General features: G+C 39.8%; 4 protein-coding genes across 13 annotated transcripts; 3 read left to right on the plus strand and 1 right to left on the minus strand.

Annotated features, from left to right (window-relative positions):
* The first annotated feature begins 622 nt into the window (after window positions 1-622).
* Window positions 623-136,783, plus strand: PHACTR2 (phosphatase and actin regulator 2). Its single transcript, XM_022558253.3, has 12 exons — window positions 623-860; window positions 36,535-36,702; window positions 77,093-77,173; window positions 81,927-82,085; window positions 92,126-92,660; window positions 98,316-98,515; window positions 100,081-100,237; window positions 103,917-103,972; window positions 109,590-109,651; window positions 112,326-112,463; window positions 120,204-120,280; window positions 128,235-136,783. Exons 1-12 carry the CDS (start codon window positions 815-817, stop codon window positions 128,248-128,250), a joined length of 1,695 nt encoding a protein of 564 aa, XP_022413961.2. The 5' UTR covers window positions 623-814; the 3' UTR covers window positions 128,251-136,783.
* A 2,424-nt stretch (window positions 136,784-139,207) lies between these two features.
* On the plus strand, window positions 139,208-152,786 carry LTV1 (LTV1 ribosome biogenesis factor). 3 transcript variants are annotated; one of them, XM_089922074.1, is made up of 11 exons: window positions 139,208-139,545; window positions 140,547-140,678; window positions 141,844-142,017; window positions 145,897-145,984; window positions 147,495-147,636; window positions 148,002-148,257; window positions 150,335-150,462; window positions 151,376-151,515; window positions 151,806-151,858; window positions 152,055-152,255; window positions 152,380-152,786. In XM_089922074.1, the coding sequence occupies exons 1-11, from the start codon at window positions 139,543-139,545 to the stop codon at window positions 152,488-152,490; spliced, it is 1,428 nt and encodes a 475-aa protein (XP_089778200.1). In that variant the 5' UTR covers window positions 139,208-139,542; the 3' UTR covers window positions 152,491-152,786. The 3 variants fall into 3 exon arrangements, with proteins under 3 accessions (XP_089778200.1, XP_089778201.1, XP_089778199.1); XM_089922073.1 differs by lacking the exon at window positions 139,208-139,545 and adding an exon at window positions 139,565-140,339; XM_089922075.1 differs by lacking the exons at window positions 139,208-139,545; window positions 151,806-151,858; window positions 152,380-152,786 and adding an exon at window positions 139,563-140,339 and having other exon boundaries at window positions 152,055-152,204.
* Window positions 152,787-162,190: 9,404 nt separating this feature from the next.
* ZC2HC1B (zinc finger C2HC-type containing 1B) lies at window positions 162,191-190,732 on the plus strand. The gene is made up of 8 exons (XM_089921678.1): window positions 162,191-162,194; window positions 162,353-162,414; window positions 164,718-164,837; window positions 165,366-165,501; window positions 175,504-175,646; window positions 179,068-179,173; window positions 186,399-186,481; window positions 187,848-190,732. Exons 1-8 carry the CDS (start codon window positions 162,191-162,193, stop codon window positions 187,887-187,889), a joined length of 696 nt encoding a protein of 231 aa, XP_089777804.1. The 3' UTR covers window positions 187,890-190,732.
* On the minus strand, window positions 188,804-219,388 carry PLAGL1 (PLAG1 like zinc finger 1). 8 transcript variants are annotated; one of them, XM_089922083.1, is made up of 3 exons: window positions 219,352-219,388; window positions 215,238-215,269; window positions 188,804-191,161 (listed from the first exon to the last, which is right to left on the minus strand). In XM_089922083.1, the coding sequence occupies exon 3, from the start codon at window positions 191,155-191,157 to the stop codon at window positions 189,922-189,924; it is 1,236 nt and encodes a 411-aa protein (XP_089778209.1). In that variant the 5' UTR covers window positions 191,158-191,161; window positions 215,238-215,269; window positions 219,352-219,388; the 3' UTR covers window positions 188,804-189,921. The 8 variants fall into 8 exon arrangements, with proteins under 8 accessions (XP_089778209.1, XP_089778205.1, XP_089778208.1 ...); XM_089922079.1 differs by lacking the exon at window positions 219,352-219,388 and adding an exon at window positions 210,776-210,845 and having other exon boundaries at window positions 215,238-215,264; XM_089922082.1 differs by lacking the exons at window positions 215,238-215,269; window positions 219,352-219,388 and adding an exon at window positions 210,776-210,864.
* Between the last annotated feature and the right edge of the window lie 39,457 nt (window positions 219,389-258,845).

A 258,845-nucleotide genomic window follows, 5' to 3' on the forward strand; every position in this document is an offset into this window, starting at 1 on the left:
TGGAATGTTAGCTTCTAAAATAAATTACTGTTGTTTTCACCTTTTGTATATTTTAAACACCTTATCACGCAGTTTGATAGTCTCACAGTGATTCTTCTGAATATAGGAGAGGTGAATTTCCCAGAGTCTAGGTGGTAGAGAGCAAGGTATATACTTTGTTGATCTCACACATAGATCCATCATTCAGATTTATTGTTCAAGCTGATTGAGGCCACTAATACTGCTTTTTAAAATTCCACTTGTTAAAAGGAAGATAATTTTTAAAAGGAAAAAAAAATGCACACATCAGCAAACAATGTGAGGAAGGAACTAGCTTTAACGAAACAAATTTTCTTAAATTAAGTACCGTGACTAAGTACTTTAATTCCTTTTCTTCCAGCCTTAAAGGATCATTTGACAGGGAACCTTTTAAGTTAAACGGGAGTCACCCGTACTCTCTGCTACCCTGGGGGGGTCGCGGGTCTCACAGCCCCCGCAGGCGCGGCTGGACCAGCCCGGGCCTCTCCCCTCCTCACTTCCTCGCCCCCCTCATTCTGCCTCCCCTGTCGCCCACTCCCCCTCTCTCCTCCCCCGTGACCCTTGACCCCAGCTAATCTGCATAGAGGAATGACAGGCATCCGCTGGGCAGGATCCGCCGTGCCGGCTGCGGCCGGCCGGGCTGGGAGACCCGCGAAGGGGAGAAGGTGAGGGGACCCGGCGGGCAGCTATGCACGGACCGGGAAATGAACGCTTGGGAATCTGTCTGCGAGCGGACCCATGATCCAAGGACCAAAAGAGCCGCGTGATCACCCGACCTGGCCCTGCGACCCGAGACATGGGCCAGACCTCGGTCTCCACGCTGTCCCCGCAGCCCAGCAGCGGTGAGTCCGGGGCGCACGCGATGCGCTCCCGCCCCGCGGGTGCTGGGCTGGCTCGGGGCAGCCTGGGCGGTCGAGGGCTCCTCGGCGAGCCGGGCTCTGCCCGAACCCGCCAAGTACCTCCGAGAAACCCGAGAGGTAGCGCTCCCCCAAACTCTTTGTCGTGGAAAAGTGGAATGCCTTTTGGGATCCAGCCGATTTTACCTTAAAGGCACAGGCTCCATTTTCTCTCCGAGATGCCTCGCTTTCGTGTTTCTTTGAATCTCTTCTGAGCCTGAAATTTACGAGAAACGCCATTGGCGTATTGCTTTGTTTTAAAAACGCGAAACTTAAAGAGCAAGATAAACTCGCCAACAGGTTTTTCTGTATTTACACTTGGCTTCCGAACAGACTAGAACTGAATTCTTTCAAGCTTGTCAACTGATTTATGGTTTGTGTTTCGGAGTAGAAGTGCTGTTTGCCTTCTTTTATCCTGGCAGAACGCTGAATACTTAATAACCAAGAGAAAAAAGCTTAATTGTTTCAAATGATACTTGTTTATTAGACACAAGCTATAAAATTTGGGGAAACGTTTCATGAACCCGGTTATTCAGGGCTAAAGATCATTTGATGGAAACGCGTGTAATGTTTCTGAGCTGTACTGTCCTGTTTTAAGTCTCTTTTTAACATTTTCTTTAAAAAAAAAAAAAAAAGGAAGGAAGGTACATCTGGCGTTTCTCCAGTAGTGTAGGGATAAACAACTTTTTGGTGGCGATACTTGTGATTGGATAATGAAACATACTTAAAAGATACTATTTTGATATGTTTTTCCATCAAGAATTGAAAAACAAAACCTCAAAGGGGGCATTTACGTTATTCCTTGAGATATTTGATACACTTTTCAAATTGTGTAAACATCAACAGGATCTTGCTGAAAGGAAATGACAGGGCAGAGATGAAGGGTTCTTTTTTTTGTTGTTGTTGTTTTAATCAGCTCCAGGATGTCTCTAACTAGATAGCATTCTACCATTCCAGCCTCCCCCAGCATGGGTTTGTTTATATTGCAGAGCTTCACTCCCTGAAATATCATAAGCTTTGCTCCGGCTTATGTTAATGCCTCAGGAGAACCAGCCGTCTGCAAAGGAGAGGAATCAGAATCCAAAAAAGATCACACCTTCCCTTACTGTCATTGACAAGGTTGTACAGCGCTGCTGCCGAACAGAAGAGACTTAATGTTGATAGCTTTTTGGGAATTTGAGGGGGAGTGTTGATTAGGATCTTAATTTTAGTAAACTGTTTTGTGCAATTAAGGCTTACTTTCCTTTGTCTTACTGTAAAGCAGCGTGACTTCTTTCATTTCAAGGAAGAGTTAGATTTTTACATTTCAGCGCTGGCAAAGCATAGAGTTAGATCAATACTCCAGTACAACAGGTACAAAGTACTGCCCTGAATTTAGTTCTTTAGCCATAAAGTATTGTTAGGGTTAATATTAGGAAAGTGAATTTTGCATTTATAAAAATCAAAGAATGTTACATAAATGATGCCTAAGAAGCAAAGTAGAATCCTAAAATGTGACCTTCCTTCCTAACCCAGTACAGCAAAAAATACCCAGATTGCTGTAATTCCTAATATGTAATTCCTAATACAATGACTAATCATGTCAAGAGATTGGGCAGTTTATTTATAAGTAATTTAAACAAAAAGTTATGCTTGACCATGAAAGATATTTCAGAGAAATCTCTCATGGAATGGTGTTATACTTAAATTACAGGTCCTCCGTTTAGTTGATTAAAAGTTTGTGTATCTTGGAGTGACCAATTCAGACATCATGAGTAGAGGGTTTTTTTGGTTTTGTTTTGTTGGTTAAGGGATGATAGTTGCTATGACTGAAGTTTTTTAATGTTAAGAGCGGAGCAGTTTTCTCATGATATCCATTTATATCCTCTAAGTGTATTACTATCACTCCATTTCCCTGAAGTTTTGCCTTTTGATTCCAAATGAAAATGAAAAAACAACAAAAACAGAACATTTGGTTGCCATATCTTAAGTTTTATGTTCATGTTGGTGTTCTTCTCTGAGTCTGAGAATGTCAAACCCTCTACCCTTCCAAGTATTTTGTTCACTCCTCGTTAGCTGTTTGCCACAGGCTTCACAAGTGGTGTGAAGATCTTTGTTCTGTGTGATCTCAGGCATCTATAGTTGTTTTAAGTCTAGAGTGGCTGCTAGGGATTACAGTGGCGAAGAGGATTCCCGTCGTAACTGCTTAACAGGGGGAAAATCTGTTTGAGTCTAAGGAGTCAATGGCACAGAGTCTGATAGTTTATACTTGTTACTCAGTTTGGGCTTTTGTAAAAATCAGCACTGTAGGCCACAAGTTAGCTTGCTTTTCTTTCTTGATTTCAGGCTCTTTTGAGCCTTTCAGCTTAGGGCTGCATCTAGGCTCTAAGAAGACCAAGTAATAATGATTTCTGAAAACGTGCAGTTAGAGTCATTATTTCTTTTTTTTTTTTTGCGGTACGCGGGCCTCTCACTGTTGTGGCCTCTCCCGTTGCGGAGCACAGGCTCCGGACACGCAGGCTCAGCGGCCATGGCTCACGGGCCCAGCCGCTCCGCGGCATGTGGGATCTTCCTGGACCGGGGCACGAACCCATGTCCCCTGCATCGGCAGGCAGACTCTCAACCACTGCGCCACCAGGGAAGCCCATTATTTCTATTTTTTAAAACAGCTTCATTGACATATAATTAACATACCATAAAATTCACCCATCGAAAGTGTACAATTCGTTGTTTTTCAGTATATTCATTGTGTTCTGCAGCCATCGATCCCTGTTCCCATCCTTCTCAACCCCCGACTCCTAGCCCTAATTAACCACTAATCCACTTTCTGCTTCTGTAGGTTTGCTTATTCTGAAGAATTTGTATAAGTGGGATCATACAACACAACACGCCTTTTGTGACTGGCTTCTTTCACCTAGCATAATGTTTTCAAGGGTCATCCATGTTGTAGCATGTATCAGTACTTCATTTCTTATTATTGCCAAATAATATCCCACTGTATTAATATACCACATTTTATTTATCCATCCATCAGTTGATGGACATTTGGGTTATTTTTACCTCTTGACTCTCTGAACGGTGCTGCCATGAACTTCAGGTAAAAGTTTTTGTGAACATATGTTTTTATTTCTCTTGGGTATATATCTAGGAGTGGAATTGCTGGGTCATATGGTAACTCTATCTTTGTTATGTTATATTTTAAGGAACTGCCAGTTTTCCAAAGCGGCTGTACCATTTTACATTGCCTCCAGCAGTATATGAAGGTTCCAATTTCTCCACAGCCTCTTCAACACTTGTTACTCTCTTTTGATTATGGCTAATCTAGTAAGTGTGAAGTTGTATTTCATTGTGGTTTTGATTTGCATTTCCCTGATCACTTATGACATTGAGCATCTTTTCGTGTGCTTATTGGCCATTTGTATATCTTCTTTGGAGAAATGTCTATTCAGATCCTTTGCTTAATTTTAATTGGGTGATTTGACTTGCTATTATTGAGTTATAAGAGTTCTTTGTATACTGGATACAAGTCCCTTATCAGATATATGATTTGCAAATACTTTCTCCCATTTTCAGAGTTGTGTTTTCACTTTCTTGATACTATGATTTGCAACTGAAATTTTTTATTGTGTTCAGTTTATCTATTTTGTTGTTGTTGTTTGCACTTTTGGTCTCCTATCTAGGAAACCATAAACTAACTACTGTCAAGATTTACACGTATGTTTCCTTCTAAGAGTTTTATAATTTTAGCTCTTACATTTAGGTCTGTGATACATTTTTTAATATTTATGTGTAGTGTGGTGTAGGGTTCCAGTTTCATTCTTTTGCATGTGGATATCCAATTGTCCAGGACCATTTTTCGAAAAGGTGATTCTTTCCCTGTTGAATTGTCTCGGTACCCTTGTCAAAAATCAGATGACCATATATGTCAAATTTATTCCTGAACTCTCAATTCTATCCCATTGATGTATATGCCTACTAATATGCTACACTGTCAAGATTACTGTAGCTTTGTACTAAATTTTGAAATAGAAAAGTGTGAGTCTTCTCACTTTGTTCTTTTCCAAGATTCTTTTGGCTATTCTGGTCCCCTTGCATTTTCGAATGAATTTTATAATCAGCTTGTCTATGTCTGCAAAAAATCCAGCTGAGACGTTGATAGGGATTGTGTTGAACTTGTAGATCAATTTGAATAATATTGCTCTCTTAACAATATGAAGTGTTTCAACCCATAAAGACAAGAAATGGAAATGTACAATGTCTTTCCATTTATTTAGATCTTCTTTGATTTTTTTTCACAATGTTTTTTAGTTTTTAGTGTATGTCTTGTTAAATTTATCAGTATTTTTATCATTTTTATGCTATTTTAAATGAAATTGCACTCATTTCATTTTCAGAATGTGGCTTGCTAGTGTATAGAATATAGAAAATTGATTTTTATATATTGATCTTGTACCCTGTAAATTTGGTGAATTCATTTTTTTAGTCCTAATAATTTTTCAGTGGATTCCTTCATATTTCTGTATACAAGATCACATTATGTACAAGATTTATATACAAGGTCATGTGCAAACAGAGATACTTTTACTTCATCTTTTCCATCTGAATGTCTTTTATTTCTTTTCCCTGTCTAGTTGCCCTCACTTATTATGCAGTATAATGTTAAAGAGAAGAGGCAAGAGTGAATATTCTTGTCTTGTTCCTGATCTAAGGAGGAAAGCAATCAGTCTTTCAGAATTAAATGTCATGTTAGCTGTGACTTTTTTCATAGATGCCCTTTATCAAAAAGTTCTCTTCTATTCTTAGTTTGTGAGCATCTTTATCATGCAACTGTTAGATTTTGTCCAAGACTTTTTCTTTTTGCCCCTATTGAGATGATCATATGGTTTTTGTCCTTCATTGTATTAATTATGGCATATTACATTAATTTAAGATGTTAAACCAACCTTGCATTCCTGCGACAAAGATTACTTGGATATGATATACAATCTTTTTTATATGTTGCTGGTTTTGATTTCCTCGTATTTTATTGAGGATTAGATTTATTATTTCTAAGCACAGGCTAAACAGGTATGTCCCCAAAAAGGGGGGTTTCAGTACCCTCTGACCTCATTCCTTAGAAGGGTTGAGACTTCTAGCGTTCTCATTGCCAAGTACTGGGCAAGACAGATTGGGTACAAAAAGTTTGTTGAGTATATGAATGAGTCAACAAATATTCTCAATGCAGTCTGACTACTTTAAGCTAATGATTATATGAATGTGAATTTTGTATTATTTTCATTCTTTTTAACTTCAAGAATTGCATGCTACGCTGGCTCTGTTGTCTGTTGGGTGGTATTTGAATCTAGTGACTATTTTTTTCAGTCTTCAGCCCCACCCCATGTTCACTGTGCCACAGAGCAGCTCTTGGCTGTTTTGCATGAGCCCTTGAGTTGAAAGGGCAGACAAAGCCACTCTTCTCATTTTTAGAAGACAAGGGAACAAGTGAATAAAGTATGCAGGATCACACCTAGGCCATGATAGAACCTATATATATCTGTGTTTCTGGGTTTCCATATTTTGGTCAGTGCCTTATTTCTGCCCTGCCTAGGATATTTATCCATTTCCTTGTAAAGCCAGTATTAAAAGAAATCGTAAAACAAAAATGGATAGTTCATTTTTCTTAATGAAAATAACATGCATATGATCAAAAGTCGAACTTTACAAGACAGTTCAGGATAAAAGTGAATTTTATTCCCTCCCAGACCCCTAGTCCCTCCCTTTTAAATTATAACCCAGCATGAACAACTTTTTTTCATTACAGACAGTCTTCATTCATGTATGTATCTTTATCAAAATACAAGCAAGATGTAATATGCTTGCTGCTCCCGAGTTTGAGTTTTTCATATAATGTAAACTTGAAAATATTTCATATTGATGTTTTTAATCTAGAAACAATATTATAATATGTGGATATCTCATAATTTCCTTTAAAAGAACTCTATTGTGTTTTTATATTTTGTTTGTATTTTTATATTGTTTCTGGGTTCTTTTGTGTGTGTGCTATTATGAACAAAGCTGAAATGAACATCCTTATCTAAACATCTCACACTACCTGTACCAGTAAAATCCTAGCAATGGAATTGCTGGGTCAAAAGATTTGTTTGTTTTATTTTGATAGACTTTGCCGAATTATCTCTAAGGACTGTATCAGTATATCTGCTCACTAGATGAAATTTCCTTTTTCTGCACTCTCTCACCACCACTGCATACTCTCTTAAAGCATATGGCCCTTTGTGAGAAATAGAAAGCACTCTCTCTGGGTGAGGCAGCCCTGCAGGCATATGGTTTAACAGGCAGTAGAGTAGCAGGAATTCTGTCCCAACTCACTCCTGTCATCCAGTTGTCCTTGTGCAGTGAACACTCTGCAAAACTGTATAGGACCACAGTGTTGGGCATAATTAATTTTTAAAAATCCTTGTAAATCTATATGTAAAAAGTGATATCTCATTTTGATTATAAGTGAAATCGGGCATTTGTATTTCTTTTTCTCTGAATTGCCTATTTATAGCTTTTCCTTATTTTATGTTTTCTTTTTTCAAAGATTTGTATGTTAAGGAGATTAGCCTTATGTCTGTAATATACTGTGAATATTTTTCTGTGTTTTTCTTACCTCTTCTGTTTGTTTGATTTTTTTTAATATAAAAACTTTAAACTTTTATGGAGTCAAATCTATCCACTTCATTCTTACAAACTAGAATTATTAAAAATGTGTTTTCCTTTGCTGTTTTTCTCATATTTGACTATTTAATCTCTAATTTTTTCTGATTTAAAGTGAATGATTTAATGATATTAAATCCTTAAACTTCTGCATGGCAGAAAAATCAGCAGCATATTGAAAAAGGAAATCATAAAGTTGACAAAATATTTGCATTGCATATAGAAAACAATGATTAAATATCTCAATGTAGTAAGACCTTAAAAATCAGTGAGAAAAAGAAATCAATGAGAAATGGTAAAACTCAAATAGAAAAATGAGTCAAGAACATGAACAGGAATTTTTCAAAATATCTAATGGCCATAATGGTGAACTCGCTATGGGTCAGGAATTATTCTAAGTGCTTTACTTGAATTGACTTTTTAATCCTCACAACATCCGTATAGGGCAACTACCATTAATACCCACATTCTGCCGATGAGGAAACTGAAGCACAAGAGTTAACTTGCCCACATTGCTTAACCGAAGAAGAAATGCAAGTGACCATTTGGTGTAATGAATAAAATTTAAGCAATTCAGTGAAAAAAAATGGATGCCATTAATCACCTATGAATTTAGTAAAGATTAAAAGGAATGATTTCCAGGAGATGACTGTCTTGTGGTAGTTTAAATTGGTACAACCTATCAGGAGAGCAGTTTGGTAATATATATTAAAAATCTTAAAATGTGCATATACTCAGACCCGGCATTTCCACTTCTAGAAGTATATTGTTAAGATAGTAATTATTTGCTCACCAGAGCAATGTTCATCAGAGCCAAAGTATTGGAAATAACCTAATAGTCAAACAACAAGAGAATTAATTGGGATATAGTCATGTAAGGATATAGTCATGTAATAAAACAGGCCATTTAAAAATGATATAGGGGCTTCCCTGGTGGTGCAGTGGCTGAGAGTCCGCCTGCCGATGCAGGGGATGCGGGTTCGTGCCTCCGTCCGGGAAGATCCCACATGCCGCGGAGCGGCTGGGCCCGTGAGCCATGGCCGCTGAGCCTGCGCGTCCGGAGCCTGTGCTCCGCAACGGGAGAGGCCACAACAGTGAGAGGCCCGCGTACTGCAAAAAAAAAAAAAAGATATAAAAATATTTTTGAAAAGCGATTTTCATAATAAACAGCATAAAAATATGAAATGGCAGTTTTCTGAAGTTATATGATTCTATTTTTTAAATATGTGCATAAAGAAAAATCTACATGAGCAGAGAAAGAGAGAGGAAATTCATTTCTGAAAAGATAGTGTGACAGTCATGGCTTTCCTCTGCTTTGGGCATGATCAAGGCCAGAGCTTCCCCCTGCAGCATCCACCTGGCCCTCCACTGGAATTAAAGCCATGAGCTGACCTGCAACCATATCAGGTTTTCTCTGGCTGTCATGGACTCTGACTCCGCTTTAAGTTCAATTGCCGTTTTTCAACCAGTCCTATTCTTTTTCTTTGTGAATTCAATGGTGAAAGCAAAAATATAGCCCCTAAGATAGCTTTTTAGGTTTATTTTTTTTTCTTAGTCTGTTTGATCATAATGCAAATGTCAGTCACTTAGAGAGAAAGAAAAGGAGCAAAAATTTGAACCTCAACTACTTCTCTTTGGTCCATTGGTCATCAGTCTGGCCAGTGAGTAATATCCCAAATGTTTTTAGCTTAAATTTATTTTATCTTCAGCCATTTGAAAAAATAACAACCAATGGGCGAGTCAGACTTCATCCTTTGCTTACTTAATGCAGGAGGGAAGGAGATAAGAAACCTGGATTGTTGATCCTCTAATTAAGCCTCTTTAATTTGAATAGAGGAAAGGTTCCAACATGTTTTCCTGTTCTGGGGACTTTAGTGTGAGTCTCTATGCTTGGGAATAAAGATTCATATTTGGTGAAGACTCAACTTATGTAAAAGTGATATGGAGATAGAAATAGTCTTAGGAAAATAAACACTTCCTGGTTGCTCCACCCCCATCCCCATCTGAAGCAGGGGAACCCAAACCAAAAACAACAGTTTTTGTTTCCCAGAAGGGAATGGGCAGATAACATTACTTTAAAAAGTTGGGTCTAACCATTATCATTTATATTTGTAAACTACTCCTGTATTTTCATTTCAAGGGACTGGATGTGTTCATTCATGTAAACCTTCTGTCAAATATAACATTGCAACCCTTAACACTAGGAAAATTTTGGTGTATTCCTGTAAATCTGCTCATTTTGTGAGGGGATAGTAAGGAGAACGAGTGGCACCTTCATCTAACAAACAGTTCCTGAACTGAAGTAATTAAGTGTCAGGTACCTGGGCTAAGCTTTGGGGAAGTTTCAAAGATAAATCACGCACCGGCCTTGCCCACAAAGGTCTGAGCCCAGGATACACTTAGTGAAGATGTGTGGAAATGGGGCTGGAAGAGAAGGGACCCCAGAGAACCCTGGGGACAAATCAGGGAGGCCGAACAGTACAGAAGGGGAACAAGAATTCAGGCCCTGAGATGGAGAGGGTTGGAAGGCAAGAGTACAAGACACAGGGGGTGAGAACCACAGAAGGCTTTTTATCAAGTGAGAGATGATTAGAGCTTTGCTTTAAAGGGGTGAATCTGCCTGCTGCTTGCAGGACTGATTTTGTGGGGGAGACTGAGGGGGGAGCAAGAGGTAAGCTGCGGTAATCCAACAAGGTGAAAGAACACCTGACCTGGGGGTGCCTGGAGAACTGCGAGTAGGGTGATGCCCAAGTTTGTATCTGCAACTCTGCTCTTTCCTTGTGCTCCAGGCTCAAATAGGCAACTGCCTATTTCACAGATCTGCTTGACTCCTTAATGGGCATCCCACAGGTCGCAGGTCTAAACGGAAGGCTTGATTTTGCCCTCCAAACCGGCTCTTCCCTTGACTTTGTGCATTTCACCAGATGATACCTCTAACCACTCACTCATTCTAGCCAGAAATCTAGGATTCACCCTTGGGTTTTTCCCTTTCCTGTTCACATTGATCCATCAGTATGTCCTGCCCATTTTTCTTCCAAAATAAATCTGAAATCCATTCACTTTCTCTCTCTCTCTCTCTCTTTTTCTCTCTCTCTCCCTCTCTCTTTCCCTCTCTCTCTCCCTCTCTCTCTCCCCTGCTGCCATACACACCCTGGCTATCTATGCATGGACCACTGCAGTAGGTTCAAGCTGGTGTCCTGCTTCTGTTCTCAGCCTTCTGTAATCCATTTTCCACACAACAGCTAAAGTAATTTTTTAAAAACATAAATCATGTCACTTCCTTACACAAAACCTTCCCATGACTTTCCATTGCATTTAGAATGAAATCCAGACTTCACCTTGCTGTCCTCAAGGCCATACATGATTCTGTGTGACCCCTGGTTTCCTCCCATCTCTCTGACTTCACCTCCACCACTTTGCCCCTCACCGTCACCCCCGACAGCTTCAATCACATTTCCAGTCATCACACAAGCCTGGCTCACTCTTACCCGTGACCTTGGCAGTTGCTGCTCCCTGTAATTCTAGGAAATCTGGGACACGCTCCTTCTGGCTCTTTCCAAAGCTGGTTCCTTGTGAAATGGAGCAGGACCCTGTGGTCTATGCCCACCATGTCCTCAGCTTGCCTTTTGTCTGTGGAAAAACTTTAGCCAAAGAGTCAGTTTCATCAGAGAAGTGAGAAAATGCAGAAGCAAAGGAAAACAGTCAAAGGAGACCAAATAATAATAGTTTAGTCATTAAGCATAGTCAAGGACCTTTAGCTCCTTCTCAAGGGCTATAGATAATATTCTGAGCCGTATCCTGTGAGCTGTGTTATAGATACTGAAACCCCCTCCAGGTGGAAGAAGTTAACTATGTGATGACCGGACTGTAGCCATGACATAAGCTGCCACAATTCTGAGAACTGGCCTCAAAGAAATGGAAACAAACCGACCCTGGAACTGAAGATTAGCTGTACCTAAAACAATCAGGATGACACTGATCAGACCACTGCACGACCAATGTCAAGATGACGGTCAGAGCTGACTGTGCAGGTTCTGCATGGAGCCCCCTCCCTCCGTCTATAAAAGCTCTTGCCCCCTGGTTGTCAGAGGTGGGGACTCGGCCTTTGGACAGGCGTCCGCCCTCCCCCCGCACACAGTTGCCGGCATCCAAAATGAAGCAAACTTTCCTTTCCACCAACCTGGCCTCTTCACTGGCTGTTGAGTGGCGAGCAGCTGGACCCCACTTTCGGTTACACTTGCTTCAGCTCCCACATCATCCTCTTCACAGGGACCTCTCCTACCCACCCCTCAGTCACAGTCCTCTGCTCTGTCATTGCACTTATCCCTCAGATTATCTTGTTTGTTTGTTTGTTCCTTGTCCCCCTTTGCTAGGACCTGAGCTCCAAGAGCAAGGAACTTATCTGCCTTGTTCCCCAATGTGTCTTCTTATTCCTAGATGTATGCCTGACACAAAAACTGCTGAATAAATGAATAGCTGTGTTTGGCCAGGTTGTATATTAGCAGAGTGATAGGCACCCATCAGAAAGTTAAGGAGCATCCCAGAAATGTAGAGCCTTTTAAACTGATTCTTTAGTATTTACCTCCAGTCTCTAAACAGCGTGCTTACATTGCTAATTATTGGTTATTCAGCTTGACACATTATTACTGACCTCACAGTATGGAAATTGAAGATACAGCTTCTTCTTTCACACCCCTTCTCACCCCTGCCCCCAGCGAAGTCACGCATTTCCCATCCTCCGATGTTCTCATCTTCCCAACATTTTTCTATTGTGCCTTAGATTAGATCAGTATTCCTTATAACTACGTAAAAGCTGATGACAGCTAAGCCGTGAGGTAAACCGTACTTCCTTTTTCCTTCCTGCATAGCTTTTGCTTTCCCTATTCGTGTTTTGGCTTGCTGAGGTTCCTATATACTCATCCCCAAACCTTTCCCCAGTTACATAGATCTCTTCTCAAATATGTCCAGACAGTTTTGTTATTCTTTCAAGTTCTTCTTTGAGAAATTTACCTGAGGTCTTTGCTCTATTCCAGTTTGGATGGCATTTCCTGTAAGCCTGCTGCCCAGCTGTTGCCCTGGGATCTCTCTTCACATCATCCCAGGAATTCCTTCCACTTCTCTCTTATGTTGAATCTTAGATAGCTGGATCCATGTCTGATTTTTTTCTGCATCTATTTCCTTATTTTGGCAGAGCACACAGATAGCTTCTTGAGAAAAGCTCATGGGACATTTTTTTTTTTTTGAGGCCTTGTATAAATACCTTTTTTTCTGGCTTCCTACTTGGTTGATGGCTTGGTTGGGTCATAAGGTAGCAAAGCAAACTTGCTGTATATGCACAAACACGTACCGTCACTTATAATTCATCACAATTAACATTTTCCCTTTATGTAGAAGACTAGTTTTTTTAGAAGTTTAGCAAATAGCTTTTAATTAATTTCAGAACACTTTCTTGGTTGATTGTCCCACAAGAACTCAACTTTGACCTGCTTTTGTTATGGTCTAAAAACATTTTATGAAAGTTTTAAAGTTTGGGGGAATTCCCTGGTGGCCCAGTGGTTAGGACTCTGCGCTTCCACTGCAGGGGGCACGGGTTCTATCCCTGGTCTGGGAACTAAGATCCCGCATGCCGTGCGGCATGGCCAAAAAAACAAAACAAAACAAAAACCAGTTTTATAGCTGAACAGACTAATTAAAATATGTTTACTATGATAATAATCGGCTACCATTTTTTAAAAGATTCATGTTTAAGGTCTGTATAGAATAACTGTATTTTTCCTGTATTTTGTGCATCTTACTGGTATTTTAAGGGTGTGTCATCCTTGTGGGATACTGGTCTGGATGGAAATCTGGGGTGTTACAAGTGAAGGTTAGTATTCCACGGACTTGCCCAGTTGTGAGAATTACCTAGTGTGCTTGCTAAAAACACTCATTTCAGGGCTCCATATTCTAGACCAGAAAAATCAAAATCTTTTGGAGAATGTTCTCAGAATCTGGGTTTTTAACAAGTGTTACAGAAGATTCTTGAGGTGAGAAACCTCCTCTAGAGATTAGCAGTATTTAAAAGGTGGCTTCAGATGAAAATTTCTCTTCCCCAACAATGTGTGTCTTCTCTCTCTTTTTGTTTTTTGGGGTTATCCCCAGCTGTGTATCTTCTCTTGAAAAGAGGTAGAAATTACAGAATGTCCAGTTCAAAACACTAATGTTCTGTACCCAGCGCCTTGATGGATTTGGTCATTAATATGTCCTGTTCATGAGCAAATATTCCCATTGCCAAGTACAATTTTGGCAAAATCTCATTGCCAGAAAATATTTTGCCCTTACGTACATTTTATTAATATTATAAGCTGCAGAATAATTCATTTCCCACAGTAGTCAGATTTGAGCTAAATGTAGTTAACATTAGAAGGGGAAGAGGTTTCAGCAGGGCAATTACCCTTTAAAGCACAGAATTTCAACTCTGTTGCCTTTTCGGGAAGACCCCTGTGAACTTCATCAAAGGTAGCCGCGTGCTAATTACTTAAAGAGGAACCAAAGTCAAAGAACAGGGTGTTGGATGAAAACAGGTATTTAATAATGAGTGTGAGGACCTGTAAGAAAGATTTGAGTAAAACATATTTCTAAAAAGGAGGCCGAGCCCTTTTCTGGTTCAGAAGTGTGGGCAGCAAATCCTGAGAACTCCAAAAGCAAGCAATCATTTACCTAAAAATTCTTTTCATATGTTCCTTTTTGGAAACGTGTGGCTTTTTATTTTTGCCTCTGTACTTCAGGGGTCTTTCCTTTCAGTGGTGGGCCCATTTGCAGTACCTTGCCCACTGTGAAGTATATTCCAGTAAGTTTTAATTGGGATCTCTTAAAAGCTTTTCCTAAAGAGTCTCTTAGCCTCTCCAAGGAAGGCCACCATTGTTTGCCTCAGGTGTTCTGAGGAAGGCCTGCTGAGCTGGCCTTGGACCTTCCTTTTGTTTTCTTTTTTTTTTTTTTTTTTTTTTTTTTTTTTTTTTTTGCGGTACGCGGACCTCTCACTGCTGTGGCCTCTCCCGCTGTGGAGCGCAGGCTCAGCGGCCATGGCTCATGGGCCTAGCCGCTCCGCGGCATGTGGGACCCTCCCAGACCGGGGCACGAACCCGTGTCCCCTGCATCGGCAGGCGGACTGTCAACCACTGCGCCACCAGGGAAGTCCTGGACCTTCCTTCTAGAATAAAAATGTTTCTGACAACAGCTGGGTAGCCTCATAGGACTGAGAGGGGCAACCTGACGGACAATTCAGGATTGCTGTTGCCAATTCCATCTATTTAAAGAGATTTTTGTGTTTTTCAAATTTTCCTCTACATCTGTAAAGTTAACTTGTGCTGGCCTGCCAGGCTGTCTGCGGAGGAGCCGGCTGAGGATGGAAACTTGGAATAAGGCAGAACAAGTTAACGGAGCTCATGTCGAATGTCACTGCGGGCCCAACTGAGCTGAGCTTCATTTTCCTAACGTCTTCTAAAATGGAATTGTATACATATGTGTGCGACTGGTATTCTGTCTCTTGGAAAGTACTCGGCTGCCAGTTTTTTGAAAGAAAACATGAAAAGGATAAAATCAATCTTGAGATTTTAAAAAGAATCTAGAACTGTGCACTTTTAGAAAACTGACCCCCCTGAATCATCTAACCACAGAATGTCAGAACACGTTATAGCTCATTCTTCAAATGGTGATGTTTTAATTTACGAAGCCATCGTAAAGTCAGCAGAGCAGAAACCTTTAGAGACGCTTTCTTTTCCCCTCTTTGCGGTGGAGAGAGGTAGAGGTGAGGTTGAAAGCCGTGTGACATTTTCACTGCCTTCAATGTATGAATACATAGCTTTACAGACAATAATAAATGTCTCTATTAGTTTGCTAGGGCTACTGTAACAAATTATCACAGACTGAGTGGCTTAAGCAACCGAAATTTATTTTCTCACAGTTTCAGAGTCCAAGAACTTAGGACTTAGATGTCCAAAGGACTTCCCTGGTGGTCCACTGGTAGAGAATCCATCTTCCAATGCAGGGGACTCAGGTTCGATCCCTGGTTGGGGAACTAAGATCCCACATGCCCCGGGCAACTAAGTCCGCGTGCTGCAACTACTGAGCTCGTGCACCTCAATGAGAGAGCCTGCGTGCTGCAAACTACACAGCCCACATGCACTGGAGCCCGCGTGCCACAATTAGAAAATAGAAAACCCGCATGCCACAGCTAGAGAGAAGCCTGCGCACCTCAATGAAAGGTCCCGTGTGCCGCAAGTGAGACCCGACACAGCCAAAAAAAAAAAAAGGAACTTAGAAGTCCAAGATCAAGGTTTGTTTTCTTCTGAGGCCTCTGGGGCTTGTAGATGCCACCTTCTTCCTTCTTCCTGTGTCCTCATACAGTCTTTCCTCTGTGAACTCACATGTCTATGTCCAAAATTATTTTCTTATAAAGACACCAGTCATATTGGATGAGGGCCCACCTGTAGGACCTCATTTTACCTTAATTACCTCGTTAAGGGCCATATCCAATACAGTCATATTCTGAGATTCTTGGAATTGGCTTCAACATGTGAATTTGGGGAGACACAATTCAGGCTGTAACACTGTCCTTAAAACAAGTTTACAAGCTGGGATCCATTCACAATGGCCCATAAGCACATCAGATCCATTGTTCTTTTCTCTGGGTTCTTCAGTTCCACTCCTTAACAGAGTACAGCCTCTTCTCTGCTCACTCCAACAATGCCACTTATTCAGTAGATACGACTTGAGTAAGAGGATGCACTGAAGGTGATTTTCAGCAATGGCATTCAACCCGTGTCACTAGGCAGTGCCACTCAAGAAGTGAAGCATAGAATGTAAAGCGTATATAGGGTGAAATTGGTAAATAGTCTATGGGAACATTATATTTCCACCATAATTGTGTAAGAAATAATTACCAGTATCTTGTGATAAGAACACCAACTTGATTTGAGTCATGCTGACAGAAAAAAAAAGAGCTTATCAAGATTCTGATTCCAGTGTGGTCAGCAACTATATATGCGCTGCCTGACTGGTTTTATAATCTTCTTTGAGGTCCCCGGATGGGAGGCAGTCTATTTTGAGAAGTGTTTTGTTGTCACTCCATATATACTTTTTTTTTTCTCGATTTGATTTTTCTTACTCTGTATGCTATCATTGTATTAGATGTGTTTGATATCCAGCAGAGTGACATGTCTCCTCACAAAGAGCTGCTAAAATAAGAAGGAAAATGGATAGGGATGCTAAAGAAAGGTAGTGTTTAAACACCTGTCAAAGTAAAACCAGAACAAGAATGTTCTCACCAGAAAATGTAGCAGCCCCATTGAGTCAGGTTGGTAATCCAAAGATGACTCGTGTGTGACTAAACACATTTGTATTATATCCCATCACGTTGCAAAACACCCAGAAGGCTTTCGTTGATACCTTCCTATCTCTTATTAAATTTCACAGGACACTCTTCGCTGGGATGGACAGTTGGAGTGGACTGGCTCATTTTGTCACAAGTCATGAAGACAGTTCTTCAAAAGCACACTCACCTCCTTGAGGTTCAAAATTCCTTAATTTAAATGGAATAGGTCCCTCAAGACATTTAGGCACACAAGTAAGATTTGGGTGCATCTGAATCTAGCAATCCTAGATCCTCTCTGAAAAGGATTTAAAATTCTCTAGTAACCTCAGAAATTATTTCATTTTTTAAAGGCATCTTCTGGACCAGGAGTTTCCTAGAAGTAAGTTAGACCTTGAGATGTCTGAGATAGAAAACATTGCCAGAAAAAGCTGCACATAGGACCCAGTTCTTTCGGCCCTTGATCTGGATCCAAATAGTGATGGGGTGGCAGTGGGGGCACGCAGGAACCCTTAGCCAAGCCTCCACACCCCTTAGTTGTGACTGTCACTTTCGTCTTTTAAGGCATTTTGCAGATTAGAATCTGAACACTCAAGCTAAGGAAGGTTAAAAGTCACAGAACATTGGTGCCCTTCCAGGTGAGAACACTTCACTTACCAAGACCCTGATATTTCAGATGCAAAATTCAATATCCTAAGGCTTAGAAAATGAAGTCTTTATTATAAAGTGGAAATAACGGGTCAGGTTTTAATTAATAGTTGCTTGTGGTCTTGCAATGCCAGTCCAACCTTATTTTTATTCCTGGAGACCTAATCCTTCGGGCGAAGAGAAAGGGCACGAGGTTCTGGTTAGATCTCAAAAAGGGAAGGGTGTAGAATAAACAGAGGCCTCCTTTGCAATGATTTCTTCTCCAGTTCAGTGGCTAATGAGTCCCAGTAAACAGGAGTCCTTCAGGACTTAGCTATCTGTGTTGAACTTAAAGATGGCCTTAACTGCAAAGGATCTGAGGTTAAGAGTCACAAAACGGAACTGTTTTTCCTCTCTAGATTTTGACATTAGGCATATTTGGAAACAGGAGTAAAATGTAGTTTCCTATGCTTGGCAACTATAGCAAAAAGAAAAAAAACCCCAAAAACAAAACTAAACTAAAAGGAACAAAAACTTGTAGCTCAACTAGATGTAGACAGTTCCATAACTGGATTTTCAACATGAATCACTGAGTATTTTATTAACCAAGTAAGCAAGCAGTCTTTTGAATAAAATAGGTTTTTGTTAAAGTAATTTTTTATTTTTTGCAGGTTTAAGTGTAAAAACAAATTGTACAACTTCCCAGCGGGTGGGAAATAGAGCTGGGTCTGGTTCTAGCTACTCCCTCCCATTCTTGTAGGTGATGTTGACCTTCTTGCTTTGTGCCTTTCCTTAGTCCAGGGCATTTCTGCTAGAGAATAACGGGGCTGTCCCTTGAGCGCTCGTCGGTCTCAGCAGCTCCCAGCGATTGTCTTGAGAACAGTGGAGAACGAGGGCAGGTCTATGTAGGAGTCTGTTTGCGGGGGGTGGGGGGGTGTTTTGTTTTCCTGGAGCCCTCTGGAAGACCAGGAAAATAGCTTTCAAAGAAATTTCATTGCCCCCATTGCTACATATCAGAAATAATCCAATTCTATCATTTATTCGCCTCCAAACCTTTTAAGAGCCCCTTTTCCACTTGCTCCACTTGCTTGAGTGGGAACTAGGAGAAGTGGGAGGCATTGACCTTTCTTGAATATTGATGAGGCAGGATGACCCTTCACATATATTATCTCTGTTACCCGGGCAACAACCCGAATGGTAATTGTGTTATCCCATTCTACGGATGAGGCAGAGACTCTGAAAGTTTCAAGGACTTGCCCAAGGTTACCAGCTAGGATGTGGAGGAAGAGCTTATTCAAGTCTTTCTGGCCCCAAAGCCCATGTTTTTCCTCTACAGTACTCACAGGTTTGCATTTATACTTAAATGACTAATTATTTCTTTTTTTAAAAAAATTATTTTATTTTATTTTTGGCTGTGTTGGGTCTTCGTTGCTGTGCGCGGGCTTTCTCTAGTTGCGGCGAGCAGGGGCTACTCTTCGTTGTGGTGCGCGGGCTTCTCATTGCAGTGGCTTCTCTTGTTGCGGAGCATGGGCTCTAGGCACGCGGGCTTCAGTAGTTGTGGCTCGTGGGCTCTAGAGCGCAGGCTCAGTAGTTGTGGCGCACGGGCTTAGGTGCTCCACAGCATGTGGGATCTTCCCGGGCCAGGGCTCTAACCCATGTCCCCTGAACTGGCAGGCGGATTCTTTACCACTGCGTCACCAGGGAAGCCCCTAATTATTTCTTTTTTAAAAAGCGTGTACAGAGTGTTACCAGGGTGCCAAATAAACTAAAGAATTTAACAAAACAAAACATTTTCTTCTTTGGAAGTTTTCGTATAGAGCAACATAAGTGTCAATCATTTCTCCATTTGTATTTTCCCCCTTAAGATACTGGTATAACAGGAGATAATTTGATTCTCAATTGAAAGTAGAGATAGGAGAGGTGATGTTTTCTGTTTGGATTGGAACAAAAACTTGCTGGTTGCCAGTCTTCGAGAATGATTCCCGGTAACCGGGCATGTTACATTATGTAGTCCGATATTTGCCATCACGACCCTGGGCTGCTATGCAAAGGGCCTTGTAATTCTCCCAGTTTCTGATGTAGTTAGTGAATCAGAAGTCTGAAGTAGCAACACAGAGCTCAGTATCCCTAATATTGTTATGAAAGAATTTGGTTTCAGATTAAAAATATGGTTTTCTAGATGGTTTCCTAGTTTTCTGAGAGATTCAAATTCTCATGTGCAAGGCCTGAAAAGAATGGAAAAAAGAAAAACAATTGGGATTTAGTTCCAGTTTAGTTAGATAGCTTACCTTTCCTAGTTTCTTTACCATGAAAGTGAGTTGCCTCTCTGACTTCCCCTATTAGGACTGAAGACAAATCTGACATGCCTGATGTGCTCAGTGTTCAGAGAAGGGGCGATGTCAGCGTGGTGTGTGTGGATAGGTAGCTTCTTTAAAAAAAAATAATAATAATTTCACCACTGTGTGAAAAGAGAAAGTTCCTGAAAGATAATTTCACATTGGAATGATTCCAGCTGTTCTTTTCAGTGATTTGTCTTTGATGGTTGTCTTTTAAAATGAGTTAAAATTACATAGTAAGCAGCAGTTGTTTGTTCACCTGAAAAGTTTGTCAACAATGTGTGTACCATTCTTCTGACGGTTAATCTTCCTTCCTGCTGGCTTTGATGTTTTCTCAATTTCAAACTTTAGTGTCTGTTATATTATCTTGCAAAATATTTGGAATTCTACAGGAAGGCACTGTTGGAAACAGTTTCCTCTGTGTGAAAAATCTAAAGACCTGCTAAAATAAATCATGGCCTAGATAGGCCAGGCCTTGTAAATTATTGCCAAACACTTGTCCGTGACTTAGTTATTCATTCTGTAAATATTTATTAAGTACCTTCTGTGGCTTATGCACAGGGTGGGGGGCACCACCAGTAATAAAGCCCCTTTGGTCCCTATCCTCATGGGACTGCTGACATAGCAGGGAGGACTATCCCCTTTTCTTCATACACTTACTCCTTGAAGAGGCAAGTTTTTTCCCCCTACTCACTTAATGAGAATCACAATTAAAAATAATTTTATGGCTTCTGGAAAAGTTGGTGAGTTGCAACTAGCTACTTCTGAATCTCAGCTATGGGCTTTTTTTCATCATTCTAGTACACATTCAACATTCCTTCAGGCCAGTATTGAAAATCTTAATAAACATTATATCAGAAAAGAACTTTGGAATCAGCTGGTTGGCTTGATGGTGCCCTAATTGGATTCAGAGGCGTTCCGTGTGGTGTTATACCCAAGTCTTGCTGGTACAACTCGTTCTCTGGAACGCTTGCTTGACACACATGTCATTTTCAAGAAAGAAACCAAAATAGAACATTTTGTTAAGTGGGACATGTTTAGTGACTATATTGGAGGGAAAAAAATTAAAGTTAATCCTAAAGGCATCATTACTGTAAAATTATTTTTTAAAAAAACCACTAATAGAATTCTGCCTCTCTCTCTCTCTCTCTCTCATCTCCATCTCTAGAGAATTAGGTATACAAACTAAGGAATGTTCATCCTTTGCTTTTCAGTGACTTTTAAATGGTTTCCAGCTTAATTGAGACCGGGTGTTTCTACCTTTTAAGCAATGTTATGAAACTGGACTAAAACTCTGTAACGCACAAACAGTTTTATCCTGAATTTTAACTCAGAACTTGGAGACCATTTCATGCTATGCCTGTAGGTACCGCATCGCCTGTGCGCTCGGTACCTGCCATTTTTCTACATTGGAATGGATGGTCGCCAGGATAATGTCAGCCCCCATCATAGACCATAAGTCTCCTTAAGGGCAGAGATCCATTGCATTTTTGCTCACTGTCATAGCGCCAGTGCATTACCTTGTCTATAATAGTTACTCAAGAAATTAATTATGGATGGATGACTCCATTCCACAGGAAGCAGAGTTTCCCACATCCTCATCTTTCGGTGGACTTCTCCTTCCTCCTCTTTCTCATTGTGTCTGAAACCTGCCTCTCCTTGGCAACTCTCCCCTGTTGGAAGAGGCTCAGTTTTCCTTCACCCCTTGCTGTTGACCTTCGATCCACTCCCGATCACCATTCCTGCCTGTTTTGCTTCCAGTATTGTATGGATTCTTATTTGAAATACGTGCCACCCTGCTGAGTTTCTCTTACCATCTCTTTGCCGCTGTCGTTTCCTGATTTCCTAGTCACTTCCTCATATGCACCACATTAGGTTCAGGCTCTGCTGCTCCACCCAAGCCTGCGGTTATCCTGAGGGCATTCAGGTCCCACAGGCTAGTCCCTTCTCTCTTGGATCTTCACTTTCTTCCTCCCTCCAGGCTCTTTCATCTCAGCCCATAAACGTGCTTGAGCATCTCCCCACACCTCGTGAACGTAAAACAAATCAACTAAACTTCTCCCTTTACCTGCTGATTCCTAGTACGAAAGAAGTCCCAGGTTCTTGGAATTTAACAGAACATTTTCTTACTGCTCTGGAAGTTTTCTTACAGAGCAACATAAATGTCAAGCATTTCTCCATGTGTGTTTTCCCCCCTTAGGATACCGGTATAACAGGAGATATTTGATTCTCAGTTGAAAGTAGAGATAGGAGAGGTGATGCTCTCTGTTTGGATTGGAACAAAAACTTGCTGGTTGCCAGTCTTCGAGAATGATTCCTGGTAACTGGGCATGTTACATTATGTAGTCAGATATTTGCCGTCACGACCCTGGGCTGCTATGCAAAGGGCCTTGTAATTCTCCTAGTTTCTGATTTAGTGAATCAGAAGTCTAAAGTAGCAACACAGAGCTCAGTATCCCTAATATTGTTATGAAAGAATTTGGTTTCAGGTTAAAAATATGGTTTCATGGTTTTCTAGATGGTTTCCTAGTATTCTGAGAGATTCAAATTCTCATGTGTAATGCTTGAAAAGAATGGATAAAACAAAAACAATTGGGATTTAGTTCCAATTTACTTAGATGATTTACCTTTCCGAGTAAAGGCTACTACCTCAATGTAATCAACCTCTAAGAGGTAAACTTAACTGCGCTTTGGTTTGAAAGACCACCCCAAATAACTTCTTTAACTTCAACTCTGATTTCTTGCTAATGTGCCAGTACTGTATTTCTGATCGTCTGCTGACATCTTCCCCTGAATGTTCATAGCGCCTGAGCTCAAGCCATAGATCTTGTCTCCAAGTCTCCATCTCCTCTTTATATCCCACCACGTCCTCGGAGAGGTTCTGGCCATGAGTCGCCTGTGCCTTCTCCAGGCAGCTTCTCAGCCTCCTTACTTCCTCCTCAGTATCTCTTGGAGCCATTCATCATTTCCGGTCCATTTTCTCTCTTCCTGTCCAAGTTCAGATGCCTGGGTTGTTACAGTCACCTCTTAACTGAATGACAGGGATATAAACCTGAGTGCCTTGGGGACTCTGTATGACTAATTGACATAAATTCTACCAGCTTTCTGCCTTCCATTGTATGAGCCTATGGCTTGTATCTCCTAGTGTCCTGAGTTCCATTGTATAAGGTTTCATTTCTGCCTTGGGGGGATAGTCCAGAGTTTTACGTGTGGCCCCCAGGCTCTTCACAGAACTCGGTGTGACTGCCAGGGGACTGCAAAGAGAGTTAGTCATGTTATATGTAGACTCTCATGGATCTTTTGACCCAAAGATATTGGTCCAGATTTAATGTGTTATTTTAATAATACTTCTGTTACATTCATCCTCTATGGGAAATTTTTCGTAATTTTGTTGGGGGCAGAATGTAACCATTCACTTCAAAATCATGAAATTTCATTAGATTTAAAAAAAAATTTTTACTGACTTTAGCGTATATTTTACTTATTTATTTTTATTTTTTGGCCGTACCATGCAGCATGTGAGATCTTAGTACCCGGACCAGGGATCGAACCCGCTCCCCCTGCAGTGGAAGCGCCGAGCCTTAACCACTGGACCACCAGGGAAGTCCCGAATTTCATTATATTTTATTTTACAATTTATATCTAAGGTCTGCCAGCTTCTCTCCTAAAGTTTCATCCCCATGTACACGCTCAGCATGAACTGAGTGGTCACCATCTTCACATAGAGGTGCCATTTCTCTCTCACTTGGTAATCTGTCCACTGGAGACGTGTCAACTTTTTCTTCCTTTCCACAAGCACAGCACACCCTCCATATACCATGACCTGCTCCCCACCCCAGACTCTGAGGGTTGTTGGCTCAGGAAGGGAAGGAAGGTAGGAAATTGGTTTGTTCCTTTCTTGTGTCTCTGTAGCACACTTCTTGCTATTCCTAAACACAGCCATCATATCTCTTCCTAGAACACTTTGCTTATAGCAATAACAGTGATATATGAAACTTAAAATGCTTTTGTTTATATTAAAATTGATTTTCCATTTGCAAAGTGACCCTTTTCCTATTCAATCAGAGTTTCTTCAAACCCTAAATACAAGTGACATTATTTAATCTGTTAAATATCCTGTAGCAAGTCTAGGGGATATTGTTCATGGCAGTGCACCAGGATGTCATACAGCTGCACAAACATGCTCCTTCTGCAGGTCTATCGTCCACAAGTTTAAACTCTGAAATTCTCTGTCAGTGTTTGCAAGACAGATGGAAGTCTTTAGTAGCTTTTCCCTTTGGGGGTTTAAAAATAATGGCTGCCTCTGTTAGAAAAACAAGTCAAAAAACTGATGGTATCAAATTTCTAAAATTAATACTATGTGAAATAAGGATTCTGTGCAATCAAATGACTGTAGTTAATATAAGCGAAGAGGATACACTGCCTGCAACCAGCATGAAGTTAACTGTGGTGACAGTGGGCATTGTTTTGGAGAGTAAAACAGTATTTGCCCTATCTCGTTGGGTTAGTCCAAAGAAGCAGTTGGGCATAGAATTGAATTATTATTCATTAGGCTTTATGTCTCGCCTTCTCTTAAAATATAGCCCAATTCCCACCCACAGTCTCCTGACCCATCTTGTGCAAGGGATACTCAGGAGGCAAGCTACCTGAGTTTAAATCCCTCTGACCAGCTGTGTGACCTTGGGTAAGTTGCTTGGTCTCTCTGGACTTCAACTTCCTCACTTATAAAATGGAAATCCTAATAGCACCTGTTTTATAGGGTTGTGGTGACAACAAGGCAATGGTCATGAAGCACTTAGAACAGGTCCTAATGTGATGTAGAACTATACCAATCGTATTGAGCCTAGTGATCATTTAACTTAGTCTTATAATTTCCGCAGTGAAATATTGGGGTCCTTGCTCAAGGTCACAGGGCCAGTTAAGTAGCAGAGTTGGGTCTGTGACTCTGTTCTCTTCGTGGCTTTACAGTTAACCATCCCAGCTGGATGGTCAAAACCCAGAACATTTACTGAGATTTATTGCCTGTCCTAATTGTGTGACATCTTCTTTGCTTTTTGCTCTGCAGAGTCTTACTGCTCTTTTAGAGGTACTAGGAGGCGCCGCTGGTTCACCATGAGTTTAACTATCATATTCCAATGAGGATAGCCTGAGAGAATGGGGAAAAAAACCCTGATCAGGAGTCAGATGACCTAGACGATGTGTCTGCCACTAGTTAATTATTCGGAAAGCCACACAGCCTTCTTGGGTCTCAGTGTCCTCATATATAGGGCTTTAATATAGAGAGAGTAATGTAGAACTCCTGTGATAAACAGAGTTGTTCCTGTAATGGATAATGTTATACTCAGTGTTTCTCTGAACCGCATTGCTCAGACTGCTGCCTGCTCTAATGTACAGAATAAGACTAAACATAAAGCTGTCATTATTTACAGAAAATAAACTGCTTCATCATCATTAAGCTTGCTGAGGTGAGCTTCTAATTTAGCATGGCTTCAGGGCAACCTCAAAAAATGGTGGAAAGGTAGATGAGCTTTCTCAGAAATCTAGTAAGGGGAAGGAGATATTATTTACGTGTTCCAGGTAAAGAAAATGGAAGTGATATCCTTTGTGAAAGCAAGAGCTGTGAAAAAGCTCATCATGTTCAAGTACTCTCCCATCTGAGGTCTTGCTGAGATAGATGGCATATTTTTCATTTTGTTCCTAGGTAGCTTTGCTTTGAAATGCTCGTGTATTTAGACGAGTCTCAGACACAATGTTCGGTGAAGGAAGACAGACACAAAAGAGTATGTTGCATAATTGCACTAAGTTGAAGTTCAAGAACAGGTAAAACAAATGAGTGGCGACGGAAGTCAAAACAGTGGTTATTTGTGGGCATGGATGGAGAGGATGGTATTGACTGGGAAGGAGCACAAGCAGGTTTTCTTGGAAATGACCTAGACCTTGATCTGGATGGTGGTTGCATGTACAAAATCATTTGCTTGCTGTATGCATGTTATACCTCAAACATAATTTTGAAAAATCTTCATAGTATTAATCTCAGTGACAGTGGGAAATACTGATTTCATCCCAAGTCCCTTTAGCTAACTTTATCATTTCTTTCAAGTGATTTCATTTCATTCCACTTTCAAGTGACAGTGGAATGGAAATAGGCAACTTAATGGCAAATTATAGTCTAGTATATAATTAATTAACTAGTGAACAAATATTAGTCTTCCTCCAGAGAAACTAAAATTCCTTCATTTTACTCTATTGCGGCAACGTTTTTCACATTCTATTCTTTTTTTTCTAATAAAAAATTGTTTTTTGAGGTCTAGTTTCAATCGATTAAAGTAAGGTCAGGTGCAGAAGGGAGCCACCTAGTCAATTACAATCCAGTTTCACATGAGCCTCTTGACCTCTGCTCTTCTCACATACCTGGAAACGCTTGTGAAATTAACAACAACAACAAAAGTCAAAAATATCTACAGATTTACTGCTGGTGACAAGTATGATGTGACCAAGAAAGTCTGTAAGTGATGCATGTGGAAGGGCAATTGGAGATATTTTTCTTTGAATTTAATTTCTTGTTTACATTCTGTTCTTTTTACTCTTGCTGCATTTCAAAAGATGGTGGCTAAACAATTTAAAATATATTTTTAGCCATGATTATTACCTTAATGCTGATTATTTTTAAAAGGAACTATCAGCAGGTGAAAAGCAGTTTTCTTCTGTGTCATCTAAGATCTAACTCTAAAATTGTATTTTTCTCAGATTTTTTTTTTTTTTTTTTTTTTTTTTTGCGGTATGCGGGCCTCTCACTGTTGTGGCCTCTCCCGTAGCGGAGCACAGGCTCCGGACACGCAGGCTCAGCGGCCATGGCTCACGGGCCCAGCCGCTCCGCGGCATGTGGGATCTTCCCGGACCGGGGCATGAACCCGTGTCCCCTGCATCGGCAGGCGGACCCTCAACCACTGTGCCACCAGGGAAGCCCTTTCTCAGATTTTTATCTAGTGTTATATACATTGATGTATAGAAAGTTCAAAAATTCTCTAGATCCTTTTTAAAATTTTCACATTTAACTATTTCACACGTTCAAAGATAGGACTTTATAAATTTGTTTATATTTTTTTCTATAAATATGTCTCATGTGTCTCTTATGAGCACAGCACTGAGATAATGAGAACATTTTTATTGGCATTACTTTAAAAGGTCAGCCATCCTTAATTTGTTCACTTTTGAGGCATTCCCTCCTTGATTTCCACCGGAAAGGCTACTCATCTTGGCCGTCCCAGTTCAGGTCTCCCCATTCCCTGTGAAATAGTCCCAAGCCACACCAGCCAGAGTTCACTGTTCTCTCTGCTTTTGCCTTTATTCCAGCACCTCCCCAGTTGGCTGGCATCATTGACCACTGATCATGTCTGCTTCCCCCACCTTACCGCGAACTCTGTAAGAGGAGGAATCCTGTCTTACAGTTTGCTGACTTAAAGCAGCCCTTGCGCTATGGTGGTTAAGAGGGCCAGCTCAGGAGGCAGACAGACCTGACTTCTGATCCAAGCTCTCTGCCACCTGCTCGGTGTGTCACTTGAGGAAGATACCTATTTATTCATTATCTAGTCATATATTTAGTTGATAAATATTTATTTAACTTTCTCTATTATGTATATAAACACACACACACACACACACACACACACACACACACACACACACACACACACGATGTCCCAGATACTGATTAGTCTCTGTGTATCTGAGTTTCCTCATCTCAAAAATGGGACCAATAATGGTACTTATCTCAGAGCTATTGTAAGAATTAGCATGAGCTAATGCAGGTAAATTCCTTAACACAGTGCCTGGCACACAGTAAATAATAAATAATAGTGATTATTAATTCTGCTCTTAATAAAGTGCTTGTGAATTTCCACTTTCAGGAAAGAATGAAACCCAGGATGGGTCAGTGACTAGTCCTTGGTTGGGTCTGCTCATCAAACCTCTCACACCAGTGTGAGCAGTGGGATTTCTGTTCTGGAATTATACCACTCTTCTCCCATGCCCATGAGTTCAGGGAAAAAAATGGATAAGCTAGAAAAGCTATCCTCCATTGTCATGAAATAAATTTCAGTCTTTTAAATTTACTTTTGGTTCCCAAATAGAAGTTTATTGTTGAAAATAATTGAGCTTCAGTGATTTAAAAATAAAGTACAAGTAACTTAAAACATTTTTATTCCCAGATTTGTTGTTCTATGTTAGCAGTGCATGCTACTAGTACTGCACACACGCATGCGTTGGGGATTGCCTCTGTCTTTGTGGTTCCACAGTAACTGTGATCAGTAGTAACTGGGCCCATTGTCTACTCTTTTGCAAGATATTAGATACCACTTACCTTATTGGGATCCATCCATCATGTAATACAAAGTGTTGAAACAGCAATTTGATGACCTGTAAATATTCTCTTAGTGATAAAATACTGGGAGTTGAAAGTATTAATAAAGGGAGATTTTGGAGAGAAAAATAGGCAATTCTAAAACATATTACTTTCTAAAACTTAGAGTAGAAATCTTTACTGTTGATAAATGACACCACCATCGAGGTCTCTCTACAACTGATATCCTGTCCCCTAGGAATCTCCAAAGTCCTCATCCTCTCCTTGCTAGTTAATCCACATTTTAAAAAATGAACCCCTTATTTTAGAATAGTTCTAGATGTGCAGAAGAATTGCAAAGAAAGTACAGAGAGTTCTCATATACCTCCAGCTTAGTGTCTCCTGCTGTTCATCTCTTAAATGAGTAGAATACATTTGTTACAACCAAGGAAGGAGTTTTGGTGCATTATTATTGACTAAACCCCACAGTTTGTTAGGATTTCACTAGTTTTTCCCTAAGATCCTTTTTGTTGTTGTTATTCCAGGCTTCCATCCAGGATACCGCTTTACATTTGTTCAGAATGTCTCCTTAGCCTCCTCTGGTCTGGGACAATTTCTCAGACTTCCCTTGTTTTAATGACCTTGAGGTGTATTTATTGGTCAGGTATTTTCTAAATGTCCCTCAGTTTGGTTTGTCTAATGCTTTTCTTATGGTTACAATGGGGTTATAGGTTTCAACATCTGATTCTCATCCATCATATCAAAGGTTCATGCTCTCAACATGACTTATCACTGATCAAGTTAACATCCATCATTTGGTTGAGTTAGTGTTTATCAGGTTTCTCCACTGTGAAGTCCCTCTTTTTCCCTACCTTTCCATCCCGAAGTCTTTTTTTTTTTTAATTATATATATTTATTTTTGGCCGCACTGCGCGGCCTGTGGGATTTTAGTTCCCTGACCAGGGATCGAACCCAGGCCCTTGGCAGTGAAAGCATGGAGTCCCAACCACTGGACCTCGAGGGAATTCCCTATACCGAAGTCTTTCGAAGGAAGTCACCATGTATAGCCCACATTTCAGGGGTGGGGAGTTGAGATCCACCTTCTTGAGAGTGGAGTATTTATATAAATTAATGGCGATTCTTCTGTACAGACTTTTCTGTTGTCCCACATTTATTTATTTATTCAGTATGGACTCACAGATATACTTTGAATTATTATCTAATACTGCAGTGTTTATTTTATTGCTCAAGTTGTTCCATCTTTGGCCTGTGGGGCTCTCTTATTGGCTCCTGTGTGACTTTGACATTCTTTCATCAGAATGTTTTTTGAGTGCTTGTTTACTTTCTGGCACTATAAGATGCTCCAAGCTCATCTAGTATTTTCCTTGCTCCAACCCTAGAAGCAGCCATTTCTGGAAAAAGGTCTGATTCCTTTTACTGGAGACTGCTATTAGAAACCAAGACCTGAGTGCTCCCTGGGGTGTCATTGCTTCTAGCCCCTCAGAATGAATAGGAAATACATGTGTATACTGAGCCACGTATATACACATACCTATTACCTATCTGTCATCTATCTCCTTCTTTCTCTCTCTCTTGCCAAAACAGGAGTTCATACTGATGCCTCCAACTGTAATTCAGTGCCACATGGATCACTCTAGCTTCCGCCTTGCTTATCTGTAACCTTCATTTCCAAGACTGACAAATCTGGCTCCTAACATCCACCATCTGTTTGTTCCATCCAGTTTACAAGTATACCAGTTTCAGAATTAACTCCTAACGCCATGTAATGCCACACATTTTTATTCTTCTGCCCCTTTTCACTTCCCTTCCACTGGTCATTCATCCTACTCCCAAAAGGAAGAGATTTGATCCAACCCAGTGTTAATGCTGATTAGCAAGAGAGGAAGGATCTCCTTTAGACAACTCAAGACAAGGATAGCCACTTGGCTTCCCTAATCCAATCTCGTCTGTGACGGCTCATAGCATCCATTCCCTCTGACCTTGTTGTCTACTTGGTTCTGTGCCCAGAACTGGATGTATGCCCCTGTCTGACGGCATGTTTTCTAAGTCACTGTTTTGTGAGAGAGAGGCCTCATGTAGGGGTAGGAAATAAAGTTAAATCTTCCCTAAGTGCAGCCCTAATGTTTCTTTGCCATGTGTTCTGTGGCCTTTAAAGAGGAAGGTGACAGAATTATAGTGGAAACATAAAAACTGTAATAGAAATAAAATATATATAGTGATATTATTACATAAGCATAATAACTTACAAAGGCACAAAGAAAATAGCCTAGAAGCCATATATTAAGGAAGTAAACTTTGGTTTGCTTGTTTTCTTACTTCTTTCAGTACTTGATTTCTTAAAAAATAAATTTATTTATTTTTGGCTACGTTGGGTCTTCATTGCTGCACATGGGCTTTCTCTAGTTGCAGCAAGCGGGGGCTACTCTTCGTTGCGGTGTGCAGGCTTCTCATTGTGGCTTTTCTTGTTGCAAAGCATGGGCTCTAGGCGCATGGGCTTCAGTAGGTGTGGCATGCAGGCCCAGTAGTTGTGGCTCGCGGCCTGTAGAGTGCAGGCTTCGCTTTGTTTTTGTTAATACTGGGCTTCAAAAATGTATTCTCATTAACCTTCAGATATGTAAGGATAGGGAATTCCCTTGTGGCACAGTGGTTAAGACTCCACCTGCCAATGCAGGGAACTCGGGTTCGAGCCCTGGTCCGGGAAGATCCCACATGCCGCGGAGCAGCTAAGCCCGTGCGCCACAACTACTGAGCCTGCGTTCTAGAGCCCGCGAGCCACAACTAGTGAAGCCCGCGTACGTAGAGCCCGTGCTTTGTAACAAGAGAAGTCACTGCCACGAGAAGCCCGTGCACCGCAACAAAGAGTAGCCCCCTCTCGCCGCAACTAGAGAATGCCCGCATGCAGCAACGAAGACCCAACGCAGCCAAAAAAATTTAAAAATTAAAAAAAAAAAAGATATGTAAGGATATTTAGAGGACAGTTGAGGCCATCTTTGCCACCGTTTTTTCTCAGAGTGGCTATCACTTTCTTTAGAATGAGTACTGGGAATTCTTTTATTGAGGTTCTTTTCTAAATGATCTTTCACCTACGAAATTTGTGAGGTGGAATGCTCTGCCACATTTGTCTCACTTTCTCAGTGACTGAAATAATTGTGTGGAGAAAAACCAAAAATGAATATCTAGACTATTAGAGAACTATTGAACATTATAAAAATACTACAAACTTTTATTAAATAGGATTACTTTTTCTAAGAATCCTTGTCATTCAGTTCTCAGATCTCAAAGAAAAGACTCTCCAAGTCTATAATTTAATTTATATGATAATTATCTAGCTTCATTTATTTTTGCCTTCTGTGGTCACAGTAGCACTGGGATTGTCTAATTGATAAATTTCCGTTTAAATGAAAAGTAAAATCTTCATGTATTTTCTGGATCTTACTGGTTGCTGGTGCAGGGAAATCCTGTTAGGAATGAGCTTACTTTGGTGGGAAGATAGACTGAGCTGTGTCATTTAAAATGTCTACATTTGAACAGCTAATGACTGTTTTTAAAAATATTTAAATAATATTTACTTGGCTCAATATTCTGTGATAACCTAAGTGGGAAAAGAATTTGAAAAAGAATGGATACTTGTATGGGTATAACTGAATCACCTTGCTGTACACCTGTAACTAACACATCATTGTTAATCAAGTATACTCCAATATAAAATTAAAAGTAAAGGAACTTATTTACAAAAACAGAAGTAGAGTCACAGATGTAGAAAACAAACTTATGGTTACCAGGAGATAAGGATAGGGGGATAAACTGGGAGATTTGGATTGACATATACACACTATATAAAACAGATAACTAATAAGGCCCTACTGTATATAGCACAGGGAACTCTACTCAATACTCTGTAATGGCCTATATGGGAAAAGAATCTAAAAAAGAGTGGATATATGTGTATGTATAACTGCTTCACTTTGCTGTACCGCAGAAACTAATACAATACTGTATATCAACTATACTCAAATAAAAATTTTTAAAAAATAATTAAAAGTAGGGGCTTCCCTGGTGGCACAGTGGTTAGGAATCTGCCTGCCAATACAGGGGACACGGGTTAGAGTCCTGGTCCGGGAAGATCCCACATGCTGCAGAGCAACTAGGCCCGTGTGCCACAACTGCTGAGCCTGCACTCTAGAGCCCACAAGCCACCACTGCTGAGGCCCATGTGCCTAGAGCCCATGCTCTGCAACAAGAGGAGCCACAGCAATGAGAAGCTCACGCACCACAACGAAGAGTAGACCCCACTCACCACAACTAGAGAAAGCCCGCACTCAGCAACGAAGCCCCAATGCAGCCAAAAATAAATGAATAAAATAATTTTAAAAAAATAATTAAAAGTAAATAAATTTTATTAATCTCCTCCTCAAGGAGATTTTAAATTAATTAATTAATTAAATATTTTTAAATGTTGATTTCCAGTGTGAAAAAGAAAGTCCTGCTGAATGACAGGTCACTCTTCATAACATGTAAGTGGATCAAAGTAAACATGTAAAACAGGAAAATCAGGGATTTCCCTTGTGGTCCAGTGGTTAAGACTCCGCGCTTCCACTTCAGGGAGCACAGGTTTGATCCTGGGTTGGGGAACTAAGATCCTGCAGGCCGAGTGGCGTGGCCAAAAAATAATAATAATAAATAAATAAAAAGATGGATGTTAAAAAAAATAAAAATAAAACAGGGAAATCAGACTTTCACCTGGGCGTTACCTGGCAATTCTTATCTGTGTGTAAATGCCAAATTCACTAGATTTGTTGTGAAAAACTGTTTCAAAAATTTCAAAGTGACTTTAATGGTAAATTGGTCCAAAAGAAAAATAAAAGAATTATCAATGGTCCTGGCAGTGTCCTAGGTGTTTGGAGGAAAGAAGGGAGTAAATATTCTGTTTATACTACTCCAAATCAGGTGGCAGTCCCCTTCATGTTCATGATTTACAAGAAGTACAATGGCCCTGTGGCCAACGGTGCCGACGTATGGTTCCTAATTGCAAGTGTGGTTTACTGTAATAGCCCAATAATTACAAAATTATAGGTGGATTCATTCAATCAGGAAAAAGGTATGTGTGTGCGTGTTCTGCTGTGGTCATTGGCACTGGCCCAGGCCCCTTCTGGAGGAGAGATAAAGACTAAAACTGTAAATGCCAAATAAAGAAAGGTATGACAGTTAATGTCTTATGTAGCTATGAATTTAACATGAAGGCTTTCATTTTGCAACTACCTCATTCAGTCTCCCCATCTGTCACCTAAGGAATATTTAATTTTTGTTTTCGTTTGTTTTTGTCTTCAGGAGAAAAAATAGACTATTCCTTAGTGGTTCAGATCAAAAGCAGAATTTTGATGGAGTGTCAGGGAACCGGATATGTGGGTTGAGAGAAAATGAGAACTAAATGTGTGTCTGTAGCCATGGAGGTGAATTTGAGATGGTAACTTTAGTTCCCATGTTTGTAATAGTCAGTCCTTCTATATTTCACAGCATTTAAATTGTTCAAAATTGAACCTTCAGCGTAAAGTCTCAGTGGAGAAGAAATACCATATGGTCAGTTTCTCCCTGGGTTTGCCCCTAGTTTAAGGAAGGCAGTTGGACAGGAGTGGAAGTAAAGTAAATAAGGATTTTACTTTTTAACTCTGGCTTAGCTTCCAAATTAGTCCTTCCCATATCTCTGCCTGCTGCACCGTGGCCAACGTGGCTGGGGTAAAGTAGGGTTAGGAACCATTTACAGAAGAATCAGTCACTGCCGAACTTGCATTTCTGCCTGAAATTAGAGTTGACTTTATGAGTGGGAAGAACAGGATTTATCTCCTTGTTTGGAAGGAGAACTTATAAGGATTAAGGTATTGGCATTGTATTGACTGTCCTTTTTCATTCAATTTAAGATTATCCTGGTTCTTGATATGTCAAGTGATTTTTGATTGAAACTTAAAACATTTTTGTATTATATTATGAGACTGTAAATGTTGTGGAAACCTTTTGTTTTAACGGGCTTTAACACCTCTCCAGCAAGGGAAGCGAGGGGTGCCACCTCATTACTGCCAGGTGGAGGTGAACACCCAGGTTCTCCCTTCATCCTCTGTTGATATCTGGCGGCAGATATGGGGGGAAGGGTCTTCATTACTCTTGGACACGGTTCAATTTCCAGATCCCCACGTGGTCTCTGCTGACACCATAGTGGGTGGGGGTGGTCTTGTTCCCACTGAGCAGTGGTTTGGTGTGACCCCAATACTGGCGGGGAAGGAGAATAAGAGATACCTCATTACTGGGTATGGGTGGAAGACCAGGTTCCCACATGGTCTCCACTGACAATGTAGAGGATGCTTCATTAACAGCTGGTGCACAGGAAGGTCCTGGCTCCCTACTTGGTCCTCTCTGACACCACTCTGATAGGGGTTTTGGGGCTCCTCATTAGAGGGTAGAAGTCTACTCTACCCACTCAGCCTTTCTTGGCTTGGATGGTCATAGTTTCTTCTGTGGTGTTTGGCTGGAGTGGAGCAGTTATTGTCTAAAAGTTTTCTGTCTTGCTAGGCTGTCCCTTTCCTGCTCCTTTGGCTAGATAGAGCAGGCTTTTGTGAGTTTTTTTTGGTCTGTGCCCATTGTTTTCAGGTTCAGCTGCCAGTCTGGAATACATGAGACTAAAGGAAAACCCAGGGATCTTACCTCCATGTTGTTTCTTAGGTCCTGAGGTCCCAAGCTGGCCTATTTTCTTTTCACCTTATATAGTCTTTTCATGTTTCTTTTATATATAGCATTCAGGGTTTTTTTTAGTTGTATGTAGCAGGAGAAGTAGGAAAAAGTAAGTTTACTCCATTTTCCTAGAAGCAGAGGTTCTTGCCATTCAATTTTTGTTTTATTTTTCCCAATATTTTATTGTGAAAGTTTTGGAGATGGAAGAATTATGCAACTAATGACCACACACCCACCACCTAGATTCAACACTTAACATTTTGCTATATTTTACTATATTGTGAATTTATCCATCTCCATTCCATCTATCCATCAATTTATTATTTTGGATGGACATCAGTACACTTCATCCCTAAACACATCAGCATGCATGCCATTAATTGGACTTCACTACTTATTTATGGTTTTTTTAATGGTAGATTTTACAAAAAGAAAAATGCACAATATCATAAATACCATTTGATGCATTTTGTATAATCCATCCTTTATTGAGATAATTTCCATCACCCCAGGAAAATCCCTCAAGCCTCTTCTCAATTAATTCCCACATCCATTTCACTCCAAGAAGCAACTACTGTTCTGGTTTTCTTTCTTTCTTCTTTTTTCTGTTTTCCCATAAATTCATTTTGCCTTTTTTAGAACTTCATATACATAGAACCACACAGTATGTACTCTTTTGTGTGTTGCTGTTTTTTGCCAGTACAATGTTTTTGAGATACATTCACATTGTTTGTAGGTATCAATGGCTCCTTTTCTTTAAATTGCTGAGTGCTACTTCATTGCATGAAAAATACCATAGTTATCCATTCTTTAGTTGCCTCCCGTTTTTTGCCATTGAAATTTAATCTTTGGGGTAATATAAGTTATCAGCATCTTCTTTCTGTTATGAACATAGTGTAAGGCAACTTAAGGTTTGGGGCCTTTCTTCTGATTGATGAAATGATGTGAGGCACATAAAGATATGTTCTATTACCTACGACATCCATATTTTCCATGTATTTTTTGTCATTCGTGATAGTTATCAGTTTATTTGAAGCTAGAAACTTTTTTGTAACAAGCAAAAGATAGTTTTAGTATAGTAAAATTTAGAATTTAGCTTCTTGGCACTAAATTTTATTTTGTGAAGGAAAAAAACCTGGTTTTAACTACACCATAACTGTCATTTTCATTACTGAGAATGCCAAACTAGTCTCTGGAGGAACATCCTGTTTCACTTAGAATACTCTATTTCTGCACAGAATATTGATGTAGTTGTTGCAGATGGATTCAGCTGTTTCGCAGACCCTTATTTATCTGGCCTTACCTTTTATGTAGGTCTCTTATTTCTTTTCTGTTTCCTCAAAATGATTATCTAAGGGGACTGTAATTTCTGAATGATTGATTTATTGATTGATATTAGAGGAGTTCTACTGGCAGGGAAATGGGGCAAAATAAGCTTTATGTGAGATTCCAATTAAAGCGGGCATGTTTACTTTGAACAGTGCAAGAAAACATAGATGATGTTGTTTCAAACTTTTATTACAGCTTTTCTCTGACTTGACTTTCTTTATACAGTTGACGGACTGGACAAAGCTTCTATAGCAAACTCAGATGGCCCAACAGCAGGCTCCCAAACACCTCCCTTCAAGAGAAAGGGGAAACTCTCCACCATTGGTAAAATCTTTAAGCCTTGGAAATGGAGGAAAAAGAAGACCAGTGACAAATTTAGAGAGACATCAGCAGGTAGGAACATCATAATTTTGTTAGAAGATAAATTGTTAAATTTTCCAAAAGGTAAAAAATTATATCTTGCAGCGTTTTTTTTTTTCAGGGAAAAAAATTAATCTATATTTGAAATGAAATTATTTCATTTAAGGGTGAAACAACTTAGGGTTCTGATCTGCCGCCTTTTTCTACTCACTTTAGCTTTCTAACGTCGTCTTGTTTTTAAATATGTACTTGTAAATTCATATAAAAAATTAATGTGTAAGGAGAGGGAGGTGAAATGGAAAATTAGAAGTGGAAATGTTATTTGTCATTATTGTAGCTGGAAGTATCCATTTATACACACACATACGAACACTATTATCTATCTGTCTACTTAGTTCCAGTAACACGATCCTATTTGTCAATGAAGAATTTTTAAAATGTCTTTTAAATGTATTTGTTCTGTGGGCAAAATTTAAATGGCTGTATGAAGGAAAGGTGCTGCTATATTTATTAATTTTAAATTTCCATCATGTCCTTAGGACAAATAAATGGTCTGTGTCCTAGAGGAGTCATAACCCTAATGGTGTGAAAACTTTTTATTGTTATTTTGTGGATTTGTTAAACCTTAAGAATTACATTATTTAGTACCTTTCATATGGACTTATGGAGGAAGTTGGCCTTAAATCTCAGGCCAGAATTAAGCCTGATTTAAACAAATGTCCAGTATCAGGGTATTGTTTAAGGTGGAAATGAGTTTATACCTTGGTGTAAGTGTAGCTTTCTCCACGTTTGTTGTCTAAAATAATCCCTTCATCAAAATTCCTCACTGCACCAGAAACTAAGATTGTCCGTGTATGTACAGGATCACAGAGCATATCTTACTGGTCTGTGCTAAGGGTTGGCCTTTAGTTCTAGCGCTGTGACATAAAAAGGAAAACACCATCAATAGCACAAGGGTGTAGGATAGAGACACCAGGGCTTCCTAAAGAAAATTGTCTCTGCTGCTTTTGCAGCTGTATCATTTCTTTGAGCATTTGATATTTAAAAAGAACAATGATACTATTTCTGGGATTTGTTTCAAAATGATCCTGGAGGAGAGGGGAGTATAGATGAAAGAAGATCGGTCACAAGTTGGTAATATATGGGGTTCATTATTCTAATATCTCTACTTGTAGGTACTGGAAAGTTTTTGCAATAAAAAGATAGGCAAAGACAAAAGACTTGGCTTAGGAGCAAATAACGATGGTTTGCTTTTTGAATCCTCTTTAGTTCCTAACTGGCTTCTTGGGTTAGGAGCAGTGGGAAGGGATGAACAGAGTGCTGTGCTGAGGGAGGACACCTGGGTTCTAGTTGTGTCCTTGCCACCAAGGTACCGTGTGACCTTGAGCAAGTCAGATCAGAATTGAATGAATTGAATTCTAATGTGCTTTCAGTTCCAGATTCTGTTGTGGATCCTTGAGTCCTTCCAACCCCTGACTGGGCATCTTGTTCTTCCTTGTTCTGCAGTTGTAGATGGAAATACACTCGTCTTCTTAAGTACTTCCCGCTCAGGTTTCTCTAAGCATTGGGGGAGTCTAGCTCTTCGAGTTACCATGGATAACCAAGATGGGAATAGGGCTCTGGACAGTAGCATTAAGAAGACATTGAAAAGAGATGATGAAAGTCTCTTCATTTGTCTCTCTTGCCCTTTTCCTGGGTCTGGGCTGCTACCGTCTCTCTCCCTAAAGTAGGAACAATTACAAAGAACTTCCCTTCATCTTTTCTTGTCACTCTTTTTAATTATTTTAATAGTAGGGAGGCTGTAACATTTCTACCAACCCAGAATATTTAAGAAAAGTCATTTTAGACAGCATTAAGTGTTATTTTATATTATCCCATATTTATTGAGGATAACCTAGCAGTCTTTGTATTCTGTTTCCTTTTCAAATTCACACAAGATTTTATATAAGTTGAGCTCCAAGAAGTTATTTATGGGTACTATATTTCTAGCTCCTAAAGACTACCGAACCACCTTAAAAACCTGAGAAAGTTATTAGATGTCTCATTAGATTGTTTTTTGTCTTTGCATCAAAATTGTGACATAACAGAATAAAGACAAGCCAAGTGGATGTGTTAACAATTCATTGTGAATTTTTCTGCTACATTTACTTGCATCATTTCTTTTAAAATATATTTATTTATTTATTTATTTTTGGTTGTGTTGGGTCTTCGGACGTTGTTCATCGTGGTGCGCAGGCTCCTCATTGTGGTGGCTTCTCTTGTTGCAGAGCACAGGCTCTAGGCACACGGGCTTCAGTATTTGCAGCACGCAGGCTCAGTAGTTGTGTCTCATGGGCTCTAGAGTGCAGGCTCCGTAGTTGTGGCACGCAGGCTTAGTTGCTCCACGGCATGTGGGATCTTCCTGGACCAGGGCTCGAACACATGTCCCCTGCACTGGCAGGCGGATTCTTAACCACTGCACCACCAGGGAAGTCCACATCATTTCTTTTTAAACCCATGTTATTACTAATGTTTTATTTGAATTTCGTAAGATGTTATCAAGTGTCTCAAGTACTTTACTGTCACTATATGTATATATATATATTTTAAATTCAATTTCTGCTGAGTTTTATGGAATGTATTAGTAAAGCTTAAAATAAACGGAGGAACAAAGCGGTGTAACATGTTTTTTTTTCACATTGAGGAAAGATGTCACATCTAGAGGAAAACTGATGCATTTGGAAATAACCAAGAGTAGGGTGTTTTCTTCTCTAATACATTGTCTCAAACAGTGAAATCTAGGGGTTTGGGTATGACCAAGGCCAGCTCCATCAAAGAACACCTTAGGCAAGATCCATAATATTTTAGGATATGAAAGAATATGAATTTCTTCCAAGAAGAGTAACTCTTCTTTGTCCTTCTCCTAAGCTCTTGGCTTTACAGTCATATGGACATGAATCTTACTGTGTTCTATTACACAGCGATTAATACCACTTTTCCTGGTGTCGGGGTCTGTGGTAGGAATTTTTAATTGATGGTAGATAGGAGGCAGCACTGATTTATTAACGCCACTGTAATAAATGTCATTGTTCTCACATGTTCATGGTGGTGGAAGTTAAGAAAGGTCCTGTGTTCTGTCTGCTTGGTGGTCCTTGAGGCAACTAGACTTTGAAAGGCTGTCTTGTCCTATGAGGCTGGCTGGGCTTATGCCCCGACTTCAAGTTCTCTGGCCTTGTTTTAAAGCAGAAAGTTACCTGTATCTTCAGCTCTGTTTAGAATGGTCCATAGGCCGCTGGGATCTAGGGCAGAGTATTCTTTGCTATTTACTTGCCCTTGGTGATTCTTTTCTTCGGTTTTCATCTCCTGAGTGAAAGGGTCCTTCTTTGGTTCCACCTAAGCTCCATCCCTTCCCTAACTTTAGAACTCAAAATCTCATTTATGCTTTTTTTCCTACATAATCATTTCTTCCCTTTTTTTGAGGGCGGGGGTGGTGGTGGTAGGTAGGTAGTGGTGGCTGAGGTGCCTCCCTTTGGGTCTTTACGTATGCTTTCATCTCCCCAAAGCTGACAAATACAAACAAACAGGCTGTTCCTCTAACTTCTACATGGGCGGTTACAACTAAGACCAAAGGTCTTCAAAATCTACCCTGTGTCTGCTGCTTCCACTTCCCTCCTGCACTCTCATGTCTTTCCTTCTGCAGTCTGCCCCTGCATCCAGCACTCCATTGAGGGGACTCCAAGCCTCCCAATCCTGACATTTAGTGTTATTCTCTCATTTTCATCCATCTCAGTCTCTACAAGATGTGCCATTGCTGTTGTGTCCTTCCTTGTTTTACAAAATAGCTCTTACTTGATTTACACAAGGTGTCATCATCTTGGTTGTCTTTGACTTTTCCTTCTCTTTTGTCCCCTCTCTTCCCCTTCCCATTTCCCCTAAACCTGTGCAAGAGAGGTTCGCTACCTGTCTCAGCCCTTCTCCTTTTGTGAACATGCCCTTCCTCACCTTCTTGCTTCTCAGTGCCCACATCTCTCGAACCCAGGCACATCACCCCGAGCACCTCATGGGCAGTAGTGCCTGAGGACTGTGTGTTAACTCAAAACCCATTCTTATGGTCTACCTAGATCTACATTGAAAACGTGGTACATGCCAGGCACTGATTAATTTACTTCTGGGTGTCAATTTTTTAATTAAAAAATCAGAATTTTATAGTGAGAATAAGAAACTTGCATCAGATTTTGCTCTCACACAGTGAGGGGAGGCATTCAGTTAAGTTGGACTGTAAGACTGCAGAGTTAGACCGAGAAATTTTCACAATGAGAGGTTACAGTGTCTACAAGCAGAAGAATTGCTGTGAATACGTGCTGTGTGTCCCCCGGTTTAGAAGAGAGGGTCTGTAACCTATGACCACACTCAGTTCTTCCTCAAACCACTGAGTGACTCGGCAGGTGACTGGAGTAGCAACCATCTTAATTCCACCCCTCCCTAAAGGTATCACAGGCTTTAGACAGGATATGAGATACCAACATTGATCTTTTACAAGAATGACTCTTTGACATTGTTTAAGGCAATGGCACCAAACAGAGGTCTTACAACTTGATTCTTTATTCTCTTCAACACATATCCACTGTTAACACTTAACATTGGCTTAACATCTAAAATGTCTTCAGCTTAATATCTTTACTTTTTTCATAACTTCTACTTTCACAAATACTTCTGTGTTTGGGGATAGTATTAAAATGTAATTTCAGGAATAGAAACATTATTTTTGGTGAAGCAAGATAGAAAATTTAAAGTTCACTTGGCAGCAGTAGCAGTCACTGGAAGGTTTCATTATGCTCACCCTACTTGTCTTCCGTGCATTAACTTAAACTTTCGTTTTAGAGAGGGAAGGTACTGACACCTGCTCTGAATGAGCACAGAGAGGGAGCAGAGAGGGAGTGGGAAAGTCCTATGTACAAATACTTTCCAAACCAAAGTAGATCCCCTGCCATCCCCAGCTACCCCTGCTATTGCAGACGTGGCTTTCTTTGGCATCCAGGCTTTGACCACGGAGTTCTTTGATCCGTCCTTGCCTTTTACCATCTTCTACATTCTATTAGTTCCTAAACCTTTGATTTATTTCTTCTAGTGCAGGCCTCTACCATCAGCCTTTCCTCTCGGTCCCCATTGTTTGGTCCTTATCACTCTATGTCTCAATTATTGCAGGTGGCCTCTTTGCTCTACTTAGGTATTAGCTGTCTGAGCTCTAGAAAGCTATGGAATGCTAGAGGAGGCAGGGAGAGACTGGGTTCTGGCATTAAGCCTGCCTAGGAAGGGAACGTGACCCAGCTAATGAGGCTGACAGAGAAGATTCAGGGTGGCACAGCCTGTCAGGAACACTAGAGTAACCAAGATAACATCCAGATCTCAGGCCAGCAAATAGAGCAGTGGGTCCTTCACAACAAAATGGCATGTGTTCCACCAGGTAGGGTAGCATAACGGAGCACCCGGGTGAGTGAGACTGGGAAATCCAAGCAAGCCTTGGGAGCCAGCATGTTCTTTACTTAGGTGGCAGTATCCACAGCAGATGGTGCTGGAACCAAAAAGACTCAAACTGGGTCCCTATCTTTTTTTTTTTTTTAAGGAACCAGGGAATAGAGCTGGTAACTAGGACAGGGAGTTACCAAAGGATTCAGGACAGAAACTCACTGCTTGAAGTGGGCCACAGGGGATAGGTCTGTGGGAGTGGTGTCCTGAGTCCCCAGACCTCAGGTGCTGGAGCTCCTGTTGCAACAGGGGCACAGCCCAAGAGCTGGGTGGTTGGAGAGAGCAGGGATTCTTGTGGTTTTGGGAAAATAGGTGGGGAAATCTCTCCCCTCCCTCCTCTATCTAGATCATCCTGGATACCACTACAGGAAGTCTTCCTCAGGTGGAACTTTGGTCCTTTGCTTCTTGCCCAAAAAGTGACTGACTCCATGTTGTTTCCTAAATGAATTCCAGACTCCTCAGCTCTCTGCAGTGTAACCCAAACTGACCTTTCGTGTTTTATCTTTTTTTTTTTTTTTTTTTGCGATACGCGGGCCTCTCACTCTTGCAGCCTCTCCCGTTGCGGAGGACAGGCTCCGGACGCGCAGACTCAGCGGCCATGGCTCACGGGCCCAGCCGCTCCGCGGCATGTGGGATCCTCCCCGACTGAGGCACAAACCCGTGTCCCCTGCATTGGCAGGCGGACCCCCAACCACTGCGCCACCAGGGAAGCCCTTATACAGTAATTTTTATGCTCAAAGGACAAGGGGAAACGTTGTAGATGTCTGGGTATTTACACTATTCTGCTTCTTTTTTTTTTAACTTGTGGGTCAAGCATCATGCTGGATATATATTCATTTATTCTTAAATCAATCCTGGAAAGCCATATAGTCCCATCACAGGTTTAGATGAGGTAATATATGCAAAATGATTAATGTGGTTTTGGGGATACAGTAAGTACTCAAAACTATCAGCTACACCATTCTGCTTTTGAGGTAACTAAAAAACCCCCTGAGTAAATTAAAAAGTGCTTATAATGGCTATATTTATTTTAAAATTTAAGTATTAGTTATTTTATAGGTCAATTCTGAATGGTGTACACATTCATAGCAAGGGTTCAATATGTTTGTTGGGTATGATTTAGTATAGATTATAAACTCTAGGCTATTGAGGGACTTTTTTTTTTTTTTTTTTTTTTTGCGGTACGTGGACCTCTTACCTCTGTGGCCTCTCCCGCTGTGGAGCACAGGCTCCGGATGTGCAGGCCCAGCAGCCATGGCTCACGGGCCCAGCCGCTCCGCGGCATGTGGGATCCTCCCGGACCGGGGCACGAACCCGTGTCCCCTGCATCAGCAGGCGGACTCTCAACCACTGGGCCACCAGGGAAGCCCTGTTGGAAGATTTTTAATTACAGTTTCAATTTCATTACTTGTGATAGGTCTGTTTATATTTTCTAATTCTTCCTGGTTCAGTCTTGGAAAATTGTACCTTTCCAAGAATTTGTCCATTTCTTTGTGGTTGTCCATTTTATTGGCATGTAGTTGTTTGTAGTAGTCTCTTAAAATCCTGTGTATTTCTGTGGTGTCAGTTGTGATTTCTCCTTTTTCATTTCTAATTTTATTGATTTGCCTCCTCTCCCTTTTTTTCTTGGTGAGTCTGACCAAGGGTTTATCAATTTTGTTTATCTTCTCAAAGAACCAGCTTTTAGTTTTATTGATCTTTGCTATTGTTTTCTTTGTTTCTATTTCATTTGTTTCTGCTCTGATATTTATGATATCTTTCCTTCTACTGACTTTGGGTTTTCTTTGTTCTTCTTTTTCTAGTTGTTTTAAGTGTTGGGTTAGATTGTTTATTTGAGATTTTTCTTGTTTCTTGAGGTGAGATTGAATTGCTATATACTTCCCTCTTTGAACTGCTTTTCCTGCGTCCCATAGGTTTTGGGTCATCGTCTTTTCGTTGTCATTTATTTTCTATGTAGTTTTTAATTTCTTGTTTGATTTCTTCAGTGATCTCTTGGTTATTTGGTTGCACACTGTTTAGCCTGCATGTTTTTGTGGGGGTTTTTTTGTTGTTGTTGTTGTTGTTTTTGCGGTACGCGGGCCTCTCACTGTTGTGGCCTCTCCCGTTGCGGAGCACAGGCTCCGGACCCGCAGGCTCAGCGGCCATGGCTTACGGGCCCAGCCACTCCGTGGCATGTGGGATCTTCCCAGACCAGGGCATGAGTCTGTGTCTCCTGCATCAGCAGGCAGACTCTCAACCACTGTGCCACCAGGGAAGCCCTGTTTTTGTGTTTTTTACAGTGTTTTTCCTGTAATTGATCTTCAATCTCATAGCGTTGTGGTCAGAAAAGATACTTGGTACAATTTCAATTTTCTTAAGTTTTCTGAGGCTTGATTTGTGACCCAAAATGTGATCTATCCTGGAGAATGTTCTGTGTGCCCTTGAGAAGAAAGTGTATTCTACCACTTTCAGGTGGAATGTTCTATAAGTATAAATCTGTTGTGTCATTTAAAGCTTGTGTTTCTTTATTTATTTTCTGTTTGGATGATCTGTCCACTGGTGTAAATGGCGTGTTAAAGTCCCCTACTATTATTGTGTTACTGTCGATTTCTCCTTTCATGGTTGTTAGCATTTGCCTATGTATTGAGGTGCTCCTGTTTGGGTGCATAAACATTTATGATTGTTATATCTTCTTGGATTGATCCCTTGATCATTATGTAGTGCCCTTCCTTATCTCTCATAACAGTCTTTATTTTAAAGTCTATTTTATCTGATGCGAGTATTGCTACTCCAGCTTTCTTTTGATTTCCATTTACATGGAATATCTTTTTCCATCCCTTCACTTTCAGTCTGTATGTGTCCCTAGGTCTGAAGTGGGTCTCTTATAGACAGCATATATATGGGTCTTGTTTTTGTATCCATTCAGTCAGTCTGTGTCTTTTGGTTGGGGCATTTAATCCATTTACATTCAAGGTTATTATCTACATATATGTTCCTATTACCGTTTTCTTAATTGTTTTGGGTTTGTTTTTGTGGATCTTTTTCTTCTCTTGTGTTTCCCACCTAGAGAAGTTTCTTTAGCACTTGTTGTAAAGCTGGTTTGGTGGTGCTGAATTCTCTTAGCTTTTGATTGTCTGAAAAGCTTTTGATTTCTCCATCAAATCTGAATGAGATCCTTGCTGGGTAGAGTAATCTTGGTTGTAGGTTTTTCTCTTTCATCACTTTAAGTATATCCTGCCACTTCCTTCTGGCCTGCAGGGTTTCTGCTGAAAAATCAGCTGATAACCTTATGGGGATTCCTTTGTATGTTATATTTTGTTTTTCCTTGCTGCTTTAATATTTTTCTTTGAATTTAATTTTTGTTAGTTTGATTAATATGTGTCGTGGTGTGTTTTTCCTGGGATTTATCCTGTATTGGACTCTCTGTGCTTCCTGGACTTGGGTGACTATCTTGTTTCCCATGTTAGGGAAGTTTTTGACTATAATCTCTTCAAATATTTTCCCAGACCCTTTCGTTTTCTCTTCTTCTTCTGGGACCCCTATAATTCCTATGTTGGTGAGTTTAGTGTTGCCCCAGAGGTCTCTGAGATTGTCTTGAATTCTTTTCATTCTTTTTTCTTTATTCTGCTCCTCGGCAGTTATTTCCACCATTTTGTCTTCCAGCTCACTTATTCGTTCTTCTGCCTCAGTTATTCTGTTAATGATTCCTTCTAGTGTATTTTTCATTTCAGTTATTGTATTGTTCATCTCTGTTTGTTCTTTAGTTCTTCTGGATCTTTGTTAAACATTTCTTGTATTTTCTCAATCCATGCCTCCATTCTATTTCCAAGATTCTGGATCATCTTTACTATCATCCCTCTGAATTCTTTTTCACGTAGATTGCCTATTTCCTCTTCATTTATTTGGTCTTGTAGGTTTTTACCTTGCTCCTTCATCTGTGACATATTTTTTTGCCATCGGATTTTGTTTGTTTGTTTTTTATGAGTGTGATTGCCTTCCTGTCTTACTGGTTGTTTGTCCTGAGGCTTCCAACACTGGAGTTTGTAGGCTGTTGGGTAGAGCTGGGTCTTGGTGCTGAGATGAGGACCTCCATGAGACCTCACTCCGATGAATATTCCCTGGGGTCTGAGGTTCTCTGTTAGTCCAGTGGTTCGGACTCAGAGATCCCACCGCAGGAGCTTTGGTGTGACCCCTGGCTCATAAACCAAGATTCCGCAAGCCATGTGGGGTGGCAAAAAAAAAAAAAAAAAAAAAAAATTTCTTGTTTCTTGAGGTAGGATTGTATTGCTATAAACTTCCCTCTTAGAAATGCTTTTGCTGCATCCCACAGGTTTTGGATCGTCATGTTTCGTTGTCATTTGTGTCTAGGTATATTTTGATTTCCTCTTTGATTTCTTCAGTGATCTCTTGGTTCTTTAGTAACTTATTGTTTAGCCTCCATGGGGAGCACAGAGTCTTAACCACTGGACCACTGGGGAAGTCCTGGTTGCTAATCTTGATATCTGTTGTTGTCACCATGGCTCTGAAAAAAATCGTAATTTTACTCTACAATTCTACTAAAAGTGGAGCAGCAATCCAGGAAAGGGATTTAACTCTGTAATACAAATATTTCATTATGGCTTCCTTTCTTAAATTCAAATCTAAGAGCCAGACTCTTCTTTTTTTTTTTTTTTTTTTAAACATCTTTATTGGGGTATAATTGCTTTACAATGGTGTGTTAGTTTCTGCTTTATAACAAAGTGAATCAGTTATACATATACATATGTTCCCATATGTCTACCCTCTTGCGTCTCCCTCCCTCCCACTCTCCCTATCCCACCCCTCCAGGCTGTCACAAAGCACCGAGCTAATATCCCTGTGCCTTGCGGCTGCTTCCCCCAGCTATCTACCTTACTACGTTTGTTAGTGTGTATATGTCCATGACTCTCTCTCGCCCTGTCAAAGCTCACCCCTCCCCCTCCCCATATCCTCAAGTCCGTTCTCCAGTAGGTCTGCGTCTTTATTCCTGTCTTACCCCTAGGTTCTTCATGACATTTTTTTTCCCCTTAAATTCCATATATATGTGTTAGCATACGGTATTTGTCTTTTTCTTTCTGACTTACTTCACTCTGTATGACAGACTCTAGGTCTATCCATCTCATTACAAATAGCTCAATTTCATTTCTTTTTAAGGCTGAGTAATATTCCATTGTATATATGTGCCACATTTTCTTTATCCATTCATCCGATGATGGGCGCTTAGGTTGTTTCCATCTCCGGGCTATTGTAAATAGAGCTGCAATGAACATTTTGGTACATGACTCTTTTTGAATTTTGGTTTTCTCAGGGTATATGCCCAGTAGTGGGATTGCTGGGTCATATGGTAATTCTATTTGTAGTTTTTTAAGGAACCTCCATACTGTTCTCCATAGTGGCTGAACCAATTCACATTCCCACCATCAGTGCAAGAGTGTTCCCTTTTCTCCACACCCTCTCCAGCATTTATTGTTTCTAGATTTTTTGATGATGGCCATTCTGACTGGTGTGAGATGATATCTCATTGTAGTTTTGATTTGCATTTCTCTAATGATTAATGATGTTGAGCATTCTTTCATGTGTTTGTTGGCAGTATGTATATCTTCTTTGGAGAAATGTCTATTTAGGTCTTCTGCCCATTTTTGGATTGGGTTGTTTGTTTTTTTGTTATTGAGCTGCATGAGCTGCTTGTAAATTTTGGAGATTAATCCTTTGTCATTTGCTTCATTTGCAAATATTTTCTCCCATTCTGAGGGTTGTCTTTTGGTCTTGATTATGGTTTCCTTTGCTGTGCAAAAGCTTTGAAGTTTCATTAGGTCCCATTTGTTCATTTTTGTTTTTATTTCCATTACTCTAGGAGGTGGGTCAGAAAGGATCTTGCTGTGATTTATGTCATAGAGTGTTCTGCCTATGTTTTCCTCTAAGAGTTTGATAGTTTCTGGCCTTACATTTAGGTCTTTAATCCATTTTGAGCTTATTTTTGTGTATGGTGTTAGGGAGTGATCTAATCTCATACTTTTACATGTACCTGTCCAGTTTTCCCAGCACCATTTATTGAAGAGGCTGTCCTTTCTCCACTGTACATTCCTGCCACCTTTATCAAAGATAAGGTGTCCATATGTGCGTGGGTTTATCTCTGGGCTTTCTATCCTGTTCCATTGATCTATCTTTCTGTTTTTGTGCCAGTACCATACTGTCTTGATTACTGTAGCTTTGTAGTATAGTCTGAAGTCAGGGAGCCTGATTCCTCCAGCTCCTTTTCTTGTTCTCAAGATGGCTTTGGCTATTCGGGGTCTTTTGTGTTTCCATACAAATTGCGAAATTTTTTGTTCTAGTTCTGTGAAAAATGCCAGTGGTAGTTTGATAGGGATTGCATTGAATCTGTAGATTGCTTTGGGTAGTAGAGTCATTTTCACAATGTTGATTCTTCCCATCCAAGAACATGGTATATCTCTCCATCTATTTGTATCATCTTTAATTTCTTTCATCAGTGTCTTATAATTTTCTGCATACAGGTCTTTCGTCTCCTTAGGTAGGTTTATTCCTAGATATTTTATTCTTTTTGTTGCAATGGTAAATGGGAGTGTTTTCTTGATTTCACTTTCAGATTTTTCATCATTAGTATATAGGAATGCCAGAGATTTCTGTGCATTAACTTTGTATCCTGCTACTTTACCAAATTCATTGATTAGCTCTAGTAGTTTTCTGGTAGTATCTTTAGGATTCTCTATGTATAGTATCATGTCATCTGCAAACAGTGACAGCTTTACTTCTTCTTTTCCGATTTGGATTCCTTTTATTTCCTTTTCTTCTCTGATTGCTGTGGCTAAAACTTCCAAAACTATGTTGAATAAGAGTGGTGAGAGTGGGCAACCTTGTCTTGTTCCTGATCTTAGTGGAAATGCTTTCAGTTTTTCACCATTGAGGATGATGTTTGCTGTTGGCTTGTCATATATGGCCTTTATTATGTTGAGGAAAGTTCCCTCTATGCCTACTTTCTGCAGGGTTTTTATCATAAATGGGTGTTGAATTTTGTCGAAAGCTTTCTCTGCATCTATTGAGATGATCATATGGTTTTTCTCCTTCAATTTGTTAATATGGTTTATCACATTGATAGATTTGCGTATATTGAAGAATCCTTGCATTCCTGGAATAAACCCCACTTGATCATGGTGTATGATCCTTTTAATGTACTGTTGGATTCTGTTTGCTAGTATTTTGTTGAGGATTTTTGCATCTATGTTCATCAGTGATATTGGCCTGTAGTTTTCTTTCTTTGTGACATCCTTGTCTGGTTTTGGTATCAAGGTGATGGTGGCCTCGTAGAAGTAATTTGGGAGTGTTCCTCCCTCTGCTATATTTTGGAAGAGTTTGAGAAGGATAGGTGTTAGCTCTTCTCTAAACGTTTGATAGAATTCACCTGTGAAGCCATCTGGTCCTGGGCTTTTGTTTGTTGGAAGATTTTTAATCACAGTTTCAATTTCAGTGCTTGTGATTGGTCTGTTCATATTTTCTATTTCTTCCTGATTCAGTCTTGGCAGTTTGTGCATTTCTAAGAATTTGTCCATTTCTTCCAGATTGTCCATTTTATTGGCATAGAGTTGCTTGTAGTAATCTCTCATGATTTTTTTTATTTCTGCAGTGTCAGTTGTTACTTCTCCTTTTTCATTTCTAATTCTATTGATTTGAGTCTTCTCCCTTTTTTTCTTGATGAGTCTGGCTAGTGGTTTATCTATTTTGTTTATCTTCTCAAAGAACCAGCTTTTAGTTTTATTGATCTTTGCTATCGTTTCCTTCATTTCTTTTTCATTTATTTCTGATCTGATTTTTATGATTTCTTTCCTTCTGCTAGCTTTGGGGTTTTTTTGTTCTTCTTTCTCTAATTGCTTGAGGTGCAAGGTTAGGTTGTTTATTCGAGATGTTTCCTGCTTCTTAAGGTGGGCTTGTATTGCTATAAACTTCCCCCTTAGAACTGCTTTTGCTGCATCCCATAGGTTTTGGGTCGTCGTGTCTCCATTGTCATTTGTTTCTAGGTATTTTTTTATTTCCTCTTTGATTTCTTCAGTGATCACTTCATTATTAAGTAGTGTATTGTTTAGCCTCCATGTGTTTGTATTTTTTACAGATCTTTTCCTGTAATTGATATCTAGTCTCATGGCGTTGTGGTCAGAAAAGATACTTGATACAATTTCAATTTTCTTAAATTTACCAAGGCTTGATTTGTGACCCAAGATATGATCTATCCTGGAGAATGTTCCATGAGCACTTGAGAAAAATGTGTATTCTGTTGTTTTTGGATGGAGTGTCCTATAAATATCAATTAAGTCCATCTTGTTTAATGTATCATTTAAATCTTGTGTTTCCTTATTTATTTTCATTTTGGATGATCTGTCCATGGGTGAAAGTGGGGTGTTAAAGTCCCCTACTATGAATGTGTTACTGTCGATTTCCCCTTTTATGGCTGTTAGTATTTGCCTTATGTATTGAGGTGCTCCTATGTTGGGTGCATAAATATTTACAATTGTTATATCTTCTTCTTGGATCGATCCCTTGATCATTATGTAGTGTCCTTCTTTGTCTCTTGTAATAGTCCTTATTTTAAAGTCTATTTTGTCTGATATGAGAATTGCTACTCCAGCTTTCTTTTGGTTTCCATTTGCATGGAATATCTTTTTCCATCCCTTTATTTTCAGTCTGTATGTGTCTCTAGGTCTGAAGTGGGTCTCTTGTAGACAGCATATATAAGGGTCTTGTTTTTGTATCCATTCAGCCAATCTGTGTCTTTTGGTGGGAGCATTTAGTCCATTTACATTTAAGGTAATTATCGATATGTATGTTCCTATTCCCATTTTCTATATTGTTTTGGGTTCGTTATTATAGGTCTTTTCCTTCTCTTGTGTTCCTTGTCTAGAGAAATTCCTTTAGCATTTGTTGTAAAGCTGGTTTGGTGGTGCTGAACTCTCTCAGCTTTTGCTTGTCTGTAAAGGTTTTAATTTCTCCATCAAATCTGAATGAGATCCTTGCTGGGTAGAGTAGTCTTGGTTGCAGGTTTTTCTCCTTCATCACTTTCAGTATGTCCTGCCACTCCCTTCTGGCTTGTAGGGTTTCTGCTGAGAGATCAGCTGTTAACCTTATGGGGATTCCCTTGTGTGTTATTTGTTGTTTTTCCCTTGCTGCTTTTAATATGCTTTCTTTGTATTTAATTTTTGACAGTTTGATTAAAATGTGTCTTGGCGTATTTCTCCTTGTATTTATCCTGTATGGAACTCTCTGTGCTTCCTGGACTTGATTAACTATTTCCTTTCCCATATTAGGGAAGTTTTCAACTATAATCTCTTCAAATATTTTCTCAGTCCCTTTCTTTTTCTCTTCTTCTTCTGGAACCCCTATAATTCGAATGTTGGTGCGTTTAATGTTGTCCCAGAGGTCTCTGAGACTGTCCTCAGTTCTTTTCATTCTTTTTTCTTTATTCTGCTCTGCAGTAGTTATTTCCACTATTTTATCTTCCAGGTCACTTATCCGTTCTTCTGCCTCAGTTATTCTGTTATTGATCCCATCTAGAGTACTTTTAATTTCATTTATTGCGTTGTTCATCGTTGCTTGTTTCATCTTTATTTCTTCTAGGTCCTTGTTAACTGTTTCTTGCATTTTGTCCATTCTACTTCCAAGATTTCGGATCATCCTTACTATCATTATTCTGAATTCTTTTTCAGGTAGACTGCCTATTTCCTCTTCATTTGTTAGGTCTGGTGAATTTTTATCTTGCTCCTTCATCTGCTGTGTGTTTTTCCGTCTTCTCATTTTGCTTATCTTACTGTGTTTGGGGTCTCCTTTTTGCAGGCTGCACGTTCGTAGTTCCCGTTGTTTTTGATGTCTGTCTCCAGTGGCTAAGGTTGTTTCAGTGGGTTGTGTAGGCTTCCTGGTGGAGGGGACTAGTGCCTGTGTTCTGGTGGATGAGGCTGGATCTTGTCTCTTTAGTGGGCAGGTTCACGTCTGGTGGTGTGTTTTGGGGTGTCTGTGGCCTTATTATGATTTTAGGCAGCCTCTCTGCTAATGGGTGGGGTTGTGTTCCTGTTTTGCTAGTTGTTTGGCATAGGTTGTCTAGCACTGTGGATTGCTGGTCGTTGAGTGAAGCTGGGTGCTGGTGTTAAGATGGAGGTCACTGGGAGATTTCCGCCGTTTAATATTATGTGGAGCTGGGAGGTCTCTTGTTGACCAGTGTCCTGAAGTTGGCTCTCCTACCTCAGAGGCAGAGCCCTGACTCCTGGCTGGAGCACCAAGAGCCTTTCATCCACACGGCTCAGAATAAAAGGGAGAAAAAGTAGAGAGAATTAGTAGAAGTATGAGGAAAGAAAGAAGGAAAGGAGGAAAGGAAGGGAGGAAGAAAGAAGCAAAGAAGGAAAGACAGGAGGGAGGGAGGGAGGGAGGAAGGAAGGAAGGAAGGAGGGAAAGAAGGAAAAAAGACAGAAAGAAAGAAGATACAGTAAAAATAAAATAAAGTATAATATAGCTATTGAATTAAAAAATATTTAGGAAAAAAAAAAGGGACGGATAGAACCTTAGGACAAATGTTGGAAGCAAAGCTATACAGAGAAAATCTTACACAGAAGCATACACATACACCTTCACAAAAAGAGGTAAAGGGGGAAAAATCATAAATCTTGCTCTCAGAGACCACCTCCTCAATTTGGGGTGATTCGTTGTCTAAAGGAGGGAAGGAAGGAAAGAAAGAAAGAAAGAACGAAGGTAAAGTATAATAAAGTTATTACAAATAAAATTAATTATTGAGAAAAAAAAATTTTTTTTAAAAACCATGGAAGGATAGAGCCCTAGGACAAATGGTGGAAGCAAGAGTATACAGACAAGATCTCACACAGAAGCATACACGTACACATTCACAAAAAGAGGAAAAGGGAAAAAAATCATAGATCTCGCTCCTAAATTCCACCTCTTCAATTTGGGATCATTCCCTGTCTATTCAGGTATTCCATAGATGCAGGGTATATGAAGTTGATTCTGGAGCTTTAATCCGCTGCTTCTGAGGCTGCTGGGAGAGATTTCCCTTTCTCTTCTTTGTTCTCACAGCTCACAGGAGCTCAGCTTTGGATTTGGCCCTGCCTCTGCGTGTAGGTCGCTGGAGGGCGTCTGTTTTTTGCTCAGACAGGACAAGGTTAAAGGAGCCACTGATGCGGGGGCTCTGGCTCACTCAGGCCGGGGGTGGGGGGGGGGAAGGAGGGGCACTGCATGCGGGGCGGGCCTGCGGCGTCAGAGGCGGCGTGACGTTGCGGCAGAGGCCGGCGTGACGTTGCACCAGCCTGAGGTCCGCCGTGCGTTCTCCCGGGGAAGTTGTCCCTGGTTCCCGGGAACCTGGCAGTGGCGGGCTGCACAGGCTCCGCGGAAGAGGGGTGTGGAGAGTGACCTGTGCTCGCACACAGGCCCCTTGGTGGCGGCAGCAGCAGCCCCAGCGTCTCCCGCCCGTCTCTGGGTCCGCGCTTTCAGCCGCGGCTCGCGCCCGTCTCTGGGTCCGCGCTTTCAGCCGCGGCTCGCGCCCGTCTCTGGGGTTCGCGCTTTTAGCCGCGGCTCGCGCCCGTCTCTGGAGTTCCTTTAAGCAGCGCTCTTAAACCCCTCTCCTCGCGCACCAGGAAACAAAGAGGGAAGAAAAAGTCTCTTGCCTCTTCGGCAGGTGCAGGCATTTCCCCGAACTCCCTCCCGGCTAGTCGTGGTGCACTAACCCCTTCAGGCTATGTTCAAGCCGCCAACCCCAGTCCTCTCCCTGCGCTCAGTCCAAAACCGAAACCCGAGCCCCAGCTCGCAGCCCCGCCCGCCCCGGCGGGTGAGCAGACAAGCCTCTCGGGCTGGTGAGTGCCGGTCGGCACCGATCCTCTGTGCGGCAATCTCCCCGCCTTGCCCTCCGCACCCTGTTGCTGTGCTCTCCTCCGCGGTACTGAAGCTCCCCCCTCCGCCTCCCGCAGTCTCCGCCCGCGTAGGGGCTTCCTAGTGTGTGGAAACTTTTCCTCCTTCACAGCTCCCTCCCACTGGTGCAGGTTACGTCCTTATTCTTTTGTCTCTGTTTTTTCTTTTTTTCTTTTGCCCTACCCAGGTACGTGGGGAGTTTCTTGCCTTTTGGGAGGTCTGAGGTCTTCTGCCAGCCTTCAGTAGGTGTTCTGTAGGAGTTGTTCCACGTGTAGATGTATTTCTGGTGTATCCGTGGGGAGGAAGGCGATCTCCGCGTCTTACTCTTCCGCCATCTTCCCAACTCCCCAAGAGCCAGATTCTGACAGGTGATCAGAAAGCTAGCTCCATGGAGTCCAAGTTTAGAATACCTCATATGTTGATGTTTTTTGGTGGATCCAAGTTTCAGGTTCTACAAAGAACACCTTTATAAGTTGAAACAATGCGTTATTGCCTCAGTGTTCAGACAGTCCTTAACTTACATGTTAATGGTGTCCCCATACTGCTTGGTTAGATTACAAGCAATGACGAGTAAATTCCCATGTTAATTTACAAAATTCAGTTTAATCCATGATACACCTGAAGCCTGGTACTGTTAAGACTCATTCCTCCAAATACAGCCAAACACTGTTTATTGTTACTGTGGCAAAACACCTTCTGAGTTTTCAGTTGAAATTGAGAATTTCAGGGTTGCAAAGGACCTAACCAATCATCTAGGTCTGTCTCTAGGGCAGGAATACCTTTTGTCTCCAGCAAGCCTGATAAGATATAGTCATTCAGCTTTTTCCTGAGCTCCTAATTCCTAGCTCTCATTATTGAGGAAGTTTTCTTTTATATTGACCTGAAACAAATTCTCTCCAGGTTTTCTAACTATCCCCTGGTACTAATCTATCTACCTGTCTGTCTATCTATCTATCTACCTATCTATCTATCTCCTAATCACATTGGTACATGATGGTCCTCCCATCTTGTTTTAAAGTTCTTTCATCCCCTTGATCTATTTTCAGTTTAGAGTTTCTCACCATACTAAATTGTCTAGATTATTCAGTTAGTTTTTATTGAGTACGAGACCTAATGTAGCAGGTGCTGGGGTCACAGTGAGGAACAAGCCTAACACGGTAGGTGCCTGCCTTTCATAGAGCCCACAAGGTAGCTTGTGAGTCTGGCCATACTCCTCAGTCTTGGCTATTTTCATGCCAAGATAACATAGTGACTTTCCCCCAAATTCTTATTATTGCACTTTACCAATCACATTTTTAATATTTAGAATCAATGTCCAGAATAAGAATTCATCTTGTTATTAAAATGGTAAGAATTTTTCAGTAGGAATTAAGTGTCTTATAAATGTCTAGGGAATTGAAATTCCCCCATTAATAGTCCATATTACATTTCTGCTCATTTAATGTTCTGTATATAGAAAAACATCACCCAGATCCTGGGTGATCTGTTTCACCCCCGTATAACAATAGGATAGTGTCTGGCGAGGTATGCTCCCTCCTGATGTTAGACCTCCGTTTTGTATCCGATCTGTCTCCTTTGAGTCATCCAGAATCCTGTCCCACCATGTCTCAAAAGTTACTTTCTTGTGCTGACACCTCACGTGCCTTTTTCTATTACTCCTCTTCTGTTTCTGCACCCTTTCATATTGTGCCCACACTTCTTGGATTCTATTTGCTCTGAAAGCACTGGAATTCTTCACTGCTGTTTTTTTCTGTCTTCTCTGCTATCCTCCATGATACCTGATTTTATGCTATTATCTGGGTTTCTTCCTTCCTCCCTCATTCAACTTCAGTAGGCCAATTCAGTCAGTCTTCGCCCAGCATATCACTTCCATAGTCCTACCAGGCCTGGCATTATTGTATGGATGTTATGGTCCAGAAAAATCAGCCTTTGTCTCTAACACCATCAATTCAAATGGCTGTTCGCAGTCTTTGTCCAGTCTTTGCATATCATGATCTTCAGCCAGAAGAGAAGAAAAACACACGCAGCCTTCCACACCTTCCTGTTTCTTCCTCAGAACTTCTGACTGGATGGGGCTTCTGATTGCTTCTAGGGAAGACAATTATTCCTGTTTTTAAAAAATCAATAGAGGAGGGTTTGTGACATCTTGGCATGCCCTTCTTCATGTCCTAAAAAACACATTTTTTTAAAGCAATTCTTTTTTTAAAAAAAATTTCTTTATTTATTTGGCTGCATCTGGTCTTAGTTGCGGCAGGCGGGATCTTCGTTGCTGTGTGTGGGATCTTTAGTTGCGGCGTGTGAACTCTTAGTTGCAGCATGTGGGATCTTGTTCCCTGACCAGGGATCAAACCGGGGGCCCCTGCATTGGGAGTGCGGAATCTTAGCCACTGGTACTCCAGGGAAGTCCCTAAAAAACATTACAAAAAGCCAGCCTTCCTTCTGGTGGGCCAGGTGGGCCATGCGTATCAGTGCGAGCGCCTCAGTGATTACCGTTGGACTCTTCCTGCCAGCTCTCATCAGTCTCCCTTCTCGTTCATTTGTACAGCAAATAGTCACTGATCTCCTACTGTGAGCCCAGATCTGTTCTATGCACTGGGAGTCCAAGAGCTGACAAAAAGGGAAAATTCCCAGGCTCATGAACTTTGTCCTTGGCTCTTTGCTTTGGTGTGTCTGGTCCCACTCTTCTCCTCTGTCTCTCTGACCTGCTGCCCAGCTCCAGATCCACACAGCTCATCAGCTTTTCCCCTCTCCTTTGTGTTAACGTTTTCTTCCTCTCAACCTCTCAACTGCTGTTTTGATTCCTGTTTTCTTCCTCAAAACATTTCTCTTTGTATCTTCCTTAACTGTATTATTTTTCCTTTCCTTCTAGATGGTGTTCACCTTTTTCCAAAGCAAAGGGAGATGTTCCCCAAGTCCTTTACTTTCCCTTATGTGAAAATTGCTTGTATTTATAGCTCACCCATTGATGGCTCCTCTCCAAGGAAGAAAAGCAAAGGTCACAGCCAAGAGATCACTGGAATGGTTTCTGCAGTCCAGACCCCTGGGTCTTGAGGTTACCTGTAGTCAGTTTTTTGGCAGCTCCTCTTGGAAACATTTCCTGTAAACTTTCCCCAGCAAACCGGGCCCCTAGGAATGAAGCTTTTCACTGAGCAGTGGTCTGGGCTTGTGATGTTAAACCATAGCCCTTTCAGAAAACACAAATAGGATTTTGATTTTTCCAAAACTTCTCCCTGTCTTGCCTCTCTTTTGGACTGTGGTCTTGGGTCAATAAGCCTATAGTCGGCAGGAAGATATTCTTATTCTTCCTGACGACTCTGCTGGTGGACTCCCAAGATTTTCTTAGAAGTGGCTGTGGTTGGCTTATGTGAGAGGCAGACATACAAAGGAACCACCAGCTAGTTCATACTCTGTCACTGCATTTGTGATCAGGACTTTATCAAAAGAGGTCATTTTCATGGTCATTCACCACTCTTGTGTTTTTTCTGTTTGTTTATTGTATGTGCGTGTGTGTATATGTATGTATGTGTGTACAGTTCTATGAATTTTAATACATGTATAGTTTTGAGTAACTGCCACCATAATCAGCATATATCACAGTTCCATCACTCCCAAAATCTCGCTTGGGCTGTCCTTTTATGGTCCTGCCCTACCTCCTCTCCACCCACCCCCTGAACTCCTAACCTCTGGCAGCACCTGCTCTGTTTTTCTTCACCATCATTTTGTTGTTTCAAGTATGTCATTAAACTTGCAATCATTCGGCATGAAATCTTTTGAGACTGGCTTCTTTCACTTAGCTTAGCACCTCTGAGGTTCATCCAGGTTGTTGCATATATCAGTTATTCCTTGTGATTGTTAGGTAGTATTCTTTGGTATGACTGTACCATAGTTTATTTGTCCACGTGTTGAAGGACATCTGGATTTTTTCCAGTTTGAGGTAATTATGAGTAGAGCTGCTGTTGACATTCATGTAAAGGTTTTCGTGTGAACAAAAGTTTTCATTTCTCTAGGGAAAATATGTAGGAGTAGATTTTTGGGTCATATGTTAAATGCATTTTTAACTTTGTAAGCAATTACCAAACTATTTTCCAGAGTTGTGCATTCCTACCAGTAGTGTCAGAAAGTTCCAGTTGTTCCACATCCTTGTCAGTACTTAGTATTATCATTATCAATTTTTTATTGTGATGAAAACATTTCATAAATTTTACAATCTTAACCATTATTTATTTATTTATTTATTTTGCGGTACGCGGGCCTCTCACTGTTGTGACCTCTCCCATTGCAGAGCACAGGCTCAGCGGCCATGGCTCACGGGCCCAGCTGCTCTGCGGCATGTGGGATCTTCCCGGACCGGGGCACGAACCCGTGTCCCCTGCATCGGCAGGTGGACTCTCAACCACTGCGCCACCAGGGAAGCCCAATCTTAACCATTCTTTAGAATGTGTATCGTTCAGTAGTAAAATATATTTACATTGTTATAAAACAAATCTCCAGAACTTTTTCATTTTATAGAACTGTAATTCTATACCTATTAAACAATTCCCCTTTACCCCCTCTCCCCAGTGCCTGGTGATCACCATTCTACTTTCTGTATCTATGAATTTGACTACATTAGATACTTCATATAAGTGGAACCATACGGAAGTTGTCTTTTTATGACTTTTATTTCATTTAGTATAATATCCTCAAAGTTTATTCATGCTAAAGCATGTGACAGCATTTCCCTCTTTTTTAAGACTGCAACGTATTTCATTGCATACATACCACATTTTGTTTATCCATTCATCAGTCAGTGGACACTTGGGTTGCTTCCACCTCTTGGCTCTCGTGAGTGGTGCTACTGTGAACATGGATGTGCTGTCATTATTTTTTATTTTAGCCATTCTAGAAGATATGTAGTAGAATTTTGTCATGGTTTTAATTTGTATTTCCCTAATGGCTAATTATGATCAATTTCTTTTCATGTGCTTATCTGCTGTCCATATATCCTCTTTGGTAAAGTTTCTGTTTAAGTATTTTGCCTGTTTTGTAATTGGGTTGTTTGTTTTCTTATTGTTGCATTTTGAGGGTTCTTTATATATTCTGGATACAAGTTCTTTGTCAGATATGTGATTTGAAATATTTTCTCCCCGTCTGTAGGTGGTGTCTTTGCCTAACCCCAGGCCTCAAAAATTTTCTCCTATAAGTTCTTCTAAAAGTTTTGTAGTTTAGTGTGTTACATTTAGATCTATGATTAGTTTTCTGGGGGTTTTTTTGGCCCTGCCATGTGGCTTGTGGGATCTTAGTTCCCCCACCAGAGATTGAACCCAGGTCCTCAGCCGTGAAAGCAGAGAGTCCTACCCACTGGACAGCTAGGGAATTCCCCTGATCAGTTTTATGTTATTTTTTGTGTAAGGTATTAGGTTTAGGTCGAAGTTAATTTCTTGCATATAAGTATCCAGTTTTTTCAGTACCATTTTTTGAAAAGACCATCCTTTCTCCATTAAATTGCCTTTTCTTCATTAAAAAACCAATAATCATATTTTCTTCCCTATACTCTTCTTTGGTAAGGGTGTGTTCAAGTCTTCTGGACAATTTTTATTGAGTTGTTTCCTTAATGTTGAGTTTTGAGAGTACTTTATATGGTCCAGATATGTATGATGCCTCTGTTAGATATGTTATTAAAGATATTTTCTGCCAGACTGTAGCTTGCCTTTCCATTCCGTAACAGTGTCATTTATAGAGCAAAAGTCATCCTGTTGATGAGGTACAGTTTATCACTTCTTTCTTTTAGGATCGTGCTTTTGGTATCATGTATAAGAACTTTTATTACAAATAAAGCTGCTATGAACATTCATGTGCAGGAAAAAACAAAAACTTTCAAGAGCATTTGTTGAAAAAGCTATTCTTTCTCCATTGAACTGCCTTTACAGCTTTGTCAAAAATTAATTGGCCACATAGTCTTTGTCAAAAATTAAGACCTACATTTGTGTGGGTCTATTTCTGGACTACTTGTGCTCTTAATCTATGTATCTATTCCTTCACCAATATCATGCTGTCTTGATTACTGTAGCTTTATAGGCCTGAAAATTAGGTACTGTGATTTCTCCAACTTTATTCTTCATTTTCAAAATTGTTTTAACTAATCTAGTTTCTTTGCTTTTTCAGATAAATTTCACAATCAGCTTGTTTATATTCTCAAAATTTCCTAGTGAAATTTTTATTGGAATTACATTAAATCTATATTGCAGTTTAGGTAGAACTGATATCTTTACTATGTTGAATCTTCTAATCTATGAACTGATATATCTCTCCATTTAGTTAGCTCATCTGTTTCTTTCAGTTGTGCTTAGAAGTTTTTAGAAAACAGTATTAGGTTTATTCCTAAGTATTTCTTTCCTGTTCTTTCTTTTTTTAAAAAACTACTGTAAGTGACATATATTAAAAAAAATTTTTCCAATTGTTCATTGCTAGTTTATAGAAATACAGTTGTATCATGCTACCTTGTTAAACTTACTTATTGATTCTAGTAAAATTCCTTATGATTTTTTAATGTAGATAATTATATCATCTGTAAATAGGGATGGTTTCATTTTTCCTTTCCAATATCTCTGCCTTTCATTTCATTTCTCGCCCTTTTGCACTAGCTAAGGCTTCCAGTATGATAGTAAATAGGAGTGGTGAACGGGGAGATCCTTGCCTTGTTCCCATTCTTACAGGGAAGCATTCATTAAGTATGATGTTAGCTGAAGGTTTTTTGTAGATGTACTTTATCAGGATGAAGTTCCCTTTAATGCTTGATTTTCTAAGATATTATGATATTATGAAAAGATGTTGAGGGACTTCCCTGGTGGTCCAGTGGTAAAGAATCCGCCTTCCAATGCAGGGGACGCAGGTTCGATCCCTGGTTGGGGAACTAAGATCCTACATGGCGCGGGGCAACTTGGCCCACGTGCAATAACTATTGAGCTCGTGCTCCTCAACCAGAGAGCCCGCAAGCCGCAAACTACAGAGCCCACGCACCACATCTAGAGAGAGAAAACTCGCATGCTACAACTAGAGAGAAGCCTGCGTGCCGCAACTAGAGAGAAACCCAAGCAGACCGCTCGCCTTATCGAAAAGATCCCGCATGCCTCAACAAAGATCCTGTGGGCTGTCAACTAAGACCCGACCCAGGCAAAAATAAATAAATAGGGGAAAAGATGTTGAATTTCTCAGATTTTTGTTCTATATCGATTCATATGATAATGTAATTTTTCTTCTTTAGACTATTATTATGCTTGATTACATTGATAGATTTTTTAAATATTAAACTAATTATGCATTCCTGGGATAAACTCCCCTGACTTGTGGTATATTATTCTTCTTATATGTTGCTGGATTTTATTTAATAATATTTTGTTAAAGATTCATGATATTGGTCTGTCGGTTTCTTTTCTTGTACTGTCTTTGCCTTGCTTTGGTATCGGGGTGATGCTGACCCTGTAGAATGAGCTGGGAACTCTCTCCTCCCCTTCTATTCCTGGAAAAGATTATGCAGGATTGGTGTTATTTCTTCCTTAAATATTTGATAGAATTCACCACTGAAGCGATCTGGGCTTGAAGATTTCTTTTTAAAAAAGATTTTAGGGCTTCCCTGGTGGCGCAGTGGTTGAGAGTCCGCTTGCCGATGCAGGGGACACGGGTTCGTGCCCTGGTCTGGGAAGATCCCACATGCCGCGGAGCGGCTAGGCCTGTGAGCCATGGCCACTGAGCCTGCGCATCCGGAGCCTGTGCTCGGTAACGGGAGAGGCCACAACAGTGAGAGGCCCGCGTACCGAAAAAAAAAAAAAAGATTTTAAACTGCAAATTTATTTCTTTAACAGCTATAGGACTATTCAGGTTACCTGTTTTATCTTGGGTGAGTTTTGATAGGACCTCTGGTGCTTTGAAATGGAAAACAAAGTGAGAGGCTCTTCCTCCAAATTTCTTTATGGTTAACCAACTACCTCATCTCCTTTATTGAAATCCATGTTCACGTTCTAACTTCTCAATGAGATCCACCTTGATCTTCCTATATTGAATCTTTCTATCCCCCAGCACTCTTTTTTTAACAGCTTTGTTAAGATACAACTCATATACCATGCAATTCACCCATTTAACGCAGTGGTTTTAAGTAATAAAGGTTATCCCTTAAGTAATAGTCACAGCTATGCAACCATCACCACAATCAACTTTAAACACTGTCATCATCCTAAAAAGAAACCCCACTGCATTAGGAGCCACTCCGCATTTTCCTCCCAAACCCCCAGCTCTATTTTCTGGCTCTGTAGGTTTGCCTATTCCTGATGTTCATGAACATGGAATCATGTAATAAATACGTGGTCTTTGTGACTGGCTCCTTTCACTTAGCATAATGTTTTCAAGGCTCGTCCATGTTGTGACATGTATCAAGACTTAATTTCTTTTTATTATCAAATAGTATTCCATTGTATGAATAAACCACACTTTAGCTGTCCACCAGTTGATGAACATTTGAGTTGTTTCTATTATTGGCTCTTATGAATAACGCTGCTGTGAACGTTTGTGTATAAGTTTTTAAGTGGTTGCATGTTTGCACTTCTCTTGGTTACATAACTAGACATGGAATTGCTGAGTCGTATGATAATTCAATGTTTAACATTTTGAGGAACTGCCAAGACTGTTTTCCCAAGCAACTGCATCATTTTACATTCCCACCAGCAGTGTATGAGGGTTCCAATTTCTCCATACTCTGGGCAGTATTTGCTATTATCTATCTGTCTTATTGCCATCCTGGTGGGTGTAAAATAGGTCCCCTGGCACTCTTGGCACTCTTCTGCCGTACTCTTTTTGTTTTCCATAGCACATTTTATCTTCTAACATTTATTATTTCTATTGTTTATTATCTGGCCCCACTTTCCACTAGATTATAAATTCCATGAAGATAGGGATTTTAGTTTTCTTTGCTGGTAAAATCCCAAGCAACTAGAATAGTGTCTGGCTTATGCTAAGCATTCAGTAAGTGTTTGTTGAATGAATTAATTAATGAAAAGCTCTTTCATTAATTAATAAGATGGACCTTATCCTATCCCAGTATGGGACATTGGGAAGTAGATGTTTGTGATTTGGAAAATGCTAGAATTTTGGAGGGAAAAGGCTATAGCTGTTTTCAGTTCTGACTTCATGTTCATATCATTGAGAACTATTTAAGAGCCTTACGGAGTCTTGAAAAGCCAAAACAGACAAAATAAATATTTCACGAAATTTAATGGACACGTTGAGGGTCCATTCACTTACGTAACTGTAACTGTGTGCTTTTAAAGGTCAATGTGCGGGCATCACGGACACAAAATGGAGGTGGGGCAGGTGTTGTGTTTTAGTTCAACCACTTATGTACTTATGTATTTTATAACTGAAGCTAATCAGACCAAATGAGTGTTAGAAATTCTGTGAATAAGAGATAATATATAGTAATCTTACCATAATACTTTCTTGAAATCCTTTTATTCTGTTTTCCTAAAGATATATGATGGTATTAAAACAAATTTCCTCTATGCATTAAATGTGAAGGAGACTAAGTGTTCCTCTTCATTTTTTTTCTCCCAGTAGAATGGATCTTTTCTTAGTTCAGTCTTTTTACTCATAGGTGGATTGGAAGAATCATTACGGCCCTACCTTTTAACTTATGGAGCATTTATTATTCATTATAGGTCTGTTTTAGAGGTAAAACCCATTTATGGGAAAGAGTAATATGCTATGAGTGCTAACTTTTTGTATGTTTGTCGTAATTAAAATTAGTGGTTTCATAAATATGAAAACCTTCCATGATGGGTTTAAAATAGCCAGCTGCACAATGAATGACCAAACCATCTTGACCCACCTTCTATAGGTAAATGCAAACCATAAAATCTTACTTCTAAATGGAGTTGAGGAGACTCCCTTGTTTCCTGTACATTCTAGAAAATGTGATAGTGTTTGCTGAATCCAAGCTGAGCTCTAGGTTTAAATTTGCTGAGCCACAGAGCTGACTAGGATCTGAGGCCTCTAGCCTTTCCCAGGGGGAATTTAGGTTTTTATAGGACAAGTGAGCTCAGATAAGCAAGGCATTTTCACTGAGCATTCTATGAAAACATTCTCAAACGTGTCATGGATGCCATCCATGATACCTAATAATCAGATTTTGCTGATTTCTGATTATAAATGACATTTTAAAAAGAATCAAACCCACTAGAATGAAATGTAGAATTGTTAACTTATGTTTCTTTTTTTCTTTGCCACATTTACTTCCTAAGGGAAATGTGGAGGAAAGGAGCAATGATTCCATCGATTTTTTAATAAAAAAGGCTTCCATTGGGATGAGACATAGTAACTTTGTATTGTTTTAAAAGAGGATCTGATTGTTTATATGCCTTACTTGGGTGGATAAGTTCCTAATTTCATTTTCCTTGGGAGTGGTGCCACTTTTAAACACTTTTAAATGTACCACAGAACTCCTTCTCGCCTGGGTCAGAGAACTCATGTCAGGAAAGTCCATCATTTTATTTCCTTTTCATATTATTTCCCTTTGTGGTTTTGTTTTGTTTTTTTTCATCTTGTGATATGAATCTGGTCTTTATCACTAAGGGCTAAGTCCTGGAAAATGACTGTTTTTTGGCATATATATTTTCCTGATTCGTTTCCCACTTGGAATATAATTTATAGGTTAATTCGTATTTCTTTTGTTAAGTGAAAGGAGTTAGCTCATCTAGGTTTATAACATTTTTTTGTCCTGAGTTTTCTTCAGCTGCTTTCCCAAATCTAGACTCTTTTGGTTTTGAAACAGATACTCTTAAATTTTTCTTTATTTGAAAGTATAAGTGTTTACTTAGTACCTATTATAAGATACGGCATGAGAGACTATGTGAGAAATACAAGAGAATAGAAAGCATGGGTGGAGAGAAGATTGGATACTGGAAAGCAGTTAGTGAACACATAATACATCAATGTAGTTAAAATTCTTTGAAAATTCCTTCTGATCTGTTCTTCATCTTAGACATATGGCTGTCAGCCTTAATGTAGTCCAAAAGTATCTTACAATTTAATTTATTTTTAAAATTGTAGTAGAAAACACATAACATAAAATTTACCACCTTAACCATTTTTAAGTGTACAGTTCAGTAGCGTCAAGTATATTTACATTGTTGTGCAACAGATCTCCAGAACTTTTCATCTTGCAAAAATTAAACTCTACCCATTAAACAATAATTCCCCATTTCCTCTCCTCCTCAACCCCTATAATTTGTCTTTTAAAAACACCTTAAGTGAATCATGTTCATGTTTAGCGACATGAACTAAAAATCTTCTATTTAAATCTGATGTTAACATGTTGCTGGCATTATGTAGTCCTTGCTTGTTGTTTCTCAGTTCAGTGCTAAAGAGTTAAATTTAGTTACTACCCCATGAGGTATGAAAAATGTTCCCTTAGGAAATTCCCTGGCGGTCAAGTGGTTAGGTCTGCGCTTTCATTGCTGAGGACACGGGTTCAGTCCCTGGTCAGGCAACTAAGATCCCTCAAGCTGCATAGCGTGGCAAAAAACAACAAAAAAAAGTTCCCTTTGAATAATTTGTATAATTTGCTACATGTGCAGCATATGAAAAGCATTTTTTAAACAAAAGTAAATTAATTTTTATTTCTGTTTCTCACTTGAAGTTTTTTTTTGTGATTAAACTTAAAATAGGAGCAAGATATATAGATATTAATAATAATGATAACTAACTCTTGTTGAGTTTTTACTGTGTGCCAGATGCTATATTAAATGTTTGAAGTCTTCCCAGTTACTCTATGGGTAGGTTGCTATTATAATCCCCGTTTCACTAATGGATAAATTAAGGCACAGAAAAGTTATAAAACTTGCCCTAGGCTCCAGGGCTTGTGAGTAGCATAGCCTGTATTTGAACCTCAGAAGCCTGGCTTGAGTCTTCATCCTTAACCCCTGTGCTGCCTTCTAGATCAATAAGCATATCAGGTAAAAATCTCAGTAGAGTATTGTCAAAGGGATGTAGATATGTATAAGGAGAAATGGAAAGTAGGGGAGAAGAATACCGAATATTGATGGGGCGCCTACTTTGTGTCGAACACTTTACAAGACGTTTTAATCGTTCTAATGTCCATCCAGGTCATGTTTTGCTACCTCTGTTTTCATATGCAGAAACTAAGGCATGAAGTTGAGGAGCTTGCCTGTGATCACCTGCAAGTTGCAAGCTCTGGATTTGAACTCAAGATGTGTTTTTTAAAGGGCTAGAATATATACTTCTATTTTCTAGCTTTTTCCGTCTTTAAGAAGAATTGAAATCACCTGATATCACCTTCATAATCAGAAATTTAGAAACAGAATGGAAAGGGAAAGTACTGAAGGGAAGCGTTATATCAAAGTGTAAAGTTAGCACTGCTATCAAACTTTGAACCTTATAGTTCCAGTTACAATGAAAAGGAACTGCTTCCCAAACACCAAACATTTTTTGGTATTTTGCCTTGGAAAATAAAAGTTTTAGTGAAGTTACTCTTGGTCCTCTCACTGCAGGCTCAGGCAGGAAGCTAGGTTTAGTCTAGGCATGGACAAGTGTTGCCGGAGAAATACTGTTCTTTATAAATACTGTACATTCTGTTGTGTAGGCAAGATGGTAGGTAGAAGAGGGGAACGTTTAAAATGCTCGAGAGCACAAACTATTTAATCATCTGGAGAAACCTGGTCTGATTAGATACGTATATGAAAGTAGTGAACATGGACTTGGGGGGATGCCTACTGGGTCTTCTTACTTAGACTGGTGACTCACACCTATCAGTTTGAGTTGGTAATATTTTAATACGTATTGTTCATAGGCTAACGAAATAAAATAGGTGCTAAACACCTGAAATTAATATAATGTTGTACATCAATTACACTTTAATTTAAAAAGAAAGCAGGCTGTTAAAGATTATAGTAACCCCCTTTTAAAAATTGACCTAAATTTCACATGCCTGTAATCCTGGACAATAGAATTTAATATTTAAATGAAGGGGAATATCTTAATTTCAGATAGTTTAGTATTACTAAGGTCTCTTTCATATCCACTCTTGGCTTGTCAGTTGGCTGCCTGATGAGTGTTAAGACGAGATATTATCCCATTTCAATCAACATGGCAGAGTCCCTGAAATGGGTAAGATTGTCCTAGAGTAGATGGGGAAGGGTATCAAAGAAGTTCAGGCTCTCTAGAAGCCTCTTCTCTAATGGGTATTGTTTATGATCTTCTAGCTTAAAAAAAAAACCTCTTTACCATTCAGAGCTGAGATTCACTTCTCTTGCCTATCAGTGGGAAGTTAGAAGCTAATTTCTCGAAGGATGATTATCACTGTCTTTATTTCAAACATCTGTGCCTTTTGTGGTCTTCACCCTGTTTTGGGTTTACTGTCTTTGAATGTGAAGAGACAAGCAATGGAAGCACACAGACTTTCCATCAAACAGGATGAACCCCCAGGGCACCTGTCTAGTGCCTTTGTGCCTCTCATGAGCTTAGGAGAGTCAGCCTGGAAGGAGGAAGGACAAGCGGTGTTTCACGTAGCTCACAATTCCTGGCCTCTAATTACTCTCCTGAGATCACTTGTACTTCCTGGCCCATCTGGGATCGGGGACTTCATTGTTCTAATCCTGAACCTTTATCCCTTGGCAATTAAACCCACGAGTCCCTTTGGATGGATTTGCCATGGCTGTTCCCAGCTTGTCCTCTCTGGGAACAGAAGTGACTTCAGCTGCTGCTCTGCTGTTTGCACAAGGCAAAGGCGATCACCTCTTCTCTCCTCCCATCTCAACTTTTTCTGTCACCTGAAATTTTAGAAGTATTACATACACTGTTCAATGAAAAAGTATGATGCTGAACAGTTTTTTTAATCGATTTCTTTCTTTTTTTTTTTTTTTTGCGGTACGCGGGCCTCTCACTGTTGTGGCCTCTCCCGTTGCGGAGCACAGGCTCCGGGCACGCAGGCTCAGCGGCCATGGCTCACGGGCCCAGCCGCTCCGCGGCATGTGGGATCTTCCCGGACCGGGGCACGAACCCGTGTCCCCTGCATCGGCAGGCGTACTCGCAACCACTGTGCCACCAGGGAAGCCCCTGAACAGTTTTAAAACATCCTACCTTTTATGTAAAAAAGGGAAAAATTAAAATGAGCATTTGAATATGCCTAAGGAAGTCTGGGAGGATACACAAGACACTAATAAAAATGGTTATTTGCTTGTGGAGTAAGGGTGAGTTTCAATTTGAATAGGTGGGGTACAGGGTAAGAGCCAGTGGGGGACAGAGAGAAAGTGAGATTTTCTACTGTATTCTTTTATAATTTGAACTATGAGAATGTACTACCATCTAAAAATTGCCCAACAAAAATTAACTTTAAAAAGGTTTTCTGGGCTTCCCTGGTGGCGCAGTGGTTGAGAGTCCGCCCGCCGATGCAGGGGACACGGGTTCGTGCCCCAGTCCGGGAAGATCCCACATGCCGCAGAGCGGAGCGGCTGGGCCCGTGAGCCATGGTCGCTGAGCCTGCGCGTCCGGAGACTGTGCTTCGCAACGGGAGAGGCCCGCGTACCGCAAAAAAAAAAAAAAAAAAAAAAAAAAGCTATCTAAGCACCAGATAAACAGATGAGTACTGTCAGGTTTTTGGAGGAAGTTGTGTCACTGATTTCCCAAGAGGAGGAAGGGATTGTAGACATCTTCCTCTTTTGTAAGGCTATGACGGGTAAAAAGAGGGTCTGTGTAGTTCTTCTTTCATATTTCTGCCTTGAAAACCTAGAGACTCTTTGGGCTCTGCTGGAAGAAAATTTAGTGTTAAAAAGCATCTACTTAACACCTTTTTTGATGCGTCAGAGCTTTTCACTGCTGATGCAACAGGGAATTTATTGGTTCACATAACTGAGAAGCCCAGGGGCAGACAACCTTCAGGCATGGTTTGATCCAGGTCCTTAGAAGCTAAGATTAGAAATCTGCCTCCTTTTTGAGTCTGTATTCCTCTGTACTGGCTTTTTTTTTTTTTTTTTTAATTTAGGCTCTCCTTTTATGGAGGCAAAGTGACTGATTACTAGCAGCCCTAGGCTCCTCTTCAGCTAGTTTTACAGATCCAGAAGAAAGAAAACGCCTTCTTTTCCTGCTGTTACCAAAATTCTTGGGCCGGGGTCTCATTGGTACAACTCAGACACAGCCCCTCTCCGATCCAGTCACCAACGCCAGGAAGGTACTGGGCTTTGACTGGATAAGCCTGGGAGCCCTGGAGCCCAGGGTTGGGGTTAGCCTCACACAGGTAACATGGACTCAGAGAGGCGGAAGATGGTTCCTCAAAGGCTAAATATCATGAGGGCTGTTTCTAAGATAAATAGAAAAGGTAGAAAAGGGTACTAGACATGCCTCCCCTACCTCCCTGCAAAAACGAAACAAAACTGAAGTGCACAGTATCTACTCTGCGATGTATCATTTCTAGCATCATGGAGACGAAATGATACACAAGACATACCTCATAGAGCTTAGACTAGAGTCATGTGAACGTGCAACTATGTACACATGTAGCAATAAAAAAATAGTAAGTGCTATAACAGCAATAATAGTAATAGCTAACATTTATTCAGTGCTTTCTAGATTCTAGGCTAGTCTAACATTTATTTGTTTTAACTCATTTAATCTCCAGAAGAACCAGAAAGTAGCAGCTGTTATTTCATTTTGTAAATGAGAAAGTAGAGGCACAGAGAGGTTATTTAAAAGTGCTCTAGGGACTTCCCTGGTGGCGCGGTGGTTAGGAATGTGCCTGCCAATGCAGGGGACACGGGTTCAAGCCCTGGTCCAGGAAGATCCCACATGGTGTGGAGCAACTAAGCCCGTGCGCCACAACTACTGAGCCTGTGCTCTAGAGCCTGTGAGCCACAACTACTGAACCTGCGTGCCACAACTACTGAAGCCCATGCACCTAGAGCCCGTGCTTTGCAACAAGAGAAACCACCACAATGAGAAGACTGTGCACCGCAACAGAGAGTAGCCCCTGCTCGCCGCAACCAGAGAAAGCCCGCGCATAGCAGTGAAAACCCAATGCAGCCAAAAATAAATAAATAAATAAATAATTTTCAAAAAAGTGCTCTAGGGACTTCCCTGGTGGTCCAGTGGCTAAGACTCTGCACTCCCAATGCAGGGGGCCCAGGTTCAATCCCTGATCAGGGAGCTAGATCCCACTTGCCGCAACTAAGAGTTCACGTGCTGCAACTGAATGATCCCACATGCTGCAACTAAAGATCCCACACACCACAGTGAAGATCCTGTGTGCCACAACAAACATTTGGCGCAGCCAAATAAACAAACAAATAAAATTTAAAAATAAAAGTGCTCTAGTTAGAAAATAAACATGGTTACCGTAGGGGAAGGGGGGGAGACAAATTAGGGGATTAACAGATGTACACTACTATATATAAAATAGATAAACAACAAGACTTACTGTATAGCACAGGGAACAGTATTCAATATTTTGTAATAACCTATAATGGAAAAGAATCTGGAAAAGAATATATATGTCTGAATCACTTTGCTGTATACCCAAAACTAACACAACATTGTAAATCAACTATACTTCAGTTAAAAAAAAAAAAAAGAAAAAGTGCTTTAGGAGCATAGAGAGTTATTATGGATTCTACCAGCCTGAATAGTGAGATCGCCATGCAGGGGGCGCTGTTTGAAGAGGACTTAAAATTCTAGCAGGATTTCACTGTAGAGGGAGAGGGAAACAGCTTGATTCTAGCAGCAAGAAACAAAGGAATGTAGCAGAGGAAGTGCAGGAAGTGTTTAGGAAATGGCAAGAAGTAAAGGTTGACTTTAACATTGGGCTTTTGCAAAAGTGAGGTGAAAAAAGAAGTGAGGGGAAGAATGGTCCTTTGGGACCAGTTGTAAAGGTTGGCTGCTGCTGTGAGGAGTTGGACTTGTTCAGGAGTCTGTAGGATTTGTGAGTAGGGGGAGTGGCGTGGATAAACAAGAAAAGGGCCAGACCCCTGAGTGTTTTGAGATGGAGACTTTGGCTTTATTTCTCTGCCTTACATTCTTGAGATGTTTTGGAAGGTTTTTGCAAATGTCCTGTTGGGTGGCATTTTGGTGATTGTAGTTCTTTAAATGATTTAGGTAAGCCCTAGTGAAGGGTCTTTTAAAAAGGAGACCATTTCTTGACATTCTGTTTTCTGTAATGACTACTGAGGGAGAGGTAAAGCAAAGCCAGGCTCTTATAGAACACTTTCCACGCAAGACAAGCAGGTCTCTGTTTCTGTCTCTGTTTCACAGTAAGGCCATTCAGGACTCAGAACCAAGAAGATAACATGGTCCGCTTATTTAATGGTCTCCTGTTTGCTCTTCTATTTTGTTCCGACATTAAACGGTGTTAGAATTGAGAATTAGGACTCTCTTTCCCTGCCAAAAGAAAACACAAGTGGCTTGTGGACTGCAAGATTTACTCTCACAGATACTTCCAGAGTAATATAAAATCTTGGCCATGCATCCACAGAAAGGAGCTGGCGGCATATGCCCCAGCCTCCTCTCCTGAATGCAGGCTCCATGCCCAGAAGGACATCATAAATCACTTATAATTTACGATGAGTCCAATCGTGTGCTACACCCTGCTAGTTGGCTGGTGTCTGTCCTCTACACACTGTGACCTCCCTTCTTCAGAGCATACAGAGACTTTTTCAGATGAGCCATAGGACAGAGAGCTGCGGATTTTCCCTTGGGCTGGTCCAGCCAAGCAGTCAAGGGGGAAGAAGACTGAAGACTCTTGTTCTTACAGTTTTGCCACGGGTCTTGCTTGCTCTCTCCTACCCTGGAGGTGGGGAAGGGGCAGAAAATAAGACCATTGTTAGCCTATTTTCTTTTGTTTAGCCTATTTCTTTTAATCCATTGTTTTCAACAAATACACTTTTTTTTTTTTTTCTGAGTGCCAACAACCTGCAAAGAAAGCACTGTTGGGGATACAGCAGTCAATGAAACAGAGTTTTGGTTCTCATGGAGACTACACTTACACAAAGTTAGTAGGTCCCATGTCGGAGGTCAGGACACAGTTTGCAGGTTAAGAAGAAGGATAAAGATCGGAAAAGGAGCAAGCTATTCTCCATCAGGTATACAGGGAAGGGACTTCTAATAAGGTGACCTTTGAGCAAAGACTTGAAGGAAGTGAGGGGGTGAGCAGGAAGTGATGGAATGAGCCATGTGGGGGTCTGAAAAATCGCATCCCAGTAAGGCCAGAGGCCACCAGGCAGGAGTTTGCCTCAGGTGAGAAGCAGCAGGGGCTGGAGGGGCTGGAGCAGAGAGAGCCAGGAGGGAGTGGTTAGGAGCGGATCAGGTTGGGGGAGGGCCATCCTGGAGTAGGGGGTGGGGCATCTTAGGGACCATGCCAAGGAGTTGAGATGTTATTCAGTGTGAGATGGACAGCCATTGGAAGTTTTGGAAGAGTGGTCCTTTTCAAATACTTGAAAAACCAGAGTATAGGTATGAAGTCGGGAAAATGGGACACAGTGCTTCCTTCACTTGGAGAGAACATGAACTGTTGTAATCAGGATTGAACTGTCAGAACTTTAATTCACCCAAAGTGGGGAGTAAAACAGAAATCATGGTTCTGCACAAAGAAATACTGGCAAGGGTGTAGAGAAAAGGGAACCCTCTTCCACTCTTGGTGGGAATGTAAATTGGTGCAGCCACTGTGAAAAAGAGTAGGGAGATTCCTCAAAAAACTAAAAATAGAACTACCGTATAATCAGCAATTCCACTCCTGGGAATATATCCAAAGAAAACGAAAACACTAATTAGAAAAGATACATGCACCCCAATGTTCATAGTAGCATTACTTACAATAGCTAAGATATGGAAGCAACCTAAGTGTCCATCAGCAGATGAATGGATAAAGAAGATGTGGTACATATTTACAACGGAATATTACTCAGCCATAAAAAGAATGAAACACTGCCATTTGCAGGAATGTCGATGGACCTAGAGGTTATTATACTTAGTGAAATAAGTCAGACAGAGAAAGACAAGTACTGTATGTTATCACTTATATGTGGAATCTAAAAAATAAAACGAATGAATACAACAACACAGAAACAGATCACAGAAACAGAGAACAAACTAGTGGTTACCAGTGGGGAGAGGGAAGGGAGGAGGGGCAAGATAGGAGTAGAGGATTGAGATAGAAACTACTACACATAAAAGAAATAAGCAATAAGAATATATTGTACAGCACAGGGAAATATAGCCGATTTTGTAATAGCTTTAAATGGAGTATAATCCATAAAAATATTGAATCACTATGTTGTACACTTGAAACTAATACAATAATGTAAATCAACTATATAAAAAAAAAAGAAATGGTTTTGCTTGGCCTTGCGGTAAAAATCACACATGCTTTTTCAATTAGGATAAAACTGAGTAACCATGAGGCATTTACTCAACTGGCAACAATACTTTTCATGGAGAAGCCCAACTATTACATTCAGTGATCTGTGTCCTGCTAAGTCTCTTCCCCGGCAGGATTCTGGGTATGCTACAGCTGTGAGTGAGGCCCACCCCGCCACCCACCCCAGCATTACTGCTGTTGTTGAGCAGCCGTGCCCCCCCCCAGCATTACTGCTGTTGTTGAGCAGCCGCGCCACCCCCCCCCAGCATTACTGCTGTTGTTGAGTAGATGAGTGTGAGCTTCAGAGTCCAAGAGCAGCTGGTGGATACTTGGGATCAGATTCTAGGAGGTTTCCATGACCCACTTTGCTCTCAGTGGACCCAGAGTCACTCTTGCTGTTTTCCACTCACAGACGACTGGCTCAAGTCTAGAGCTGTGGGGAGCGTGGGCTTGACTAATGGGCCGAAGTTACAGGGAGGGAGTGTGATTTTGGCTCCTGGTGAGGTATTCCTTCCTAAAAGTGAGGGCAATGGAGAACTGGAGGGGGCTCTGCCACAAAGGGACCCTCCTGCCTCCGAATGTCTTCAGGCAGGTGAGCACATCTTAGGAATGTTCCTGAAAGGACTCCTGCTTTGTGTGGTATGTTGGACTAGAATGACCTCGCGGATTCATTCCAATGCAAGACACTTCTGAGCCCATGAAAAAGTGTCCAGTGAATGTGTTCTGCAAACACACAGACACTCTGTAAACATGAGGCACATATTTTAAAAGATGAAGAGTGAGATACTTGTTCTGGGAGTACGGTGGTTGGAACTTGGTGCCTTGACAAAATACCTTCCGTGCTTAGTTGCCTGTAGTTTGTTCTCCTTGGCCCAGGACACAGATATCTGCATTATGTGTTAAAAATGCCCTCAGCCAAAGACCAAACAAATAGCCAAAGGCATTTTCCTATCAGGGCCCCTTTATAGGAGGTAGAGCAAAAGAACAAAGCAGTGGAGTTTGATTCGAGGTCTAGCTCCAGTATTTACATGGAAGAAAGAGGAGGGATTTTTAGCTGAGATTAAGTTAGAATTAAAGCAACAGAAAACTTAACACTAAACTAAAGCATCCTCTGGGATCCATAACGGAAAGGCAGAAACAAGGGGATATTTTCGGGCTCTCTGATGATTTTTTTTTTTTTTAAGTTCAAATATGAAACCTTTTAAAAGGTGCCCAAAGCAGAGATAACAGAATGGCCTTGATTAGTGATCCAGGATCACCCACTATTTGAGCTGGACCACCTGTCCTTTAGCGGCCATTGAATCTCATCCCTCGATTTACAGATAATGGGTCAGGGGCCTTGGAACTTGAAGACTTCCCAACATCACACAACTGGCCGTGGAAGTTCTGGAGCTAGCATCCAAGACTTCTGACAACTCTTTTGTGTTTTGGGCCACTTTACCAGAGGAGCAAACAATTAGAAGCTCTGTTTCCTAAGAGCCAGGGGCAGATGGCCACAATGACTGTGTTCTGAATAGGCAGTGCCTTCAGTTTCCCAGGATGTGGGCTCGTCCTGTGCCCAGTGGTGCCTGCAACCTCAAGCTTAGTGCAGCACAGCTGGGGGTCTCTGGGCCCACCCCCAGGAGTAGGGGCTGAGATCCCGCTGTGAGAGGTCTCAGAGGCCTGCTCCCGCTGGAGGCCCAGTCAGGTGTGAATGGGTCCTACAATCTCGTGAGACTGCAGTGGTCAGTGTCCTACTGAACCCCTCACACAATCTCCGCAGTGCCCCAGTGGCATTGTGGGTGCTCTTGTTTGGCTTCCTGTGCTGACCGGGGTTCTCTCCTCTTTGACAAAACCTGAACACGTTGGAGCTGCCTTTAAGCATCGGTACTCTTTTTACATAAAAGAGCTCCCATAAAAGAACAGCTCCTTCTGGCCCCCCATACCCAGGTAACTTTGTCTGTTGAAATCGCCAGCATTTCAGTGAGCTGTTGTCACTTGCTTCTGCAAGGGGTGGTGGAGAGTGGGGCTGGGTGAGTGACCTAAAGGGGCGTGGGGTTTCTGTGTGTGTCTCCAAGTGAACCAATGAGATGTTCAGTATCATTCTTTTGACCTTTCATTCACTTACTCACTCATTTATTCATTTTCTTGTTTGTTTACATTCTGAGTCTGACCAAAAAAAAAAGTTGGACAAAACTTAGAACAAAAAGTACACATATGCTATATATAAAATATAAATGAAGTCAGGTCACTTGCTTAGAAGGAGGAAGCAGATTTCATCCATGAATTATATGAAATCTATGGTAAATATCAAGCTTTTCTCTGACTTTTCTGGCAACCAAGACACATAATTCCTAGTTATCAGAAAGGGGGAAAAAATCCAATTTCTTTAAGAGACTAAGTGTTGCTATTCTGGGGCTCATGTCATCACTTAATACAAAGCTGCTGGTCCAAGGCACGTCCCTCCCTCCCCCACCCAGTGTCCTAGCATCAGTCCACCTGGAGCACCCCCCAAAAAACACGTTCTCAGTATGTGTGAGGGTGTGGCTTGGGGCAATGGGGTTTCATTTAGGTCTTGAAATTATGTTGTCCGGGGTGACTTTAGGATTTGCAAATTATGAAGCCAGGGGTAGGAATTTTAGGGGGGGTCAGAATCTAGTCCCACTGTGCATACCCACTCTCCAGCAACGTACCTTTCCTTTGCCCCAAAGAGCCCTAGGTAGATCCCTTCTGTGGCCCTGTTTTAGGTGTTTTAGGTGTCAAGGTGCTTTCTTGAACAGGACATCCAGAGGGAATAGAGTTTGGCAGAACGCACTTTGAGGAATGTTGGCTCAAAGGATTAGAAGATGGTATGACGAAAGGGGCGAATGGAACTAGTGGTCATATAGACATGTAGGGTTTAGGAACTAATATTATAGGCATATAAGGTGAATACTACTGAAGTCCCACCCTGAGCTCCTAAACTCCTAAACTCTGAAGTTGTACCAGGAATTTAATTTCTTCCAGAAGAAGAAAGAGCCAGTGTTGAGATTCCCATTCCTTTACATACTATGAAAACATGAATTAACTCCATCCTCCCAAGACTTGGGATTTGTCAGGGGATACACCAGAACACTCTAGAACTTGTGAGTATGGCAGGGAAAAGAATTACAGAAATGTTGGACTTTTGTAATAGATGATGTGAGAAAGAAAACACTAGAAAAGTAGTCCCTTCTGTCTGGGGTTCAGATGAGTTACCTGAGTGTCTACTGAAAGTTTATTTTCCATGTAAGCGCATTCATACATTGCACATTCATCATTCATAGATGCCTGTGTTTTAGAATGCATCATTACTAAAGAAAGGAGTATTTCCAAGTGAGAAGTAGCCTTGGTGCTCCATAGTTGATACAGGATAATGTGTCTGGATTCTTGGCCACATTCCGTTATTTGGAAGACGAGGCTCAGTGGCTGAGCTTCAGGTCTTGGGCTAGGGTTATTTGCCCTGTCCTAATTATGTTGATTCCAATCACGTGGTTTGCTAGGCAACCAGAAAAACTGGGGTTTGAGCCTCAAGTCAACAGAATGAATATGCTCAATTCTACTTGAAATGTTTTTCATAATTATTTTAAGCAATGACTTGATTCTTACTTGTGCTTATTTTTTTAAAAGTATTAGAAAGGAAGATTTCTACAAGACAAAGTAGAGAGGAGCTGATAAGAAGGGGAGTTCTTAAGGAATTGCCTGATCAAGGTGAGGAAATTAATCATACATTTAAAATAATTTGATCCTTCCTTCTTTGGTCTTTCTTTCATTTTCTTTTGAAATTTAAGATGATCATGGTCTTTGGGAAATAAAGTACCACACTCTGAGAATCTTGCTTTAATTCAGAATGCCTTTGTGGGCTGCAGAGAATCTAAGGTTTTCTAGAGAAAGAATTCAATGACCTTTTTGGTGAGTCCTTCATCATATGTCACCCTAAACCTAAAGCTTTACAAAGCTACTCTGTGGCAGGAGATACAGATAAGATACAAATGCTTACATGATTCATTCTCTATTCTTGAGCTTCAATCTGTCTATACAAGTAAACTCAATTGTTTAAGTAAATGCAAAGTTTTAGCTTGGCTCATGCCTTTTGGTTTCTTAAGTCTACCAGTAAAAGAGAAGAGTGAGAAAAGAGATGGTAAACAGACCTCTCGTCCTTTATACTCTGTAATACACTCAAATGTACGGTCAATAAGGATTAATGGGCAAATTAAATTAATCTGCTTTATGTGTTCTCTCAAGTAATTTTCCCAGCATTGTTCTCTTTTCATTTCTTTGGATCTAGCTCTGTCTCACCATATCACTAACAATTATTATTTCCAAGTGTTTTTCCCCCAACCTCTAATCTTCTTCCCTTTTTTCCTCTATCCTCCCAGGGGGGAATCTTTCTCAAAAAGACAAGGATTAGATAGAAACTGAGATAGACCCTCAAAAGAAATACCAAGATGGTTATTTCTCCAAATAAATAGTACTGAATGATTTTCATTGCTCCCACTACTATAAAACTAAAGGAAATTTTTGTTGCAACATTGCTGACTTACCTCATGCCTTTCCTCACCCCACCCCTCTAAACATTTACGGGGGTAAAATATTATTATTGTGCTTTTATAGGCACAAATAAAATGCTGTTGATTTGGAATTGAAATAATAGTTCTTCTCATTTCCTGATATATATTCCTTGCTAAGAGCTTAACCTCTTTAGGCATTCACTATTTGTAAGTCCAAATGCCACGCTTTTCCCAGCATCTGAATATTCTAGAAGGAGCTAGGAGATGCTTTACTATTGTACTCCTGCAGAGAAAGTAGGGACGTCTGGAGTGAATACTGACATTTTTCTTGAGCCCTCAAAATTTTAGGTATTTTATTTATTGTACTTTTCTCACTCCATTTTATGAAGGAACTTAAAGTAGTCCCTAGTTTTCTATTACCTTGAAGCTAGTCATTTCCTTCCTGGGACTTTTAGAAATAAAAAATGTACATCCTTAACATTTTTTGTACTTGAAGGTGGGCTTGCTACTGGTATCAAAGTTTGCTTCCTCCCTAATCTCCCTGGAGACGGCAGAGAAATTACATGTCCACTGAAAGCTCAATGCTGGGCCATCACCTTTATAGCGTGGGCCAGTGCACTGTTTTGGTGTCCTTTATTTGGAAACCTTTTCAAAGAAAGGAAACATTTCTGATCGAAACTGTTAATGAGTATTAAAGTTAGAGACTAAAGGCCTCTTTTTTTACCCAATTAAAAATTATAGCTAGAAAAGTGTTTACTTTTTCTAAAGACAAGTGGCAGTGGTCAGCTGAAAGAAATGCTTAATATTGCTTGGTTTTATTTTGCCTAATCTGTTAAACTATTTGCAAGATGGATTACAATTTCATATACTTACTTTCCAGAAATCTGACTCTATTGGATTTTTTTATTTAATGTTTGCAGACCGAACGTGAAAAGTTTTAAAACATAAAATAACAAAACAGTCTTTAACATAAACATAGTGTAGTAGGTTTAATGTTTGGGAAGTCATCAATTACTGAATCTTACTTTCTACTTTTTGCATGGTCCCTATATAGAACTACAGAAATTACCAAATACTTAGAAGTTCCCAGTGAGGCTTATTGTAAATAGAGCCCTTCCCCACTTTCAGCCAAGGGCTGGGGAAAATAGTTTTCTGTCATTTTTCCAAAAACAATTATCTTGAGAATTTCGGTCTGTTTTCAGCTCTAGCCAGAGACTGGAAGCTGCTGTGCTTGGTGAAAACCTCGTCTCTTCTGCCAGTGAAGGTTCATTCTTTGCCTTCATGTTCTTGACCTCGTCGTAGCTCTTGACAGTGCTTGTCAATCATGCCCTTTATTCAGTGAGCCAAATAGACTTTTAAAATCCTGCCAGCTACCCTGGATTTGACCTCATCCCATTCCACCCCATACCTTCACTCCCAGCTATTATTATTCCTTTTAGATGACCTTTTTTATGCCAAGATCTAGCTTCAATCTAAAAATTCAGTGATTGGCCTTCTCTCCTGAGAAGTCCATGGTCTGCTCCAGGTTTAGTCACATCTTCTGGTTCTTACCTTCCATCTTTTCCCTAGCTTTAACATGAAGGCATGTAGATGCTTTTGCCTGCATAACAGCCTCCTTTCTTTTTCTCCCATGGTGTCCTCTTTAACCTTCTAATGAGTCACTCAACTTCTGTTCTTACATGATTTTCTTCTTGTCTCTGTTCCTCTGTTAACTGTATCCCCAATGTACCAGTTTACCAGAAAGAGGGAAATCCCTCAAATACTCTCATGCTTCTTATTTAACCACTTATTTCTGTGTGTTTTATCTCTTGGTTTACTTTAAGCTTACGACTCTTGTCTGAGTTTTCTCCTTCCTTTGCATACAAATGCTCCTGTAAGACTTGGAGTGGGCACATCTTACTGTAACCTGCAGCCTGGCTCAGCATCTTGTCTTGCCTTCCTTTGCTGAGCTTGTATTTTACTTACATACATAAACTATATCAAGGACTTGACTTATTTTAATTCTATTGATAAAATAATACACAAAACTAGAAAACCTTTTCAATACACACACCAATTAATTAATAATAACTTCAGTTCTCCTCTGTTTTATTCTTGAATTCCATATTTATTACAAACATGACTCCTTTTTCTATTATTTCCTATACTTTGGCTTTATATCTCAGAGTAAGTGTCTTTCTACATTGTTGATTATTTCTTTCTATCTTGTGATAATCCAATTTCTTCTTGTGCCCACAATTATTTAATTTTCTCTCTAGGTTTTTCTGTTCTGAATTTTAAAAATTAGTTATTTAGTCTACTAAAGAATTTTTAATGTAATAATGGTTAAAACAATTAAATTGTCATTAACATGATTTCAACATGTTTTCATTACCAACTAAAATCATAGAAAACAAAGGTAAATTTATATTTGGGTTACCTAAAAATTGAGGATTTTTATATAAAGAAGTGGTTTTCTATTTTGTCTGGAATTTTCTGTTCTTATATTATTTTTTGTTTTTCTTAATCCAGTACCTGGATATTATATTGTGTCTCCCCTCCCTCTTTTTTTTACTAGCAAATTTCTTGGAATCCAGTAATAAGAACTAAGAATCTTTTGTTTTCTTGTTGGTTTGTTGTATAGTCTTTTAAAAATCATTATCTTAATTTTATTGAAATAGTTGAGATCTACTTGCAATGGCATTGCCTTCAATTGTTGTCTATTTTAGTTTTATACAGGAATCGGGTTATAGGTACTTGGAAGTTACGTGAATAAGGAACAGTTGTTCATTTTAAGTATGACATAATTCTGTGACATGTATTTTACTTATTAAAATGCCATGCTTGTTTTTGTCAATAAGGCCAATGGATTTTATTGTTAAGCCAAAGCAATTCAATCATATTTAATGAAAACTTGGGAGATGGTCTCTGTTTTAGAATGACTGCCAAAATAAGATTAATCAAAAATTGCATAAAATCAGCTCTAATCATGCATTTCTTCAAGTTTGCTAAGTAAAAACTTCCAATCATTAATTTCACTTTTACAGTGGTAGCACAGCTTGTTAAAATTTTCCTGATATGAACTACGGTTAAATTTTCAAGCATCACTGAATTAAGAGTTTCGGCAAAATCTCTCTCACTTTAGAAACTCTTAGGAATTTATAAACATTCAGGGGTGTTAAAATTACTTATTTGTGATTTAGATAACATAAATTTTAATTTCAGTTGTGATTTTTTTAAATTCCCCTGTAATTGCTTTATTTACATTTTTTTCCTAATGTTTTCAAATTATTATTAGCCCAACTTAAAGACTTACTGGTCAGCTATATATGACAATTCCCTGAGTACATTTTAATATTTCCATAAATAGGAAAATGAAAATACAGTTAGCCTTACTGCCATCTTTCCCTGAATAGAGTAGCAGTTATATTACTGTGTAAAGTTAACATGTCATGGATGTAATATTCTGGAGACAGTGGTGCTTGGAAATGTTCATATTCTCCCACTAATCGTTTGTATGTGTAGTTGCATTTCATGTTATTTGTGTATTTGCATTCACCTTGTGTTTTTGGTGCTTGTTAAAAATGTTTATTCCATTTTTCAGATTCCTTTTTTCACAGGTCAGTTTCTGAATGACAAAGAGACTCCTAAGTATTGACTTCAACCAAAACTAAGCCCAAGAAGAGAGGGACTCTCCTGCCTAGGGATATTTTATAATTAGGTTAATCGTTCCTAACTGTCTTGAGATGGCTCCTGGATACTCCCTCCATAGCTTCTTTCCTCCAAGACTAAGAATTTTCTAGCTCTTTCATTTGAATGAATTATTCAGTAAAACATGGTGAAAATAGTCCAGGATGTATTTGGTTCCCAGGTCTGAAACATAAACCTGAACCCTACAGTCCTAGTAACTGGAAATTTTGGTTTTAAGAAAGCCATCAAGTTAGACATCGAGGTGTTTCTCTCCCCATTTTTAGATGGAGATGTAACAGTTAACTTTGAAAATTCAAACGGGCACATGATACCCATCGGAGAGGAATCTACCCGAGAGGAAAATGTAGTAAAATCTGAAGAAGGTAATGGCTCTGTAGCTGAAAAAGCACCACCTCTGGAGGAAAAGGCAGAAGATAAGAAAGGTAAAATCAAGAGAAACCCCATATTCTTTTACAGCTCAAAGTTGAGAAGCAGGTCTTAGGCTTCAAATAGTGACCCTAAGACCAGTAGAGAGGAGTTCTGCAAATACAAAGAGGAGAGAAACGATAACTAGCAAAGAGAAATTGGATGGTTTCCTCAGGTAGCTACATCCATTTTATAAGCACATCATTTAATGTTTTATTAAAGGGGGCTAATTAATAGTAAGAATCGGAAGGGGTGGCCTCTTCTATCATTGGAGATGTCTGGGAATGTTATCCTTTCCTCAGGAGCTTTTTCTCAGTATCTTTTTTTTTTAAATTTATTTATTTAATTTATTTATTTTTGGCTGCATTGGGTCTTTGTTGCTGCACGCGGGCTTTCTCTAGTTGCAGCGAGCAGGGGCTACTCTTGGTTGTGGCGCGTGGACTTCTCACTGCAGTGGCTTCTCTTGTTGCGGAGCTTGGGCTCTAGGCGTGCGGGCTTCAGTAGTTATGGCACACAGGCTCAGTAGTTGTGGCTCGCGGGCTCTAGAGCGCAGGCTCAGTAGTTGTGGCACACGGGCTTAGTTGCTCTGTGGCATGTGGGATCTTCCTGGACCAGGGCTCGAACCCGTGTCCCCTGCATTGGCAGGTGGATTCTTAACCACTGCGCCACCAGGGAAGCCCCTCAGTATCTTTTAAAAAAAAAAAAAAAAAAAAAGCCAGGAGTCTGAACATCTTTCTCTGCTGGTTACTTTCAAATTATAGCAGCTCAGCTTGGAGGAATAGCATAACAAGATGGCTCGCTTAGCCCAGCATTATCTCTTTAGAAGTGGGAGCTTGGCTGGTGGCATCCGCACACCCAACATTGTAAGTTCTGGTCCAGGTTCAGGCATTTCTGGGAGACCCAGGAATAGTTCCCAGTAATGCCGGGGATTCTGGTTGCTGGAATGGCCATAACCTCTGCTCCATGATTTGTCTGTGCAATTGGAAATTTCAAAATATGCCAGAGGCAATTATGCCGTTCCCTGAAGGCTTCTTTAGAGACTTTGGTTTCCAAAGTGAAATACTATGGTAGATTGCAGAACTGCAAAATACTTGTCTATCAAGGACCCCCAGAACATTCACAAGTTCCTGGTCACTGATTGACTACATCTCCGTACCATTCCTATCACGGTTGCAGGAACCCCCAAGCCTCTTACTTATGCAAACCTGAACTGAAACCCCCATAAGGTAATGCTTTGTTGGGAGATTCTAGATGATTTCTTGCTGCATAGAAATGAATCCTCAGAAAACATGCTATTTTTCCATAATGCCTGCCTCTGAGCTGGATGGCATAAATTTGTCAAACCTAGTTTGGGCTCTCTAGGCATTTTGAGAACTCTTAGAAACTGCTGGAAGGAAACTTCTCTTCTCTGTTCTTGACCCAAATCCTCCAAAGGCAAAGGGAACAGAAGAACATTTGACAGACACAACTTAAAATCATCTTCTCAGGAAGTCCATAACCTCTTATTATTTGAATATAAATTAGCCTTTAAAAATTTTAGAAGCCTCTATTAATAATCTGTTGGAAATTTTTTATTTTGCTTTATTCCATATTAAGTATGGTACTCATGGGGCTTTACTTAGTGTTTCCATTGAAGGGCTCTGGTTATGCTTAAGATCATATGTTAGTTGATTTCTCATAACTGATTATGAGAAATTAACTAAAATTTTTAATGATAATATTCCTGGAACATAAGAGAAAACAGACCTGAGTAGAGTTTAAGAGGTTTCAGTTGAAATGCAGTGATTTCTCTTTTTACTTTTTTATTTTTTAGTCCAACTGTCCTGTCTCACCACATTGTTAAATTTCAAATCCATCTGTGCTCTGTCCCTGCTACAGCCTTTTCACATTCAAAATCACATCCTTCATTATGTAACAGTGCCATCTCTAGTGCTTGCCTGGTCCGTGTGGAATGTCAGTCAGTGGACTGGACGGACTTCAAAGGCCGTATTTCCCTTATCAGCCTAATAAAAAGTTGCTGACAGTTTTATGTTAATTAAACCAGCAGGCCTGATGTTCCAAAAAGATGGCAGGCTTCATAGGTTCATGGATATTTGAGAGATGTTTTTGTTTTCTTATTTTTTTACTTTGGATTAGTACATTCAGTTCTTTTTGGTCAAATAAGGTCCAAGATAACATCTTGCTTGGCTGGTCTGTGCATAAGGAGATGGAAAGGGTGGACATGGTGCCCCAGCACCAGTAAGACAGAGGAGCCTCCCTCTCGCTGTGTAGACAGTGGCCCTGCTGGAGCCACACTGAGTGAGGGGAAGCATTTGGTATGGAAACCACTTCCTGACAGTAAAAAGAATGTCACTCCTGACCAACATCATGGAGTATCATGTTAAATAGAAAATATCTTATAAACAAACCATTCATTGCTCTGGAAAGACAGCATTTAATACTGAAAAAACAGCTTAAGGGTTACTCTTACCTCTGCTCCTCTTCTGATCTCACTTCTTATTTGAACTTACTACCGTGCAAATCTGCTCTCCCATGTTCTCAGTTTACCCTTTATTTTGGGGTGCAGTGTGCTCCTTCCTTTTGCATTAAGTCAACTTACCCAAGAACTTCTTTTCATATATTAACTGGTTATATTTGCAAAGCCAAATCACATACCATCCTAGATGCTTGTATCTCTTTTTGAGACAGCACGTCAGTACTTTAATATTTGAAACATCAGCGTCAAAGAAAACAAAACAAATGTCAAGTGGCCTCCCACTACTCTGGGGCAGGTTCTACCTAGGACACGTGGTGTTCTTGGGGCTCCTGAGGGCACCTGATTCTGAGTTAGGGCGGTGGTCTTGGGCCTCTTCTGCCTAACACTGGAAACATTTTCCTGAAGGCCTTCGGGCCTCTTAGTCTCCCATTATTCCTTATCAATAAATCTATATATAAGCAGAAAAACTGATCTGCAATCTGTTAAATATAGCTTGGTATTAAATATGAGAAATCTGCAAAGTATCTGATATTATTTCTGTTGAGTCACTGTAGAGGGCTTTCCATGAAGTAACAAGTATCTTACCTGCATTTGTTCCCCACGTGAGCATGAAGGGCAGCCATGGGGGCCAGGGGAAGAGCACACTGTGCATAAGAAACGGCCTTTGCCTTCAAGCAGATCGTGACCTATGTGGAGACCAGCACATACACAGGCAATTGTAATACAAGATGCAAAGTGCTCTGGGAGGCCCGAGGACAGCAAACCAGGGAGCTTGCAAGTGGGACCAAAATTGGGTCTTAAGAGGAAGATACTTCTAAACTGAGACCTGGAGGAGATAAGAAGGATGCAGTCAGACAAAGGAGAGGAATGGGGGCAAGTGCATTCTAGGCAAAGTGAAGGCCGCCTGCAGTTCTCAGATTTGCCCTAAGTGTTGTTGGACTCGACTCTCCCTGTGGTGGAAGGAGGCAAATGTGGAAGTGTAGTCACTAGCTCACCTCCAGACCATTGTTAAGAGATGTAGTATCCTCACCAAGCCAGAGTGCATAGGCAGCCCTTTCTTAACCTCCTCTTGAAAAAGTAATACTCCTCTACACCATCAGTTTATGTCTTTTCTTCAGATCATATGCTAATAGTAAAAAATACCTCTTGACGTTATTCATTATCTCCCAGATACAAGAGTTCACTTCCCACGGATGTGTGTGTGTGTGTGTGTGTGTGTGTGTGTTAGTAACTGTCAGCTGATCAGTCACATTCACTGAATAGACATAATGTTTAGAGCATCTTGCTTGATGGAATATAAAATTTCAGACAAAAGCAGTTTATAATTTAGTCAGAAAAGTATACTGTTTGCGTGCGTGTGCTCACGCGCACATACGCACGCACATATACCCGTTAGGAATCACTGCAGAGTAAACATAAACATTGGCCATATGGCAAACACACACAGATAATTTGATAGAATTTACAGAGGAGGGAGGAGTGGACCACGCTTCTCCAGGAGTAGCCAGAAGTTTGCGTGTAGTATGTACATTCTCAACCCAGTAGGAATTGAAATTTCCAGCTGTCATAGAGTGAACCATCTCCCTCCCAAACTCAGAAGCTGGATTCTTTGGGATATAACTTTAGAATTTAAAAACCTTAGGCAGACAGAAAAAAGATCCCTCAGTAATATGCCATGAAGGCAGAGGATAAGAGATGTGAGGCTTTGTAGCAGGAGAGAGAATTAGGATACCAAGTGGTGCAGATCACTGTGACGGGCTTTCACCATGGATGGTATTATTGGTGGATCTCCATTATGCCAGGGGCTAAAGGTACAAAGATGGACTTAAAGTACAGGCCTCTAACCTAAGTCAAAAGACTAGCAAATCAATGTACATTTGTATGTTTTACATTAAAATAAAACGTTTTCAGTGACTGTCAACTTGTACTGTTCTCAACTCTGACTCTTGCAATACAGTGGCCTTGTGGTCCAGACCTGGTGGGTTAGGAGCGCCACTCCTGTATTATGGATGCTAAGCAGCTTAGTTGAAGAGACAAGATATATAAACAGAAAGGCAGACATACAAAGTAGCCTCTGAGAAATGTTGACTAAGTAGCTCAGATAACGAGTACAATTAAGTGCAGGAGTCCGCCTGGGCTGCAGTGACGGGTGGGTTGCATGACTGAGGGAAGGTAAAAGAAAAGTTTTATTCATTACATACTGAAATTTCAATCATTTTTATGATAGTTATACATGTAGAATGATGGAGATGTAAACAAAAGGGGAGGAGTCCTCACTTCACACTCACTGGGATGAGAAATGAAACAAAAGAAATAATAAAATGTGATGCATTCCAATATTAAAATCCTTTCTTGTTCATTTGATAATAGAAGAACATATACAGTAAAGGCTCAGTCTTGTCTTAACGCTGTCTTACACTTTTCGTTGTGCTCCATTTTGAAATGCTGCTTAGCTCTTTGGACCCAAAGTGTATTTTTTTTTTTTTTTTGCGGTACGCAGGCCTCTCGCTGTTGTGGCCTCTCCCGTTGCGGAGCACAGGCTCCGGACGTGCAGGCTCAGCAGCCATGGCTCACGGGCCCAGCCGCTCCTCGGCATGTGGGATCTTCCCGGACCGGGGCACGAACCCGCGTCCCCTGCATCGGCAGGCGGACTCTCAACCACTGCGCCACAAGGGTAGCCACCCCAAAGTGTATTTTAATTTTAACTAGTCACAATTAGAAAAGATAAGGATGTGAATATGTGGATGAACGTTCAGCATCCCCACTTTTTAAAATGAGAAACTAATGCTACTCTAGTTATGCAAAATCTTGTGTGAGGTTTCTTTTCTTAGGTATGATTTTTTAAGTGAATTTTAACGTTTATCTTTTTAAACTCATGACTTGTGTTTACACTACAAAACAAATTTTATATTTTTTTTGGTTTCTGCACCCTCCAGTACCTACAGTTGTGACAGGGTTTGAAAAGGTCAGAGGAAGTTATTGTAAAACAGGAAGCTGCCCTAGTGCACTGGGAGAACTTGAGAAAATTTTAATAATAGAAAATAGTTTATTCAGTGCATTGTGCTTCCTGTACCAGATTCTAGAGAGTCTCCCTTAGCTTAGAAAATAATTGATTTTTGACCACAATGAGACAGAGACAGAGCACAGATCCCTTTCAGGTTGATGGGGCTTGAGTTCTCTTGAGAAAGTCCCTCAGTGGAGGGTAACTCTGAGTCCAACCATTGCTGTGCCATCAGCCTCACCCTGTGGCCGTGTGTGTAATGCGCTGATCTGCCACTCTTGGAGTTCTTCGGTTTGGTTAAAAACTTAGCACTCATGCCCACATCATCGTCCAGCAACCACCGATTCGAAGTTGGTGTCAGCCCCTGGTGGTGGACATTTACGCTCACCCTGAACTTAACTTCATCACAGTCACTCGTGCAGTCTTATTTTATCACAGGAGTGATTTTTGGACCTGGAGGGCACACCCTAGTTTGGCTTTTAGCCTTTGATCTTCTTTACCCCAAGCTTCTTCACTCTCTCTGGTGCAGAAGCCCACTGGTTCCCAGGGGCCAAGCAGCTGCATGTTTGTTGCACTATGTCTCTCGCTCCTTCTATTTGCATGGTGTGTATGGTGTGTGTCTGTATCAGTCTGCTTCTGTTCACTTTCTCATTTGTAGAGAACCCTGAAAACCACTCTGAAACACCGGCAGCTCCTGCTCTACCTCTTCCAGCTCTTCCTAAACCTACACCCAAACCTAAGCCCCAAAAAACACCTGTGCCTCCAAAAGGGGCCGCTGCTGGGGCCGGCCCCAAGGGTGACGAAGTACCTCCTATTAAAACAATTACCAAGGCTCCTGGTAAGCAGGCCCCCGTCCCTCCACCCAAGCCAACAAGCCGAAATGCAACCCGAGAGGCTGGTGAGTATGCCCTCTGTGGGGTTGAGTCTAGGGTGCTTGGCGCTGGGGTGGGGCTAATTTCCTCTTCTAGGAATGATGGCCTTTTGGTGTCTGCTCTCTTAGGATGTAACACCAGTGGACTCAGCTTTGACACAGAGAATGCCCAGGAGATTCCTTTGTTGCTGTCTCTACCAAAGAAAAGTCAACCACTTGATCCATTCACCTCATTAGGTTTAGGGTGAATAGACGTCTTTCATCCTGAGTATCTGCACAAAACCCAGTAGAAGGAAACAGGGAGTCGTCTGCCTGATGAATGGCGACGACGTGATCTGACGTTATTCAGACAGCAACTGGCCTGCCTGTTTGAGTTCATGGGTGGCTCTTTGGCTTGGGTTTTCTTTCAAAATATCTTAAGTTTGCACATAAAAACATGACGCTAAAAAAAAAAAACAAAAACCATGACGCTTACCTCTTTGACATATTTGCTGGATCTTAATGTCTTAAATCTTATAGGCATCCCTCTACTGACAAATGACAAAGGGTTCATATCACTCAGTGCTTCATGCCACCACTCTCTACTGGAGTCACAACTGCGCAGCAGAGTTGGAAGTTACGTGCTCAGTGCCCCCTTCCCAACCTCATAGACTTCAGTGTGTTACAAGGGAAAGCATCTAGTGGAGCGATTACAAGCTGTGACTGCAAATCACCGGGGGATGTTTGGGTGATTACATCACTTCATGTCATGTGTGTCCAGCTTTCCTTTCACATCAGATATGCTTAATGCAAAGTGGAGCCCCCATTCTAGTGAAGTGGAATAAAGAAGCCTCTCCTGCCATCCAACCTTTGAAAGGATATATTCCAAATACACATGCTGAGCATCTTTTTCCCATTAACACATGCATAAAAATTCTCCTGTGTTATAGCAAACCTTACTTTCCTTAAAATCAGCAGCAGCTTTCTCAAAACCAGCTACCAGGATCTGCCTTGGTATTAATCTTTCCCCCTTGTAATTTAAACCCATAATGCTCAGATTCAGAGAGTGGCTTAGGTGACAGTATGACAGAACTCAGAATGCAAATAGATGTCTGTGTCCTGGTGTTCCTGTCTACCACCTTTGACCTTGTGTGTCTGGGTCTCATTTTCTAATAAGCTCTAAAATGAAAATCTCAGAATGCTTTGCCAACAGTGCCTACGGGCCATTTTTTCAGGGACCAGCTTCCATCACACATCAGTGTCTGTTCTCGTTGGTGTCTGTGTGTGTTTCCCAGACTTCCTAGCACACCTCAGGAGCAGTGCTTGAAGTGAGGCAGGTGCTGATTTACTTCCTGAAGTAAAGCCCCAAACTCTCACCCTGTCCTTGGGAGTGAGGACCCACTTCCCCACGCCCCACGTGGCAGCAGCTCACGGTTGACTCGGCTTGCCCTCTCTCTTACTTCTCTCGGAAGAAGGCTGGTGATTAACACCAGGGCAGGTGACAGCTTTCATGAGAGATTTGGAGTTATTTCCAGATATTTTACTTGAAGATTTTTTATAGACTTATGATGTTCCTAAGAGGAAAGTACAGTCATGTTATCCATTGTATTAAAAGAGGCCCAACTGGCGCTCAGTGTGAAAAAGGTTGCTGTTCTCAGGTTATCACAGAGAAACAGGAGTTGCCTTGAAGTCTACCAACAAGCCCAGCGTGCAAGGATCTTTTTTTTTTGTCAAATATTGATAATACTCCTTCAGAATCCTACTCACATTCCATTTGTAACCATTTAGAACCTTCTACATGGTAACTTTGTTTTATTTGAATAAAGTTGACCTTCTGGAAAAGATACTTCAAATGTCACTCCTGATTTTCAGTCAGACATTTAATCTCTTAAAAAAATTTATTGGTTCAGATTCTTCCTCTGTTACTAAGTTAGTGTAGACCTCCAGATCACCAGATATCAGGTTGGCACATTTGCTGGTGAAGTAACATCTCATATTTTTTTTCTTTCTCGTTACACCCTGTGTTAACAACACAAGTATTTAACTGAGGAGAGGTGGCATTTCTTTTTTAGTCATGGCTATAATTCAAGGTAACTTAAGCAACATTTCAGCAAAATCCTCATTTTAGACGACACTTAAAAGAGAAATATAGTAACATGGCTTGAATTTGCACTCTAGGCATAAAAAATTATTTCCTTAAGCAAGGCTGAAGTTAACTTTGCTGTTAGAAAAACAAAAAGACTTTTCTACAAGAAAATTATTAGAATTGATGTGTGGAAACGATTCTGTTCAATTTCCCCAAGAAATAACTGAACATGTTTAGACAGCAAGTCCCTAGCATCTTGGTTGTGAAAGGTACATTTGGAATGGACTTAGATTGTAAGAGTATGCTTAATACGTTTGTCCTATACGCAAATGAGGATTGTTTATTTCAAAGAAACATTGACAGGCCCTGATATGGGGGAGGGGAATTCTCATAATTACGGATATCTAAAATAATAAAGCCCCCAAGCCATGGAGACTTGTTTTAAGCCTGCATCTGTGTCACCAAGTGAGACTGCCTTTTTTTCAGTAGATCAGAGCTAGTGAAGTCATACACCTCATTGTCTATTCCTTTATCTGTTCTTCCTCTCCTGACCCTCCCAACTGACTTCGATAAAGTTATAACCAGAGGTAAGTTACAATAAATAACAGCTGTATGCAGTGTGGATTTTGGCTCCACAATACTAACAAGATTTTTCTAGTTCTTCTGTGGAAGATAGTTTGACCCCTCCGGAAAAAGAGGGAATATACAACATTGTAACAGAAAAAGCAATTAGGAGAAATGTATCGATCCTAAAGGTCATAGGAGTTTAAATGTATTTCCTGTGATGATGAAAAGGAGAGTTAACTTTTTTGTTTTGCCATAGCCATGGCCATCCTCTGATGAAGGCCCTCTAGGAGCATAAGCAGTTTTAGAAGCTCTGAAAATGATACTCTTTCCTTTCAGATTATTCAAACACTACCCATTTACACATTTTTTGTAAAAAAAGAAAAAAAGAAAAAAGACATTTTTCTGCCTCTTGATGTTTTGAAGGAGACTTGTCCTTCATATGTGGCCATGGGTTTTCCCTCTGCCCCGTTATCGCTGCAGTTGGGGAGATGGGGCAGGGTGGCAAGCCACTCTACAGCCATTGGGGAGAGCTGGTTTGGAGTTTGCTCTTTTAGCAGTTAAGATGAGTAAATTTGCTTGTGGCCAGACAGGAGCTGGTGGTATATACTCCAGCATCTTCTGAATGTGGGCCACTCCATTCCCAGAAAGGCATCATACAACATGTACAGTTTGTGATGAGAGTAACCTTGTACTATACCCAGACAGCTGCTGGTGTGTGCCCTCTACACGCTATAATGTCCCTTCTTTGGAACATACAGGGACTTTTTCAGGTGACCCATAGGGCAAGGAGGTGAGGATTTCCCTTTGGCTGTCTCAGCTAAAGACTGGAGGAGGGAGTAGACAGAGGACTCTTGACCCTCAGGGTTTGGCCTCAAGCGTCACTTGCTCCTCTGTTGGAGGCAAGGAGGGGGCAGAAAACAAGACCATTATTATCATTAGCCTATTTCCCTTTATGCATTTATTCAGACAGATTTGTAAACTTTAAAGGGAACATGGTCATTGACGATTGCAACTCGGTTAGTTTATTTAAAAAGTGTTCTCTTCTTTGACTCTTAATGCAAAATCTCTCTACTTTAGCTGGTTCCTCTCATTCAAGAAAAACAACTGGCTCCAAAGCAACAGCTTCACCGTCTACTTCCTCCACCTCATCTCGTCCTAAAGCTTCAAAGGAGACAGTTTCTAGCAAAACAGGGATAGTAGGAGTCACAAAGGGCAAGAAAAAAACTGGCAAGCAGCCAATGTCTCAACCGTCCTCAGATGCAACCACTTCTGGCATATCTGACCTTAAAGGAGAGCCTTCGGAGACCAGCGTGGCGAGTCTCAAACCCGAGCAGACTGCCCCTGGCACCGAGGAGCAGACCACAGGCAGACCCAAGTCCGCAGTCCCTCTGCCCGCTGTGGCTCCAGCACCTCTTCCCCCCACCCCTTCTCCCCCTCTGGAGGAGCAGAGCATTGCTGCCTCAGACACTCCTGTCGTCCTGGTTAGCAACGGAGCCGACCTGCCCGTCCCTGCCTTAGACCCAAGTCAGCTTCTCTGGACTGAAGAGGCGACAAACAGCACCACTGTCCACTCAGGCACTGGCTTAAGTGTTAGCAGAGAAAATGCAAAATGGTGAGTCGGCACAAAAACTCCATATTCTATCTGTATTCCTATGAAGCTGGGTACTAAAGGTCACTAAATCACTCTGCTGGCAATGAAGGAGCCTACTTTGGTTTCTTCTATAATGTAATCTAGTTAGGTAAGCACACCTGTTAGGTAATGTTAGGTAAGCACACCTGTAATCCAGCCGTTGATTTGGTTTTTTTAAATTGAAGTATAGTTGATTTCTAATGTTGTGTTAGTTTCAGGTGTACAGTGAAGTGATTCATGTATATGTGTGTGTGTATACATATTCTTTTTCAGATTCATTTCCATTATAAGTTATTACGAGATACTGAATATAGTTCCCTGTGCTATATAGTAGGTCTTTGTTGTTTATTTTATATATGGTAGTGTGTATCTTTTAATCCCAAACTCCTAATTTATTCCTCCCTCCCCCCTCTTTCTCCTTTGGTAACCATAAGTTTGTTTTCTATGTCTGTGAGTCAATTTCTGTTTTGTAAATAAGTTCATTTGTATCATTTTTTAGACTTCACATATAAATGATGTCATATGATATTTGTCTTTCTCTGACTTACTTCATTTAGTATGATAGTCTCTAGATCCATCCATGTTGCTGCAAATAGCATTATTTCATGCTTCTTTATGGCTGAGTAATATTCCGTTGTATGTATGTACCACATCTTCTTTATCCTTTCATCTGTTGATGGACATTTAGGCCGATTCCATGCCTTGGCTATTGTAAATAGTGCTGCAATGAACACTGGGGTGCGTGTGTCTTGATTTTTCATAGCCCTGCCCCAGGAATGCCACGGGCTGCTGGAGACGATTACATTGGCCTTACTGACTGATACACTTCAGATCTGTGCTTTCAAGGACATTTAGAGTCTGCCTCATCACTGCTTAGCAGTCCTTTTTCTTTTTCCTAGACAGTTTCCTCCTCTTCCCTTATAGTGGTTACTTACATCTTTACCACTTACGTCCAGATTGCTCACCCATTCCTGCCCACCTCCATTTCAACAAGTTATTTAGCCTTCTCCGAAAATAAAGAGCATCAGGAAAGAACTCTTTTCCAACTCCTTTTCCTCCAGCCTTAGAGCAGCTACCTTTCTTACTTCCTCAATTCCCTACCCAGCTCAAGTGTTATCTCCTCTGTGAAGCCTTTCAATATTCATCCAGACAGAATTGGTTATTGCATGTACTCTAACAGCACTTTTTTCCTACCTATGGGACAGAACTAACCACCATGTCTTACTTACCTCTGTATCCCCACCAACCAGTACAGAATCTGGTATGCTATAGGCATGCCATCATCCAGTTGCCCAAGCCAGAAACCTGGAATTCACCCTAGGGTCCTCATTCTCCCTTGTCCTCCAGATCTAATCACTCACAAAGTCCTATAAATTTTCTACTTAAAGATAAATAAGACATGTTAGCTCTGCTGTCCCATAGGTGTAAGAAAGAGGACTGTCAGAGTGTAGTAGATGTCACTACCAATTCTGTCTAGGGAAGGCTTGGAGCTCTTAAATCCAGCCTCGTCTGTTTCTAAGAATAAAACCCAAATTCACTCTTTACAATATTTAATTTAATATTTCCTCTTTCAAAAAAATCCTTGTCCTGTTATACTTTAAAAAATTAGTACATTAATTAAATTGATTTGGATCAAGAGACTAAAATATCACTTTTAATTATTCAATTGCTAGTGATATTACTCTCCATTTATTAAATACTTATTTAATGTCAGGAAGTGTCAGTTATTTAATTCACATAAGTCTCCCCTGAAATATCTCTGTTGAATAGATGAGAAAACTGATGCTGAGAGAGATAACATGGTCTGCCCAAGATCACCCAGGTAGTAAGTGGCGGAGTCAGGACGCAAGCCCAGAGCTGCACATCACACTCAGCGCTCTAAGGAATTTCATAAGTTTCCAAAGCACCTGCTTCTACTTCTTTTGCAATTTCTTTTGTGTTTGTTTCTCTCATTTTGAGTACCGTCATTCAAAGGAAAGACAAGGAAAGGTAAATAAATGTTAAAGTACAAATTATTTTATTTGACATTTTAATAAATGATTGGGGAAAAGAAGGTATTGAAATGAATGCTTATGGTGTCCTGAATACTTCCAGCACAGAGCAGGTGTCTTCACTTCATTATGAGTGTTTGCCAGCGTTGGCATCAAGTCCAGCCTTTAGAACTGAAGAGTCACTCAGCATTCCACCATGTATTTTTTGCTTACCTTCTATGTGCCAGGCGGCATACTAAGCACCAAAGATACAAAAGTGGACAAAACATTACAGTTCAGGTTGGTTTTTACCAAAATAATGTCTAACATGCCCAGGAAGTACAAACGCTTAAGATAAAGTCCAAATTTAGGGAAGGAGATCAAGTATATGCATTCACTCTTCAATATACTAAAGAACAAGGTGTAACATATAAAATAATTCCTCAGATAGTCTTAAGCACTGAGAAAGCCCATTTCCACAGGTGACCTGATTCTGTCCAGCCCACTTGGACAACCATTTTACGAAGGGCATTCTCTTGTGCTAAACAACTCCATGCTGCATGCTGGGGGCTTGACATCTGTCTTCAGCCCAAGTACTTGCAGGATTGTCAGAGGAAAGAGGTGAGCATCTGTTCTCCACTTCCACGGGGGCAGTGATCACAGGGAATGAGCTGAGAACATCATTGGACACCGAGGTATTTATAATAGATTTTCCTGTCAGTCAGGGTAACTATAATGCTTTCCTAGAAGAGGGCATAGAGATTTTCTTCTCTGTACATTCTTCAAAATTAAAAATTTAAATTACAGTTCATCTCACAGGGGTGGTTTGTGTTTGCTCTTGAGTTAAGGAGCTTGGAATAAGTAGTCTCTCAAATTTCCTTCCAAATACTTTCTTCCCTTTTTAAGTGGATATGTGAGTTAGAATTTCTGGCTCTTAGTCGCTTGCTTTACTTAGAACTTTCCCTCAGTTATGTTTAGTCAACGAATGTGTGAAAATCCTGTCATTTTATGAAGAGGCTTCTGTTTGGAATACAAATGTGAAAACTTTAAAGAAGACAAGTGGCCATGTGTAAAAATACCTGCTTCTATTCACATAGTGCAGGGTAGTTACTATTTGGTAGATTTCTATTTGTTGGTAGCATCAGTAACATATAATTCTGATATAATTTTAGGCAGAAACTACTAACCCCATCTGGAGCCCATATCCAAATGGGACTTGACTCTTCTAGTTCATTTCCACAAACCTTAATAGAGTTCATTGTATTGTTCTATGTGCCAAGAAACGTAGGGGGAAAATGAGAGCCGAGTCTTGAGTTGGTTGATAAAAATTTGGAGTAAAATATTTAATATTAAGTTAAATATAATCTATAATATCAATATAACATAATATTAAGTATAAAACTAAAATATAACATCACATTTGATAGACTGAGGGTTTTAAGTCTGGGTTGTAGACTGGCCTTGCTACCTCGTTGGGGCAACTCACTCACGGCCTTCTTGGGTTCCATGAACTATAAATTACTTAACAATTAACAATTGTTAAGTTGTAAATATATGCAGAAGTCTTTGAAAACTGCAAAACATTATAAAATGCAAATGATGAGATTAAATTAATAATTGGTATCATGATAAATTAATGAACAGTGATACGAACACATACTAGGACTCAACCCTGAAGTATCTTTGTTCCGCTCTTCAGAATGTGTTATTAATTGGCATATCTTGTAAACGTGCTTCGGTCACCCACAGTGGCCTCCAGTGGCAGTATGCTAGAAATCCAGACTGTGAAAAAAAGAAATCTTATTTAAAATGAGATTTCATACTTTGGAAGCAATATGGTGGTTCCTCAAAAAATTAAACATAAAATTACCGTATGATCCAGCAATTCTACTTCTGTGTATATAGCCAAAAAAAATGAAAGCAGGCACTCAAACAGATATTTTTACACCAGTGTCCGTAGCTGCAATATTCACAACAACCAAAAGGTAGAAACAACCCAAACATCCATGGAATGATGAATTAATAAACAAAATGTGACCTCTACATACAATGGAATACTATTCAGCCTTAAAAAGGAAGGAAATTCTGACACATGCTACAACATGGATGAACCTTGAAGACATCCAAAGTGTAGTAAGTCAGACACAAAAGGACAAATGTAAAATTTCACTTATATGAAGCACATAAAATAGTGAAATTCATAGAGACAGAAGGTAAACTGGTGGTTGCCAGGGGATGAAAGAAGAGGAATGGGGACTTACTGTTTAATGGATACCGAGTTTCAGTTTGGAAAGATGAAAACTTCTGCAGGTGGATGGTGGTGATGGTCACACAACAATGTGAATGTGATTAACGCCACTGAACTGCACACTTCAAAAGTGTCAAAATGGTCAGTTTTAGGCTTTATGTATTTCACACAATTAAGACAGAAATTTCGTATTTCCTTCTTTGAAAACAAGAATGTTTGGCTGTTGGATTTTTCTAATAAGTGAAAAATAGAGAATTTTGAGAACGCTTAGGCTTATCATCCACAAAGTTGAATGTCAGTACCTCCGATTCTGACAAAGTTTACCTGTTTTTATCATTCAGAGAACTGTTTTTTGATTTTTTTCAGTGAGAACAGCAAGCACATGTTTTGCACTGAACGGTCTTTCAGAAGTGTGACGTCCAAATTTGGATTCTTCTATTTATATCAGAAAGCAATGTGGGGAACTTCTGTATCTTAAAATGAAGGTTACATTGTTTTTGATATGATATGTTTTTGATGTAAAGTATTTTTTTAAATTCTGGTCTGTGAAAATTGGCAAGCTTTGTATATTTATAGTAACTTTAAGTCAGAGACTCTTACCAAGCTAAATAATAGAAACTCATTGCATCCTGACATATCACCTTTCTTCTAAAGAGTCCACTTAGCTTTCACATTTTCCATCTCATGTTATTAGTATAATCTTATGACAGGCAGTTTTACAAATGGAGAAGATATATAATTTTTTACTGTTAATACACTGACTATGATGAAAGTAGGATTAATTCATATACCAATTAAAGAAGATAAACTTTTCTGTGTCAGTACCATTCTAGGTACTGGGCTGGGCTACGACATGATATGAGTTCTGCTTGTCAAGGAGCTTTGGCGGGCTGGGGAGGCAGACTGAGATGCAGTGTACTAAGTGCTCCAGTGCGGTGGGCACCGTGGGAGCAGGGAGAGAGGCCAAGGAACTAGTCTGATGGCCAATGAGAGAGTCCTCAGGGAGCTGAGGCTTTAAGCTAGACATGAAAGATAAGTAGGAGTTACAGGTCCAAGAAAAAGCGGAGGCAAAATCAAATATCTAAGAACTGCTAGCCCATTGTTCTTTCCACAGAACCTCCTATTGCTAGGGAAAAATAAATGTTCAAAACATAGTTTTACAATATTCATGTACTAAATATGTCAGTCACCACCTGGTCAATCCTTTTCATTTTACAGATGAAGACTCTAAAGCCTTGGGAATTAAGGAATGCAGTATTGTTGCCCCATTTCAGTGACGTTAGCTGGCTTGTGTCTGCTTTCTCCTTTCACCAGCCTGAAGGATGTTTATGAAACTAGAGTTCTGTCTCATGTGCCGGCATCATCCCCGAGGGTTGCTCTGAGCTTCACACCACCCCCATGTTTCTGTGCCTTTCACAGTTTCACAACCAAAGACGAGCTGGGGAAGGCAGCGCCTCAGCTTCTGACTCCTGGGCTGATGGGAGAATCTTCAGAATCCTTCAGTGCCTCAGAGGACGAAGGCCAAAGGGAATACCAGGCCAATGACTCTGACTCTGATGGGCCTGTCTTGTATACCGATGACGATGAAGAGGATGAAGACGAGGACGGCAGTGGAGAAAGTAAGGCTCTTTTCAGGAGGTAGGGAGGGAAGTCTGTGGTGGGCAGAAGCAGCTGCAGCCTGTAAAGAGCAAAAGCCTCATCAGGAGCCCGACACCTGATGTTTTCTTTCCCCTCATGTGCCTTTCTCAGATTAGAAATGTATATCTTCTGAGGTCTAGCTTTAGATGAGAGTCCTTTCTGGAAGATGATTCCACCGGGCAGGGCGGTGGGGGAGTCAGTCTATGAGGCCAGTATGCATATTTGAATTTGTCCAGAAAGTCAAACAGAGGCCTTTTCTCAGATTGATCAAAGATGGCGCTTCCACACTGGGACCTTTCTTGAATAAAGAGCATCAGTGCGGGATTTGCTGGATTACTCATGGGGGATGTTTGAGAATTTCACGCACTTTTTTTTTTTTTTTTTTTTTTTTGCGGTACGCGGACGTCTCACTGTTGTGGCCTCTCCCGTTGCGGAGCACAGGCTCCGGACGCGCAGGCTCAGCGGCCATGGCTCACGGGCCCAGCCGCTCTGCGGCATGTGGGATCTTCCCGGACCGGGGCACGAACCCGTGTCCCCTGCATCGGCAGGCGGACTCTCAACCACTGTGCCACCAGGGAAGCCCAAGAATTTCACTCACTTTTATACTGTGGTTTAAAAGGAGGAATGAGTCAAGAATGACTAATACCTTTTAAGAATTAAAAACAGTCACTCATCCATGATAAGAAAGGTGGTATGCCTTCTAAGAAGGAATGCTAGTAAAGTGGATAAAGCCAACCATTTATATATAACTTAGGGAACTGGAAAAATGCTATTTTTAAAATAATATTCTGAGAAAGATGACTTGGGAGCGATTCAGTACGGAATTGAATTTACAGATTATGAAAAGTTATTAATATATTCATGATTAAACAGCATTGTCAAATTCCTTCTAGTTTGTACTGAACAATGAAAAAATCATCAAACAACAATCAGATCAAAAATAACAAAAATCATTATCATTCATTGGTATTTACTATCCTCTGTGAGATATCAGGGATTCCTGGGTAATTTAGGATTAAAACATAGGTATCACAGGTAGACTTTTGTCAGTGTGGTTTTCTGAGTGGGGGGAGGAAAAGGGAAGACGAGGATTTACTCTACAGAATAAGCAAAGGGGCTAAGTGTTTAAGACTCGAAAAAGAAAAGGCGTTATGCAATCAGTAGTTTCCGTGGTATGCCGTCTCAGCAGAATAAACTTCAAATGTCACTGTCCAAAAGATGAGGTGATACTTGCTGGTTTTTTCAGGGTTTCCCAACATTTTTCGGAATATTTTAAAAAACAGTTCTTCACACCATTGTAAAGCAATTATACTCCAATAAAGATGTTTAAAAAACCAAACCAAAACAAAAAAACAGTTCTTCAGTTTTTCAAAACGAACTACATCCAACTTGAAACTATTTTTTCTTCAGGTTAATTAAAATTCTATCGTTGCATGTGAATAAAGAATTTGGTCTGGACTCTATTTATAAAGTCCCTGCCCACGTGTAACCTGAGTGCCACTGGCTAAAATCCTTTCTCTGCATTTCTGCCTTTTCTAATCCTCAGGTGCTTTGGCAAGTAAAATACGACGAAGGGATACTCTTGCTATCAAACTTGGCAACAGACCGTCTAAGAAGGAACTAGAGGACAAAAACATCTTGCAGCGTACCTCTGAAGAAGAGAGGCAGGAAATCCGACAGCAAATTGGAACTGAGCTTGTCAGGTAATTGCTGAAATCTGGGGACAGCACTAATTCTTACTTTTCTCCTTCCTACAGTTCCCTCCCTAACTGAGATCACCGTGACTCCCTCATGGAAGGGCACGCCTGGCCTATCTGGTCTTCTAAAGTTGGTCTTGGATGGTGAATCGCTCAAAGAAGCTCCTTTTTGGTCCAGCTAGCCAGTAGCTTTGAGGTCGCCAAAGCCCGATCCAAGTGGGGGCAAACTTTTTCTATAAAGGACCAGTTAGTAAATCTCTTAGGCTTTGTTGGCCAGACAGTCCCTATTGCAGCTACTTGACTGTGCTATTGTAGCATGAAAGCAGCCATAAACAATACATAAACAGATAAGCACGGCTACATTCCAAGAAAACATTCTTCACTAAAACAGGCAGCAGGCCAGAGTTGGCCTGCGGGCCATAGTTTGCCCAACTCCTGGTTTGATTCATGGACTCCCTATAGCATTCCTATGACTGCCATCCGCTTCTGCCCTGGGGGCTGCGAGACTACAGAAATATTAAGTAGCTTCAAGGGCCAGTTCCATCCTAGTCAGGTAGCCATAGCCCCCATATCGAAACTTTCCCCTCTTCACTTCAAATAAATGGTCATCTGACTCCACTTCCTACTTCCGCCATTGTAGGATTTCTACTTTTGCCACTCGTGGCATTGGAAGTCCATGGAACTGGCAGTTTTAACAGAAGCAAGTGCTGAAACTCTCCTTTTTATGATCAGTTTAAGCATATTTAAATATTAGTTGTTTTGCTAACTTCCCTCACTCTGCATAAAAAATAGGTTGCGTAAATTGGGAGAAGGGAACAGCCTGGAACACCAGAACAAGATTTGGAGGTGGGAGAAAAGTCCTCCCCTTGCTTGGAAGTGGAAGATTTCTGTGACTGTGGTGTATCTGCAGGGTAGGCATGTGAGGGGTTCAGAAACCACTGTCTGTTTTGTAGATGGGGCCAAGCCGGGGCTTGTGCAGATTAAATGAGATGGTACACTGAAGGTATGTTAGTGCCTAGATCCTAGCGAGCACTTAAGAACATTAAATATTTTTTATTAAAGTATTACCTCTTAAATTAGCAAAACACTTTTATAAATTAAACCCAATGTCGGCAACTTTATGAGAAAATAGGACACATATACTTCGCCCTTGTTCAATATTTCTGAAGAACAACTTAATAATACAAGAAAAGAATTCTAAAACAGTATTTCTTTACATGGTAATTCCGTTTGGGAGGTTATACAAGAAGGAAATAATCTAAAAGGGAAAAAACCCTGTGTTTTCCAAAGATGTTTATTTGAAGGGTATTTAGAGCAGTGACAAATTAAAGCAAACCCGAAACACTCAAAAACAGGGGACTGATGAAGAACATTGTGAGAAGTTGACACCATGAAATAACTGTAGAGTGGTGGTTTTCTAACTCTGTATTAGGATTTCTTGGAGAGGATACTCAGGCTTCCTGGGGAGAGCTAGGGAAGTGGGTGTGTTTTTGGGCTGAGGCGGGAGAGGACTCCTTCATTGTAGGTCTAAGTAGCCAACCACAGCAGCACTTCTTCTGTTTTTGTAAAATTCCACTCCAACCCCCAAAAGTTTGAGAGCCTCTAGAAACACACATGTAGTCCATATCTATAAAAATCAGATCAGGGTAGGGTTTTTAGTTTTATAAGTATATAAATTTTATAGAATTGTTTTTCTACAAACCCAGCACACCTAGTCCCTGTCATTCAAAGATAAAACACTTACAGTTCCTGCCTTAGAGGACTCCATGTCTAGTGAAAGAGGCAAAATTTATACTGAGTGATGGAGATCATGTAAAAAGCACAAACATCTAGGTCAAGAGAACCACGTAGGAGTCCTGGCTCTGTCGTTCAGTAGTGTTTTCTGGAAGGCAAGGGAACTAATCTCTCGTTTTCTTATCTGTAAAATGGGAACTGGCTGCCACCTTGCTGAATTGTTTCAAGGATTCAAGATAATGTAAGCTAAGCACCCAGCACAGTGACTGGGACTTAAAAGGATGAACTCATGAGAGCTGTGATTATTATCTTTATAATAATAAGTGCTTTAATCTATGTATAATTTATGTAGAACTGCTGTAGAGGGACAAAGAACCAGGAGCCTTTAATAACTTAAAAGATTTCAGGGCTTCCCAGGTGGCGCAGTGGTTGAGAGTCTGTCTGCCTGCCGATGCAGGGGACACGCGTTCGTGCCCCGGTCCGGGAAGATCCCACATGCCGCGGAGCGGCTGGGCCCGTGAGCCATGGCCGCTGAGCCTGCGCATCCGGAGCCTGTGCTCTGCAACGGGAGAGGCCACAACAGTGAGAGGCCCGCGTACTGCAAAAAAAAAAAAAGATTTCAGTAGGTGAAGAAGGAGAGGAGGGCATTCCGGAGAAAGGAAACTCCATAAACAAAAGAAGGATGATGTCTTTGGGGGATGATATCGTACAGATATATAGTATAGGATATATGAATGGCACAAAATCTGGCTGGCATAGATGTTCACTGGCTTTTTTTGTGGGCTCACTTACTAAGTGAATTTCAAGGTAGCGCTGATGAAGATTAAATGTTAAACTTTTTAATGAGCTATTCAAAATATCATTGATTTTAATTCTTCATACCATTTCTGTCACAGCCATAAACATTTAGAATTGATAGTATCTTGCATTAAGATTGCCTTTCATGTATATTAGTTTAATTTGCACAAATTCAGTCTATCAATACATCCAGAGGAAGTTTTTGTCTGTGATTAGCAACAAATTAATAATGTAAACAAGACCAACAACAAAATTATAATGGTTTAATAAGACATTGAGCCCTTGTGTACAAATGATCAGGTACTAATCCCAAATGAGCCTGGCTTTTCTTGAAGGTTGATGGAAACGGCCTGTATACCTCAAGATAACTTTACATACATTGTAAATTTATTTGAGATCCCGAAAGTAATATTTTCCTGAAAGCACTGTGCAGTATAAATTGATCATCTCATGAGTTGGTATGAACCCTTGAGCCTTTTTTTAGATTCTAGTTATCTGTATGTTAATTAGGGTACAGGCTAAGCTGCTCTAACAGAGACCAAAAAGTGCAGTGGTCCAAGCAAGCCACTTCCACATGTTTGCTTCTTTTTCACATCGCAGTGCAGGGGTAGGTGGGCTGTCCAGCATGGGTGGCGAGCACAGCTCCAGGCAGTCAGATAGGCGCCCAGGTTCCTTCCGTCTTGTTGCTCTTCCATCTCCGTGGATATCCTCATCTGCATGATCTGAGCTGGCTCACATGACCATGTTTAAGTTCTAGCCTGTGGAAGAAGGAAAGAGAGAAGGGAACACACACCCAGTCACTTTAAGTGTAAAAAGCAGACATTACAAACACCGCTTCTGCTCACATCCCATTGCAAGAACTCAGTCACACGGCTGCACCTTGCCTGTAGGGAGGCAGAAATCTATAGCTGGGTGTTCAGCTAAAACTCTGGGGGTTCTGTTTCTAAAAGGAAGAAGGGAGTATGGGTGCGGGGGGGTAGTTAGCAGTCTCAGCCACAATCTCTAGTCTCCAAACTGATGGAAAGGAGGCTTAAAAATGGATTTTTGTTTCTCAAAACACAAAAAAATACAGCTTTGCTTGTTGTTTCATTTTGCGTCTCCCATTAAGGCGGCCTTGTTTGTAACCGGCAGCATATCTGTTTTTTCATCACAGGAGACTTAGCCAGAGGCCCACAACTGAAGAATTAGAGCAAAGAAATATCCTGAAGCGTGAGTATCCTGTACTACACAGCGAATTCCTCGTGTAACCATGAACAAGCTCCCTCTAGAGAAAATCCATTTGTCAGCAGGGAACCTTAATATATTTATTCACGAATGACTGAAATGGCCCATTTAGATCACATTTTTATATATTTATTTATATCATTTTAAAAATAATTTCTTGACGTTTGTGTTTCATTTTATGGCTTTAAGCCTGAGATACCCCAGAGCAGTGTTGTGGTTGTGACAGTTGTTTTTAAGAAAGATGAAATTTATTCCATGTATTCTTTCACCCAAATATTAAATAGAAGAAAATGCTCTAGTCTGCTTGCAGCTAAATGTCAAAGAAAAGACCAAAAAATCCACGAGGAAATAAATCAAACATTCCTATATTATTATTAATAATAGTTTGTTGCCAGGTTTAACAAATGACTCCATTTAAAACAGAATTATGGGAAAAGGAATTTTTCAATCCATTTCATTTTCCTTTGTTATGATAACTCTGTTTCCCTCTTGAGTTATTTATAATTTTTCAGCACTTAAGGAGGCCTCCATTCATTTTCCTACTTCACTTTCCCATTCTCTTTCCCCCTCTATTTTCTTGGACTTTACATTTTACTCATTGGTCCGGTCATATTTACGTTATTGGAGTTCATATGTTGAAACTATAAAATGAATAGAAGTGGTTTGTTGTGCTGTAGTGGATCGATGTGGTTACTAACCACAGTGAGTTAAATAATGGATATTTTTAAATTGAGCCTAGCTGTAGTTTTCTATATTATTAACCCAGTCTCAAAAGAGCTTTTTATTGTATGAAATATCAAACAGCAGGGATGGGCAAAACTCCAGAGAGTACTATAATAGTAATGAGCCAGTGGCGTGCGGGAAATCTTTTTCAACCAGGCTTTAAGAGTCAAGTTGGCCTGTCTGGGTGATCCCCATTCTCCAAATGAGTTGTTTTCTTTCCTGAAGGAAAGAAAGATTTTAACAGCATATTTATACTACAGTTGCTATTACTAAGACAACCGGACAGTGAAGACTGAACAGTGGGATGAACTTCCAGTCTATGGGGTTCTTTCCTTGCAAGGTTTTTTTCTGGCCTTTTTTGAGCATAACTGGCATGGAACCCAAAGAAGAAGGACTTAAGTGACCATCAGTGTGTAGAAGAGCCAGTTTGGGGATGGAAAAAGTCATGGCTAGATAAGAAAAAAAAACCAAAACTGTGTTTAGCTTTCTGAGGAAGAATGAAAGCAACATCTCATTTTGACAACAAAACCAAACCAAAAAGGCTCATGGTTTTTAATAATAGGTTCCTGGAAAATATTTATGAGTTAAATTGTAGATAAGCTCAAATGCAGTCCATAAGCTCTGAAAACACAGAGAGTGTATCTTATTGGCTGCCTGATGCAATACCTAGAAAAAAAAGAAAGAGCGAATTCTGGGTAATTCTTTCCTGCTGCTGGGAGACACACAGAGCCAAACCACATTGCTGTTTGGTTATTTGAGGAACTGTTTCATAGATTAGAAATGTATCGCACATTGATCTTAAGTGCTGTGTTGGCTTTATATACTCCATTTTCCTGGAGGTTGGGGAAAGGGTGAAACGCCAAAGTCAACTTCAGATTTGACTCCAGCCTTTTTTTACTTCCTTCTTAGTTTGTCTAAATGTGCTTATGCTGGAAACAAAAGACACGTTTCCAGTCTGGAGAAGCTGATAACTGGCTTATGATCTCCTGACATAATGTATGGCCAAGGGAAGCAGAAAAGAGAACTGGTGGAGGACACCCAAAACATTCTGCTGAGCAGCCCCAGGGAACTGGATGGCCAGAGCTGACAACACTTTATTCAGTTCCTCTTGTTTCTGTGTTCTTCCACATAGATTACTCTCGTTTGTTTTGTCTCCATCTTTTGTTCAAAAGCAATATGATTGTCTATTTGAAGAAAAGTCTGTGTGTGATGTGGTGTGATTTTTAAGGACACTTATTTAACGAGATCATCTTTTCTTGACAGATTAGGAAACTAATTCACAGCATAAAACATTCAGCAGTGCTCAAATCCAAGCCTGTCACTAGTTTAATAAACATGAATCAAATGGCAGTCAACACTGATAGCATTAATTGGAGACCACAGGACAAATTTCATTTCTTAGTATCTTTCCCAGTATCACACCTAATTTGATCTCTTTCCTATTTTAGTGCATCTAGGGTTTTTAAAAAAACATATATATTAAGTTAGATTTTAGAACTAGTTTCTTAATATTGTTAAAATAGAAAGCAAGTTTTGGTGTTTGCAGGATCAACTTTTGCGTATCAGGAAAAGAGATGTTCGTGGAACATCTTCTACAGGGTAGGGATAAAATATTCAGGTCCTCTAATACTGTTTAGCTAGGGCCATAATTCCAGCTAAATCGTCATAGAGAAAACATGTATTAAGCCATTGAGTTCTGCATGTATTTTCCCCCAGTGTTTTGTTATGTAATTTTTAAAGCATACAGAAAAGCTGAAATAATTTTACAGTAATACCCATATATCTACTATCTTTATTCTACCATTAACATCTTACTTTATCACATATCTGTCCATCCATGGAGCCATCTTATTTTTTGGATGTATTTCAAAATAGGTTTATAAATGTATTTTCATTTCTTACCAACACCCATATGGAAACATGTAAAACAGCAAAAGGTGAAACAATCCCACAAAAAAATGTTTGGCTATTTTTAATCCATCTTATCTGAGTTGGCGACTGAAGAATATCTTACTCCAGTTGTTGGTACTTTGGTGCTTTTCTTTCTTCTCCTTTTCGCATCATCCATGAAAGGCTCTGGGCAGCACTTGGCAGGCAGGTTTCTTGTAGCGCCCACTGCTGTTAAACTACGTGTATCGTTTGTATGCTTATGGCAAACGCTTTCCGTGGCTGTTCTGATACCCGCCCCTCTCTGCTCTGATGAGTTACTGAGGGTGAGATTTGTCAGTGAGCCAGTCACTTCCTTCATGAGTATCCCTCCAGTCTGTTTAAAGTGACCAGACGTGCTTTCATCCTACTTTACAATTAGCCCTCTAATAATTTCTTTTTTAAAGTTCCAAAAACTCGGTGAATTTTTGTTTTGTTTTGTTCGTACTGCACGGCTTGTGGGATCTTAGTTCCCCAACCAGGAATCAAACCCAGGCCCTCAGCAGTGAAAGCACGGAGTCCTAACCACTGGACCACCAGGGAATTCCCTTGGTGAATTTTTTAAAACCAAGTTTAAGGTTTAACCTTGACTCTTAGTAGAAGATTTAACAATGACTATTTAGTAAGATTCCTAGGAACGTTGGCCTTCCTCCACCTCTCACCCTCTTCCTCTAACTTCTTTAGAGGCATAATTTCAAATATGGGAAATCTAAGGAAGTCAGTTCCTGATGTTAGAGAAGAATTCCCAATTGGTAAAATCCTGTTTATTTACAGTTGGCCCTTCTTTTTTTAAATATCACTGGCTGACACCTAGATGTGCAGTATGCTTCATAAAGCAAAATTATCTAATATTCTCTTCCAGGAAATTATGTTTTGTGTATTTCTTGAAAATTGGAGCATTTGTTAGCTTTGAGTCATACTAGATATCCAGTATTTTGTCTTTGGAAAGTACCTTTGAAAATGTAGCATGATCATTATATAGAAAGAATAACTGAAATGTTGTAACAATTATATTTTTCTTTTTATTAATATCATCAAAGGCCTGACCCTGTAAAGCCCTAGTTTGAATCACATGAACCACAAGCTCGGTATTTGTCTATTATACATAATTTACAATCCACATGCCTTATCCAACTCATATAAAGTAATTATTTGGGACTTCCCTGGTGGCGCAGTGGTTAAGCATCTGCCTGCCAATGAAGGGGACACGGGTTCAAGCCCTGGTCCGGGAAGATTCCGCATGCCTTGGAGCATCTAAGCCCGTGCACCACAACTACTGAGCCTGAGCTCTAGAGCTCACAAGCCACAACTACTGAGCCTGCGTGCCACAACTACTGAAGCCCACGTGCCTAGAGCCTGTGCTCTGCAACAAGAGAAGCCACCGCAATGAGAAGCCTGCGCACTGCAACCAAGAGTAGCCCCCGCTCACCGCAACTAGAGAAAGCCTGCACACAGCAACGAAGACCCAGTGCAGCCAAATAAATAAAATTAATTAATTAATTAATTTAAAAAAAGAGAGAGCAGCAGATGTCTGCCTGCATTCTGAGTCTCCCCCACTTCCTTTAAAAAATAATAATAGTAAAGTAATTATTTGACCCTAAGGATGTGTTTTAAGGATATATTGCAATATATTTTGTGAAGCAATTAGAAGATCCTACAGTATTTTCATAGGAAGAAATCTGAATTATAATCAGATTTTGTTTGACACTCACAGGCGCTTAATGAAAGCATACTATCTAGTTGTTTCTTGTCTTGCAGGGTAATTTCAGTTTATGTTCATTCTTTGTCTAAATAACCAGACTGATCATCCTCTTTCTTATAAATTAAAATTAGTATTTCAGAAGAATGTCAAGACTTTTCCCTGCCCAGATAAGGAAAATTAAGAGAGAATTTAGCATGTTCAGCTAGCAAATACAGATGTTGCAAATATTGAATACTGATACTGTATTCACAGTAAAAACAATCTTAGTGCTAAGAAGTCTGTTTGAATTTTAAAAGTAAATCTGTCTGTTACAGAGGAGACTTTTCTTTTTCAGCCTTTTGGTTGAGCCTTTATACAGTGTGATTTTCCTTCAGTAGAATTCATAACAGCACTTTCTAAAAGACATTCTTTCGTAAGCATTGGTATCCAAGAATCTATGCTCACTTATCAAAGTATGGGCTACAGGAACCAACAGAGAGAAGTTCATCAAATAGCAACCATTAAAATCCTGAGCAGTGTTTATTTCTTTTAAAATTCTGGACAATTTTTTCTTAATTCCATCTGTTGGACAGCGTTCATTTGAGTTGGCCTTTAAATTGTACTACTTGGTGAAGCACTAGAGAAAGAGAAGACTTTGGAAACTTAGCATCACAAGAAAATAAATCATCTCCATCAACCGTACACCATAACCCCATTCAGAACATTCTGGTTTGAAAGCAAAGTCCAAAGAAATGATTACATTCTGCTTCTATGGAAACCAAAGCAGAAAAGTATTTTGCTTGGATTTGAATGGAAATCAGCATCTCAGACATGCATCAGGTGGTTCTAATTTGGTTTTTTGATGTGATTCAGATTTTCACACAAAGGTCAGATCCAGTAGTAAGTTTTTATCTGAATTCTGATAAATTGTGCTTATAAAAGCCTATGAGATGATCAGCAGTGAGAGGCTTTCACTGGAGTATGGGCATTCTTGTGGTTTTTTCAGAATAGAACAAGCAGTCAGGAAGCAAAAAGTTTTACAATTAGTAAATAAACCAATCCTATAAGGAAAACAATAATATTATCTGTAAATTAATGATTGATCCTTCTGCAGAATCTTTCGATAACTTTTTAAAGATGTTGGTGGAGTGTTTGATCAATATCCATGAAGTCAAATAACTGTGGCCTGAGCTACTTTTCTGATTGTATAATCTTTTATAGTAACTAAGTCTTCATGCCTTTCCTCCCCTTCCCCCCCCAATTAATAAACAGAAAAGAATGAAGAAGAAGAGCAAGAAGCAAAAATGGAACTGAAACGCAGACTCAGCAGAAAGGTGATGAAACTGTGATGGTTAACGAGCGTGTGTATTTTGAGATATACTTCATTTTTAAAATGCAGATCAGTGCTTTACATGTAAATCTGATATTTAGGAATAATTATTCCTATTAGTCTACTGACTAATCACAGACATTAAAATCAATGTAATGTTTGCAATATTAATTATGTTTATATTAATGCATAATATGCTAATTTTGAAAAGTCGACAGTCAAAAGTTTTAAATTACATTTGCCAATTATGAAAATAACTTATAATCTGTGTGAAATTTTTTCAAATGCCAAAAGGAACAAAAAAGACTAGAAAATCATGCAGACGTCTCCCATTCAGAGATAACCATTATTAACATTTCAATGTGTAGTTTGTAAAAATGCTCACTGTTCCCATGCAGTTTGGGAAACACTGAATAAATACTTTGTTATTACTAAAGATTCTGAGCTGGGTGAGTAATTTATTAAGTGAACTTGATCATCCAGCTTGCCTGCTGCAGTGCTACCCAAATTGACAAATGGCTTACCTCCAAAACTCAGACCATTGTTTCTACCCATTTATGAAAATATAAATCTGATACCAGGGCCCTCGCTTTTTTCGGTAAGTGTTAAAATAATAATAATCTTTGGAAAAATTAAGCACTGTCAGAGTTTATATTTCATTATAAACACCTTGCTCAGTAATTCTTCAGATATACCTTTCACAGCTGGATAAGGCAGGATGAGTAAAATATGACATCTGCAGCAAAGAGTGTGACCTGACCCACATTTATTTGGGCTGGCTGGGGAGTTCACAGCCAAAACATTCCAAGGCAGAAAGAAGAAGCACTCCATTCCCATGGAAAAGTTAGAGACTGTATTTTGAGAGGTTTTGGTTTTGATTTTTAGGGAAAAATAGCCTTAATTCATCTCTTTTGTTCCTCAGAGATCCCAAACATCAAACAATAATCAAGTTAAAAAAGACACTATAAACTGAATTTCTTGAGATGGCTCTTCTAGCAATTCAATGGCCATTAAGTTACCAGCTACAGATAAGCGGTAACCCCTCCTCCTTGCTCCAGCTCACCTCTGTCATACATATAGTCTTTTCTTAATCCAGTTGGGTCCTTCTGGGAGACAACAGAGCTGCCCTACCCCCGCTAGCCTGTACCACACAGAGCTCCCTGCCATAGGTGCAAAATATTCCATAGCACTAATAGCTACCCCGTAACTGGCACAGCCCTGAAGGGCAAGACTAGATGGAGAACTTCTGACCTCTGTGGCCATTGGTCACTTGCATTGTGGGAAGTCCCCAGAAGCAAGGGTTTCTCTACCTTCTTAATCCTACCTGCCCTAGAGTGGCAGTAAGAAGCTAGCAGTATAGATAGCACAGTAACTGAGAGGATAACAGAACCACTTAGATTTTTCCTCCCTTTGTCCATCACCTACCAGGGCTTTATGAAGATAGAAGGAGCCGCCGTTGCCTTATCCCAGGTCAAGTAGGCTCAGGGTGTAGACCCAGACCTAAGAATCCTTGAATGCCTTGAGTTTTAGAGCATTGACAGTTCAGCCTCTGGTTTTACTCAAGAGGAAACCAAGGAAAGGGGAGAGTTTTGACCACAAAAAACATCAGTTTTTGTTTGTTTGTTTGTTTTGTAAGAGTGCTTAATTTTTCCAAAAATTGAACCCATGCAAATAAGGAATGCCTCCAAAGAGGACCACTTAAACCATGGATAGTCTGGCTGTATATAGAGTGTATGTATGGAGAGAAAAATACTGAAAATGGACCCGATGGGTAAAACATAGGCCTGGCTCTACGTGTCTGACAATACTGTGACACCTCCCAACTGAGAAAGGCCACAAAAGCATGAAACTTAATAGCGGACAGTAGATGATGCCTGTTCAACCAGGGGCCCAGTTTCTTTAGTCTCTCAGGACGATCTCTGTCTGTTCTTGGGCTTGAGAAAGGACCATGAGAGGAAAACAAATACACACAGGGCAGGGTAGATTAAATATAACCATAAATTTGAATTTGACAAAAACCACAGGGGGACTCCAAGTTATTAGAAGTGTCTTAAGGTTGCAGCTGGGTTTAAGCAGCTGTGGCCTCACTGAAGTGCAGTGTGTCCCCCCTCCTCATTGCTGCATATCGGCTTTTCTGGCCAAGGGTAAATGTCAGATCTGGACCTGTGTCCTTAGACTCTCATGGAAGACCACCATAGGCACACCCTTCACTGGACCATTCCTTTGTTGTAACTTTGTGCATTTCCGAATATGCAGGTTTAATATAGTAGGAACAGAGATTTTTATTCTCATTTCTACAAGTTGTAGGGCTTTTGTCTTGAGAATTCAATCTTCAAACCAGCCATACTATATCTGGATTACTATTGTGTCTGTCCCCCGTGTCAGAGATGACAGGCACCTTTATCACAATGCCAGGCAAGGTGGGGGAAATAGCATAATGCAGATGGTTGCTAAAGACTGTGACCTATCTAACAATGGTGATTTTTATAGTTGCAAAATTAGGGCACACTGCTTTCTAGTTCTCATTAGAAACTCCCAAGATGCTGCTGCCTCTTTTTTTTTTTTTTTTTGATATCTGAAAGTGACCTTATGTAACCATAACTTTGAAGTACTCTGTAGAAAACGTGCCACCATGAGGCTGTAAATGGTTTACTGAACTCATCCCTATCCTCCTGCAGCTCAGCCTGAGACCCACAGTGGCAGAGCTGCAAGCTCGAAGGATCCTGCGGTTTAATGAGTATGTGGAAGTCACCGATTCACCTGACTATGATCGCCGGGCAGACAAGCCCTGGGCCAGGTTAACACCTGCAGACAAGGCAAGACCTCAGTGGCTTGAGCCCTGATTTTATTTATGTATAATTTTATTGTTTTTCTAAAAGCTCCAATACCTACTTACTGCTTACTTAGTCATCTTAGGAGACTAGGTATTACCAAATATCCCAATAATTTTCTGCCTTTGATTATTCAAGACACTTAGGTGATACATTTAATAATATCAACATATTTCTTTCAATTAAGTCTCAGAAAAAACTTGTTCTTTGTTACCATATAACCTGCCTGCATTCAAACCTGGATTGGGGTGGGGCATGTTTCCCATAGCCATGATTTATCCTTACTTGTAGAAAATATAACTTATACAAGTGACTCTTTTAAAGGGATACGTTAACAGTGGAAAAGGTATTGATCTCTAATCAAGGCTGGCACACTTTTTCTATAAATGGCCAGAAAGTAAATATTTTAGGCTTTGTGGGCCGTCCAGTCTTTGTTGCAGTGGCTCAGCTTTGCCTTTGTAGCATGAAAGCAGCCATAGACAGTGTGTAAGTGAATGGATGTATATGTGGTCCAATAAAACTATATTTATAAAAACAGATGGGGGTGGTGGTGGGATGAATTGGGAGATTGGGATTGACAGTATATATACTAATATGTATCAAATAGATAACTAATGAGAACCTGCTGTATAGCACAGGGAACTCTACTTCACAGTAGAAACTAACACAACATTGTAAAACAACTATACCCCAATAAAAATAAATTAATTAATTAAATAAATAAAATAAACCAGATGATGGGCCACATTTGGCCTATGGGTCATGGTTTACCAACACTTAATCTATATCATGGCTCACAGTTCAGGATAACTGAAATATATAGAGGGTTCCATCATGAAGAAAGACTAATTATTTTATGAGTACCATGGTTACATAAAGAATTTTGCCAACCATTTGTTTGTTTCTAAATTCTTCACTTTACAATTTTCCTGATCTCCCAAATAGTGGTTTCTAATTTTTGTCTCTAAGCAAAATTCCATATTGAGTAGTCTCATGCCACACCCAGTCTTAAAGCTAGAACTAGGTATTTAGGTACACTCTGTGCTGATGCCCTCTAATAGGAGATTTCATTCTGTAAAGCACCTACTATGTGTCAAGCTCATATTGGAGATACAGAATCAGTACTAGCTCATAAGAAGAAATGAAAACTAGAAAGGAGTAAGATTACAAAGGAAGAATGCTTAGAATGAAGACAGAAGGGAAGGAGGCTGGGAAAAGAGCCCGAGAAACCCAACACGAAGAGACATTGGAAAAATACTGAAAAGAAATGTCTGTGAGGTGGGGAAAGAGAAGCTGTAGCCCGGCAGCCTAGAAAGGGGAGTGTCAGCTCACAAGTGGTTAGTAACATAGTGAAAGGAGGCATTTTAGCTGACTGACTGTGGTGGGGACCATGAGAATAAAACACAACCTCAAGAGTCTCGCTGTGAAGAAGAGGTATGATAAGGTAGACACCTGAGGGAAAATGATTGTGGAGGCTGAAAGCTTGAGTGAGTAGAATTGGAAAACAGGAATATCAAGGGAGTGATTTTTTAATTTATGGGAAATACCTGAGCCATCTTTTATGCCATGAGGAAGGAGCGAAAAGAAAGGGAAAGTTTGCCTATATAGGAGAAAAAGTCAGTAAGTGCTAGAGTAGGGCATAATCAGTGGTGCAGCAGGTCAAGGATTATGCAGAAAAGGCAAGGAGGAAACCCTTGAGGTTGGAATGGAGAACACAGACTGAGGAATGTGCCCTAAAAAAGGAGGCTTCCCCCAGGCAGGTGAAATCCCTCAGATCGAGGGCAGCCATGAGGGCATGAAGAAGGCTGTGATACTCAGGTCGTGGGGCAAGCTTACCATCAGTCAATACCAGGTTTCCTGTAGGAAATAGCAAGTTTATGTGTTACCAGTAATTGCCTGTTAACTACTTAATGTGATTTCTTGCCCTTAGGCAAGAGTGACTCAGGTCACTCAGTGTTATTCAGCTGACAAATGGGCTGCTCTGGAGGGTCCGAGGTGGCTTGTTTACATATCTGGTGTCTTGGTGAGGATGGCTCAGAGGCTAGGCTTATTAGCAGCTAGGCTCAGCCAGGGCTGTCCACCAAAGCACAGACATATGGCCTCTTCAGCATGGTGGCCTCAGAGTTGTCAGGCTTCTTACATGGCGGCTGGCTTGTCCCAGAGCAAGTGCCCCAAGAGAACCAGGTAAAAGTTGCATGGCCTTATCTGACCCAGCTTTAGAAGGCACCCAGCCTCGCTTCCACCACATTCTGTTAGTTCCCGGCAAGTCATAAGGTCGGCTCAGATTCAAGGGAAGGGGAATTAGCTCTGCCTTTCAGTGGGGGGAGTGGTGGCAAGGTCATATTGCAGAAGAAATGTGAGCTGGAGTTATTATTGCTGCCATCTTTGGAAAATGCAGTCTGCCATATCCACCATTCCCAGTTATCACGTTACTCAAATGTTGAATTTCAGAAAGGCAGGTAGGGCGTGGCCAGGTAAATGATTAAAATCAGAGCAAGTGCAAAGTATACAAGCAGTGAGAGTCTAAATGATTAACCACCCTCATATGGAAACTACATTTTCCATACTCTAGAAATAGTCCTTCCTAACTCTTGTCTGTTGGTGGAAGGTAAAGTTTGTCCACCTCTAGCTATAACAGAGAGGATTTTTCTTTTTAATTTTGTGTTGAAACAAAAATAGATTTTTGTGCTGACTTCTAGGCTGCAGGGGAGATGTACTTGGTCGAGTTTTCTTCTACAGGATTAATGTCTCTTCACGAGTAATTTGAAGGCACATGACTTTTACATCTCCCCTGGAGATGGAACCCTGAGCCCCAGAGCACAGCCAGAGGCCCTCCCTACTCACATCTGAGTCTCATTTTCTCCCTTTGACATTGTCTCTTCCATTAACCCTGAGACCTTTGAAGGTCTAAAGGACTGCATTTTTAGAACCGGATTTGTATTGTAGGTTTTTTCTCCTTGAAGAAAACTAAGAATAATTTCTTTTAGAAAGAAAAAAATGTTGTATACTTTTAAAAGATAGAAAATAGAAAAAAGGCAACAATGTAAAATGCTTTTAATGTATAGTACTTCGTATATACACAAGTGACTTGTGTTTATTGGCAAAAATCAGAATATTCAAAAATACAAGAAGAGGAAATAATAATTACAGTGCACATCAATGCATGGTATTTTTTATTTTTTATTTTTTTGCGGTACGCGGGCCTCTCACTGTTGTGGCCTCTCCCGTTGCGGAGCACAGGGTCCGGACGCGCAGGCTCAGTGGCCATGGCTCACGGGCCCAGCCGCTCCGTGGCATGTGGGATCTTCCCGGACCGGGGCACGAACCCGTGTCCCCTGCATCGGCAGGCGGACTCTCAACCACTGCGCCACCAGGCAAGCCCAATGCGTGGTATTTTTAAGAATTTCTAAAAATACTGTTTTCAACCTAACACTGAAAAAAATAATCTGTTTTCTCTAGATGTTAAAAGATTTGTATAATGTAATGTTATTGCCCAGAGATACTAAAACTATCAATGGTCTTAGTATATATTTTATTTTAGAATGAAAACCCATGCTAATCATTATTATCGTAACAAGCATTTCTGGATTTCTGTTGTTTTTTACTTTAAAATATTCATAATATATGACGATAAGATTTATAATGATATATTTTTTCAATAAATCAATATAAAAGCCTATAATTTACCTTTATATTAAAAAAGAATTTTACTTTTTAACTTTTGAACTATATATCCCATTTAAAGAGAAAAAAAACTATTGAAAGTAAATATTTCTACCTCTGCTCTCAAAATAAACACTGAACTTCCTGCCAGCCTAAAGGAGCCATCCTTCTCTCTCTTTTCTTAGTACTATTTTCTTAGCCCCACTAAGATACCACTTTGCATTTAAAAATTTTTTTGAACTTCAAATGTAAAGAAAAGGGGTCAGTAGCCGATTAGTCAATAACCAATCAATGCCCATTCTATGAAAACACTGTGCTGGGTATTCTGGGGAATCTCATAGACCTGGTAGTCTTGTTAAACTGCCCGAAATGGGAAAGAGAAGTAGTGGGGAAAATGCATTATTAATTGTGAACTTGACTGAGCTTAAATCACCTTTAACATAAAATTTTTAATTTTAGAATATCTGTGCTTGGGTAGAACACTAGAAACAGATACACATATAGTAAGATATCTGTGGCCTCTATAAATATATATGGCCTATATAGATATCTGTGCTGGAGTAGATGAGCCCTAAGGTGACAAGTAGAGCCAGAGAAGGCCATCAACTTGGCTTGAAGACCAAAGCGCCCACAGCAGTTGCCATCTCCCTGGGGTAAACCGTGGAAGCTCCATGTAGAGAGGAGAGGGCAGGCTATGGAGCAGGGCGCTTCTGGGTTTGATTCCTAATTGGCTACTTGGTAGATGTTTGACCTTGACCAAGTCATTTAACTTGGGTTTCCTCACTAGTAAAATAGAGCTAATTATATCTATCCTGAGAATTTAGTAGATTATCTATAGAGTTCCAGCTCATCAATAAATGATAGCTCTTACCAGTATTACTTTCATGGTCAGGCTTGATAATCTAAGCTTTGTTCCCCATTGGTGACATTTTCATTACTCATTGAAGACTCAGCTTACAGTCTAGTCTAAATGTATCCAATGAAAGAGAATCCGGAATTTTTCAGATGATACATGGGTTTGTCCAAGTTACTCAGTAGTCATTTATTAAAACCCTTTTAATATAATATTGTCTTAGATACTGGGGACATAAAGATGAATAGAACGTACCACCCTCCCAGGAATGCACTGTCTAAATAGGTCCTAGGGAAGACTGAGATTTTAATTCCATACAGAGACGTTCTTTGGCTTATTCATGGCTGCCTAGGCAGCAGAAAGTACACTTACCTAACCATGGCGTTGAGCTTGATGAGTAGCCAAGAAATCCCCTCCATGTTAAACGGCAGATTTTTATCAAAGAAATAAGCAAAGACATCGAAACGATGGGAGTTCAAGTTAATCCTCATAGCTCAGGTTATTTGAGAAGGCAGCAAGTCCATATATTCAACAAATCACCTCTTGCTTCTGGCCAGGCTGACCCCTGAGCTGACTGGGAGTGATAAGCAGACCTTCCATCACCAGTCATCACGAGTCAATCTTAAACTTGGTTCCAGTCATTTTTGTTTCCCTTTTCCTTTCTATAATTCTCATGCTATCAAACAACACTACATATTTGGTGCCAGTACTGTCTCTTGTGGACTTGTTTTGTTTCAGTCTCAGAAATACCTAGTCTTGGCCGAATGACTCCCCATTGTTGACCCAACTCAGCACCATTCAGATTTCAATCCCACTACATCAGCCTACCTCTTTCTATCCCATTATCTTTCAAAAAAATATCAGTCCCATTTACACTTATGTGAAGAGTTATTAGACTTAAACTCTGGTCTCGTTTGTATAGAAGAGAGTTTATTGTCCATGTATTTCCCTAACATAAAGGGTATTTAATTACTTTTTTCCTCTCCAAACTCTCTCAGGAAACCTTCTCTTTAAATAGTAAGAAGAGGACTTCCCTGGCGGTCCAGTGGTTAAGACTCCACACTTCCAACTGCAAGGGGACGCAGGTTTGATGCCTGGTCAGGGAACTAAGTTCCCTCATGCTGCACAGTGCGGCCAAATAAATAAATATAAAAATAAATAAATAGTAAGAGGAAATAACTCTTGGAATAAAACTGCGGTCTTCAGTGAATTTTTAAAATGAGTATTGCATTTCTTTAACTGCCTATAGTCACATCTTCCTGATATATATATTCAAACAACCAGCCCCTGTAATTTCACATCACATTCATTGCCTATAACTGACTCATCATTTCTAATTACAAGCTAGCACACACAACATGGAGATCTGAGACAATTATCTGGATGACTTAGGCCCTGAAGCTCATTTTATTGGAAAGAGCTTGGGCCTGGAAGTAAGAAGGCCTATCTAGCACCATACAAAGTCACTATAGTATTACTGACTGTAATTACTATACATTACATTCGTATGACTTATTTATTTTGTAACTAGAAGTTTATACCTCTTAATCTCTCTCACCTATTTTACTCATCCCTCTGCTACACCCCTCCCACCCCGGCGACCACCAGTTTGTTCTCTGTATCTGTAAGTCTGTTTCTGTTTTGTTACGTTTGTTCATTTGTTTTGTTTTTTAGATTCCACATATAAATGAAATCATATGGTATTTGTCTTTCTCTGTCTGACTTAGTTTATTTAACATAATACCCTCTAGGTCCATCCATGTTGTTGCAAATGGCAAGATTTCATTCTTTTTCATGGCTGAGTAATATTCCATTGTATATATGCACCACACCTTCGTTATCCATTCATCTGTCAATGGACACTTGATTAAGGAAGACTTTTTGATAGATATTAATAGATAGATAGATATTAATTGGTGATGAATATAGAGAGTTTTTGCTATTTTAGCTGGGTATCAGCCAGATACTGGTTCTGGGTATCAATTTTTACAGTGAGTGAAACAAAGTATCCTCACTGTTGATCTCACTTGTGAAACAAGATATATAGTGTTATCACAGGGAACTTGTGGGCCCAGAAATATTTCTCTACTTGATTCATCCTATTCCAAAAAACCATTAGCAGGAACCACTGCCACAGTCCCCAGCCTCAGGTTCCTCATAGAAACTACAGGGGCTGAGGAATATATTTGGAGAGACAATCTACGACTATAGGATTTAAACATAACATTGAAAGCAGCATTGGGGAAAAGCTTGTATATTGCAGAGTGATAGCTAGTGATGGGAGAAAGCCAGAGAGAGGCCTCAAGGCTTTCTTCTGTCTTTTCCCTTTTCTAAAATACATCATTTTCCAGCCACAAAGTAGATTTTCTTATCTCTCTGTAAAGCCGTTCTCTGTGGTTTGTAATGTCATTCTGTTTCAGCTGAAGAGTCCATTTCTCAGAGGTTATGGGGATGCTTTTATTAGTATTTTTTCATTTACATGAGGAAAAACTTCTTCCTAGAAAAATTAGGAAATAAAGATAAGCACATAGTTGAAACTGAAAACCATCCATGATCCAGCCAGTATTGTTAATACATAACTAATGTTAACATTTTGATGAGTATCTCAGCTTTTCAACCTGAAAGGACATAGCATCTCTTCCAACCCCATCATGTACATGACATGGATTATGTGTTCAATAAATAGTAATAGTAATAGGATTCTACTTGATATTTTCTTTGAGTGGCTTGAAGTGTTGTGCTGAAATTTTTTATTCTAATTGTCTAAACTTTCAATATAAAAGAATAAATAGCAATTACCTTCTCTGTAGCTCTGTGGTAGCTCGTCAAAGCCATGTTGCTGTGGGTGGTATGACATGCAGAACTTTCATAGGAAAATGATACTGTTTCTCAAAAAATCTCATGACTTGTGCTATCCTTGTGGTCATCGAGGATGGGGCATGTGGGTGACTCATAGATCAGGCCCCAGGGTGAGTTTGGCAAAGGCCTCCTTCATCTCTGCCTTGCCAATGTCACCTGAAGGAAATCTGTCCTGGTTTTTGTTTGGATGTAGTATTGACGTTTCATTTGTCATACCTTTACCTAGTAGAAATTAGAAATGCCTTTCTCCAAGACATTTCATCAAAGAATGTCTGCGTCATTGATGCTATGTATACTGAGGAAATATGTGATCTAAATAACAATTCAGTTTATGTATTTTTCCTATTTAGGCGGCAATAAGGAAAGAACTGAATGAATTTAAAAGTACAGAAATGGAAGTTCATGAAGAGAGTCGACAGTTTACCAGGTAGGTAAACAAAATGCAGTTGAGCAAATTAAAAATGAGTAAGATGGTAAACTTATGTTACATGTATTTCATCACAATTAAAAATTTTTTTAAAATATAGTTTAACACAACACCCACTATCTAGTGAACATTTCTAAAATTAAGTCTTTTTTTTTCTTTCAAAGAAGTCTGAATCATTCCAAAGGGCTATGTTTTCATTTCTTTCTTAGTTTTATTTTCTGGCCCCCAAAACAAGTATCAGCGTCATTTATTCTGCTCTTGAAGAGACTCAGTTGAAGTTTTATACCCAGAACAGATGCTGGTGAGAGCCAGTTTGGGCACATATGTGTCTGCTTTGAACTCACATAACTTAGAGAGGGTAGAAACTCAATTTTTAGAAGACGTAGCTTAGAAAGGAATTCGATGTTTACTGCTGCCACAGAAGATCACTAGACTCCTACCATTTTTCCTCCCAACACACTTCAGTTTCACAAGCTGCTAAAACCAGAAGGGACCCGAATGATCATGTAGTCTGATCCCCCTACTTCACAGGTGTTCTGTTTATTTCTCTCGTGGGTTTACATGCTATGCTACATGTAACAGGTATTATATAAGATTTTTCAAAGAATTTGCATGCGAATCAAATCTTTGAAACTTGAATTGCTAAAAAACATACGAGGATGGATGATTACCTGAAGAATACCATGGTAGGTCTTTCTGGAAAGCAGACACGGATCCCAAGACTAGAAACAGCCTCTGTAGGGCAGCCATACATCATGGAACGACAGCATCTGCAGTGGTTCCTGTTGGTGGCGGTGTTCCCTGCTGGGGAGCGTGTCCCATGATAAAGGCAGCGGTGATGTATCTTCATCATTTAATAGCAAATCCCTTCCCTGAGGCTTATGGGGGCCTGCTTGCTCCATAGCTATTGGTCCTATAATAATGTCTGGCATGTAGAAGAAATTCCCCTTTCTCCTAGGGATAGTTCTTCCTTATTTGTTTTGTTTTCTCCTGTATCATATTTATTTGTAAATGCATGTAGGGCTTTTAGATGTCCTGAATATACAGACTTTTTCTCTATTTGAGTGCTTTATCCTATGATAATCTACTCTTGGACCCATCACCTTCCCATATCAAGCAGACCTATTTGTCCTCTCCTTTTCTCCCTTCCACTTCTGGGGTCAGGAAGAGTTCATGCTAATATCTGACACTGTGGTCACACTTCTCCAGTTAAGTTGATCATCATAAGGCAGCTGGATATTTATGGTGACATTGAGCTGGGTGGGACCTCCAGGAAACTGGGGAGATGCCATGTGTTTGTGTCGTTGAGTCCTCACCCTGAGAGTCCTGAGATGTAGTGACTGCACGCAACCTAGTTTTTGACATTTAGGATAGTTTTACATCTGTATAGTTTTCCTAGGAATTGTAGTAACTGATTAACTCATTTTCATTTGATAGCATTGTATGAAGAATAAATTACAATAGAAATAATCAAATTTTTAAAATGCACTTATACAAAAGTTCTCATTTTATGAAAATTAAACATTTATACTCACATAGGTCCTTCTTCTTCTGTTGTACACTGTGACCAAGTAAAAAAAAGTAGGATGTAGGGAGAAATGAAGTTCATTTCTTTTTTATCTATGTATTCTGATGTACACAAATAATATATTCTAATTAAGCATTCAAACGTCACAAAAATCTATCAAGGAAAAGTGAAAACTTCCTTCACTCCTTCCCCAAATTCGTCCCCATTCTCACAGGAACCACTGGTAAAAGTTTGGTGTAGATCTTTGTAGACAGTTTTCTGTACTTTCACAAACATGTATATATATGTGATATATGTGTACGTACTTATATGCATTTATGTACCCCTCTCAGTTATACACAAAGACAGCATCTAGAAAATCTGTCCATGTTAGCATATATTTCATTCATTTGAATGACTCTATGGTATTTCATAGATAATACAGTATGCTGTAAGTTGTTGAACAATTATTCTATTGATGGATGAAAATTTCAGTTTTCCATTATTTAAACAACGCTACCTTGACTTTCTTTGTAAATACACTCTTTTGCATACGTGCCAATATTTCTGTAGTATACGAGTATTTGCTATATCCACTAAATATATATTTTTTAACATTTTGAGAGATTACTATTCTCTTGTCTTTCCAAAGGGCACAGTTTTCATTGCGACCTCCAGTTTATGAACATGACTGGTCTACTCACCTTCATCAGTATTTTGGGGTGGTGGGGGTTCTAAAGAATGAACAATAATATCCTATTTCATTGATTTCTGTGAGGTTAGGCATTTTTACATATTTTTATTGATTTTTTTCTAATTTGATGTGCTTTGACCAGTTCTCTTTGGCGTTGTTTGTATTTTTCATATGGACTAGTACAACTTCCTTAAATATTGTGGATATCGGCCCTTTGTTACGTGTGTCACAATACTTTCCCCCAATCTGTAGTTAATGTTTTAACTCTTTTTACGGTCTTTTGTTTAAATTTTTGCATATTCAAATTTGTGTATATTGTTATGTTTTAGTTCATTATTTTGTGTCTGATGGAGGATGGCCAAAATTATAAAACTCATCTTTGATTTTTATATGTGCTTTTTTTTAATACTTAAATCTTTCATTCATCGGGCATTTATTTGTATGTATGATTCAAAGGAGTAAACTAACTTTACTGTGTTCTATTTTTGTTGTTGTTGTTGACTTTCTTTGTTCTAAATCAATAATCAATTGTCCCTATGCCATTTGTTTCCCCCTTTATGTGAAATTCTTCTTTATTAAAAGAAGACCATTAAGGATCAATTTCCAGATTCTGTATTGGGTTCTAATGAGCTGTTGTCTGTCCTGGCACTGTGTCACACAGGTTAATTAGAATAGATATGTAGTATATTTTTAAATCTGATGGAGTCTTTTTCACCTTTAAAATTCTATTGGCTATTTTTCTGTATTTATTCATCTATAGAAATTTGGAGTGTTTGTGTGTGCCGTAAAATAGTCAATTGTTATCTTCATTGTTTAAGCAAATATTAATAGATGCAAACAGGGATGACTGCATTTCAAGAGAAAATCATAGGCTTTTTTTTTTTTAACAGCTGATACAAAGGTAAGCTTTAAAAGTTTTCCCAAAAATGTATTGGTTAACACTCTTAAAAATGTCTTTTAAAGACACTGGTGGAGGAAGGGGTGAATTAGGTGAAGGGGATTAAGAGGTACAAACTTCCAGTTATAAAATAAATAAGTCATGAGAGTGTAATATACAGCATGGGGAATATAGTCAATAATATTGTAATAACTTTGTATGGTGACAGATGGTAACAGACTTACCATGGTGATCACTTCATAATGTATAAAAATACTGAATCACTATGTTGTATATCTGAAACAAATACAATATTATAAGTCAATTATAGTTCAATGTTTTAGAAAATTAAATTTCTGGATAAGGAAAAATTAAATATTCATATCACTAAGACAAATATTCTTTGCTTAAGTATTCTTTAAAACTTGGCAGTAAAGCAAATGTCTCCTGTGATTTTTCCATCAATGTATATTACATCATTAGAATTGTATTCCAGTAGAGAAATATTTAGACTCTGAGACATAAAAATAATACTTATGATTTCTTAAGTTGTTTTCAGTATTTCTTTTAAAAGGTGAAAGGTTTGGTAAATACTGCTTAGTCTTATCAAAATAATACAAACATATGATAATGTTTTACATTTAGAAAATTGCTCATGTAGGAGATGGTGGTGCCTTTAGTCTCAGCCACCCTTGGAAGGAATAAACATGCCATGGATCATGACCTGGCCATTTAAATGCAACCCAGATAGAGAGCAGCTCACTTATTAGCCTTTCTCATTAGTGCCAGATGTTATCTCCTTATATCAAGTAAGCCTTCCCTTCAAAATCAAAACCTATTAACTGCCTGTGATTTAGAGTGGTTCATAAAAGGGTTGAGACAGCCCTGCTTCTTCTGCCCAGGCACCTCTTCATCCAGTGATGATCTCCCACACAGTGATGTATCAGTCAACACTGGGAGGATGCATTCCTATACACAGCTTCCTTTGCTTCTGTATCTCTGTAGAGAGTCACAAAAAGCTGGTAACATTGGTTGCCTCTGGGAGGGAAATCAGATGACTGGGGCAGGCATGGTAGGGGAGACTTCACTATTCACCCTTACGAACCTTTTGAATTTTTGAAACATAAGAATTTATTACCTAGTCAAGAAAAAAATATTTAAGAGAAAAAAATGAAGGATCTATTTCCGAAGTCCTCTTTCTGTAAATGAGGAGTCCATCATGGTGGCTTTTCATGAAGAGTGTGCTGGCAGTAATACTGTGGTATTACTGCTGTTCCTGTACCAAGAAGACACCTCTGAAAACTCCATCCTGGAGTACGTTCTCTGCATATTTGACCTGAAGAGGGATTGTAGTGATCCACTCCTTCATCTAATTCCCCCAGTTTCTCCAGATGGCTCTTGGAATTGGAATGCATTCTAGGGTCATGTGAGAAACATGAGGATAAGTGGTCCCCATAAGAATTCATCCTTTGGCCTGCAAGGTACCAGCATTTAACCTCTGTTTTTTAGAACACTTGCTGCCTGTCCAGACACATACTGTTTTTTTCTCCCCCTCAGCAGCTGCCCACCCAGCCTACTGTTCAAAACCCAGAAGACCGTTTGAAGGGCACTGTACTATTAAATGGGGCCATTGCATTCTGGAAACAGATCACCATGGCAAAGAAAACCCACTTCCCTTTCCATAGTAAATGGGATTTCTACAATTTAAAATAATTCTCTAAATTATAAAGACATGTAAATTGTTTGAAAAAAATTTACGTAAAAACTAAACTTTAAAATGGTTACAGCTGAATGGTAGGATCTATGGTTAGTTATAACCTTTGGATATTTTCTGATTTCCAAATTTTTTAAAATGTCAACATGTATCAGATTTATAATCAAGAGAGAATATTGCTTTTAAAAACAAACTTTGAATTTTGTAAATAAGAACATTTTTAGAGTATGCAAAGTAGCATTTTCATATATATCATTTTATTAGCTTTTAAATTGTTTGGTTATTATATTAAGCAAAGGATCATTAAATTGACAACTCTTCGAGTCAGAACGGACCTCGAGAGATTATTGGCATAATGTTAAGTGGAAAAATCCAGATACTGACTAAAGGTGTGTTTGTATGTGTATGTGTGTGTGTGTGTGTGTGTGTGTATGTATATATGTATATGCATATATATGGCAGTGGTTTATTTTAAAATTCAGATGCATAGAAGAAAAATAAGAAACAATGTTAAAACACTCAGCCTTAAAAAATAATGAAATATTGCCACTTGTAGCAACGTGGATGGACCTACAGAATATCATACTAAGCAAAGTAAATCAGAGAAAGACACATATTATACGATATCACTTAGGTATGGAATCTAAAAAATAATACACCTGAATCTATATACAAAACAGAAACAGACTCACAGACATAGGAAATAAACTTATGGTTACCAAAGGGAAAACGGAGGGTGGGAGGGATAAATTAGGAGTATGGGATTAACAGATACAAACTACTATACATAAAATACATAAGCAACAAGGATTTACTGTATAACATACAGAACTATATTCAATATCTTGTAATAACCTATAATGGCAAATAATCTGAAAATATATATATATATAACTGAATCACTTTGCTGTATACCTGAAACTCCAACAATATTATAAATCAACGGTACTTCAATGTAAATAAAGAAATAAATAAATGCAAATAATGCCAAACCTTATAAAAAAAACTCTTAATGATTTGTTATAGAGAGAGCCTATAGGTGTTTTTTTTTCCTTTTCTCTACCTTTCAAATTTCCTAATGTAGCCATGTTGAGGGGGGTGTGTGTGTGTGTGTATTTAAAGAAATTTTCTCATTCTGTGCCACCTTAAGTTATTACTATCCAATGTGGATTTACAGATAAATTAAACCACTCTTTGAGCTTCTAGATAGGTTTATCAAAATGTGACATGGCAGGAACTACACCTGTGACCTCAATAAACATTAATTCAGGGCCCCTCTACAGAGAAATGAGAAGGCTGCTTCTGCATACTCATTTCTCTCTTGGGTGCTCCATTTATTTAATACCTGGACAGAAACTAAAAAGAATTGCAAAATGCTGCTTCGACCACCAGAGTTGCAAGCATGGTTGCCTATTCAGACTAACAAAATCCCATCCAGCATGTCATCTGACTCCTGTTGAACAAGGAACAGTGGTTTAGGAGAGTCTCCTCATTTGTTTAACATAAGTGTATGTGCCATGACCATTAAACTCTTTTAAATAAAGGGGAAATGAATTATTCAGGATTTCTTTATATATCAATTAGGAAATTATAGTAAAGTAATATTTTACACTTTGTGAGTAATTTCATATTTTATATTATCTGAATGAATTTACAGGAAGGTGAGGACATTTTTATATATTAATTTGTAGAGGAACTGTTATGGAAAATAACTATCTTTACCTGAATTCCATGACTTAAAATTAGCTTTTTCCTCCTATTCACTCCCTCTCAACAGTATGAAAATAAGAAAGATTTATTGCAGTTTTAACAAGAAGAAGAAAATATAGATAACTTCAAATTTGAGTTGCAGGAAAGTTCTGAAAAAAGGGTGGACGAAAAGCTTAAGTATCCTGAGAGCACAGTAAACCTATTTATTGCTTCATTAACTTGAAGCCTAAAGCCAAAACTGTCATTCTGTCAGATAGGCAAACTTCCCCCGAGGTAAAGCTGAACTTCATGTACCTTAAAATGAACGCAAACCACTGAGTAGTACCAAACTTAAGAATAATTTGCATTTTTAGGACCTTTAACCATAAAATTTAAGAGTTGATTTTGAAGATAAGATGCCTAATTTAAATAGGATATAAATGTCCTTTTCTGATTGGATAGTGCAAGAAAATATACGGCTTTTTTGACCAGATCTGGGCAGCGCATATGAAGAGAGGTTACATTTATTTATTTATTTATTTATTTATTTATTTTAATTTTGGCTGCGCTGTCTTAGTTGCGGCACACGGGATCTTCACTGCGGCATGTGAGATCATTTAGTTGCAGCGTGCCAACTTCTTAGTTGCAGCATGCGGGCTTCTCAGTTGCAGCAAGCGGGATCTACTTCCCTGACCAGGGATCGAACCTGGGCCTCCTGCATTGGGAGCGCAGAGTCTTACCCACTGGACCAGCAGGGAAGTCCTGAGGTAGCACTTCTGACCCCCTGCAGCTTTGTCAGCATATTATTGCAGTCACAGTATTGGTTAGTCATCTTCTTTTCTTCACCATCGTAGAAGCTGTGCTGATGATGGCCTGACCTTCCAACAAAATCCAGTCTGTGAACTCTTTCTCTAATGGATCCATGGACAAATAGTAGCAAATTGTAGTGTCCTGCTAATTTTTGGAAATTAAAAGCAGGACACTTTCCAGGAAAATGCTTGGCTTTAAAAGGTTCTAAATCTCTCCTGGTCCATTGGCTACTTTGTTGCCCAATCTGATTTTTTTTTTTTTTTTGCGGTAGGCGGGCCTCTCACTGTTGTGGCCTCTCCCGTTGTGGAGCACAGGCTCCGGACGCGCAGGCTCAGCGGCCATGGCTCACGGGCCCAGCCGCTCCACGGCATGTGGGATCTTCCCGGACTGGGGCACGAACCCATGTCCCCTGCGTAGGCAGGCGGACTCTCAACCACCGTGCCACCAGGGAAGCCCAAGCAGCATCTTTTGTAGAGGGGCTGTCTCTGCTTTCCCATGTGACGTTTATAATGGTATTCTGTTCTGACAGTAACTTAGAACAGTAATTCAGTTGGGGATGCTAGAGCTGCCTTTGATCATAAACATTGCTGTAACTTATTCATTTCACTGAATGCAGAGTTGTGTTTCTCTACTGTCTCACAGAGTTTCTGTTTCATATTTCAGGTTTCATCGTCCATAATGAAGTGCGGGACTCTTTGGAAACAGACTGATCATCTTTGGGGGAATCCTCGCTTCCTGAAAACCTGATATTGCACTGGGATTTGAATGTGTGTGTTTCCGTTTAACTTGTGGTGAAGGAAGCGTGTGGAACATGCTCCCCACCTATACAGCCCGGATAGGCCAACAAGCAAAGGGAAGGGTGCAGCGACTCTGCTGTCCAGCATGTGGATTGATGGTAAGGGGATACCATGGTTACACCACTTATTCTTCATCAGGAGTTTTAATCAAAGAAGATGAGCAGAAGACAATCGCTGGTTCCCTGTTGCCAGAAAGCCACATTTAAGAGTGCAAGTTAAAGAAGAATGGGGAATGGAATTTCTGAGCACTGGAGAGGGGTGGGGGGTTGAAAATCAGAAAGCAAGAGAAGTACTTCATTATGTTAATGAAAAGAAGAAATGGAAGCCTAAAGGTATTTTCAAAGTAGGCTTTTGGTAGTTGAGAACTTATTAAGGGGTTTGGGAGTTTAATCACCCAAGGTGGATTTCCTAAAGACCTGACCCTAGAAGAATATTCTTGTTTCATCATTATATTGGTACAGTGTTGTACCATTATTTTTTTGTTGTGCCAGTGAATTCAGTTGCCAGAAATAAGTCTGAGTGTTTTCATGTATCTTTTTCTTAAATGCGAGAGGCTTTTACTGACTCTTAATAAGCATGCTTACCCAAATTTTGTTGCATGCTTTAAGTAGCATAGCTATACATACTTTACATTTTTTTTTAATACTCCTCACCTAATGTACCAACCTTCCACGAGGATTATAGGACTGGGAATAAAGTCAGACGTAATTATTCGACCTTATAAATCTGTAGCAGGCTTTAGAAATAAATCTTTTGGTCTTTCCCTAGCTTGATTATCTCCAATGTTGAAACCATCGTACTTGATCTAAAGAAGATAATATCGACAATCATGGCACCTTTTTAAAAAGTCTGAATCCAAAGTTAAAACTTAAGCAAAATGCAAGTTTTCTGCCAGCAGTTAGCTCTGAATAGGAATGAAAAGAACTACTTATTTTCCATGCTGCATTAAGTTGGATTGCTGCTATTAAAAAAATTAAGCACATGGATTAAAAAAATACTCACCCAAAGACTTAAAAGAACAGAAAATTTCTGCTAAGTTGTAAGTGAGGAGAACCTCATTTGATATTTTAAGAGTCTGCAGATTGCATCCATAAATATAGCATTGACTTTCAGTGCAAAATAATCAGTGAGATTAAAGTTATGGAAGATTTCCCTATGAGCCTACAGTCAATATCGTTTACATTAAGAAGTCCTCTATTGTCATCTTACGGTTTTCCATGGAGTCACAGGCATAGTATGGCTTCTGCTCCCAAGTACATATGACCATATGTAAATACCACCTTGCATTTAATTGTTCTTTCATGATTGTTTTGTGCCCCTTTTATTAAAAACACATGAGATGTATAACAACAAGACAAGACCTAAATAGACTTTATTTTATTCTCAGAGTTTGGACTAGGATTTTCTGAAATGATTCTGGTGCATTATATGGAAAACTCTAATTTTCTATTTCAACCAAAAGGCAAACATTTAATCTGGTGGACAAATTTGGATCCTGCCATTCATTTACATTTTAAAGAACCACTTAAAATTGGATGATTTTGCTTCAAAAATAAAAAAAAATTTAGTCCCACTTAGCCTATTACAAAAAGCCAGGACCATTTTATAACTAAGAAAAGTAGCCAGCGTTGCTGGCACCTCTTGCTGTACTCAGCTATATGCATTAATAAAATAAACCTAGAATTCTACACTATTGTAATTTCCTTGATAGGGTAAGACATATTTTTGTTTTGAAAAACTTTTTCTGCATGCCCAAGTGTCTTTCTCTGGCTGAAGTTTTATCCATTTCATAGTGTTTAAATCCAGCCATAGATATTAACTATGTTCCAGTTTTTTGCTGAAGCCATGTTTTTCCTTATGATATTGTTTTATTGTCATTTTAGTGTCTTGGGAAAAATACCAAGGAATGTAGTGTTATTTTAATTTTCTATACTTATAATCTTAGAACATCATTTTAATTTCTAATCACAAGGCCCCTATAAAAATGGTAAATATAAGACATTTATCACTGTTTTATCACTCAAGATACATATCATAGAGAGTCTCTATTTGGTTGATAAAAGGAACCATTTTTTTCCCACTAGCAGTACATGTGATACAGTTTTTTTATTCCCTACACTGAGATGCACTCGGTACAGAAATGAAACTCTGGTCCCTCAATATATTGTTTTCCTTGTATGATATGTCAGATTTATGAACTACCCATACTTTTTCTTCTAATGATTGACATGTTTAGGGAAAAGTTTAAAAGTCAAAAAAATTAACCAATAATAGTTTAATTTTTAAGAATTGGAACCACAAATTATTTCATTAGAATGATCCTTTAAATAAAAAGCTATGGAAAGAATGGAAGGATTATGAGCTAAGCTATATTTTGCAGAATGAAGCTCTGTTTTAATAGATAATTTTACTTTTTTTTAATGTCTTTCTTGGACTATAATTGCTTTACCATGTTGTGTTAGTTTCTGCTGTATAACAAACAAAATGAATCAGCTATACGTATCCATACATTCCCATATCCCCAGTAGCTAGTTTTAAAAGGCAGAAACACTGCATATCCATCTCAGCAGCCCATCTTGCCTGGCAGCCCTAAAAGGGTACAAAGATGTGGACCACCCTCCATAGAATTATGTATCTGCCTAATGCCAGCATTTCTGCAGTCCAACCGATAAGCTACGGTTCTATAAAAATACATGTTTATGTGAATTGGGTTGTTGTAATACAACACCAGGATTTTTCCTATTTAAAGTGCAACATTAGGCTGACGTAGAAGAAGTGAGTGGTTTTCCTGGGTCCCTAAGATGTGATTAAGGAAGAGAACAAATCCATCTCCAGAAAGGTCACAGGCAGGAAAAAACTAGACAGACTGTAAAAACCAAAGTGACCATTTCCATCTTTTTTAGAATGGAGAAAAAGAACAGTAACAGTAAGGTAGTAAGAAGATGCCATTAGCTTTATCAGCATCTTCATGGTCATTACCAATTAGGCTGACAAAACTAGTTCTCCAGTGATTAGTGTTAATTTTTGGCAGCCCTGCCTGATAATTTCCTATGGTGTGAAATGTCTAGCATTTTCTTTTTGTTCAATATAATTTACCTTTATGATAATTCCTAAAATTATTTAGATGAAATCTATAATATTCAGAGAACTATTTTGGGTATTTGAACAGCTGTTTTAAATGGAGAAAAAAGCACACTCGTCTATCTGATTTACCCAGAAAAACCGACCTTCTGGTTTCATTTTCATATCCTTTATTAGCATAATGATTGTAATCACTTATCTTTCTCTTATGTTAGTAAATATATTGTTTGTAGAAAGTTCTAAAATGTCAGTGAAAATCTTTTTAAGGAAGTAGAGGAATCGAATACACCCTTGAATAATCATCGAATATTGAAAATGAGAGATAAGTCCTTAAAACCCATAACTCAGGTTTTACAACCTGCAGTTAATTCAGTGCTGCATTGGCACTTAAAAAAAATACAGTAACTTACACTTAAAAGAGAGAAAAATCTGCATCAACATTGCATATCCTAATGTGTACCACATTTTAACACAAAAACAGGCATCGTATTTATACTTAATAGAGTCAGACACAACTTTCACAAATTATACTGTATTCACAATAGAAAAAAGCAACCTTGTCTATCACATAGTAGTATCTCCACATTTAAACAGTGAAAGCTCTTCAAAAATGTCATATTATTTCTTTAATTCATCCCAGCAGCACATTTCACACAGAGTGAGAAATCATTCTCAGAATAGGTGAGATGGAATCAAGCTAGTACAAGATACATCAATTTATGTCATTTCATCGGTATGGTAGCTTAAACATTCCTAGATCCAATTATATTATTAAGCCTAATCTTACTAGTGGAAGTATATACTTTGAGACAATAATTAATTTCTTCACATTGTCAGAGAATGTTATGAGCACTAAGGAACCACTAAGATGCAATTTATTTACAAAGTTTTCCCTTGGCCACTTGAACTGGCTGATCTTCCACTATTGGGCATTTGAGTATATGTCACATTGTTTTACTTGCCAAAGCAGAATGAAATTTTGGAGCTGAAATATGTCCTAGACGGGAATGCAACAGCAAAAGTAATCATCAAATTAATAGGACCATCTTTCTGAGAGAAAGCACATCTCCAAATAGTTGACACGCAAGATTCAAAGAGCAGCATGAGGCGTTATTATAATTTGGCAGTGATCAAAGTGTGGTAGGACAAGGGTAGAATACTCCCAACCCATTCTCATTTTCACTTTCCACTTACTTTTTGTAATCATTAAGCTTAAGCTCTTTATGGAAATGCAAACCACCATTAACATTTCTAGAAAACAACTGAAAAAATAGCCCACTTATGCTTTTTCAAAGACAGGTTTATCCCAAATTAAGAAATCCTATTGTACACGCTGTAAGATTTCTGGCAAAAAGAGAGAATCCTATAGCAGCTATTCCCACCAAAAGCCAGCCCTATAGGCAAGGGTCATTTTTAGCTAGGCTAGGATTTACTGCACAGAAAAATGTCATTTAGGTTTTCACATTGCTAGCACAGCTGTGCATATGAGCAAAGCACTCCATCAGTGTTTCTCAGTGGGGTACTGTTGGCATTTGGAGCTGGGCAATTCTTTTTGTACAGAAATGTCCCACACATTGCAAGATGTTTACTCTCCCAGGCCCCTGCTGCCTAAATGCCAGTTGTATGCCCAGCCATTGTAAATACGAAAAGTAAAAAGCGCTCCCCCATGTTCAGATGCCCTCCTGGGAGGGCAGTACCTCCTCCCTTAAATGCCACTGTCTACTGCAATTTGAGGACACAGGAAAAAGTGTCTATCTCAAAACATCATCTTGACTCCCTTGCATTTCTTTGGGCCCTGAGTAGTTTCCTCCCCCATCATCTTTCTAGCCTTTTGTTTCTAGCCTTCTGATGCAGCTTTAGTTTACCAGTTCTTCAGGGAGGAGGTTATTGGGTAGCCTAGGCAGTTCCGACAGGCATAGTCCCTTGATTAGTCCCTGTATGTACTTAAAGGGGAGATTTCACATGAAGTACACTTTTTTTTTTTTTTTTTTGCCTCACAATTTTACCTCAGAACTACACTGTTGGTCATAATCCTTGTCAGTGTCATGAGGATCATTGCATGGCTTAACCACAAACACGACAGCTAACAATCCACATAAACAAAACTCTTGGTCTATGAAAATCACCATTAGATTTCACCTGGTAAGCTGCATCCCATGAGTTCCCAAACAATTGCCTCTTTATCCTATTAAAGAAGCATTTAATCCACATGCACATGCTTGAATTCCCCCCTGCATAAATATAGCCATGCAGTTCAACTTTTCTTAGATTTGTAAATTATGAAGGAAACATGGGTGAGCTGTGGATTGCTTGCATATTGTTCAGACTTCAACGATGATCATACACAAAATGAGTTTTACCTAGGTGAAACATTATACTATACTGACAGTACATAAACATACTTACTCCTTTCGTAACTTTTTATCTCCAAAACTGAATGGTAAATATGTCTCGAAATTATTTGGATGTATTGTGGCTAACAGATCGAATGAAGTTATAGCCACTATAAGTTTTTTCAATACTAAAATTTCTAAATATCTTTTCTGAAGCAGAGTGACTCAGTCAGTAAAGGTGATTATATTGTGAATTTTTAGATGGTGCTTAAGAATTCTTGTGAAATACTTTTTTTTTTTTTTAAAGAATAAATTGAAGGGAGTAAATGAGGCAGAATGCCACTCCACCCTCAGGTCAATTTTGTGGTATGTTAAAATGCCAATGATATTTGTGCCACTTGCCAATTTAGGGGGCTTTTCCCTTACTGGATGTTTTGTTATAGTCTGACTATGTATTACATTGCTTAGAGAACTTCCACAGGAAATCGCCATGACAATGCTAACTCGCATTCGAAAACAACCTGAATGAATCTAGGGTCAAACCACTTTCATCACTAAAAATATAGGCACTAATTTTTATTTTTATTTTTTAAAATATTTCTTCTGTGGCTTAGAAATGTGCCAACGTGTTCAAAACATTCTGCACCAATTTCACCAGATTTAGTACCTACTAAAAACTCAAACTAGTCACCTTTTTTCTGTGTAACAGTGATTTTTATATAGAGAACTATATGCATTATTTCGTTATTTCAAGCTTTGGTGAAAGTGATAAGATTGGTAAGCTGTGATCGTTATCAGACTGAATGATTTCTAATTTCCAGTGAGTGATCTAACCCTACATATTACACAGGTATAGTATCTGTGACTATAAATAACTGGAACTGTGTACTGATTACATGACAGTTTCTCTTTTTTTGTTGTTGTTCTTAAACCTGTACTGTATTATAGTATGTGGGTATAAATATCTACAAGTATACACACATATGTATATGTAATTCCACTATTGTAACCTGAAAGACTATGTATTATCTTTTTTATTCCGTATTGGTGTTTGTGTTATTTAAAAAGCAAAATTATGCTCTATGTAGTTGTATAATATTGTAGGATACTTTGCTGTGCACAATTCCAAGTGCCTTAGAACATTGTTTAGCTTTCTTAAGTATATATAAATGCATATATGTATAAAATTGGGAAAAGTTACCTCAATAAAATCATTGGGAAATTCCCAGCTTCAGTTTGTCCAATTTCTGTTGTATTCAGACAGTGCTCGGTATTTTTAAATTAACAGCTCACAGAGTCCTCACCTGTAAAGCAAGAATAAGACAGCTTTTCTAATTGCCTGTAATTTCAACTCTTCCTGACTTAAAATTTTTTGTATTTAAGTCCTCGTGGTTTGTACTTTTAATTTAAAATATCTGTCTAAAGAATTACTGCTTTAAACAGCGATTTACAGTTTATTTTAAAAACTTCCTGTCTTTTTATATCTGAGGAGATTTGCTATTGCTGTTTTCATTCACATTATAATGTGTGAAAATAAGATAGTCCCTTTAGAGTTTCTAATATAGAAAATAAACAAACTTCCTCATTATGCCTACTATTTAATGTATTACAAACAAGGAGAGAGCTTGGGAACATATTTTGACCAGAAAAGGAATTGCAATATACTTTTCATGTTTTTCAGCAGTGGTTACAAATTGTACATGAGCCTCCCTCAACTCCAGGACAAGGGCAAAAGTATGAGTGGAAAGTTGAAAAGCAATTTTGTGTACCTTTATCCTGGAGGGAAGACCTGTAAGAGAGAAGATTGGGACCAAAAAGTAGAATAGGCTTGAAAATTGGCCCCATGTTTGCCCTTAAAAATCAGCAGTACATCTCCAAGGTAGGTGTAGTAGTTCAACAACTACTTTCCACTTTTTCTCACATTCAACCAGGTTCTACATGGAAACATTACTTTCTAAAACCTAATGGAGGTAAGTAATGGACAATTTTTTCATTTTCTACAGTGCTTTGATAGCATCGGATTTATTAAACTTTATTAAATTTGACAAAACTCTTTGTGGGACCTCAGCTCAGACATGGCGTGGAGTTGCTGCCACCAGCACTGCTGTCCAGACAACCCAAGTCCTTGTTCGGTTTGTAGTTTTGAACTCTGTCCTGTAAAAAGTGGACACTAATAGTAGAACACATAAAGCTCTAGAGAAAGGTTAAGAATGTAACATTTGTGTAAAGGTTTTCTTGCTCTTTTGCTAAAAGTGGTACCATTTCTAGGTACCAAATTACATCATTCCCTCTGGTTGGAGGGAATGATGTAAACAAAGTTGTAATGTTGGAAGAGTATATACTGTATTTGGGGAAAAATTGGTTTCACTCAATTTGAGGAATAAAAGGAAAGTAGGGGCTTCACTGGTGGCGCAGTGGTTGAGAGTCTGCCTGCCAATGCAGGGGACACGGGTTCGTGCCCCGGTCTGAGAAGATCCCACATGCCGCGGAGCGGCTGAGCCCGTGAGCCAGGGCCGCTGAGCCTGCGCGTCCGGAGCCTGTGCTCCACAGCGGGAGAGGCTACAACAGTGAGAGGCCCGTGTACCGCAAAAAAAAAAGGAAAGTAATGTGGAACTGTGGTCTGTGGTGAAACTACAGAAGATATCGAGGGCTATATTAAAGCACCTGGGAGGTATTGAGTAGGCAGTGGGAACTCATTGGAAAATTCTGAATAGGAATAATATGAGAGTTGTCTTTTAGGAAGAATAATGTGGTAGCAAGATCAAGAAAGAGATTAAAATTAAGAAAGGTTGTGGTTAAGGGACTTGTCCCGAGCCTGACAGTCAGAGCAGTGGAAAGGGCCAGGTGATCTCGAACCTACTCCAGGACTGGGGCCCGAGGGTAGTTGACCTGCACCGTTGACTCAGTATAATTCAAGACTCTGCCATCTGCACGGATATTTTTAAAAGAAAAAAAAAGTTGTCTTTTCTCCCTCTAACTGTAATAAATGGTAAAATTCCAAGTCTTTAAAAAAAAAAAAAATTAAGAAAGGTTGGCAAAAACTCAGGAATCAGGGACCGAGCTAAAGAGGTAACAAACTTCAACTGACTGTGGGAAAAGATTTATAGCTTAAATTTGAACTGCTGAGTATAACTGCAAGAACAATTAAGGGCAAATTCTTTCCTATGTTGAGTACTCCCTACTCCAGATTGTCTGACTTGGGCCAGCCAAGGTTAAAAGTTCATCCAGGAACACATCCTTAGGTCAACAAGTACTGAAAATGCCAGGTCTCTCCTCCCTACGGTATTTATCTAATTATGAAAAGTTAGCAACTACAGCTATATGCGGATAGACATACAGTTGGATATATGACCCTGAAAGTCAGGAAAAAGGTCTGGGCTATAGAGAGGAAGTTAAGAATCATCAACACGTATAACAGAATCTGTGGAAAAGGATAAAAATACCCCCATAGACAATGTAAATTAAGACTATGAAGAAATTACTACAATGAAATTTTAATAAACTATTTCATCACCTGACTATCTCCAAGATTGTAAAATCATTTCATTTATACATCATCTGAGTGCTTTGAACACAACCGAAACATACCAAAGAATATTCAAAATTCATTTTATAATTAGAAAGCACAGTAAGGAAAATTAATTGGGATCAATATTTCCAAAGTGTATTCACCAATGAAGTGTATGTACTTGTGACTCTTAAGAACAGGAGTCAGCAGAAAGCCAAGCAATATCAAGAGGATGTGCAGTTAAAAAGAATTTTAAAGAACATAAAATTGCTAGGGACTAGAAGCAAGTAAAAGAGTCTATGTATGTAATATAAGTGACCCAAAAGGTACCAGAAATTAAGGGAAATCAAAAGGATTAGGATTCCAGGAAGCTGACAGGTTGGGTCAAGATGCAAGCTAACAGAGAGCCATGATGTGAACGTGATGTGAGGCCAAAGCACGTGTTTGCTGACAGATCCCAGATGGTGAAGGCCCTAGTTTCAGGAGCTGGCCATTCTAAGGCAACAATGACATTAAGTGAGTAACTACACTAAGCTGGAAAGAGAACGATTGCTCACCTTCATTGAATGCTGATCACAAGCCAGGCACAGGTCCAAGCAATTCACGTGTAGTTTCTCATTTAAACCGACAACAATACTATGAGGTAAATGTTAATAATATTATCATTCCCGTTTTACATTCAGGTCAGAAAACTGAAGCTCACTTGCCCCAGGTTACACAGTAAGTGAAACAAAGGCCAGAAACCAATTTCAGCTAGTATACCTAGCATACTACTGTTATCATTCAATATTGTAGGGGGAAATTTGTGCTTCAATGGAAAATGATGCATTTTTTTAGACAAGCAAACCCATCCAATTCTGACCTTTCTTATGCCTCAGTTTTAGTGTCAGGAAAACCTGAGATAATTCAGGTAAAGTGCCAGAACGTTACTTCATTTAAACAAATATTTATTGAGTATACATGCCAGGCACTATTCTAGGTCCTGAAAACAGTAGTAAATAAAACAGATCAAAACAAAACAAAACCTGCACTCATGAAGCTTAATTATAATGAATGTGTAGCACATAGGAGTGTTACGTATCAATATTATCCCTGTTACAAAGCATTATCCCAACACAAGTTCTGTGGTCCTAAATTGTTTCTATAAGTTTTACTGTAATAAAACTATAAATATTCTATAGATTTTATAGTAATAATAGGTAGGACATAAATACACAATTCAAGATAACTCAGACATTGGAAAGACACCAGAAATTGGGAAGGGGAAATAGAAATTTGAGGAAAGGTCTGCTGATAGAACTTTGAATGCATTACTATCCTCTTTTGCCCAAGAAAAGCCATGAAAGCGCGCCAGCACCTGCCTGAAATCTTAAGCAGGTGTGCTTATAGCTTATTTGTTTAAACTACTTTCAAACGTTTGAGGAATGGCTTGAGAAAGAATAAGCATTAGTTTCCACCTTCCAAGATAAGGTATGCAAACACAAAGAGATTCTGAATATATTTTATTAGTCCAAATTCCTCTACTGTCAACAGAGTCTAGGGGGGTTTTGTTAACTGGATGTTTGAACGCAGTTCGTTAAAAATAAAATAAAGACCTGCTTAAGCCTGGTGCAGCCTAAAATAGCAAGGCCCTAGGATCTTCCGTTGCTAAGGCAACCAGCTCCGCGCCGGCCCAAAGGAGAGGGAACCTGAAACCTCGGTGACCCGGGGGGGGTGCCCACCTTCCTTCTGTGTACACAGTTTATTTGTGTGTTGGTTTTTTTGTTTACGGTTGGGAATAGGCAGGGAATACAACTGTCGATGGGGATGCTAGATTCGTGGCTTCTGTTCTCGGTAGAGGGCGCTATATATAAAAGCAGTTCGCCTACAAACACCAACACCCCGTTTCTCGCCTCGTCGCAGCACAGACGCCCGCAACTCTCTTCCGCAGCTGATTTAATTTTGGCCAGAAAAGCCCCGCCCCCCCGGGGATGAGAACAGCCCCACCTGACAATAGCTTCTCGCGATCCTTGAGACGGCGTGAGCTTTGCGTAACTTCCGGTCGTGACCCTTCAGCCTTTCGGCGATTGGTCCGTTTCCACGGCCTGCTGCGTGACTTCCCGGCCGGTTCCTGGGGCAGCACGTGTGGAGCGGCGTGAAGACGCGGCTACGAGCTGGTCCTCAGTGGCGTTCGGGAGGTACCGTGTCACCTTCCGTCCGACTAGGAGAGAGCCGTCGCCCCTCTTTGGGGTGAGCGACGCGCGGCTACAAGCATGGTGAGCAAGCCTCCCTTTCTCGGGGGTGGGGCGCTTTGGTTTGGCAGAGACCGGGTTCCTCTGGCGCCAGTGGCTACTGCGGCCTGGAACTGGGAGGGCTGGTCCGAAGGTGAAGACAGGCGGCTTGTGGCCCAGTGCCCCGGTTTGGGTTACCCTTACCACCCCGGGCATAGTTTGCAGTTTAGAGTGGGTCTCCCGCGGCCAAGCGTTCCTGGGGAGTAGAGAGAAGAGAATGGCCTACTCTTTACCATCCCGCCGTCCCGAGAGGCCTAAAAACCTGTGACATGGGAAACAGACGCGCCACCCAGTGCTTCATGGGGTCGAGCAGAGAGGGAGTTGCTAGTCTCTCCAGACATTGGAATGGCAGGTGTCTGCCCTATCTGTTTGCTCTGGGGAAAAGGAGGGTCTAAGGTTGGGCCCGAAGCAAGGCGGCTTACTCAACTGGAATGATGCTTTCTCAGTTCAGAAAATTAAGGTTGTGTAGTGAAATAAAAACGCAGAAGGATGATGAGTCTTATTAAACTTAAGCTGTTGTGTCATGGTTTTAATAGTTGGTACAGGAACTGTCTTCCTCAGATTTTCCTGTGGCAGGCTCCTGTCATTCTGGTTCAGACTGTCAGGGATCTTCTCTGAGCACTCATTCTAAAGTAACTCTTGAGTTATTTGCACATCGCTGTGTTTTGTTTTTATTGTCTTTACCTGAAATCATGTTTTTGATGATTTGTTTGCGGAGAACAGGAACTTTGACTTACGTGTTGCTGTATTCCAGTGCCTACAACAAAGTCTGGCACAGGGTAGGTGCCAACAAAAGTTTGTTGAAGGAAGGTAGTATACATTGTATTGAACATAGTTGGTGTTTCTTGCCTTGGAAGTGCAGGTTTTAAAAACCTGTTGATCATAACATAACTTATTGAAGATGCCTATGTGGACTATGATATTATTCACTGTTCCGTTGTTGTTGTTCTGATTTACTTCATTATTCTGATTCTGTTTCTTTGAAGCCTCACAGGAAGAAAAAGCCCTTTATAGAGAAGAAGAAAGCTGTGTCTTTTCACCTGGTCCACCGGAGCCAACGAGATCCTTTAGCAGCAGATGAGACTGCACCCCAGAGGGTTCTGTTGCCTACACAGAAAGTGGGTCCTGTTCTATAGCTAATAAGTTTGTAGGTAGACTGTTGATAGTTTTTAATAAATTATGTGAGCCAACTGCTATTTTCAGATAACTGTGATCTTCTGGAAAACAAAATCTGTGATTTAATTTTCAGTAAATAATATATATATATATATTTTTTGTCTACGTTGGGTCTTCATTGCTGCACGCAGGCTTTCTCTAGTTGCGGCCAGCGGGGGCTACTCCTCGTTGGAGTGCGCGGGCTTCTCATTGTGGTGGCCTCTTTTGTTGCAGAGCACGGGCTCTAGGCACGCGGGCCTCAGTAGTTATGGCGCACAGGCTTAGTTGCTCCACAGCATGTGGGATCTTCCCTGGACCAGGGCTCGAACCCGTGTCCCCTGCGTTGGCAGGTGGATTCCCAACCACCGCGCCACCAGGGAAACCCAATGTGTTCATTTTTACATTGTGCATATTTATTTTGTTGGATAATTTATCTTTATTGGAGGTGTTTAAACGAGCAGTCTTGTAGAGTAGTGGAAAATATTTATTAAACCATCAGCAACAAGGCTGCATGGTGTTATTTAGGGCACAACCGTATGCTTAGTCTCTGCTTTCCATAAGATCTTGGCGTTTTGTAACCACAGACTGCATTTTGCCTCCTGGTCATCTCATGAAATATAAAACTCATGAATTAGCTTTAGAAAATACCAGGGAGCCTTTAAGAGGTTGATTTGGTAATTATCAGTTAGAGTATACTTGTTAAGTGTGGGTAATGTGAAAGGAAGTGTTGGGGAACACTGGCATATGTAGCTTTTTAGTAAAGCCAGTGGGTATTGTGCATTGAGAAGTTTCTTTGCATATAAATACAAGAAATTGTAGTTACCTTTCAGTGCCCCCTAGTCTTCTAATCCTCCACATACATGATAAAACAAAGTGTGTGTGTGTGTGTGTTTCTTGGCTTAAATTGTTGCCCAGAAATGTCTAGTGGAAGGAGGAATTTTTTTATTCCATTTTAATTTTATGTGGCATTTTGTGTTTCCCGAGTTTGTCAAGAATTCTTTGTCTCATTCCTATCAGCCAAAATGTTCATGGGCCATTTGTCCCCTGTTCTGAAAGCTGTGCTTATTGGAACGTTCCTGAGCCTTATCCTTGGAACAGGTACTAATTCCATTTTGTTTATTATGCTAGATAAAAGATGAAGAAAGGCGAGCAGAACAGAGGAAGTATGGAGTGTTCTTTGATGATGATTATGACTACCTGCAGCACCTGAAGGAACCATCTGGGCCCTCAGAGCTCATTCCCACAAATACCTTTGGTGTACCTTACAGGGAAGATGAGAAAGAAGAACCTTTAGCAACTTCAGTAAGACTTTTTAGCAATTCAAATATGAGAGAGAGTGTGTGAGGAGCCATGAGTGAAGAACCACCATTTTTTAAATCAAGATAACTGTTTGGGGCAAGAAACGGTGTCAGTCTGAAGAGCACAAAGATAAGCCATGCCTTCGCTTAAAATTGTATATGTGTATGCACATACATACCATCAGGAGGGAGCAGGTCTCCTGTTCTCGGGTTGTTGAAAGTAATGGTTTTTGACAAGGTTGGAACTTTTGATTAATAATTATGGTCATGCTAGGTAGCACTTTTCAGTAGAAGAAAAGCTGCTGATGTTCTGTATGTTAAGAGCTTAACTGTTTCAGCATCGTAAACTGCTCTAAGATAGACTTAACTTTTGTGGAACTTTTGCAGAATGTTCAGATTTTAACGCTTGTAGAAGCTGCAGGCTAACCGTAAGAGAGAATGGAGGCAATAGATTGTAATGAAGTTTCTGTTGCTTTTCTCAACAAAAATGCAGTCCATTTTAATACTTTATCTTTTAAGTACATATGAGAGCACATGTTTATATGAAATTAGTGCTCCTAATTTAAGTTCTGTTTTCTTCTCCCTGCTTATGTAAAGGATGCCCATGTTGCATGCCTTTGTTATCTCATTTTTAATTTAGTATTAGTATAGAGTAAATTTCCCTGTGAAACTTTTATATCACTTGGCACTTAAAAAAAAGAAGATACTAATGTACTCTGTTTATTGACAAAAAGAAGAGATACAGAGGGCACCAGTTTCCCCTGCTTCTCATTCTCCAGTCCTATCATGGTCTAGACATTCTTTTCCTTGGGGAAGATGTGATCATAACCCCTCCAATCCATACTTGTTGCTTAAGGAGAGTCGGAAGGGTTAGGTTTCAGGGTATCATACCAAAAAAGATAATAACTGCACCTGTTCATTCACTCACTAGGTCATAGCTCTCTTGTGAGGCCTCACACCCCACTGCCACATCTTTAACAGAAGCTACTTCTCTACACCTTCTTCCCCAAGGCTGTTGTATCAGTAATAGGATATATATCTTATTGACTCATTTCCTTCTACCACCAACTGAAGGAGGGGAGGTGGTCCAGTAGTGACTTAACATCTTTATCTTATGTAGTAAGAAAAGTTTTAATAAAGTCCTAACATTCTTCTGGCTGAATTGTGTTGGCCAGTAAAAGATTAGTTTTTAATTCTTAATTCATTTTGGGTAAAAGTAACCACTATCGAATTGGCTTTTCTAACAGAGTAAGACTCTTTCTTTTTCTTTTTGCCATGCCGCGTGCAGCATGGCATATGGGATCTTAGTTCCCCGACCAGGGATCGAACCCATGCCCCCTGCAGTGGAAGTGCAGAGTCCTAACCACTGGATCACCAGGGAATTCCCCAGATAAGACTCTTTACTGGACACTTCAGTGATGTTTATAAGGATGAGTGAATTATGTTTGAAAACAAGTGCCATTGGTTTTCTGTAGCATGATGCAAAAATATGAGTAAGTCCCATGTGTTTCTTCAACTTTAAAGTAATTTGTAACAAACCACCAAAATTGAGTAAACCAGCAATATTGAATATGCCCTAAAAACAAAAGCAGTGCAGAAAGACAGTGGAGAAATTAGTAATGCTTGATTAGCCCCTAATTTTCACTTGAAGGAAAGCAGGTGCTGCCACAGTGGAAAGCAGTTGGGCAAACCTCATGTAGTTCGGAACCACTGCAATCACTAAAAAAAATTACAGTTCCCTTTTTTAAAAAATGTAATCACTATCTACACTTTAATTATGTATATGATTCTTTGACTGTTTTTCATGATTTGAAAAATATTTCCAAAGGTAATTCATTAAGCACAAGCTGATCCTCCCTTTTTTTTTAAACCCCGGTTTCCAAGGATAGTCACAAAGAGCATCTTAAATATATTTTACCACAATTTTTTAAAAATTAATGTAATATGCACCAAAAATCATTAAATTATGCACTTTAAGTGGCTGGATTGTGTAGTATGTGAACTATATCTCAGTAAAGCTTTTTTAAAATAGGATTCTACAGCAGAAAGCCAGATCTTTCTTTGTCCATGTTTATGCCACCGAAAAACTCTGGAAGCCATAACAGCTTACTAGGTACGCACTGATGCTCCTCAGAGGCTTCCATTTCAGCAGGCTCTGTCTGTGAGCCAGTGAGAATGTGTGCCTCTGCTTCCTGCCTGCTGCTAGACTGAGGACGGTATGGTGGGCAGGTCCACAGACAGAGAACACCTGGTGGTGACTCACATTATTAACTAAGTGGTTGTAGGGATGAAACGAAAGCATAAGGACCGGTCAGAAAGTATGTGCCAGCACATGTTGAAGTAGATTGGATGGTTTGCAGCATGAGGGGAGTTCACATGAAGGAAAGTTCCAAAACAGTAATCAAGAAGGGCTTCGTGGTGAAGGAGGGAACTGAGTTGGTCCCTAAAAGGGTGGCTTTGGGAATTCCCTGGCGGTCTAGTGGTTAAGACTAGGGCTTTCACTGCCATGGACCCAAGTTTGATCCCGGGTGGGGGAACTAAGATCCCACAAGCTGTTCGGTGCAGCCAAAAAGAAAAAAGAAAAAAAAATGGGTGGGTTCTATTAAAGAGAGAAGAAGGACCGTTCCAGTCAGAAAGAAGGGACATATTGTGGGTCATCATGTCCAGCACATGTGTGCTCCGTAAGTTACTTTGAATTATTCCATGATGTGAGGAACTGGACTTGATTTACATGGAGGTTGCATTATTGAGTAACAGGATACATAGAGTAGACCTTGAGTTTATAGTGCCTTGAAAATCAGGAGTGAAAAAACCTGTTAAAAGTTCGGGAAGGTCATATTATAACATTTTAAGGAGTCTTAACCTGGCAGTAATATGAAGATTGGACTAGATGTAGACTAGGCAGCAGCTGTGGTCGTCTGTGTCCTGGTTAACCGTGAGTAAGATGGTGCCCAGAGGACAGGTGTGAAGTAACTGTATACAAGAGAGTTCAAAGGGATGGGTGGTTAGAAATGATTTACGACCACCCTAGGATTTAAGCAGCCAATTTGGAGAAAAGCTGTGCCAGTACTAGAGATTAGGACGTTATCTCTGGTTTAAATAGGAAAAGATTAATTTTGTTTTGAAATTTGAGGAGAGTGGAGTTATGAGACCTGGATTTGAATCTCAAAACCCCACTTAACTAGTCTCAGGCAGGCATGCCACTTAACCTTTCTTAGCTTGTGTTTCACTGAAACATGCTGATAATTCACGGGGTTGTAAGGATTAAGTGGGATAAAATACTGGAGAAAGCTTTGTGAAGTATGGCAGGGAGGTTGCTTTTGAGATAATGATGGAATATACATGTTTAAAATATGTAACTGGAGCACAAGTGAGAGACAATGCAGAATGTAGTTGTATTAGTAGGATTGCTGTAACAAATTACCACAAATTACCACTGGGTGGCTTAAAACAACAGAAATTTATTCTGTCACAGTTCTGGAGGCCGGAAGTCTGAAAGTAAGCTTTCAACAGGGTTATTCCTTCTCGGGGCCTCACAGGCAGAATCTGTTCATGCCTGTCTCCTAGCTTCTGGTGGTTACCAGCAGTCCTTAGTTTTCCGTGGCTTGTAGGTGCAGCGCTCTAGTCTGCCTCCATGCGTTCTCCCCGTGTGTCTTGTCTTCACATGGCTTCGTTATGAGGACACACCAGTCAGTGGATTAGGCCCCCCCCATCGCCCAGTGTACCTCATCTTAACTGGTTACATCTGTAAGGAATCTGTTTCCAAATGACGTCATGTTCTGAACTCCTGGGTGGACATGAATTTTGGGGGGGGCATTTCAACTCTTCGTAGTTCAAAAGTATTTCTAAATAAACCTAACCATTGTGTAACTTCCTTTTCAAGACCACTGGAATTAAATTGCCTTCCTCAGTGTTTGCATCAGAGTTTGAAGAAGATGTTGGATTGTTAAATAAAGCAGCTCCTGTTTCAGGTGTGTATAATTTCTTTAACTTTTCAAGTGGATAGAGCTGTGTTTTACAAAAAGAAACGTATAGTAATGATATAGGGTTTTTCTGTCCCTGGTAAAGAGCTTAAAGAATTGAGATGTGTTTGAATTCAAATTAGAGATCAGTAAATTAGGAAGGGATGACTGTGATCTTCGTCCTTTTCTTTTATTGCCATCAAATTCTTAGTCTTTAAAGTTCCTATTTGGAGAGGAAAGTGGGAAAATTATTTTAGGTGATCTAGTAAGGGAATTTTAGCCTAGCCTAACCTCTTACAAAGGAAACAATGATATTCAATAAGCCTTACATTCATATAGTGCAATCTTGAAAATACTTAATCTGTTAGCTTTCAGAGTTTCTCCCAAGTGTGTAGAAGTATTTTATAGAAATCCATTTTACCGTCTGTTCCAGATACACCAAAAATTTTAATGTTTGTTTCTTTGCAGTACCAATACTGTATTTTAGAACAAACACGGAAGTTCACAGAAGTGGTGTTTGATATTTCCTGCTAAATTACCTTAGTTATTGACTAACATTTGCCATGTGGCATTCATTCCTTAATTCATTCTACAGATTTCTGAATTGCCACTATGACCATGTTTGGGTTAAATCAGAATAAAAGCATAATCCCTGACCTCAAGGAATTTACCATCAGTTGGGAAAGATAGACAGTAAATGGGAAATTACGATTATAGTGCAAATGAATAAGTAGTGGTGAGGCACCAAACCCAGCCTGGGGGAGTTGGGCAAGGTGTACTAGAGGACATGAGGCAAGGTTGATTTCTCAGGTAGAACTTAGGCAGGTGAATGAAGGAGAGTGGGGTGGGGAGGAGAGGATATTCCAGACAGAGGAAACTATGTGCAAAAACAAGAGAACACAGATACAGGAACCTGCACACCTTTTAGCATGCCTGGAATGAAGGGTAAAGATTAATATGAAATGAGGCTGTAGAGTCAGACAGTGGCCATTTTGTGAAGGGTGTTGGAAGCCATGTCAGTTTACAGGTTTGAACTTGAAAGTTTTTGTAGGACTCTGTAGTAATTTTAGTAATACATATAGAAGAAAACAGCTGAAGAAACAGGTTGGGATTTTTAAAAATCTCATAGTCTGAAAAGACAAAGTTTCACAGGCTACAAATACTAAATGTATTTCTTCTAACAGGTGAGAGTTACTTCTAACAGGTGAATTTAAAGCCCAGTTTTTCTGTGGGTAAAAGCTTTGGATTTTGCTAAATAGACACAGCTTAATGTTGTAGATCTATCATGAAAGTTTTTACTAGTGGGTATTGAAACCAGAGGGATTTTTTTCTTTTTTAAATTTTCTTGGAGTTCTCTATCTCTGTGTCTATTCCTGAACTGAACTTTTTAAAGTTTTTAATCATTGTTTTATCCTCAATACATAGGCAGAGCCTGGCATATAATAGCTACTCAGATTATGTTAAGTGAAGGAATCATGCTTTCTTGGAAATTATTGCTCAATTTTTGTTTTCCTTCTAGGACCTCGGCTGGATTTTGATCCTGACATTGTCGCGGCTCTTGATGATGATTTTGATTTTGATAATCCGGATAATCTACTTGAAGATGATTTTATTCTTCGGGCCAATAAGCCAACAGAAGAGGAAGAGGGAATGGAGATACAGTATGTGTGGTTTGTTTTGAAGCAGGAATGACCTGACTGTTGCTTCTTCTGTAGGATAGTAACCATTAGATGTTATAGCTGGAAGAGGCCTTCGAGGGCATTTAATCTGAGACTTCTGATTTTAGAGCAGAAAATGTGAGACTTGAGGTCTTTACAAACCATCGACAGATGGGGCTAAAGTCCAGGTTGCTTGATTGCTAGTTCATTACTTTTCCAGCCAAACCAGACGGGTCAAGCAGCACAGCTGTTCCTGCCTAAACAAGAATCCTGCCTCTGAAATACCCTCAAATTTTACTTGTGCAAAGTCATTTGGTTCTGTTGTTTTTCAAGTTGTTTTGACATTTAATTTATGGCTCTGCCTTTAGGAAATCTGAGGCTGAAGATGACAGTGAGTGGGAAGATGTGGATGATGAGAAGGAAAGAGGTAGTGATGATGATAAATATGACCCTGCAGGCTCATCAGATGAGGATATGTCTTACCCTGGAAAACCTCTTGGGGCTGTAGAAAATCACTTGTTCTGGGAAGAAGAAACAAAAAGTCGCTTTACTGAGTATTCTTTGACGTCTTCGGTCATGAGGAGAAATGAACAGCTGACCCTACATGATGAGAGATTTGAGAAGGTAAACTCTCCAAATAAGGGGCCTTTTAATACTAGTTCCTAGTACAGTTTATGACATTGGAACCCAAAGCTAGAACTTTCAGCGTTAGAAACAGACTATGTCTTTTATTAAAAGAGTGCATAAAACCACCCCAGTTTTAATTCTGGAAAGAATGTGTATAAGTCAAAAGGTGACTGGTCAAACCTCCTGACTTCCTCTTAGAATCTGATACTTCAATTCTGAACCTCTATGATCCCAATCCCTAAGATTATGCTGTCTTCCTCAAGCATTGGCCTGAGCATAAACAAAATTCCATTGCTTTCCCTTTTTTTGAGTGATTTTCATACTGTTAATATCTCAGGGCCTAAAGTGGTATTTGGCATATGGCAGGGATTCAGACTGTTGAGTAAATTCCTTCAAGGTGAATCTAAGGTAAAGGCTCTGACTTTGCTGCCTTTTCACTAAGTACTCATTTCCCTCTTCTCTCCAAGCAGTAGGCAAACTATTAGTAATAACCTCACTCTTCAGGAGTTGTATCACCCCCTGCTTATTCTTTTACAAAGCCCAGCGGAGTTAACAGCATTGGAATAATACAGTAAGCATCATCTAAACCAGAATGAGATTTGTACATAAACAGGAGGCTCTTTAGTTACATGGTCTTTTAGCTTGCATAATCAATGAATTTGAAAATATATGTGAAATATTATGAGGTAAAGATTTCTGCCTAGCATTTTGTTCACCAAGCTGAACAGAATAACTGCTTTTCATTTTCATTTTTAAAATTGAAGTATAGTTGATGTACAATATTATGTAAGTCAGAGGTGTACAATATAGTGATTCACAATTTTTGAAGGTTATATTCCATTTATAGTTATTATAAACTATTGGCTATATTCCCTGTGCTTGCACAATATATCCTTATTTTATACCTAATAGTTTGTACCTCTTAATCCCCTGCCCCTATATTGCCCCTCCTCCCTTCCCTCTCCGCTGGTAACCACTAGTTCGTTCTCTATATCTTTGAGTCTGTTTCTCTTTATTTATGTTCACTAGTTGGTTATATTTTTTAGATTCCACCTGTAAGTGATATCATACTGTATGTCTTTCCCTGTCTAACTTATTTCACTTAGTATAATACCCTTCCAAGTCCATCCATGTTTTTGCAAATGGCAAAATTCCATTCTTTTTTATGGCTGAGTAGTATTCCATTGTGTGTGTGTGTGTGTGTGTGTGTGTGTGTGTGTGTGTGTGTACACACACACACACCCCCCACATCTTTATCCATTCATCTGTTGATGGATACTTCATATCTTGGCAATCATAAATAATGCTTCTATGAACACTGGGGTGCACATATCTTTTCAAGTTAGTGTTTTTGTTTCAGATATATACTCTGGTGTGGAATTGCTGGGTCATATGGTAGTTCTATTTTTAGTTTTTTGAGGAGCTTCCATACTGTTTTCCACAGTGGCTGCACCAATTTACATTCCTACCAACAATGTACAAGGTTCCCTTTTCTCCACATCCTCACCAACATTTGTTATTTGAATTCTTTTTGGTGATAGCCATTCTGTCAGGTGTGAGGTGATATCTCATTGTTTTGGTTTGGGTTACCCTGATGATTAGCGATGTTGAACACCTTCTTATGCGCCTGTTGGCCATTTGCTTTTCCGCTTTGGAAAAATGTCTCTTCAGGTTTTCTACCCATTTTTTAATTAGGTTGCTTGGTTTTTGTGTTTCTGATGTTGAGTTACATGAGCTGTTTATATATGTTGGATATTAATCCCTTACTGGTCACATCATTTGCGCAAGTTTTCTCGCATTCTGTAGGTTGTCTTTTTGATTTGTCAGTGGTCATTTTCATATTAAATGGCAGCCTGTATTCAGACCAGGTGTCAGTCTGAGAGTGCTGAGTAGAATGTCTTCCACGCCGTCCTGTTATGGTGCTAAATCCCTGCTAACACTTAAATGGTAGTTGTGATCCTCCTAGGGCTTGAATATTGTACGGGAGTAAAAGTAATGTAAAAATACCATTTAAATGCTATAGTCTTAAAGAATACATTCATTTTTCATCTTATCTTTTTCCTTTTTATCCAAGTTTTATGAGCAGTATGATGATGATGAAATTGGAGCTCTGGATAATGCTGAATTGGAAGGTTCCATTCAGGTAGACAGCAATCGCTTAGAGGACGTTTTGAATGACTACTATAAAGAGAAGGCGGTGAAGTACGGTGACTTTTCCTTGATTACTTCCTTTTTTTCGTTTCAAATAAAGTCTGTAATCGCACAGCTGAATCTAGAAAATACCCAGTCAAGATCCATGTTTAGAAAATGTATGTTTTCCTTAACCTTTGGCTCCCATTTTGCTATTAAGAGTTCTGAAGCTGAATATAACAGTGGGTGGAAACATACTGAGAACCACTTTCTCTATAGCTTTGACCTGAGAGTCATGATGGAATAGCTGAGGGTTAGAGTACAAGGTCATGTTCCACCTGGAGAAGGAGATGGTGCTTCTAGCCTCTTTGGCTGAAGAATTATTCTGACTTCTAAGTATATACACTCTTCATCTTCCTGAAAAAGGTGTTCTGAGAAGTACATCAGTTTGTCTCTGCAGCCTGATTAGCATAACTTTCTATCCAAATATTTGGTAAATCATCATCCACATCAAGGTGATTTCTCTGAGAGAAACTAATGAAGTGTTTACATCTGCTAGAAAGGTCTGATGTTCCCTGATCACTATCATATGTAGATCCCAGAGCAGGACAAGGGCTATATTCTTCGAGTGAGTTATTTGAATACTTTGAAGAGGCAGATGGGCTGATGCTTTTCAAGGCTTTAAAAAAGATCATGTTATATAGGAAAGATGCCTTCTTGTTTAATGTGTTAAAACCTTGCAAAGACACAGAATTTTCCTTCCTGTCAGCAGAATGTATATCCAAAACCTGCTGTAGAGGAGAGGCAAGCCCGAGGAGAGCTGATTTTGACAGGAAGTGACAGATGGGGCAAATGAGTTTGTGGATTTTAAAAAATGTTGTAGTTCCCTAAGCTCTTTAAGTGCAGTTTCAGTAACGTAACAGTGTAATAATGGGTGGTATTTTTTTCCCCTCCTCTATCTTCATTTTTAAAACTCAACCAAAAGTTGTGTAAAACTGAATACTCTTGAACCCTTCGAGGATCAGGACCTGCCAGTGAATGAGCTCAGTGGGTCTGAGGAGGAAGAGATTGTTACTGTAGTTCTTGAAGAAACCAAAGAGAAGTGGGATTGTGAATCTATTTGTAGTAAGTACCTTAGTGTCCATTTTACTGCTAAAAGTGTGATAGTAATTTTAAAGTATTGGGTACATCCACTTCTTTGGAAAAGTACATATTTGTGAAAATGATTTTGAAAAATAATATTTCAGTAATTGAGTTGTAATTGAAACATTTAAAAACATAAGAGAGACTCCATTGTTATTTTGAACTATGAAAACACTAAAATCAGGAATATAGGAGGAACTCAGTAATCTTTGGCTGAACTGAAAGTATACTTATTGATACATGATTTTTGTGTGTGTGTCTGTTTTTTTAAGGTACATACTCAAATTTATATAACCATCCACAACTTATCAAGTATCAACCAAAGGTAAGTAAGTCCTAGTGTCCCGAGCTATTCGAAATATGCAGTGCAGGAAATGGAGTGTAGAAATTATTTTCTCACAGTAGCCCCTTTGTGGCTTGCAACACCATTATAAAAAATGGTACAACAAAAATGTGCCATTAGTGAGCTGTTTTTTAATAAGAGTGGAAAAAGCCACAATGCCATTTGATCTTTCTTTCAGCCCAAGCAAATCCGACTCTCTTGTAAAACAGGAATACCTCTCAGTGTCTTACCTAAGAAAGGGCCCACAGCAAAGCACGGTGAACAAATGCAGATGGTTAGTGACAGGGATCTGCCTAAGGCGCCAACCCAGCCACGTTCTAAAAGTGAAAGCAAAGAAGACAAAAGAGCAAGGAAGCAAGCTATAAAAGAAGAGCGCAAGGTAAAGTATTTTTTCAGATGTGAGATTTAGAAAGAGCTGGGGTGGGGGTGGTCACGGGAATTTTCTTCTGTAAAGTCAGTCTGCATCAGTGTGAAGATCTGAATAACAGCATATTCTTGCACAGGAACGGAGAGTGGAGAAGAAAGCTAACAAATTAGCCTTCAAACTGGAGAAAAGAAGGCAGGAAAGAGAGCTGCTGAACTTGAAGAAGAATGTTGAAGGTCTAAAACTATGACAGTGGAACATTTCAGATAAGGTGCATTCCCCATTACGGGCTCTTTGTTATGTACAATAATGAACGAGGATCGTCAAAGAGATAAAACTGTTCGCTCTGCAATTTTTACTGGCAGGTATTCAAAAGAAAACAGAACAGTATTTGTGTTTATACCAGTAAGTTTTCTCTGCCAGCTGTCTTGTAAATATTGTAATATTTTTAAATTTAATATTATAGGCTTAAATTTGCTTAAATAAATGACTTCATGAACATGAAATGTTTGGATAAATTAAAGGAAAATGTCTTCATAACTTAAATGGAATTGATTTGTTCTTCATTTATTTGTGTGGTTGTTCCAGTTGCCTTTTGCAGATGTTCTCAAATATTTCTTTGAAATCTCTCCACTCCTTTTCAGTACTTAAGTGGTTTGATTTCCTGTATGTAGAAAAGTAACCTAGTTAAGAACTCATTTGAAATAGAGTGGCAAGAAGAGCTTCCCTGAGAAGGTTCCACTGGTAGGAATCTAAGTTTCCCCTTGCTGTATGCAAAGGGTTATTTCAAAAGGATGGTAAAACAATATTGAGGTATTGGGACTCAGTTACTGGCTGACTTGTTTTTGGAATTTAGGAAGAGTGAAGACAGGAAACAGAATAGAAGAAACAATCAAGAAAACTTCCTTGGCTTCAGTGAGTACCTGGCTCAACATCAGAAATATTGACTTCAGTTTAAACTAGAAAGCTTGTCTTTTCAACGTTATTTAATGCTTGGAACCATTCATACTTGATTAAAATACATAGTTGAAAACTTTCCCTGTTTTTTGATGAGATTTTTTAACTTCTCAACTTTTTCAAGGTTCAAGCAATGACACATCACAATTGTTAATTATTTGGTAAACTGTGACTTTCTTGGAACAGACAAGTTGTTAGTGACCCATGTTCATGTGTCCATGGCTAATATGTTGTTATCTGGACTGTTCTGAAAAAAAAGAAATCTGTGGACACTGTTGGTCTGAGTTGGGTACAGAATGGCTGAGGCAGAACCATTCTTAGCAGGTGAGCTGCATTTGATATCTAAGTTATTAGAAAGTGTCTTCATCTATAATTTGATTATGGCTTTTCCTCAGCTGGGAGGTGTTACCTTGTTCTATACGTTATCGGTTCTAAATCTAATCATTGTAGAATTTTTAAAAGAGTTGTGAAAAACGATAGCATTAGGTACTCTACCAACACTGATAGAAAAAACTTGGCTGAAGAGCTTGTCATTACAGAAGTAGAATACTGGAGAGCGTGTATTTAAATGCCAACCTGCAGAAGCAAAGGGCCAGTTGATGGTTTATGTTAGTATCAGGAATGTACTAAATCCTAAAGAGATTGACCATTTATTTTGGTAGCCATCTCATTTGAAGGTTCTTAAAACTAGCAAGAATCTGGAATGTTACTTTGACTTGGTGCTCTTCAGATTCCATCTTCGGAGCTTTTAATTTCACCACACCTGACCCAAATGGTTTAAATTAACACATTGTATGTTTTGCAGTTAAGAGAATGTGCCTATAAGCCACTAGTCTTGGTGAAGCATATGGTGATTTAGACTGATTATCTTCCAAATTTAAGGATCTTGATTTTATTCTGGAAAAAAGTTCTTACATGATATTTTGTATTATTTCATAACATTTTGGAATATTTACGATGTCAGTCATATAAACAGTGGTTGGGAACTTAACATAAGCTCCATGTTAAATGTTAGGTGACCAAAGCAATAAGGGGGTTTTGCCTTAAAGGACTGCATTGTCTGAGGAGGCAGGGTGTGTGCAGCAAAATATAACTAATGCCAAGTCACTGTGATAAGTACCACTTGAAATGAGGATCTTGGTACTTGCTGTTCCCCCTGAAGTGCTCTGGCTGTAAATAAATCATCCTTAAGGATGGTGCTCAATTGTCACCTCCCCTATAAACTTTTCCCTGACCGTGTATTTAAAAATAGCACAAACATTCCTCCTCTGCATTCCTTATGCTCCTTGCCTGCTTTATATTCTCCTTAACATCTACTGGCATCTGATTTTATCTTCTTTTTCAGTCTCATCTCACTAGAACAAACTGAGGGCAGGGTATTTTTGTTTACTACTTTATCCCCAGGGTCTAGAACAGAGCCTGGCATTTGGTAAATGGTCACTGAGAAATATAAAAATGAATGGATAGTTGGGACAGACAATTCAGAAAAGAATTGCTTAAGCTAGAGGAGAAAAGAATTGCTTAAACTTGGAACAAAAAGACGTAGCCTCAGTGTTAGCCAGAAAGAAGACCTCAGGCATCCCAGACAGTTGGCAAAATCGTGAAGAATTTGCCTGCTGTATCTTAAGGACCTATTTTGTTTAAGCACTGTCTATGATTGGTATAAAGTCACTTTTTCAGATACTTTAGAACTTATTTTACAAGTCAAACTAAGTATCAAAAGTTCTTACTATTTGTGATTATTACCAGTGATGTATCCACATCTCCGTTGTGATGTCATCAAATCACCTCAGGTGAAGGACAGAACTTTAGCTATCTTGTAACTTTACTGTTAGATTATCAATACTTTTATGTTGCTTCTTGTGTGCTGACATTAGTATGTTTTATCCAGCTTGTTTGTTCCAGTTAAAGGTCAGAAGAAGGTAAAACTTCTAATGGCCTTATGGAGAATGTATAATAAAACAAACATACCCGCTATTCAAGTTAAGAAGTAGAACAAGTTATTCAAGTTAAGAAATAGAACACAGAAGCCACCTATAGGTGGCTTGAATAAATCCTCAATTTATTCAGTTTTTTCTTTCCTTGGGTAACTTTTATGAATTATCTGGACTTTTATATTAATCATCACCTGCATGGCATCCCTATAAACACAGTATCTTGTTTTGAGCAACTGAGAAGCACAAATCTAGCTCAATGAGGGAAGTAATTGCTACTGTTTGATCAAGGCATCCTTGAGAAGATGAGCTGAATAGTTTCTGAGTCTGACTTCAGCTCTTAGAGTTTACAAGAGCCCCATGTGTGGTGATGTCAGTGAGCCAGGTGATGAGTGAGTCCTGGGAACACAAGTGACCATAGTTGAAGCATCCTGAATCTCCTACCAAACTAGGCTTAACAATTGTATGCTCATTTTATGTTTTATGCTTCTATACTTATGATCTGTCTCTGAAGAGATGAGTGCAGAACTTTCCTGTGGAGTGAAATGAGTATCCTCAGCTTATCTAGACATGTGAGTATGAAGGGTGAGAAGGCACTTCGCTGGGATTTCGTCAAGCAAGCCAAGTATAGAACAGAATGAGAGCCAGATATATATAGGACATGCTATCCTCAGATTACAAAGGCAGTGAATATCTAGGTTATGACAGCCTTCAGCATGTCTGTGTCTTTAGTCCCACTCCTCCAATCTGAACTGGTTGCTTCTCTAGTTCCGGTGCCCAGCTGTTATCCTGGGAATCCCCTTCTCTACTGAATGGCTATTTGCTGTATCTTTTACTCACCTTGTTGTAGAGTATATCCTCCAGTAATTCTTGAGACAGAGTACATGGGATGTAAACTTTTTGAAAGCTTGCACGTCTGGAAATGTGTTCTACCCCCATATTTGATTGATAGCTTGGCTGGGTATAAAACTGTGGGTTGTAAATAATTTTCCCTCAGAAGTTTAGAGAATTTTTCCCCATTTATTTCCATTTTTACTATTTGTAAATCTGAAGCCATTCTGACTCCTTATACTTTGTATGTTACTTTTTTTTCCTCTAAGTAGGATCTCTGTCTTCAGTGTTCTGAAATTTTACAATGATATTTATTGTTCTAGACATATTTTCATTTGTGTGGGTGTCCTCTCAAACAGGAGGCTCATGTCCTTTCACTTCTGGAAATAGTTTAAAATTATTTCTGTTTTCTTCCTTGCATTTTCTCCTTTTGTCTTCTGAACTCCTATTATTTGGAGTAGGACCTCCTGGACAAGTACTCTAATTTGCTTATGTTTCTCTCCATTTCTGTGCCATTTCACTCTACTTTCTGGGAGAGTTCCCTAATTCTATCTGCCAACCTACTGTTGAGTTTTTAATTTCTAAGAGCTTTAATTTTCCTTTAAATTTCTCTTTTGTTTACTTTGGGCTTACATGCTAGAGATTTTCCTCAGATCTCTGGAAATTCCTGTCTGTTTGTTCATGATTAAGATTGGAGGACGAGAACACTAGGAACTCTGGATGGGTAACATTGGTTGATTTTGAGCTTTTTTTTTGTAGGGTGGTCTGGGTGAGCTGTTTGGGAATCTTCCCAATGTCAGTATCTTTAGCTCTTTCTCCATGGAATGATTATATTCCCAGGGAAGCTTCCATTCTGCCTTGAGAGTAAGGGTCTGGCAGGCAGAATTCTGTGACCCAAGTAGAGGAAGGTGGGTGTGGGATATTCTCTGCTTCCAGCATCACTGCTCATGAGATTAATCACTAGATTATATACATACACACACACTTTTGTGTGTGTGTATGTATATATGTGTATATATATACAGTTAATCCTCATTAATCATGGAATCCCTATTTGCAAATTCACCTCCTCACTAAAATTTGTAACCCTAAATCAATATTCATGGTGCTTTCATGGCCATTCACAGATATGACACATACCAGTTAAAAAGTTGAGTCAACCAACACACATGTTCCCAGCTAAGGTAGAGCAAGGGGATGCTCTGCCTTCTTGTTTCAGCTGTCCTACTATAAACAAGTGTCCTTTTTATGGTCTACTTCGTGCCATGCTTTTCATAATTTTGCACTTTTTCTTGGTGATTTCACTGTTTAAAAGGCTCCCAAGCATAGTGTTGAAGGGCTGTCTAATGCTTCTAAGTGCAGGAAGGCTGTGATATGCCTTATGGAGAAATTATGTCTATTAGATAATCTTCATGCAAGCATGCATTATAGTGTGGTTGGCCGTGAATTCAATATTACTGAATCAACAATATATATATTTAAATAAGGTATCTTGAAACATTCATAAAACAAGGTTGTGTGTTGATATACAAATCCATTTGTATAGTGCATTATTTGAGAGTAATGAATGAGTCAGTATTTGTTCATTTAGTGCTTGCAGGGATTTATGGAATGTAACTAGCACAAATAATGAGAATCAACCATGTATATGTGTATATACATCTGTATCTGCCTACCCATGCCTTCAGCTTTGCCTCATGTTGACTCATGCACAGACCTCCTCTCATCCTTTCTGGAGAGTAGACTTCTGCTAGAATTGGAGAAAGACAATCACCCAGGGGCTGTGGGATGAAGGGGGGCGTTCTAGGAATCTTCACTTCTTTTTAGAAAACTTTCTCCCTGATATTTTAGCAATCTCTTCTTCCTCCTCTTCACGTATCCTGTCCCTGTGTCAGAGGTATGTGCTGCTCCAGGGGTTTTTGTGATTTTGAAGGGCTCTGCAGTGTAAATCTGGATGGTTCTCAGTTTTTTCTACCATCAGCCTGGGAAGTGGATTTTGGTGTAGTTTTATGTCCTCCAGGTTGGCTACCATGGTCCATCAGCTTTCCAGATTGCAGTTTTTTTATTCTTGTCCTCTTTCCTCCCTGTCCTGGTCCTCCATGTTTCTACATCCCTTTACTGTAGTGTTTTGGGGGAAAGCAAAAATAAGATGGAGTGTTCTCTTTGCCATCCTAACTCATTAGTCTCAGTTCCTTTTTTTATAAGTCATGTTCCTGAGATAATAAGTTTCAGCTAGTATGCCACCCCCTTTGCCATAAGGCCCTGGAAGATGTCAATATTGCTAATATTTGCATGTCCTGGACTGCAAAGGACTTAAAAAGAGTTTCTTGACTCACTGACAGCTAAATGAGAAAATGTCTTCCTTTTTCCTTCTCTGTAATGCCTTTATAAGGAAATGTGGATTGGTAGGTATCTCTACAAAGCATTCTTAACTTCCAGCTCAGAAAGAGAATGTCTAGTCTCAAGTAGAATTTCTTCCAATTTCATTACAGCCGTAATCCTCTCCAGGTTTCTTATAAAATTTTTGAACTGAGATCTTTGTAATGCTTATTTTTTCATTGTTAACATACTAAACAAAACTGTTGATCACTTCCAGATCACTTTCCTCATTTTAAAAATTGTCTTAAGATTATGAACCAATGTATAAAAACAATAGCCACTTTAATAGTCTACTGAGACTCCAATTAGAGAGGGTAAAGTTAGAAATAGCTAAGTTAATACACATTGTTTTAGAATCTTTTCTATCAAAAGGGTTTTTTTAATGTCATTCTTTTATTTTTTAACAGCAATGCATAATCTTTATAGAAAAATTGAAAATTTAGGAAACTAAAGAAATAGTCACCTTTTTTCTTACCACTCAGAGGTAATTACTATATATTAAATGTGTAGTGTGTGTGTAACATATATATATGTATATATATCCTTCCAGTCTTTATTTGTAAATAAAATTTTCCATGTTATTCTCCCACAAATCATTTTTAATTACTACATTCTCATTCACTCATTGGCAACCTACTTCTATAAAGGCCAGAAAGTATAATTTTTGGCTTTGCAGCTCATAAGGTCTCTGTTAAAACTACTCAACTCTGCTGTTGTAGCACGAAAACGACAGCAGATATTTTATAAACAAACAAATGGGCCTGGCGGTGTACCATTACAACTTTATTTACAAGATCATGCAGCCTCTGATTGGGCCCACTGGCCACAATTTGCCAACCCCTAGATATGTAAACTTTTAATTTTGACATAATTCATGAAAAGTTGCAAAATATTACAGAGAGATTCCTGCACTCTTTATCCAGTTTCCCCCAAGTTACATCTTCACTACAGTACAGTGTAAATACCAGAAAGTTTGCATTGGTATAAGGAGTGTTTATAGTTCCATACCATGTTATTACAGGCATAACCACCACCTCAGTAAAGATACAGAACTGTCTCGTCACCCAGAGATCTTCCTCATTCCACCTCTGTATAGTCACAGCCACCTCCCTCCCTGACCATCCCTACCTCTTAGCAGTCACTAATCTCTTTTCCCCCTCAAACTTGTCATTTTGAGAATATTTTACAAATGGAATCATACATTATGTGACCTTTTGAGATTAACTTTTTTCACTCAGCAATGAGATTGAGTCAGTTTGTGGCATGTATCAGTAGTGTTCCTTTCTATTGCTGAGCTGTGTTCCAGGGTATGGATATAGCACAGCTTGTTTAACCATTCACCTATTGAAGGGCGTCTTGGTTGTTTCAAAAGATTCTTTTAAGGTTCTGTTGATCTCTGTGTTTGGTTCTCCACGTTCCCTTTCTTCCTCACTGTCAAGCTTCCAAGTTGAATGTGGTTCAGAATGTGGTGGTCCATCTATCTCAGGTGTTCAATTGAGTCTTATTGTATCTGTCATTATTTCAAACGCATTGAATTCAGAACTCACTGATTTAAACCAAAGGTCATTGATCCTCCAGGGGCTTCCATTTGCTTTGCAGGTTAGTAGTGATACAGTGTCTTTCTGTTTATGGTGATCATTGAGTAAATAGTCTTAATACTTGTAGAGACAGAGACTCAAGTTTGAGTCTCATTGTTACTACTTACTACCTGTTGTCCTCAAGAAGTCACCTAACCTTGAACCTTCATTTTCTTATCTGTTAAAAAAAAAAAAAGTATCAACCCTATTTCATAGGATTGCTGTGAGGAGTTAAATGAGATTACATAGGAAAAGTGTTTGGGGAACAGGAAATCACCCTACAAATGTTACAGTAATAGTCATAAAAGTAAGTCATCCTTCATTAGTATTTTAGAAAAAAGTAGCAGTTTTGTAATTAAGATGAGTAGCTTTTATTAATGAGTAAGTATGTGGAGAGGTGGGATATCCTTGCTGGAAAAAAAAAAAGAAAATTAAGACCCAGTTCTTACAGAGTTAGAAGGCCAGAAGAACAGAGAGGAAGAGTGGTATTTCTGTATGCTGTAATGGATGACCTGTGCTGCAAATATAATACCATCTGGCAGATGTGAGAAGAAATCATTTAAATCAACAGTGTCTGTAATGAGCTACCATCTGATTCCTGTTAATCAGGCCTTCCTTTTTCCAACTGTCTTCCCATGGTTTCCATGACCCTGTTCTCTCCTGCTTCTCCTTCTGGCTTATCATCATCATCTTCTTGGCCCTTAAATATGGAGTTCCCTGGGGATCATCCCTGTACTTCTCTTTCCATGACCTCTTCCCTGGCAATATCATGCCTTTACATCACTCTCCAAACAAAGCCTACATCTGTGTCTCTAGCCCTGACCTCCCTCATTTCCATCCTGCTGGCTGGATGACTCTATTTCAAACTCAGTATTTCCAAAGCTGAGGTCATTTTTCTTACAAGATGGCCCTTCTTTTCGAATTCTTTATTTCTATCCATAGTTCTACTGTCTTCTCAGTCCCTCAGCATTCTTCTCTCTGTCACCTCCCAAATCCCCCCACATCTAGTCATCTTATTGATTCTTTGACCACAGTTTCTCCCATTTCCTCTTTCCTTTCCATTTCAGGCCTACATCTTCTGCCTTTTAACTAATATCCCACTTTCCATCCTCACCACCATCCATTCATCCCTCCTCAGCTTTGTCACATAAATCTTCCACAGCTCTGTTCAGGTTCTTCCTACTCAGTGTCCTTGATTGCTCCCCTTGTTTGTAGAATAGAGCCCAAATGGTTAGTCTAATACAAAATCTTCTGCATGATCAAACTGCTTTTTTAATCTTATATACTCAACTCCAGATGAACTGAAAGGCAGTAATATGAAACAAAACTCTTATTTTTCAGAATTCCACAATGGTTTGCTTTTCTAACTTCATTTAAAGTAATTTATGGGCATACTTTCCTTTTCTATGCTGGACCCATGTATGGTTTCTCTCAGTATTCCCACAGAGTTACATATGGCAGGTGTTTAATTATTTATTGAATGATTGGTCCTATGGTAGAAACTCAATTCTTGTTTGACCCATACATGTAACAAGTAATTATTGAGAACCTTACTGTGGGTCAGGTACTTTGAGGCATTGGGATATAGTGGGCACAGTCAGTTTTTTTTTTTAATTTGAGTTTATTCTTCATTTAACTTGGAAAACACTACAATAATTGAATATTTAAAAAAAGGCAGTAGCAAGTAGTGAGCATATTATGATTGTAGGCCTTCACTCATTCTCTACTGCATATAAGACGTCAGCAGTGAATGTTCTTCACAGGCCCCATAGAGATCCTGCACTAAGCACCACCCCTGGGGTGATGTTCGTCATCCTCATGTGCTCCTCCATTGTATTGGCTCTGTCTTTTCCTGATTTGGAGCAAAGCCCACCAGTTCTACTTGGTCCATTTCATCCTCTTCTACTTCCTTCCTCTCAGGTAGGAGTTTTTCCGGCAAAGAGATTTATCAAGAGAGAGAAAGCCATTCTCAGGAAAGTTTACCTTAAATTCAATGACTAGGCAACCCTTTTCATGCTGTCCATGATAAAATGGCATGCCTTCATTTAGCACATACATGGCCTTACATTCTAGTAGCCGTCTTAAAAGATGTTACCATTGGATTACTTATGACTTCATACTAGGGTATCAACTTTGTACTTAAGTCTAAAGCTAAGCTATCAGGCAGTTAGTTTAAGAATATATTAAATATTAAATAATTATACTCTAGTTGCCTGAAGCATATGGAATTTATCTGTTCAGTGAAGTGAGAAGTCTAGGTTAGGAGAAGAAAATGGGTGAGTTTTACAAAGGATCTTCCTAATAGAAGGAAGTAGTTGGAGAGGGGAAAAGAGAGTGAGGATATCAAGCTATTGAGGTCTCCTCCAGTTAATCATTTCTTCTCGGGCAGGCAATTCTGTGAAATTAACATAATGTGCTCTTGGATCCTATACAGATGGCAATCAGGAATTATTTCCCTGTGAAGTCTGTGGAAGACGCTTTGCAGCAGATGTTCTGGTAAACATAAAGACATTTTGTAGATGTGTTTCATTGGAGTTAAATGAACTGTCAAGTCAGTGAGGAGGCCACAGTGGCAAAGATTAAAGACAGATGTGGAGGGAAAGCAAGGGGAGAAAAGTACATAACCTATGGCTGGCAGGCCCAGAGGACACTTAAGCAGATCAGTGCTGCCCCATTCAAAAGGGAACTTAATAAACATGGTCCTCTTACTAAAAGGAAGCCAGATGAAAGTATCTTGGCACAGCTGATTGTCTCTTGAGAGGTTTTGGCTCTTTCGCCTTTTCTATAAGCATCAAAAATTCAAATTTTAAGGCCAAAGCACCAGGGAAATTAGCTAGTCAAGAGGAATGAACATTGAATTTGGAGCATCTGGAAACTTGGCTTTTAGCCTCAAATTTGTCACTAATTCTGACAAGTCCTTTAACCTCCCTCTGTTTCCTGCTTTGCCACGTATAAAGACAGAACTCTCTAGTTTGAGGGGTTTTATGTAATTTGAACAAAATGGATGTAAGGCTTGTTCCAAGACCTAATTGTTAATTAGATTCAAGCTAACTGCATGTCAGGTCCCCGGATTGATGCCTATAAAGTTGAATAAAAGCTTGATTTATTTCAAAATTAGGGAAACAGGTAGTAGGCCCCCCATATTATGAAGGAGTTCCCAAGAAAAACGATTTAAAACAAAAATCTAAGATGATAATGAACTGTTGGGACATTTAGGTCAAAGAGACTTGTTTTGAACTTAAAAAATTTGGACTATAAACCTGACTACATTTGGGGCAAAAGACTACCAAATGAGGTTGTAGGTTTTATTTCTGTGGGGAATTTAAAAGTGAAATATCTGTTCTAGTTAACCGCAGCTAGAGTTTGCTGGATCTAGAAGGGGAACTCACAGGGCCTGTTGTATCCCAACAATCCACTAGGGAGCTTGCCTTTGCTAACCCAGGACTGCACCCCATGAGAATGGATTTGAGACCTAGAAGGTACCGTTTGAAGAGGGATCACTAAATGCCAAGTATTCTTGGGTCCTCTTGAGTTTTACTTCATTGACCCATTTCTAGGCTACTAAGAGCATTTGATCAAGTGGTCTGCTCTCTCTCTCTCTCTCCTTCAGTTTAAAGTGGTATGGCTTGTTCGTAGCCAGGTGCAGTGATTTTCATGGAGCCTGTATTTTTTGGGTCTGGACAAAGCAACTGTCTAAGTGATAGCTATTATGAGCTACATGACCACCAAGGAAGAGGACTTAAGAGTGGAAGGCAAAGATCCTGGCATAATCCCATAGTGGTGCAGTGCAGACTTTATAAAAATGGTACACAGGCAAAGCTCTGCGTGCTGGCTCCCTGGTTTTTTTTTTACCAGAAATGCTGAGTACTTACAGGTCTACTGCCTGGAGTAGTTTTCTCTGCCGCTTGTCTTAGTTTTCTCTGCCGATTGTCTTATAAGTATTGTAATATTTTAAAATTTAATATTATAAGCTTAGATTTGTTCTAAAATAAATGACTTCATGAATGTGAAATGTTTGGACACACTAAGGGAAAATGTCTTCATAACTTAAATGGAATTGGTGTATTTTTCATTCGTGGTATGGTTGTCCCAGTTGTTTCTTGCAGATGTTCTCAAATATTTCTTTGAAACCTCTCCACTCCTTTTCAGGGGTTAAGTGGTTTGATTTGCTGTGTGTAGAAAAGTAACCCAGTTAAACTCAATTTTGAAATGTTGAGTGGTAAGAAGAGTTTTTCTGAGAAGGTTCCACTGGTAAGAAGCTAAGTTTCCCCTTGCTGTATGCAAAGAGTTCCTTCAAAATGATGGGAAAACAATGTTAAGGTTATTGGGACTCAATTCCTGGATGACGTGCTTTTGGAATTTAAGAGCAGTGAAGGCAGGAAACAGAATAGAAGAAATAAGAAAAGTTCCTTGGCTTCAGTGAGTACCTAGCCGAATATCAGAAATAATTTATTTCAACTTAAACTAGAAAGTTTGCCTTTTCAACATTATTTAATGCTTGGAACTATTCATTGAGCCCAAGTGATAGAGTTAAATATGTAAGACCAAATTTTAAGTAAGTTTCTTTAGCTGAAGAGGCCTTTTATTGACCTTGCCCAAACACAGTATCTCGTTATGTGTAACATGGGTGAAGAGAGCCAGATGGATTTGCTCTGCTGTGATTTGAGAGTTAGAGAATGAACTTGGCTCTGAAGGTGCAACCCAGTCACTGCAGCAGGGGCTGCTTGAGTACACTGAGGCATTACGAACTTTGTGATTGTACATGTTAAAAATTTTAATCCCCACTCCTTCTTTTCTAGGAAAGGCATGGACCAATACGTAGAAAACTGTTCAACAAAAAGCGTAAACCTTTCAATTCCTTAAAACAAAGATTACAGGGCACTGACATTCCCACTGTGTGGAAGGCTCCTCAATCCAAGGTACTATCGATATCTTCCTTGCTGTTCTTGATTATCTCCTTCAGTACATTAAAGCCTTTTTCTGGCTCTCTGGTTTCATTTTTGCTTGATAATGCAGTGTAATGTCATGTAAGTATAATCCACCTTTACTGTTTTCTTTTTAATCATGCACACTTAGATTTCCAAATGTATTTCAGATACTTTCCAGATGTGGCAAAAAAAATCTCGTTTATATTTTCATTAGAGTAGCATTAAATCCAGCAATTAACTTGGAAGACAGTCATTTTTAATCTTACATTTAAGTCTTCCTTTAAAGTTTTGTAATTTCTTTGTTTTCCTGATTGTTATTTTGTGTTTTCCCTCACTATTGTGACTTGCAAATTTTATTACTGTATTTTCCAAACCTCTTTTGATACTTTTGGAAAACAAATTCTCTTTTTTCTCCAAATTTCACAGTTCTGTTTCTTGTAAGTTCAAATCCTAGCTTTAAAAAAAATTATAATGGTGAGATATATAGTCTAGGTTAGTATACGTTTTATTTTTTTATAGCCTCAACCCATGAGAAAATCTAACTGGAGACAACAACATAAAGACTTCATTACTGCGATTCCATCAGCAAAGCAGTGTACACTAGCCATTAAAGAAGGCCGGCCTCTCCCACCTCCATCCCCTCCGTCCATCAGCCTAGATGTGTGTCCAGTTTGGTTTGCTTTTGACATATTACTCTTAACCAATTGAGGCTATGCTTGATTTTTGGCCTAGTCATTATGCCTTCCTCCTATAAACTCTAAAATTAACAATAGTAATTAAATTATATAAAAGTAAATTTATCATAAAATTTATGTTATCATATTCTTTTCAATTCTGTGTAAAGATTCTGTGTTTCCTTCTGACTCTACCTCAACATGAGTGCACCACTGTACCCAGTGTCATGGCATTACAGAACTCCAGGGGATGCCCCTCACATCCTGGTTTATGAGAACGGAGCTGGGCAGAGCAGTTTAAGCAGTTCTGTAATAGCTCCATAGCATCAAATACCCACAGCTCTTTTAATTTTTTGAGATAAAAATATAAAATCACCATTTTAACCATTTCAAGTTGTACAGTTAGTGGCCCACAGCTTTTTTACCCTAAGCTTTTTATTTTGAACATTTTCAAATATACAGAAAAGAGGAAGGAATGGTACAATGATCACTCATATACCTTCCACTTAAATTTGACAATTTGGACATTATTGTCATATTTTTTATCTCTCTCTTTTTTTTGTGAGGGGGCACAAATATTTAAAAGTAAGTTTTAAACATCATCACACTTTACCCATAACTATTTCACCATGCATTTCTTAAGTACATTTTTCTGCATAACCACAATACTATTATCACACTAAATATATGAAGTCATATTTTCCCAGTTACCTTAAGAATGTCTTTTGAAGCTCTCTCCTCACCGCTCAGCCACAATCCAGGATTCAGTCAAGGTTCATGCATTGTCTTTCGTTGTCTCTTTAGTCCCTTTTAATCCTGCACAATACCCCTGCCAGGCCACTTATCTTTTAGAATGTCTCATATTCTGGATTTGTCTGCTTTTTAAGTCATATTAATTAACATTTAACTTGTTTCCCCATCCCCTGTCTTTTTGTAAATTAGAAATTAGGTCCAGAGGCATGATTAGATTAATGTTAACACGAATCCCTTATCAGGTATAGGATTTTCAGATATTTTCTCTCATTCTGTGGACTGTCTTTTCACTCTCTTGATGGTACCTTTGATGCCCAAAAGTAATTTGATGAAGTCCAATTTACCTATTTTTTTGTTTGTTGCCTAGCTTTTGATGTCAAATACTCCAGTATCTTGAAGTCTTTCCCCTGTGTTTTTTATTCTAACAGTTTTTATAGTTTTAGCTCTTATATTTAGATATTTGATCCAAGTAATTTTTGAATGTGGTATAAAGTAAGATCATTGGAAGTTGGATATCTAGTTTTACATGTGGTACCTTTCTCAGCACTATTTGTTGAAAAGACTGTACCTTCCCCATTGAAAGGTCTTGGCACACTTATCAAAAGTCAATTGACTATATATATGAAGGCTTATTTCTAGGCTCTTTATTGTATTCCATTTTTCTATATGTCTATCCTTATACCAGTAGCACACTGTTTTGATTACTATAGCTTTGTAGTATGTTTTGAAATCAGGAAGTGGAGAGTATTTTAAGATTATTTTGGCTATTTAGAAACTTTAAGATTCCATATGAATTTTTAGGATGGGTTTATTTTTCTATTTCTGAAAATGCCATTGAGTTTTGATAGGGATTGCATTAAATCTGTACATCACTTTGGGCGTAGTTGTCATCTTAACAATATTGTCTTCCAGTCCGTGAACATGGAATGTCTTTCCATTCATTTACGTCCTCTTTAATTTCTTTCAGCAGTGCTTTGTAGTTTTCAGTGTATGAGTCTTTTGCCTCTTTGGTTAAATTTATTTCTAAGTACTTTATTCTTTTGATGTTATTGTAAATGGAATTGTTGACTTTCTTTTCAGATTGTTAGTGTATAGACGTACAGGCAATTTTTGTGAGTTGATTTTGTCCTGCAATTTTGCTGAATTTTGCTTATTAGCTCTAACAGTTGGTTTCTGGTGTGGAATCTTTAGGGTTTTCTACATATTTGATTATGTCATTTGTGAACAGAGATAATTTTACCTATTCCTCTCCTATTTGTATGCCTTTTATTTCTTTTTTGTGTCTAAACCTTCTGGCTAGAACTTCCAATATCATGTTAAATAGCACTGGTGAAAGCAGACATCCTTGTCTTGCTTTCCATTGAGTATAATGTTAGCTGAGGGTTATAAATGACTTTTTAAAGTGTAAGTAATAACATGGGTATTATAACATTTGGAAGTGATATGTATGAAAATAATAGGATACGGTTGAGTGAGCAAAATGAATGTATATTGTTGAAAGGTTCTTATGGTATACATGAATAGGTATAGCATTGTTTGAAGATAGAGTATTATATCATAAAGATCCCTATTAATAAGCCCTAGAGTAAACATTCAAAAATATTGATGTATAGCTAATAAGACAATACATAGACTGGAGATAAAATGGAAAAAAATTCAATCTAAAAAAAGACAGGAAAAGAGGAAAAAAGGAACAAAGACCTGGTAGGATAAAAACAAATAGCAAGATGATAGATTTAAACCTAACCATATGGACAATTGCATATAAATGACCTAAACACTTAGGATAAAGTACAGAGATTGTCAAACTGAATAATAAAGCAAGGTCCAATTATATGCTTTCCACAAGAAACACACCTTAAATATAAAGACACAAATAAGCAAGCTAGGCAGGTGACAAAATGAGGTGAGCCAGGTGGGCCTAGAGAGGCTACACCCTCCCTAAGGGACAGCTGCTCCTGCCTCAGCACACGGCTACCTCAAAGGAACGCACACCCAAGGTTGCTGGGTCTGATTTCTCAAAGGATGGCAGGAATGCAGACTTCCTTATTTATAAATATCAGAAACTCAATTTTTTAGAAACTTCAGGTTTCAGTCTCTGAGTTTACTTGGAGAGGTGGGGACAACTAGGACGCAACTCAAGGGGGATTGGTGGGAACTCTCTGTGTCTTGATCTGGGCTGGTTTCACGGGTGTGCACAGTTTGTGAGTATTTCATGGAGCCGTACACTTATGATTTGTGCTTGTCCTCTGGATAAAAAGAGAAATAAATACCAGCAATGTCTGAACAGTTGTAGACTGACATGTTAAAAGCACAGGAAAAGATAGATATGCATTCAAATAATCATAAAACTGGAGTAGCTAATACTAATATCAGGAAAAGTAAACTTCAGGGCAAGTATTATTAACAGAGATAATAATTAAAAAGATATATTCATCAAGAAGACCTATCAGTCTGAAATGCTTGTAACATTTTGACCCAGTTGACATCTATAGCTATAGTGTGATACACAGCAACAGCAGAATATAATTGTTATCAAGTACACATGTAACGTTCAATCAAGATAGGCCATGTGCAGGACCACAAAGTGGGTCTTAATAAATCTAAAAGGACTGAAATCATACTATGTTATTTGACCACAACAGAATTAAATTAGAAATTAATGATGAAAATATATCTAGAAAACTCCTGAATATTTGGAAATAAATCATTTCTAAATACCCCATGGATCTAAGAAGAAAGAACAAGAAAAATTAGAAAATATTTTGAACTGAATGGTAATGAAAACATACCAAAATTTGTGGGATTCAGCTAAAGCAGTGCTTAGAGGGAAGTTTATAGCTTTAAATGCTTATATTAGAAAAGAAAAAAGGTTTAAATCAATTGCCTTAAACTTCCTCTTTGAAAAGTTAGAAAAAGGGCTTCCCTGGTGGCGCAGTGGTTAAGAATCTGCCTGCCAATGCAGGGGACACGGGTTCAAGCCCTGGTCCGGGAAGATCCTACGTGCAGTGGGGCAACTGGGCCTGTGTGCCACGGCTACTGAGCCTGCGCTCTAGAGCCCGTGTGCTACAACTACTGAAGAGCCCATGCTCCACAACAAGAGAAGCCACCGCAACGAGAAGCCCACGCACCACGACACAGAGTAGCCCCCGCTCACGACAACTAGAGAAAGCCCGCGCGCAGCAACGAAGACCCAATACAGCCAAAAATAAATAAATAAATTTATTTTTTTAAAAAAAGAAGAACAAATTACACCTAAATTAAGTAGAAGGAAGAAAATAGTAAATGTAATTCATCATATTAACAAAATATTTTTTAAAGCATGTGATCATCTCAGTAGCTACAGGAAAAAAGCCTGTGAGAAAATGTAATACCCATACATGTTTAAAAAAGAAAACTCTTAGAAAGGTAGAAATAGAAGGGAACTTCCTTTTAATAAAGGACATCTCTGAAAAATCTACAGCTAATATCACACTTAACGGTGAAAAGCTGAACAGTTTCCCACTGAATTTAAGAAAAAAGCAAGGATGTCCTTTCTGACCACTTCTAGTTAACACTATACTGGACATAGTACCCAGTGTAATAAGAAAAAATTATATATTTTATACACACACATACATACACATAAATTTAAAGGTTGGAGAGGAGGAAGTAAAACTATCCTTATTCACAGACAACATGATCATGAATGAGTAAATGTAGAAAATCTTACGAAACTACAAAAAAAGCTACTGAAATTAAAAGTTCCTTTAACAAGCTTTCAGGTTATAAGGTCAATATACACAAGTGAATTGTATTTCTATATACTAGACATAAACAACTGAAAAAATGAAATGAAAAATGCCATTACAATCATGTAAAAAACATGAAATACTTAGGCATATGTTTAACAAAATATGTGTAAGACTTTTAAAATGAAAACCACAACACATTGCTTAGAGGAATTAAAGAGGACTAAAATAGATGGAGAGATTTACCATTTTCATGGTTTGGAAGACTCATGCATTGTGTTATGATGTCAGTTCTCCCCAGATTGATCTATGGACTCGATGTAGTTCCAGTGAAGATCCCTGCAAGTTTTCTTTGCCAAGTAGGAATTGACCAGCTGATTCTAAAATTACACAGAAATTCAAAGGATCTTGAATAGCCAGGATAGTTTTGAAAAAAGAATAAAATTGGAGGACTTACACTACCTGATGTCAAGACTTACTATAATGTTACAGTAACCGTGGAAATTTGGTATTAATATATCAGTTGAACAGAAAAGAGAATCTAAATATTGATCTCCAGATCTCCCAATCTGGGCAGTTGATTTTTAACAAAAGTAATTCAACATGGGAAAGGATAGTCTTATACTATACACAAAAATGAATTCAAAATGAATCATTGACCTATAAAGTGCTACAACTATAAGATTTCTAGAAAAACCAAACATCTTTGATCTAAGAGTCAACAAAGATTTTTTAAGCAGGACACAAAATGCAGCAACAGGTTTTTAAAAAGGAAGTTGATAAATTGGGCTTCACGAAAATTAAAAACATTAGTTTTGAGAGACACCATTAGGAAAATGCAAAGGCAAGGTACAGGATAAGAAAATATTTATAATGTATCTGATGAAAGTCAAATATCAAAAATATATAAAGAAGTCTTATAACTCAATAATAAGACAACCCAATAAGGAAAAGGCAAGAGATGTATTTGAACAGAACATCACAAAATAATGGTCATTAAGCATGTGAAAAGATACTCAACATCATTTTCATCAGGGAAATGTAAATTAAAACCACAGTGAGGGGACTTCGCTGGTGGCGCAGTGGTTGAGAGTCCGCCTGCCAATGCAGGCGACACGGGTTTGTGCCCCGGTCCGGGAAGATCCCACATGCCGCGGAGGGCTGGGCCCGTGATCCATGGCCACTGAGCCTGTGTGTCCAGAGCCTGTGCTCTGCAACGGGAGAGGCCACAACAGTGAGAGGCCCACGTACCGCAAAAAAAAAAAAAAAAAAACCACAGTGAGATACCACTACGCACCCACTTGAATGGCTAAAATAAAAAACTGACAATACAAGTGATGGTTAAGATATGGAACAACCGGAACGCTCATACGCTGCAGCTGCTGCTGGGAGTCTAAAATGGTACAGCCACTTTGGTGTTTTCTTAAGTTAAACATACACTTACCTATACAGTGATTCCACTCCTAGCTGTTTGTGCAAAAAATGGAAAACATGTCCTTAAAAAAGACTTACATATTAATGTTTATAGCAGCTCCATTTAAGTAGCATAAACTGAACATGACCATCAACAAGTGGATGGATAAACAAACTGTGGAATATTTACAAAATGGAATACAACTGAACAGTAAGAAGAAAGTGCAACTATACATGCAGCACACCATGGATGCTGTCTTGTAGTAAGATATAGAAGAGGTAAAACTTATCTTTAATGACAGGAAAATAGATCTTTGGTTGCTTGAGTCTGGGTTTGGGGAAATTATTGACTGAAAAGAGGCATGAAGGAACTTTTGGAGGTAATAGACTTGTTTCATATTTTAATTGGGGTGGTTACACAAATGTATGTATTTGTCAAAACTTTTCAAACTGTACACTTAAAATAGGTGCATTTTAATGCACATAACTTTTTCCTCAAAGTTCATTCTAAAAAGTGTAAAAAGGGAATTCTCTGGTGTTCCAGTGGTTAGGACTCCACACTTAAACTGTCGAGGGCGCGGGTTCGATCCCTAGTTGGGGAACTAAGATCTGAGATCCCGCAAGCCAAGTGTTACAGCCAAAAAAATAAATAAATAAAATAAAAAGTAAAACAAACAAAACCAAAGTGTAATACTATAAAAATCATCCGTAAAATAAATCATCTGAACTTCAGTGCCAGAAAATACTCTTAATAATTGCTTCATTTTTGCTAGGTGCTTATGAAAATTAACTTGAAATCATGTGTTGTCTTAAGATGTTCCATAGAAAGATCTATGGCTGTGATTTTGATAATACTTTAGCAGCAAGCTTTGTATAATAAAAGCATCTTTTATGAGAACTACTTCATTTTAATAGCAGAAGCTGCAGGGTTGATGGCTACCTTCTAGTTCTTTAGTTGAATAGTGAAACCATGTCAGATGGTCTGCTGTGTGAATTTCTCTAATTTCCACATTGGATTTAAAATGTGGGGATTATTGTTTCTTTAAAATAAATAATTCCCTTTGTGTACAGGCCTCATCAAGTGTACAGTTTATTTTTCTGCCCTTTACATTTTTATGCTGAAATACAGTTTTATAATTAAATTCTTCCCTATGCCCTTATTATAATTTTATGCACCAAGCAAAATGATTACCTCCAATAGCACATTTTCATTACTATTCAATTATTTTGATTGTGCAGGGATTTTATATTAGCCCATATATTCTCCAGCTTAAATACTTAGAAAATTTATACAGTATTACTAGTATTATTAATCATATGGCCTAGTATGTATGAGTTTGCAAGTAATTTCCATTTTTTTTCCAGCATGATTCCTTATTTCATGGCTCAGTTTTTGTGACGTGCATATATTTATTCTAATTCTTACTGACTTAAGTAAGTTTGCCAATCATTCAACTTTCCAGGATTATGTGACAGTTTATGAGGGCAGTGATATAGAATATTTACAATTGGGATTTTCAGTGGTCCTGGGACATTTGGTCCACGTTTCACAGGGCTATGTAGACATGGGTACTCAACAAAGTGCTTGCATTTTTAAATGATGCTTGTTTTTCTACTTTAATCTTTTATGAGATATGGAATAAGACATTAAAAATCATTATCAGGAATCCCTTGGTGGTCCAGTGGTTAAGACTCCAAGCTTCCACTGCAGGGGGCACGGGTTCTATCCCTGGTCAGGGAACTAGGATCCCGCATGCTGCACGGTGTGGCAAAAAATAATTAATAAATTAATTAGTTATAAATCATTATCTATTGAAATAGATAGCACATAGTGATTTTTATGACATCATTATTGATAGAGGAAGAGGTGACTCAGATTGAGACGAGGGTCGAACATGTAGCTCAGTCATGCTGTGTTCAAATTATTGTTGCAAGAAAAGAGTTTTTGCATTCTCAGTATATTTGATGTTCTCTTCCTCTGCCCCTTAAGTCTGGGCTTTGTGTTCCTCCTGTGGACTCCTGGAGGACCTAGTGCTTCCTCCTTTCAAAACTTATTCCCCGGAGTGGTAATTGTCTGCTTCTTCACCTAGGCCTCTAGTCGTCTCTAAGATCTTTGTCAGCAGGGAAATACTACACTTCAACTTGGTTTCCACCACAGTGCATATAGTGCCAAACACACAGAAGGGCACAATGAATGAATGAACAAGTGGGATTAAGGAAGCAACACAGTCACTGCCATCATCACTGTCTTTGCCCAAACTGAGTCTGGTTTATGGTAGCAGCATTTCTGATATAAACCTTGACTTTTCAGCCGGTAAAACTAAAGAAATAACCCCTGAACCACGAACCCAGTTCTAGATGTTTTTCTACACCATCGTAAATGAGTTCTGCATGATAATGGCACTTTCTAGTTTAGTTTTCATAAGCAGTTTCTTTCCTGTTTGATATTTGGAACACAACCTGGCTGGGCCTGTTTCCTTATAGTTACAGCATGTTCTACCCACCCACTGTACCAGGCCCTACTGTGGATTATCATAGTTAACTTTCATAACAACTCAATGATACAGGTGATATGTAGGTACTGGGGAAACTGAAGCTTAAGGAGGTTCAGAAACGTGCCCAAGTTCACACACATAGGTGAAGAGCTCAGGCTCAAAACCAGCCAGGCAGGCTGCAGAGCCTTCACCATTTCTATTTTATTTTATTTTGTTCTATTTTATTTTGTCCTGTTCTATTTTGTTCAAGGAATTTGTCACCATGGGAAAATTTTGTTTCTGTATTAGAATGCTTAGTCCTTGATTACAGAGACATTGTATCCCCAAGTTGCTTGGAGCATAATAGGTGTTCAGTAAGTATGGAATTAATGATGAAGTAATGCCTTCCAGAGTGTGCAATAAACTGTTAGGTTAAGTGCTAACCGTTTCTTTCATTCCAATTTCTTACATATTCCAATTCTTTCATTTTATGAGTATTCATTTTAGGAAATGATTTGTTCAAGTAGAAAACTCCCCAAACTGCTTTAAAAGATGTCTTCAAAAAACTCTTAACTTTGAAGACATCACTGCCTTAAATACCCATTCACACATGTAGGAATTTTGACTCTATACTAAACCAAACTTCCACACAGAGTTTAAGGTGGTGCCGTCTCAGGTCCTTCCTGGGGAGAGAGGTAGTTATTCTCTTACGTTGCACATATCCACTTTGTCATCCTTCCAGGCGCCTAAAGCAAAACAAAACAACACGACCCCCATGGTCCCCCTTGCTTTGGAGGAGGAGGCTCCAACCTGGTTTTGGAACATGTGAGCATCTCCACGTTCTGAGAAGACCTTAGATCTTTCTCACTTCTCCTTTTTCCCACTGTCTAGTAATTGCAAATGAGACCAATGGGTATTCCCCAGAACCTCAGAGGACCCTGTGCCCTCAGGGCTGCCAGAGAGGTTCTAACACAGGAAGCTCTTCCCTTTTCTGTTTTTGAACCCTCACCTGCTCCCTTTTCCTAACCCCCTTTCTGAACATATCAGTTGCCTCCTCACTTAGGAGTTCAGTGGGAAAATCTGGCCACTGCAGAAGGACTGTGTCATTGGTTTCAAATGCCATCCCCCAAACCCACATTTTGAAACATCTTACTCCCTCTGTAGCTCCATAACTTTTGTATAAACTTCTGCCCCACTCAGTACCACAACTGGGGCTTTTGAATCTTCTGTGCTCTTCAGTCATCAATATCAATATTCTGTGATTCTGGGACTCCTTTCTTTACATAATCGTTCACTAAATAATTCATTTAATTGGGAAGTTCCGAAGTATATATAATTAATCTATTTTCTAAGAAAGCAACATAGCATGTAAACATTTTAAGGGAACACTTTTAACTGAAATAAGTGTATAGGTAGAAAAAATTTACCAAACCTTGTCCTTTATTTGAGCCCTTGCATGTCTCCCCCTCTGGAATAGCCTGTCTCAAACCAGAGTTTGGTACCTCTCTTTCATGTTGGAGCAGAGTTCATATTCTGTTTACTTCATTTCATATAGTCCCTTCCAGAGTTGTTTTTGAAATGTTAATTGCTTTTTTGTTGTTATCTTTACATTCAGATTATATTCGGTGTCCATATTGTATGAGGAGATTTAATGAAACTGCAGCCAGTCAACACATTAATTTCTGCAAGGATCAGTCTTCTCGCCGAGTCTTTTATCCAGCCCAGACAGCAGCCAAATTGGCAACCAGGGCACAGGTGAATATCTCTCCCCAAGTGCTGGCTCTTGTGCCCTTACATGCCTGGGGAAAGCAGGTAGAATTTGCTAGGGAACCTAAATTACCCATCCTGAGAAGTGTGAGGATCGAGATAGCCAATTACTGTCACTCATCTTCATGGGACTTGGCTTCTTTTTGAGGGGTGCTTCCCAGCTAACAGCACCTTTGGGTGTTGTAGAAAAAAATTTTCTACAGTGTTTGAAGCTTCTTAGGTTGAAGACTTAGATGTATAAGTAGTGCTTCTGTAGTATTACGGTAAAATTCTAACCAATGGTGGTTATCAGCCTTAACCACCTCAAAAAGACTCTTGAACCTGAGGTGAAACTGGCCTAAGTGGGGGAAGCCGTCACAAGGGAGGCCTTGTCCTACAGGGCATGTGTTTGCTCTGTGGAGAGGGGTCTTCACCCTATTCAAAGCCAGAGTCAGCAATTGAAGGTAAATGGATAAAACAGCTGTTATAAATAGGTACAAATAAGTAAAATAACACTGGATCAGGAAGACAATATATTTATAAAAACAACACTGGGGAGAGCAGACAGCTCCATACACATCAAAGGTGCCGGGGACATAGCTTACAGCATACCATGAGAACCATTAGTTTCATAAACATGGCTTAGATACCAAGAAAAGATTAAATTGTTCTGAATACTTAACAGTATGAAGCATGTTTAGAAAGATTTCCATGATATCCAATATGTAATAGGGATGGGACCCTCTCTAACGATAGCACACCCCACGGACTATGGACCTGAGCTCTAGCTCAGCATATACTAGACAGTTGCTGGATATCTGTGCTGAAGCAGCCACTGTGCCAAGTGCTGGTTGACCAAGGATTTGTGACTTGGAGGAGGAGGTGGCCTTGGAAACAGTGCAGTAGGAAGGTGTAGTGGTTGGCATATGCAGGAGCGAGATGGAGGCAGAGGCCACTTGTGATTCAGCAGAGGCTTCAAAGAGAAGCAGATACTTTCTGCAAAATAGCAGATGGGTTTACCAGTCTAGATTTGAAGTTGGGAAGGACACTGTGCACAAAGTGTCCAGCTCGTGGCCTGAGGAGCCCACCACGTGGAGCAAAGCCTAGAGTGCCTGTGGCTGAGTGACGGGATGGGACAGTCCAGGTGAGCGTCAGAGCCACAAGGGCTTTAAGCCAGGCTGGCTCAGAGAGGAGGAAAAAGGGGATTAAGTGAATAGGTGCCCTAAATCTGAGGCCAGCCAGCCTGAGGGCCTGGAAGCAGGAATTGAAAGTTCCCTGGAACCCAGGAAGTCCTCCTGTCCATCTTTCCATCTTGTCTCTTCTTCCCGCTCTGCTGCTGCTTTCTCTTCTCCCTGCAGACTGACCTTCTCAGCTTTTCTGTCCAACCATCCGTCACTGGCCTCATTCTATATGCAGTGTAAACTGGTCACATAGTGCAGACTGGAGTGACATGGAATTGGTTTTTTAGAAAGATCACCCTTGCAGTTAGTGTTCAAGATGGTTTGGCGAGAGACCAGTTAGAAGCCACAACAACAGGAAAAGAAAATGAGGGCTCAGAGTAAGAAGACTAATGGGGTGTGTGTGTGGGTGTGTGTGTGGAGGAGCAGGTAGATTTAAGAAATAATTGTTGGGATGGAGAAGCTGATCGAATATAAGGTAAAAGAGGATCAGGGTTGGCAGAAAGGTTTTTAGCTCCAGAGCCTGGCCGATAATACGACACATCTAGATAAAGGAACACAGGAGGCAGGAGATAGGTGTGTTGGTGGGGCAGGCAAGGTGGTTATGATAAATATAGTTGTAGAGATTCAGTCTTTACACCTGAAATATCATGGGAAGCAGTGCAATGTAGAAAGAGCCCAGATTTTTCAGTCAGTAGTCAGGGTTTGACTTTCAGTTTTATATTATCTACAGGTAAACTTGGAAAAGTTACTTCAATTCTTTGAGGCTCACTTTAACGTGTGTCTTGCCGAGCTGTTGGGAGGATTGTAGGTAATACCAGTACAGTGCCTTGCACACAGGGTGCCCTGGCCTTTTCCTCTTTCCACATTGCCCCGCCCTCCTTCCCCTCTCATGGTCTTTTCCTATAGTGGGATAGGCCCCACAATTTGGTGGGGAATATGACTGCTTTGGGCTTGACTTCAACTTAGTTTTGGAAAAAGGACAACTCTATACTTCCTAAAGCAGTAAAGAGTGCATTATGTTTCTTCGAACGATTCTTCTAACCAGTCCACAAAGTTAGTGGGCGTCAGTGGGCCCAAGGGGAGCAGAGGGAAGCAGCGGACGGAAGTGCTTTTTATTCCTGAAGAAGGCCAGCTGGCTGTCCTGAGTGCAACCAGTGACTTGGCCCTGTTCCTCTCCTTGTTTTCCAGAGCTAAGTGGTGATTGGGAACACAGAAGAAAAATTGCTTGCTTTCTGAATTGCTTGCTTTCTGAGTAAACTCGCTGTAGAGTGTATTTGAACAGCAGCGCTGTTTCCCTTATGCCAGCTTCACCACTCTGGGGCCCTGCCTAATAGTGGAGCTTATTCAGAAGGAGAACAAAAAGGGAGGTGTTGTTTCAGTTTTGAAGGGCTGTTAACAGCACAGCTGAAATGTGTTTCTATTTTAAACATAATCAAGTATAAAAATGTGTTATACCCTTAACCAAAAGAGACCAGTATGGGCCTCTGAAAATAGCTTTCTTTGTTTGGCTGGGGATGAACTGCCTGCTATAGCCTCCTAGCTCTCCTTGCCCAAGTGAGGATTCTCACTTGGAGGAACAGGTTATCTTTATACTGGAGTTGCCATGGAGATGTTGAGGGATCAGTAGCGAGGTAAAAAGGAGTATACAAAGGAGCTCCCAAGGAACCTTTTGGTCCTTCTTCTGTATTACTGTGACTGTTCTGCTACTGCTGCTCAGCAGGGAGGGGAGTGGCATGGAGATGTTGGAATTCCATGTTTAAAACACTTGCTGCCTGCCAGTGTCTGTTTTTCTTCTCTGTTCATGTATTTAAAAACAAAATCATCTTCAAGTGTAATGAAAAACTAAAATGTTCCATAACTATCCTTATTGACATTAAGTGATTTCTTATGTCTCCATACAACTAATTTTACAGGATTAACATATCACCACTCCACCAAGGGCTTGATTATGGAATGAAAGCTCTAAAACCCCAGACATGGTTTTGAGCCCCAGAAGGGAGGACAGGAATCAGGCTACTAAGGTACAGGGTGTGCGTGTCCCCCTCCTCTGGGTGTCGCAGGTCCCAGACATGACTCCATCCTGCTGCTGGTGAAGGGGAGACAGCTTTACATCCTGTGTGCTACCTGAGGTTACAGAACTCTTCCCCTCTGCCCCCTCTCTCTCTGTCTCTCTCTCTCTGTCTCTATGTCTTTCTGTCTCTTTCTCTGTCTCTGTCTCTGTGTCTTTCTGTCTCTCTCTCTCTCTGTAGGGTAGGGTTCAGATGAGTCCAAAAAGAGGAACGACTGTAACCAGTGCTGTGGGAGCTCTGCTGCAGAACAGGGCCCTGGAGGCCAGTGTGGTCCCAACCAGGCCAGGTGAGTTGGAGTGAGCATCTCAACTATCGAATGACAGAGTCAGAGGGGGCCACTGTTGGCTTTGGGATTTGCTGGCAGTCAGCAAAAGCTATGACATCTAAAGTTGCTTTGGGATATAAAGATATGTGGGTTTGTTTGAGGTTAAAACTTATTTGCCAAGAAAGGATATTTCCTAATTTACCAGGATTAGACAACTCTGAAAATGTACAAAGTTAGATCTGATTACAACAGCGGGGTCTAGAACCAATGTTCTCTGGTCTGGTAAAATTAAAAAGAGATTAAAGTTAGGAGATGGCACTGTGCCAGGTTTTGTGTTGAGAATAAGGGAAGAAAATGAAATCACTGTCTCAGAGAGATGTCCATACTCCCATGTTCATTACAGCATTTTTCAAATAGCCAAGATATAGAAACAACTGACGTGTCCGTTGATGGATGAATGGATAAAGATGGGGTATATATTATTCAGCAATAAAAAGAAAAGGAAGGGCTTCCCTGGTGGCGCAGTGGTTGGGGGTCCGCCTGCCGATGCAGGGGACGCGGGTTCGTGCCCCGGTCCAGGAGGATCCCACATACCGCGGAGCGGCTGGGGCCGTGGGCGCTGGGCCTGCGCGTCCGGAGCCTGTGCTCCGTGATGGGAGAGGCCACAGTGGTGGGAGGCCTGCGTACCACAAAAAAAAAAAAAAAAAAAAAAAAAAGGAAATCCCTCCATTTTCGACAACATGGATAAACCTGGAGGGCATTATGCTGAGTGAAATAAGAGAGAAGGAGGACAAATACTGTATGCCCTCACTTACGTGTGGAACCTTAAAAAGTTAAACTCGTAAAAATGGAGAATAGAATGGTGGTTGCCATGGGTGGAGGGTAGGGTGGGAGAAATGGGGAGATGTTGGTCAAAGGGTACAAACTTCCGGTAATAAGATGAATAAGTTCTGAGGATCTAATGTACAGCATGGTGACTCTAGTTAACAGTACTGTATTATATACTTAAAAACTGCTAAGAGAGTAGATCTTAAACGTTCTCACCACATACACACAAAAGTAACTATGTGAGGTGATGGGTGTGTTAACTAATCTTATTGTGGTAATCATTCTGCCATATATACGTGTATCAATCATCATATTGTACACCTTAAACTTATACATTATATTCAATTAGATCTCAGTAAGGCTGGAAAAAAAGAAAAAAGGGAAGAATTTCCTTCCTAGAATGAAATAATTTCTTCAAGTAACTGAAAAGGTATGACCACCATTATAGTACTTACTATATGCTTGACCCATTTAATGTTCGCAATAATCCTCCAAATGTTTTAATCTATGGAAAGGGAAACTGAGGCACACAGCTGGTAAACAGCAGAGCTGGATTAGATATCTACTGTGCTTTCTCTCTTCATTGAGCTGCATTAGTAATAATGCGCATTCTTCTTTATGATCAGCATGTACTATGAAGGCAATATGAATTAATTCATGATCATATTGGCCCATCTGGTCACAAGTCTTATTTTGAAGGTATTAATCAGAACCAGAATAAGAAGTGCCAATTTCACAGTCAAAGTAATAATAGCACTGGAAATTTTTATCATTAGTTTTTAAATTCCTCATGAGTTGCTTATCATGGGCTTAAAAATTGAATTGATATTTTAAAAATTTCCCCACAGCCATCTAAACTCCAATCATTAGTTTTTTCCTGATCTGCAGAAACTTAACAATGGGGTAGGTTTTAGTTTTCACTTAGAAAAAAATTAATTCAAATTATATATGTGTTCTTTTGGTAAAACTTCCACTAACAAGCTTTTTTCTAAAGTGTAACAATTAGTGTCCTTCAGAAAAGACAATTTCTTTCTACTATAGCTTCTTTTCGTATTTTTTCAACGAATATATTATAATGCTTCCCTTCCAGTGAAAAACATCCTTTTGATTTTGAGGTTGAAGCTTATTTGCCAAGAGGGAATATTTCTTAATTCATCGGGATTAGACAACTCCGACAGTGTGCCAAGTCAAATTGAGTACAGCCTCGGAGTCCAGGACTTTCATTCCCCACTTTAGTAAACCTGGAAAGAGACTGGGAATCGGGGGAGACAGGCGTAGTGTTGAAAATAGGGGAAGAGTTTCCTTCTGTGAACTAAATAATTTCTTTAAAGCAGCAGCAAGGCACCAGTGGAACGGTCCTGAATTAGGGCTTAGCAGTCCCGTGTCCCCGTATGTGGCATTAAGCGGGACGCTACAAAGACAACAATTTGATACACTAGGAAACAGAGGAGTAGGCCAGCAGATCTAAGCAAAACGGTATTACATTTGTTCTTGACTAGTTAGCCGTGGTTATAACTACTGTGATGTTGCCAAGTAAAAGGCAGAGTCCAGCAGGGCCCGCACTAGGTTCTGTACCACCACCTGACCTCGCCGTCCACTGTCTCTCAGTCCAGCTGCAGCAGCCTGTGTTGCTCCTGCTCACTCCCGGCTCAGGGCCTTTGCACTGGCTGCCCTCTCTGCTGAAAGCCAAAGCCCTCCCTCCCTCCCTCCCTCCCTCCCTCCCTCCCTCCCTCCCTCCCTCCAGTTCTCTGCTGAGAGTCCTCTTTCCCGTGTGCCTCACCCCCAGCCTCTGTACTTAGAAGTGATCAAGGCCTCCATAATTCTCTTTGTCGTTTTTCAAGATGGCATTTATCATCATCTGATTTCATTACAGGTTTGTTTATCTCCTCCTTGTCCCCCCACCCCCAGATAAAGGGATGTAAGGTTCAAGAAGGCAGGGATCTCTCTGGTCTATTTTGTATTGTGCTGCTGTATCCCTAGCTGTTAGAATTGTTCACGGCAGTTATGAAGTGCTCAGTAAATACTTTTTGAATGAAATATGTTGGAGAAAAGTGGGTATCTTGAGTCTATAATTTCTCACTTAGATTACTGGCATATGATAGAATTGTCCTGTTAATTAGCTTTAAGAGGTAGCTTTTTGTTTTATTTCAGGCTTAAGATGCTTTTTCAATTTAATTCTTTCCTGTGGCCTCACCTGTTTACATTTAAAATTAAAATTGTCAGGGTTGGTGTGCCTTTAAATTAGGCACATTTCATTCGGAGCCATTCTGGGGAGGAAGCAGAAGTGTACTGAGGGGAGGTTAATTTTCAAAACTCTTCAAGGCTTGGAGAAAAGCACTGAGTCCCTCTCGCTAATGTAAACAGGCCCTTGTGTGAATCAGATTCACATCTGCTGGCCGTTGTTTTTGTTCTGGTCAGTATTAATCTATTTGTAATATGGGGGCCTTTTAAAAATTGTTGTTGGTCTTGCTATTTCTACATTGACAGTCGATAGTTAAGCTACTTGGTGTCCCTCGCCTTCCACATAAATTCTTTACTGTCTTCATCTAGCTGGTAGTTAGCCCTCTAAAACTCTGGCTATCATTCTTCAACTCTCTTGAGTAAAATAAGCATTTAGAATCTCTCATTTAATAACATTTTGTTCTGAATTCACCGTCAGGGGAAATGTGTGTCAGGCACAATCCTTATCCATCCCAGAGTCTTCTAAGAAGTTTTGTATGTAGAGGAAAATCTCTGCCCAAGAGAACATGTGACGTTACATGAAGTTGATACACAGCTGCCATGGATGTTTAAAAGGATTCATTCACTCAGCACCTAGTTATTGTGTATGGTTGTTTCTTACACCCATGGATTCTTTAAAAAGTCTAGGGGGAGAGGCAGTCAGTAATTATTAATATCTAATATTTAACAGTGGGATATAAAAGTCCTAAGGGAATCAAGAGATCAACTTTGCTGAGGAGGCTTTATGGAGGAGGTGACAGTCACAGAGAGGAAGCTTCATAGAGGTAGAAGCATTTGGGATGAGCTTTCAGGATGAGCTACATTTTTTTTTTTTAATTCAGCCTCAGTTTCTTTGTTTTGTTTTTTTTTAAATTTATTTAGTTGTGCTGGGTCTTAGTTGCGGCAGGCGGGCTCCTTAGTTGTGGCTTGCCAGCTCCTTAGTTGCAGCAGGCAGGCTCCTTAGTTGTGGCTCGCTGGCTCCTTAGGTGAGGCACGTGGGCTCCTCAGTGCGGCATGCATGTCTAGTTCCCTGACCAGGGATTGAACCCAGGCCCCCTGCATTGGGAGCGCGGAGTCTTTTTTTTTTCTTACTATTTTTTTTAACATCTTTATTGGAGTATAATTGCTTTACAATGGTGTGTTAGTTTCTGCTGTATAACAAAGTGAATCAGCTATAGATACACATATATCCCCATATCTCCTCCCTCTTGCGTCTCCCTCCCACCCTCCCTATCCCACCCCTCTAGGTGGTCACAAAGCACTGAACTGATCTCCCTGTGCTATGCGGCTGCTTCCCACCAGCTGTTTTACATTTGGTAGTATATATAAATCCATGCCACTCTCTCACTTCGTCCCAGCTTACGCTTCCCTCTCCCCGTGTCCTCAAGTCCATTCTCTACGTCTGCATCTTTATTCCTGTCCTGCCCCTAGGTTCTTCAGAACCATTTTTTTTCTTTAGATTCCATATGTATGTGTTAGCATACAGTATTTATTTTTCTCTTTCTGACTTACTTCACTCTGTATGACAGACTCTAGGTCCATCCACCTCACTACAAATAACAATTTCGTTTCTTTTTATGGCTGAGTAATATTCCATTGTATATATGTGCCACATCTTCTTTATCCGTTTATGGGAGCATGGAGTCTTATCCATTTCACCACCAGGGAAGTCCCAGGATGAGCTAGATTTTGACCAATGGAGAAAAGTTGCAGAAGCAATGAACAAAGATATGGAAATAAGAATGCAGAGGACATACTCTGGAAACAAATGGCCCATTTGGCCAAAGCACGGAGAAGAACTGGGGTTAAAGTTAGAATGGAAGGCTGACACTAGAGCAAGGAGGGCCGTAAATGCTTGGCGAGACGTCCAGACTATGTGATTAACACCGAGGCTGGTGTCACATCCCCAGGCACGCGCATCTATGTAAGTTAGACTATTATGATGACTTAGAAACTTCTTGGTTCTAGACACTTTTAGTCTGCAAAAATGTCTCTTGAGAAAGAGCACTTTTTTTTAGTTGCCATGTAAGAAATTAATGCTTACTGTAGAAGATATTGGAAAATGGTATAAAGAAATGGTATAAATGGTGTAAAGAAAGTAAAAGATGTCCATAATTCCACACCCTGTTAACATTGATATCTCTTTTCATTTTTTCTCTTTATACTCCTTTTTTGTTTTCCTTTTATCAAAGCTAGGATCATAGTCTGTGTACACTTCCTGACTTTTTTTCACTAACAAACTTTGAACATTTCCCTATGGCAAAGAGTTTCTTTAAAAACATGGTATCATATCACAAAAATACAATGTAACTTGTTTATCTGTTTTCCTGATTGAATAGGTAGGTTGTTTCTACTTTTTTGCTGTACTGAATATCCCTTCTTCATGGACAGTAGCCCATGCTTAATTGTACACTCTTCTAAGCTCTTCATATATTAATCTTCATTAATCCTCATTTAATCCTCAAAGTAACACAGGGGAGTAGACATATTATTCATATCCCTAGTTTACAGGTGAGGAAAAGCAACTTGCACAAGTAATTTTTAATAGGAAATGGTAGAGCCAAGCAAATCTTTATCTACTTTGGGAAAACTCGGTCAAAAAATATAAAGATTAAGGAGATAATTATATAAACATATTTATTATTATATATTACATTATTTAGTACATATTATATACTATTATATATTACTTAGTAGGTATATGTTAGGAAATTGTTTTAGAAAAAAGGTGTGACTCTTCCTTCATTCTCACGAAGATTCTGATGTTCAGATGGGAACTGAGTTTATAGCCTAGGCAGCAAGTATCTACATGGCTATTTTCTCAAGGGTTTTGATATAAGAGTGACAGATTTACAGGGAAGGTACCTCTGGGCAGCAGCTTCTCCAGCGCCTTTATACAGAGAGACAAAGATCACTGTGAAAATGTAGTTCTGGGTTCTAGAGCTGCATTGCTTCATATATTTAGTGAATTGCCTATAAAGCTTTGTTGGTGTAGGTTCTGCTTTGGTTTCTGGAGCCAGTGGGTTTGATCAGGTTAAGCATCTTCCCTGCACTAGCCTCCCCTCCTTACCTAACCTAATTGCATAGCAAATGTAATGAGTTTTGAAGGGTCAGTTGCTGATTCCTTGGAAAAAATAAAACTTGGAGATCTTTGGGTAATACGAACACTGAGTTCTTTCTATCCTGTGTTCTTTGATATTGATTCACAATTTCCTTGGGTTGTTTGGTTATTCCCCCTTTGTAAAACACTGATTAGATAGAAAGGAGGCCTCTAGGACAGAGAGCACTAATTCTTTTTTTTTTTTTTTTAATGATTTCCTTGAGAATCCCGTCCCATACCATGTGGTCCTTTAAAACAGACTATGGTATGGTATGCCTATATCCATAAACTCCTACATCTCCGTATGTAGCAGTGCTGCTGGACACGAAGGAAAAGAGTCCTGTTTGGGGATTGAGTCCATCACTGTGTAAATAACGCCAGGGAGGGAAGGCATCTCATGCTTCCATAAGGCTTATCAAACCCTTTCTAGCATGAAAGCAGGCAAAGAATTGTGAAGACATGAAATACTCAGGACATATTTTGAAAGCCAGGGCAGTAGTGGGGAGAGGTGTTGAGGGTCAGCTTGTATAATTTATTTATTTTTGCTATGTTGGGTCTGAGTTTCTGTGCGAGGGCTTCCTCTAGTTGTGGCAAGCGGGGGCCACTCTTCATCGCGGTGCGCGAGCCTTTCACTATCGCGGCCTCTCTTGTTGTGGAGCACAGGCTCCAGACGCGCAGGCTCAATAGTTGTGGCTCACGGGCCCAGCTGCTCCACCGCATGTGGGATCCTCCCAGACCAGGGCTCGAACCCGTGTCCCCTGCATTAGCAGGCAGATTCTCAACCACTGTGCCACCAGGGAAGCCCAAGGGTCAGCTTGTATAAATGGTGGCCCACTGAGGTGGTGGTCCAAAGGGCCCATCCATAGGCAAGTGAAGGCCTAGGGGTAGAGGAGAGAGGGCTCCTGAGACAGTTTCTGTTTTCCTTATTATTTGGCCCAGGATGGGGACTGAGAACTTGTCTATAGCTACAAAACTAAACAAAACAAAAGAAGAATAGAGATTTTTGAATCCAGTGTGAGGATTTCGTAATCATTCCTTTTTTCTGTTGTTGCTAATGTTTGCTTTTACATAATAACAAATCTGTTTATGTCTGCAAAGGATTAGCAGTGGACCCTGCTTCTGGAGCAAAACTCAGACAAGGATTTACTAAATCTAAAAAAAGATTAACTCCTAGAGGCCAGGTAAGAAAAAAAAAAATTAACCTCTAATCCAGGTGTTGCCGATCATCCAATGGGCAAGACAGTTACTGAGCCTTTAAAAGAATGAATCCATAGCAGGCCAATCAAAGAGGAATTTGGGCAAATCCTGATTTGTGTTACTAAAATGTATGTTCTTGAAATGTACTCTTTTGTTAAACATATAGTTTGAAATGACATTCAGTTTTTGTTTCTTGGATTTAACAGGAAAGGGGAATGATTTTTCATTTTGACCTGGAAGGTTACTGCCCTGTCCCTTTTTCCAAACAAGGACAGTTCCCTGAGATTGACACTCAATAGGACTGCTATGAAGTTGGAGACTTTTTGATATGTGAATTGTTAAAACAATTAAAATTTTAAGAGGCCTATATTACTTAACATTCTCAATGTGGAAACAACGAAGTTCTAAAGTAAATACCTTTTCTTTCTGCTTTCAGACTGGCTCCCTAAGAGTCCTCAGCCTGGATGGCTGTGTACCCAGGAAAGCCACCTAAGGGGAAGGATGGGGAGGCATCTATTTACATGCCCGTGATTTCTCTTGAGACATCATGTAGAACAAGTAAAAACTAGCTTCAAATTTTCTTATCTACTCCCTTCAAAATTTTCCCCCCAAGTCGTTAAACAACACGTCAACCTGTATGATAATGCTTGATTTAAAGATTCATTTGAAGCTTTTTTTTTTAAGTGGACATTTAATAAGCTTTTAAAGAAAATGTTGCTTTGATATTAGAAACTTTTAGTGAAACAGTCTTTGGTGTACTAACACTATTGCTTTCTAGGAAAATCATTTTTTACCTAGCTTTATTCTATATAATAGCTGTGAAATGTCAGCTTTGTTATTTGCTTCTAATGAACATTAAACTATAATTAGTAACCATTCCTATTTTAAATGTCCATCTGTATACCATGTATAATTGTCTCACACCAGTGTACACAGTTGCTTGTGGGGGAACACTACAGTGGAAGGAACAGTAACCTTCCCACCCTGTGGAGAGGATGCTCTAAGTGGCCTCAGGCCATTTATTTATCATGGCCAACTTGGAAGTCAACTGTTCATTTCACCATTGGTTTATGTAGCTCTGTTGGGAGGTGGTGTCTCAACTATTTTTTTCCCTTGGTCATCTTAAGTGTTAGTAAACTCTTTTTGTAGAGTCATTTATACTTAACTCTTGCTTTTTAATCTAAGAATTTTTTTATCTTTTATTAAACTCAGGGAATTTTATTTAGGAGTAAGCCATTTTTTTCTAATTAGGAGAATACCGACCTACTCCCACCTGTGGTACAGCAAACATGACATCTGAAAGTCTTACGATCTGTATTTTGGGAACTAAATGCTATGTTTTATGCTCAGGTAAATCAGGTATGTGTTCTGGAATTGACTGAAGACTCGTAAGCCACATAAAAGTATTTATGGAACCTTCTGTAAATGGAATTTGGGAAGCTTGAGCTGAGGGGAGCTGCCACTCTACCACTCTCCGCTTGCTCTGAGAGATTGCCTTCCCTTGGAGAGGTAAGTGCATTTGGGAACTGAGACATCCCAGAGCAGTAGATTCCTACTGACGAGGTAACCTATGTCCCTCTGTCTCATTTCTTCCCTGCAAGTGAAACCGTAGTTTAAGGACCCACCATGTCAGTTCCACACATGCAACAGCCCGGCCCCAGGTAGCTTATCTACAATGCCTCCCACCCTTTATGGTCATCAGTATCACCTTTAAGGACTGTGAACCACAGTTTCTCACATTTGGCTAATATGCTTCTTTAATGGGCAAATGAATTCAAGGTTTCCCTTTCTCTACCCACCCCCACCCTATTTCGAGGTAAAACAAGCAAAAATAAACAGTATTATGGGGGAATATTTTCTGAAGAAATCCCAATATGAAATAATTTCTAATTTGTACTAGAAATTAATAGTAAACACGATTGTAAAACGGGATCATGGTAGCCTAGCCTAGACAAAACTTTAGTAGCTAGTATTCTGACCTTATATATCAGAAATAAATTACATAGCATTCTGGAAGGATTCAGAATGTTATACAGTAATTTTTAGAAATAAGTTCTTAGCACTGTGAATTTAATGAAGCATATAAGCGCCTACCTTAAATCATAATTATTTTACTCAAAAAAAAAAAAGGGGGGGTGGTTAGTTTCTAATAGATGCTGACTAGAGGTCAGAATAGTAGTTTCTGTAGGGGATGTAATGGCCAGGAGGGGGCATGAGGGAGCCGGCCAAGGAACTGGAACTGTTTTCTATCTCAGTGTGGATAGTTCCGTGGTGTGGTTGTATATAAAAATTAATCGAGCCACGTGCAGAATTTGTAGAGTTTATTATACGTAAGATATATCTTCATATAGAAAGCCTCTAAACACAAAAGACAAAGGAGCTTTAAAAAAAGGTTAGGTTTTATATTTTAAAAACTCATTAGATACCAAATTCAAGAGATAGATTATAGTTACATTGTAAAACGTTATCTTTTTTGAATAAAACTAATATTGACTTAAATGATGAATTTTAAAATGCATTTACTTATTGGTGATTAAAAATACTTAAGCAGAGTAGTATTTTAAGCCAGACAGAGCAAAGGAAATTCTTGTTTAATATATATATATATATTTTTTTTTTAATTCCAGTAATATTCTTAAATTCCTGTTAAAAATATAATCAATATTAAAGTCAGTAAAATGCCTTTTTTGACTGACGCCTGGATTATTTTACCGCTTAACCTGGTTACACAGTGATTTTTTTTTTTTTTTCTGTCAGATGCAACTGACAATCAGTTTAGTCTTTAAGATAAATGAAGTGATAACTCACATTGTAGCATCCTGTGGAAAATATTCAAACTACATTTAAAATGCTTTTTTAAAATGGAGACATCTATTATTCCACAAGAAATTGTTTCTGTAAAACTATAGGTTGGCTATGGCAATAGTAACTAAACTACATCCAACCCTGAAGGTAGAAAAATCCCTGAAAAGAAATACACAGCCTAGTCATAATATGCAATATAAAGGTTATTTTCTTATTTTAAAAATTCTCCCATTTTGGAGAAATCCAAACCTTTCCATAGTTCCCTTACTAGGCAGTGCCACATAAAGTTATTTAGTTAACATTATTATGATCATGGCTTACGATTAAGTTCAATTTGACAAACACCTATATATAGCAGCCCTCGTATGGATGTCGGTTATGACAATGGTTGCAGTTCCATTAAAGAATACTTGCTTATTAAATTTGGTACAAAGCATGAATACTCAGGACAGATTGGCACAATACATGCAGTTCGAGAACTCTCTTCTCTCAAGCCAGTCATCACTGAATAAGCCATATTCCAGTCCTGCTTTCTGACTCTTTCCTTGTATCATAACTGATGTTTAAAATGTTTCTTAAAACATCTTCCAGAATAAGAACGGTACGCTTTAAAAACCAGTCATCTGAATGCATGGTGGAAATGAGGCAGGATAGCTGAACCAGTGCCAGCTGGGAAAACATGGGGGATGGGGGGCAGGGGGAGCTGGCCCAGGCTCATAGTGCTCATGGCGAGTGAGGGGTCTTGTTGCTGCTGCCCCAGACAGCTTAACCTGTGGGGCAGAGATTCCCCAGGCCCCAGGGTGAGACTGCTATTCCCAAAGGCATTTTGGGTAGCAGGAGGGGGCAGCTGCCAGAAGCCCAACAGAGGGGAAAGGTCCAAAGAGGCAGGTATTGTTAGGTTCACAGCGTCTGCAGGTAGCTCCTTGGGCAGGTTTACTTTACCAGCACCTCCCTTAGCCAGATCAAAACCTGGGTTGAGCTTGTGAGGTGACTGAGGCTCTTGCAGAGGCAAGTCCTCAAGCAAATTGGTATTGCAAAATCCTTTAGTATCCGCTTTGAGGGGCAGGCTTGCAAGTGGGGAGTATGAGGTAGAACTGGTGTTGTACTTGTGATTCTGGAGGGGTGGGGGAGGAGAGCTGGGGGATGCTACGGGGTGGAGCGGGGCCAGGAGCTCTGGCAGCGCTGGCACAGGCTGGGAGGTTTGCTCCGAGGGGCCGTGGGTGTGGCTGTGTACCTCAGCTGGCAGGCCGCTTGCAAGCCCGTTCTGTGCAGGAGCCCCTAAAGGGAAAGGAGGCAGTGGGGCGGCCTTCAGCTGGAACTGCGGAGAGAGGGAGTGGAAGGTGTTCAGAAGGTCTCCGGACTGCAGACTCTCTTTCATCAGCTCCTGTGAGTGTGTCTTCTTGGTGTGTCGCGTGAGGTGGTCTTTGCGCCCAAACCTCTGGGCACAGAACTGACACAGGAAGTCCTTGCAGCCTGTGTGGACCACCAGGTGGCGCCGCACGTCTTTCCGGGTGTAGAAGCATCTTTCGCAGTGGTCGCACTGGTGCTTCTTCTCCTTGGCTCCACTCGGGGGCTTCTCTTCGGCGTGGGCCTTGAGGTGGTCCAGCAGCACCTCCGTGCTCCCTAGCTCCAGGGCACAGACCCCGCAGGTGAGGTCGCCACTGCTGGCCGCGTGCAGGGCCAGGTGCCTCTTGTAGCCCAGCATGGTGTTGTACTTCTTCCCGCACTCCTCGCACCCAAAGGCCATTTTGTTGGGGTCGTGCGTCTGGAGGTGGTTTTTCAGGTGGTCTTTGCGGTTGAAAGTCTTCTCACAATGAGCGCACTGGTGGGATTTCTGGGGCGAGTGGGTAGCCATGTGCCTAGGAGCAGAAGGAAGAAGTTCACAATAGACCCAGTGGTTTAAGAGCTGGAGAAACGTAGAGAAACAAACAGTATTAAAATGTTGATAGTAGTTTTCTCTAGGTGGTGGCATATGTGTTTTAGTTTTAAAATACTTTTCTGTATTTTCCAGATTCTACACATAAACGTTATAGTAAAAAAACAGGTACTACGTGATGCCGTTTTCACACGTGTGAAGAATACGCTTTGAGAACATTTTCCTAATGTACACAAAGAGATTTCTAGACAAATACAAGTATACACGTATTTTAAGATACATGATCATGAAGACATATTTTTCAGGAAGGGGTTTAAATGACTATTCTATACTCTTAAAATTTCTGAATTTCCAGAAGTGATCCAATTTGCCTTCTACACATAACCCCATACCCCTGCCCCCCAGTGTTGTTATTTTTATTGTTTCCAATACAATTTCTGCTTGGTCTTTATTGAGACAAAAAGTTCAGGCCTTAGACATAAAGCTAAAAAGTCTATCATCTTTAACCTCAGAGAACGTGTCTAACTGGACCCAGAATGCCAACCCCACCACCTGTCCTCGGAGCGTCAGCCTCCTGCCTCCCATGAGACCTTTACGCTGAAGTCTTAGTTTCTGCCGTTTAATACTTTCCTATTGGCTATCATGTCACATGCGTGCAGCCCGTCTCCATTTCTTCAGGATCCCTCTTAGACACCTTCAGCTCACTTCCTAAAGGTCACTGGTAATTCCTTCGGCAGAGTTCAAAAGGACTTTTTCTAGAAGGACTAAGACAGTAGAGGGAAACATACACTGACTGCGGCAGGTTCTACGAGACAGGTACAAACAGTGTTGAGGAACGGGGACAATGCAACAGGTATTTGGGGGATCTGAAGTGATGCTGGTCTCTCCAAGTTTCACATGCATATTTAAATACATCCCTAGGTTGTCGAAAGGATTTTTCGAGGCTGCTAGAGGGCAAATAACAAACTTGACATTTAAACAGTTTTCTTTCTATTTGGTCCAGCACTAATGTTTAGGAACCCTAAAGCTCTGTTCTGGATCTTGTCCCTCTCCCCTTTTTCCTTTGTGAAGGATTTTTATCTGATTAAATTTCATTTATCACCCCTGTGTTAGATCAGTGTCCAGTTAACAACTCTGGACCTGGTATTTCCTACCCACACTTTCCTGTCCTACTGCTGTGCTACCTATGAGAAAGGCTCGGGGGGGACACAACTCTTACCTGAGCAATGACACTTTTCACATTCTACCAGCTACCACCCCTCTTTTTTGACTCTTTCCTCTGCCTGGCATCCAATTCTTCTTTTAATTTCCCCCTTCACCTGCTCATGCACCAGTTCCAATCTAGAACATGATCATCTTATGGCTGAAATTACTTCCACATTTTGTTTCCCTCCCTAACTTCTCCTCTTACCTCACAACCCAAGAAACCACCAGTTTCGGTCTGTCCTACAGTCACCAAGTACCACCGTCTTTGGGCGTCACCTGGACCACATCAATGATCTTAGAATTCCTCCGGGGTTAACTGCTTACACTGGGACTGCGTCTGCCTTGCCTTGCCATTTAAGTCACTGTTCCTGCCCTTTGCTATCTCCATCTAACTGCTTTCATCCTTCGCTGTATTAAGAAGTCCCATGTTCTCTTTTCTAGTTAAGCAAGTCAGTTTCTTCTTCAACCTCTGCTTATAAAATGGATCTTACGTTACAACTGAGGGACACAGGATGGAATGCTACCCTTTTCTTAAAAAAAAAAAAAAAAAAAAAGCAAAACCTAAAGCATCCTGTCCTCTCGCCACTCTTCTATCCCTTTATTGGATCGCTGCTTCAGGCCAGAGAGGCAAGAAATGTCGGGGACTGCGGCAGGGAAGGCCGTCCTTGCATGAAGTACACTGCTTCCCTTTTCTGCTTCTCTTCACACCCTTAGCTGAACAAGTCGTTTCCCTTGCTCAGCACCACCACCACCTACCTCCTAAATATTGCTTAAGACATCTTCTTCAGTGCGGTTTACCACAGTAATCCCACCTAATTCCTGTCATTCCAGTAATCTGTTAGCGCCACTGTCTTTTCCAAATATTTATCTCCTATATGTGCTTTGGTCTTTATCCATGGTTATAATATCCTCACTGTGGCTTAACTGCAGCTAACACTGCTTTTGGTGTTCGGGTAAGGATAATTACTGTGTACACATAAGAAGCGGGTTGCAAAACAGGAAGCCTTTGCAACAAAACTGGTGCATACAGTAGGCACTCAACACAATTATGACAACTAGAGATCAGCCGACGTATAGAACACATTTGAATTTTAGGCGTGTATAGGCTTATTTTAACAAATCAGCTTATTATATTACATCATCTGTAACAGTGTTATTCTTAAGAGCCATAATTTATATCTCTCTCAATTCTTTCAAGTGCCTTCCTCCAGGGGCATTCCCAGATCTAATTATAATGTGGTTCGTGTTCATACCACAGATGGAAACTCTCTCCTGCTAAATTCTGACTCTTACCTATGCATTTATATGTTAGTCTGAAAGTGAAAGTTCATTTCATGAAAATTAGAGGCAAAAGATGCATTTCCCTTAACCAGGTATCAAAAGAGGCACAGATGAGTGGCAGTTCTGTGTGTATAGCTCTGAAGGTACCATATATTCAATACATAACACACACAGCATTCATTGTCTATCAGCCTACTGTGTGACTTACTGATTTTGAGTATATATTATACGCAAATATAATATAAAAATCCTTTACAGGCAGAAAACTACATCTCATATATTCATTTCCCTCAGGGAAGTGAGTACCTAATAGGCACTCAAGAAATACTGATAATTCAGACTAAATGTACTATATCTAAAAAAGGACCTATCTCCTAAAAGAGTAGTTTTTACCCTCTGTCATATCATGGATACCTTTGAAAATCTGATTAAATGCACATACTTAACATCTGTATACCCAACAGAATTCCACTTGTTAGGGTGGCTTTTAGAGCCAAGTTGAGAAACTGCTCCAAAAGCCAACGCTCTCGGAGAGGAGCCCTCCCCCCTCCATGCTCACTCAGAACCCAGACAGGCTCTCCGTATTTCATACCCGGACTGTTAACAACAGACTGCAGGTCAGTCTGCAGGCCTCTTCCCTCTTCTCCAGATTACTACCAGAGCCATCTTTCTAACATCCTGACCAAATCATGTTTTTCAGTTCTTAGACTTACCAGAAGAAAACAAACCCTTTAGGACAGCAGACAAGGCCTGTTTTGAGCTGCTTCCTTCTCCCCTACACTTTGAGCCTCACCCCCATTCTCATCCGCCGCTACCCTCTGTGCACATGTGCTACAAGGACAAGGCTTAGGGCTTTCCCAGAACCTCCTTCCTCACTGCCTCCCATTCATTCTTTAGATCACAGCTAAAGACTGTACCTTTCTGAGGAGCCTCCCCAGGTCTCATCATCTATCAAGCAGTGGAGAACAACTTCCGCCACCTGCATAGCTCTGTCAAAGCCCTTAGATTACATTTTAATGGTGTTTGCATGACTATCTCCCCAGCCATGTGTCTTCTCATCTTTCTGTTCTTAGGCCTGGCTTATTGTAGGAACACAAGAAATATTTGTTGAAAAAGTGAATTGGACACTGCAAAGCACAACTGTCATACAAAAACTATAGTAATCACTGGAGGTACAGCCATAAAGGCTAAAATGCATCCACATTCTGCATCCCTTTTCCCCTGCAGTGTTTGGTCTGAGGGCTAGCAAAGCCTTTTAAAGGTATGTGTAAAAGTACATACCTTTTCTAAAGCCTCTCACCTCATTAATTTATATCTGGAAATGAAGGCTTTGCCACAGTCTGGCTGCAAGCACTTGTAAGGTCGCTCCCTGGAGTGGGAATAATTGTGGATAGTGAACTTCTCCAGGGTGAGGAACGTCTTGCCACATAATTGGCAGGGGTAGGTGGCCATGGGCTTTGTCTCTCACACCTTCCTTTTCAGATGCGCTGACCAAATGCTGTGCCATTTAAGTACAAATAGAAGGACGGTGCTGAGCACATCAGCAGAGCCACAGCAGCTGACCGCCAGGCCAGGGGGGAGGCAGCGTTGTGGTCCCGGACCTGGTTCTACCCAGACATGGGCCTCTCAGTTACCACTATCTCTGCTTCCTGCTTCCCACATCCCAGTTTCCACGCAGTCTCAGGTTGAGAGGAGCAAGTCTGAGGCATGGATGAGGTTCCAGAGCAGAAAGGCAATCGGCATCACTAGAGCTGGGGCACGTCCTGGACCACCAAACTGTCTGTGGAGAGAAGGGGAACAGTTTCCTTGCATTTCATCTGAAAACAATGCTTCTCCTCCCCCACCAGTTCAGCATCAACTCCCCAGAATCAACGTGTTCCTTTAAATGGCTTGAATGCAGCACAACTCCCCATCCTCCTGTATGCTTTAAGAGGTCCTTCTGCATATAAATCCACCTGTCTGTGCTTCTCCTGGGTGGCAGGAGTCAAGGGCACAGTGTTTTGACGGTAGATAAAGCACACTTTCCCTTGGGATAGAGACAGCTATTTCCATGGAGTCGGTATTATCGACTTCAAACCATGATTTCGGGTCATTGTGAAGTTCAGTCTGCCAATTCAAAGAAAAAAACTAAAAAACCTCCCCAGTGTGTTCAAGTGTTTTACTGGTACAGAAAAAAAAAAAAATCATCCCTGCTTATTCAAACCATGGGCCAGTCCTCTTCACTCACTGTTGGCAGAACATAAGTTGTTTATCACACCTGTTTAAACTTCCAGGGGATGAGCCGAAATAATCTGTATACATATAAGTTAACTTGTTTGTGAGGTTACCATGCAGGACTCAAGTCTACGATGTAAACAAAGTGGGAATAAAGCTAGTTTAGTTCACTGATGTGGTGCCTTCAGAGGGGAGACAAGAGATTCCCACAGAGACAAAGGGACAGCTCGGGCAGAGCTCAGAGCACATTTAGATGTGCAGGTACCATCCTCCAGGAAACTGTTCTATTCTTCTTTTCCCCTTTCGTTTATGAGGACATTTCCTCATTCCCCAGCCCCAGCCTGGGGGACCAGCTACCTGTTGGAAGGCCACTCCTAGGAGGTGGGCTTGCCGCCTCAACCTGCCTCAAATCCCAGTTATTAGCACCCTTCCAACCCAGGCAGATCACCCAAATCCAGGCTCTTCTTCTACCAACAGACCATCATTTGGAAGCCTTAAGAGTCCAAAGCAGCATCATGAACAACACAGTAAAAGCCTGGCTACCTAGAATCCTGTGCTATTCTAGACAGAGTTAATCCTCAGGCAATGGACATTAACCTTTCAAGTGCCAATATTTAAAAAAAAAAAAAAAAAAGCGTACTGTATGCTTACATTAAACACACTGGAGTAGCTTTTGTACCCAGGCCAGCTTTTTCTGAACTTTGTCAAGTGAGCAGGGCACTCATGGCAACCTGACCAATCACAGCAGGTCTTCAAGGCGTCTGTTCCCTGCAGTCATTCATTTATTGCCAATTCTTTTAGAGCTGCTCTTTACTGTTAAAAGTTAATTTTTACTTACCTTTGTAGTTACTTTCAGATCAGAAAGTTAGAGTCTAGCTAGATGGAATTTTACTATCATAATAGTTCAAGCATCTTTAAACATATCAGCACCTAGCACATGCAACATAGACAAACACATTCCTTTTTTAAGAGGCAAAAAGTGCAGGAAACTTCTTGTGTTCCTCATCAGCTAGCTCGGGTGTTTTTAGTGGCTGGTCAGAGTTCACAAGGAGCCAGCACCAGGCAGACACCCCTCACCATCCTGCCCCACCTGCTTGGAACCTTCAGAGCTGACATGTGCACTTTGACCTGAAGCTTCAAGCACTGATCCAAAGCCGGGGACACCGGCGTTCTCAGCTAGCATCTTGGCACCAAACCTCCCTTCTGATGGCGACACACAGAGCTTATTCCTCTGTGACCAAGTGTGACTTAAACTGAGCCCCTGTCCCAGCTCTGTCCAAACCCCTCTCCCCCAGCTCCTTGCTCCTGCAGCGTCTGCCAGCTCACCTCGCTGCCCGGCCTCGAGGCATCTCTACCACCCTGGCCACAAAGTCATTCCTTCCAGGAATTCTACCCTGTGTGGCCGAGTTTTTGCTGCCAGGACTCATGGTGTGTCCCACTTCTCATCCAGCCTAAGTCTGGCTATAATACTGGCCCAGCTATAAAGGCATAGAAATTTATCATCATCATTAAATATACTCATTCACTGGAAATTGCTGTGTTTTTTCCAGGTCTATTTTAAGAGATTAAAATGTACACACAATATGAAATTTGAAATTCATTTTTTTCTTGTTCTCTTTATAGCTGAACTCAGAATAGTGCTAGTCACTCAGAAGGAGCTGGTCTGGCTTCTCACCTACACCGATCCCCTGCATGTATGCTTTAAACTCATTCTCCCCAGCTGCTGCTTTATGAGAGATGACCAGTGTCCAACAGAACTTTCTGTGACGGAAATGGATGGCTATCAAAATGTGACACCGAGAAACTGAAATTTTTCTTATTTAACTTTAAGTAGCCACAGGAGGCTAGTGGCTGCTGTGCTGGAAGACACAGGGCACTCTCAGTTTCACTGTGGAAAGAGACGAAGGCGAGGCTACCCTTTCCTTCAGGCACAGCTATGCCGCTCATTTGCCCTCAGGCGTTTCCCTGAAGCACCAAAGGTATTTATGTAGATCCAGTCATTTGTTTTACGAATACGGTAGAAAGATTCCCTACTTCAAATTCCAGCTCACCCCTTTGTTAGCTGTCCTGAGTTTCAGTTTGTGTTATCTATCTGATGCATGTAAATGAGCTGGTAGAAACAACCAACTGAAACAAGATGGTTCTGAAAGTACCCTGTAATCTAAAAACACCACACAAATACACGGTAGCATTTATAAACACTGGGATTAAAAGCAGAAACCATCAGCTGCAAACTGGCACGTGGTTCTAACCACTGAGCTATGGATATAACAGAAAAGAGACACACGTTCTCTCCTATGTATGCTTCACCAACCGTTTCTCATAGTGGGAGGACCCAGTAGCCTGGATAATACACATGCTCAACACACACAGGACATACGAGGTTGCAAGTAAAAACTGGCCCGAGCTCTTTGTTTCTCAACAGATACCAACTTTGATTGCTCACCAACGCACCAAGCATACAAAGGAAAAATAAGATTTATTCAAGAAAAAAGTACCTGCCTTTAGCACTGAATAAAGTTTTCCCAGATGCACTTTCCAGCCACTTCCCTAGATTCAGAAGTCCAACAAGCTGTAGACCTCATTACCTTTCCCTCTCGGGCCTTCAAAGACGGTGGGTATATAATCAAGGCGTTTTAGACGTGGCCATACTGTATTTAAATGTGAGACATTTCCTCCAACTCTTTCCCCATTAAACTTGCAAAGAACAACAACAAAACATTAAGTCACTTAAGCATTTTTGTACTTATTAAACTTATTGCATTAATGTCTTTGCCAAGACTGTTACCTTTCTGAGTTTTGGTCTCTGTGTTAAAATACACCTAGTCCAACCCTAAGTGCAAAATTGGTCCTCAAATGTTGAACTGAATTAATTTATAATAGTAAACATTCCTCAGTTTCTTCAGGAAGGCTTTCTTTAATGATGAACTCAAATTCACAACTAGTTATAACATTTCATTCACCATAACTCTGTATTTTGTTAATATGAATCTTCAAATATAAATATTTGCACTGTTTTCATGATACAGTCACAAACTATTATAAACACAGTCTTCCCAACAGATTATAAATTCACTGTGGCTGAGGATCAAAGCCCAGCTATTTTTAAAAAATAAACTGTGTGGATACTACAGCATCTCCCATCACCATGTACTTGACCACAGTACTGGCTGGCTGCTGCTGATTCCAATCTTTGGTTGAAACCTGATGAGCTTTCTGGCCACCACGCCCTTAAAACAGACTTGTGATTAACTTTCTATTATTTGGCAAACCTCCAACAGTCCTAACGGAGAACTAACAAAGGGATGGTCCTGATGATAGTCCGTTCTGTAACTTGACATGCAGATTGCATTTGAGTCTTAAATATGGTAATAGTTCAACACCTGTCACCCTGGAAAGATAGTAAGTCTTCCCCCAAAACATCTCAGGACATAATTTTCAATCCCCTTGATTCTAAAAATACTGAGTGAGTGATACAGATCTGCCAGTATGCCAAAGAAGGCTTGTGCCATCTGCTTCATTCTGTTCATGCTGATTATTTTGGGGATGAGAGAGCATCAGATTGGAATAAGAACATATATATATGGCAACAGCCAGGAAGGACTGTGTTCCCTGAGGGCTGATGGTATACGACGGCGGAGGGAGAGGTCAGGGCACAAGTGTAGTTCCAGGACGTCCCCAGTGCTGCGTAACACAATCAGCTAATGGGAGACAAATGTTTTACAACATTCTCAAAATAAACTATGACTTCTGGCTTCTATTTCCATTGTCCCCAGTGACACGATGCAAGGCCCATTTCTGAGAGGAAACTGAATTTCCATTTTTAGTCTCGCAACATGGGAACTCAAGTTCTTTTCTTGACTCCATTCATCACTCCTTGTGGACAAGAAGGTTCTACTCTGGACTTTTCTCTCTCCTAGTCCTGAAACCTGGGATTGCTTTTATATATATGTGTTAAGGCCAGTTTTAAAAGGGCCTCTAATAAGCTTCTGTTTCTTCTTACACTCACAAAATATGAAAGAGCCAATCATGGAGCAGGGAAGGTGGAAATGCATTGTTTATTTGGCTCCAGGAGGCTCCTAGAGAGGGCGCTCCCCTCAATATTTGAAGGACTCTGATAGCAAGTCTCTATCATCTATGAAAAAACCATCCAGAAACATCAGCTGGAGGAAGCAGCTACTCAGAACCTCCAGGTGGTTGCTACTTGTTTTTCATTATGCGCATGCATTGTAAAACTTGTTAGGTGTTGTATCTGAGCAAGCATGGTGTTAGAAGAGTTGGGGCTCATTATATGTCTCATCAGCGAAAGAGGAGCTCTTGGGACTGGACTAGTAACCTGGTTGAGGATTACAGATGTGAAGCTTGACGAGTACCCTACCAGATGGCTGTGGCTGGGTTTTCAACCTTAACTGAGAACAGGGGTTCGTAAGTGGGGCCCATGGCAGAGGTTCCAGGGCCCATGGCTGAGAATTCTCAAATAGTCTGTGCAAAATTAGGAGGCATGTGTATTAGAGTTCTTAAGAGGAGAGGGACCATAGCTTTCTTCAGATTTTCTAAGGAGCTCTAGATTTAAAGAGGTTAAAGGACACTGACTTAGATGAAAAAAGGGGAAATCCCTCTTGGTGCTATCAATTCAGTTTCACAAAGTCACTGATATTTCCTAAGCGATGGACCATATATTTGGTGCCTCAGTCACTGCATTTTATCAGGTTAAAGTAAAAAAAAGGGGGGGGGGAGGGGGTCTATAATAATTTTCTTTGGAAATTCAAGCAATAAACAACTTCTACAAATTTCGTTTCAAACGTGGGTACCGATGATAATAGATTCTATCATCTAAAACAGGCCTACCTTTTGACTAGAGGGAAGGTTGCCCTCAAAATCATAGGGATTCATTTGTCAGCATCTTTAAAAATCTTTTATTAAAGTGTGTGTGTATGTGTGTGTATCCTCAATAAAGTACTAAGATACTATCATTAAAATCCGTTAACACCTGAGCTGACATACCACTTGGAAGAAGGCTCTTGCCTAGGATGAACTCTCAGGCTGGATCCCCAAAGCCTGTCACCCCACTATGTCTGCAGACCTCTCTCCCACAGTGGCCCAAAGGCAACCACAGCTGCAGATCCATCTACTTGGTATTTCCTTAACGTGCCACCTTCTCTCACGCGTCTGTGTTTTCCACACTATGCTGTGCTCCTTTCTGGACTATCCCGCCACCCCCTGTCTACCTGGCCAACTCCTACTTTCCTTGTCACTCCCAGGCAGAGGAATGAGCTCCTTTTCCACCTGGTGAGATGGTGAAACGGGGAGCCCACCAAGAAAGTGACTGCAACGGTCCAGGTGAGCCTGCAGGGGCTTGGGCTAAGGTGGTCGTGGTGGAGATAAAACAGAGCACTGAAAACCACGGCTCAATTAGAAAGGGAAGACTGGTTTGGTGAGAAACTGCTTCCACAAAGGGTTCTTCTGTGTGCCCTCCAGAACTATTTATTCAACAGCGGGTAGACATCTCCACTTTAATATGTTTGAAACAATTTGCTTTCAGTGGTGGGAAGCATTGGCTGCCCACCCCCGGTTCTGCTCTGGGGGGCGCCATGCACAGCAAGCCCCTGCCTCCCCAGCCTGCCAAGCAATCAGGTTTGCAGCCTACTGACTCTTTTAAACTGTCACCTTGAGAGGCTTTATTTTGTTAACCCAGTGACTAAGCTCTTATTTTCTTAGAAACAAGGCTGAAGATAAGCAAGAAAGCCGAAGTGAACTGTTTACCTAATACCTAGAGAGAAAATTACACCACAGCTTTAGAACATCAAATCTATGCATTAGACTTAGAAAAAAACGAAAAAGGACGGGGTGCTAACCTTCTCTTCACAAACAGTGTGAGTTGTATCTAGTTAAAGACGGTAAATTGAATAAAAGTATGTAGCCCCAGTTTCTCCTGAAACTCTACTAAAACAGTATTAATGAGATTTTTTCAAAAACACAACCTAAGATAACAGGAAAGGAGAAAACTGCAACAAACTTTTGGAAGCTGGAAAGCCGGTAAACAAGCAGTAACTGACTTAGCCGTGCTAAGAAAGCAGAATTCTAAGCCAGTAATGAAAAGCTACGAAGCAACCTGATTCACCCCGCAGAACCCATCAAAAGTCTCAAAGTTGGGCACTAGGTACTTCTGGAAGTGGGGATAAGAGTGGGTATAGAAACAGAGAGAGTGGTTGAAAGTCTGTCAGTGCATCCAGCCCTCTGACCCGCTCCCGAAAGAGGGTATGAGAAGGGGGTCCTACGCTGAAACAGGGTGAATTAAGTAGAAGTTTGCATACTTCCCCTATTCGCCTATCAGAACAAAGGCAACCAGGCCTATTATACTCTCCAGGACAGGAGACTGAAAGAGTCTTCTCTGGGAAAGCTGACTAGCCCAAGAGAAAAGAGCTAACGACAAGGACAAATGGCAGTCCTGAAGGGTTTACCCATATTCCCCTACAACGAAGCCCTTGTTGACAAGCCCTATCTAAGTACACAAAGCTTCCATCAGCTTTTCTATGGCTCCACTCACAAGTCAGCAGGCCTCCAAGGATCACCAGAAATCAGAAGCAAGCATCTATTAGGAAAAACCGACACAGAACAAACAGAAAAAGGCAGCTAGGATAATGAAGAAGAAAAAAGACTGTATGGAGAAAACTTCAGAAACAACTATCATTAATATCCTAGAGAGAACAGAGATATCCCCAAAGGAACCGGAGTTTAAAAAAAGAAAACAACAACAAGGACAGTGACAAGTGCAAGACCCCAGGCAGGCATTTGAGTCAAACTTGCTGGGGGAGCATCTGAGAATCTGCAATTTTAATAAACTCCCCTGACGACTCTGAGGCACCTTTATGTTTGCCAATGTGTCTTCTTTTGAGGGTACTGCTATTTTTACATCTTTGTTAGTCCTAATGCTCACTAGTGATTAGCACCATGAAGCAACCTTTTATGACCCAGAGACTAATTAACAGTAGACCATCCATAGGTTAAACTGTTAAAATGTGCATCATTAGACTAAGAAACAGGAGATAGTTTTTAAGTTAATAAGACAGTTTACTATCTTTGTCATATGAAAAAGGTGCCTATTATCACTGTTTCTTATTAAACATTTGTACTAGAAGTTGTGGTCGAAACAATAAAGCAATAAAAAGACTTAAAATTGGAATGGAATAAATCTTTTGCCATTCACAGATGACTATATAGAAAACTCCAAAGAATCCACACATAGAATATGAGAATTAGAAAGTCTGACAAGGTATTTGGTTACAAAAATCAAAATACAAAATCGACTGTATTTTTAAATGCCAGCAAACAGAAATATAATTTAAAATTAATTAGCCACAAAGATAGCTAGGAATAAATCTAACCAAAGACAAACAAGATATTTATGGAGAAACTATAAAACTATACTGAAAGACAAGAGAAAACCTAAATAAATGGAGAAATATACCATGTTCATGAATAGGGAAATACAGATAGAATTACTGTTATATTGGCAGTTCTCTTCATATTGATATACTGATTCACGGAAGTCCTAATAAAAATTCAACAAGGTTCTTTGTTGGAACTTGACAAGATCATTCTAAAATTTTATATGGAAGAGGAAAAGTCAAGAATAGCCAAGACTTTCTCCCCTCAACTGGCTCATTCTCATCATCATACAAACAGACCAAAGAAGAAAAGGTAAAAGATAACAGGTAAAAACTTTTATAAAAAAAGCTACAGGGCTTCCCCGGTGGCGCAGTGGTTGAGAGTCCGCCTGCCGATGCAGGGGACACGGGTTCGTGCCCCGGTCCGGGAAGATCCCACACGCCGCGGAGCGGCTGGGCCCGTGAGCCATGGCCGCTGAGCCTGCGCGTCCGGAGCCTGTGCTCCGCAACGGAAGAGGCCACAACAGTGAGAGGCCCGCGTACCGCAAAACAACAACAACAACAAAAAAAAAAAACAAAACTACAGTAATTACGGCAGTATGATACAGGCACAGGGCTAGACTAGTGGACCAATGGAGTAGAATGAACAGCCGAGAAACAGACCCACTTTTGTATGGAAACTTAATATACGACAGGGCTGGCACTGCAATCATTGGGGAAAGAATGGACTACTTAATAATTGGCTATCTATATGGAAAATAAGGAAACTGGATTCCTACCATACATCATATAGGAAATTAATTCCAGACAGATTACAGGCTTAATGTTTAAAACAAAACTTTAAACCTTTAAAACCTTTAGGCAAGAACGAAAAAATAAAGTATTTCACAGAAGGGGAAACCCATGTAGCCAATAAACAAATGAAAATATGTACAGTTTTATCCAGGTTAGATCTCTTGGTCCACCATCAAAATCACTTCCCATGTACATTTTACTCTATGGGCCTTCCCCCTTCTTGACTGGCAAAACTTCAATCCTGGTTAATTTATTTAATCCCCACCCCTATTCCCTGGCACTCCTTATGCCTCCATTCCCTGCCTCTTTTTTTTTTTTTTTCCTTGTGTCATGCACTTACCACATCTGACACTTTTTGTTTTATTTCTTAACACCCCCCTCCCCAACTAGATTGGCAAAAATTAGAAAGTCAGGCAAAACCAAGTAATGCCCAGTGGAAGGGAAAGAGGTAGTATACAAGCCTGGAGTCAGGACGTGTACATTCTAAGATGCTCTTCCTTAAGAACTAAGATATGATGCAATTAAATTGCTCTATAAAGACTTATGCATGAAAAAAAGTGAAAACAATCGTTGAAACTCAAGATGGATAAGATATATGGTTGTCGAAGGAATAACTATCTCTTGCTTGGGAGATCAGGAGAAGTTTCATGGAGAAGCCAAAGTTTAAGCTGAGCCGGCAAGTTTACCTGGTGTTCAAGGGGGAGGTGGTCTACTGCAGGCCAAGGGAATGAATCAACACAGGGTACTTGAAAATAAGTACTTCAGTATGACTGGATATGGATGTAAACATGGGGGTACCACGGACAAACAGTCTGGAGAGAGACAGACCAAATCGTAAAGCGCCAGTGATGTACTGCTCTACCGCACTAGGAGAAGGTGGGCTTTTTGTTGTAATATTTTAGCAGGCTGACTAACATATTTAGTCAAGGGTAGCCACTAACTCTGGGTTTATGTGGAGGTAGAGTGAGGTGGGGAGAGAAGTAGCAACAGGTAGAAAAATGCCAACAAAACGCTGTCTCGACAGGAGTAGGAGGCATTCCTGCTGAGTGATGGAAAAGGCATAATAAGCACAGGAATCTAAGCCTCAAAGAGCCACAGAAGACCAAGAGGAAGCAAAGTACAAGGGGCAGGGATCCCAGGACCAGTGACCAGGGGAGCCAGGCAACAGGAACCCACTACAGTAGGCGCCCCTTATCCACAGCGAATATGTTCCAAGACCCCCAGTGGATGCCTGAAACCACAGATATTACCAAACTGTACATATGCTATGTCTTTTCCTATACATGCGTACTTAGGATAAAGTTTAATTTAGAAATTAGGCACAGCCAGAGATTAACAACAACAAGAACAAAATAGAACAATTATTACAAACACTGTAACAAAAGTTATATGAATGTGGTTTCTCTCTCTCTCAAAATATCTTTTTTTTTCCAAAAGATCTTATTGTACAAATTTAATGCCTTTTCCGCGCCTCAACTAAGCGCTTATCGCGAACCGTGGCTGTAACATTTGCGGTTTGAGGTGAGACGGCAAAACTAGCACAAATTTCTCTTTCCTTCTGCACAATCTCACAGATAGAAGATTCCTTCTTACTGTAGATCTTAGCAACCTCAACATATGATTTTTCTCTTTATTAAGTTGATAAGTTTCATCTTTTCACTTAAAGGAAGCACTTTACGGCTGCTCTTTGGCTCGTCCAAATTGACGGCATCACCACTCTTGTGCTTATTAAGTAAAATAAGGGTTATTTGAACACATGCACTGTGATACCGACAATGGGTCTGATAACTGAGCCAGCTACTAAGTGACCAACAGGCAGGATATGCTGGATGAAGGGATGACTCACGTCCCGGGTAGGATGGAACAGGCCAGCATGAGATTTCATCATGCTACTCAGAATGGTGCACAATTTAAAATTTATGAATTGTTTATTTCTGGAATTTTCCATTTAATATTTTTGCACCGAGGTTGACCGTGGGTAACTGAAACCATGGAAAGTGAAATCTCAGATAAGGAGGGACTACTGTAGTTAAATTAGGACTTAGAAAATGGCAGAGGAAACAGGGGACAGTGATGGTGGAGAGGGAAAGAAATGTCAAGCCCCAGAAGAAAGACCTAGCAAAACACAGGAGTTCGGAGTTCAATTTTAGATGTATTGAATTTAATGGTGCCTAACGGGCATTCAGGCCAGCCAGGAGACTTCCACATGCAGGAGGCCCTGAGGTCGTCTCCCAGACTAAATAATAGCGAATAATACCCTTGCCTGCAGGAAAGTGGATACCATTCTGAATCTGACTTCTGTAAGTGACTTTATAAATTACTCTGGGCTCTGTGTATGTGGGTGGCTTCAGATCATCAGTAAGGGCGCATGATCAACCTTGATCACCAGTGTCTGTCCTCCCCAAGTGGTCTGGTACAGTGGGGTGGCCTGGGCTGGGGAGGGATTTGTTTTCTTTACAGCAGGCCGCAGCTAGACTGGTCCTCCCTTAGGGGACCTACTCTGCCCTGTGGAGCCAGATGGAAGTGGGCGTGTGGTGGCATGTCCCTCTTGGAGGCTCCAAGGACAGAAGAAGCCTTCTGCCTCAATTCCCTCAGTTCCTCTTAGGTAAGGTAGTGTAGTGACAAGTCTGTGGTGATAAAAATAAGCAAAATGAGAATTAAGTTTGCATTTTAAAAAAACCTGATAAGATGTTCCAAATAATTTCTAGATGGTGAAAATACAAAACGAGACCCTAATAGCTCAAAAATCCTGTTTGGTTGCCCACTCTACGAGAAGAGGTGGGCTTTTTTTTTTTTTTACAGATGGGAGCCTTTTATTATTATACTCTGTTTAGCACATCGAAGATAACATGTAACTGATTTTGTCAAGACTGGCCACTCCAGGCCTACATGGAGGTGGGGAGAGAAGAAAGAGTTAGAAGCAGAGAGAGATGCCCATAGAACTCTGTCTTGCCTGGGATGGGAGGAAGCACTGGAACAGGCAGAAGCCCAAGAATATGAGCCTTGATGAGCCAAAGAAGACTGAGAGAAACCAAACTGCCGAGGGCAAAAGAGGACCGCCGACCAGGAGCCAGGCTCCATCACCACGGAGGCGCCATCTGAAACCATCCTGTTATGACCACTCCCTCCCGCACCTGTACGGAGTGGAAGCAGGGACCTTACACAGCTCGGGACTCCCCAGACAGGGCCGAAGCACCTCTACGGGACCGGCCGCTCGGCATAATATCCATCAGGCAGAGAGGAGGGAAGGAAACATCTCTACAGGTTCTTAAATGCTCCCCACTCCTCCTCGCCCCACCTCATACACGGTGCTCTTAAATATTAACATTTAGGAAGAAACAGACAAAGGTCTACAAGCAAGCAAAATAGGTAAGTGCATCCAGAGAGGCAAGTGTGAGGCCCGGGACTGGTTCTCAAGCTGAGATGGGACGGAATGTCTCAGGGAGACTGTTAATGAACGCTAGGTAGCATGGCAGTGGGTGGGGTGGAGCACGGACCCAAAATCCAGACAAGAGCCTTTGGTGTGAGGAGAAGATTTCCTAGTCATTAAAGTCAGCGGCAGGGACTACTCCTCTGTGACAGCTGGAAATATATCCCCCTCCCCCCTCCCAACAAATCCTCGGCTACTCGCCTTTATGCCCTTTACGATGTGTTTCTATAGCTGACAGCAGTGATCTCTTTTCCTGGAACTCTAAGAGCAGGGCACAGAGGAACCAAAACTTACCTAATTATCGGCAGGGCCTATTGTCCTAATACGGTTACCATTCTAGGGAAAAGAAAAGCCTGATTCCTTCCCAGGAAGTGTGTGAGGGCAAAGGCTCACACTGAGAAAAGAAATAAGAAAAGCTCACTAGTCACATGGATGACGGGAAGCCAGACGCCCGAGTTAAAATCTCTTGACGGAACCTTAAAAGCTACATGAGATCGGGAAAGGATGCTCAAGACTTGGGAGGACTGTTTCATCCTAAAAAAACCAGCTCTCTAAATAAATAGAAAAAGGGCTGAAAGCGCAGATAACAGTATGTCAGCAAAGGGTTGCTAGGGGGCTGAATTAGAGATGACTTTCTTTGTTTTTCCTCTTTGAGTATCCGTACTTTCTAAATTTTTATAATGACTACCTGGGCTGAGTTTAGGAGCCAACCAGGTGGACGAAAGGGAGTAGGTCCATCTCAGGCAGAGGGGAGACCATGTAAAAGCCCAGAGGCATGAAGCAACACAGGGCAGCATGGATCATGTGCTCTAGTCTGGCTGGAAGGCAGGTGTGAGCAGAGGCGGGGTAGCAGGAGACGGGCCTGCAAAGAAGGCAGTGCCCTGAACACAAGGGCTCCGATGCGCCAGGCGGGGGGATCTGGGAGCCAGGGAAAGTGAGGGCGCTGTATCAACAGACTGCTGTCCACAAGAAAAAAGTTACACGTAATCACTAATCCCTCCCCCATGAATAACTTCATTACCCTGCGGGAACAGCAGATTTAAAAGTACTGTTCTGAAACCTCTAAATGGTTCCTTTTTTTCCCACAAGGAGGGCCTGAGACCTAATCTGATTAACTGAATGGACACAGATGTAATTGGCAGTTTCAGAAAACAATTTACACTTTTTTTTTTTCCAAGCTTTTTCAATGGATGAACATCCGGAGCTCACTTGACTATAAACTGTGTACACAGTTCAGAGAGAAAAGTGAAATTGCTGTGCCCACTCCAAAGCTCACACCCCTTCCTCCAGAAGCAGAGGTCTGCCCACCTCTGCGGCCACATGTGTTATTTACGGGACAAAGCTACTATCCAGCGCCTGACTTGAGAATCTTCCCTTGGCCTTTCCACGGCACATCCAATAAATTCAAAGGATGCCAAGCAAACTGTTCACCCAGAAATACTTGGTTAGAAATATAAAAATATTTATCACTAGTCCTTTAAGAGGACCCCAGTTTTTCATTTTTGTCTTGGTAAGGTGACATTTTATTTCATCCTGTTTCCAGTTTAAAAGGAAATGGCACTGGAGAGACAAGGCAACTTTTCCAAGTTACTGCACTGTCTTCTCTGAAAGGGAGAAAGGAATGTCAAGGAAGGGGGCGGGGAGCTTAAAAAGAGTGGAACACCAGCAAGCAGGGCCTCCTCTCCTTTTCACCTTAAGTCTTTTCTCTCCCTCATTCACAGCTTTAGGTTCTTTGTTTGTTTAACAAACCATTACAATCATACCCAGTTCAATGGGGAGGAATGTGAACCTCTCTAAGTAGCTGTCCTCGCAATCCACATGTGTGGTCCATCCGCAGCCCATCCGCAGGGGCTTCAATGTGCCGTCCTGTGCTCCTGTCGCCCTGGAGGCCAGGCACCTTGCTTACAATAAGCCCCAATTTCCCACTGCCGCATGCTTCCTGCTCCTTCCCAGTAGCCTATAGCGATGCCTCACGTTGTTCTTCCTTCCCGGCTTGGCTGGCGACTGCCCTGTCCATTTTGCCTGAGCTTGTCCCGCTAAGCTCCAGAGACACACAGGGCCTGGGGTGTTCGCCACCCCCTACCTGTCTTCAGCCCACAGACTCACCACCCAATACTTGGCAGTCACATTCCAGGATCTTATTGGTTGTCACGCACCGTCTTCCAGTGTCAATCATACAGTGACCGGAAGATACAAGGGCAAGACACTCCCACCCCCCACACACGCCCCTAATGAGAACTGCCAGTGCCTTTCTCAGTTCCTAGTAGACATGCTGGCCACGTTGGGATGAATTTCAATTTCTGGCCAAGAAATCATAATATTATTTAGTAAGAATATTCTATTTCAAATGGAGCCAAAAGAACCTTCAGTAAAACAATATTACATTTCAGTTGAACTCATAAAGTCCTCTCATGCTACTTTGTCTACTAATGCCCATCTGACAGCCCTGTGAGATGGGCTAGAAAGGCATCTTTATCCCCATCTAACAGATGAGGAAACTGAGGCCCAGACACCTCAGTCCTTTGCCCACAGGCACTGACTAATAAAAAGATTAAAAGATACTGTACTACACAAAGCCTAATGCACAGTGTTAACTTCTAAGAGTGTTAGCGCCCATTAATGTCATGACTGATGACGACGACGATGGTGACCAGAGGCCAAACCCGGATGTTCTGAGCTAAACCAAGCACTCTCCACTCCCACCTTGCCATCCTCCCCGGCTAAGCTGTCTACACAGCAGCGGACTTCAGCAGTAGCTTTTACCGCAGTATTTCCAAACAAAGCCTTGGAAACTGTAGCTGGACTCCGTAGTGCAACTGGTACGTGACCAGCATCTTCCTTAGGCTTATCAGTCAACATCTTCCACAAATGGGAGGCAACCTTAACACATCTTCTTATGTACACAAGTGAGGAGTGAAGATAGGGCGGCTTTAAAGCTTTTGAACTGACGGCGTTGTCAGCAGAAAATTCCAGAGATCTGCAGGTATTACGGGAGCTGTGTGTGGGGAAGGCAGAGGATATGAGAAGTTGTTAACTGCAGGATCTGATTCCCCGAAACACAGAGGATACTAATTTGCTTTTTAAAAAGAGAAGGTCAAAAGAATTCTGTTCTAAGGTATTTCACAGTTTGAGGGGGAAATGTAGCTCTTCTCTTCCAGAGCCTTTTTGAAGTGCCTTGAACCTCCTGCATGTCCTTGACCTCTTTTACTATGTGTTTACAAGCAATTACTAATAAACATGCTCAGATAGAAGTAATTTTTAAAAGCGATCATTGCTTGCGTACCTACTCGGCAACAGGAAACATCAGCTCGAAGGCAGTCAGCGAGACCTCTCAGAAGTTTGAGGCTTCAAACCTGTAAGAAGAGATCTTGCACACCTTAAGCGAACGAAGCTAGAAAAACACTCCCCCTGCCCCCCACCCCCGCTTACATGGCCACTTGAGCTTGCTTACTTCAAGAGCACAAACACATACACAACTGCTAATGTGTGGAGGAGATTTTCTCCTGCTTTTTAGGCATTTTAATAGATGATAGATCAAGTTTAGATGTTAAAATCCTACAGTATAATACTTCAGTAGACCCACCACCCTTAATTTTAAAATGTCTCAGATACACCATATGGCAAAAGTCTGTAACATTTAGATCATCTGATATATTTAAAAGGTGTGCTGAAGTTCATAATGTTGTAACTTAAAAGGTTTTCAACATCTCAAGTAATCTTGCCCAAGAAGATCTTTAAGTATTTATATTATATCCTTCGTCCTACTTGCAACTGGATTAGAAAAACCCTGATGTTTTCCCCTGCTTTCTGCAAGTAGAAAAAAAAAAAAACAACCATGAAATTGCTTACATAAAATATTCAAAATAGAACTCAGAGGAAATGGCATTTTTTAAAAATCAACAGTATTAGAATACCATAAAACAGGTATGCAAATCTATGTAATAACAGAACCTAAAACAAATTATGAAGTGAAAAAACAGTAGACATTCATTTTCAACAAAAGTCTCAAATAAAAAGCTTCATATCTTCATATAGATTTATCAACCGTGCAGGGTGAAAAGGCTGAAGTCTCCAATTTGCATATACAATTCCACGGTTACCAAACCTGGCTATACGTTAGAATTACCAGGGCAATCTTTTAAAAATACAGATTCCTAGGCCACAGTACAAACTAACACTGACTGACAGCGTCGCTGGGGCCCTGGGAACTTATGTTTTCACCAAGTCTCCAGAAAGGTCTACAGCCAGCTTCGCACCACTGATCCCTGGTGAGCATTTGGAAACGGGTATCTCTGTTCACCAATCAATTATAAAAGTTGGCTTCTTCCAACTAAGACTATTCTAACCAGTCGATCCTCTTAGGGGGGAAGCTTTTCGGGATTCTCTTTACTGGTACAAAGGTAAATCTATTATGTAACAGCCAATTATATCTCACCTAAGCGATTTATTCACTTGGTCGCCTATTTTCTTCTCTTAATTTGCTCAAAAAGGCTATGTCCATTTATTTTGAATAACATAAGTTATTAAACAGGAAAATTAAGGCCATTTTCAGACAACTAAAGTTTTAAAATAATCCACCACAATTTAAGGGAAATACTGGAGGTGAGTAGGTTCTCTGAATCACCCAGAGTATTTGTTTTAAACGTACTCCTTGCTTTGCATATGCATAAACACTTCACAAATTATCCTCATGGTCAAGCTCTCTTCTCAAAATACTCAACCTTTATCATGGTGGTTTAATTGGGTGGTCTCCAAAGGCCTATATTAATTTTTTTTAAGAGCTGTAAAAAACATTAAAGCAAGAGAGTACAATTCTTCTGGATGATTCCTCCTTTGCTCCTACCCATCTCATCAATGGACAATACCAATTTATGAATTTATGAAGAGAGGCAGAGGCTCTCTTCTGCTTCACTAGAAAGGGCGCACATGACATGAAGTACGCAAACCAGGCAGTGGAGTAGCTTAGCTTCATTGTCAAAATATTCAAATTATCACTAAAAGAAAGAGATTCCTTTCTGAATTCAACAATACTCCTTGGCCTCCGAGGGCTCACACAGGAGCTTATTCTTAAGCCGTTCAATGTAAGCAGCACTAGTGAAAGCGGAGAACTCTGGCAGGGAGGAGATCAAGTCCCTCGGCCTTTCCCACCTGCCATCTCAGCCCCAGTTTAATGCTTAAATAGTTAACAATGCAACAGAGAACCTGAAAGCATGCGTGGCCCCAGGGGAAAAATCATGCGCAGTCTACAACAATTTAATAAAGCAGAGCAGAGGCAGTTAGGAAGAATAACACGTCTACATTTGACGGGATACTACTTGCAGACGGTGGTTTTTCAGGTCAGAATTTGGATTTCAGAAATCACAGAGAAAAGGTTTTAATATGTCAATTCTATTATTTTTTTGTAAAGAATACGTTTTTTTTTTATAAAATGACCCAATAACATTAAACATTTCTAGATATACTTGTTTCTGAGCTTCAGAGTAGGAAGAAAAATCACATTTTTCTAGGAACGAGGATGGTGCACGGTAAACAGATCAGTTAGAGGGAATTGTCTTAAATAAAGGGGAGATATTTAGGGGGAAGTGATTTGTTTATTCAGTGATGACAAAAACTAAAGTTTCCTGAATCTAGAGCGTTACGATTTCTAGAACGCATTTCTGCTGTCACAATCTGTTTTTCTAAGCATTAGCTTCTGAGCCGCTTTGAGAAACGCGTCTTTTTCTCTGTTAATGAACTGGTTTAGCTGCCTGCTGAGCGCTCACTGAAACCCAAATTGAACAAAGGGATTTCCCTCCAGTTTCAGCTCATTCACTTGGAGCTACTCCTGATTTTGCTTAAGTAAATTCTTCAAACTGACTTTTTTATTTCAAATGGTTTGAGTGGGAAAGAACTGGGCGAGCCTTGACACCGGGAGGCCTGCCTCGGCTTCCAGCGAAAGACTCCTCTGGGTTGAGGATGTGCAGGGCCTGTTTTCGAAAAGCCTCCCAGATAAGTTTTTTATTTTCTAAGGACTGTAATTCCAGACGGAAAGGAGCCCACCCGATTTGGCAGATCACAGGCAACTAAGTCTTACTTCGGGGAGCTGGATCACCACGACTGAGATTATACCTCTGAAGTGGAGACCGTAAACAGGACATTCATTATTCATTTCACAGCAATGGAGTCGTTTTGAAGACGACAGGAGCATGTTGTGAAAGGGTCGCTCAGAGTTTGAACAGATCTGTGGGCCTGGCACCTGGCCCTCTACCTTCTCACACAATCCCTGGGGGACTTCAGTCACCACCCAGGGTTTCAACTACTCCTTGGGGTCACAGACCTCCCAAATCTCTATCTTCAATCCTGAACTTCTTTCAAATTTCAGGCGAATCCATCCTGCACCTCTCAGCTTAGATATCGTCAGTGCCCCTGAAGGTCACCTACCCTAAAGCAGGGGCTCCGCACGGCTAACCCGCCAGGCTTCCTCCTCCAGCACCAGCGATTTTAGCCACTGGCACCACTATGTAATAAGAGTTAACGTTTATTGGATGCTCACCAGGTCGTGGCCATTGTTTTAATCACTTTACTTAATGCTCCAAACAACCAACCATATGCGGAGGAAGCATTAACCTCATCTTACTTATGGGGAAACTGAGGCTTAGGAGTGATGCCAATTTGCCCACGGTCACACAGTCAGCAAGCAGCTGAGCCGGGCTTTGCATCCAGAGTGTGGGATTTGAGAGTCCACATTATTAATAGTCAGTCTCTTCACTGTGTTGCTTCCCAGCTGCTCCAAAGTTAGAAACTCTGGAGGCATACGAGATTTTACTCACTGACTAAGCTATACAGATTCTTCGAGCTTATTGTCTCTCAAATCTGTTTCCTTCTCTTCATTTCCATAGTTACCAGTGTTTGGGTGATGTTTTGCCTTCGTTACAGCCTCCAAATCAGTGCAGCAGGACAACTCTGGAATTTTACTTCGTTTGTCCTCCCAACATCCTTTCTAGCTCATTTAAAACAGGTGCAGGCTTTGTAATTCCTTGTATTTTAGCCCAGATGACGGCAGAAGCAGTCTGTCTTTCTTAACATCTAAACCCAGTGAGGAGACTCTGCCCAACTTCAGGGTCGAGAGAAGGAGAGAGCGGTAAGAGGGAGAGAAAAAGACACTGTCCCCTCCACCCCCAGCTCCCGGGGCTGGAAAGGAAAAGGGGCCCTGGCACAGCTCTGTCCCCAAGGCAGGACAGAACCCTCTAGAGGACAGCTGTGGGTGTGCTCAGGGAGGCCAGGCCTGGGGCAAGAGTGGCAGGGCTTCAAGAGACCACTACCCCACTGTCATATACCAAAGACCAGCCCTCACCTACCGGGTGCCAGGGAAGTCTCCAGATTCTAGGACACACACTCCATGGGGGAAAGGGAGACACCTAAAAATGACTGCAATGAAATTTCTCTCTAGGTTGACGGAATGGGGAATACAAAAGTGAGTACTTCCTGCATACTTGACACCGTGGAATGAGATTCAGACCTGTGAGGGGCGCCTGAGTAAGGTGCAAAGAATCACAGACTTGTGTGCATCTGTGCTATAGACTAGCTTCAACTGCTACAATGGGAGCCAGATTATTTTTCAAAAAATGCCACCCCCCCTCCTCTTGTAGAGAGGAGTATGGACTCTGCAAAGGTGCTGGGGACCTGGCAGCTGTCCTGTGCTTTAGTCCCAGGGGCAGGTAGAGAGGAAGGAAGGAAACAAGTGCAGATGTCGAGAGTTTACTCACAAGATTAACGCCTCTGATTCCTATGCAAATACCTAGAAAGGGAGAGACAGAGAAAGTTATCTTTAAGGCCTTTATCTTAAACTCTGAGTTGCTTAAAAACCAAAGGAAAAAAACAGAAGTCTACTAGGAAGAGAAAAGAGAGGCCAGTGCTGCTAGAATCTTGAGGCCCAGGACACCGCCGCTTCTGAGCCTGGACGTGCCCTCCCAGATCAGCTGCCCGGACGGAGTTTCCATCAGTTTGGAAACCAACTGTTTCCAACGGTTCTGGAAACTGTTGGTTTCCAGAAGATGGAAATAAGAGTGTGCTGGAAACTGGGGTGGTGTCGGGGAGGAGAAACGATATAAATGTGACAAATTTGTTGATTCAGAGATGTTGCAGTAACGGTAGGTCCTTGTGACACCAAATGTCTACACGGATTTGGACTTTGGGGTCAGTCATGTCCTCAAAACAAATTCCATTTAAATTCTGTGGCTGAATATCTGAGACTTCGGATGAGGCTTATGAAGGCCCTGATGAAAACCAGAGAGGATTCTAGATAAGCCAAGATGTATCAGCCAGTATGCCGAGATTAGAACTTTTGGAACAGGGAGTTCTGGTTGGAAGAATTTCAGACATACAAGAATCAGCAAATAGGGGACCCCATTTTCCTGCTGCACAAGCACCCACTAAGTCTGCCCGGCATGTGGGGCGCGTCCACAGGGAAGACAGACCCGGGAGAGGAGGAGATATCTGGGGAGCAAGTGCCCCATCACAGAGGCAGGGCGGGCCAAGACAGTGCCCCCTCTCTGCTTTGGTTATTAGGAAAATGAGCATTTGGTATTAAATGGTGCCCAAGAAGAAAACCCCCAGACAGGGAACTTGGAAGTTAGGGTGCGTTGAGCAAGCAGACAGAGGTTCGGAAAACCAGAGTGCAGGGCCACCCTCCCCTCCTAAGGGTCTGGCCTCTGCTGACACTTGCTTCCCTTCTCACACCAGATGGGGGAGCCCAGATGGAAAAGAGGAGGTGGCAGTCAATGAGCACTCACAGGGCTCAGCCCCAACCCGCACCATCCAACAGGGGCAACCACGTGCCGGAGGCTACCTTCCGATCTGTGGTGCCCCAAAACTTAGTGGCAGTGGAGGGTATGCTGGACGATGGGGACCGGCCCACCCTACTGGCCAAGAACTCAATTTTCACGTGGCTTCCTTCAAACTACTACTAGCCTGGCAAGTAAAGAGCTTATCAGTAAAGGGACATTTCTACGCACTGGACACCGAGATCCCTACTGGTTCCTCAGCCTCTCTGTTCTCAGACTGGCTCCCCTTCATCCCTTCATTCTAACAATGCCGCTGTCAGAGTGATTCTTCTAACATGCAAATACGCTCCAGCCACTTGGCTGTTTGGAATTCTTCAATGGTCCCATTAATTTCCGTCAGTTGCAACCAAGAGTCCTGACTGATCCACTGAAAGTTTTTAATCAGAAGAGCGATATGCTAAGGGCTCGCATTATAGAAAGAGACCTCAGACAGCAGGCAGACAGATAATGCTCCTGCATTTATCCATTCTATACATTAAAATCAGTAATTCCATAGGAAAAAACAGAAAACAATTTTTTAAAGCTGTGCACAAAAAAGACTAACAGCAATAACTGAACACCGAAGTTTCTCTGTAAAACTGAGTGTTGACAGGGAGCTCTAAATCTCCCCTGAATCAGAACTAGCAAACGGGAACCATTTTAGGGAAACAACAAAAAATGATGATCACCCTACTGTGGTTCTAATTTGCACGTTGACTCTGTGTGTGTGTGCGTCTGTTTTATGAATCACTTCATTCCTGTGCTCAAACAAAAAGGGAAGAATTACCTTGGTAAATGCCACATAATGGATCAATTAAGTTACTCCCCAAATAAAGTACACTTTGTCATAGTATAAACACGCATAACTCCTAACACTATTTTAAACACATTGATAGATATGTGCTTTATTTATTAATTGTACCCACAATAGTTAACACCCTCCTATATTATGAACCCCCCAATGCCCTTCATCCCCAACGGCCTTCACTTTAACTTTTTGTTTGTTCAGGGAGTCAAGGAAGTAAAAAAAAAAAAAAAAAAATTAATGCTATTTCTTGGATAGTAACTTTCCTTACCTCAAAGTGGTATGATAATGTGTTTTACTCTCCCTTATTCTTTTACTAGAAGCATACTCTACTTAATACTAGGTTGTGTTCCTACAGTTAGTTAAAAAACGTTAACCAAATGATACTATTCTGCTGGAGGAAGTCCAAGAAAGATGGGCTGGTGGAGTGCAAAGAGCAGCGGCTTTGGAGTCACATGGCTCTAGGTCGGGACACTGCTCTGCTACTTGCCAGGTATGTAACCTTAAGCAAGTTCCCTAACTTCTCTTCATGCTTACATCTCTCTACCTGGCAGAGCTGTTGTAAGATTATGCATTACATATGTCCATACGGGGCCACAGTGACTGGGGCAGAGTCTGAAGTTTATGTACAAAGTAGATGTGGCCTGTTTAATAAGTATCAAGAATGATTTTATACACTGGGTAAGTTCACAACTAGGAAATATTCATAACCGGTTTCAGAATACAATACATATAACAGAAAGTATGAATTATTGGTTCACTTCAATAATCTTTCTTTAATTTGGATCATGACACAATTCCATTCTCTAACACATACTTGTAAAAGAAGTTTCTAATTATTTCCTGCCTGCTTCAAAACTTTGTATGTCATGTATTTGAAAGATTTTTAAATTCTTAAGCAGTATAATATTATTAGCTGTGCTTTTAATGGCAATGTCACATTTAACTAGAGGAAACAATTACAAATAGGCCTGGCATGAATTGGTCTTACAGGTATCATGAAGTCACCCAAATGATACACAGAAGTGATTCTGGCACATTTGGATTTTGCTAGAATCTTTCTTTTGAATGTATGAGTGGGGAAGTGGATTAATTTCAATTAGAACCATTTGGAGAACAGGAATTTAAACACACACATCTAATATTTCACTTTGGCCCTTCACCTGGAGCAGCTGTGGACAGCCTTTCTAGAAGTCAGTCCAAGAGCAAAATAAATTTGGAAGTGGTTCATCTAGTTTAGGAGAAAAAAAAACAACCCAAAAAAACTCAAGTGTACGAGGGGATATAAGAAAACTTACAAAGAAGAATAAAAAAATATGGCATATTACACTCAAGGACATTTTGCAAAAAACTATGTGGAGAGAGGCCAAAAGTTATGGTTAAGCAACACTGTTAGCACTAAAGCTGCAAAGTAGGGGGAGGGTTCCTTTGGGGTGAAGAAGGCAATGGGCTTAAACAGAGAACGAATACATGTCACAGGAGAAAAACAACCCAAATGCTGCATATGAAATTTAATGACTAGGTGTCATTATTTTGAAACCGGCGTTTAAAACAAATCATCATCTCTATATGTATGATGGAGAAAAATAAAAAATCAAATCTTCTGATAAATATTGGGGATCCTGTCGACCACGAGTTCCCTCAAATTTAGGGGCAAATTTAGGTTACCTCCACTGGATTTAGTGGCATACTTATTTCATAATTTTAGGAAATTTGGACAGAATATATGCAAATTGAGAATCACCTCACATTATGACTTTAGGAGCATGATTTAGAGACTGCATTGTCATGGATGCAACATACTAAATATGATTCTAAGTGGAGTCTAATACCCCCAATTTTCCCCTAGCATTAATTTGTTTTTCTTTGAAAACGTCTTTTTAAGTGTCAGGGAGGGAGATCACAAGTTTCTAGGAAACAAGTCATGATAAATAAAAGGCATCTGTATAGTGCCCCTTATTTCTAAAGTTATATGAGTATCAATGACAGTTCTTAGCACGTTCTCTTGATTTTTCTAAAGAGGAAAAAATAGGCTTTCATATTCCCCAGCCGTAATTTTTCCCTCAAGGTCTGCAGTTCCTCAAATGAAAATTCTCGGAGAGCAAGTGTTTTCTGGAACATAACCCCCTCTACCGTGGAGAGCGGGAAGCTTTGGCGTGTGCTCTAACCTAGGAGAATGAGAGCACAGGCTCACAGCTGGCCACAGAGAGCAGCCTGGGCAGAAGTCAGAGGGTGTAGCAGAGACACACTTACCTTTCTAAGTTTGAGGTACAGAGGAGTTTCAGATGTGACATGAAACATCAGATGTGAGAGCAATCCTAGAAGAGGAAAAAAATGTCAAAAGGTTAAAGAAAAAAAAAAAAGGCATTGAGAAAAACCACACCGATACTGTGTTAGGCGACATTTATATACAGAATGTGAGTTCAGGAATGCCAGGATCAAAAACTTCTTTCCGTCAATATGCCATCGTGTTATATTCCAACCTTCCAGAGACACACCTCTAAGTTCTTACAGGATTTTTAGTTTGAGAGAGACAATGTGGTGACGTGGTGACGAGCTGGGGCCATGGTGCCAGAATGCCTACATTCAGATCCAGGTGTCACCTGGAGCCACTCAGAAACCTCACACCACTTGCTGAACAGCTCTCTGCCTCAGCTTCTCGCCTGTAAAATGGAGATGATAACCATACCTATAGCCTAAAAGCCTTTTGAGGATTAAATGAGTTAACGTGAGTGAAGTGCTGAACACTGCACCTGGGAAGCAAGGTGTACTCCTGTATTTGCAATTCTTTTCCAGAGACCCCAATTCACGTGAAAATTTCTCAGAGCCTCAGGAAGAAATTAGATGATAATCAGAACCTTTTGTAAAAGGGTCAACTAAGAACGTTATCCTTTAGGAAAAGGAAGCAAGTACCCAAGCAGGGCTGAGGGTGCACTGGGGAAGAGAGGGAAAAAGATGACAAAGAGCAAGGAAAGACCATTAAAAGGCCAAAACCAAACAAACAGGCAAACAAAAACCAAACCAAAAAAACAAACAAACAAAAAAACCCAAAACCAAAAGGAACCTTTGCTTAACTGCAATTTTTTTTTTCAAAGACAAGCTTATTACTCAGAGGAGAGGCCTGAAGGGCAGAACTTGTTGACAGTAAGCATACCCGTCTTTCTTGTAATTCAACCTAACCCGTAAGGAGGATGTTTCCCTTTCAATGACTAGATCAGCCTGTATTAGGGCTGCTTCATTTGGATGGATGGGAAGCTCTCTAAGAGGGAAGTATCTTTCTGCTAGGAAGTTTGTCTATGGAGATACACACACATAGATACAAAGATCTAATATATGTTGATCCCCAAACGTATTTTGAGGGTCTGACTCTTAAATTACTTGAAATTCTTCTTGTATACGACAACAGTCTTCAGGCCTGAGAAAAGGACTCTTTTATGGAGGATCATGTAGTTGACGTTATCTGGTTCTATAAACACAGCAAGAACACAACTTTTAACTACAGTCACTCCCTGGGGCCTGTATGTAGTTCTATCAATGTAGACAAGATATGCCTCACCGCTTTTAAGCTGAAACATCAAACGGAAAAGTGTCGTTTGATTTCCTACTTCTCCTTCCACCCTCTACCCCTCCCGACTTTGGTATGATGTCACACGAAATTACTTCCAGAAACTGGGAGGATTGAGCAGCCGAGTTATAAAACCTAAGTAAGAGGCTTACAGCTTTCTTATCTACAAGTTAATACTTACAGGGGCGAGAGTCTATCAATGATCAAGGCCATGGTAATTTTCCTGTTTTGTAAGAAATCTAAGATCTCAGCAGAATCACAACCTGCCAAATCGACCACATTTGTATGACCCATACAAGCACCTATCCCTCTGCAAGACTGCTACCACGACTCATAAATTTGGAAACCTGTATTTTAAACTTCATTCCTACTTTTAATCAAGACAGAAAACAGATTGCTTTTAACGTAATCTTTGTGGTAAAAACAAAAATAACACGGAGAATAAAATATTAGCCAGTTTCTGTACTTGGGTGCTTACTTACCTCTCCCCTGCACTCACCTTTTCTAAAGTTTTCCATTATGATTTTAAGATGTTATTTTTCCCAAAGAATGTTGACAACTATTTCCCACTTAAAGCTCTGGTTTAAAAAGAAATCGGGTTTAACTTGAGAGTAACTCAGAAATTGGGCTTGTTCTAGGGTCCTGTGAAATCACAGGAGTTAGTACTCTAGAATCAAAATTTCCCTTACACACTTTTCACTTAGAAGTAAAGGTGCTTGCTTCCTTTGACAAGAGGTTCATAACACACAGTGGTGGTAAAGCTGGTTAAAGAAACTGTCAAAGGTTTTGTTTTGCATTATTTAACATTACGTCATAGAATTAAAACCTGAAAATGGAAGTCTATCCATCTCAATCACTAAATCTGGTCAGGTGAAAGTCTACAAAACTCTAAAAGTTTTTTCATCTTCTTACTGAAAATACCTACACACTGTGCTGAGACTTATTTTTTAAAAATATTAAAGAAGAGAGCTTGGATTTGAAAAGGACAATGCCATACACTTTCTATGCCTCCTGTCCAGAGGCTGACGGACTGCCCAACAAACTTGCCACATTGAAAAACTGTTTAATAATTCTCCATAAAGGAAAGATTTTAAAAAGCTATGGCACCAATCAGGTAACAATAGATCAATCAGGTTTTCCTAAATGTAGTATTTGCAGTTGAAGCCTGGATAAGTAATTACATTCAAAGTAATGTACAGGGAGCTATCAATCCCCATTCATTCAGCACACATTCACTGAGCCAAGAGCTTTGCTGGGTTTGGAGATATAAAAATGAATACGACACAGCTGCTTTACTTCCAGCTAAAAGAATATACCTAAACAAAGAGCTACAGGGCAATGTGTTAAGTGTTATAATAGAGGTGTGCACAAAGGGCTGAGGGCCAAAGGAAAAAGCAATAAATTCTTTCTGGGAAATCAAGCAAGTGAGGGGAGAGAGAAAAGAAGGTATGGTGATGTTTCCTTGTGATAAACTCGACTTTTTCTTGACTGTGTTGTCAAAAGTAAGACAGTAATTTTAGGATTTGTGAACCGTTCTCATCGCAAGTGCTAAATTGGTCTACAAGCCAGTTTCATTGATGTTTGACACAGACTTCCAGTTATAATATCCCAAGAATAAACATTTTAAAACTAAACGTGATTTGTAGGATTTCCACCCAACACACACAATCCAGAACAGCACAAACACCTACGTGAATGAAACAGATACAAAGTTCAGAGATGTTTTGAAACATAAATGAATGAAAGACACATTCTAGAGACTTAGTGATATCATATTAACAATGCCCAAAATAAGTATCAATTTTTTTCTCTTCTTCTTAAAGCAAAAATAAAAGAATTACCTGATTATATCATGGTTAATATTTGTCTTTCTCTACTTCTGTGTTTAAAAAAAAATAAGGAGGGTATTGAATCAACTTCTACTTAACATCATTTATTATGCATATCATATTCCTACTTATAACACAGTTGTGACAGAACCTCCATTGTCCATTACACACTAGCCCCAAACTTGAGTAATTCTAATGTAAGCATGAGAAACCACGTCTCCTTTGGGGTGAATTTCCAAATTCCTCTGTGTTAAACTGAGGTCTCATTTTCCCTGTGCCTGGTTTTCACAAGAAGGTCCATTCCACCCCATGTGCTCCTTTTCAGCTGTCAATAAACAGAGGCAGTGAATTCCCCCACGGCTTCACAAAGCTAGTCAGGCAGAGCCATTCATTCCTTCAGGAAAACAGGGCATTGATTTCAGTGAGTTCCCAGGGAGCAGCTGCAACAAAGAGATCAAAGGCCCACCTCTCTTTCCCTCCACTGCTTTCATTAGGCCAGGCCCAGACAAACAGCGACAGGTTTCCTCGAGACAAGGAGAGGGCCGGCAGACCACCTCATGGTTCAATTCAAATTCATCCGTTTCCTACATTCCAGTGACAGTCCAGAATGCTAACCATGACAGACCAGCACAATCACCCGGCATAATATACTGCTCGCTAGTTCATCCAAGGTCAGAGGGAGAAAACAAGCGCTGAGGGAAGTCCTCCGCTTCTAGGGCCCGCTGAGCCACGACGGCCCCCCGACATTCCATAAATAAACTAGGCCCGCTCACTCTCCCTTTCTTTCTCCACCCTGCAATCCCACAGGCGATGGTCTCACTTAATCTGCAATTTCTTTCGTGTCACCATACCTACACCAATGGGACTCTATCCTCAGCCTAATGGTTCTGCTGCTGATGCCTGCTACACGCACTGCCCTTCTTGGTTCACACCCAGTAAACTACTACCGTATGATCACCTGAGAGCTGTAACTCCTGGGGCTTCCCTCAGGCCTCATCTCCAGAGAAGGCCACGCGACCTAAAGAGAGACTCCGTTTGCATAAATTCTGTTTGCAAAACACAAACACGAACAGAGATAGAACAGTTAGCTTTTTGATGTGAGCTAGGTAATCACCGAAACTGGTAATCCAAGCTCTTAAATGACAGTCTGTGGGTGAATGAGGTGTGTGTGTGTGTGTGTGTGTGTGTGTGTGTGTGTGTGCGCGCACGCGCGCACGCGCATGTGAGTGAAGAGGGTTAGCGAGGGGGGAGGGGAGAACCAGAGGGACTAGGAAAGAAAGTGGATTATCCTGATTCGTTACCTACACTGAACACACAGAATTTGAAGATTTCCAAAGTCTCCACTGAATTCCGAACTGCTACTTTGACACCGCGCTCACGAGAGCCCGTAACAAAATGCGTTCATTTTATTGTGCTCCACTCCATTTCTGCTGCTAATCCTGAGTAAACATGGGAATAGATGGGTTAAGTTTCAAAATTCCTAAACCAAAAAGAAAATAAACAATACTGGAATGCAAGGTATGGAGAACTCACTCCATGACACAGAACACAACCTTCCCACGTGCCCATCTTAGGAGCTTCGGGACTGACCTGGGGGGTCCATTCATTGATTATTCATTTGACTGCCAAAGATGCCATTTTGTATAGGGTACTGAACAGTCCTCAAGGTAAAGACTTTCACTTTTCTCAAACTGGGACAGAAATAAACTTAGAAAATACAGAACTCCCAACTGCACAGGAAAGGTAGTGGAATTCTTGGTAGGCTCAGTGTGACAGTTATATTAGGAACCTCAAAGCTGACTCTGGCACTGATTCACTTTGGCCTCTGTGTCTCCCTACTCTTCCAAAATGGAGACAGAAACATCCGTGAAGAATTCCTTTACGAAGTATTGTGAAATAATCGTTCCTCAAAAACGATGTACTTCATCGAAGAAAGCTGGTCTTAGGAGTATAACCTCCTTCTATAATAGATCACTCTAATTCAATAGAGCTGCTTTGGAAACTCGCTACGTTTCTATAAATCAAATTATTTTTTAAAAGCAGTCAGAAAATTTACTACTCGAAGAAAGGCTATGGCAAATGACGGCATATACTCATCAATTCACTTATATACTTTTCAAAAGCATTTACAAAGCACTTAGAAGCATCAATTTGATCTTCACCATAACCATCTGAGATAGGTGGTTTTATGAATTTCTATTTCTGAATGAGGAAAAAAGCCTCAAGAGAGGTAATAAATTGATTTGCCAAAGTCACAGAACAAATAAGTATATGAGTCACAACTTTAAATATTGTTTCTAAATCCCATGCTGTTTCCTTTGCCCCTAGCTACCACCTCTGCATGTAATTATTCACTGACGTTCTCCGTAATTGTATTAAATAAGTAATAAGAACCTATTTCTAAGCCCAATGCATTGTACCGCTCATTCAAGGAGCCAGTGTTTAAGAGTATGGACTCTGGTGTCAGGTTCACATTCAAATTTTAGTGTCACCTTTTAGTAGTTTTGTAAATTAAGCAATTTAACAGTATTTCCAGAACCTCGGTTTCCTCATCTGTAAAAGAGGAATAATACCTTCTTTCATAGGGCTTGCAAAGGATAGAATTAGATAACCTGTGTAAAGCACCTAGAGCAGTGTTAGCATATAAGAAATGCTCAATAATGGTAGCTATTATCATTGATGTTGAAAATCAAACCAATATAAAACTTGTGAAAAGGGGGAAAATGCTTCCTTTTCAATAAAAAGACACAAAATTTAACTTTCAGCCTCTAGATTACATGGTTCCCTCTAGCACTAAAAATTTAGCACTCAAGTCTAGGATTTTATGGGGCCAAGTAATAAACCAAGATCAAACTGTCATAAAAGATAAGCTACTATACAAAATAGAAACACTAATTGGTCTTAAAAAAAAAAAACTGAGGCAAGTCCATGGTTGCTATAAAGCAGCAATGTTGTTTTTCTGTACAATCAGTTCTACTTCTTGCCGTTTAACCATTTTAAGTAGAAATGTATTGGTGTTAGGCAGAAATTCACAGACTATTGCCACATGAAGAGAAAAATACCTAATAGGAATACTTGTTTTATGTAGCTAGTGCGTTAAAGTTTTCAAAGAATACATGTCTTACTTCATTTGACCCTCATGCTACTCACTAGGAGAACATGGATTAACTTTCTAGCACAAGAAAAGACTGCCAGTGATAAAAGGCAAACCTTACTTTTTAACTCCTTGTCTCATTTTTCATGACCCCTTATTGATAGATGATGGTATGTAGATGCTACAGTGCAGAGTGTACAAAATACTATGAGAAGACAGAGACAGGCCAGTAAGTCTTGGGGAGCCAGAAAAGGCTTTGGAAAGTAGATGGCATTTATCCAACTTTTACCTAGTACACAAGCACGTCTAGAATATTCTTGGTTGTTCTTGAGCTTCATGGGATTTTCTCTGAATTCTGAATATGTCATTCAGTGATTTAGTTCTCCTTCACTGCTTTTGCTGATCTGCAAACTTCAATGGTTCCCCCTTTAAAAATTTTTTTTATCCAGTACTTTGATATTTAAAAAGGCAGGGAATTGAGGCCACTGTTCTTTGACTCAACACCACTTAAGGCTCCTTCTAATTCTATATTTCTGTGATTTTTAAAAACTACTGCTCATTCTTACAATGCATTACTTACTACATAACACATCAGTTTAAATGTGCTTGTTTATCTATAGCCTATTAACACTGAGAAATTTTTTTTTCCTTCACTACCATTTATCTCAGAAATTAATAGTTGGGAAGAACCCTTAAGAATGTCTAAGGAAGCATGTCTCACTAAAGAAACTCAGTCCATAGCTGTGGAAGTTTGATGGTTATTTCTTTCTTAGGAAGGGCTAAGAATTGCCTTTTTATAACCACCTCTAATTGTCTTCTCCAACAATATGAAACAAACATATTTTTTAACAAAAGACATTCAGATATTTGAAGGCAATTTTAACAATCCCTTACCTTGAGCTATTAATTTGAGGCTGTTCTTTCCTAATATAGATTATTAGTGCTATAAGTTTCCCTCTAAGCACCGCTATAGTTGCATCCTAATTATTTGGAAATGTTTCATTTCCATTCAGTTGAAAATACTTCCCAATTACCCTTTTCATTTATGTCACATGGGTTATTTGGTAAAATTCACCAGTGTGACCATTTGGGTCTGGGTTTCTTTTTTGGAAGGTTTTTGGTGGTGGTGGTGGTATTGTTTGTTTTTAATATATACTATTAATTTGATGTCTTTAATAGATATAGAGCTGTTCAGGTAATCTATTTCTCCCTGAGGGAGTTTTGGTAGTTTGTATCTTTCTAGGATTTGGTCCATTTCATCTAAGTTCTCAAATTTGTGGGCAGAGATTGTAGTATTCTCTCATTAGCCCTGTAAAATCCATGAGGTCAGTAGTCGTGGCTCCTCTTTCCTTCCTGATACTGGTAATTTATGTCTTCTCTCTTTTATCCTTGCTTAGCCTCGCTATATGTTTATCATTTTATTAATCTTGTTCAAAGAAACCAGCTTTCCGTTTTGTTGATTTTTCTTTATCATTTTCCTATTTTCAATTTTGTTGACTTCTCTAATTTTTATTATTTACTTTCTTCTGCTTGCTTTAAGTTTAATTTGCTCTTCTCTAGTTTCATAAGGTGGAAACTTCAATTATTGATTTTAGGTTTTTTTCTAATATAAACATTTAATGCTATAAATTTCCTTCCAAGCACTATTTTAGCTGCATCCCACACATTTTTATAGACTATATTTTCACTTTATTTTAAAATATTTTTAAATATTTCGTGAGACTTCTTTGATGCAGCAGGCATTATTTAGAACTGTGTTCATTTCCAAATATTTGAGAATTTTTACACTAACTTTTTGTTATTAACTTCATTTCCACTGTTGTCTGAGAATGTATTTCGTATGACTGGCATTCTTTGAAATGTAACATGTTCTGTATGGCCTAGAATGTGCCCCTGGGTTATTTAGAAGTGTGTTGTTCAGTTATAAGATATTTTTCCAGATACCTTTCTGTTCTGATTTAATCTTTGTATGATTTAAACCCTTTTAAATTAATTGTCTTGTTTTTTTTTTTACCCAGAATATGGTCTATCTTGATAAAGTTCTGGGCATGCTTGAAAAGAATGTGTATTCTGTTTTTGTTGGGTAGAGTGTTCTATTGGGTAGAGTGTTCTATAACTGTCAATTAGGTCAAGCTGGTTGATAGTGGTGTTTTAACCTTCTATATCTTTATTGGTTTGTTATCTACTTGATGTATCTGTTCAGAGAGGGTACTGAAATCTGACTACATTTGTGGATGTGTCTATTTCTCCTTGTATATACTGAAACCCTGTTATTAGGTGCATAAATATTTAAGAGGATTTTTTTTGATGAATTGACCACTTTATCATTACGAAAGAACCCTCTTTCTCCCTGGCAATATTCTTTGCTCTAATTTCTACTTTGTCTGATATTAATATAGCCACTCCAGGCTTTTTTTAAAAAAACTTATTTATTTTCTTCTATTTTTTTTTGGCTGCATCGGGTCTTAGTTGTGGCATGCAGGATCTTTGTTGAGGCATAAGGGATCTTTCGCTGTGGCATGCGGGCTTCCAGGGCACATGGGCTCTGTAGTTGTGACACACAGGGTCCACAGCACATGGACTCTCTCATTGAGGCACGCAAGCTCAGTAGTTGTGGTGCATGGGCTTAGTTGCCCCTGGCATGTGGGATCTTAGTTCCCCGACCAGGGATTGAACCCACATCCCCTGCATTGCATGACAGGTTCTTTACCACTGGACCACCAAGGAAGTCCCCACTCCAGGCTTTTTTTTTTTTTTGGCTGTGTTGGGTCTTCGTTGCTGCGCCCAGGCTTTCTCTAGTTGCAGCGAGTGGGAGCTACTCTTCATTGCAGTACATGGGCTTCTCTTTGCAGTGGCTTCTCTTGTTGCGGAGCACGAGCTCTAGGTGTGCAGGCTTCAGCAGTTGCAGCACACGGGCTCTAGAGCTCAGGCTCAGTAGTAGTGGCGCACGGGCTTAGTTGCTCCACGTCATGTGGGATTTTCCCAGACGAGGGATCAAACCTGTGTCCCCTGCATTGGCAGGTAGATTCTTAACCACTGAGTCACCATGGAAGTCTGCAGGCTTTTTAAAAAATTAGTGCTGAAGTGTATATTATTTTCCATCCTTTAGCCTGTAATCTATTTATCTTTATATATATGTTGTGCACTTTTTTTGCAGGCAGCATAGAGTTAATCCTTGTTTGCTTTTTCTTTTTGAACCTAATCTGATATTCTTTGCCTTTTACTGAGAGTATTTAGACCATTTATACTTAATGTGATTATTGATATGGTTAGGTTGAAATGTAGCACCTTGCTTTTTTTTTCTGTATTTGTCCCATCTGTTCTCCATTCCCTTTTCCCTTTTTCCCTGCCTTCTTTTGAACTATTTTTTTTTTCTGATTTATCTCCTTTGTCTTATGACTATTTTTTATGCTTTAATGTTGATTTAGGGTTTATGGCTATATCCTTAACTTATTACAATATCCCTTTAAGGGATACTGTACTTCTTCACATATAGTAAAAAAAACTTTAATATTATATTTCAATTTTTTCCCTCCTTTGTGCAATTATTGTCACACCTTTTATATGTTATAAACCCCAACTCCACTATTACTATTTTGTTTAAATGATTACCTTTTTAAAAAGATTTAAATTTAAAAAAGCAAAACCTTATACATTTACCCAGGTGTTTACCATTTCTGGTGCTCTTTATTTCCACTTGGTATTATTTTCTTTCTTCCTGAGGACTTTAACATTTCTTGTAGTGTGGGTCTAACGGTGACTAACTCTTTAAGGTTTTGAATGTCTGAAAATGTCTTTATTTCACTACCTTTTTTGAAAAATATTTTCATTAGCTATAGATTTCTAGGTTAACAGTTTTTTCTTCCATTACTTTAAAGACATTGCTCCACTGTCTTCTGGCTTGCTTTGCTTTTGATGAAAAGTCTGCTGTCGTTCTTTGTTCCTCTAAATTTATAGTTTCTCCGTTCTCTACTTTAAAATCTTTCTCGTTATTACTGGTTTTAAATTATCTGATTAATGTTGTGCCTTGGTGTAATTTTCTTCATTTTTTTCTTTTTTTTTTTTTTTTTTGGTAATTACTAGCTTTTCATTGAGCTTCTGAGATTTGTGGGCTTATGGTTTTCATTAAATCTAGCAAATTTTCAGCCATTATTTTAAAAAGATTTTTTTCTGTTCCCTCCCTCCTTTGGAGACTCTAATTACACAATAGTTTTGGCTGTTTAAAGTTATCCCACAGCTCACTGATGGGCTTTTTTTCCCAGGATTTTTGTGTGTGTGTTTTATTTTGTGTAATGTCTATTGCTGTGTCTTCAAGTTCTTGCAATCTTTCTTTCTGCAGTGTCTAGTCCGCTGTTAATCCTATCCAGTGTATTTTTCATCTCAGATGTTTATGTTGTCTCTAGAAGATCAATTTGGGTCGTTTTATAGCTTTCATGTCTTTTCTTAACAAATTTATGCTTCCTCTATTATCTTGAACATACAAAATTTAGTTATACTAATGTTTTTAATATCTTCATTTAGTGAATATGTTATTAAAATCTTATTAAATTACTTAAATAAAATGTTTATTAACTTAATATCTTTGTTTATTAAATCTGTTTCATTTCTGAGTCTATTTTTATTGATTGAATTTTCTCTTCCTACTGAATTTTCCTGTTTCTTTGCATATCTGGTAAATTTTGATTGAATGCTAGACATTGTGTACTTTACCTTGTTAGGTGCTGGATATTTTGTGTTTCTTTATATACTCTTGAGCTTTGTTCTGAGTTGGAGTTAAGTGACTAGAAACAATCTGACCCTTTTCTTTTCTATTTTAATTTTTTGTCCGCGCCATGCGGCATGTGGGGTCTAACCCGTGCACCCTGCAATGGAACCGTGGAGTCTTAACCACTGGACTGCCAAGGAAGTCCCACAGTGTGACCCTGTAAACCAGAAGTCTGCAAATTATGGTGCACAAGCCAAATTTGGCCCAGAGTCTATTTATGTAAATAAAGTTTTATTAGAATACAGCCACCCCCATTCATTTACATATTATCTATGACTGCTTTAACATTACAATGGCAGAGCTAAGTAGTTGCAGCAGAGGTCATATTGCCTGTAAAGCCTAAAGTATTTTCCATCTGGCCCTTTACTAAAAAAGTGTTATGATTCCTCTTTAATGGCTTACTTTTAAGATTTTTTTTGTTTTGTTTTTTTTGGTCACACAGTGCAGCTTGTGGGATCTCAGTTCCCTAATCAGGGATCGAGCCCAGGTCCACAGCAATGAAAACCTGTGTCCTAGTCACTGGACCACAAGGGAATTCCCACTTTTAAGATTTTTTAGGTAGGATCAGGGCAGCCTTTAGTCTAGGGCTAATTTTGCCTCACCACTGAGGCAATACCCTTCTGAGCATTCCATCTAATGCCACTTGTATTACAAAGTTTTTCTACTCTGAATGGTGGGGATGCACACTTCCCAGCCCTACATGAGCTAACTTTCCCTTCCCAGTGGTTTTTCTCCAAGCCTTGGGTAGTTCTCTCGTAAGCACGCACCAATCAGCACTCAGCTGAAGACTCCAAGGGAACCCTCTGAAGATCTCCAGAGCTCTCTTCTCTCTGGTCCTCTGTCCTGCAAATTCTAGCTGCTTCAACCTCCCTGAATTGCCAGCTTAATCACCTCAATTCAGGGTGACTACTGAGCTGTGTCTGGGTTCCCCTCTTACACTGTGGCCTTGGGCACATCATTTGTTTCCTTTATCTCAGGGTTAACTGTCTTATGCCACTTGTCACCCAATGTTTGAAAACCTTTGTTTCATATATTTTATGGGGTTTTGTTTGTTTGTTTGTTTTGCTAAGGCAGGATAATAAATCCAGTTCCTGTTACTACATCATGACTGGAAGTCATGGTAGAAGTCCCCTCAGTATGATATTCCAATTCCTTACATTTGCATTAATGTTTTATATTTTTAAATAAGTACTGACAAATCAACACTATCTCATTTCATCCTCTCCACATTGCTAAAGTGTAGAGATCACAAAAAATGCAAAAAATTTTCTGGGGTCACATTACAGAGCAGCTCATGTCTCCTAGTCATTTTCTCTTCCGTAAAATATACATAATTTTTTTCAAAATTTACTATATGTAATGACATAAATTATAAAAGACTGTCTTCTCTACAAAGTACACTGTAAAATAATTTATTACTAGTATCTCAAGCTTATAAAACTGAGCAATATCAGATTAAAGGATTAATAGTTACTGAATGTTGCTAATGGCCAGGTATATCACCTCAATTAATCCTCATAAGCCTCACAACTATTATTATTTCAATTTTATAAAAGACAAAACTGTGGCTAAGAAAGCCTCATTAACTTGCTTATAGTGTACTTATTGGAATCACAGCCAGAATTCAAGCCAGGCTACACTTGGTTCTAAAACTTGTGCTATCCACCATTCTGTCTGCTCTTAATTTATAGCTCTTAAAAAGCACACTTCTGGAACTAAATTCTGATAGAACACTCTAAATTTTCAGTAACAAAATGGCATTAGGAATCATTTACTAAAAATATCAATATCTACTCATTTTTACCAAAGAACTTCTAATCAAACAAGCACTGAAAAGAAAATGAAGTATATTCTTAGAAGAAATTTCAAACCTAGCTTTTCTCCCAGTAATCCTAGAAATACACAGATGATTGAGATTTTAGTTGCTTTTTTCACTTACCTATCTCTGTGGTCACGAGGCAACAAGAGAAGGTTGTATTAGGCAAAGTCAGTAACCACTATACAATCCATTTTCCCTATCCCACTTTCCCATCTTTGTAAACAAAACACACAAAAATTATTACTCTCGTAGAGTTCATCTTCAAGTGAAAGGGAGACAGATAAGTAAAATATATAACAGAAGGTGGTTAAAAAAATAAAGTACTGGGACTTCCCTGGTGGTGCAGTGGTTAAGAATCTGCCTGCCAATGCAGGGGACACGGGTTCGAGCCCTGGTCCGGGAAGATCCCACATGCTGCAGAGCAACTAAGCCCGTGCGCCACAACTACTGACCCTGTGCTCTAGACCCCGCGAGCCACAACTACTGAGCCCACGTGCCACTACTGAAGCCTGCGTGCCTAGAGCCTGTGCTCTGCAACGAGAAGCCACTGCAAGGAGAAGCCCGCGCACCACAACGAAGAGTAGCCCCTGCTCGCCGCAACTACAGAAAGCCCGCATGCAGCAACGAAGACCCAACGCAGCCAAAAAATAAATAAAAACAAAAAAATTTATTTTAAAAATAATAATAAATAAATAAAGTATTGTAGTGATAGGAAGTGCTGGGAGTGTAAGGCAGGGAGAAACAGTGGTAATTTGAAATAAGGTAGTCAGGGAAGGCCTGGATGCAGAGATGACAATTTTGCAAAGATTTAAAGGAGGTAAGGAAGTGAGTCATGTGGCTATTTGTGGGAACAGTAATTGCAAAACCCCAACGTAGGAACAAGAATATTGGTATGGCTAAAGCAGTGAGTGAGGGGGAGCAGTAAAAGGTTAGGTTAGATCAGAGGTAATGGGGGCCCATATCATGTAGAAGTTGATAAGCCTCTGTGAAGAGAGGCACCGGAGTCACTGGAGCAGAAAAGTAACATGATCAGACTGAAGAGTTTTAAATAATTTATCTGGCTGCCATTTGGAGAATGGGTTATAGTGGAGAAAGTGTAAAAGCAGGGAAACAAGTTAGGAGGCTATTTTAATAAAAAGATGAAGGCTTTGACCAGTATGGTAGTAGAATACATGGTGAAAAGCAGTCATCTTCTAGATATATTTAAGGCAGAGCTGACAGTATTTCCTGACAGCTGGGTGTATAGGGGATGACAGAAAGAAGAGAGGATGATGGTGCCACAGAGACTATCTGAACAACTGGAGGAATGTAGTTGCCATTTACTGAGATGAGGAAGACTAAGGGAGAAGAAAGTTTGGTTGGAGTGGAGAGGATTAGCCATTTAATACTGCGAATGTTTTCAGTGATAGAGGGGATAATTTATTTCCCAGGTTAAAAATGTTTGTTCAAATCTATTTCAAATGTTTAGATTTCACTGAATTAAAAAAAACTACCATGAAACAGGAGATCTAAATTTTTCTTCAATATGCTACAAGAAAAAGTTACTGAACAGACATATAGCTACTCCAAATGATAAAATGAGAATAAAGTTAAATTCTCCCAATCTGCAATTCTCCCTTCATTTCATCTCATTGCCAGATTTTCACAGATAAATGAAACAGAATTTGTTATACCTCATTAGTCAAACCATTCCCATTAGTGGCTTTCTCCCAGGATGTTGTGTCCCTCTTACCATCTGCCACAAGGATGTTCTAGGTGAAGACTGTGATGTCCAACGGGATGGATGGATGTGCCACCTCAGCTCCACAGATGGCACTTTGCTCCTGCTAATCATAACCCTGATGGGAAGTCACTCCAAAGAAACAGATGGCCCCAGCCCAAGATGTGTAATTCAAACCTTCTCAAAATAACTATCACCTAATGGTATGAGAAAAAGTGAGACTATCTTTAAAATAATATAAGAACCAAATAAAAAAAAAGGTTTTGCTCTAATTCTTGTTCAGGTTCCCTAGAAAAATATTCTCATGTAATTAGAAAATATACAAGGTTGGAGGTGAAGGATAAAGAAATTAAAATATCAACTTACAAAAGCCAATGATGACTATGTTGTCAATCAGGCGGGAAAAACCTAAAAACAAAAATAAAAATTATATATTAGTTTTATATAGTAGTTGTGTGTGCATTTTTAATTGTAACTTCGTTGAGATAATTGCAGATTCACATGAAGTTTTAAGAGAGATCTTTAGTATCCTTTACTCAGTTTCCCCAGTGGTAATATTTCACAAAACTGAAGTGCAATGTCACAATCAGTATATGTGTGTATATATATATATATATCATATATATTATACAATATACTGGTCTTTTTAAAATAAAATTTATTTATTTATTTATTTATTTTTGGCTGCATTGGGTCTTTGCTGCTGCCTGCAGGCTTTCTCTAGTTGCAGCGAGCAGGGGCTACTCTTCATTGTGGTGCGCAGGCTTCTCATTGCAGTGGCTTCTCTTGTTGAGGAGCACAGGCTCTAGGCACACAGGCTTCAGAAGTTGCAGCATGTGGGCTTCAGCAGTTGTAGCACGTGGGCTCAGTAGTTGTGGCTCACGGGCCCTAGAACACAGGCTCAGTAGTCGTGGTGCACGGACTTAGTTGCTCCACAGCATATGGGGTCTTCCCAGACCAGGGCTCGAACCCATGTCCCGTGCACTGGCAGGTGGATTCTTAACCACTGCACCACCAGGGAAGCCCTATATTGGTCTTTTGAGATTTTTCCCAGTTTCATTTTATTTGTGTGTTTATGTTTACTTCTATAGAATTTTATCACCTGCAGGCTCACAGATCCCCCGACAGCCAAGATACTGAATGCCACACGGATTCCTCATGTCATCCTTTCATAAGTACACCCACCTCCTTCCCCACAACCTCCTTCTGTCCCTAACCCCTTGTATATCTATTTTTAACACTAAAATAATAACATCCATCTGTGAACAATAAGTATCTTACTCATTGTGTGTTAAGAGTCTACTGTGTAGTTGAATGTCAAATCATGAATAAGGAATTCTATTTTTCTGCATTAAAGAGTAAGTTTCAGTTTAAGGAACAAATTCTCTGAAAAGATGTTTGTTCCTCATTACCTTAACATAGACTACTCACTTCAAAAATCAAAAGGTAAAAGGTAAGCTAAAGTAGTGACTGAACTCATAGATTTCATAGTTTTAATATTTATTTTAAAATATTTTATTCTTTAGAGCAGTTTTAGGTTCACAGTAAAAATGATGGGAAGGTGGTTTTTTAGTTGCAGTTTGTTTTTTTAATTTATTTTGGCTGCGCGGGGTCTTAGTTGCAGCATGCAGGATCTTTAGTTGCAGTACACGGACTTCTTAGTTGCAGCATGCATGCAGGATCTAGTTCCCCGACCAGGGATCGAACCCAGGCCCCCTGCACTGGGAGACAAGAGTCTTATGCACTGGACCACCAGGGAAGTCCCAGGAAGGTGTTCTTAATTTCAAATTCTACTTGTTCATTGGAAACAAGGAAAGCATATATAGGAAAGCACCCAACTTTTGTATAATGAACTTGTATCCTACAATGCTGCTGTAATTGCTTATTGGTTTTGCTACTGAGGTAAGGCTAGCCTCACTGAATGAGTTAAAAAGTATTCCCTCTGCTTCTATCCTTTGAAAGTGATTACAGAGAACCGGCATAATTTCTTCCTTAAATGTTTGGCAGAATTCACCAGTAAAACCATCTGGGCCTGGTGCTTTCTATTTTGGAAGGTAATTATTTACCTGAATTCTTTAATTGAGAAATCCTCTTCAATTGTCTATTTCTTCTTCTGTGTTTTAGCAGATTGTCTTTTAAAGAGTTGATCCATTTCATCCAGGTTATCAAACTTGTGGGCACTTAGTTCATTGTATTACTTTATTATCCTTTTAATGTCCAAGGGATCTGAAGTGATGTCCCTTCATTTCTGATACGAGTAATTTGTATCCTCCCTCTTCTCTTCTTAGTTAGCCTCATTAGAGGCTTATCAATTTTATTGATCTCTTCAATAAAACCAATTTTTGTGTCCTTGCTTTTCTCTATTGATTTCCTATTCTCAATTTCATTGATTTCTGCTCTAATTCTTATTACTTCTTTTCTTCTCCATACCTTAGATTTAGTTTGCTTTTATCTAGTTTCCTAAGATGAAAACAGATTGATTCTTCCTTCCTAGCATATGCATTCAATGCTATACATTTCCTTCTAAGCACTGCTTTCTCTGCATCCAACATATTTTGATAAGTTGTTTTCATTTTTATTTAGTTCAAAATATTTTTAAATTTCCCCTGAGATATTTTTTGACCTATGTATTATTTGTAAGTTTGTTGTTTAATCTCCATGTATTTTGAGAATTTTCCAGTTGTCTTTCTATTATTGACTCTAATTCCATTGTGGTCTGAGAGCAGATATCATATGATTTCTACCCTTTTAACTTTGTTAAGATGTGTTTTATGTGGTCTACCTTGATGAATGTTCCAAGTGAGTTCTATGTGGTCTACCCTGATGAATGTTCCAAGTGAGTTTGAGAAGAATGCCAGTATGCTTGGGTTCAGGTAAGAACCCTCTTCAACGTTGCAGACTGCTGACTTCTCATTGTACTCTCACGTGTCAGGAAAAACAGCTGGCTAGTTCTCTGGCCTCTTCTCATAAGGGCACTAATCTCATTCATGAAGGCTCCACCCTCATGATCTAATTACCTCCTGAAGCCCCACCTTCAAATATCATCACATTTGGCATTAGTATTTCAACATGTAAATTTTGTGTGGACATAAACATTCAGTCCATTATAATGACCTTATATAGAGATAAAGACAATTTAGTCATTTCTGAACCACCTCACTCTCTACAAAATCTCACACCAATAATAGCACGAGCTGGGGGAAAAGCTGGGTAGACTACTAAAAACCTATACAATTTTGTAATCAGAGAGCTAACCAAATAATAACGGGTACCTTGACCTTAACTTGGACAGCCCCAGCAGGCAGCTCAGTGTAACTGAAGAGTGCCTCAGGTAATATCAAAAATGCTCAAAAACAATAGAATGGAAAGGCTACTGCAGGAGAAATGGCGACAAAGAGTTCAGAGACGGGGTCTCACAGCTGGGGAGAGTCACTTCACTCTAACCTTGTCAACTCAGACTCAGCTGGGTTCCAGAGCCTGCACAACTCCAGAATATTCCCTCACTCTTATTAATTTCCCACTTTCTCTACTATCTTCCAAATGACCTCCCACTCCCCACAGTTGTACATACATCTCTCTGCTAACATCCCTACTTCATGCTTCATTGAGAGAGACAGAAAGAGAGGGAGAGGGGGAGAGGGGGAGAGGGGGAGAGGGGGAGAGGGGGAGAGGGGGAGAGGGGGAGAGGGGGAGAGAGGGAGAGGGGGAGGGGGAGAGGGAGAGGGGGAGAGGGAGCGAGCGCGCGCAAGCGAGAGCACGAGAGAGAGAGCTACTGGGTGGAGCATCTCATCTTCCCCATGCTAAACCTACAAATTTCTCTTCCTAGCACCAAAGGTCAACCCCACCTCGCCATCCAAAGTTTTCTCTCCATTATCATCCTCTCCCTTTCTACTAGAGGTACTTCTCCCCAACACACAATCATGCTCTGGTATTTCCCAACCTTTAATAAACAAAACCTTCACTGACCTCGCATTGCCCTCCAGTTCCCACTATGTTTCACAGACTAACTTTCTCAGATTAACTTCACAGAAAAGAATTGAAAACAGATAATCCCCATTTCCTCACCTCCTATTCACTTTCCAACCCATTCCCTTGGCTCTTATCTCCACCACTCTATCAAAGGATCCTTATCAAGGTCATCAAAGCAATTCCTATCATCTTCATTTAACAAATCAGGACACTGAAGCTCAAGAGAAATTATTAGGTTGAGATAGTAAAGATACATACCTTCCCTTGGAGATAAGCAAGAGCCTAGGGCTGCCCCAAAGCACTCTTTTCAGGATATTAAACTAAGGACTTTATCTTCCACGGACCCCCATCTCTTTCCTTCCTTATGTCAACCTCCCTGTACTAAATCTCAGATTTACTTCTTAAAATACCTCATTACTTTTCATTATTTTAATTAAGAAAAAGCCTTTGCTTGACGTATGAATATCTTGTGTGTAGGCCCCTTGGTGTATATTATATTGATCACAACAACCTGAGAATAGGTGGGTTTATCCCCTTTATACAAATAAGAAAATTTTGGCTCAGAAAGAAAAAATACCTTCCTAATATTGGACAGTTATGAAGTAGTAGAGCTAACATTTGATCTGATCACCCAGATTCTGCTCCCCAGGCTGACTGCCCTTCATGATGGTTAGATCTCACAGTTTCTTAGTTGTTCCCATTACATGGTAACAGGGTAAGGGCATCACTCAGAGAGATGTGACTTATTGGTAAGTCCCAATACCTCCATAAGGTCAGAAAACCTAGGATTGATATAAATTTGCTATGAGCAAAAACATAAGAAACTGATTTATATATTATAATGAGGACTTTATAATAAAAATAATAATTGTCAAGACATTCAACTCAACTTTGGTGATCAGGGCATTTTCCCTTTCTAGCTCTATCTAGGAAGCTAAATTAGTAAGCACGAGAATGGTATAGATTTATGTGCTCATTCATATCTTACTCTCATTTTCTAGGCAACACAGATATTACACTTGCTCAGCACTGTCCTTAAACATGGGCAAGAGTGGTTCACAGCAAACCCTTCCTTCCACAGTGAAAAGTCCAAGTGTCTAAGAGGACATACCCACCCAGGCCCAGACTCCCCTCCTAGACTATGCTCCAGGATCCTGGAACCACGGAATTCTTGTTCAAAGAGCTTCAAGCCTGCCGCCAGGGACTGCACAGTCCTTTCACCTAAACCTGTTACTTTTTAGGACAGATCATTCCACTCTATGTGCCACACTAGGCTCAAGAGGTGTCCAAGGGGTGGCTGTTTGTAGGGGTGTGGACAAAACCAAATGTGTGCCCTTCATAGTGCAGAATTGGGCCAAGAATGTGAAGAAAAGAGAAGATGGGCCAGCTCTCCCTACACTGCCATGTTCTAAAGGTGCAGAAATCTCAAGACTAAGAATTCCACATTCAAACCTGGTTTTCCAGGTCATTTGAGATCAATTTGTCAAGGAATGATAGAGTATATTTTTATAGTTAGTTTACTATCTTAAAACTTTTAACTGTTTAGAGTCACAGTACCAGTCCTTCTGTTTATATTCCTGCTTGGACTTCTCTACCTGCTTATAGTTAGGCAGGGCCATGTGACTAGCTCTGGGCTGCCAACAAACAGTTAATTACTGGCACAAGACCCTTTAATATTATCTTTCCTTACCACGTAAATCGAGAAGACCAAGTATTTCAGAAAGCATACAGCTCAAGACGGTGATACATCACAGGCCTAAGTCTGACAGTGTGGATGGAGTAGAGCCTCCCACAAATCCACAATGGATGTTTAGTGTGAACAAGAAAATAAACTGTTCTTCTGTGAAGCCACTGAGGTTTGGGGATGGCTCATTAGCACAGATAACTTTAGCCCATCCTGACTATACAGAAATTGGTACCAGAAGTAGGATGCTTCTCTAGCAAAAACCTAAAACACATGACCATGGTTTTGTGGTCAGGAAGCAGTGAGAAAAATTATCTTAAGAGCTGGAAAGATAGTGGTGTATTTTATACAGTGGTGTATTTGGTAAAGCATTTGCTTCTGGTGCCTTGGGAGGCAGATCACCTACCTGATGAAACTGCAGCCCTAGAAGAGGTAACAAAACAAAACACTGGAAAAGTGCACTGGTTATTGGCTGCATATGGCAAGGTATTCAAGAAAGAGATGAGCTCAAAAAAGGACTATCCAGTTTTCAAGAAGTGGAGGAATAGAGGATCAGACATTTCAGATTTGCAGTATTAAAAGAACTAACTAGGGCTTCCCTGGTGGCACAGTGGTTGGGAGTCCGCCTGCTTATGCAGGGGACATGGGTTCATGCCCCGGTCCGGGAGGACCCCACGTGCAGCGGAGCGGCTTGGCCCGTGAGCCATGGCCGCTGAGCCTGTGCGTCTGGAGCCTGTGCTCCGCAACGGGAGAGGCCACGCAGTGAGGGGCCCACATATGGCAAAAAAAAAAAAGAACTAAATACTTCTCAACTCCCATACTAACAGTTTAAAGACTTTGAAGGTCATAAGCCTAGGAAAATCTTTTTTTTTAATTAAATTGCCTCAGGGCAATGATAGATAATGTATCCACTAAGTCATTTATATGGATAAAAAGACTGAGGAAGAAGATGAGATTAAGGGTAAAGATTTCCGAAAGAAGCAAGCCAGTCCCAAAGTAACTTTCTTTGGGTCAAGAAAGAGAGCTACAGGAATGAGAAAGCAAATCAAGGCAGCAAATCTAAGAACCATATCTCAAAACAAAAGAAAAAAAATAGGGATGTATTTACTAGCACATAGAAATCATTGGAAACAGATAAGAAAAATTCTAGATTTTGGAGAGAATTATGCTGCCAAAGAACCAGCTTATCAATTGAAGTCTTAAAATGATACTTTGGTTCCCAACCTTCTATTTGGAGGAAGTGGGCAGAAAGAGTTGCTCAGTTCCCAAGTACAGCAAATTCTTTACTCTCCACTTCATATGTGGCTAAGGGAGAGAAAAGAAAAGAAAGAACCCTCCAAAGGGAAGATCCAGGCCTCTTAAAACAATGAACAAGAAGGTAGAATCAGGCCCTAATTAAGAAATATTTGTTCCCCTACGTGTCATGATACTTGTCATGAGGGATTTCAAAATTGCTATGGACCAGTGACTCCAGTGTGTCTTCCAGGTTTCCCTTTTCCAATCTACTTTGGATATGTGGCATAGGCAAACAATAAACTAATACTTTTCATTGTGTTAAACCATTGAGCTTTTGGAGTCATTTGTTCTATAGCATAACCTAGCCTCTCCTGAGTGATACACAAGGTTCCTTAGTGTAATCCAAACAAGGTAAGTTAGTTAAATGATTTTAATGGACAGTGGTATCAAATGCTGCCAATCAGAGGAACCAACTTTACCATATTCTACATCTCAATGTAGATGCTGGGTGACCCAACAGTCTTTTCTGTCATCAAATCTTTCTCACTTGGTCATGTTAAAAATGCCACCAAATCTCTTGTGGAAAAAAACGTACCCAGTAGATACATTCTTTCTTTAATTATGTAAATAGCATTTATAAGCTATAGCTGTCAAATCCTGTTCTTCCTTTCTGATCTAAAAAGAGATTGTGCTCTTGCACTTTAGATTTCTGCTCATATCAAATTCCTTCTATTATGTTGATTTTTTACTAGTTCTAGGATGCCTCACTATTGCCACTATATACTGTCTGTGTTTTTACCACAGTCACCTGCTTTTAACAGATTTATGATCTCCTTTTCATTTGGAAAACTTTTCTATTTATTTCACTTCATTTCCTACTTAAAAACAGGGATCTGAAAGTGACAGTTCAGGAGGAACCATTATACATCTGTCCATGCACCAAAAAGGGAGGTCAGATGCTGTCTTTACTAGAATTAGCTCTACATTAGCTGTTCCTAAATCTTCCACAAAGGTTTTATGTAGTCTCGGATCCTATTTGGCCAGTGAAGTCTGACGTTTCCAATTTAAAAACAACACATATGTAATTCAGGTAATTCCATATCTTCCCAGGCAAGATATGGAAAAGACTACATCACTTTCTCTACCTGTCAAAACAATTACAGGAATAGGGATACCGGCTTCTAAACAGCTGAGAGCTCCCAACGTAAGATTCATGGAATAAACATGGACTTCAACATATACAACCTTTGATCAATCTTCTTCTTCAAAATCTTGCAACCCCATGGACCAACAAGTTTCTTCTTCCTCTTGCTTATTTTAACTGAAGCAAGCATAAGAGTGGGCAGGGAATTTAGGTGATTATAAGATATTTTGAATTGCCAACCTAATAGAGGAAATCAAACGTTCCTTCTTTTACACACACACAAGATACCATCTACTCTAATTTTTAAAAATCTGAGTAACATGTTTATGCTTTAAAACTAGAATGCTTTCCATCATCTACTCCTCCGACATTGTGGGGAAAAAAACTGGGATTAACTGAAACAGGTAAGTCACTACAAAACAAAACAAAAATTCCTAAAGTGTACTGGCAAAATTTATAATCTACAACATCCAAAGACGGATCTGTATTATCTTAATAATCCCAGAAAGGTATCAGAAAAATCAACAATTTTCCTATATACTGTAGATTTTTAAAATGTCACAGTGAATGATGTTCTACATCACATCCTCTGAGAATGTGAACATCCTTCCCCAGATGTTTAAAAACAATTCTCTAGATTGCAGTTTTAAACATCTCTTTGATGTGACGTGGTATTATCCCTAAAACATATGACACTGACTTCATGCTTCACAGAAGTACAGACAGATTTAACACAACAGCTCTACTTCACACAAGCTCTCAAAATCTCCAGCAGGAGCTAAACTAAACTAATTGCATTATGAAAACTCTGGTTATTCTTTTTTTTTTATTTTTTTTGTGGTACGCAGGCCTCTCACTGTTGTGGCCTCACCCGTTACGGAGCACAGGCTCCGGACGCGCAGGCTCAGCGGCCATGGCTCATGGGCCCAGCCGCTCCGCGGCATGTGGGGATCTTCCCCGACCGGGGCACGAACCCACGTCCCCTGCATCGGCAGGCGGACTCTCAACCACTGCGCCACCAGGGAAGCCCGAAAACTCTGGTTATTCTTATGAAATATATGGCAGAGAGTGAAAGCAGCATGAACACTAAAGCAGCTTATATTCAGTCCCAATATTTTACTGCTGCATGCATTTCTAGAAAACCCATTGTTATGAACTCAATTGTGCCCCCCAATATTCATATGTTGAAGCCCCCAATGTGACTGTATTTGAAGATAGAGCCTTTAGAAAGATAATTAAGGTTAAATGAGGTTGAGGATGAAGCCTTAATCCAATAGCACTGGTGACCTTAGTAGAAGACAAAGAGACACCAGAGACCACTCTCTCTCCATGCACACACCCAGTGCATAGAGGAAAGGCCGTGTGAAGACACAGCAAGAAGGCAGCCACCTCCAAGTGAGGAAGAGAGCCTCATAAGAAACCAAATTTGCTAGCACCTTGATCTTGGACTTCCAGACTCCAGAACTGTGAGTACATTTATGTTGTTTAAGCCACCCAACCTGTGGTATTTTGTTATGGCAGCCCAAGCAAACTAATACATCTACCCTTCTAGGATATTTCAGAGTATTTTCCCCCAGGAATGAAAAAAGGAAGGACACTTAACACTGGGTGGGTCCAAGCCTTAATTATCAAACAGAGACCTTTTGTTTCAAGGTCTAGCAATACTAAATATTTCCTATGAAATGAAAAATCTGCATCTACTAACTGCATTAGTGGTAACCAACAGTAAAATTACCTGGAATCTAGGGGGCTTCCCTGGTGGTTGAGAGTCTACCTGCCAATGCAGGGGGTACGGGTTCGAGCCCTGGTCTGGGAAGATCCCACATGTCGCGGAGCAACTGGGCCCATGAGCCACAACTACTGAGCCTGCGCGTCTGGAGCCTGTGCCCCGCAACGAGAGGCCGCGATAGTGAGAGGCCCGCGCACCACGATGAAGAGTGGCTCCTGCTCGCTGCAACTAGAGAAAGCCCTCGTACAGAAACGAAGACCCAACACAGCCAAAAATAAATAAATAAATGTATTAAAAAAAAATTACCTGGAATCTAGACCTCCAGTCTCTTTTCCAAAATATAAAGGATGAGAGATGTTTAGGAGCTAACCAAGACCAAAAGATGTTTCATTTGGTCTCCCTCCCACCATAGTCCACTCTATTGTAAGACCTGGGGAGCCACATCTTTCTTTAGATTTTCTTGATTTAGGATTTCATTACCTCCCAACTGCTATGATGGCAACAGTGCCATATAAAGAAGAAACACCAGTAATTTGAGAGGAATTTTAACTAAAGATCTGAACACTGGTCTCACTAAGAAGTAGGTAACCCCGTCACTACTTGGTACTCTTCCTGTTAAGTAGATCTGGGAAAGTCTTCTATCACAGGGCTATATGTATGATTATGAGGCTGCCATTAGAGGTAGCTGAGAGTTAATCAAATATCAAGCACTTACAAAGTGCATACAAATAGAAGCTATGGCAACGACAGCCAATTCTCCCCTCTTCCCTTATTCCTTTGTAATATAATCTCTGAATTTTAAAAGGGCAGCTATACTGAAAAAAGTGAACCTTGACCCTTATCTCACATCATAACAAAAATCTGAGATAGATCATAGAATGGATCACAGACCTAAATGTGAATGGAAAATGAATACCTTCATGACTGTGGAACAGACAAAGATTTCTAAAGCAGGATACAAAACACAGTAACTATTTAAAAAATTGATAAACTGGATTTGGTTAAGAACCGTTCCTGAAAAAAAACATCAGTAAAAGAGAAAACAGAAAAGTCAGACTGAGAAGCTATTTGCAATATACGCATCCAACAAAGGACATTTTCCGGAATACAAAGAATTCCTACAAATCAATAAGATGACAAACAACCCAATAAAAATGTGTGAAAGACTTAAACAAGTACTGCTCCAAAAAATATGTTTTTACCTTACCAAATTAGCCAAGATACACGTGAAAAGGTGCTCAACATTATTAATAATGAAGGAAATGCAAGTGAAAACCATGAGACAGCATCTCACATCCACCAGAGGGCTTAATATGAAAAATAATAATATCAAGTGCTGGCGAAAATGTGGAACTACAGTTGTAACTCTCACTGCTACCAGGAGTGTCCATTTATCCATTCACTGTTGGTAAACTGTTCGGCAGAATTCACTGAAACTAAATACACGGCTGTTCTGTGACTTAATTCTAGTCTTACATATGTTCCCAAGCAAAATACTACAAATGTCCACCAAAACATCTGTGTATGACTATTCATAGCAGCTTTATTTATAATAGCCAAAATCAGAACACACCCACACATCTATTAACAGAATGAATAAACAAATTGTGGTATATTGATAGAATGGAATGCTAATCAGAAAAAATATATATGAGAAAGAAAGAATAAACTATACATGCATCAGGATGGATAAATTTCAAAACAATTATGCTGAATGAAAGAAGCCAGACATGAAGAAGTACATACTACTTGGTTACCCTTAAAGTTCAAGAATAGACAAAACTAATCTAGAGTGACGGGAATCAAAAGAGTGTTACTTCTGGGGAGGTCCTGGCTAGGAGGTGCGTGAGAGAATTTGCTTTTTCTGGATGGATGTAATATTGTCTATCTTCATGCAATAATTATACAGGTAGTATGTTTTAGAAAAATCATCAAGCTGTTTACTTAAGATTGGCACACTTTATATGCTCTCCCCACACCCATGTATTTTACATCTCAATAGAAAAAGTACTTCGCAAAAGACAAGCAGACTATTTTTACCTAGTAAAAGTTATTAGGCAAATGCAAAATATTCTTCTTCAAAATAAAACAAATTGTGCTTAAGTTTCTATTTCACTTACCCCCAAAATAAGCTAAAATTAGATTATCAAACCTTATTCATTAGTATCAATGGAAACTTGGAAGGAAAATCCAAAGAAAATAGGAGTACATCGGTTAGTCCACAGCAACTAACTTAGTCACTGAAACGATGATTCCAAGTAGCATATTGGTAATGTAAGTGAAGCAATTTCAATGATGTGTTTCACCAAAAATACATCTGTTTAATAATTTTATTTAACTATTTATTTTTAGTACCAAGGTGGGATGACATACAAGAAATCGCAAGAGCTTTTGAATCAGACAGACCAGTTTTGCCACTTACTAACTATACTGGTGTTGGGCAAGTTTCTTAATCTCTTTGATACTGAGTTTCTTCACAACTTAAAAGAGAGACAATAACACTTTGCAAAATTGTTGCACGATTACAGCAGGTATTTTAAGAGTGGTAGCTATTTAGCAATAGCTCTTTGTATGCAAAGTATCATGGCAAGTACTGGAACCCCATCTCTAAGAACCTGACCAACTGGAAGTGACATTTAGATATAGATTGGTGATGAAGGAAATATTTTAACAAGTGCTATAGATTACAAATTACAGGGTTCCTATCTAGCTAGTAGGATTGTGGAGTGAGTATTCTCTGAACAGAGCCTAGAAGATTTTTGGGAAATTCACTTAAGACAGAGGAAATGGCATGAACAAGCATAGCCTGCCAAGAGCATTTCCTGGCAAGAAAAAGCATAGCCTCAAAAACAGTGCACTGACTTCAGGTTCTAATGAGTAGTTAAGACCACTTGTGCCGCTGGACTAATTCTGAGGAGTAAGACTATAAGGCTAGTAAAGCCACTTGGGACTAGATAGAAAAATGACCACTGTCAGGTTAAGAAGTCAATGACCTGTTTTCTCAAATCCTGGGATGTCACTGAAGAATTCTTTCCAGGGAAATGACCCCAGTGGTCATTACACATGATAGGAAGGGAAGGAAAATCTCAATATGGGTGGAAATAGCATAGAATGATAAGGACCTAATCCAAGATGCTGAGAGGAGTGGGAAAAACAAAGATATTAGAATTCAATTTTATCAACTTCTTAAAAAGTAACAGAAATTGAGTTTCCCTGAATGATTCAAGTAGGCCTAACTTCAACTTTTAAAATGATCTTGACTGTCCCATAAGCTCCCCCAAGAGCAAAAACCGTATCCCAAACTAGAAAAACACATTGCCTAGCACATTGAAAGTGCTCAATACATACTGTTGGCAAATGAATCCTTTTAAATATTCCAAACATTGAAACCTCTACGATAATACAATGTTCAAGGTAAAACATGTAGGAAAGTTAAAAATCATTTTTCCTTCCTGCTGAGTGGCCATTTTTCACAATATATGCCAAGTTTTGAATTTGCTCAATTTAATATTTAAAAAGATTCATTTGCAAAAGCTATCTCTATCTCTAGCTTTACCAAAAGAGTCAGATAGAAATTGCTCTAGAAAGTTAGGAATGTTGCCACCTCAGTTGCTAAGCCCTATGTGTAATTTATATATATATTTTTAGGAATCTATCATTCATTGTGTCCTCTGCTGTGGCAAAAGAACACCTGCTGTATGACTCATGAATATTACATGAAAAAAATTAAAGAGTAAATTAAATCCAGGTCATATATGTAAGTTTTATCCAAGAGTACAAGATGATTTCATAATAAGATAACTTGTATAATTATGAAAATAATTAGAATAACTTACCACATTAAGAAATAAAGGAAAAAATGAGTACTTCCTAGGCACTAAGCACAATTCTTAGCCCTTTCTACATATTAGTTCTTTTAATCCTCTCAGCAACCTTCTATGGTAGACACTTGTTATCTACATTTTATAGATGAGAAATTTGAAATATAGGGAAGTTAAGTAATTGTCCAATATTACACTGTAGCAAGGAAGGGGCAGAACTAGGAACTGAACTCAGGCAGGCTGGTTCCCGAGTCAGAATTCCAGTTAATAAACAAAGAAAGAATAAAAGAAATGGAAATCACCACTAGAATACCACAATAATAACTGCTACAGGCAAGGTCAGTTGAATGCTAAAATTAATGAGCAAAACTTTAAGGAGAAACAGGACATTTGCACAACCTCAAAATAAATCCCTCAGAATATTTATTAACTATTATGGTAGTTTTAATATATACTCACAAATCATTTGATATTTTTCCCTCTCCTTCCCTTGAATGTGAAAAACGAAAAACAGAACTGTTACAATGGATAAGTCTGGCAGACACTACCTAAACTGTGTAATCAAGGTTAATGTGTTGATATGGATATCATGTGCCCCCAGATATGATGCAATGACACAACATCTCTGTGGTATTCTTCCTTCAAAGTCCATAACCTCAGTCTAATTGTGAGAAAACATCAGACAAACCCAAATTGAGGGACACTGTATAAAATACATGGCCATTACTCTTCAAAAGTGGCAAGGTATCAAAAAACAAGAAAAGACTTAAAAACTGTCACGGATTAGAGTAGATTACGTGACAAGGAAATGTAATGTGGTATATGGATTATGTCCTGGAACAGAAAAAGAACATTGGTGGGAAAACTGGGGAAATCTGAATAAAGTCTATAGTTAATAGTATTGCGCCAATGTTAATTTCTTAATTTTGACAAATGCATCATGGTTATGTAAAATGTTAACATCAGAGGAAGCTAGGTGAAGCATATATAGGAACACTCTATACTACCTTTGCAACTCTTTTGTAAATCTAAAATTATTTCATAATTAAAAGTTTTAAATTTTGACACACACTTGTGAAAACAAATTTCAGTAAACCAGAAATAGAAAAATTTCTCCATCTGGTAAGAGCATCTACAAAAATGTACAGTAAACATCATCCTTAAAAGTGAAATATTCTCCCTTAAGATCAGGAAAAAGTAAGGATGTCCATTTTAACACTTTTGTTAAATACTGTTCCAGTGTTTCCAGCCAGTGCAATAAGGCAAGAAAAAAAATGAATAGAAATTAGAAAGACAAATTTAATCTTTTTTTTTAAACAGATGACATGATTGTAGCTCTAGAAAGATCTACAAACTACCAGAACTGAAAAGTGAATTTAGCACAGTCACTAAATACAAGCTCAATATACAAAAATCAATTACATTTCTATATACTAGCAAGATGGTTGGAATATAAAATTGAAAAAAAGATACCATTTACAATAGTATCAAAAAACTCAAGTGGCTAGAAATAAATTTAATAGTGTGTAAGTCCTCCACAGTGAAAAACATAAAACAGTGCTAAGAATAACTGAAGAACTTATTCAATTAAGAGATTTACCATGTTCATAAATTGGACGATTCTATTAAGATGTCCATTCTCCTAAAGTTGTTCTACAGAGTCAATGCAATCCCAATCAAAAGTCTGGTAGACTTTTTCTTTAAATAGATGTTGACAAGCTCATTCTAAAATGTGCATGGAAATGCACAGCACTTAAATAGCTAAAACAATCCTTAAGAAGACCAAAACTGGAGGGTTTACAGTACTATATGTCAAGACTTAGTATAAACTATGGTAATTAAGAAAGTGCAGTACCGATGAAAGAATTGATAAATAGTTTAAGTGGAACAGATTAGAGTCCAGAACAGACCCAAATATATGATCATTCATTTTTAACAAAGGTCCCACTGCAATTCGATGGAAAAAGTAAAATCTTTTCAATAAATGTGTAGAGTAGCTAGATGACCACCTGGAAAATAAATACTGACCCCTGCCTCACAAAATCAACTGTAGATAAATCAAAGACCCAACTGTGAGGACTAAAACTATAAGGCTTCTGATGGAAAACAATAAGCAAATGTCTTCAGGACCTTGATGGAGGGCAACAATGAAGGTGGAAGAGAATTCTGTGGGCAGGGTACAAAAAAGCACTAACCTTCCACCCTCCACCCCCCCGCCCCCCCCCCAAAAAAAACACTGATAGACTGTTCATAAAAACAAATCTGTTCATCCAAAGGCATTATTAACAGACTAAGTAGGCAAATTCAGACAGGTAGAAAATACTTGCAAACATGTATCTGATAAAGGTTTCCTATTCAAAATACATAAGGAACTAAAAATCACTAACAAAAAGATAGCCTAATTTTAAAAAGTGGCCAAAAGATTTACATAGACACTTCATAAGAGAAATCTGAATGGCCAAAAAAGATATAAAAGGATGTTCAACATTATTAATATTCATGGAAATGCAATCAACTTACCCAAAGACCATCAATTCAGCTCCTTGGTATATATCCAAGAGATATGAGTATATACATTCACCAATGGCAGTTTCAAGAACATATATAGTAATTTTATTTATAATGGCCAAAACCTGAAAACAACTCCCATGCTTATCAACAAGAAAAAAGGATAAATTGTGGTATATCCTTATAATGCAATACTATAGAAGATACATCACTAACCTTTTTCTGTAAAGGGTCATATAATATATAGTTCAGGCTTTATGGGCCATATGGTCTCTGTTATAACTACCCAACTCTGCTGAATGGACATGGCTATATACAATAAAATTTCATATATGAAAATATGTTATGGGCTGGAATTGGCCCACAGTTTGTCATCCCTTGCAACTTATACATGCAATGTGCATGAACAAAAGAAAAGAAATATAGAAAGAATAAACTATATGATTCTATTTATATGAAGTTCAAGAACCCGTGAAAATAATCTATGGTGATAGAAGTGAGAATAGTTGACTAGGGGAGAGGAAGGGCTCTATGGATAGAGACAGGAGGGAACTTTTGCAGGGATGAAAATGTTCTGTTTCTTTATCTGGGTGGTGATCACACAGGCATATACATATGTAAATTTCATCAAGCCATACATTTTATTCTTATGTCTTCATTGTTTTTAAATTATAGTTCAATCTGAAGAAGAAAAAAATTAGACAAAGATGAGAATACAGATCTGAAGAAATTATCTACAATTCAACAAGGTCAAAAATATGTATAATATATAAAAGCGAGATTAAAAGACATGGACGACAGAATGACAAAGTCTAACAGAAGTCTAATCAGAGTTCTTAAAGGAAAGAATGGGAAAAATGGAGGACAAGCAACATTGAAAGACATAAAAGATAAAACTTTCGAGAACTGATGAAAAACAAACCTTAGAGACAGGAACACAATAAATCCAGGATAAATGAAATATCCACATCTAGACACGCTCTGTCATAAAACTGTAGAAAACAAAAGAAAGAGAAGATCTTAAAATCAGGCAAAAAAAAAAAAAGACAAATTACCAACCAGTAACAGTTATTTGAACTAATTCTAACATTGAAAGTAGAAGTCAATGGAATGTCACCTCCAAAGGGCTGAGAAAGATACTGCCAACCTGGAACTATATGTCTAAAAAAATCATCATTCAAGAATGAATGCAAAATAAAGACATTTTCAGATAACATTTGCCATCAACAGTCCCTTAATAAACAAGCTCGTAAAATATATATTTGAGGAAGAAGAAAAGAAAGATCTGAGATGCAAGGAGGAATGGCAAAGAATTCATGAAAAGAAAAAACAGTGATGTCAAATTTATAGGAAAAAAAATCAAAATGGAACTAAACTCTGGAAGACAACAACATTTAAGCTGGGAGATTAACTGGTGTCAAGGCAACTCATGCTTCTTGAATTATTCAAAACAAGGATTTTAAAAAAAAACAAGAATTAATAAACTTTATATTAAGTTAGTATATTAAAATTTTGAAAGAAACCACTAAAAGAAATAAATTTGTAACCTTCATACTAGTCAAGAGGAAGGAAAATGGAATAAGAAAAAAACCAAAAGGTGGCAAAGAAGAGGAAAAAACCAGTAAGACAGGATAAAAACAACCCTAAAAGGTAATGCTAACTTTCATCCTAAATATATCAGTAATTACACTAAACTTAATTGGACTGATAGACCCAGTTAAAGGACAAATTGTCAGAGTGGATTAGAAAAAACTATGAGGTTTTACCTATTTGAAAGAAATATTCTAAGCAAATGCTAACTAAGGGAAAGGTGTGACTAGGAGATTATAAAACAAAATGGATTTTAAGGTTAACAGGCATTTGGGTGAGGAGGCGTCACTATAGAATGACAAAAGGTCCAATGCACAGAGAAGAAAGAGCAATTCCAAACTTGTATGTACTTTTAACTTTTATAAAGCAAAGTTGACAGAACTATAAGAAGAAATTGAGAAAATTCATTATTTTACTGTGATATTTTTATTACACCAATCTCAGTAATTGACAGATCAAAGAAACCAAAAAATTGGTAAGGTTAAAAAAGATTTGAACCTCACAGTATTTATGCTTGATCTAAGACATATACCTACCTTGCCCCAAAAGTCTGTGAATATATATTCTTCTCAATCATTCAAGGAGCAGTTGAAAAGCTAACCATGAGGCCGTAAAGCAATTCTTAAATTTCAAAGAATCAGTAGCATAGAACCCTCATTTGCTGACTACACTGCAAGTTAAAAAATCAATAACAAAAGGATAACTCATAAAACTTTCCACATTTGGAACTAGAAAATACTTCTAAAAATCTCAGAGGATAAGAAAAAAAATTATAATGAAAAAATTTTTTAATTCTTAGAACTGAAAAATATACTACATATAAAACAAAAGAAAATAAAAATTGGTAGTATTTGCAGAAAGAGACAAATCAATGACCAGAGTACAGAATCCAGAAATGAGCCCAAGGATTTCTGGGAATATTATATGACAGAGGTGGCACTGCAAATCTCTGGTACTGGGACAATTACCACATGGGAAAAAGCAAACACATTAATCTTGATCTCATTGCATAAATAAAATATGTTCACCTATATATACATATACATGTCAGGCAAATTAAAGAACTAAATGTAAAAAATGCAAACTTTAAAACTTTTAGAAAAAGTTTTCAAAATATATTTCCTTAATAGTAAAGAACATCTTAAGACACAAAAGCACAAAGAAAATATTGCCTGCAGTTTATATAACCAACAAAGGGTTTGTAACTTGAACAATGTTTTCTGATAGAAATTTCTGCAATGATGCAAATATTGTTATATAATATAGCACAATATAAAATAATACAGCATAATAAAATATAAGAGCCACTAGTCACATGCAGCTACTGAGCACTTGAAATGTGGCCTAGAGTGACTGAGGAACTGAAATTGTTGAAGTAAATATAACAGCATGTTAGGTTAGCATTTTAAACTCCTTGATGAAGGTCAATGAAGGTCTGTTATGTTTTATATACTTTTCAGTAATTAATTTTTTTATAAAGAATTTGATTTTAGCTTATATTCTATATGAAACAATTTCAATTTTGTAAAAAATACGTAAAAGTCGCTTTTCAGAAAGCAAGTGCAGTAAAATGTTCACAGTATTATCTGTGAGTGATTTTTATTTTCTTCTAAATATTAAAAAAATAATTAAAGATTTAAAAAAAAAGTTAATGAACACTGATGCATCCACAACAGAGTTTTGATATTATTTAAATTCCCTAGGTACCTCTTCCTGATCATGACTTTTCTTTTTTTTAAAGAAAAGCTGGACAGCTTCATTTTGTGACACCCATATTTTAATATACTTTGGGGGAAATTTAATATACAGACATTATATGTAGCATTTAACAGAGAGTTATAAAGCAAACACCCATGTCACCACTGCCCAGGTCAGGAGATAAAGGCATTTTCAGCATCCCAAAACCTTGCAGTGTGTCCCTTCACATTCATATTCCCCCTCTTCATCCCCAGGAGGTGACCACTAACTTGATTTTTATGGTATTAATTTCTTTACAATTTTTCTTTACTATTTTTAATGCCTACGCATGCACCCCTAACAACAGCTTTATTTCACCAGGTTCTGAATTTCACACAGATGATAGTCTTCAGCAACTTGTTTTTTTTTTTTTTTTTTGGCTCAACATTATCGAGACGCATTTGTGTTAAGACACAAAACTACTTCATTCACCACTGTGCTGGGTGGGTTCCATTTTATGACTGCAGTATAATTTATCTTCCTCCTTCAGATGGACATGAAGGTCGCTTCCAGCTTTGGGGTTTTACAAATAACACTATAGTAAACCCTCTTGTACACGTCTGCTTTTGTATATGTATGAAAATTTATCTAGGGCAGTGGCTTTCAAACTTTTTTGCCCATGACTCATATTGAGGAATGACGTTTTACATCATGACACACATCTGTGTGTGTATAAAACTGAGGGAAAAAAAGAAAAAAGAAAAGTTTCATGAAGCAAATACCCTATGACCTGAGACACATTCTGATATTTTCTATTCTGTTAGTTCGTGTTTTACAAATTCTGATCCTTATCCACTTAACTGATTTCACGACCCACTAAATGGGCTTCAAGCTTTGAAAAACATCATGCTACAGGATAAATACCCAGGAGTGGAACTGCTAGGACATGCAGCACGGACGTCGGATGTTGTCAACTTTTCTAGATCCTTAACTTTAAGTAAATGTTCTTATCTAATTTACCACTCTATAACTTTAGAGCTAAAAACTGTGAAACATCAGCTCGTTTTATCTTTTCCTTTGGTCGTTAAACAGTATTAATCACTTACCATGTGCTAAGTATCCACTGGGCTCCGAGCGAGACTGATGGGTTAATACACAGTGGGGGGGGGGGGGCGGGGGGGAGGACATAAGGGACCAGGACCTCAGTGAGGCCCCAGAAAGCTCACAGGAGGGGCCTCCGATCCTGCCTGGGGAGGGAGGGGTTAGAGAAGGATTCCTGGAAGAAGGAGGACCTAAGCTGAGTGTTTCTATTTTTAATTTTTATTGGTTTCCTAAAACATAAAAGTAACACATTTGTTGGGGGAAAAAAAAGTCCAAATTACAGGAGTATGTTTATTAAGAAGTAAAAAACCCCCAGCACTGCCCCTAAAGTTTGATGCTGAGACTAAATAACCAAAGTTGCATTATCAGTTATCCTAGGAAAATTTTAAGAGCCCACATTTTAAAACAGTCTTAAGAGCATACCTGATAGGGTCCCTAATACTAAAGCATAAAACGAGTCACATTTTCCATAATGAATGTAAACGCAAACATTTCATGTTTAGTCACATTATTACTTTTCACAGACTTTTTTCCTGGCCTTTTAGCAAGGTTAGATTGCCAGGTTTCAAAAACCGAGGTCTATTTACCGCATACCAACTATACGCGAGCGCTTCAAAAAGTGGCATTAAAAACGACCAGGCGAAAGAATTTGTTGTTCGAGCCGACTTGGCTTGCCCGGTGACAATTCGTCAGAGTTTCACACTTCGTCCCGAGGAGCCCCGGACCCCGTCACGTACACGGCGCGTCGGCACCGGCACACCCTCCCGAGCGCGGCACGGAGCCCAGCGCGGTCCTCGCTCCGCGGCAACGCCGCCACCCCGCCGTCCCCAGGCCGGCCGCGGCCTCACGGCCCCCGAGCGCGGCCGCGAGCCCCCTACACCTACCCTGCGGGGTCCGGAGCCCCCCGGAACTCAGGCGCGGCAGCTCGGGCGCGCCGCCTCCGCGGCCATGACGGCGACCCGGGGAAGCGCCCCGCGCGCCAAGGCCCGCGGTCCGCCGGGCTGGGAGGAGAGCCGCCCCGTCCGTTCGTCCGTCTGTCCGCCAGGAGAGTGAGGCCAGAATCCGCCCCAGACGTGTCTAAATCAAGGCTCGGGGCGGTACCGACGGGCTGAATGACAAATGGCAGTTGCCGTGGGCTTTGCCGCCCTCGGCAGCCGCGAGGATGGCTGCGCCGAGGAGGCCGCGCACAGGCGGAGCCCGGGAGCCGGAACGGCGCGTCCGCGAGGAGGGCGCTGGGGCCCCTGGCGGGGGCGTCACGTGGCAGGAGGAGGCCCCGCTGGGGAGCCAGGGGGTCGGCGGCCTGGGCGGAGGAAGAGGACAGGCGCCCAGACGCCTGGCCGATTGAGTCATCCGTGTGGGCTAAGCCAAGGTCGCCCAGGTGCAGAGCTGGCGCAGGTAGACCCGAACCAGCCCGAAGCCCCGTACCGTATCGGGGGCTGTTCACTTAAGTCACCACCAGGATGAACCGCCCAGAGCCAAATCATAAATGAGAAACACGACAGATGCTAGGAGAACACTGCAATAGGCTAAACTTACCTCCTATTCTCCTATTCGTGCCGCGTGGAAATCATGGCAGCCTAAATGTGTCCACTAAATGTGAGCCAGGCACTGTGCTAAGCACTTCACAGGTAAATAAACGTAATCCTCACGACCACCTAGTGAGCAAAACTACTCCTCCCGGTCTTATAGCTGCAGAGACTAAGGCGCAGAAAGATTAGACGGAAATTATTTTATAGTTGTGGAATCATTCTGCGTATGCTTTAAGTAATTTTAAAATGTTCTTTGGGTTTAAGAAAAAAAAACAAGCAAATCTCCAGCGGTTGCTTTCTTCCCTACAAGATACACGTCCCTAAAAGAGGCCTGTAAACACTAAGTAAAAAGACTTAAATGTTTCTAGGCCTTAATGTAATATGGAGTTCACTACAGGTTTCAGACAGTCCCATAGCTCTGAAATATGATGTAAGAACATCTCACACTTCTATCAATCTTCACCGCTATCTCCGGATTTCCATCGCTTGTATTACTTCTGGCTTACCAGCGCTTAGTACATTTACAACTGCTCCACCACCTTATTCTCCCAGATGGTCAGTCTTAATACTATACTTAAATGAATTCAGTGTTCATCATAACATATCCGTTCCTGAATTATTTTTATTCATTGCTTGATGGACTGCTCTTTTGCAAGTTGTTTTCTTAAGGAGCACTTATAATGTTTTATCTGCTTTTTATCTCTACACATTAAAAAACAACAACAACAAAAAAAACGGAGCGAGGCAAATATTTTGGATTCACACCTTCCTTCAACACCTAACAGAAAAAGAAGGTAGCTGCTTCACTGATTTTTGACATCATAGGTTTCTGTGGAGAGAACTGAATCCTATGTGATTTTTCCCTGGGAGGTGATTTGATTTTTCTGCTTGGATGCCTGAAGAATTCTTTATCATTAAAGTACCCTGTATATCCTTAACTGGGCTATGTCTCAGTGTCAATTATTCTGTATCAGTTTTTTTCCCCCGAGTATACAGTATGATATTTTAACTTACAGATTCCATTCTTCTTAGTATAGTATCCCATTCATATTATATATCTGAATAAATTTATCTTTCATTGGTTGACTTTTCTACTTCACAGTCACCAGTTGTTCTTATACTTGATCTTTATTTTCCGTATCCATCTTCTTTTGATTTGCATTCACTGTGATTCTCTAAAAAATTCTGTTCATTGGTTTTTCTAGCTTATTGGATTAAAATTATGTTCTTTTGAAAATCGATTTTCTCAGCTATGCAATTTCCTTTTTCATCACATTCTCATATTGTCCTTGAACTACTTTGTGAAATCATACTATTTTTTCTGTTGAGTCAAACACATAAAAGGAATATAAATTTCTGTTCCTTTGTTGTGTTTTCTTCCAGACTTGGTTCTTCATCTGTCTTCTGCATGCTATTTTCCTTGCTTCTCACCCCCATCTCCCATGTTATAACATGTTTATACAACAGCTGTGACATATCTTTTATCTTGCTTATCCTTAAACGTTAACAACAGACCTTGTTTTTGCACTAACATACTGAGAGTGAATTCCCGGTGCACTTTCCTCTTCACCTGAGATGTGTTTGTCTTCCCTATCCAGAGCTTCAGTTTTAGGACTGAGTGTTGTTTCTATCTACCTTTTCTGTGACCTGAGGGTTTTAGGTAGATGGGGGATTGCAGAACTCTGATTGAAGCTGAATACAGAGCTTGCTGGGGAAAATCAGCCATCACTTCTGAGGTTCCTTTAAGTCCTCACCGGTCCACCTTCAAGCCAGCCAAGGGAATATTCCATGCCTATAAGCTTCAGTTCATTTGCCCAGTTCAGCACAGTACCCCAGAAGGTGGCAAACTGTCCTGCTTTGGTCAAGATCCAACAGTGGTATGTAAAGGTTCCCTGATGTTTCACAAGGATGTCACTGACTTCTTTCCCAGTTGGAGGACATCTGTGAAAATTCTCAGGATTTGGTCTGATCAGCTTTTTCCTCGGTATGTCTTGCAGCGGGGTGGAGGAATACAGACACCACACACCTGCAGACTCTTTGGCACCTTTGCTTTGCCATCACTTCTCACATTTTACATCATAAGGTTGTACTTCTTTGGTTGTGGTAGGTGAGGATTTTGTTTGTTAGTTTTTTGCTGTTTTCTTTGTGTGGTTTAGGGTTTTGATTTTGATTTTGTTTTTTAGTGCTTCTTTGTCCCATCTTTATCCACAAGTCATCAGTCAGACTGTCTCTCCTGTTGGTAATGAATTATATGAAAATCCTTTTTTACCTTTAGGTTATTTCCACAAAGTTCTCTTGGAACATGAATATTTTGACCTGGCAACTGTGACACCCTCCTTTTCTCCAGGCCTTCCCTCAGTGACACATGCCTTGGCATTACAATGTGCCCCAACAAAGGTTCTAGAGCAAAGGTTGTAAACTCAAAGCTCTATGGAGTTTAAAACAAAAAAGAGCAGGATTATAGTAAAGTGAAAAGGTCATTCTTTGTGTAAGGGGCAGATTCTATACAGCTCAGGCCAGCATTGCCAAGTGTATATAATTTTCAGGAAAAGCATGGTATATAGTGTTTCAATATAAAATTCCTTAATTTTGGAAGCACTATGGAAGCCAACTGAAGTATCTCTCAAGGCCAAATTGGACCAGTGAGTTACCAGCGTGGTCCCTGTTATAGAGAACCATTCAGGATAAATTTTACGATCATGGTTTTTCTCTTCTAAGTATTCTGAGATACAGTTTTGTTCTCCCGACTCTTCAATGACTTCCTAAAATGTCTTTAGCAAATATAAAGCAAGAAGATCCATGCTGACATATTTACCATTTGAAACAATGTGTTAGGACCCAACACTTTCACAAACAGGTGTCACTAGAGTAACAGCTATGATCATACTAAAATTAATACAATGAAAGCAGAGAGTCTATATAGATTATGACCATGTTAACAAAATAGCAGGAAAAAAGATTTTTCAG

Source organism: Delphinapterus leucas, chromosome 12 (genome assembly GCF_059928025.1).
Source record: "Delphinapterus leucas isolate spDelLeu-1000000601 "Yukka" chromosome 12, BTC_Dleu_Yukka2, whole genome shotgun sequence".
Lineage (NCBI taxonomy): Eukaryota > Metazoa > Chordata > Mammalia > Artiodactyla > Monodontidae > Delphinapterus > Delphinapterus leucas.

Bases quoted from the DNA above. Each gene is read 5' to 3' on its own strand.
- PHACTR2 (XM_022558253.3), top strand. From the start codon at position 815: ATGGGCCAGACCTCGGTCTCCACGCTGTCCCCGCAGCCCAGCAGCG. The intron at 82,086-92,125 runs GTAAAATCAAGA...TCTCTACTTTAG, and splicing joins AAAGGCAGAAGATAAGAAAG to CTGGTTCCTCTCATTCAAGA. The intron at 103,973-109,589 runs GTGAGTATCCTG...ATTAATAAACAG, and splicing joins GCAAAGAAATATCCTGAAGC to AAAAGAATGAAGAAGAAGAG.
- LTV1 (XM_089922073.1), top strand. From the start codon at position 140,253: ATGTTTTTGATGATTTGTTTGCGGAGAACAGGAACTTTGACTTACGTG. The intron at 142,018-145,896 runs GTAAGACTTTTT...TTCCTTTTCAAG, and splicing joins AAGAACCTTTAGCAACTTCA to ACCACTGGAATTAAATTGCC. The intron at 147,637-148,001 runs GTATGTGTGGTT...CTCTGCCTTTAG, and splicing joins GAAGAGGGAATGGAGATACA to GAAATCTGAGGCTGAAGATG.
- ZC2HC1B (XM_089921678.1), top strand. The intron at 164,838-165,365 runs GTACTATCGATA...ATTTTTTTATAG, and splicing joins GGAAGGCTCCTCAATCCAAG to CCTCAACCCATGAGAAAATC. The intron at 175,647-179,067 runs GTGAATATCTCT...CTCTCTCTGTAG, and splicing joins AATTGGCAACCAGGGCACAG to GGTAGGGTTCAGATGAGTCC.
- PLAGL1 (XM_089922076.1), bottom strand. From the start codon at position 195,117: ATGGCCACCTACCCCTGCCAATTATGTGGCAAGACGTTCCTCACCCTG. The intron at 191,162-194,965 runs GTGAGAGGCTTT...TTCTGCTCCTAG, and splicing joins TCCAGATATAAATTAATGAG to GCACATGGCTACCCACTCGC.